General features: G+C 35.1%; 11 protein-coding genes, 1 long non-coding RNA gene, 1 other non-coding gene and 3 pseudogenes across 20 annotated transcripts; 6 read left to right on the top strand and 10 right to left on the bottom strand.

Moving 5' to 3' along the window:
- Window positions 1-14,310: 14,310 nt before the first annotated feature.
- Window positions 14,311-34,536, bottom strand: LOC125673251 (serine-threonine kinase receptor-associated protein-like). Its single transcript, XM_048909744.2, has 7 exons — window positions 34,388-34,536; window positions 30,678-30,813; window positions 26,580-26,734; window positions 25,401-25,503; window positions 22,584-22,721; window positions 21,617-21,753; window positions 14,311-15,104 (listed from the first exon to the last, which is right to left on the bottom strand). The coding sequence occupies exons 1-7, from the start codon at window positions 34,500-34,502 to the stop codon at window positions 14,905-14,907; spliced, it is 984 nt and encodes a 327-aa protein (XP_048765701.1). The 5' UTR covers window positions 34,503-34,536; the 3' UTR covers window positions 14,311-14,904.
- A 16,280-nt stretch (window positions 34,537-50,816) lies between these two features.
- On the top strand, window positions 50,817-76,416 carry LOC125673247 (protein split ends-like). The gene is made up of 5 exons (XM_048909722.2): window positions 50,817-50,920; window positions 54,235-54,345; window positions 55,696-55,806; window positions 58,205-58,389; window positions 71,155-76,416. The coding sequence occupies exons 2-5, from the start codon at window positions 54,253-54,255 to the stop codon at window positions 75,392-75,394; spliced, it is 4,629 nt and encodes a 1,542-aa protein (XP_048765679.2). The 5' UTR covers window positions 50,817-50,920; window positions 54,235-54,252; the 3' UTR covers window positions 75,395-76,416.
- A 4,689-nt stretch (window positions 76,417-81,105) lies between these two features.
- On the bottom strand, window positions 81,106-82,135 carry LOC130053629 (uncharacterized). Its single transcript, XM_056160994.1, has 2 exons — window positions 82,127-82,135; window positions 81,106-81,825 (listed from the first exon to the last, which is right to left on the bottom strand). The coding sequence occupies exons 1-2, from the start codon at window positions 82,133-82,135 to the stop codon at window positions 81,106-81,108; spliced, it is 729 nt and encodes a 242-aa protein (XP_056016969.1).
- A 4,736-nt stretch (window positions 82,136-86,871) lies between these two features.
- On the top strand, window positions 86,872-93,759 carry LOC125677747 (uncharacterized). The gene is made up of 6 exons (XM_048915920.2): window positions 86,872-87,194; window positions 88,890-88,982; window positions 89,821-90,017; window positions 90,774-90,931; window positions 91,039-91,226; window positions 93,653-93,759. The coding sequence occupies exons 2-6, from the start codon at window positions 88,898-88,900 to the stop codon at window positions 93,757-93,759; spliced, it is 735 nt and encodes a 244-aa protein (XP_048771877.2). The 5' UTR covers window positions 86,872-87,194; window positions 88,890-88,897.
- Window positions 93,760-101,794: 8,035 nt separating this feature from the next.
- Window positions 101,795-106,525, bottom strand: LOC125677752 (uncharacterized). 2 transcript variants are annotated; one of them, XR_008801165.1, is made up of 5 exons: window positions 106,055-106,525; window positions 104,871-105,067; window positions 102,798-102,955; window positions 102,425-102,605; window positions 101,795-101,959 (listed from the first exon to the last, which is right to left on the bottom strand). XR_008801165.1 is itself a non-coding variant. In XM_056158700.1 (4 exons), the coding sequence occupies exons 1-4, from the start codon at window positions 106,137-106,139 to the stop codon at window positions 101,899-101,901; spliced, it is 501 nt and encodes a 166-aa protein (XP_056014675.1). In that variant the 5' UTR covers window positions 106,140-106,525; the 3' UTR covers window positions 101,795-101,898. The 2 variants fall into 2 exon arrangements, 1 of the variants encoding a protein (XP_056014675.1); XM_056158700.1 differs by lacking the exon at window positions 102,425-102,605.
- Window positions 106,526-116,471: 9,946 nt separating this feature from the next.
- Window positions 116,472-117,353, top strand: LOC125677753 (P2X purinoceptor 7-like; annotated as a pseudogene).
- A 1,244-nt stretch (window positions 117,354-118,597) lies between these two features.
- Window positions 118,598-123,862, bottom strand: LOC125676284 (uncharacterized; annotated as a pseudogene).
- A 274-nt stretch (window positions 123,863-124,136) lies between these two features.
- On the bottom strand, window positions 124,137-127,161 carry LOC125682453 (uncharacterized). Its single transcript, XM_056158699.1, has 5 exons — window positions 126,406-127,161; window positions 125,522-125,656; window positions 125,284-125,352; window positions 125,029-125,079; window positions 124,137-124,256 (listed from the first exon to the last, which is right to left on the bottom strand). Exons 1-5 carry the CDS (start codon window positions 126,600-126,602, stop codon window positions 124,166-124,168), a joined length of 543 nt encoding a protein of 180 aa, XP_056014674.1. The 5' UTR covers window positions 126,603-127,161; the 3' UTR covers window positions 124,137-124,165.
- Window positions 127,162-128,548: 1,387 nt separating this feature from the next.
- Window positions 128,549-133,762, bottom strand: LOC125677751 (uncharacterized). The gene is made up of 6 exons (XM_048915930.2): window positions 133,745-133,762; window positions 132,824-132,921; window positions 131,632-131,828; window positions 129,553-129,710; window positions 129,180-129,361; window positions 128,549-128,713 (listed from the first exon to the last, which is right to left on the bottom strand). The coding sequence occupies exons 2-6, from the start codon at window positions 132,906-132,908 to the stop codon at window positions 128,667-128,669; spliced, it is 669 nt and encodes a 222-aa protein (XP_048771887.1). The 5' UTR covers window positions 132,909-132,921; window positions 133,745-133,762; the 3' UTR covers window positions 128,549-128,666.
- A 2,613-nt stretch (window positions 133,763-136,375) lies between these two features.
- Window positions 136,376-154,058, top strand: LOC130052773 (uncharacterized). Its single transcript, XR_008801166.1, has 5 exons — window positions 136,376-139,571; window positions 141,133-141,209; window positions 141,385-141,461; window positions 147,695-150,997; window positions 153,604-154,058. It is a non-coding gene; the product is annotated as an uncharacterized LOC130052773 (long non-coding RNA).
- Window positions 154,059-154,810: 752 nt separating this feature from the next.
- LOC125677748 (uncharacterized) lies at window positions 154,811-214,612 on the bottom strand. Of its 7 annotated transcripts, none has more exons than XM_056158692.1 (6): window positions 214,345-214,489; window positions 213,902-213,996; window positions 212,373-212,569; window positions 155,851-156,008; window positions 155,553-155,740; window positions 154,811-154,979 (listed from the first exon to the last, which is right to left on the bottom strand). In XM_056158692.1, the coding sequence occupies exons 2-6, from the start codon at window positions 213,981-213,983 to the stop codon at window positions 154,933-154,935; spliced, it is 672 nt and encodes a 223-aa protein (XP_056014667.1). In that variant the 5' UTR covers window positions 213,984-213,996; window positions 214,345-214,489; the 3' UTR covers window positions 154,811-154,932. The 7 variants fall into 7 exon arrangements, with proteins under 7 accessions (XP_056014667.1, XP_056014666.1, XP_056014665.1 ...); XM_056158691.1 differs by lacking the exons at window positions 212,373-212,569; window positions 213,902-213,996; window positions 214,345-214,489 and adding exons at window positions 156,994-157,190; window positions 158,347-158,441; window positions 158,796-159,001; XM_056158690.1 differs by lacking the exons at window positions 212,373-212,569; window positions 213,902-213,996; window positions 214,345-214,489 and adding exons at window positions 156,994-157,190; window positions 158,347-158,437; window positions 158,796-158,963.
- Window positions 161,842-167,588, top strand: LOC125677750 (uncharacterized). The gene is made up of 6 exons (XM_048915928.2): window positions 161,842-161,955; window positions 162,297-162,391; window positions 163,694-163,890; window positions 166,421-166,578; window positions 166,683-166,870; window positions 167,410-167,588. Exons 2-6 carry the CDS (start codon window positions 162,310-162,312, stop codon window positions 167,454-167,456), a joined length of 672 nt encoding a protein of 223 aa, XP_048771885.2. The 5' UTR covers window positions 161,842-161,955; window positions 162,297-162,309; the 3' UTR covers window positions 167,457-167,588.
- On the bottom strand, window positions 170,488-176,866 carry LOC130052771 (uncharacterized). Its single transcript, XM_056158689.1, has 5 exons — window positions 175,815-176,866; window positions 175,524-175,720; window positions 172,970-173,127; window positions 172,622-172,809; window positions 170,488-171,891 (listed from the first exon to the last, which is right to left on the bottom strand). The coding sequence occupies exons 1-5, from the start codon at window positions 175,897-175,899 to the stop codon at window positions 171,845-171,847; spliced, it is 675 nt and encodes a 224-aa protein (XP_056014664.1). The 5' UTR covers window positions 175,900-176,866; the 3' UTR covers window positions 170,488-171,844.
- A 12,444-nt stretch (window positions 214,613-227,056) lies between the features above and the next one.
- LOC130046646 (uncharacterized) lies at window positions 227,057-231,926 on the top strand. Its single transcript, XM_056158688.1, has 5 exons — window positions 227,057-227,269; window positions 228,062-228,255; window positions 228,974-229,131; window positions 229,239-229,426; window positions 231,799-231,926. Exons 1-5 carry the CDS (start codon window positions 227,065-227,067, stop codon window positions 231,843-231,845), a joined length of 792 nt encoding a protein of 263 aa, XP_056014663.1. The 5' UTR covers window positions 227,057-227,064; the 3' UTR covers window positions 231,846-231,926.
- A 4,833-nt stretch (window positions 231,927-236,759) lies between these two features.
- LOC125672797 (uncharacterized) lies at window positions 236,760-243,588 on the bottom strand (annotated as a pseudogene).
- A 4,249-nt stretch (window positions 243,589-247,837) lies between these two features.
- Window positions 247,838-247,910, bottom strand: Trnaa-ggc (transfer RNA alanine (anticodon GGC)). The gene has a single exon. It is a non-coding gene; the product is annotated as a tRNA-Thr (tRNA).
- Window positions 247,911-270,933: the final 23,023 nt, after the last annotated feature.

Here is a 270,933-nt window from a genome sequence, read left to right as displayed (position 1 = left end):
ACACAGCATGGCCTTCCACTGACCACGTGAAGTATTGTGTTAATAAGCTTGAATAGCACTGTAAAAGGAATTTTCCACATATCAATTTGACGTTTTGTACCATTGTGCATTTTAAGAGGAAAATTGCCACAAAAAAAAAAAATAAATAAAAATCTGATATATCCCTATCTAAAACACTGAAACCGCACTGTTGCTCTGCCTTGAACCTTACAAGAGACCTGCTGTATACAACATTAGTCTATACTACAAGAATTAAGATATCTGTACACTCTTTAACTAATTGTACCTTCATAGTTTTTGAAAAGAACTTTTTTCTACAAATGTCCTCTAAGTAAAGTTTGAACCCGCTTGAGACCCGATCGTTAACCCGAGGCATGATGTATACCCACTAAAATCTACACTATATGAAGATGTTTATATAGTTATATTACTTTGTCTTATTATATACTTTCAATTTCATCTCTTTTTTCTTTAAAAGTTTTTGTATGTCAGGAGCTATTTAAAACAAAAATGGGGAGTATGTAACCTCTGTAAATAAATTATCATTAATCATTTATTTCTCATTGTTGCATAAGTGTAAATATGTTTTTATTTCTGCGCTCAGGTGTGTGTGTGTGTGTGTGTGTGTGTGTGTGTGTGTGTGTGTGTGTGTGTGTGTGTGTGATTGTGATTATAACTGACCACTGGACTTCCCTATACTTGTTTAACCGGTTTCTAATACACAGCGGGGTTAAGGTGTCCCGGGTAAAATAACAAGCAATAACAGCATATTCATATAAAAGTAAAATTCTTTCAAGCGTCGCATATTTTTAGTAAAAATCGTTTGTCAATACATTAACAAACATCGTATCACGTGGGGAAATCCTTTGCTTACCTATTACGTCGTCATACAAGTGACGTAGAGCTATTTTTATCCGCTAGACTTTTAGTTGTTTATCACCTCGTTCCAGGTGAAAGATGCACTCAAACCATTTGCAGCTTGGGCTTGATATGTCGACATTAATATAGTAAATTTAAAGAGTGATACGGATCGGTACAATATCCTCTCAAATATAGCAATTTCCATAATCTCAACTCAAATGTTGGGCATTTTCCACATTCACATCCAAATCGTATCTAAACGAGGCAAAATATTGTACCTTCCGTATCAAAATCCTAAATCTGCAACTAGTTACCTTTCTGAATATGCCTAGGTCGAAATAAAATATCGTCATCTTTCACCTGTAACGAGTCGATATGTACATGCGTTGGTTTTCTTTATTCTAAATGACTATACACATCGGGGGCGATATCAAGGTCACAAAGTGATGTAAAGATTACTTTACAGTCTTTCGTTCACATATTATATATAAATATATGAGACATATATTATTGAAGAAATTTAGAGGGGGGGGGGGGGAAGGGGGATCATCTGACAAACAGATTAAAACACATACAGCTTGAACACTAGATAACGGCAATAAATAGCGAGAAAATATTATGACATTTTCCCCGTGATACAACTATAGACCTGTACGTCGTGACGTACTTTTATATTGTGACGTCATATAGTATGAAGTGCACCGAGGTACATTTTATGATGATTATTTTAACTTTACTCGGGACACCTTAACCCTGATGCGTACTCACTCACTTTCCCGCTTTTACTAACACAGGGCCCGCACTCTCGGCGCTACCCTTGAAGGGAACAAATGTAATTGAATAGCTGCATAGCATTTGGTCTTCATATTTCTTATTGAGGAAATATATGTACCGGTGTTTGGTAATTATTAATGATAATGTTAACCATATGTAATTGTGATATTCATTGTCATATTTAAACGTATTTCTAATTATTCATTTTATTTCAGGTTTTCACTTAATAGTTTTAATAAACTTATCCCTCAGACTGATAGTATTTGTCTCTCTGGTTACACATATATCACACGATATATGCCCGGAAACATTCCGGCCCGAAAACATTACGTCACAATCAAATTTCTACGCCTTTGATTTTCAATTTTTTTCGTGTTTTTCGTCTTTTACTCATTTAAACCAATAAAGAAATTGTTAAAAATAAAATTATTGTTAGTTTCTAAATGAAATTGAAAGTATATAATAAAAAGGTTATAGACTTTGTATGGGAAATATGACGACCTCGTTTTTTGTCGTGGACAAGCTCGGTCCGTCTACACGCCAAAAAACTCGGTCGTCATATTTTCCCATACAAAGTCTATAACCTATAATTATTGTATCCTTGTGGATCGCGAGAACAAGATATCTAAACAATGTCCCATATATTCCTTTATATCATTAAATGCGTTCCACATTATGACTCGGGGGGGGGGGGGGGGGGGGGTCAGGATGAAAATAAAGTGAAATATACATGACTTGAGGGATCAACTCCTCCATACCTAATTGACATATAGAAACAGTAGCATATCAGTTTATGAAAAGAAGATCTCATACAAGTTATGTATTCCCATTTCAAATCCGAACCCCCCTCTGTAACCTCGTCCTGAACTCTTGTGATTGCAGATCATCGATTGGAAAGGACACGGTTCTCTTTGTTTAAAAAAGAAGAAAGAGGTAGCATCTTTATCCAGTGATGATTTGTGCCAGGTGTGAGCAAAGCTATGACAAATCGAAAACGTAAAAAGGTTTTACACAGACAAGTACATAGATCAGATCAGTTTATTTCACTTACCATCTAGTGTGACTATGGTAGAGACTGCACAAATCACATAGGCTGATTTTGTACATTTTTTTTTTAATTTATGTATCTGATTTTTGAGATTTGGGTTAATTTATTTGGGGGGGGGGGTGTATTTTTGATTTTTACATTGAAAGAGAATTAGGAAATTAAAAAGAAAAACTAGGGTCACAATGCTTGTTATTGAGCTACAGAGTTCTAAACATGACCTTTATGCATTTAAAATTGACTCAATAAATATTGACATTTTTGCACTTGATATAGGAATAAAATCATCATATCAAATCTAAGAGTTCAAAAAGGACATATTAGAAGTACTGCCAATTTCTAAAATTTCACATAATTTTCAAGGTGAAAGGTGAAGATAACGAACAATGATCAAACTCATGACTCCTGTATGCAATACAAAATAGATTGTTGGGCAAAAACGGACCCCTGGACACACCAGAGGCCGGATCAGGTGCCTAGGAGTAAGCATCCCCTGGCGACCGGTCACACCCGCCGTGAACCCTATATCTTGATCAGGTAAACTGAGTTATCCGTAGTCAAAATCAGTGAGTCAAGGACCGTCTGACAATCGGTATGAAACACGTTAGACGGCATTTGACCCAAATGATAGGTTGTATTGGCCAACTAGATCATTATGATAACCATGGAATTTGCGAAATGCTGACTTTAAACGAGACTGTTCAAACCCCTGTAACATCAACTTGTTTGCCAGTAGCTTGCCTCGATTTAAAAACTGACCATACGTAGAACAAGCTCTTGCATATCGAATTAGTTGAGAGACATACACACCATGTGCAGGTGATAATGGAATATTGCTACATAAATATAAAAAATTGACGATGAAAAATCTGAAATCATCCCGTTTATCATAATGTTGAGTTGTTAGTTTGCCGTTGATACTTACTTTTAATAAAATATCTAAGTATGAAGCAGAAGTGGACGACTCTGGGATGTTTTTTGTTTCGAGTTCACAGAGATATATTGAATTGACATATGAATGAAAGCTATTATTGTTATGTTTGGAAAAATATATCGACCAAATTCATAAATAACAACATTTGAACTCAGTACAAGTCTCAGCTATTTATATTATAAATCTGAGATACACGTATAGGAGTATAACTATAGAAGATATATTGGATGAAACAGAAACTGTAAAACCATCCAGATTTAGAACTTTTTGATTAATCAATCCTTCCGCCACAAAATACAATCCCTGCCAAACCCTTTCAAAATTTGAATTGACACCCAAAAAAAAAAAAAAAAAAAAAACTTCAGCTGGATAGGGTGCAGTAAAAGATGTGTAATATATTTGTACCAATGGGGTCAGTATTGAACCAATAAATACTTAGTTTTAGCAGCCTGTGCAGGTGTGCTCTTGAAAATGTTTAGGAGCTAACTTCCCTAAGTGTTGGGTCGAAAGGATCATAGGTGATTAGGCTATCTTTGTATGTCATAGTCTTCCATAAATTTTCCAGAGTATAATTGATTACCTAATGAAAACCGCCCACTTTATTAGCAATGGAAATAGTTAAATCATTTAGAGATTTAAATATTCACACAATGATAAAAGACGACAAATACATGCATCAGTTCTAGTTAATCAAATGATGTAATCCGAAAACGTAATCCAACTCTGGGGTTGTAAACTTTGTTAGCACTCCACAACCATTCCTCCTAACGGCGCAATTTCCTGAGTCTGCGTAATACACAAAACGCGGAAATCCAATCTACACTATGTTTCAGCTGAAGTGACATACGATGAAATTGAACATTGAGACAAAATGGTTAGTCATTAGTTTCGAACGCTTTGCAGCTGAATTTGAAATCTATCTGTCACATCAAGGAAACGAACGCATTACGTCACAACAAAATTGGAATTTGTGAGAACAGTTGATGAGCTCCGTGACAAAATCGTTTACCTCGTAACAATTATTGAATGTCATATTCTAATGATTTTCATGGGCATTGACGCTTACATGAATTTTAAACGGAGCAGAACATGATCTTGACGTGTTGTCTGCAGATGAAACTATGAGAACGGGATGTCCTTGTGATTTAAAAGAAAGCTTGATTCTTCCGATTCTGGTCATTAATAACCCGTGTAACGAGTACGAGGATTCATTTATTCAAGTGATAAAATACTTTCTTTGGTTTATGGAACAGGAGATGACGGTCACGAACATTGCAGAAATACACCTTTTTCTGCAATGCTTACGACCTTCATCTTCCGTTTAACATACGTACCAAAGAAATGCATTCGTATTGATCTGAAGTTTTAAAAATGTATATATTTTCAAGTACGAAGAATATATATCAGGCGCGTAGCTGCCTATACGCAAGTACGCATCTGTGAACACATCATTTAGGAAGGAGAAAAAATTCTGCCGTTAAAATATCTGCACCTAAAAATATAGTTCCTATTTATAATTTAATCAACATCATACTCTTCATTCAATCAAATTTACAAAGTCCTTTTCTTAAATTTCAAATTAACATCATGTAAAATATCACTTTAATGTTCATAATATATGTCGATCTACAGTCCGTTGGAATTTCGATGGGCACGAATTGTGCTCCTTTGTTAGCTGACCTGCTTTTATATTCTTACGAAGCAGACTTTATTCAAATACTTCTACGTGAGAAGAAACATCTTTTTGTGGCCTTCAATGCGATATTCAGATATGTCATCGACGTTCTATCTATCAACAATAATAATTTTCATTCATATGTCGATTCGATAGATTCCAGTGAACTCGAAATAAAAGACACCACAGAGTCGTCCACTTCTGCTTCATATTTAGATATTTAATTGCAAATAGATATTAACGGTACACTAAGAACTCGACTTTATGATAAACGGGATGGTTTCAGGTTCTCCATCGTTAACTTCCCATATTTATGAAGCAATATTCCATTATCACCTGCATATGGTGTTTATATCTCTCAATTGATTCGATACGCAAGAGCTTGTTCTGTGTAAACTCAGTTTTTAAATCGAGGAAGGCTACTGACGAACAAGTTGATGGTGCAGGGGTTTCAACAGATCTAGTTTGCCAATACAACCCATTGTTTCATACCGATTGTTAGACCGTTCTTTGCACACTGATTTTGGCTACGTATAATTCCGTTTACCTGATCAAGATATAGGGCTCACGGTGAGTGTGACCGGTCGAGAGGGGATGCTTACTCCTCTCCGGCACCTGATCCCACCTCTGGTATATCCAAGGGTCTGTGTTTGCCCAACTCTCTATTTTGTATTGCATATAGGATTATGAGATTAATCACTGTTCGTTATCTTCACCTTTCATATGTACATAAAGTAGACGGATTTAGGATATTCTTTGTTATCAACTTATCAGTAGCATTCACCATATATACCAGTCGAAAGCAACGAAAAAAGTAGACAACGCAATGTAAAATCAGTCCAAGTACACACCGTGAGTTGGTATTATGAAACACTTTAAAAACTGATTTTGTGAATTCTTTCTGTTTTGGAAATTGACAAGCAACCTCGTTTCTATGCACAAAAACATTGGCCATTTCGTTGATAAAACTTAGGAGCTTCTGGGGGCTTCGCCCCCTGGTCCCCCACCAGGGCTTTCCCATACTTTGCGTACACTTCATATTCTTTCTGGCTACGCGCCTGTGAACACACACACACACACACACACACACACACACACACACACATATATATATATATATATCCAAATTGTGTTTTTAAAAAAAATCACAGTGTCCGGTATAAAATATTAAAAGAAATAGAATAAACAGTACACAAAGTTAAAAATTTAACGCAAGCGCTTTCATTTTATAATCCTCAGGCGTTACATTTTAAAATAGTTAAAATGTAACGCCTGAGGATTATAAAATGAAAGCGCTTGCGTTAAATTTTTAACTTTGTGTACTGTTTATTCTATTTCTTTTAATATATATATATATATATATATATATATCATTGACCTGTAAGTTATTTAATCATCTTAGCTGAAAATCACCTGAACTTGACTTGTCTCTATATTTGGTAAAGGCCCTGTCACACTATAGCGTTTTGTTAGACGTTTGGTTGCGTTTTGAAATATTGGAGAAACGTCGACATTCTTCAAATTGAGTTTCTAGATCAACGTTGTTATAACGTTCTTGTAACGCTTGGGTAACGCTCAGCCAACGTTCGCGCAGTGTCAGGCGACGTTTGTGGTCGAAAATAGCAGCAAAACTCCATTTCAACGTAATTATTTGTACAAAACATTATTAATAAATGTAATATTGTCCATACGGTAAAAATATTTATTTGTATTAAACATTGTTACAAAATAGAATATTGCCTGAATAATGTAAAAAATACTTCTTTTGTATAAATCTTTATTGGAAAGATTGAAAATAAAATAATGACTGTGTATAAAAAAAAAGTGAGAAGAATCAAAAACAAATTAATTGATTTAAATGTATATTTCATGCAGCCATGGATTACTACGCAAGCATGATGTATATACCAGTATTTGCCCAACAGGTACATACATTATACAGGCATACGCATACTCAGGTATGTACATAGGGTTACAATAATTTTTTAAAAAATTGGGAGGGGGGGGGGGGCTAAAAAATTAAAGGACAAAAGTCCATGCCAAAATACATAAAGCGAAAGGCAAACATGGTTTTTTTTTTATATCACAAAACAATTAGACATTTATTGATAATGCTTTATACAAATAACTACTTTTAAATGACACACACAATATTACATTTATTATTACTGTTATCTACAAATAAGTCATTGTAAATTACACATACAATATTTCAGTTTCTAAAAATGTTTGTCTACCAAAAAGTTAAGTCTATATTAAGTCCATTCTGCACTGCAACACTAGGGTCCAGGTCTACACCATCCTGTCCTGCCAGTCCAGTGCCCCAGCTGAGGAGTTTACCCAGTGCTTGATAAGGTTCCTCTGCTTCCTTGGTCGCAGTGTTGGGGCCTGCAACAACCTGTGTGTCTTCCAGATTCAAATCATCTCTCCAGGCACCAGGCACAAAGTCTTCTTATGGACCTTCTGGCTGGTCCAGCTATTGGTTCTGCAACGTTGGATACCTTATCATCATCAGTTTGTGAAGGACCAAGCAGGTCTTCACTATCAGCTTTACAGTCTCTGGCTTGTGCTGCATAATGCCCAGAATCACCTGGAACCTGTTACCAAGGAGCCCAAAGGCGTTCTTTACGAACCACCCCCCCCCCCCCCCCGTGATTCTCGATAGCCTGTAGTTAAAGATGCGCTCCTCCTGTAATAGACCACGGCCAATGTAGGGCTTCAGCATGAAGGCTCTCAGGGCAAAGGTGTCATCTCCAATGAAGAAGTATGGAACAGCTGTAGTGTTTTGTGAGAGAAGTGAAGGCTGTGGAAACCCAAGCAGGTCTTCTTCAGCTCCATATTTCGGCTCACTGGAGTTGTAGATCTGGGAATCGGATGCTGATCCCAGGCCTTCAAGATCTGCCCACAGGAACTTATAGTAAGCATCTACAAGGGCCAGCGATACGATGGAATAGAACCCCTTGTAGTTGTAGTACAAGGAGCCACTGTGTGCAGGACACCTAATGACCACATGCTTGTCATCTAGTGCTCCCAGGACATGGGGGAAGTTCCACCTCTGTCTCAGTTCATCAAACATCTCTGGTGACACCCGGAGGAAGTTGTGGAAGGAGGCTTGGTCTTCAGCTCTGAGTTCAGCCATCAGCTTGTCATAAACACCAAACTGGAGTCGCCTTGCTATCCAGGGTCTCACCCAGCTCTTTCTCCCTCTCCTCTTCCTTTTCTTCTTGGACTCTGCCTTGGACATCTTGACTGGTGCAATGCCAACTGCAGGAGGTTGCTGTGATGCATGAGAGCAGCAACAACATACTGGTGTTTATCTTGGTCTGTCATTCTTCTGAAGTCTTCACTCTGTAAAAGTTCCAACAGGGCGGTGGCCTCTGCAAGCCCTGTTTATATGGCAAGTGGCTGTCAAACCCTTCTGAACGCTACCAGTAGGTTACAGGCGCGTTACAAGGACGTTACACAGACGCTGCAAAAATTCAGAACGCTGACAGACGTTAGGGAGACGTTGAAAGAGCGTTAAGAACGCTCGGCGAACGCTGCGAAACGTTGGCGACACGCTGTACAGACGTCCGACGGACGTTACACAGGCGTTACCCAAGCACTTGCCACGCACCGAACACTCGACACTGATGGGCGGTGTCGGACTAGCGTCCAGGGAACGTCCTGACTTTCGAGTAACGCCCGCCAACTTTCGTGTAATGTTCCTCTAACTCGTAAGTAGCGTTTTGATAAAGCGTCGTTAATTTTTGTGCACACCTAAAAATATTTTCATCCTCAGCGTTTGCCAACGTCCCTCGACGTTCCCCAACGTTTGCCGACGCTCGTCTAACTTTCTTGTAACTTGTTTCTAACGTTCATCTGCGTTTCGCAACACGTTACTTGAACGCCGTTGAGAGCGTCATAGTGTGACAGGGCCTTTAGGAGGTATGCTACACCAGAGAAATTTGACGTTGAAAATTTTCAAATTTACTTTATTTTGTCAAAAAATACAGTTTTAGTAGATGGTAATCTGAAAAAAATTTAAAACCCCTGTTGGACTCCAACCTGCGACCTACAGTTCAGCAGTCGGTATTCTAACCTACTGAGCTACTCGGCTAGGTATTTCACTGGAAAAGGAAAAGTCAAATATTGCTGATAACGATTTTTTCATCCATGTTTTTAAAGAAAGTCAGCCATTATGACGATGTAGAGTACTACCTTAACGATTTCCACATTTGAACGATGGTAAAAGGAAATAGTCCGAAGACAAACTCAAAACTATAACATAAATAAAAAACCAACTCATGGTATGATATAGGTGAGCGTCATATCTTATTCTAACCTCAGATAAAGGTGAAAGCAGATTTTCCAACACGTTCGCGGAGCTCGTGGAGTGCGTATATATTCATACGCGGACAGACGGCACTAAATTATCGGATCTATTTAGTGTCAAATGATATATTACGTATTCAAAAGCGGAGTAAGTGATATCACTTATTCAATTTCATGAATAATACATGTATTATATATTATGATATCACTCGAAGATTGATTGATTATATATTGTTTAACGTCCCGTTCGAGAATTTTTCACTTACATGGAGACGTCACCATTGCCGGTGAAGGGCGGCAAAATTTAGGCCTTTGGTCGGCGCTTACGATCTTTGAGCAGGGAGGGATCTTTATCGTGTCACACCTGCTGTGACACGTGACCTAGGATTTTAGCGGTCTCATCCGAAGGACCGCCCCATTTAGTCGCCTCTTCCGACAAGCAAGGGATACAGAAGACCTGTTTGTTTTCAGTACCACTTTACCAAATATGGAGCGTCGTCAAGGTTAAAGGGTGTGTTGGCTGTATCGTTTAAAGTAACCAATGGGTCAACGTTCAGTACTTAAATCTGGTTTATATGTTCTTTAAAAATATAGAAATATAGATATAAACAATAGAATGTATTTTTTCGGTGTTTTATCGGGTGATGTTCATGAAGGTACATGTAATATCATTGGGGAAAAAAATACAAACAAACAAATAAAAAATTAAATCAAATTAAAAAAAAAAAAACCAATTGCATCGCACGATAAAACAACAAAGAAGAAATTTCATTGTTTAAATAACGGCATCTCACAGCAATTATTTCTTAACATGCATGCTTTTAGCTTTAGTATTTCGTTTACTAAACCAACATAAACTTGCTGCGACATATACATGTATTTATACTTCACACGTACGTGGAATGAGAGCGAAGGTAGGTAATACTCATTGTTTATACAGTACGTTGTATCAAAATTTTCTAGCTTTAAAATCACTTTAAATCTCCTACACTAAAGTCTGCATTCAAAATGAGCTCCATCAATTTATTTCTAAGGACGTTTAAGGATATATTTCCTTCATGCTAATTTTTCGTATCGTCACCAGAAACCTTTCCTCGGCTGGAGAAAACCCAGTGGTGAGAAAGCCAAGTTTTTATTTAAAATCAACACGACTGTTTCCAACATGACATTCCACCGGACCTTAAGTACACTTGGCTTTCTCATCAGGAATGTGAGTTTTGGCAATACAGATTCCACGACATTAAACGAAGTTCGTTTTTTGTAATAAGGAATAATAGGTCCAGGTTTTGGTATGAGTCACTAGTCCTACATTATCTGACAAAAGTTGTTTATATTTAGACATAACAATACGCGTTATTGCAGTATTTACAACACACCAGATTTTAACCTTGTGTGATGTAATTTTAGGGTTGCAGTTTAGGTTTCTCGGCACCACTGTATGTTCCCCAGGATAAATGATCTCTAATTGTAGCCCAACCCTACCCCGGAGGACCATGATTTAAACGAACTTGAATCTACTCTGTAGGAAACGTTCGGGTAAATGCTGGTGATAATGGAATATTGCAACAAAATATGGGAAGTTGACGATGGAAAAGCTAAAACCATCCTGTTTGTTACAAAGTTAAGTTGTTAGTTTGCCGTGAACATCTGTCCAATAAAATATCAACATGTAAGTAAGAAGCAGATCCGAAAGACTGTGGTGTCTGTTATGTCGAGTTCACTGGGATATATCGAATCAATATATGAATGAAAACGATTATTGATAATACAGTAGATGAAAGGTGAAGATAACGAACAGTGATCAATCTCATAACTACTCAATACAAAATAGAGAGTTGGGCAAACATGGATCCCTGGATATACCAGAGGTGGGATCAGGTGCCTAGGAGGAGCAAGCATCCCCTGTCGATCGGTCAGAGCCCTATATCTTGATTTGGTAAACAAGAGTAATCAATAGTCAAAATCACTATGCCAAGAACGGCTTAACATTCGGTATGAAACATGCCAGACAGCATTTGACCTCACTGATGGCGTCCGTCGGTCTCGAGAGACCATGGAGTCTGCCTGGGATTTCAGTTGGTGCTGACGAAGGAACAGCGACGGTTGTGGCTGTAGGGACCGATGCGTTAAAATGTGGACCCCAATGACAGATAAAAGGTCGTCGATATATCTAAATGTCGAGTTGAGGGCCACGCAGTCTGATTAAAACTAGACGTCCAATCTCGCCCCCTCTTTTTTCTATGTCCGCCGATGTTTTAATCAGACAAAGGCCACAGCAAGTTATTTTTTTCTTCTTATGAATAGGTTTTTTAATAAATTCTGCCTCGTAACGCAATATTGCTTGTAAGGAACTTGCTAGGTAAAATTGAGTTATTGCTTTCATTAATTTATTTAGATATGACAGTAATTCCGGCGCAATTGTAGATTATACTTCTATATTCAGCACTGATGACACATCTGAGCAGCGCCTGGAAGTTTCCAAACGACTGTTTCACGGTGACGAATCACGTGACTGTCATGATCAATTACACGCAAAAATGGAGAAGGGAAATTTCAAACAAGAAAGTCACACCTTTATCAATAACGAACTGTCACACAACTTCTATCAACATTTCAAGAATTTTCTAAGGAACAAATCTACACTACAATGATAGTTTTACGTGCGATACAAGCAGAGAACACAAGAGTTTTTTTCCCCTTTAAATATACAATTTTCAGTCAGAAACTTTCTGACCGCCAAAAAACTCCAGTGTTCTTCACTTCTATCGCACACAAAACGAAAGTTGGTTTTTAATTAATGTCACAATTACCAGTAAAGTAAAATTCATTTATAGCTTACGGACTTCACCTCATATATGAATATAACAAGAGGCCCATGGGCCTAGAATCGATCTTCTGATACATTGTAGAACATGCAAAAATTCTCACTAACCAAGATTCATCAATTAGCAAAGTTTGATGATGTTAAGTCAAATAGTACCTGAAAATTTAAAAGTAACTGTCCAAAAGAGGGTCACGGTGACCTACTTTTGGTCGACACACTGAGGACTCAGGATGCATCAACTGACAAGTCAAATAGTTTCAAATAGCCATCAAATTGCAAAACAAGGCCACAGTGACCTACTTTTTGGTCGACACACTCCAAAGACTCAAAATGCATCAACTGACAAAGTTTGATAATTGAAGTCAAATAGTATCTGAAATATTCAGATATAAACGTCAATTCCAAAAGTAGGTCACAGTGACCTACTTTTTGGTCGACACACTCTGAAGACTCAAGACCCATCAACTGACTAAGTTTGATGACTGTAAGTCAAATAGTATCTGAAATATTCAAATACAGCCGTCAAAATCCAAAAATAGGTCACAGTGACCTAATTTTTGGTCAACAAACTATGAAGACTCAAGATGCATCAACTGACAAAGTTTGATGATCCTAGCTTTCATAGTGTACAAAATATGCATCTAAAATTGAAAATATGAAATTTGAATATCTGCAAAATTCAAAAAGTAGGTCAGTGACCTATTTTTTTTTATAAATATGTTTTGAGGCCTCTAGGCGTATCAATTTACAAGGTTTGATGATTCTAAACCTCTCAGTATCTGAAATAACAACCTAAAATGTATTCATAAATGATTAGCCATAAAATTCAGAAAGTAGGTCATGGTGACATACTTTTCACATGACGCAGTTCAAGGTCCCATGATCCATCAACTGACAACTTTCGATAATCATAGGCTCAAAAGTGTCCAAGATATGCATCAAAATCCATTTAATAATAATTACCTGCGAAATTCAAAAAGAAGGTCACCATGACCTACTTTTGAGACAACATAATATTAGGTCTTTTAAAAGATGCATCAACTGGCAAAATTTGATGATCCTAGTCCTTATACTAAGCAAAATATCAAAGTTTTAACGAAACAAAATTTAAGGTCAACTTTAAAGTGACCTTGAGACCACACCCTTTGCCCCAGGATGATGCCTTGAACAATTTTTTTTATCTACAACCTATCCTCATCCTTATGCATAAGTTTGGTGATAATTTGCCCAATGGTTCTTGAGAAGATGTTTTAGCAACCACTACTTTTGTTTGCATTTTCCTAATTATCTCCCCTTGTTAAAGGGTCACAACCCCAGTTTTAGTACAAATGAAAGCCCTTGGGCCAAGGATACCGTGACAAATTTGACAAAAATTGGCCAAGGGGTTCTTGAGATATAGCCTTTTTTCCAAAAGGTTGACGCACACCGCACGCCAGACATATGGCCATATGATTAGTTCTTTGAGCCTTCGGCTCAGAAGAGCTAAAAAGTACAAACAGTAACTCTGGAGCAAGCACTTCACAGTGTATAAGCCACATTTATTATTATTCATTACCATTCATTACTCCCCCTAGGCACCGGATCCCACATCTGGTATATCCACGGGTTCCTGTTGCCCAACCCTCTATTTTGTATTCTTTATAGGAGTTATGAGATTGATCTCTGTTCGTTATCTTCACTTTTTCATTTACAATTATAGAAAATAAATAGATTTACGTACGAAATGGCCGAATTGTTATAATTGGTAACCACACTTCTTGTTAAACGGGTTCATGATCTTTGTATAAAATCATAAGCAAAATACATATACACTCAACATCTTTGTAACATAGATGCATATCCCACCACATGTTCAACTTCATTGAAACCAGCATAAAAAAATCTGAAAGTCTGCCTCATTTTATTGCAATAGCACCAAAACCGTTCATAATAGATACAAAAAAAGTAATGATTTCTTTACAAATTAATATCTACTAACATTTTTTATTTGTTTTCAAATTTGCTTTAAATATAATTCATGATTTCCACATACAGCCATTAATGGGATGTCAGTTTACATACTCCAATTGTCAAAATATAAACCCTTTAATTTCACAATTCTATTTCAAAAGAGCGATGCATCTAAGGACATTCAAAACTTTTTAACTGCTTAGGAAACCGATACCTGGCTCTAAAGTTTACGAAAAATATCAATCTATTAAGTATGTTAATCAATGCGAATAAAAACTGAGCCTGTTTTGCATTATTTTCCTGAAAAAAATTGCAAATCTGACATAAAATCGATTGTGCTGAACATGACTCTTTTAATGCTCTCGATAAAAACATGTTGTATTGCAATACAACACTGAGAAAATATGGTGCCGTGAAGAGAGATCGGTCGTTTCGTTGACTGAACCTCACAGACCAGAACACGCCAACCAATTTCATTCACTTGGCTCATTTCTTTTTGGTAACCCAAACCGCGTCTGTGTTGTTTACTAGGTCTCCGGCTTCACTGGCGTGGTGTCTGAATTGTTGACGCAGTCGTCTGGCATGACACATTTCCATAAGCCATAGGTTTTACCAACAGTGGTTTGCCATAGTCGCAATGTACCGTCTTCGCTTCCACTGGCATACAGCTCCCCGTCAGGCGAAAAGCGCACACAATGGACTGGACCAAAGTGGCCTTTAAACGACTCTACAAAATAGAATAAGCCAATAATTAGGACTATTCCTTGGATTATTGCATCCAAATTAAATCTTACGAAGGAAGTGAAGGTGGGATCGACATTGTTAAAGACAGGGCGAGAAAGGGATAGCTGGAGGAGAAAGAAAGGGGTGGGGGGTTGGGAGGAGGGAGATGTGGGATGAGGAAGAGAGGAGAGGGAAGGCTGGGGAAGAGAGGGGGGATAAAGAGGAGGATATGGGGTGGGGGGAGGCAGATGCGGCCCATTTCCTTAGATGCACTTAACACCAAAACAAACATGTCATAATGTTCCGCTGGCAGAAATGATTTATTATTTATTCATTATTCATCATGTACATGTAGCAGCAATGGTGTAATAAATTGAACAAGAAAATAAATGCACACAGATACAAGATTCATTGAATTGAGGGGATTCATTTCAATGGTCATGATCTTTGACCCCAAATCTTGGATAGTTTATAAAGTTTGACAATCCACTGTAGGGAACAATGTCAAGTTTGATGAGACCCAAAATGCAACGTTTTTCTTTAAATCTTGTCTACAGGTCAATTTGCACTAGGCTATTGTTTTAGTTAACTAGGAGACTACGTTTTACATAAATATTTGTCATGGAACAAAATACGTGTACAATTTCTATACCATATTGTAAAATGATGCATTGTTGTAAGTATACTCAAAGTGGAAACAGTGAAACAAGTCCAATGCTACGTCATCAAACTTAACATCAGCACGGGGTAAATCTAGGATATCACAGGTATAAGTCAATTTCCCCCAAATGTTGTCCTTTCTTCAAAGAAAAATAAATCACTAAATCCATTTGATCTGACATAATCACTCTGATGTGTTGGGGAAATACATGTAGTTTCATGTTTTGTTTCTTATGATTAACGTTATCCATAATTCTATGTGATTCTGTATCTCCATGGATTGTCAACTCATCCCGCCTTATCTACCTTTAGATTAAGGAGGTATGCTACACCACAGAAATTGGATGTAGATGAATAGTGGAGGATATGTACAACAATATTTTGAAGTTGAAAATTTTCAAATTTACTTTATTTTGTCAAAAAGAAGGTAATCTGAAAAAAATTTAAAACCCCTCCTGGACTCCAACCTGCGACCTACAGTTCAGCAGTCGGTATTCTTACCTACTGAGCTACTTGGCTAGGTATTTAAATGGAAAAGAAAGTCAAATATTGCTGATATTGATTTTTTCATCCATCATTTTAAAGGAAGTCAGCCATTATGACGATGTATAGTACTACCTTATAAGGCGACAACAGATTTATTTCCTTTACGTAACAGATGTAAAACAGCAGCATAAAAATGGGAAACAGGCCTGTGATTTGTATATGGAAAAACCTGTTACCACGTCACCCTTTTCCTGTACACGGACCTGTAGCTGGCATTGTTTAGCATATTTTAAAATATGTGTTTATCTTAATTAATTGCTTTTAGAAAGAAAATATTCAAGTGTAGCAAATTCTTAAAGACGTGTGCTACTGAGGTTTGCACAACAACTTGTGTACCAGATGTTTTAAACAATGAAGTGTGTTTTCCGGTCAGTATTGGAGACATGACAAACATCAGCGTCAAGTAATTTTCCTTACAATGCTAGAAACCATCACCTCCCCTGATAATGACAAGAAAATCAAATTTCATTGCGTGGACCCCGAGGTGAGATTCACGTGCAGAAAACATATACAAGAGAGGTTAAACCGGATGCTACAGGAAAAAGTCAGCTTGCGCATGCACAAGTGTACATGGAGTCAAGGGAACACCGCTCGGCCTTCTCTGTCATGTGGAGAGAAAAACGAGTTACATCTTTTCGATTTCACGGAAAAGACCGATCAATGTTGAGACCTTTATTCAGATTTAGATTGGAACCTACATATGTAACAAGGTACATGTAGCACCGTGCGCATCATTCTTTCATCAGAGGGCGCGTTACCCAAGCTTTGAGTAGCACACGGAACTCTGGGTAAAGAATGCGTGCGCATAGATAAAAAGCCAGCTTGCAAACACACATATACATGTTTATCGAAATCAGCAATGTTTCACCAACAATTGTCAAGAACATTTTCACAACAACAACAAAAATCTTTATGGTTTATGAAAAAGTTTTAGTGTTCTTAATAATAAACATTGAATGTTACGAGTTTAATCTATTCATTTATACACTGAATGTTATGAATTTAATCTATTCATTTATACACTGAATGTTATGAATTTATAAATCTATTCATTTATACATTGAATGTGACGAGTCTAATCTATTCATTTATACACTGAATGTTACGAGTTTAATCTATTCACTTATACATTGAATGTTATGAGTTTAATCTATTCATTTATACATTGAATGTTACGAGTCTAATCTATTCATTTATACACTGAATATTAGGAGTCTAATCTATTCATTTATACATTGAATGTTATGATTCTAATCTATTCATTTATACATTGAATGTTATGAGTCTAATCTATTCATTTATACATTGGATGTTAGGAGTCTATTCATTTATACATTGAATGTTATGAATTTAATCTATTCATTTATACACTGAATGTTACGAGTCTAATCTATTCATTTATACATTGGATGTTACGAGTCTATTCATTTATACATTGAATGTTACGAGTCTATTCATTTATACATTGGATGTTACGAGTCTATTCATTTATACATTGCATGTTTTGAGTCTAATCTATTCATTTATACATTGGATGTTAGGAGTCTAATCTATTCATTTATACATTGAATGTTATGAGTCTATTCATTTATACATTGAATGTTACGAGTCTAATCTATTCATTTATACATTGAATGTTTTGAGTCTAATCTATTCATTTATACATTGAATGTTACAAGTCTAATCTATTCATTTATACATTGGATGTTAGGAGTCTAATCATTTATACATTGAATGTTACAAGTCTAATCTATTCATTTATACATTGGATATTACGAGTCTAATCTATTCATTTATACGTAAGTTACATAGTTACATAACCACATCAGCTAATTAGCAAACAAAGGAAGTGATATATTGTCGTTTATAACTTAAAATGGACACCAGTTGTGAAGTTGCACTGATCAATTGAAATGAAAGCATTAATATTTTGTTACTAGATTTATATCATTGGGTCGAGGTATTTTGTCGCCAGATTTACATGTATATCATTGGATTAAGGAATAAAACTCGAACGTTATTATCTAAACCCGAACATATGCCCTGTTGAAGATTTAAAAAAAAAAATCTGTTTTCAAATACATGTATATCAAATATCAACCTAGAATATTGATTTAAGTCTCTGTTAGAAACACATGCATATGGTCCATGTATTGCAGTCCTTCTCTAAAGAACAGCACCTTTATTTCTGTTTATGTTTTTGGTTAAAATGATCCAGGCCTAGATGTTATGAAATGTTCTGATTACGAACTCCGTACTAAAGCCCATAGTCCGTGATCTGAAGCCCAAGAATCTCACATCAGAGATTTTTCAAAATTTACAAAATACGGAAATGTTCCAGACTTTCTCTCCTACTTAGTATGTAATTTGTCATAAACATCGATAATTGAAATTTATATGATCATAGTTCTACCGACTTTCATACTCATGAGCAAATAGATATACCATAAACATTCTTCCTGTGACGCTAGTGGTGTGAAAAACGTCAGAACTTTGACGTCATAAAAACAGATAGTGTTAATGATGTGTGTCTTCACTTCAAATAAAACAAGAGACCAACGGGTTGCATCACACACCTGATAAACTATATTTCACATGAATACAATTGTGATGTTTAGATCTCTTGTGCATTTTAATAACAAGAGGCCCAAGGGTCACATCGCTCACCTGAGTCACCTTGGCTCACATTTAAAGATTTCCCCTATATATTTGTATGCAAAACTTTGATTCCCCCCTTGTGACCCCATCCTACCCCCGGGGCCATGATTGTAACAAACTGAAACCTGAAATATGTCAGAAAGCTTTCATGTAAATCTCAGCTTTTCTGCCTCAGTGGTTCTTGAGAAGATTTAAAAAAAAATTTCCTGATATATTTGTATGTAATTATGTCAGGAAGCTTTCATGTAAATCTCAGCTTTTCTGCCTCAGTGGTTCTTGAGAAGAAGATTTTTAAAGATTTTTCCTATATATTTGCAGAGCTCCAGATAAGGTGCGTATCAGCGTAAATACTTATTAAATTTTAACAAATACGCATTTAAGTTGAAAATCATGCGTACAATTACGCATTAGCGAATGTAGATACGCTTTACACTCCCAAAGTAATGCGTATTAGTCCGCGTATTTGTGATTCATGTAGTATGATATAAATATGAATTATCTATTCATATAAATTGAGGTTAGCCCAGGGCTTGATCATACATGATATTTAGCGCTATGAAACATGTTTTGATGACAATCACAATTTTGAAAAATTGGAAGAGTTAACTCAAAACACTATCATATAGGCCTACTTGTTATACTTTCTTTCTTAAAGAGTTAGTGTATGGTTGAAAGTACATAAAAAAAACTTATATTATCAATCGTGGACGAATGATATACAGAATTGGATCATAATCATGTGACTGAGTGTCTGACATATTCAAATTTAATGCATCAATGATAAATATCAAATTCCCAACAACAATGAATAGTTTTAATAAAAAGAACTGCAAAGGATTTTCCCCGTAAATAGCTGGAGCGGCCTTTTAGTATAAAGTTAAAGTTTAACAGAAGTATCGTTTATCTGGTGACATCTTCTGTGCAAAACAGCAAAGATAATCAGTAAATTAACAAAATACACTTTTGAATCTTTCTGAAAAGCAAAGTACTCATTGATTTGAAAATCAGGGGGTAAATACTCTTTCTGGTAAAAAATTATCTGGAGCTCTGTATTTGTATGTAAAACTTTGATCCCCTATTGTGGCCCCATCCAACCCCCCGGGGCCATGATTTGAAGAAAAAAAACTTGAATCTGCACTATGTCAGGAAGCTTTCATGTAAATTTCAGCTTTTCTGGCCCAGTGGTTCTTAAGAAAATTTTTTTCTATATATTTGTATGTAAAACTTTGATCCCCTATTGTGGCCCCATCATACCCCCAGGGGCCATGATTTGAACAAACTTGAATCTGCATTATGTCAGGAAGCTTTTATGTAAATCTCAGCTTTACTGGCTCAGTGGTTCTTGAGAAGAAGATTTTCAAAGATTTTTCCTATATATTTGCATGTAAAATTTTGATCCCCTATTGTGGCCTCATCCAACCCCCAGGGGCCATGATTTGAACAAACATGAATCTGCACTATGTCAGGAAGCTTTCATGTAAATTTCAGCTTTTCTGGCCCAGTGGTTTTTGAGAAGAAGATTTTTAAATGACCCAACCTTATTTTTGCATTGTTGTGATTATCTCCCCTTTGAAATGGACATGCCCCTTCATTTGAACAAAACCCAAGGATGCTTTGTGGCAAGTGTGGTTGAAATTGGCCCAGCGGTTCTTGAGAAGAAGTCGAAAATGTGAAAAGTTTATGATGCCGACGACAGACAACAGACAAATTTTGATCAGAAATTAAAGCTCACTTGAGCCTTTGGTTCAGGTAAGCCAAAAAATTGGAAAATCTATTAATAATCAGCTATTTTTGTACGATCGGGCATATATCATGTCTTACATGTAATACATATACCATTAAATATTAAAATTTTGATCTCTTTTAATATACATGCAACTAATCAGATGAACTGTATTACAAATCAGTATGCTTTATACTATAAGTATATAGATCTCACACAATAAAGAAACACAGAGAATTAGACAGAGTGCAAGAATTAATAAGACAACCATGAAGCTAAGTTTTACAATTTTTGTTTGAATAATTCAACTGCACTAAAACTGAATACGTATCTACTTATTCGATAACCAAATGTCAAACAGAAAAGTCAGGAATAATTCAATAGATAGTCAAATAAATCTCGTAAAAGTCACTCAACTATTACGAAACTTGAACTTTATATGTTAACACACATTAGTAAATCACATTCCTAAATCAAAGCATGGTGCAAAAAGTCATGAAAACTAAGTTGTGACAGGACAGACAGACGGACAGACAGAGTGCAAATTGGCAGCCCCCTTCCCATGCAGGGGATAAAAACAAAAATCCATTACATGTACATGTATGTACAATAAATGTTGGCCAATAGAAATAAGTATTGAACTACTGTCCCTACAGTCATACTAGCGCCTTGCACAGTTTTGTTTAAAAAACAAAAAAAAAAACAAACACACACACACAAAACTGAGGATCTAAATTCATTGTAGCCCCCCTTAACTCCAATTGTCATGGTTTGAACAAACTTGAATGTTAACTATATAAGAATGCTTGCTTAGTTATTTAACAAACTATGCATCTGTTGTTATGGAAATTAATATAATTGCAAGAATAACTCGTCTGACTTGCTCAGATTCGCTGTCTCATTCATTACATACGATCTGTAAAGCTCACCTAGTTCTTCTCCTGTTTCATAATCAAACTTGTACATCTTGAAATCTTCGCCGCCACACACAAACACTTTCTTATTCTCGTGGAGAGATGCCGAGTTCACCTGTGTTGGGGCAATGTAATCCTTGATCTTCTCGTACCTGTATCATGCAAATAAAATAGGAATGAAAACATGAGTGCACTCAATCATTCACTTGGGATAAACACTGACAATTTTTTTTCATGATCGGGAATGTGTATCATTTATCAGTTACAAGTAAAACAAAAGCAAAATCCATGGTTATAAAAGCCAGACTAATTAAAGAATAAAAAGCATTTGCCAACCATATCAGGATCAGGGGCGCGTTTTACAAAAGAACTTACTACTTACAATAAACTTTACATACTGGAGTTTTCCAGTTTATTGCAAGATCATTCACTCCAAATGCAAATTATTATTTTAAGAAAATGTTGGAAATTAAGCATCAGAAATGTTTTAATTCATTCATTTAAAGTAATAACTTTGTACTACAATTTAAGAAAGTCATAAGCTGTTTTGTTAAATGGGCCCCAGACTGTTTAAAACAATAATTTGATCAATAATTAGATATTTTTTCCTGTAAATTTCATACAGAGTACTCAGGCTTTTATCGATCAATAACAGCCTCACCCTGCACTATAAATGTGTGGAGACTACCTAAACCCTATCATCTGCTTACATAACACAATGATCACAACTTCCCATCGCTCTACAAATAATGATGAACCACATTCCGTTCTCCATCTTCAATTGTTCTGTTGCCGATAAGAACAGTTCCATTAAAACTTTTCAGTATGCACATCCCAATCAAAAGTGCTCATTCCTGAATTGTTTTCCTGAACTGCTTATCATTCATTCAAGATCTATATTAAGAGACTATTGGTAATATATACAACCTTGGACAAATTTGAAGGTCAACTACTTATGACAGTCTAGACTGTAACCCCTTACCTATCAGCATTCCAGAAACTTGTACAGTTGCCATGGGTGATGACTAAAATTCGACCATCCTTTGACAGCTCTAAACTGCTGGGAATTCCCGCAAATTCCAATTTCTTGACTTCTTTCCCACTGACCGCATCCCACACTCTGTAATATAATCAGGACACTGACCAATGGGGCATCAAGCAACACAAAATTTTGTGGTTTATGCAGGAAAACAAGATAATTCCCTATAGAATTGTAAAATACTAGCAAATAATCATGAGACTACCACAGTAACCATAAATCAAAGAAAAGTCACCACAATCATGTGATACAATATTGTAGCATCTTTACCATTTAAATGCCCAGCATTTCCAATTTTGAATCATAAAATATATGTATGACTCTAAAGTGTGATGGTCGCTCCAAAGTGCGATGGTCATGCCACAGTGCGATGGTCTGCGCCAAAGTGCGATGGTTTGTTAATGTTACCGATGCCAAAGTGCGATGGTCACACCAAAGTCCGTTGGTGCGCGGTTCAGGAATGTTTATGATGTCACATCTGTGTCATTGTGACGTCATTCTTAACGTCTTTCAAAATAAAACCTAAGAAATGCAACGTCAGTTTGCCCCAATGAAGGTTCTCTCTGCTGCAGTTCTGACACCAATTCTTCGGGATGTATTGGAGGAAGGCACGGGTGATTAAGATTGTTATGGAGGACAGCAACCGTGAGGTTTACTTTGTTGGGGACTGTGAGAATGGCAAAGTACATTTGTGGTTGAACTATCAACTTCACCCAAACATTCTTTAATTAATGATCATTTATTACTTGTGATGTAAAGGTAATAAATTCTTGGGTATGTTATAATGTAAAACATGCCATACGATTTCATGTTGGAAAATTTTGTGTTTAATGATACGACAACTAAATGGTATTGAAATAAGTTCTTATTCTTATTTTTTGTGCATGGATTTTGCACTGATATTTTGGTGAAACAACACACGGATGGTACATTCTGTACCAAAACACTGTCATTTACAAACCAATGGACTTCGGCATATAAATATGGACAATCGGACTTTGTCGTGTCGACACCATGGCACTATGGCGCATTTGTCTCACACCATCCCACTTTGGTGTGTCAGACCATCTCACTTTGGCGCACGAGTGTGGACCATCGCACTTTGACATGTCATACCATCGGGGTTTCGCGCAGATCATCGCACTTTAGCGTAAACATCACACTTTGGAGTCCCATCGCACTTTGGAGTCCTATATATATATATATTTAGAGAGTTTCTGAATTCCAAAAATTTGTATCAGTCATTCGGATGCATGAATTTGGGTGTTCTAGTGGTTTGAAAGAAATTATATAAGTATTATAAAATAACTAGATTCTACCAAGAGTATTTAAATGCATTTTATCATTATCTATATGATGATTGCATTGCTATAACTGGAATGAAAATTGTTTTAACTTCAATGAAGTTTTATTTCAGTAAGACGGCTGAAATATTGCCAAAATGGTGTAAAACCGTAATCAATCAATCATCTGTTCTATTTCATTCTATTCTCACTCTTCTTCTGTTAACAATCTGACTCATACACTCCACTTTGAATTCTCCTGTCTGAAGTACTTAAAGTTTATTATTTTTTTCTCATTAGGACTACTAGATTTTGCTCAAAGCCTGTGATCAACTTCATCAGCCACATGCCTGCATTGACTTGTTAAAAAACATTCTTGAAATAAACAATGATTGTTTTCGGCCATTAAAGCACTTCAGAGATCACAATGAAAAGTGAAAAACTTTCTGAGTAAAACAAAATATTCCCAATTGTACCAAGCAGATTAACACTGGTCACATGGACATGTGGCATTTCTAATTTCATCAAACATTTTGGTTTTCTGCAGGGTTTGCCAGCGAGACTGAGGATTTTCAGGATGGTATAATATGAGACAACAGGCAAATTAAAAACAAATCTATCTAGTTGGATTATGTATCAGCTAGATTTCCCCGATAAGATACAGGATCTATGTTAATTACATCGGATATATTGCATTGAGTTCACTCATTTAACTTTTTCACTGAAAAGATACAAAAAACTACACAATGAAATTTTTGACATTTTCAATAATCAATAAAGCATTACATGTAGCTGTTCAATCAACAAAAATATTGAATATATTACTCTAAATCAAAGTTGCAATTAGCCAAAAATTGTCCTTTTCAGAATTTTTACATTATCATAAACTCGCCATCACTAAGAATTCTACATTGTATCTATGACAACAACATTGCAGGTTTGAGACTAGCGAACACATCATTGCCTGTTTTCATTTGTCACCTTTAGTTTGTGGGTATGGTTTGAAATAAATGAGCTAACACATCTGTTGTTCTACCAAAGTTGCAATGACTGCTGAACAAAGCTTGTGAGCAGCATTTTCAATATAATTCATTTGGCGGTTAAAATTTTCTGCACACTTAGCTTTTTCTAGCATTCATGAATAATTACACTTTATTATTATTATTGTTATGCACAATTACAATTTCAATCATAAAGCAAGTTGCTAATGTTTTAGTTCATTTTAACCTTCAATGCAGTAAGCATATTGATTACTAACATGAAGATATAACTTATAAAATTCAATTATCCAAACTCTTCATTTATCCGGAAGATTTCGCTAGGAACCAAAGTGTCCGGATTAACAAGACTTCACTGTATCGGTTTATCACTACACTCCTAAACATATCTAATGCCTCTTCTTCATTTATTACAAGCGTACAATCAGTAGTATTCCTAGAATATCAATATCATGAACATTTTTTTCTTTTGATAATACCTGACAGTCTTGTCGTCCGAGGCGCTGATGATCTGCTTGTCAAACTGGGCAAAGATGGCTGCTCTTATATTGTTCTCATGGCCACTAAAGGTTACTTTGGCGTCTACAAAATGAATTGAATCACATGAAACAGTCTCTGAACAAGCTGCTTGGTTGACATGGTTAAACACATTCAGGGAGAACTTTTATGCATACAGTATGATGAGGAAAGCACTACTCTGACCTATAAATAGAAGTGTGTATACTGTATAAATTACATGTATGCAATATTGCAGCATGTCCTCTGCTTACATTCATATTCACTACGTAACTGTTTTTAGATGAGAGTAAACCCATTAAGATAACATTCTTACAGAGTTTCATCATTAAATCACAAATAATATGAAAGTTTTCACTGAATGATCCTTGAAAACAATACACATCATCCATAAGTTGTGGAAACCCTTCATGTGAAGCTTTGTTGCTGTTTATACATGGTGACACCACTTCACGACCTCAGCTGACCAAGTCAGTGTGATAGACATGACCCGGACACCGTTTGAGTATGTATAACACAGAATTCCGGGAGGCCACAGTGAGTTACGTTTTCTTTGTACCCCACTCCCCCTTTCCCCTGGATGCATCAACTGACCAAGTTTGATAGTCCCATGGTTCCGTACATTGATTCAGAAAATACAGAATACCGACGTCCAGTGTATCAAAAACAACTCGGGCTTGTTCCTCATGAAATGTTCACATCAAAACATCAAAATAAGCATTATTGACTTCAGTCACGTTAAAAAAAAAATGATGAATTAGATATAAATAATTTCATTACATTTTTTTTTTTTGGAATAACATAGCAGTGGTAAGCACTCGGGATTGTTGTTTTGATATTTAATGATTTGTTGCTTATCAAACTGACATTAATAATGCATTAAATATAATGTCAAATATCTCAAGATGTACATCAAAAAGACATTTACAACAGTAGTATGCACATATATAAGTCATAGTTAAAATTGTTATCCTCCCTCCCAAGAAAATGTCATACATGTATATACCTTAATCAAAGAACAAGAACCGTAACTCCTGTGGATGAAAATTTTAAAGCTACACCAAAACATCCTTCTTTGTTGATCTAATGAATAAAACTTGAGTTTACAGAATTTTAAGCTTCACTTAATTTTTAACACATACCCGATTCTGGCTGGCTAAGATCAAATATCCTTAGAAGTTTCTCATTGCTTCCGGTCAGCAGCTGAGTACCTTCATCATTGAAGTCCACAGATTTAACAATATGTTTATGTGTGAACGAGTGTAGCTCCTCACCGCTCAAAGAGTCCCAGATTTTTCTGTGTGTATAAAGTTTAAATAGATATGTACAAAGACTCCTAGTATCAACTGTGTAGATAAAGTTTAAATAGAAATGTACAAAGAGTTCTACATTTTTCAGAGCATTTAAAATCAGTTAATTTAGAAATGTACACTTAATCATGCTAATGTTGAACATCATCCTTATAATCTTAGAGTTGGTAAAATAATACACAAAAACTACCAGATTTTTCGTCCTGTAGGTCACACTTGTCATGAATTTAGTAAAACTGCCAGACAAAACAAAGATTTTTTTCTGTAGTATGTCATCTTTCACCACCTCTGTTACTTAACAATCAATCAAATTATCGTTTTTAACAGAGGTTTAAGGTAATTCCCCAGACCATGTCAAATAACGTTAGAAACGTTATTCGCGAGTCACGAACGTTATCACACATTCAACGAACCCGATGACATTTTGGTGAATTTTGTAGACTGTATTAGGACTGATTGTTTGAAAGCAAACAACAAAAATTTAGAATTAAAAAACAACAACATACGAATCGCAATAATACAAACAAGCCGGTTTTATACAAGACAACGCTCGGGAGAGAAAATACTTATAGTTATATACATCGCAAAGTCGTAAACTCTCCATACACATTGCGTTATGACACACAGTCGTTCAGTAATTCCTGTGAGATTTCTGCAAATATTACAGATTATGATGTTAAATCGTGTTGCCAACTTTCAATGTATCTATTGTAGGCCATTTGTTTTGTGTGATTTCTGATCATTAATGATGGGTAGAAATACCGAATCTCCTATTCAACAAATTGCTAATTTTTGTGTACTACATATAATCACAGTCACATATGTTTGTTATGTTTTCCCTATAGTTTATTTAAACCTGAAAGCATAAGATCGATGTTGTCATGATTTTAATAAAATATATGCAGAATCTAAAGACATACTGACATTATAACCCCCCCCCCCCCCCCCCCCCCCCCTGCAAATCATAGTTTTTATATTTATTTACATGACAAAAATCGCTTTCGATGCCCTCCGAATTCATAATAAATGTGCATATACATGTACAATGTATGTGCATATCTCTGTTGTGTCTAATGATTTCTGGGTGTTCGATTTAGAACATACGCTGACAGATAGGCCCTATCTAGACTAGGCCTAGGTGTCATATGTTTGTGTTCTTGTACTAAAGTATGGATCATGGGTGTTGTAATGTAATTTTCTTTCATCTAAAACACTTTTCTGGCCGGACATGACCTTTACTGATGTTTTGATTAAAACGACTCGGAATGTTCGCGGTAGTTACATGTCGTTAAGACTCGCATCGCATGGCTGTATCGTATTGTCAAAAATACCAGGAACTAAAAATTACCAAGGGGGCGGGGAATGCAGAATTCGGGTGTTTTAAAATATTCGAATTTCCCAAAATTTGTACCTTGACCATAGGTTAGCATTCTCTGAATGAGCGTTAAAATGTAAAAATCATGCTGATCTACATTCCTTTGTTCCAACTAGATCTGGCGACATAATTCTATTTTTTCATCTATTGTGACGTCATGTCAGTGTTCATGTGACATAGGCTATGGATTTAGTAAGCTCCATAGCAAAGTTAGGATTTTTCTAACTTCAAGCCCGATCCGTAAAGCTTACGGCAATCAATGAAAGTGGTTTTTAGCTATTTGAAGCTTTAATGTTTTAAACTGTTTTTCAAAAACCACCTTGCAATATTTCTTGAAATGATAATTTAGTAATGTAAATGATGAATGCAACATGTTTGCAGAGATAGGAATTTTAGACACCATTTTCCAATGTGCGTTTTTTCAAGGTTTTTACCATAGATGGGGCCGTTGGGCTCTCAAATTATCCGATACCCTATCTACCTCTTATGTCAAATGATTGCTGGAGTGTAAAGGTAAAACATATTGAAATGTTTCGAAAATCTTAAGGTTTTTGAAAGCACAATTTTCTGGATATGGTAGGCTATGATTAGTCAAAATTTTACTACTATACGTGCATTTCATCACCTTGAAACCAAGAACATGGTTCAGTAGATGAAAAATTATTGAAAACAGTCAAATGCAATACATTTTCTTAAAATCATATGAAAGAAACATATTTCTATCGTTTAAATAAAGACAGTGCCTTAAAATGTATGTATATTAACACTGCTTGTTTTAAAGTGATGTGTTCTATTTTTAGAAGTGGCTGTACTCTTTGAAAGGCCGCTAAACATATTTTTCTTCGGGAATTTGGTCAATACACATCGACAAAATACATGCAAATTTTGATAGAAATCTGTAGGTTTTTCAATACTAAGATGTGGTATGGGGAATTACCTTAATTTTGCTTGTAACTTGTTACCCCACCTTCGACTAATACACAGTGAAATCAAATGCGATTAGCTTACTTAGCATTCAATGATGGTCTATTACTAATATCCAGTCAGTGTAATAATTCATATTTATACATGGTTATCTTACGAATTACCTTTCTTGCATGTGTCAATATCAAATTATGTAAAATGAATATGCCCATCATCATGATCAAAGGGATATGGACACGATTTTTGTGGGGGGGAAAAATATTCAGATATGTGTAAAACATAGCAACAAACCTATTTTTAAAGATTCATTTGAGACATCTAAATGTTTCATTTTCAAAACAAGGTGCAAGCCCTGTTTATATTTACATGTTACAGGACTCAACTATCGACATGGCGTCGAAGTTGAAGGCTTCAGTGAAATAGAGCTTTTACAACGAAAATTTTCAGCTTACTCCCTAAGTATAATTTATCATTAATCGATGTTGAAATGTTGAATGCTTTTGACATAATATTTATAAGTTTTGGTAATGGTAATCATATCACATTGTCAATCAAAAATTTATATCATCATTACTTCATTAGCTGTTTTTGTGCAGGTTTAATCTCCTATTCTAATCAATGCATCTGTTTTCTCATCTGCATTTGGATTGCGTAATGCACTAAAGTTAGTTGAATGAGTTAAACCAGATTTACGTTTTACAAAACAAAAAGCTTTTGATTGTGAAGTCATAATAGAATGACATAAAAACACAACGTCAAGCATAAATATTTTAAGACAAATTTCAAACAAGAGGCCCATGGGCCACATCCCTCACCAGAGTAACCATGGCCCACATCTCAAGATTTTCCATATATACTCGTATGTAAAACTTTGGTCCCTATTGTGGCCCCAATCAACCCCCGGGAGCCATGATTTTAACAAACTTGAATCTGCACTATGTCAGGAAGCTTTCATGTAAATCTCAGTTCTTCTGGCTCAGAGGTTCTAGAGAGGATTGTTAAAGATTTTCCCTATTTATTCCCATGCAGAACTATTGTTGCCCCAACCTACCCCCGGGGCCATGATTTGAACAAACTTGAATCTGCACTATGTCAGAAGTAAATTTCAGCTCCTTTGGTCTAGCGGTTCTTGTTGAGATTTTTAAATGGCCCCACCCTACTTTTGCATTTTTGTGATTATCTCCCCTTTGATGGGGGCATGGTCCTTCATTTGAACGAACTTGAAAGCCGAGGATGCTTTGTGGCAAGTGTGGTTGAAATTGGCCCAGTGGTTCTGGAGAAGATGAAAATGTGAAAAATTTATGTCAATGACAGACAACAGACAAATTTTGATCTGGAAAGCTTACTTGAGCCTTCGGGCTCAGGTGAGCTAATAACAAAAAACGCAAACTCAAAGACATACATTTTAAACAAAGAAATGCACTAGAATGGTAATAACTATCTTCTCATTTGTTATTTGCTACCATTAATGCCGATTTGATGATCACAAGTGTCCATTTTAACCAGCTCCCTTAATGCATTGCTAATGAAACTCAAGTTTATGAATTTCAAATTCAATTGTTGCAAATAACAAATGAGAACATTGATAAATAGTTATCTTGTAACAATTAACAAACGAGAGAATTTATTACGCGGAGAAGTCTGCAGCTCCCGTGGCCGCTCGAGTGCCGTCTGTGTTTATCGTGGCTCCCCACACTGCCCCTTTGTGGCCTTTGAATGTTCCAATCCAGTCCCCTGTATCACCCTGTCGAAGCATTGGGTTCCCATCTACAATCACAAAACATGTTATACAAGAGACATAAATAATATTTATGGCTCTGCAGGGTTTGACACTAAGGCACGTCTGACCGACCAAGTCTACTAGATGATAGTTCCGGTCGGGTATATTGTCGATTTACTAGTCTGACTGGTCGTGTTGACAAAATAAACAAGAAACTTTACTATAAACAATAAGATATTTTATTCTTAACTAAAAAAAATCACTGTGAAGAGTTAACAAGCAACATTGAACCGCGTGATGACATAATCTCTATTTTTAGTTCTAATAAATAGTCGCTGTCGGAAGTGATGTTTTACGAAATTTACTCGATGTTAATGTGTGTAAAGTTATGTTGCGGATAAAGAGATATAAACTGAATTTATTTTCATTTGAAAAAAAACCAGTTTATCTTAATTGGAGATAAGAAAGCATCTATAAAATTAATAAATTACATCGTAAACAGCCATTTTTCGGTGTTGACACATGTGAAGAAATGTCTCTATATTCAAATACGACTTTTCGTCCTCTAGGAAAGATGTCACGAGAGATTCAGAAAAAAAAGGAATAGGTTGGGAAGAAACAAAGCAGGGCTTATGAAATAGAAATAAAATGAAATAGAAATTTTTAAAAAAAGCGGTTGAGGGCATTTTATTCTAATAAATTGACTAAAAAATTTCTGTGCCGGGTAGAATTTAAAGAAACAGAAAATGCGTTTGAAAATAAAAACATCAAATTGAATGACGAGACTGAAGATTTTTTTGAAACAATTAAATACGATTTAGTTGAAAGTTAACGTTGGTCATTTTAATTAAGTATCCAAATATGGAGAAACAATCAATGGGTTTTTTTTCTGGAAAGTTGGTCAGGGCTAGTGGTCTAGTAAAAATCATTTGAAGTAGCCCGACTGGTCTAGTGCTCAAAAAAGTAAATGTCAAACCCTGCTCTGGTTATATTCAAGCAGTAGGCTTATTGGTAGCAATGCATGAGCCTTCACGGATGACATTTTGGCCCATTGACACTTCGGCCCAAAAAATTGGACACTTCGGCCTAAATTTTTGAGACACTTCGGCCCAAAGACATTTTGGCCCAAGACACTTCGGCCCTCATTTTTTTGGTATGAGACACTTCGGCCCATATTTTTCATTTTGCTAACATCACCCATATTATTGCGTTTCCACATCATTATAGTAAATTGACACTTCGGCCCAGTGATATTTCAGCCCAATGACACTTCGGTCCAAATGTTTAATAATGCCATTCATGGGTCAATTCCTTTGGTTTTTATATTTCGTCACTTCGGTCCAGACGTTTCGAGAAATTTTTGAGACACTTCGGCCCAATTTTTTAAAACTGAGACATGTCGGTCCATTATACATTTTATTATTCTGCTTTATATATCACACACGTTTCTTTTTAAAACAACATCATAGTATATTAACACTTCAGCCCATTTTTTAAAAAGACGATCACTGACACATAATTAAATAGTTTCTAGTGTTTGGCATAAGCCATCTATATGTAAACAAAATCAAGACACGGGCCTTGTTTACGTAACGATGAATTTTGAGTATGGTATCTTGCTTGTAACTCAACAGCTACATTAAATTCTAACTTTGGCTGACCATTAAAAATACTTTAGTTAAGCATTGTAAACAGTAGAAATGGAAAAATAGGGTTTGAAAATTTTCAGCTCAAATCGTGTCCATGACCTTTTAACAAACGATTCACTGCTAACAACACACTCATTGGATACCTCCCTATTTGCTGGGGTGTCCTATATTTTATTATTTTCTCTCTGGGACTTGCGCGTTATTTGACGCCTTCATTGTTCCCCATCTTTATTTTATCCATTCATACATACTGAATGACACTCACTTACAAAACTAATATATATCATAAGACATCATCCAGGGAAGTAATCTTCCTTGTCAAATTTATAAAGTTATATAAAACCTTTGACGGTTTGTCATCTCTCTGTAATAATAGTTTTGCCCAGTAACCCAACATTCTGGTTTTGAATATTTTTAGGTATATAAATAACTTGTCTTCGAGTTCTTGACCTATTACAGACAGTCCTGTAATATTTTTGTCAATGAAAAACTTTTCTAAATCGTTCAAATAAATGACAAAAAGAAACGGATACAAAATAATATTTCCCATTAATCACTCGTTTGGTAAATATAATATAATATTGAATATTTTCACATATGAACTTACTAGTTTATCAATTTTCAATAGCTTTCTTGACTTCGTCATCAGTAATTTTTGCATTTATAATATCATCAACATGTTCACGTTCCTTTACATCAACATGCGGGAACTCCCCTCCACCATAATCGACTTCATTCAGATCTCTAAAGTATTTAAAAAGAGTATTTATATCTACACTTTGTCTTGTGATTACCATTGATTATTTCCAAAATTCTCTTCGATTATAGATTTTTAATTTATCAATTTTTTCCTTCATTTCGTTCCTTTGTTCCCTTATGGATTTATTAATTTTTTAAAAAATATATTTTCTAGTATATAATGATAACATGATGTCATTAGTTGTTAGGATCCTGACCACTATATTGCAACTTTATATCATTAGTGGATATTGTATCATTAATTAATGGTTACTACATTAATTCTTCATATATACCAAGTAATATTGGCGTTCTGTCAAAAGATAAAGATATTCTAAACTTGTATACAAGCCGCTCTTCAATATCATTCCAAATCTCCTTTACTAAATAACACTCAGCAAATAGATGTTCAATTGATTCAATTTCATTATTGCAGAAACAACATGTTGGGGATTCTTTAATCTTAAGTTCATATAGATATGAATTTGTGAGAACTATTCTATGTAAAATTTGGAACTGTAACCAATATAATGAAGAATTAAAATCAAATTATATAAAATCCAAAGGAATTGACCCATGAATGTCATTATTTAACATTTGGGCCGAAGTGTCGTTGGGCCGAAATGTCACTGGGCCGAAGTGTCAATTTACAATAATGTTGTGGACACGCAATAATAATTGGTGATGTTATCAAAGTGAAAAATATGAGCCGAAGTGTCTCCTACCAAAAACATGAGGGCCGAAGTGACTTGGGCCGAAGTGTCCAACTTTTGGGCCGAAACGTCCGACTACCGCCTTCACTTGGGTCACTGGCAACTAGAAATCCACCAAACAGTTAGAAATAAACCCCTACATCAAAACATCCCACCCTTTTATCCATATATAATGTGTTTAAACATATAGGGGATGGCCTTTATTCTTTATCCTGGGATTTTTTTTTGGCATTTCATTGATAAAATTGTAGGTGTCTGTGCCTGGGTGTTGTTCAAATCTCTAATTTTTCTGCATACAACATAAATTAAAGACTTAAATTAAATAAATGAACATATCATTAACAATTACAACACTTAATAAACAGAAAAGGAAGCCCTTAACGTTACATCTTGTTTTATCATCATGATAGGAACACTGTTCGCTCTAGATATGTACCATAACTGAGGAAATTCGAAAAGGCATGAGCACCCATATTGTTACATAAATAGTACAAACCTGGGCAAATTATTTAGAAACAAACCTTTGCATGCACTTATCAAAAAGTAACCGAAAGGTGTGACATCACTGAAGGCCAACTGGACCACTGGACGCGTATGACCACTGCATGTCAACGGTGTTTGCCGCAATCCCGACATGTTGACGTCCAGCTGAACCTTCGGAATGTCTCTGAATATTATTCGAATACGATATAAAACGGAAAAAAATTGTTTTCGGAATTCTCCGGATAATTCTTTCACGAGACACTCTTTAAATAATGAATTTGATAAAACATATCAGAGATATTTAGGGGGGGGGGGGGGGGGGGGGGGTCACAGAAGCTATGATATAGTAGTTAGGGCTATACGAACCGTAGATGTCGGCTTAGATAACTCAGTGGTTATCTAATCAAAGTAATTAATTAAAAGAACACCTGCGACTAGTGATGTAGGGATCTCGGTTGAGATACGGCGTCAAGTTAATTAGTTTAAACAATATTTTATTATGTATAATACATAAAAGGATTGGACAACAGGCGTTGCCTATATAAGCCCTTTCCATGTTAATGTTAATCAGCCAAGTTAATTAATATAAAATCCAATTATCGAAGATATATTTCACCATTTGAAGATATCCATTCAATTATTGCGCGCAACAATTGAATTAGTGTGTGCAATAAATAAATTATATCTCTCATCAATTGAATTCATGCGCGCATACTGTGCGCAATTGTTTAATCAATGTGGGCACCAATGAGAGCAATATACTTGATTTGATGCGCGCATTATGATGAAAGCAATAATTCACTTCATGCGTGCATCAATTCAATTATTGCTCTCATGAATTCATGAGTGTATCGGCATGGTGGAATTATTGCTCGCAACATTTTAGTTTTGGAGCTCGGTATAAATGTTCGATCAATGACGATCTCTTTCATTCAATTTAAGATATCTTTATTTACATGTGTGGATGTATTCCTATGTATAAGGAATGAATGTGTGCATCAATTTTTTTTTTTTCGAAAAAGAGAGCAACACTTCAAATAGGGATATCTTTAATTTAATTGTAGACTGGACATTAACCCGTGCATGCAACTTAGAGTGGCGATAAGATATTTGTAGTGAATTTTGACGTAAAAATCAGACATTGGAGTTTTGAAGCAGTAGAAAGTACATATTTCATTAGAATTACACGGAGGTTGCTGATTGTTTCTTTTGATTGAATAATTCACAGATAAAATGTGCTTTCTTCATAAAAGCGAAAAAGTTTTGAAATTCCAATTAACCTATCCTTTCAAATTAAGACATATCTTCAAAATATTGACTATATCCCTAAATTTGAGGAATTAAAGATAGGTTGAATTCAACATGGTTCAATTCAGTTAGAAATAGGTCAACTTGTATTAGACCCATCTTTGATAGAATTCAACTCTTTCTTGATTCATACATATAGGGTACATGTAATAATTTGAAGATAGTTATTGAGTTTAGAAATATTTTATGTTTTGTAATATCTGAACTTATTTTTGATTAATTAGACCCATCTTCAAATAATAGAAGATAAGTATAACTAATTATTGTATAATCTCAAGTTGGTTCAATTAAATAGAAGCAAGTGAATTTAGATATATCCAATATAATTGCAGATAAGTTCAAATAGAGAGAAATTAAAGATGGATTTATTTAACTGATAAGTAGATGTAAGATAATCAAACCTTCAATTCTATATGGATATGATACAAAGTATGAGCTCTTAATTTACCCCACTTTTCTCCAATTTGATTAGGGATATGCCAAATTATTAGACCTTTGACACAGCAGGGGTTTATGAAACTTACGTGTATTGTCAGCCTTGGCTAGCGAAGATGTAATACTTAGATGAGAATTACTACTGTATAGTTCATATGTATAGATGAAGTCACGGACCTCATAGTACTGTAGAGGGTGTCAAAAGTACGATTTCAGACAAATATAATTGCCTTCAAATATTGAAGTAAATCTTTCATACTATAATGTTACCAACTGACAGCCCTACGATAACTTGCTGAAGGGTTTTCTCAGACAACACTCAACCTTGTACTAAGTTTCTAATCTCAACCCTGGAACAGTTTGTCATTTGCCGTCATTTTACGATATTATCACATTAATCAATGACGTATTCAATTTCTGTGTACTCGAGTTCACGAAACTTCCGGTTGTTTCAGATCACGGGCTTATAGATTTTCCCCTTTCTCTCTTCCTAATGCGCACGTGCTGATTATAAAATTCAAGTTATCTCGATTTAAGTAATAATTAATGAATAATAGGTTCAATTGTGAAAACTGCAATAAGGTACAATGTTTATTATATCAAAAGCAAATGCCATTTCTAGAGCTCCCTCTCGATTAACTGGCATTAAAGAATTGATTGTTTGTTTTACGTCCCGTCGAGAATTTAACTCATATTGAGTCTTCTTTCTGATTACGGAAAAGGACGAGCGCGTGATCCGATTGACCTCTAGCTGGTGTGAGTTCTTGCACCTCGAACCCAATCTCGGGAAGCGTATTCAGCGTTCGGGATCGACAGGAATTTGTTCTCGGACGAAGAACGGCGGTATCGAATGCATTATCAATACAATCGGAACTCCTCGAATGTCTCGCGCACTCGACAATAATGAGTGCGTTCGAGGTCGCTGTTCTCGTTGTTCTCGTGCTCCGTTCTTAGAGTCGCAAACAACGAGAACATGTGCGCACGAACGTGTTCTTTGTTCTTCGACCACACTACCTACAGAGGTGGTGTGAGTTCTTACACCCCAAACAAGTTCTCGGGTTGCGTACTCGGCGTTCGGGATCGACAGGAATTTGTTCTCGTACAAAGAACGGCGATCTCGAACGCACTTCTATAGTCTCGTGCAGCCAGCCGCTCTGCTTTCACCGTAAATCTCCGACGAGCAGAGAGTCTGGTAAAGACACGCGATAACGTTTGTAACGTCAGAACGAGGCTCACCAAGATATCGGTACTAAATTTGACCTCCAAAATAACGACCATGCACCGAAGAAATTTGTAAAAGATTGAATTTGCTGTTTAAGCATAAGGATTTACAATTAGAGCGTTTATAAAAACTTTTGTAAAAGAAAAGGATTTATTTGCTGTTCTACCCACGGGAAATGGTAAGACCGTTTATCAAAATTACTTTAGGAGGAAAAAATGAAAGTACAATTTCCAGTTGACAACGACCGTATTTTTTTCTATTGTACACGTAGTAATGATTTTCTCATTAGCATCACTAATGAAGGATCATTTAATTAGTACTAAATATCGGAATTGACTGTTTACTATAGTATGTCAGAGAAATTCAAACCGAAACTAAATTAGCGCCCCTAGCTGTAACATTTATTATCGCGCGTCTTTACCCTGAGCTGCGTTCAAGATCGTAGCGGCTAGCCTACAACTAGGTATGGTGGCTGATTTGTGCCATTATACAATGTGTTGTCTTTTCGTTATTTTGAGGCAAAAAGTAGCTGATATTATTATTTTGTCGTCTTTTCGTTATTTCTGGACGAAAAGTTGATAAATATCGTTTTGTTGTCTTTTTCACCTCGAAATAACAAAAGGACGATAAAGTGTATAATGCCACAAATCAGCCGCCATACTTAGCCCCTAGGCTAGCCGCTACGATCTTGAACGCAGCTCAGACTCTCTGCTCGTCGAAGATTTGCGGAGACAGCCGAGTGTCTGGTTGAACGATACTACACTACAGGGGTGGTGTGAGTTCTTGCACCTCGAACCCGTTCTCGGGTTGCGTATTCGGCGTTCGGGATCGACAGGAATTTTTCATCGTCGGAAGAACGGCGATCTCGAAGGCACTCATAGATTTCGGCAATCTCTACACAGAGTTGTCGTTCCTGCTACTCTCGTAACGTAATATATGCCCTCTGGTGTGAGATTGAGATCTCGGATGTAATAAGGTGGCACCCATGAGTGAATTTCATGCACTGTACGTTAGAGCTTCATGACGTACGTAACGTAGCCGGTGCAGTTGGATTTGCTGTCATAGTTATTGTCATAATTTTGGAGTTTCACTAATTCTGTTTATTTGTTTATCTTGTATGCATGCTCAGCATTTATTGCTCTATACTGTTATCACAATGGGTAACGGGATATGTCTGTCAGCGTCCTACACTAGTGGTCGCCGATGTTCTCATGGGAATATAAGGGTTCATTGTTTATATTCCTGATTAAGGTTAGCCATTATCGGTGCTTTATGATTTTGGCTGGGAACCTTGAAGTTTGAGGGGCATGCCCAAGTTTGAGTCAGTTCTGTATTGGAGTTTAATACAGATGGATGTCAGTTCTGCTCCGTAAGCAGATGGACTGATGTGTATATTGAACTTCAACTATTTGAAGTTGTTCAACATAAATGTTGTATGTAAATATGTGTATATTTGTAAATAAACTGTAAATATAACATCTGCCTTATTCTTGGACATTAGCACGTTACAATTTTGGTGGCAGCGGTGGGATTATTATTACAAGTGATATGGCAGAAAATTTAGATACCCCAACTGTGCTATTAGGAATAAGACGTAATAGGTCAGATACAGGAATAGGGACGATGACATCCACCCATCATGAGATCCAGCGTATAGAAAGAGAATGTGCAGCGCTTGATCGAGAAATACGCAATACTACAGCGGCACTCAGAAACAATAGTTACAATGATGATCATCAAAGTAACTGGGATTTCATGAAACCTATAGTACGTCCAGCTGCATATGATGGGTTTGAGCCGTGGGATGATTATAAAGTCCAGTTTGAACTCGTGGCGGATATAAATGGATGGGACGACATAAGGAAGTTCATGTTCTTAGCGTCCTCGTTAAGGGGTGCTGCACAAGGAGTGTTAGCTGATCTGGAACCAGGGAAACGACGTTCCTATGTTGAATTGTCAACTGCACTAAGTCGCCGTTTTGGATCCGAGAACAGAACTGAACTGTTCCGAGTTCAGCTAAAAACCTTGTCCGGAAAAGAGACCAATCACTTCCGGAGTTAGCTCAATATATAAAACGATTGAGCAGAAAAGCTTACCCTAATGCTCCGCGAGATCTACTGGAAACATTGTGTCGGGATCATTTCATAGAGATGAGATTGAGATGAGATGAGATGAGATGAGATTGAGGATTCAGCAAGCGCATCCAAAAACCATTGATGATGCTACAAAACTGTCCGTGGAACTGGATGCATTTAATATGGCAGAAAAACAGCGAGAAAAACGAGCTACTACAGCGGTGCAGAATGTAACTGTCAGTGACCATGCAAATGAAAAATCATTCAGTGCTGATGACATTAAAGCATGTATGGGAGAAATTTCAAAGGAACTCGTTGAAATGCGCAAGGAAATAGCAACAATGAAAAAATCGAAAGATACATGTGCTGCTAATTCAAAACCATCAACAAAAGAAATCCGTTGTTGGAACTGTAGTGGGAATCATTTTAGAAGGAACTGCCCGAGAGCCAAAAAATCATCAAGTTCTGGTAAGGGAAATTCAAACTTTACCCCGCGATCTTCTCGAATATCGAAGGACGGGTCTGGTATGTATGTGGATGGATGTATACATGATGCCGAATCTGTACAATTTCTTGTAGATACAGGTGCCAATGTCTCTATCATTAATACCAGTGTCTACAGGAAAATGAATCCACTCCCCGAATTACAACCTTCTAAAATGAATATGAAGATGGCTGATGGCAAATGTATTCATGCAAAAGGGATCGCGACAATGAACGTGACTCTCCCAGGCATTTCTGTACAGCACGAATTCTGGATTGTTGACATTGATGAGGACATCGAGGGATTGCTCGGATTTGATTTCTTGAAGGCACATAAATGTGTTCTTGATGTAGGAAATAGTCAGTTTAAATTGAATGGGCATATTGTAAAATGTTCAACACTCTCGTGCAACTACATGCGATGTTGTAGGGTTGTTCTGGAAGATACCAGTGTTGTTCCAGCTGGAAGTGAGATGTTGCTTCAAGGAAAAGTTTTGGATACCGATTCGGTACATAAGACCGGCCTTGTTATTCCTACGGAGAAATTCACTGAAAAGTACAAACTGATTGTAGGGAAAGCTGTAGTAGATTTGTCGAAGGAAAAAGTTCCTATACGTGTGCTCAATGTGTCAGACAAATCAATCAAACTTTATCCGAGAACAGTAGTTGGTCACTGCGAAGCTGTAACAATAGACCGAAGTGAGGAAACTTGTTCTTATCCAGATGGCAAAATTCCGGATTACCTTTCGACTTTACTATCTGAATCATGTGGCAATTTGGATGGAAAACAATCGGAAATCCTAAAACAGTTTTTGATCAACAACAAAGATGTGTTTGCACCCGACAAACTAGCACTTGGTCGCACAGGAGTAATCAAGCACAAGATTGAAACTCAGGGCGCTACACCCATCAAACAACAACCCCGTCGAATGCCATTTGCTAAGAGATCTGAGGTGTCATCACAGATCGAAATGATGTTATCTCAGGACGTGAATGAAAAATCAATCAGTCCTTGAGCTTCACCAATTGTATTGGTGAGGAAGAAGGATGGTTCCCTTCGGTTTTGTGTAGACTATAGAAAGTTGAATTATGTTACTAAGAAGGATTCATTTCCGGTTCCCAGAGTTGACGACAAACTGGACGCTCTAGTTGGTTCTCAGTGGTTTTGCACCCTTGATTTACAAAGCGGCTATTGGCAAGTTGAAGTGGAAGATCAGGATCGTGAGAAAACTGCATTTGTGACCGAAAATGGACTGTACCAGTTCAAGGTCATGCCCTTTGGACTGTGTAATGCACCCGTCACCTTTGAAAGGTTAATGAGTAAAGTCTTATTGGGATTATCTTGGAAAACCTGTTTGGTTTATCTTGATGATGTGATTGTTTTCGGTCAAGACTTTGAGACAACGTTAAATCGTTTAGAGGAAGTGCTTTTGCGACTACGTACTGCGGGACTGAAATTAAGTCCAAAGAAATGTTTCTTATTTCAAAAGCGAGTGACATACTTGGGGCATATTGTAACCCCGGACGGAATTCAAGTGGATCAATCAAAAATTGATGCCATGAAATATTGGCCTGTGCCCGTCAACATTAAGCAGCTTCGTAGTTTTCTTGGATTATGCTCTTATTATCGCAAATTTATTTTGAACTTTGCAAAAGTTGCTCGTCCATTAAATTCCATGACAGAAAATAAATCATTTTTGTGGACGGATGAGTGCAACACGGCTTTCCAGCAGCTAAAATCTAAACTAATGCACAGCCCGGTACTGGCATACCCGGACCCTCAAGGCTCAGAGTTCATCCTAGATACAGACGCTAGCAACAAAGCCATTGGATCTGTGCTTTCTCAAATTCAAGATGGTAAGGAGAAAGTAATAGGCTATTTTAGTCATGCATTAGGGAAATCCGAGACAAACTACTGTGTAACCCGCAAGGAATTACTCGCGATTGTAGAGTCCATAAAACACTTCCACTGCTACTTGTATGGCAGGAAGTTTCGCCTACGCACAGACCATGGGCCACTTCGGTGGCTTATGAATTTCAAAAATATTGAAGGACAGTTAGCTCGATGGCTGGAAGTTCTTGGCACTTATGACTTTGAAATAGAACATCGAGCTGGAGCGAAACATGTTAATGCTGACTCAATGTCGCGCCGACCTTGCCAAGACTGCTCATATTGTGAGCGAAATGAGCAAACTTTTCGTCAAGAAGGAAAATGTAATGTTGTCCGTAAAAAGACTCAACCTTCCTGGATAAATGTAATATCACAATCTCAAATGGCCAAAGCCCAAAGAGACGATACGACAATAGGTGTTATTTTCTCAAAATTGCAGCAAAGCCATACCGAGCCTAAATGAGAGGAAATCTGTTTGGAAAGTGTGCCAGTGAAAACTTTGTGGTTTCAGTGGCAAAGACTGCAATTCAAGAATGGTGTCCTGCATCGGAGATGGGAAGATGATACAGGGAAGCGAATTTCGTGGCAAGTGATTGTGCCAGAAATATATCGTGCAGATATATTAAAATCGCTTCATGATGCCGTTACAGCTGGTCATCTTGGAGTCAACAAAACTTTGTCTCGGATACGAGAACGATTTTATTGGCCGGGTGTTGGATCTAGTGTAAAGGACTGGTGCCGTAAATGTGAACAGTGTTCGGCAAGGAAAAGTCCGTCTAAATCCTACAAGGCTCCTATGAAGATCTACAATGTGGGAGCTCCAATGGAGAGGGTAGCCCTGGATATCATGGGTCCCTTACCTGTAACAGAACGCGGAAACAAATACATTCTTGTTGTGGGAGATTATTTTACTAAATGGACTGAGACATACGCGATCCCAGATCAAGAGGCTGAGACTGTAGCCAGGAAGTTCGTTGATGAGTTCATTTGTCGTTTTGGGGTCCCTTTACTTATTCATTCCGACCAGGGAAGAAATTTTGAATCTGGACTATTCATCTCGATGTCAAAACTACTAGGAATGGAGAAGACTCGAACTACAGCTTTACACCCCCAATCTGACGGAATGATTGAGCGTTTCAATAAAACGGTTGGAAATATGCTTGCAACATTAGTGTCTAAAGATCAAAGAGACTGGGCCGAAATTCTCCCGATGACAATGATGGCATATAGGAGTGCTGACCAGGAATCAACGTCATGTTCCCCGAATTTGATGATGTTAGGTCGGGAAGTACGTTTACCTGTGGATTTAATGTACGGAAGTATTCCTAAAGAAGAAACAAACAGTGTGCCTGAATATGTTGCAAACTTGAAGGACAAAATGTGCAAAGTGCATGAATCGGCTAGACAACATATTAAAAGTGCAAGTGATAAACAGAAGTCCGGATACGATTATTCTGTGAAATTTAACCCATATAAAAGTAGTGACCTCGTGTGGCTATTTGATCCTAAACGCAAAATCGGCGTGAGCCCAAAATTACAATCTAATTGGGACGGACCTTATCGCGTAGTTACGTCAATTAGTGATCTTGTGTACCGAATCCAAAAGACACCAAATTCCAGACCGCGTGTTGTGCATTACAACCGATTAAAACCATTTTATGGCGAAAGTGACGCGTGACAGCCGTCAAGTGATCAGCAGTCTGGTGAAGATGACGAGGTACGTTCTATTAACAATGCGAGTTATAATGACGATTGCGAAGCAGGGATTGATGCAGAATACGGTCGCAGTAAACGAATCCGCCGTCCTGTGGAACGATTGGGTTTATAAAGTGACAGTGTAATTAACTGAGAATGTACATTGAGAAAACTGTCAATTTTAATTTGTAAATAACATGTGTGGGTACATGTCTTTGAAGGAGGGAGCAATGTCATAATTTTGGAGTTTCACTAATTCTGTTTATTTGTTTATCTTGTATGCATGCTCAGCATTTATTGCTCTATACTGTTATCACAATGGGTAACGGGATATGTCTGTCAGCGTCCCACACTAGTGGTCGCCGATGTTCTCATGGGAATATAAGGGTTCATTGTTTATATTCCTGATTAAGGTTAGCCATTATCGGTGCTTTATGATTTTGGCTGGGAACCTTGAAGTTTGAGGGGCATGCCCAAGTTTGAGTCAGTTCTGTATTGGAGTTTAATACAGATGGATGTCAGTTCTGCTCCGTAAGCAGATGGAATGATGTGTATATTGAACTTCAACTATTTGAAGTTGTTCAACATAAATGTTGTATGTAAATATGTGTATATTTGTAAATAAACTGTAAATATAACATCTGCCTTATTCTTGGACATTAGCACGTTACATTATATAAAAATACGTCAAATTCACTCGTGGATTTAAGGAATGGATTTATTATGTTGTATTCCACGGGGAAAAAAAAACCCCACGGAAAACGGTATCATTGCGCGAAGAGCATGATGCAAAAGTTTTCCGTCTATTTTTTTTTTTTCGTGGAATACCTCATTCCAACGAAAACAAATTAATAAATCCATTCATTATCATTTAATATTTTAAAACATTGAGTTTATATGAGAAAACATTATATGATTCGGGTTGAATTAATGAGTTATTCTTGGACTACATTCTATGTCATTTTGAAATGGGCGTAGTAATTTGTGAATACACAGCTTTAAAAAAAACAACAACTAAATCCGTTAGGCCTAATGGCGATTTCCATGAACTATTGATTAAACGGGTATAATTTCTTATGTACTGAAGATTGCAGTTTTGAAAGGATGAGTTAGAGATAAGTCTTGTTGAGAGAAAATTGCTGGAATTTTGTTGAGTGGAACTGGAATTAAGTGCTAAGTTCCTTGTCAGTACTAACGGAAAGCGTGGAACACGTGCATTATCATGATGTGGGATGCCAGGTATAGGGTTCTCTTGAGGGTTGTCACGGCTTCCAGGTGGACAAGTGGGTGTTACAGAGGGTTTTTCGAGTTTTATCATTGAATTTCCAAGGCGTCACAGCTGTTGTAACGTCGTACAGAAGCCTCGTTTCGGTGCCCTCTCATATTATGCCGAAGTTCGAAACCATAGTCGTTAAAGGCTACAATATTGCAGTATCCGGTGTATCTGGTATTTGGGTTCGTGGCATGAAGGAAGTTGTCGCAAGGTGCAAACTGGACTATTGTCATCCCCGGTTGAATACATTGAACTCTCAGCCCGGAATTACAGAAGCAGACGTGTGTTGTTATATTGGGGTGGGGGTGGGGGGTGGGGGGTGGGGGGGGGGTCCTCAAATAGCCGTGTTTATTTCATTTTGCATATTTAATTATTATTTATATTTGCTGTTTGTTTTTGTTTAATAAATTTTTATGATACGTGGCGTCGGTGACCGATTGGTTAGGCCGTCAGACTCTTGACCGAAAGGTTGTGGGTTCGAGTCCTGGCCGCAGCAGGACTAACGTTGTGTCCTTGGGAAACCATAGTCGTTAAAGGCTACAATATTGCAGTATCCGGTGTATCTGGTATTTGGGTTCGTGACATGAAGGAAGTTGTCGCAAGGTGCAAACTTCACCGAATCTCGGAGCAGTCCTTCATAATTCATGTCTGGAAATTTACTTTCAGCTTCTGCCAGTTCTAGCAATGAACGTGCACTTAGGTGACACTGCTGTTCGCTTCAAATAAGTAATTTGACTGTTAAACTAACTCTCTATCACTATCAATGCTGTATTACTTACCGTTTAGGTATAAAAATCCCTAAATGAAAACAGGCACTACATTTTCCGTTCAAATGAAGATTTCCATGACACAATATTTTATCTCCTGGAATTGAAGAGTTCCTATAGTCTGCTATATCTAGTTACTGATACATCGTATCTCTACACACCTACTTGCATTTCGCTAATTCAAAAAACAAACTTCAATTTTGGGAGATAAAATATTGTGCCATAGAAGCCTTCATTTCAACGGAAAAATTAGTGATGGTTTATTTTATGGAATTTACATATTTAGACGGTAAGTAATATAGTATTGATAGTGATATAGAGTTAGTTTAACAGTCAAATCACTTATTTGAAGCGAACAGCAGTGTCACCTAAGTGTACATCAATACGCCAGTTTCAAGATAAGAACTCTCCTGTGTAGGAGGTACATTTAGTAGAACTTTGAGGGCCAAAGTGGGACAGAGTGAACCTACTATCAGTGAGAAAGACGATAAAATGTATTAAAAGCGGCTTCTCTTTAAATATGTAAATGTTGGAAACACAAAATACCATTGAAAGAAATGTTTTACTAAAGCAGAAACATAAAAACAATGTCATATTTGAAAGTAGTATCCTGGATATGATACCTACTACCAATAAAATTACGTGATATAATAAGAATTCCATGTATCTAATTACTCCCTGAATACTTATCACTTACTTAGTTTGTGTATCAGTTGAATTCGGTTGGTGAAACAGCGTATGAGAGACTTAATGAGTACATTTACTTATACAGTGATGAATATTCGTCCCACTCCCGCATGCAAACAAGTTTTTTCGCGCCTTACTATGTACGAGAGTTCTTCAAAGGGAAATAACTCGAGCGTATCTCGAAACCGGCGTTTTGCAAGAACCGGCTGAAGCTGATAGTAAATTTCCATACCTGAATTATGAAGGACTGCTCCGAGATTCGGTGAAGGCGTCAGTCCAAATATTCAGCCCGTATACATGTGGATCGACACCATCAGCTCATATTGTAACGTACAACTGTGACGTCATAGTTACATTGACGTACACATGGCAGCATACGATCCACATACGAGGTTAATTTGCGGTTATGGAAATAGCCGAGTAGTATGATGTTTATACCAGTGACGTATAACAACATGTTTAAACATCAGCTGGAACTACTGATAGCTCTGAAGCAAAATATACAGTTCTTTCCATCATATACACGTATCACTCCTAATGCTGGTAACTGATATTATTCATTGAGAATTATGGTGTGTGTTATCTTGAAATAGAGGGCATCTTTTAAAACATGAAAAAACAAAAATCTCGATACATTCATCAAAAGAACACGGGGGGGGGGGGGGGGGGGGGGGGGGGCACTGTCACAATCGTCTTATGACGTACGTCAAAACGTGTTCATGACATCACACATCTCATCAACATTGCATGCTTGGTATTTTGAAGAGTGGTCTAAATCTAACAGGAACCTGATACAGGACTTCAATTGTTCATGATTTGATATAAAACTCTGATATAGTTAAAAAATACATACATGTATCATGTGAACCGTTGAACTGATGTGAAAAGTGTACAACCATTGAACTACAGTCCCTGAAACGTTCTTCCTTCCCACTTGAACGGTGAGCGAACGGTGAACGCACGGTGATCAAACGGTGAACGAACGCAGAGCGAACGGTGAACGAAAGCAGAGTGAACGGTGAACGCAATTTGGTGAACGGTGAGCGAACGCAGAGCGCAAAGTGAACAGTGAACGAACGCTGAGTGCACGCTGAACGCAAAATGATCTATTTACTCGGAATGTTTCGGATTTTTCCCTGGGATTTTACTTATTTCTTAATCAAGTAATAAAATACATGTACATGTATATTTCATCAATTAATAAAAAATGAAATAAACCGGAATCGTGATGCAGCATATCTTACAGTTCTGGATAAATTCAATGTAATATATTTTTGTACAAGTACCGAGTATACATGTATATATTTCATGAAATTATCGCAAATTGTACATTAATACAGGCAACAGTCATACACAAATAAAAGCAAATTTCGTATGTACATTGTGTACACCATTACATGTACAGATACATTTAATGCATGGGTATAATATATATACAATGCATGTGAAAAGGAAAACACTATAGTCTATATGCGTAGTGACATCCAGAATTAACAGGTGTTCATGTATGGCTTCAAACTTTACGAGCTGGATCGTCTGGGATACCTGTAATTAACAAACACCCCCAAAAGGAGTCAAGATAGATGTGCAGTAAACAAACAATACGGACAGTATACCCTGTGTCAACACCTCAACACTTCTAACAGTATTAAATATTCCTAATTACATTTTGTGTCATTCATTTGTTGCAGCTACATCGACCCGAGGAAATAATCCTAGAATTTATGTACATGCAAGTACAAAACTTACTATTTTTATTATTAATGTGACCATAGATTGGATTTAGATCAAACAATATTTGTATAATGTTTAAAGGCTAATGCAGAAACGTACCAGATAAACAATTACATCTTTGCATTTAAGGACAAATGTTACAAAAGTTTCGAATTTGGCAAGAGTAGTAAATATCAGTTTATTGACAATGTCTTTCATAAATATAGGCGTAAAAATAGCTATTATATCAGTTTGACATTCTGACACGTACATACGGTACAATGTACATTATGTAGCATCGTTTGTTTGTTTGTTTTTATTTTTCAAAAGGGGGGGGGGGTGACTTGTTTAAAACTCGTTTCAAGCAATGCAAAAATTATAATAATTTGTGCTTTAGCCCGAACTTGTAAATGCTAAATCGTCAACGCAGGGGAAGAGGTTTTCATTACCTGAAACGGGTGGGTGTAAATGTAGTCCGGGACATATGTCCGATATTGATGTTTGCCGATTTATCGTTATACATTAGTTTTTCTTCAATTATCTTACTGAATGTACTTTAAGACGATCACCAAGAGTCTTCATTGTGAATTTGGTGTGTGGAAATTGCCTAATTATTTAATAAATGGCTTTTATTTTTTCTTCAGGGTGTAAAGGTAGTCCCGAAGATTTTACGAAGAAAACACATTTCCGGTTTTTGTTTTTGCCTTGTTAATAATTGAAGTAAAACCTTTTCTGTGTTTTATGTTGCTTTTGCTCTTGTTTAGATATTGTTTGATATCATGATAAAAAGATTTACGAAATATTCAGCATGTTATATGAATTGCTCGTCCTTCTTTTTATGGGACATCGCTTCGGTGGTTGACTCGACACGAAGGGTGTAAAATTAAAACCGGAATAAGGTGACAGTTTCAACCCGTATTATGAATAGCTATACAAGTGATTTTAAGTGTAATATATTTAGTAAGGAAAATTAATTACAAATGATATAAAGTACCATAAATAATAATATTTGGTATCAATATATTTTGTTATGTTATTCATACAGTCACTTATTTTTTAACTGTTAAATTACAACTGAATAGTGCTATAGATTATGCCGGGTTTAAATTTGTTATTTTAAATTTACAATCATGACATTCTGTGATATTTTATACCTGAATAGAAATACATGTAAATATATAAAAACTGCCCTCTCTATGGAATATCTACAGTTAATGTAGATGTTGCAGTTTGTAATGAACAGGGACGGATCCAGGAATTGTGGCTACGGGGGGGGGGGGGGGCACTTTATGAGGCAGGGGATCTGGATTTTATAGGACTTGATTGCAATCTACCTGACATCTTTGACAATATGACATCATGCGACATCTGTGAAAGGTTGTACCACAATCGTTGCGTGAATTTTCAAGGCGATTATTCACAAAGCTTCTCATGGTGTTGCGGATGTTGTTCTTAGTGCTTATACATGTAGCATTAGCAGTAGACCTACTGTAGTATTTATCTTTAGTGTGTATGATAGTGCTAAAGAAATTTTAAATTAAAACAGGCAGAACATAAATAATTTCATTCTAAAATACAAATTTTTTTCCACCTTTAATGATCAAAATTTTCTTGCTTTTTCAAATTTTAAGATGCTTTAAATTACAAAATTAACATCTCACTGGTTTGTTTATAAACATAAGAAAACTCTTTAATTACGTTGCCGAAATTAAAAATCTAGATATTTCATTTTGAAAATAAAATACAAGAAAAAAGTAAATATATGATTCGGTGCAGATTTAGCAAACTATCAAATAAATAATATATATATTTCATTTTTAAAATAAAGTATCAGAAAAAAGTAAATATATGATTCCGTGCAGATTTAACAAAATATCAAATTAATAAAACTATGACTCTTTAGAGGGATGGCCTCCACGTGGCAAGAGCTGGGCATACTTTACATGTTTAATTAACTTACGGCTGACAACCCCAATATCAATTTTATTGATCTTTCCACGATATTGTATATGAATTACAATTACACTGAATTTAATCGTCTAACATTGCTTTTAGATAGTAATAATAATAATAATAATAATAATAATAATAATAAATTAGTCTTTAGATGAACTCGGATTTAATGTTTTCATATCAGTCCGATTCTCTCATTAGTATCTCATTTAACTGCGATGTCCCGAGAAAAAAAGGATATAAAAACCCGTTAAATGTATTGATTAGTGAGATTATTTCAAATAACCAGATAAAATAGCCTATTATGATTATCAATTGGACACAATATTTAAAGATTATAAGTGCTTTGTACTTAAACAAGGCAAAAACAAAAACCGGAAATGCATTTCTTCGTAAAATCTTCGGGACTACCTTTACACCCTGAAGAAAAAATAAAAGCCATTTATTAAATAATTAGGCAATTTCCACACACCAAATTCACAATGAAGACTCTTGGTGATCGTCTTAAAACACATTCAGTAAGATAATTGAAGAAAAACTAACGTATAACGATAAATCGGCAAACATCAATATCGGACATCGCGGGACATATGTCCCGGGACATATGTCCCGGACTACATTTACACCCACCCACCTGAAACTGCCTTATTTTTTGTACTTGGGTTAAATTCATAACGACAAACTCTTATATTCGTCTCTCATTTAGATTTTTTTTAACAAAAGCTCAAATGAACCTTTCGGCATTCACAGTGGATAATCCTGACCCTTTGTACTTCAAAATTAAATTTCTGATATAGTAAGAAAGTCTCCTTCCACTATATATATATATATATATATATATATATATATATATATATATATAATGGATACATATATGAAATAAATTCATAAAAGAGTGTTCAAATAGTGAACAATAATGTATCCAACTTTATCCGGAGCAATATATTTGCTCAAAACAGTATTTATTAGAGTGCTTCCGAATTAGCGCATACTCAAAACTAATATCCGCAAAAGATAGCGGCAAAATTGCATTATATACGACTGCTTAGTGGAGAAAATGTAAACAAAGGTATGTATGCATGATTTTACCTAGAAATGATATGTCTTGAAACTTTTCACATGAGAATTGATAGAGATTAGAGGCCTAATCTGTGCAAGGTTCGTTGTTCATTAACTTAAGCGCCAGGCTAATTATTGTACACCGTATTTTTGTAAACTGATTCAAAGGTCATCCCATTTGTTTACGCACGGTTTTATTTGGTCATCATACAAACTAGGTTTAGTAAATGTGAGTTTTTTCTCTCGTGTAATTATCGTACTGTTGTCTGTTTAATCATTTATTCTCTTAAAGATTCTCCTTTCAAGTTCCAAAAGTTTTTTCTTTGCAATTTCCCTATTATCAAAGAGCAAGTTGATTGTATGCGCTCGCATGGCCACGGCAAACGACAGGCGCAATTCATTTGCCGTAATTGCGTGTGTGATAGTTCCCAATAAGAGAGAGAGAGAGAGAGAGATAGAGAGAGAGAGAGAGAGAGAGAGAGAGAGAGGTGGTAACTATTGAATACCTAGTATGAAATCTAAACAGCAATACTTTATTAGATGGAAATGAAAACATTCTAAACCAGTTTCATCCCAGGTGTCACATTCAACATTACATGATATCAGTGATGAAAAGAGTAGAACATGCAACACCTATGTAAAGAACAGAAGTTTTAATCTCAGAATTGTGCAAGCTTTTCTTTCACTGGAAATTGCATGCATGTTGACATTGTGCTTAGATGTCATTTGATTACATTACGATGTATTGTTTCACCACCAAATAGATTACTTTTAATTTCTGATTTTTACAGATACTATGACTGAAGGTTCTCATTTCAATAGTTAAAACAGATTGATGTGCTTCCTTATCAAAGTGAAAGTAAATCTACGTTACTCTTTGACTGTTATATTGATACAATCCACATAGACAATGTATGATTATATATATGTATGAATGTTTGAACCATTTCAATGATTAACTGAATCAGCTAATGAATTTTTCATACACTACACTGCTCGATTTTCACTCGGTAGGGTGTGCTGACCTCAACAGTTTTAAAAGACTCATGGGCTTCTTGTCGTTTTAAAACCAATGCAGGAAGCCATTACGGAGCATACATGTGTCTGCTGCAACTCTTGTTTGAGTTCATTTAGATTTTGTAGAGTTCTTCGTGACTCTGGCCTCCAGTGTGCTTACAAGTGGAAAGAGATTGTAGAGAAAATGAAAGTAGCCAATGGCTGGTTTTTCTTTATGGTCATTAAATGAAGTATTCAGACATACAGACTCTGAAGCATACTACCTGTACTACACCCAATGAAGTGTCCCATTCTGGACTATAATTGTTCTGTTCACACACAAAACCATTCTGTTCAAACTGTTCAGCATTCTTATTCCAGCCTAAATTTTAACAAAGTCAAAAACTGGAGACCAACACTTTGAGGTTAAAATTACAAAAGATTCTCATGTGGATACCATGCGGTATTCATCAGGATCTAAAAGTATAAAATTGAAGAAATAAACAGATTACCACACGTCTGAGAGTACTGTGTTCCATTCTAAGGCTAAAGTATTCTTTTTCCAGACCAATGAATGTGTTCTTTTCTTATCTAAAACCATAAAGTTCTTGAAAAACTGTTCATTCTAATCTTTGGAACCATTCATTCCCACATCTGCACATGTGCAGTGATTTAGGACTCACCTAGCGACTGTGTGGGATTGCATCAGTGTGTATAAGTAGCGCTTTAGGAGCATAACAAAGCTTCCTTTCTAGGGAAGTCGTTGTGGCCGTGTGGACTTACGCACTGGTTTGACAATCTTGCTAGGCGGTGGGTGCCGTACGTCGCTGGTTCGACCCCGGGCTGGGGCGAAAATTTTCAGTACCTAGTTGTGATTATTTAGTGCTTTATATATATATATATATATATATATATATATATATATATATCAACATGGTGCTTGGTTGGCATGGAAGAAGACAAAACAGTTTTGTTCAAGAAAGGAAGAACATTTTTTCTACTACTAGATTGGTCACAAGGGGGTCTGAAAACAAGTAAAATTTCTGATTACATTCTGAATTTAAGTGCTTTTTTTTTTAAAGAACTTTTAAGTTGATATTGAATTGATATGTATTGATAAAATATATATGGAAACTTATGAATTATTTACTTGCTGTAACCTTCAATGTTGTCTTGAAGCAAAGTTATGAATTGAGAAGGTAAGAGTTGCTAGAGCAATGTTGTACTACTATGAGGATGATTATGAGTGGACACAGAGGCCTCACGTCAGGTGAAATGGCTTCCTTGATGACCCTCTCTGCATTTCCTAGTGTCAAAACAGGGCACATTTGAGAATGTGTACTCTTCTAGTGGCAAAACAGGGTTTATTTAGCCATTCCTTACCAAACTGTTCACCGTGCCACTGGTGTAATAGTCAGCTTTAGGGTCTTGTGTTTACCTTTGTTGTAATGAATTTAAAATTAATGGGAAAACTTTATGAATTACTTATTATTACTGAATTAATGTCCCATAGAGAAACAACTCAGTTCAGTGACTTTTTAAGGTCCATTTCAGGTCCGAATATCGGCCCTTTCCCCTCCCAAAATTTACCAATGTTTTCCCCAATTTAACATGCTCTTTTCACAACAATAAAAACTGGTGAAAAACGTATTTGTTAAAATATAAGTTCAATGTGAATAGTTTATGTTCGACATGACAAAGACGTATCAATTTTATGTGATTTAGAAAGAATATTTAGTCGAAAATTTAACAGCTTCAAGAAAAGAGTGTCAAATAAAAGAAGAATGACATCAATTTGTTTTTGAATTCTTGTTTGATATGATATATTTAGAATGTTTACAATAATGACTAGGTTTTCCCAATTTCATCAAAACGTTGACAATTTCTCCCAATTCGCAAGCCACAGTTCTAACTTTTGAAAAATGTTGAAAAAAATCACTGCAGTTACTCTTTCATGAGTCCTTTGGGAATCCTCACCAAAAGTGGACTGCAATTTGCATTAAAAGAAAAACTGGGATGTATACAAGATATACCTTAAAATACCATGCTTTACAAAAATAAAGCATAACAGAGAGAATGTATGTTAATGTATCATTATTTATTAAGCAAATGTAAAAGGAAATATATAATATATATCTCTGTAAAAATTGTCAAACAGGAAGAAAATGATTAGAAAAGTTTCTGGTTGTCAGATGTGAGAATATCTGAACCATAGTACACATCATGTAATGCCCTGTGAATATGCATTGGAATATGTCATGATCACCACTGCTTACATTCAATCAAAGTTTCCTTTTCTCGGAGACATAAATTTTACCTGTATTTTAGTTTAACACCTTGGAGAGGATGGAAGAGGAACATTCTGTAGATATATATGCAGATTTGGTGGATGAAAAGATAAATACTGATGCACAAGTACTTGGCACTGGCACCACAAAGGTAAAGTAATATGGTATCATCAGAAACTCTTAAATTCAATTGAAGTGTAGAGTTCTGAAAATGAGTGGGGGATCCTGAATTTTGCAATTTCAGTAGCCAACATGGCTACTAAAGTTATTGAACTTATTTGTAACCATAGTAACCTTACAGGTACTCAGTATGGACCAGCTTGCAAACAAGTTGTTTACTATAAATGTATCGAATGCCATCTTTTATTGAACCATTGTGAGATATCATACAGCTGAGAAGAACAGGAAGTTTTTAATAGCAAACACATTTACTGTGGTTTCCTCAGGCAGCAAATTTAGAGGTTACGTTAATCAAAAAGCACATTTGATTAGCATTATCTTGGAAAGCTCTTTTTTTTCATGTCCGTTGATCCCTGATACTAGTGACATGAGGCAATGCAATTCTTGAATTATTAAATGGAATAGTGAACCATCTTCTACCATATTCTCATTTCATTTTATATGAGACATGCTATTTGAAATTGATTTGAATAAGGTAATCAATTTTTTTCAGCAATAGTGATTACTCATCCCATTATGGTTTGCTGTGGGGTTTTTTTTTGGGGGGGGGGTCCCATTTGAGAATTTTTCAGTCATATGTAATAGAGATGTCACCAGCTGTAGGTGAAGTGCCACAAATTTTTACCTGTGCATGACACTCCAGAGTAGTGAGGGATTGTTTTGTGTCAGTGCATACTATGTCACAGGCCTCGACTTGTAATGGTTTTATCAAAACGATCTGCGGGTCCCGTGAGGATCCGAATTAGAAGAAGTCCTCAGTACCCCTTACTTTTCGTAAGAGGCAACTAAATGGGGTGGTCCTTTGGATGAGGCCACAAAAACGGAGGCCCTGTATAACAGCAGGTATGGCACAATAAAGTTCCCTCTATGCCCAAAGGCTGTTAGTGCTGAGCATACACTTAAATTTTGCAGCCTTTCACTGGCAATGGTGACACCTCCATATGAGTGAAAAATTCTCAAGAGGGATGTTAAACAATATAAACCAAACCCAAAGATCAGCGAGTTTCACATCAATGCCAGGCACTTTGTGAAGGAACAGCCGCTACCAAAGATAAAGGTTAGGGTTTGATGCAGAGCTGGGATCAAACCTGGGCCTCTTGTTTATTAAGCAAACACCCCAATCACCAGGCTAACCTGACTGGTCCAGTTTAGAACAACTTCATAACAGGACTAGTTGCTCTGTGATATCAGCAATTATAATTTGAAAGAACATCACCCCTCCCCACAAAAAAATGTATGGGTTTTTATGAAAAGTACAAAGTTTTCTAGTAGTCTCATGAGAAGAGGATAGTATTGTAATGATTCTTCTTCACTCACTCAGGAACCATCTGCTGTGGGCAGTGTAGACGATGCCAGTAGATTAACCACCTTTGACCTGTACGATGACTTGATAACCGATGAGGGTTTGCAACATCAAGCATCACTCAAGGAGGTACGTATATACATCTTACTTACTGTTACAGTATGATCTGACAACTCGGGAAGATGTCTAATGTTTTAACCCATTAAGTCGGTGAAACAAAAGACATATGTGTTACCTTATCTGTTCAAATGGGTTGTTGTTGATTATTTTTCTGAGCATATTGAGAAGCTTTGCAAATCTTTTCTTATGTATTCAAATTTTCCTTTCCATAATCAATGGAGTTTTCAACCAAATTGACAAGGCCTTTTGGGGAAAGAAGGTATTTAAATTTATTCAATTAAAGGGTCACATTGGATCCTCTTATCAATTTTGAAAAAAGGATAGGGTTATTTAGCTCTCTCAAATATCATTAAAGTCGTTATCAGCGAATGTACTTTGATTCTTTAAAGTCTCAATTTTAAGTGCCCACCATAAATTTACCTTGATTAAGATACAATGAAGAAAACATATCCCAAATCCATCAAATAAAAGACCATAGCTCAGGCCTTGATTGACAGATTCAACCAAGCATGTCAACTGGGCATCCAAGATCAGATGTGTTGATAGCAACTGGCTGCAAGTGGATCAACCCTTTGATACTCAACAAAAATAATTCTGTGTTTTTATACTAATGAGTCGATAATTACCTGAACTAAGTGTTTGAACAATTAAATGCTGTCAGTTAAATCATATCCCAAACAAATTGTAAAAAAAAATCACTGTACAACTTTCCTAAGTTAAATAAGTGGAGACTCAAGGTGCAACAGTATATTTGCTAAATAATGATTTGGATCCTGAAGGAGAACAAGAACTGCCCACATTAGCAGCACCAGCTTCTGTGCCATCGTCGGAAACCCATGGTCGGTCGCTCTATGATTACCTACCGTGGGTCACAAGGACGATATTTTCGCATAACTCATTAAAATACTTGATCTTGCGTGACTTATCGAGGACCAATGGGAATTGCTGTAAATATTCCCGGTACTCAATGTGTCAGCTGTAATGGCGGCGCCCATGAAAGTGTGTGTTTTGTTGTGTCACTATCAAAGATATATAGATGAAAACTCCAGATTTTACACCCAAAATGGCTGATTATTTTAACGAATACTTCACTTTCACATGTGCCCCCTCCCTTTCGGAAATCCTGGAGCCGCCTCTGGTATGTTTATTATCATCACTGCTTCATGGCACATGAATAAAATCGGTCATGCATGATACAATTTGAAAATTAGATCTATGCAAATTTTAATTAAGTTATGGTCTTACAATCCCGTTCACATGTCATTTTGTAATCAGCGTAGGTGAGACATCAATTGTGTTTACACGAGAGAGAGGTGTTTTAGATCAAAGGTCACAATTACTGACTGAAATTGTGCCAACAACACAAATAAAACAAATTACAGCAGTACTTAATACGCAAGTAAGTTTAACATACCTATAGAAACTGATGATATACCAAGTCTGTTAAAAAAACAAACACACAATGCTCCCGTATGATGGAACTACGAACTCGTGCTGGACATGTAGACCTGTACAAACGCTTGGTAACACTGGCTTTTTCCTCCCCTGTCTTTATAGATCTCCACTTCAATAATGCAGATAAAGCATCTTGCTGAAATTTTTGTAACTTGTCCAACTTAAACTTAGTCAAAATCTTGGCTTTGAAAAGCATGTTTTTCTATGCTACCGAGGACTGGAAATAAGGGGCTTTTTCATTGGTTGAATATCGCAATAAGGAATGGTAAAGCGACCAATCACAGATAGAAGCCGAGACGCACCTTCCAGCGAAAATACTGGCCTTGTGACCCACGGTAGGTAATTGTCTAGAGTGACCGACCGTGGGTTTCCGACAATGCTTCTGTGCCAACCTCAAGCATCATTTAACTGAATGCCCGGATTGCCTCTGTCAACCATGCAGTTTTGCTGAGAATAACATACAGTCCTGGTGGCCCAATAAAATAAAATTGGTATCCTGCAAGAAATGATGGCTAACAATCAGGGTCATAATGCAAACAAGTTGTTTTCAAGAGTTGTTTTTTGTTGTTGTTCCAATGAGTTACCTCTCTTTGCTCTCAATTGTTCCTGTCATTTATCAGTATGACTTTTTCCTTCATTTATAACTCAAGAGGTTGTTTTAGTTAACTGATTGTAACTTGTTTACGTTATTTCACAAGTGTCAACCCACCTTGCTTCATATTGTGTGCATCACAGGTTTTCATTGGTGCACCAAGACCTAAACAAATGTTTAGCAAACTGGCCACTTCTCTAAGCTAGCTGTTTTTGTTTCAGTCTGGCATTTAGCTGGTTTACAGAAGTTTAACTCTATTGATCTTCATAATCAATGATTAAGAAATCTACATAAATAATAAATTATTAGGTTGGTATACATACTGGTACCTTGATAGATTTTGATAATTTGTTATTTTAGTGGAGTGAGAAATACCAGACAGCATTGAATACCATAAGTGACTTAGAGAGGCAGTTAGAAGTAACGAAGAAACAGCAGACATTCTACAGCGAGAAGTGCCAAACACTAGAAAAGAACATTTCACTGCTGTATGTCACAGCTAAGGCGGAGTTAGGGAGGAAAGATGCCCAAATTGAGGAATTCAGGTACCTATGTAATGTTTTTTTTTGTTTCTAGCTGAGCTGAAAGCTTAAGTGAGATTTTCTGATCACCATACATGCCAACTTTTAAAAATCCCCATGGGGGATTTTGCGCGCGACGACCTTTTTTCAAAGCTCAAAATTCACGACATTTTAGCATGAAAATAAATATTTGTCCTTTCAAATAAAATATCAATCAAATCATTGTTAATGTATCATATATTAACACAACATCAAATGTGTTTGACCATTAACTATATAAAAAAAACTCTGAAAGATATACATTAATATTTTATTAAAATCATCTATTCAGCAAAAAATCTTCTCCAACAAGTCACATACATAATATCAAATAATATTTAAGGTTGCATCCTTTTACACCATACAATAAACATTGGCTGGTCTATATATCAAAATTTAAATTAAAGCACATGCATTTAGGTACGACTGCAAAGGTGATCTTGCTTGTCTGTAAACATGGGCTTGCAGAGACTGGTGGAATAATCTGCATTGCAACCAAAAAAGGAGTGATCTGCCCTGCTATGAAGTTTGCGAACAAAACCTTTGCACCCATGACATCTGAAATAATTACCAGGAAAAAAAACCCACATCAAAATATTCCGTTTTACTTGTAAATTAAGGCTACTTGCTAAATAAAAAATTCAGTACAGACTTGTGCGAATTATGCATCACAAAGTATATTTAATGAATACTACACTATATAGACTATATAACACATCGCTATAGACGGATAGATTTGGATAGCCTATATTATTATAGTTGGAAAAAATATATACTTGACGTACCTTATTGCAAATTTTGGATGCTGTCAGCGAGAGGCGGAATGTCCGATTGTTTGGTGGTGACACTAGCATCGTTGTCATTCACGTTTGTGTAAAGGATAGGTCAATTTGAAATCCGTCTTCCCGATTAATTACTATCAAAACATGCTTCGTACTGTCCAATAAACACCCCGACACAGGCAGACCAACCCGACACCATGCGACACAGGTAAACAGCAATGGCTGACTATTGTCCCGATTTCTGATTGGCCAGTTCAGAAATGACGCGGGATTTCCAATTCTGGTCACGAGATTTCAAAATTATCCCACTTTCAAACTCGTTTTCAATCGTGAAATCGGAAATTTTGGTCGGAAAAAATTTCAAATCGGGATTTTAGGGTAATTTTGCTTTCCCGATCGGGAAAGCGGGACCGGAGGGTAAAATCGGGAAGATCCCGCCTAAATCGGGAAAGTTGGCATGTATGGATCACCTGTTGTCAGTCATCTGGTGACCCATGAGCCTCTTGTCTTATTACCTCTTGTCCAGTATCTGCCTATCTGTCTGTATAGTTTTCAAATTTTCAACTTCTTCTCAAGAACCAGTGGGCCTATTTCAATCAAACTTGGCACAAAGTATCTTTGGGTGCAGGGGTCTTCAAAGGCGAAATAAGAAAAGCTAAATGATGATGGAGTCAAATAAAAATCTTGTTCTCAAGAACCACTGAGCACGGAAAAGTTAAAATGTACGTGATATCCTCCTGCCATAGAGTAGATAAGAGTTCATTCAAATTGTTGCCCCTGGGGGTAGGAGGGGCCAGAATAGAGGATCAAAGTTTTACATTAGAAGAAATAGGTAAAATTTAAAAAAAATCCTCTCAAGAACCACTAGGTCAGAAAAGTTGAAATTCCAATGAAAAATTTCTTACATAGAGTAGATTTAAGTTTGTTAAAATCATGGTTCCCAGGAGTAGAGTGGGACCACAATGTTTCACATGTAGATTTACAGGAAAAGTCTTCTCAACAAGAATTACTGTCCATGAGAAGTTGAAATTTTGATGACATTTTTGATAGAATAGATGTAGTTTTACTCAGTTACTGAGTTTACTCAAGTGACCAATTGCAATTGGTCAGCGTCTGTCATGCATCATCCATCGTGCGTTAACAATTGAACATTTTCAACTTCATCTTGATAACTACCATTCCAATTCTTTTCAAATTGGTATGGGCATCTTTGGGACAAGGGAGGCATGGATTATAAATTTCAGGACTCCATGGAGCTTAGGGGCAGGGCAAAAACTCTTAAAAATTGACCAATTTTTCTAATTTTTCATGAAGTAAAAACTGGGCTACATATTCATATGTAAGGGGGGGGGGGGGGGGGGGGTTGTTGTTGTTGTCAGCAGCCGATATTTTTTTGGATGGGTAAAAACTGGGCTACATATTCAATGATACAATCAGATCCTGTCATTACATTCCTTATTTTGTTACAATGAAATTTAACGTAATACTAGGGGCAAAATTATTTAAAACTAGCTTCTGAAAATACATGTACATTTAAGAATTGTATATGTTCTCCATATATACTTCATAGAGGGATAGGGGAGTGAATATGTCTTTTTGTTTTTCCTTGTTTAAAAGACTATGCCAATTTATAGCTTATTTTAATATCCATATTTATTATATACCCATCAATCTTTCGTTTTTTGATATTGTGGATTTCACAGTGTGTGATCCGATTTTCCGGATCACCACACACTGTGGTTTTCTGATTCCGTATCAGTATCCTTTGAAACTGATGATGTCACAATGCATCAACGCAAAGTTTTTGTGGAAATATTGACCGCATCACAAACAAAACTGCATACACAAAATAGAATTTCACAGTATGTCTGTTTTTAATAATTTGGATTTACATTTATTATCATAAAAATGTGGATTTAAAACGCATAAGGCAGTGATTGGGATCAGCAAATTGTTAAATGTGACAATGGCAGGTTAGGGCTATTCCAGAAATAAATACATGGGGGGGTCGGGAGGCACCTTTTGTATATACCAAGCACCCATAAAAAAAAATAAAAAATTACCCCATGACCCATCAAATTAATAAACTCATTTTACAATGACCCATCTAATAAAAAAAAAAGAACTAACCAGACCCACCACAAAAATATTTTTAAAAATGAAAACGGTACAAACCTCGCGAGGTTTTCGGGACAAACATTCTAGTCAATGACGTGGTAATGCCTGTGCGACATTGTATCACAGTAGTTCTGAAGAAACGATGTCACATCAACAATCAAAGGCATCTATTGGAATGTTGGAAAGATTGGGAGTCCAAACGATGCTATTATCATGAAATGGGTATGGATATGTTTTTCCACGAATCGTTCGTCTTCTAATGGAGTCCGCGCCCGGAGGCCTCTATATCACCATCACACCGACTGATAAATATAACGCATCGGTACCCTCGTATAAATCAACTAAGGTTTGCCTATTTTTATTAGAAAACGGAATACCTATTGGTTTCAAAATATTCCCAAAATCGATGCACTGTAAACTGTAATAATCTACAGAACAGAGCTCGCCGCCATCACGTCCAAAGGGACCCTATTAAACGCGCCTCTAATTTGAAGAGTGCCATAATGGAAAGTTATGCGCTGCAAAGAGCGACAACTCGAATAGTTCTATGTTACTTTCGATTTCGAAAGCAGCATTTCGAAAGCACGTTTTCAATTTTCCCTCCGACGTTTTGTAACCAACACGACAAGAGCGACAATAAAAATATTCTGAAAACTCAACACCCACGTGGCACAAAATAAAACAATAGAAACTACCGATTACCCATAATAAATATTTTATTAACAATCCCACCACGGACCAATTAAAATATGAAAAAATACGACCACCCACACAAAAAAATATCATTTGCCGCCCGACCCCCCCCCATTTGATCATTTCTGGAACAGCCCTTACCAGATAGTGTCAATGTGACATTTCTAAAATGAATACGCCTTACTAAAAAAATTTATGCGACATGTTAAAATGATGAGTCCGAGAGATCAGTAAATTATAATCTAAACACTACTGACAGATTGTATTGCCATAGGTAACTTTAGTTATATTATTTGTGTCAAATTTACGTTTTGCCAAAGTTAGGATTCTCGTCGTGTAGTGATTGTCTGTTTTGACGTTTCCGCACCATCGTCTCCTTCTGCTCCAACAGTGTCTACTGCCAGTACTGGCTTATCATTCAGGCGAAAATTAAAGAAAGTTTGCCCTTTGTCAGGCTTAATAATTTTTTTGTGGCATCTCCAGTCCGTGCACATTAAAATTGCAATTTAACGGTGTTAACCAATCAGATAACTTTATACTGTTTGATTGGACACTGAGGAAATGTAAGTCATACTTGTGCTTAAAAGAACGTAAAGTTGTACCATAACAAAAGCATTGATTAAGTGGGGGATCAGCTCAAAAGTTGAAAAGTTCATAAAATTTACGGAGTCAGTGGGGAAAAGCTCAAACTAGGTATATCAATGATATGCGCCACAATGACGCAGTGTTTGAATATTCTATGTGCCATTTTTTAATTTAATGCGACTATGGCGTAGGGCACATGCTTATCCCAATCACTGATGAGGGGGTATATGATAAATTTATCATTACTACAGTAATTTGATCCGAAGAGTTGGATCACGTCTTGTTGACAGGGGCGACCATCGGATCAAACTTGCGTCTTGTGTGATCTAATGATCCATGTCTGTCAACTCGACATAATCCGACTCTTCGGATCAAGTTAGTATAGTAATAGTATATGTTTCTTGATGTTCTTATCCTCCCTGATTAGGCCACTTAGATGTGTTTTCTTGCATTGTATGTAAACTTTTGAACATTTTCATGATCTTTTCTGGAACAGCTTAACCAATATCAACCTATAGAATATCTATGAGTCAAGGAGAACAAAAATTTTGAATTTTATGTACGCCTTAGGAGAGTTGGAAAAACCATTAAAATTAACGTAATCTTTAAAAATCTTTACTCCTGGAAATCAAGCAGTCAAACTATTGACATGGTTATACAGTGATTTTTTTGGGGCCAAAATGCCACCGATATTCGGCTGTTTCCCCTCACTAAAATTAGCTAATTTTCCCAATTATATATGTTTTTCCCAATTTCAAATCTAGGGAAATTAGGCCATTTAAAAAAATAGGTTACCGTATATTGCTGACAAAGAGGAAATACGTTTTTTTCTTCAGTTTTATTCTCCAAACCACTGCACATGCAAAGGGTTTTGTAAAGAATATGTAAAACAATAGAGGCATCCATATAATCAGATATGCAGCGAAGTATATAGTTTCCAGATACACATTAAGCCAATATTGTTGACAATTTAGTTTGACCGCCAATATTTGTAGGGTCAGGCTAATAACAGGAAGTGGCCAACAGTATGGGATTTTACTAAAATCCGAAAAATACAAGCAGGAGAGACATTCTGGAAACTTGATTATTAATATAATATTTACAAGATTATGGGTACAAATGCTGGTGAATTAATAATTTATTATTGTGTCGCCTGCGTTTCACGCAGTGGCGACATATAGGGATCACTATCCGTCGTCCTGCGTCGTCGTCTGGCGTCGTCGTCGTCACAAAACATTTCTGTCACAGTTTTCTCAAGAACCACATGGGGCAACTCCCTGATATTTGGCACAGAGCATCAGTGTGGCCAACTGTATTGTGTAAGACATTTTCGAATCTGTCGCTTATCCACTTCCTGTTTGCCGGGACTTAGAATTTTTTACAGCAAAAAAATTTCTGTCACACTTTTCTCAAGAACCACATGGGGCAACTCCCTGATATTTGGCACAGAGCATCAGTGTGGCCAACTGTATTGTGTAAGACATTTTCGAATCTGTCGCTTATCAACTTCCTGTTTCCCGGGACTTAGAATTTTTTACAGCAAAAAATTTTTTGCTGAAGATTTTATTTTATGATTAACTGAAGGACAGTATTTTTATGTACAAAAGGACAGTATTTGTAATTCCCATACTGAAGGACAGTATATGTGATTTCAGAACAGCACTAATTATGATTTTTCTTGAGAAACAGTAAATTGGATATATAAAAAGACAACAAGACTAAGCAGTAAACCCAACAGATAATTACTTATGGTTATTACCATTGTCTTGAAGAGCACAGTAACAGGTTGATACATATTTTCAAACATATGTTTTCATTCAGTCTACATTTAATAAATGTCTTAATTTCAAACAGATTCTCCCACAAATTCCATTGCATAATAATGTCTCATCTTTTAATTTCAATTAAGTTATCATTAAAGAATGTTTAGTAATTCTCAAAACCTTTAAAAGGGGTATTAAACTGACAAAAACCATTTGAATAATTTACTTTTTCAACATTATACGTGATATATTACATATAGAATCAACTAGCAGGCGACACATGTCTTCCGGGGAAGACTTAATACTGCGTTTTCTTTATGAAATTAGACAATAAGTATTTCTTAGAAAAAGTAAATAATATCTATACAAGGTGTGACTTCCAATACATATTTAATGTTAAATAATGATTTATTTAATGATTTTAAATCAGATCTGAAATAAACCTTGTTATTTGATTATTTTATGCATCTTTACCATTTTAATTTACTTTGAATGATTTTTCCCAATTTGAGGAAAATGTCGCTAATTTTTCCCAATTCAAAAGGAGGGGTGGTAGTTTGAAAAACAAAAAAAAATCAATGTTATAATAAATAATGAACTCTACACCAAAACCAAAATTCATGACCCCTGGGGTTCAGGAGTCATGCCCAAGGGTGGAGGTAAGATGGTCATATGTTAAAGCTGTATAACCCGATGTTCATGTATTATTTTTGTTCATAATTACTTTAAAGCAGATTAATTACTTTATAAAGTTATTAACTTTTCCATAATTACATGCTTGAAAAGATCTGTATGTAAAAGAAAACAGTGAGAATATTATTTAGAAAGTAAATATAGTGTGGTACACATATAAATCATCCGGAAAACCTTGGATCTTTCACCCAAAACACAGTGTTTTCGGTGAAAGGCCCGAGGTGTTCCAGATAACGCATAAATTACAGTGTTAGACGTCTATAAATAGACCCACATGCGTCAGGTGAATCCCAACATGATGTATTAACTCAGACGCAACTGTCTAGTTTTAAGGCTGAAAGAGCATAAAACAACGAATTACTAAGAGGTATTTGATATTTTTATTTCTATTAAACTTTTATTTCTATTAAACTTATCCTGTGAGGATCCAGGTTAGAATAAGTCCTCGGTACCCCTTGCTTATCGTAAGAGGCGACTAAATGGGGCAGTCCTTCGGATGAGACTGCAAAAACTGAGGTCCTGTGTCACAGCAGGTGTGGCACGATAAAGATCCCTCCCTGCTCAAAGGCCATAAGCGCCGAGCATAGGCCTAAATTTTGCAGCCCCTCACCGGCAATGGTGACGTCTCCATATGAGTGAAAGACTCTCGAACAGGACGTTAAACAACATACAATCAATCAATCTATTAAACTTATGGTATTGTTGTAACAAAATACACAGCTTTACACAGATAAGACCACCATCTAAAAGTTTAAACTGGTCACGTGACTGTCACTTGAAATGGCAGAGTGACGCGGTTATTTGTAAATATCGATTTAAAATCAAATAATTTTGGTTAAAACAGGTGAAATAATGTATGATATGTCATACAGCTTCATAACTACATACGTGCGATGATTTAATAGCATTTTTACGAGATGGAAAATAAATGTAATTCGGACCATACAGCTTTAAGAAAGCATTATATATTAGATAATCTTCTTTACATTTGGACATCTAAAAGGCAGAATGTTTACTTGCTTATAATGAGATAATCCCTATATATACACACACACACATATATATATATATATATATATAGATAATAGTTACTTTTCGCAATGATCGGTAAAAGTATAGGTAAAAAATAAAAATGAAACACGAAGACGTTTAGTAAAGCTTTAGCGCTTTCATTTCAAATCTTCAGAAGCTTTACATTTAGTAACATAGCGACATTATGTCACAAACAGCGGAACGATAAAATAAACAAATCTAGACGTCATTACATACTGACTGTTGAAACGTATATATATATGTGTGGGGGCTAAGTTGGTCATGTATTCAAAATACAATTTATCTTCATAAATGTTCTTTATTTCTGGACATTAAGAAGGCAAAGTGTTTGCATGATTATGATAGACATTGAGCCATCTACCAAAATTGTGGAAATCATGACCCCAAGGTTCAGGTACCGGGGGCGATGCTAAACAAAACATATACAATATGTATTAAACATGCAATAGGGAATTCTGGAAATGAAGAAGACAAACATTTTGTATGATTTTAGTGAGCAATAAGAAATTTATGATCCCTGGGTTCAGGCACCAGGATGGGGCTTAGTTGATCAGATGTTGAAAACGCAATATATTCTAGAAAGTGGATGAGCCCCTTTTTGAAATTTCATTTCACGATTTGTCCTTTTAGAACTCGAAAAGAAAAGAAAATTGCATTTCACTGTGATGTGATAAAACTTGCTCTCTGATAAAAGAATTCTAAATTATGAATAGTTACATGTATACATATCAATAAAATGGAAAAGTGTTGTTATTTGTTTATTTCTAAATGAGGTTACTCTTTAAATATGTTATAGTATTTTATGTAAAACTTTCAGAAGGGTTTAATAAATTGTAGAAATATTTTTGATCAAATAATCATTGAATACATACTCATCTGAATGTGTATGTGTTTAAGAATGATAGTACAGTGATAATAGTAAGTAATCTGAAACTATTTTTTATTTTTAATAAAAATGAAAATTCCATTGCTTAATGCTTATTCTATATAAACATGTACAAGAGAAAGAAAGTGTAACTCGTGCTCCAGACAACAACAACAAAAAGGGGGAAGGGGGCAAGATAACTCATGTTATAACTCAAGTAAAATAATATTAGGCCACAGTTTTTTAATTTATTGGTTTACGGATTTTAAAAATAAAATTTATGGTCGGTCGGGAGAAATAAAAATAAAAATAAAATAAACATTTTTAATATCTATCGTTGTTTTATTTTCAATAAATCATTAACATTATTTCGTGAATACAAATAAACAAAACATGTATTTTAAAAATATTAGATACAGAATTCTTTAGAGTGACTACTACGTTAATATGAATTTTGAAAAAAAAATGCAATTTCAAATTCAGTGTATAACTATATATACATGTATGTATCTATGTTACACTTTGGTAAAACATAAGCCGAGAATGTATAAGGTCATATCTCTTTGATGTTGTAAAGTATCCAGTATTTATATAATGTTGTTCAGTAATTTTGCTGTATATGCTCAATAAAGATTTTACATTTTCAAATTGTAAATATAAAAGAAAAAAATAATAATATAAGCACTAAATTACAATTGTATGTAGTAATTCCATTTTTAATTTCAGAATGTTTATACCCCGATGAAATAATTTTGAACCCCATTTTCCCCACATATACCTGCCCATGGAATTATCTACCATCTTTTTGAAAGAAATGTTTCTTGTTTTTCATTTTTATTTGATACTCAAATTCTTTCCACCACTACACAAGGTATACTAATTTACGAAAAATATGCATAACTTTCTGAGTTTTATCTGGTCATATTTTTTTTTACAGGCGTTCATTATAATATCAAAAGCACCTAACAATTTCTCACACTGTTAGAACTATTCCCCGTTCGGATTTTTGAAGGCAGAGATGCATGTACATGTATTCAAATACATTTATTATGACATGTACTGCTGTGGTATAAAGTCACTAGTTAGAATAATCTGTGTCTCGGTACAGGCCCTCACCACACTCAAACCGGGTCCGTAGGACAATATCACTTTAACGATAGAACATCCAATCTAGTAAAGTTGCTAACAACTGTACCTTCCTCTCATCTTTAAACACCCAAATAGCACTGCATTTTGTGTTATGTTAGCAGCAAGAATACCGCCAATTGTATGAGAAATATTTATTTCCATAAATTCCTTTTTAGCTCTTCTGAGCCAAAGGCTCAAAGAGCTAATGCTATGGCCATTTGTGCGGTGTGCGGTGTGTGTAAACTTTTTAGAAAAAGGGCTATAACTCAAGAACCCCTTGGCCAATTTTTTTCAAATTTGTTACAGGGTATCATTGGCCCAAGGGCTTTCATACATACTAAATAGAGGGATGTGACCCTTTAACAAGGGGAGATAATCAGGAAAATACAAACAAAAGTAGTGGTTGCTAAAAAATCTTCTTCTCAAGAACCACTGGGCAGATTATCACCAAACTTACACATAAGGATGAGGATATGTTGTAGATTAAAAATTGTTCAAGGCATTACCCTGGGGCAAAGGGCCTGGTCTCAAGGTCACTTCAAAGTTGACCTAAATTTAAATTTTTTTTAAATTCCTTAAATCTTAGATATTTTAGTCATTATAAGGACTAGGATCATCAAATTTTGACAGTTGATGCATCTTAGGACTTTGTGTCAAGTTGTCTCAAAAGTAGGTCACAGTGACCTACTTTTTGAATTTTACAGGTATTTATTTTAAAATTAATTTTGATGCATATCTTGGACACTTTGAAGCCTATGATCATCAAAACTTGTCAGTTGGTGGATCATGGGACCTTGAAATGCGTCAACTGAAAAATAGGTCACCGTGACCTACTTTCTGAATTTTATGGCTTATCATTTATAGATATATTTTAAGTTGTTATTTCAAATACCGAGAGGTTTAGAATCATCAAATCTTGTAAGTTGATGCATCTTGAGGCCTTGAAACATATTTATAAAAAAGTAGGTCACAGTGACCTACTTTTTGAATTTTGCAGATATTCAAATTTCACATTTTCAATTTTAGATGCATATTTTGGGCACTGTAAAACCTAGGATCATCAAACTTTGTCAGTTGATGCGTCTTCAGTCTTCGGTTTGTGTCGACCAAAAAGTAGGTCACCGTGACCTACTTTTGGTATTTGACAGCTAAATTACTATATTTCAGATACTATTTGACCTACAATCATCAAACTTTGTCAGTTGATGCATCTTGAGTCTTCGGAGTGTATCGACCAAAAAGTAGGTCACTGTGACCTACTTTTGGCATTTGACAGTTATATTTATATATTTCAGTCACTAATTGACCTACAATCATCAAACTTTGACAGTTGATGCATCTTGAATCTACGGAGTGTGTTGACCAAAAAGTAGGTCACCTTGACCTACTTTTGGAATTTGACGGCTATATTTATATATTTCAGATACTATTTGACCTACAGTCATCAAACTTTGTCAGTTGATGGGTCTTGCATGTTCGAAGGGTTTCGACCAAAAAGTAGGTCAACTTGACCTGCTTTTGGAATTGTACACCTATATTTATATATTTCAGATACTATTTGACCTACAGTCATCAAATTTTGTCAGTTGATGCGTCTTGCATGTTCAAAGGGTGTTGACCAAAAAGTAGGTCACCTTGACCTACTTTTGGAATTGGACGGCTATATTTATATAATTCAGATACTATTTGACCTACAGTCATCAAACTTTGTCAGTTGTTGGGTCTTGCATGTTTGAAGGGTGTTGACGAAAAAGTAGGTCACCTTGACCTACTTTTGGAATTTGACGGCTATATTTATATATTTCAGATACTATTTGACCTACAGTCATCAAACTTTGTCAGTTGATGGGTCTTGCATGTTCGGAGTTCGCTGACCAAAAAGTAGGTCACCATGACCTACGATTGGAATTTGACAGCTATATTTCAATATTCAGATACTAATTGGCTTAAAATCATCAAACTTTGTCAGTTGATATTTCTTGGGTTCTCTAAATGTGTAAACCAAAAAGTAGGTCACATTGACCTACTTTTTTTGAATTCTTAGGATTTAACTAAAGATTTAGAATACTAAGAGGCTAAGAATAGAAATGGTGGGGTTGTACAATTTATCAGAAGAGCGATTCTAGGCCCTTGGGCCTCTTGTTTTTTCCATGATGAAATGCCATCTGGCATCTGTTTTGTCGACAAGAACGATATAGGTATCGTTACTGTCATCGTGCGTGGCCATATCTGTTTACATGGTTTTTAAAAATACGGAATAAAGATATTTCGCAAAATGAATAGTGATTACCAAATACAAATCAATACGTTTGCGTTTCACGATTTTCTATTCGTAAAATTGAAAATGCATTTTATTTTTATTTTCGATTTGACATGTTGGGTAAAATCGGCGGAATTAAAAAAAAAGTAGAAATTTGCATTTTATTTTTTTTCCCGATTTCCCAAAAATTAGGGTCGGCGGATCCGTAAACCAAGAAATAAAAAAACTGTGGCCTTAATGTAAAAAAAAAAAACCACTTGCCTGGCTCATCAAACTTTGATTTTTTTTTTGACTGGGAAACTATTATTATTATTTATTTATTTTATTTTTTTGCCTATAAAAAGAGACACATGTAGCAATGATGTCTGTTAAAGTCCATAGGCTTCATGTTCAGTCAAATGTTCAGAACCAACATTTTTATTGCTTCATATTTGATTTGTGATAGCTGAACAGCCATTTCTAAATCTTAATTTCACCATGTTAACCTGACTACCTGATTTGGTCTATGAAGTTCGTAAATCGGAACGGATGTTATAATGTCACAATTGCAAGTATATTTTTTGCATCTCTTGTGACAGGAAATGTTGATAATATTGTACTTTGCAGTGTGGGTAATGATGTTAAACTTTGGGGAAATATTAATCATTCTGTCTATACAACAGGTAAACAATATACCCAGGATTTCCTTTCCCTTAAAGATTATAGGCAAAATCTCTACCTTAGTGACTCATATTCTTTAGTGAAGATATTGTTGAGAATATATTTGATTTGGAACATATAGTTATGTTTTCATAAAATTCATATTTGTAGAAAGGAACTGAGGTCCAGGGATTTTAGATGGAAGCCAGACTGCACCAAATCTCACTTTGTTAATGCTTGGACAGAGGACGAAATTCATACAAGAAGCAATGGGCATAGTACTAAGGCTAGAGAATGTGTTGGAGAAAAACTGTTGAAAGACAAGCATCATAAGGAATCCAAAAACTCTCCCAGGAAAAGGAAACTCTTAAGTTCGTGGGATGATGTTAAAGACAATTCCAAGAAAAGATTAAAGAGAGATGAGTCTACTTCTTCTAAAGGAATTCTCCTACACTCTGAAAAGTCCAGGGATGGATTAATATCGGCTAGAAAACTTGTAGAGAAGAGCTTAAAGGATTTAAGAAACAGAAAATCCAGTGAGTTCAAGAGGTCTTCAAAGGACCATTCAGTATCTGTGATTGAAGGAGACCTTCCTGGGGAAAGTTCTGTGAAAGTTATCTCAAAACTTCAACAGTCTTCTGATCATACTTCTAAACAGAGAAGTAAGTCAGAAAAAGTGAAAGACAATAAGGAAAATATATATCACTCAGAAAGTGACCCAAGTTTCAAAGGTTTAATAGAGAGTCACACAGGGAATCCAAGGGAAAAATCGTCACAAGAACGGGTCTGCTCAACTTCTGAATCATCTTGCAGCAAAGTTGGTCAGTCCACATCTGAAACAAATGATAGATGTACAGAAAAATATCCTTGTAGAGAAAGGGTGGAGAGAAGTAGAAGTGAAAAGGAAAGGGAAAGAAAATACACAGAGAAAAAGCAGTTGGATAAATCTGGGAGACCAAGTCAAGAAGTACATGAATTGGAAAGGAAAGAGAAATACAACAGAAAGTCTTGTGTTGCAGTTTCTAAAATCGATGGAAGGCAATCAAAAAGACATTCAGAAAGAGACTCTCAGAAAAATTCCGAGGCTCTCACAGACTTCACACTTCAGGGACACACAGATACAAAGGCAAAGTATACAGATTTAAGATACAAACTGCAAAGAAAAAATAAACATGGATCGAAATACCATAAGCATGATACATTACCAGACAAAGAAATGAAAGAGGGCCATATAGAGCAACACAATTCCAAAAGATTCAAGCCTGACAGAATCAAATCTAATGAAAAAGAGGAATGTGTATCATTTTCTCTCAGGAACTCTTTATCACCAAAGCAAGATAAATCTCAAGTAGAAGGAGAATCAGACAATATATCAAATTCAAATACTAGTATTGAGGGAGTGTGGTCAGATTTCATCACAGAGAACTCTAAGCATTATCAAGAACCATGCTCCAATAGTGACTTTCAAAACATTTCTAAAGGAAAGGAGTGCGAGACAGAAAACTGTAATGCAGATGATCTACTTCTTGGTTTATTATGGAAAGAAAAGAGACCATTAACGCCAAAACGAAAATGTGAAAAGAAACCTGTAACTCCAAAACAAAGTTATGTACAGAGTGGAAGAGCTGAAGTGTCAGCGGTAACATGTCTTGAAGAAGCAATGGTGAGAGTGAATGAGGAAAAGATTTCGAAATATGCAAAAGCATCAAACAAAGAAAAGGGGGCATTATCAAACATAGGAAGCGATAGTTCAAAGATGGATGATTTCAAAGAGCATGAACGTGATGTTACATCAAGTCTTTTGTCCAAAGTGTCTCAGGGTGAAATTGAAGCTGCAAAAAAGCTCAAAATGTGTCCAAAAAATAAACATTCAAGATCACATCAGTATCCAAATCTTGATCTTTGTAGTGCAGAAGACAATAATCCATTCAATGTGTTTATAGAGGAGTTGATATCAATAGACCATAGAAATGAAAACCCCAATGCAAAATATAACGAAGTTAGTGCCACCACAGACAACATTATTGATCCATTACATGTTACTAAAGATGGAATTAAAGACTGTGAACATTCCAAAGTGAAAATACCAGATGCACAGGATAATAGCGCAAGTTGTTTTGATATAAGAATTCATGTATCTGAGAAAGAAATGAATGATTTGCTTGGCTGTGAATCGAACATGAGTGATAGAATTACAACAGCACAACTGAGTAAAAAGCAAAGTGAAACCCGAAAAAATCAAAAAGAAGTTTCATCAAGGACCAAATCTCAGATTTGTAACATTAAGTCGTCCAACAAGAAAAATGAAAAGAAATCCAATGATGCTGAGAGAAAGCACAGCAAGGGAATGAAACAAGAAAATGAAGCTCCAAAATCAAAGCCAGTGTTGAAGCTTCCACTTGACACAAAACAGGTGTTTTCAGAGAGTATTGTTTTCAAGGAGACTAAAAAGCTGAAGTCTTTGAGTGAAAAAGTGTATGTGTCTGTGAAAGGTACAAAAATAGTACTAAAATCTGAGGCTTTGAGATCAGAAGATAAAAAGCCTTGTCCAAAGAACAGCCTGTCTAAAAAAGAATATGATGCAGATCGGGAATTTCTTAACCAGTTAAAAACAAAATACTCGAAGGAACAATTAAAGAATTGTCAAAAACAAAAATCTGAAATGAAAGACTGTCAAGCTAGTCTTATAAAGGATGACGAGAAGACAAAAGAATCTCCAGAGAAACACAGTACATGTACTGTAGAGAAGTCGGAGCACCAGGACGATTGCAAAGAAGATAAAACTCTACAGAGATGTGCTTCAGAAGATCAAGAACTTTTGCAAGACACAAACAGTTTTTGTGACAATAGTGAAATAGAGATCAAAAACACATCTTATCACTCGGACAACATTGGAAACAGCACAGATAAAACTAACGATGAAGGAACAAATAACGAAGATGATGATCAACAAAAAGGTATTGATTGGAAAGTGAAGATTAAAGAAGCTGGTGTGGAAAGGGGTGCCAGGGATCACATGACTGATCTTATCTTGGAGCAAAATGAAACTTCTGCAAATGGGAATGATTTCAACTGCATTTCTCAGCAAGAATGTAATTCAAGTGAAAAATCCTTCTTAATGAAATCAGGAAGTGGGGGTCAAATGTTAGAGGAACCCATGGAAATAGGAGCAAGAGCCACCCAACCATTACAGCTGGCATCTCAATGTTCGTCAGTGTCAATTGACTTTATACGCAACAGTATCATGAAAAAAATAGAAGAAAAGGAAAAAGTCCCTGGGAATAGCGATGACATGGATTTATTTTCTGTGAATGACCAGACAAATTTTGAACTTGCGGATCCCATTAATGAAAAAATACATTTTCCAGTTAAAGATGTGTCGAAGTTTAAAACCTGTTTATCAAGTAAACCAACTCAGGAAGAACAAGTGCAGTCACCAACAAAATTAACTTCCCCAATAGATGGAGATGGAAAGGGTAAAGTATGTAGGGAACTGCACACAGAAACTGAAAGTATTACAGAGTTTTTTGATGAAAAAAGCCAACTAGATATACGTAATACCATTTCGTTAAGAGCAAAAGATGGAATAAGTGTGAGAAAACAATCCTTTGATAAAGTAAGTGAAGTTGATGAAACTGATGAGAATGTTTGTTCAGTAGTGGAATCTGGGATGGAGGTTGAAGGTATAGAAGTGTCTGACCGAGAAAGTGACTTTAAGGCAACTCTCCAAAATAGTGAATCAGAAGAAGGCGAGGTTCATTCATCAGATAGTGAAAGTGATTACAGAGAGAATGGAAATAAAAAACCCAGGCGGAAATCATCAAGGGATTCCCATTGTCGGAGTGAAAAAGAATCGAGTAAAAGAAAAAATCATTCTTCTAAGCACAGGTCAAATTCCAGCTCAAAAACAAAAGAAAGGAGAGACAAGGAAGTTGATAGACTCCCAAAAAAATCTTCAGAAACTGAAAAATCTTCAAAACCAAAAATGTCAAGGAGAGACACTGAAAGAAAACATGAGGTTAAAGAGGATAAAAGAGACAGGGACTATTTGTCAAGAGAAAAGTCACCCGTTCAGAGCAGTAGTAGAGAAAATAGAACTGTCGAAAGGAGAAAAGTTGGTGATTCGAAACAAATAATTTCACACCGACACAGCAGCTCCAATCGCGGAAGTGAGGAGAGGGATAGACACTCGAGAAGTCGACACAACAGCTCAGAAAGATACGGTAGATCTCACCATGATAACAAAGATGCAAAAATTGACAAACATTCCCGCATACGTCGTGATAATTTGGACAGAAAGACGGACAGACACACCAGCACACATCATGACAGTACAGAATCAAAATCCGTTCACAAAGATTCAAATAGACCACCACGAGACACCCGGAGAAAATCATTTACGAGGAATTGATATTATTTACGAGAAATTCATATCATTTACGAGGAATTCATATCATTTATGAGGAATTGATATAATTAGGTAGAATTTCATAAATGTTGATGATTTGTTATAGTAATTTATGATAAAAAAAGTTATGGAGAATTCCAGTTAATGTTAGGTTATTTTTTCCAAATTATACTTGGTAGGTCCTTTCAGTGTTTGTACATTGAATTATTTGTTATCATAATGTATCTAGAGCATTACTTTGAAATGCAACTCTAATTTACTACATTTAGTAAAGTTGCACTAACTTCACAAATCAGTGATGGTGTATGTTGTTTAGAGATACACATAGTGAGTACAGTACTCTTTATTGACTGATCTAACCTAACCAGATGGAACTTCTTCATTAACTCGATATGTTTTATTTATACATCAGAAACTTTCTATGTTTGTACTGGTTTATACATATATACCGAATGGCAGAATGCATACACGAAAGATAGCAGTTTGTACATTTTGTACCATTAAAGTGGATATATTTTTCACAGAGTCATTTGTACATTAGTATGTGATAAAATGGGGGCGACTTCGTTTCGTATACTGGTTTGCACTGGACCATTCCGTTGCAATCAAACACAGAGTTTCAACTCTCATATGACGCATTGCTACATTTAAACTACCCAAGTAACCCTGCCTTCTGTAAGAGTTAGTGTGCTACATTTTTGTAGCAATATGGCGGTCTTGTAATTATACTGCACGTGTGTCAATTTTCAAAGCATGGCTATGATTAGCTGGAATATTGTACATGGGGGGGGGGATGTTAAAAAAAGAACATTTGAATATTTACCCTAATACAGTAACTGAATATTTACCCTAATACAGTAACAAAGTACGTACTAAGTGCAAACCGAAGTCGCACACAAGTTTAAGGGAGGTAGGTGAAATTTAATAAGATGCAGATTTCACATAGATGGAAAAAGACTAGAAAAAAATTCGATTCGACACATTTGCTCAATAAACTGTCGGTGTTGTAAAAAAAAAAAAAAACACCCAAAAAAAACAAAAAAACAACAACACCCCAACAACTTCTTAATCCTAACAACAGTTTTGTTTCGCAAATTTCACACCTCAATAACCCGGTATTATGAACTTGCGTAGCTTATCCCAGTTTCATGATCCTAGTCATGATCTGTATTACACAGTGCACCAGTGATTGAAAATGAGTGGCCCTAGTGTACAACAACGCAATGTAACATCGGTCTTGCCCAGGGCAAGGTGATAGTTACGACTGCACGGTCTGGGTTTTTGTTTTGACGTTACAATACAAATGATGTCAAAGTGCATTGCGGGTTTGATTGAGGATACTATTTGTGCAACAGAGTATACACACCTGGTTTAATGCATTGTTAACCCCTTGCCCGTTGATGCGAAGCATGATCCCCACCACCACCTTCCAACATACGCAACATACTTCGGAAAATATAGCGTAATATATTCAAATGATAAAAATCGGCGATACCACTTTACTCGCCATGGCGATTAAAAGTTTAACTGCTGTCTGAAAATATGTAATTGTAAGCTTTACATAGAAATGCCCATGGTAAGCTTTATTGCTTCTGGGCGTCTGAATCAATCTTGGTGTATCGTTACCGATGGAATAAAATGGGTAATGGTAAACTATGAAAAGGTGAAGATAACGAACTGTGATCAATGAAAGGTGAAGATAACGAAAAGTGACTCCTATAAGGAATACAAAATTAAGAGTTTGGTAAACATGGACTCCTGGATATATGCCAGAGGTGGAAGTAGGTGCGTAGGAGGACTAAGCATCCCCTGTCGACCAACCACGACTGCCGTGAGCCCTGTCTTAATCAGGTAAACGTTTATCCTTAGTCAAGAACGACCATTTGGTATGAAACACGTCAAACGGCATTTTGACAGGTATTGGCAAACTGGATCATTTTATCGACCGTAGAATTTGCTGAATGTTGAAACCTCTGTAACATCAACATGTTTATCAGTAGCATGTATCGATTTAAAAAAAATTGATCATACGCAAAACAAGCTCTCCTGTATTGGCAGATGAACTTGGACATGAAATGGTCTTGGGCATTTTTTCAGTCAACTCGTGTAGCGAACTACTCCTTGGCATCGAGCCTGTCCTTCGAATTTACCCCTTGACTACTACCCTCATACGCAACTGAATATATGACTGGCAGTGTATGTTAGTATTGATTTGTTAAATGAAATGATTGCCGTGCACTTTAAATTTTTTAATAATGTTAATGGAACGCAAACATTGTTTGAAAGAATGAGAAAATATTTTAGAATCGGGCATCGATAGCAGGTCTGCAATTGAATACAGTTGGGAGAATATGAGAATGCTGATATGATAGCGGATACTGCATGTCTTTTATTGATTGATTGATTGAATATTGTTTAACGTCACTCGAAATAATATTTCACTCATATGGAGACGTGTCACCATTACCGGTGAAGGGCTGCAAAATTTAAGCCTATGCTCAGCGTTTATGGCCTTTGAGCAGGGAGGGATCTTAATCGTGCCACACCTGCTGTGTCACGGGGCCTCGGTTTTTGGGGTCCCATGCGAAGGACCGCACCATGTAGTCGCCTCTTACGACAAGCAGGGGGTAGAGTTTAAGATTTGTTAATTAATAAAGATATGTATAACGTATTCAAATTTTAACCAGACAATTATGGTGAAAGACTTGCAAAGTCTATCGAAACAATTTTTTAATCGAGTATGAGGAAAAGGAAGGGAAGGGTTAGATGAATGACTTTGTATTGCTTGATATTCCATGAAAATAAATGATATGACGATTCTTGAACAAATATTCTAACAAAATTCTGACGGAAATATATCTGAAATTAATTAGCGAATTCTATATTTGCTTTGTGTAAATAAATAGCGAGTTACCATTAATTGCATGCTCAGTTGCTCACGTGGTACATTTTGGCGGGAATGCTTCAAGTAAACAAGGCAAAGGCTATTTGAAAACTTGAAGAGAATAATTTGTATCGATACCTGCTACAAATTGTTTCCGGGTCGTTACTTATACCTCCTGAACGAAGTCTGTCCGTGCAGATTCGTGTCCGGGCCATAACTTCTTTGTTCTTTAACTTAGGCATACCATATTTGGAACAAAGGTGGATCATCATGAGACGATGTGTCGAGTACCTTCATGACCTCTACGTGACCTTGACCCTTGATCTCAAGGTCAAAATTAAAGTTTTTTTTAAACTACAATGGATTCTTGTCCGGGCCATGACTTCTTTGTTCTTTGACATAGGTATACCATATTTGACAAATGAGTGTATCACCATGAGACGATTTGTCACGTACCTTCACGACCTCCATATGACCTTGACTTCAAGGTCAAAATTAAAGGTTTTTACAATGGATTCGTGTCAGGGCCATGGCTTCTTTGTTCTTTGACATAGGCATACCATATTTGACACATGAGTGTATCACCATGAGACGATGTGTCGGGTACCTTCATGACCTTTATATGACCTTGATCTTTGACCTCAAGGTCAAAATTGATTATAAGGTTTTAACATAGTTCTACCATAAGACATGGGTATATCACCATGAGACTATGTGTCATGTACATTCATGACCTCTTTATGACCTTGACCTTTGATCTCAAGGTCAAAATTATAGGTTTATGCCATGGATTTGTGTTCTGACTATATCTTCCATTTTCTTCTACAAAGGCATACCATATTTTTACACTCAGGAAAGAGATAATTTATACCTATTAACAACACCTTTTGGGAGATAAGGGTAAGCGGGGGTATTCTTAGTGAGCATTGCTCACAGTACCTCTTGTTTGTCTTTTGTGGTAGACGTTTGATATTTGACATGTAACGATAAGTGATCATTTCATGCAGATGTGCTGGGTACCATGGATAGTGTCCTTTGATTTTGAACTTTATGGTAATTACACAACTTTCGAAGCTTTTGTGAGTACATTTCTCAAGCTAATGTGTCGTGTCCCTAGTTTGTGGCCTTGAAATTCCACATACATGTATATCTAGTCAAGCATAATGCTTATGAATGAACATTTTGTTCTGCCATACTGAATTAAAATCTCATTAAGATGTGCTGTATATATACTCCCATGTTGAAAATCGTGGACGACTCTGAGGCCCTTGAGGTCTTTGATTTTAATTATTTGCAACCAGGGTGTACTTCATGATATTAGAATACAGAAATTATATGGATTGACCACTGACCATGCTGTCTCCAACTCGCCATTCCGAGAGTTTCAACATGCAGGTGTGGATTAATGCATATGATTCCGAAATGAGGTTACTTGGTTCAAACATTGAAATGAAACTTCAATCCATGCACACTTTGCATGTGAGTCAGGTAGGTCTGAATAAAAAAACCCTCATTTTATACAGAGTATCGTGGCAAATGCATGGAACATACAGTAGATTTGTAGACAATATGGTATTGTGGTAAATAAATACAAAGCAAGTGGAAGATGAGAAAGACCTTGCTATTATCAATGAATTTGCATACGAAAAATATACTTATAACGAACGTTCCGCAATGTGTTGCTAATTCGCAGCAACTGTGAGTCACAAGTTTCATATTTTGTTATATTGAAGTAATTCTTGTAAAACATGAAAACTAAGACAGGAATCAATAAATGGAAGTCAAGAAAAAATAATCACTACCGCCATACACCAAGTGATTAATAGCTTTTTGGATGGGGGCAATGAAAGAGCGCACTAGATGCAAGTGAAATAGAAAACTTTTTAAAAAATCTTATTTTTCTGTGTTTGTGAAAAAACAACTATGGAAGATTACTCAGAAATAGATTTCGAGATTTCTTGAAATCATCAACCGTACGTTAAATTGTTTACTACATGAAAATAAAGAAGCTTTTTATATTTATAGATTACTCTTTTCGCTTCCGTTCTCTCATAATATATCGATGAAAGTGGGATAAGTAGCATAAAATATTACCGTACATTCAAGTTTTATGTGTTAAAAATTCCGAAGGTATTCGTTATTTTCGAAAATGTACTTTAGTTTCTTTATGTGTTATTGACCCCAATACGGGTAGTGGGGTATTTTGTTTTGTCTGGGGTGAGTGTTGGGGTAATTTGTGGTGTTTAGGAATAGTGGTGGGAGGATTTTGTGGTGTTTGGGGTGAGTGGTTGGAATAATTTGTTGTGTCTTGAGTTAGTGGTAGGGATAGTTTGTTGGGTCTGGGGTGGGTGTTGGGAATAATTTGTTGTGTCTGGGATTAGTGGTGAAAGTATTTTATGGTGTATATGATGAGTGGTGGGGATAGTTGTGTCTGGGGTTAGTGGTGTGGGTACTTTGTTGTGTCTGGGATGAGTGGTGGGGGTATTTTGTTGTGTCTGGGGTGAGTGGTGGGAATAGTTTGTTGTGTCTGGAGTTAGTGATAGGGATAGTTTGTTGAGTCTGGGGTGGGTGGTGTGGGTACTTTGTTGTGTCTGGGGCAGGTGGTGTGGGTACTTTGATGTGTCTGGGGCAGGTGGTGTGGGTACTTTGATGTGTCTGGGGTGGGTGGTGGGGATAGTTTGTTGTGTCTGGGGTGGGTGGTGTGGGTACTTTGTTGTGTCTGGGGTGGGTGTTGGGGATAGTTTGTTGTGTCTGGGGTTAGTGGTGGGAATAGTTTGTTGTGTCTGGGATGAGTGGTGGGGATAATTTGTTGTGTCTTGGGTGGGTGGTGTTAATACTTTGTTGTGTCTGGGGTGGGTGTTGGGGATAGTTTGTTGTGTCTGGGGTGGGTGGTATTGGTACTTTGTTGTGTTTGGGGCGGGTGGTGTGGGTACTTTGTTGTGTCTGGGGCGGATGGTGGGGATAGTTTGTTGTGTCTGGGGTTAGTGGTGGGAATAGTTTGTTGGGTCTGAGGTGGATGGTGGAAATAGTTTGCTGTGTCTGGGATGAGTGGTGGGGATAATTTGTTGGGTCTGGGTTGGGTGGTGTTGGTACTTTGTTGTGTCTGATGTGGGTGTTGGGGATAGTTTGTTGTGTCTGGGGTGGGTGGTATGGGTACTTTGTTGTGTCTGGGGCGGGTGGTGTGGGTACTTTGTTGCGTCTGGGGCGGCTGGTGGGGATAGTTTGTTGTGTCCGGGGTGGGTGGTGTGGGTACTTTGTTGTGTCTGGGACGGGTGGTGGGGATAGTTTGTTGTGTCTGGGGTGGGTGGTGTGGGTACTTTGTTGTGTCTGGGGCGGGTGGTGGGGATAGTTTGTTGTGTCTGGAGTGGGTGGTGGGAATAGTTTGTTGTGTCTGGGATGAGTGGTGGGGATAATTTGTTGTGTCTGGGTTGAGTGGTGGGAAAAGTTTGTTGGGTCTGGGGTGGGTGGTAGGGGTAGTTTGTTGGGTCTGGGGTGGGTAGTGTGGGTATTTTGTTGTGTCTGGGGTGGGTAGTGGGATAGTTTGTTGTGTCTGGGGTTAGTGGTAGGGATAGTTGTGTCTGGGATGAGTGGTGGGGATAGTTGTGTCGTGGATGAGTGGTGGGGATAGTTGTGTTTGGGACGAGTGGTGGGGGTATTTTGTCGTGTCAAGAGTGAACATAAATACACCTTTGCTTATTATATGCCATATGGCACGCTACTGACAAGCAACTTGATGGTGTAGGAATTTCAACAGTCTCCTTTATAGTCAGCATTTCGGAAATTATATTCATTTGTCGTTATAACGATCTAGTTTGCCAATAGGATCTGCCATTATGCCATTGTGTTCTCACGTGTGTCATACTAATTGTTAGACCTTTATTTGCACACCGATTTTGACTACGGTTTACTCCGTTTATCTGATCAATATATATGAATCACGGCGGATGTTACCGGTCTACAGGGGATTATTTCTTCTCCAAGGTACCTGCTCCCACCTCTGGTATGTCTAAGGGTCCGTGTTTGCCCAACTCTCTATTTTGTGTTGCTTATAGGAAATATGAGATTGATCACTGTTCGTTGTCTTGAATTTTTCATATTATACGTATATGCATTAGGTAATAGTATATATATTGATTCTATTACGTAGAAACATCTCACTATTAGTACTATATGTGTTACCATTTCAACAAGGTGCACTCTGTTTAAATAAGTGAATGTTACTGTTATAATTCATTATTAAATTGTTGTTCGTGGAGGATTGATGTTCGTGGGTCACTCTTACCCACGAATTTACATGTCCTCGAACTTTTTTTTTAACCAAGTAGAGTTATCTCTCCTGGTAACATCGTATCACTTATCCACGAAATTACGTCCCCACGAACTAGCAAAATTTTGCTCACCCCGCCCCCCACAAATTAAAATGATTCCACAGTATATAGAAGTTGAGGTAATAAAAGAACTATTGAAAACGTTTGTCAAGTCGGATACAGAGTCTGTTACCTTCACATCCTGACGTCATAGGAGTTCGGTAAAATTAGTTACAAGTAATTGACTACAAGTAGCCAACTACTTGAAAATGGAAACGTTAACTACGAAACACGAATACACATTCCCGCTGAGTTAATTAGGTAGGTATTTAATCTATTTACGATATAGAAAGAATCTAATCCGGGCAAAATACATTGAGAAGGGTGCATTGTAAATCTGAAAATACGTTGTTATGAAGAACATCATTCACATGTGTATCTATTCATAGTTTTCAAGAAAGGAATATGTTTTTATAAAATAATTGATTTAATGTTATATTCACGAAGGGAGCGAGTTTATCATGCAATGACTTTTAAGACAGCAGTCGCCTAATTATATCGGCTATTTATTCATTTTTGTGACAAAAATCCTTCACGTTCAAATTATCTTTAATAATTGTAAGTAATTGAGTGTTTGCATTTAAGAAAACAAATAATTCAGAGTTATATATTCTCGAAGAGGAGTAATTCTAATAAATCAGTATGTCATCAGTCTTCTAACATCACGCTTAAAGAAATCAGATACATGGACTAGCGTAGGCCTAACTTCTGCAACCGTTCACTGACAATAGTGACGTCTCCATTTGCGTGAAAGATTATCTATAGGGGCGGTCAACAATATAATCAATCAATCCATATGAATGAAAAATTCTCGAGGGGGGCGTTATACAAAATATAATAAATCAGTTAGTATACATCGTAATATGGGAGCAATCTGCAGATATCATGCGCGAGATAGTCGCTTGGTTATACATTTTGAAAGAAAGTATTCCTGAATGAATTCTAAATCGTTTGTGAAAACCTTATGGAGCTGCGTAAATAAATGTATTAGATTTTTGATAAATTCAGGGTTATACCGTTGACATTGCCCGATTTTCGCATAGCAACATGCCATCAATGTATGGAATTTGAAAGTTAATGGTATTTTCCATCCAAATTCATTTTAATTATTTCCTGAACATAAATACATTGTTGTGCGTGAAAACTATCATTAGATGTTTATGTTCATTATTTATCATTAATAACGTATTAGCTCATTTTCAGATTTAAAATTCACTCCTTATCATGTCTTTCACCTAGAATTGAATTTTTCTAGTTAGTAAATGCACATCTACTTCAAGATTTGTACTCAGATTAACGTGCATTTACGTTTTGCACTGCAGAGGCTAAGAAACTGGTAAAATCAAGCTTGAGGTTTTTAAAACACCGTATGTGCAACTGACTCTACACCATCTAAATAAACCTGATATATTGTTATATTGAAACCCAGTAACCTGTTTCTTGTAACTGACTATCAATAGTTGTAGCCTTTATTTCTGGTAGTAGCTGGATACTAATAGTTAACCCTTCTCATTTGTAATAGCTGGTTACGTTTTGTATGAGTAGGTAAATGTAGTTACTAAAAGCTCACGTTTCCAGTTTTAAGAAGCTGGCTAGTAATTACTTTTTTCTCTTAGAATAGCCAGTTCCTATAGCAACTGGTTACTAGTAGGTACCATTACTGATCTCGTTATATGTTGTATGGTGAAAGTGTCAAAGGTTGCACTATAGTAAACTATATTTGAATGTATAATAGATAGTAGTTTACTATTGGATTTTAAAAGAAAATTTTACTATACGTAGAACAATGTTACTTTGTAAATCGGGATCTGTGCTATCAAAGCATCCAACTATTCTATACTATATTCCTCCTTCTTCCTTCTCTCACACTTTAAAAGCGACAGAATTCAAAGTTATCTTTCTTCTTGCAGTTTTAGGGGGGGGGGGGGCACCATTCTTACTAAATGGTTTTCATACTATCCTATTTTCGATATACCTTTATTTTGCGACGTTAAACGATACCTTTATTTTAGCTACTGACATCTGCAGGAACGTTATGAATGCGCTGTTTACATATTTTTAATTCATGAATTAGTCGATGTTATATGTTAAGAATTCGTGAATATAAGACTGTACATTATGTGAACACAGAACAATCACAGGCGGATCCGTAATTACATGTAGATCAATTGTCAATGGATAGCAGTAACAGGATGGCAATTTTTAAATTGTTATGTTGTTTAATGACATGATGAAATCCAGTTTCATAAATTCAAATTATGTAACATTTTGGAAAACACAACACATGGACTTAATCTAAATTAAAATCGCATTTACTTTTTAATTTCAGTTATCATTGTTCACATCTTTTGCAATTGCTAGAAAATTCACTTTGATCTTACTTGTCAGTTAGATCTACGTTTGCATTATGTTCGTCAGAAAATAAAAATAAAAATACTGCGTTCAAGGATACGGATGCATGCCTGTATAATTAGATCTTGTGACATAATTCATGTGATATTATAAAGATATTCTAAGATAAATGTGAACCCAGGAAATAATTTGAATTCAATAAAAAAATGTTTTGACATCGTAGACAGCTACTTCAGCAATAAAATAATGAAACCCATAAATATTATTCATATCTTATAAAGTATTATCCAAAAAATTACTATGTTAAACGCCACTCTGATTCTATGCATACTTGATCTGAAGTTTAAATTGAAAACATGCCGGAGTTTCTCATATCTACGTACATGTATCTGGTGATCAGGGTTTTCTGTTAGTATTAGCAAGGGCACGAATTGTGCTCCTTTAATAGCTGACCTGTTTGTGCATTATCATGAGGCATCTTTTATTAAAAACAAACTTTTACATGAGAAAAAATATCTTGCTGTTTTCTTCAACTCTTTAATCAGACACATCGATGAAAATTCATTTAATAAAACTACTTTTCATTCATATGTCGACTCGGTATATTCCAATGAACTCGAAAATGATACACCACAGTTTTCCATATCTGCTTTATACATATATTTGGATGTTTTATTGAACATACATGTTGAAAGTAAACTAACAAATTAACTTTATTACCAACGGGAAAAGTTCAGCTTCTTCATGGTCAGCTTCCCATACCTACGTAGCAATATTATCACATGCATATGGTGTTTATGACTCTCAACTGATTCGATATTCAAGAGTATGTTCAGCGAATGACCAATTATTAAATTTTGGCAGGCTTTAAATAGATTGATATTGCAGAGGTTTTAACAGTCTAGTTTAATGTCAGTTTTCCCCAAGTTCTATGGTCGTTACAATATTCCAATTTGCAAATACGTCCTGTCATTAAGTCGAATGTTGTCAATCGTTATGCCATTCTTTAGATGAACGTCCCTCTCGAGAATATTTCACTCATACAGAGAGGTCATCATTACCGGTGAGAGGCTGCAAATTTAGGCCTATGCTCGGCGCTTACGGCCATTGGACATGGAGGGTTCTTTATCGTGCCACACCTGATGTGGCACGGAGCCTCGATTTTGCGGTCTCATCCGAAGGACCACCCCATTTAGTCATCTCTTACGACAAGCTGAGTACTGAGGACCTATTCTGACCAGGATCCCCATGGGAATGTCCCCAAAATAAGAAAAAAATCATATAATACAATTGATAGGTCCTTACCTGTTTACATCAGTTAAATTGTTTATTAGTTTAAGCTGTCTGACTTATTGGCTTGGGTAATATGGGATTCTTACTCCTCCGAGGTACCCTATTATTCCTCTGGTGTTAACAAGGATCCGCTTTTAACCTCCTCTGAATTTCTTTTTATCTATAGCATTTCTGAGATCCATCACTGTTCGTTATCACTTTTTGTTTTCATACATTAGTTGAATTTTGATTAAATTGATGAATCCATGAAATCTATAGCATGATTACGTGTCATTGTGTTTAACATGTGACTAGGAACTGTTGATTTTTCCTGTATCTTACATCAACTTATCAATATATCTATGTAAACCTTACTTATGTGGTATCGTATGATAACAGTATGCTGGAGTGATGGGTTACGACTATTGGAAATAATTTTTGAAGCCCTTAATATAGCATTTCATCAAATATCTAGCTGTGTATGTAAAATATGTACTTTATATAAACAAATACCATAGAAGAACCATAGAATAATAATAATAAAAAAGAATATCATTCTATAGTTCATATGTGTTTTGTGACAAACACAACACCTGGTATGAATAAATAACGATTCAGCTAATCTGTTCTTATCATATTTGATATAAACATGTGCACATTTGTACTCTGCAGTAAACTGCAATCTGAAATATTTTGTGTTTGACAAATTCTGATTTATTTGAAAAATAATTGACTGTTCCGTGCTTAGTATTTAATGCATCTTCTTTTTAGAAACAAACATTGGCCAACTCAGTGAAGAATGACGTAGTAGTAGGGGTGTAAGAAATTGAGAGGATATTCGGAGAGGGCGGAGTCAGTATCCATATATACCTATATAAATAGAGCGAGTTTACTTTGTATTCATCAGTGGATTTCCTTATTCCAAAAGGTAATAAACTTTTATATAAGTATGATTGTAACATGTTTCAGGTTATGATATTTCATAAATTTCAAAAATCCAATGCTTTCAAACTATACAACCGAGCTGTTAAAGTCTCAAGAACACTGATGAAATAGATTAATCTAAAATATTAAATGATATAAAAATCCTTACAAACAAAGATACATTGCTGGATCTAATAAGTGCTCTACCAAGCCCCTATCTTTGCTCCTCACGAAAATATTAACAACTGTGAAGGAGAAACTTCAAACTTACTGTGCGACTACATATGCCAGAAGTGGTGTTAATCAAATGTGGGTTCTAAAGAATTCTAAAGAATTTTTAGTAAACTTGAAATCGCAGAAATTATTATGACTTTTCAACACTTTTTGACATCATAGACAGTTGCTTCTTCAACAAAAATGAAAAACGGAAATATTCATATCTAGTGATCAGTCATCCAAAAACTTACTTTGTTAAACACTACAATGATTCCACGCACAAGTACTCTGAAATTGAAATAAAAAATATGCTAGAGTTCCTCATTGACAATATCTTCGTGGTCTTTAGTGATCAGGTCTTCCAACAGAATTCCCATTGGCACGAATTGTGCTCCTTTGTTAGCTTACCTGTTTCTATATTCATATGAAGCAGAATTTATTTAAAAACTTCTACGTGAGAAGCAAACATCTCTCGCTGTGGCCTTCAATTCGACAAATTGTGGCGTCCTGGCCGCGGCAGTGCTGACGTTGTGTCCTTGGGAAAGGCACTTTACATGAATTTCCTCACTCCACCCAAGTGTAAAAGGGAACCTGACTGTAGACAGTGAAAGATATTGTTAGAATGTTAGTGCTCTACTGCTTGTAATGGGAATTTGCACTGTATGCTTTCTAGGAAGCTGAGAAAGTTGTAGATTGATATAAGGTCTGCCGGGGTAATAATGTACATTAATTATTGTAAAGCTCTTTGAGCAGCATACGCTGAAAAAGGCACTATACAAAACCAATTATATCATTATTATTATTATTATTTCGATATATCGATGACGTTTTGTCTGTTAACAATAATAAGTTTTATTCATATGTCGATTTGATATATCCCCGTGAGCTCGAAATAAAGGACACCACAGAGTCTTCCACGTCTGCTTCATACTTAGATATTTTATTGAAAGTAGACATTAACGGCAAACTGACAACTCAACTTCACATATTTATGTAGCAATATTCCATTATCACCTGCATATGGTGTTTATATATCTCAACTGATTCGATATGCAAGAGCTTGTTCTGCGTATAGTCAGTTTTTAAATCGAGGTAAGCTACTGACAAACACGTTGATGGTACAGGGGTTTCAACAGTCTCGATTGAAGTCAGCATTTCGCAAATTCTATTGTCGTTATAACGATCTAGTTCATCAATATAATCATAGGATCAAATGCTGTCTGACGTGTTTCATACCGATTATTAAGCCGTTCTTGGCACACTGATTTTGACTGCGGCTAACTCCGTTTACCTGAACAGGATATAGGTCTCACGGCATGTGTAACCGGTCGACAGGGGATGTTTACTCCTCCTAGGCACCTGATCCCACCTCTGGTGTGTCCAGAGGTCCGTGTTTGCCCAACTATCTATTTTGTATTACTTGTAGGATTTATGAGATTGATCACTGTTCGTTATTGTCACCTTTCATGTTTCCTTCTTTCAGATAATACCATGTTGCATATTTCTGGAGCATTGATTTATCTTGGTCTGGTAGCTGTCTTCATTACAGACAGTTTTGCGAATGATGTGGAAGATAGTAAGTTATGGAAAACACAAACATGACCCTAACCTCTGAATTCTATCAGAGAAACGCGTTCAAGAAATGCGTTTCCCCCACAATATTTAGGTATAAATAATTTGAGGAGTACAGCGAGACACTGGTATGTCTTTGCTTAAGAATAACACACGTATTACAGTACGTATATTTGCTCAGTATGTTGTATTGTAATGATTGTATTGTAACGGTTTACACTTTTCTAAAGCTACTGCATAATGCTAATAGAATAGTTTTATAACCTTTGTCGAAGTATGTGTAAGCAGAATTCGTTTGTGTACAGAGCTACGTTAACTGATCGAAATATAGTAATACTGTTCTGGTATTAAGAACTAATACAAAATCTCATTCTCAAATATTTGTTGTAATTTCATGGTAATCCAAAAACACCCAGTTTTTATTGTAAGAATCGGCTTTGTTCGACATATAATAGAAACATTATTTGAAAAATATACATGTAATGTTCTAAGTCTTATAAACTACTTTAATATGCCTGTTAATTGAATGAATTGTTCTATTCAGAAATGAGACACAATACTAAAACCAATACACGTTGCTCTAATGATATCATCCAAACCCCGTTATGTATGTAATGGGATTTGCATATTTTTAAATGCATATTTTTTTTTTGATAAATACCGGTAGATTCTGTAAAACTGAGAATTCTTGGTATATAAAAGTTTGCAATATCATTCATAAGGATTATATTTCCTTATTGTTTAATTGTGGTCCAGTCGAACAGAGTTTTCACTTGTGTGAAAGACAACATAAATCAGCAACAAAGGCAGATACTCTTCCATTTTCATATCTCTAAATTCAGACTGGCAATTAGTATTCCACGCAGTAAAAGGTAACGGGAAAGATGTCCGTGACGCCTGGAACGCGAGGTCACCATCAGTTTGCTCACCTGACAATGGTTGTCTTTCACCTGGTTTTAAGTTGGATAACTGGAGAGATAATATGAAACATCTGCGAAGTCCCTTGATCGACCAGTGGGAGTCACTCAGAATCCAAAAGGTGTGTTGATATATATCTGCGTATTATAGTATAATCGGAGATATCTGTGATGTACAAACTTACAACGTTTTTCTTACTTACTGTTATTGACAGTAAATATTCCTACTATGTGCCAACTACGCCGATGTGTAATCATATTTAGACGTTTCTTTGTTCGTTGAGTATTGTCTAACATTCCATTCGATTATTTTGCATTAATAATTTGCGAAGACGCGACCAGCTTTAAGCGAAGCGCCTCAAACATCGACTTTCACGTATGGATGTTGTTCAGATGCCGTTAACAGTCACCTGTAGGAATGATCAGGACCTGCATTTTAAAGGTCATGTCCTAAAGATTCATGACTTTCACTTCTGACGCAGGGAGTTTGGCGAAGTAACATCTATTGCCCACTTTTATTGACTTGGGTTTAACGCAGCAGTGATACTGTAAATCAAGATGTATCACCAGCATAAGACATAGAGTGGATATCTTCACCATGCTTCCGAACAGTATTAACGGTGTATTCAGCCTTGATTTTGATCGACATTGTTTTATATTTCGGAACTTTAAACCATTTGCAGCTATATGTTGATGTTTTGTTTTCAAAAAGAATCGAATTTGATATTTTAAGCTATTTTAAAGGCTTTATCATCTTTTTAATTCTAGACATATACTGGGATATGCATTTTGACTTTGTTTTCCATCACCTTATTGTCCTAATTGATATGAGGAAAAGTTGTTTGTATGCGTGTGTAGGCAAGCAAATCCATTTTCAGATCCGGGTGGTACTTGGCCGTAATGGGAAAACCTTAGCATTCTTAGAATTTGATGGCAGTGGAAGCAACAAGCTAAATTGGTTTAGCAAATCCAGGCTTCTTCACAGTAGCTGGTCCGATCTCAAAACCTCGAGAACTAACTATTTCTCAATTAAAGGGTAAATATAATGATATTAAACATCTACAAACTGTCATCAAAGAATTTACATACAATATCCCCAATATAGACATTTGAATTACAAAATTGTCATTGCTAATTTTGTAGGCACGACAGAGATGGTAGGCGTCCTGTCAAAAGGCACTTTTTTGTCAACAAAAGGTATGGCCGTTGCCCGAATGATGTTGGGTGGTTTGTGATCATAGACAAGACCGATCTCTGTCCCTGGGCAAGGAAAGGGAGGACTCCGTTGTTTCTGTATAGTAGGGGTTCAAAAGCTGCTAACTGGAATCGCAGTAAGTAATTAGTATATAACATGTATTCAAAATGCATAGAAAAACAGACAAGTAAACATTCATACATACACACATACTTTATAGATTTACCTACCTACCTACCTACCTACCTACCTACCTACCTACCTACCTACCTACCTACCTACCTACCTACCTACCTACCTACCTACCTACCTACCTACCTACATAGTACACCTACATACATACATACATACATACATTTATACACATACATACATACATTTATACACATACATACATTTACATACATACATACATACACACACATACATACATACATACATACACACACATACATACATATATACATACATACAAACATATATACATACATACATACATACACACACACACATACATACACACACATACATACATACATACACACACACACACACATACATACATACATATATACATACACATACATACATATATACATACATACAAACATATATACATACATACATACATACACACACACACACATACATACACACACATACATACATACATACACACACACACACACATACATACATACATATATACATACACATACATACATACACACATACATTCACACATACATACATACATACATACATACATATAAACATACATGCATACATTTATACATACATGTACATACATACATACACACATTTATCCATACATACATACATTTATGCATACGTACATAGATACATACATACAAACATTTATAAATACATAATGTAAGATAATTAACAGTAATGGGACATCTGATCAAGATAAATTGCATAATGGCGAAGTCAATCGCATCTTATGTGCAACACACTAGATAATGATTCCATATATTGGAAATAAAAATTAAAAATATAGAATCCATATCTAAAAAATGCCACCTAATGGAAATTAAAACATGGAAATTTACACATTGGAACTTCAAAAGCTTATCATAGAGAAACAGACAGATATGCAAATATTTTTTTTGTATATGTCGTGAATCATGTAATAAGAATTAAGGTATGTGGGTATAGACATTTCGGTTTTCTTCATATATTGTCATGCAGAGTGATACATGTACATATACCATGTAAGACGTTCCAGAATAACTTAATACTGGGTCAAAATGGAAGACATATATAACTAAGATACAAAAACAAAATGCAAGTGAATGTTTACAATATACACATGATCTATACTTCCCTTTAGATGAAATTTTCAAATAGTGGATTATACCGTAAAATATCTACATATATAAGGTATCAACATTTTCACAAAACCGTTGTGAGGAACTACAGAGTACATTGATGAATCTTAATTATAGACATGGCGGATATACACGTGTATTCCATTTTGAGAAACGTCACTGCTCCTATTATAATACACTACCCACCATAAATAAGTATACACACATGCAAAATACACATTTTGGAATGAAATCTATTCAATATAATGAAAAAGAGTTTAATTCCCTGTGTATAATTTTCAATTTATATCAGTAAAATAATCATTCAAGGGTACAACTTCAATATATGTGAAACAACAATGGACATTAAATATATATTGATTCATTTAAGGTGAAAATCCAAAGATCTTATCAAACATAATAATATGTATTAATAATTAATTTGAAATGGTTTTAAAATAAAAGTTTGCAAGATGTCTCTTTTTAGAAAATTCAAAAATTCAGAAAATGAAGTGCTTTAATAGAAAAGAAGGATGTTAAAAGTCAAAAGCCTAATGTGATATATTTATATTTAAGAGTTATGTATTTTGTCCCAAAAGATCTATGTGATGTAGCCCATATTTTGTATGCGTAAGTAACTTATTTTGGTAAGTGTATACTTATTTATGGTGGACAGTGTAGTTATTTTACGTCAACATGACCTTTTTTTTATCTTCTTATGAAGCAGCATGTATTCAAAAGCGTCTACACCAGGAAACAATCTCTTGCTGTGACTTTTCTCTCGACAATTAGATATATCGACAACGTTTTATCTGATAACAATAATCATTTTCATTCATATGTCAATTAGATATATATATCCATTTGAACTAAAAATTAAAGACACCACATAATCTAGTTTGCCAGTGCTGTTATTTGGTCAAATGCTTGCCTTGTGACGTGTTTCATATCGATTGTTTGAACGTTCTTGGCACATTGATTTTAACTACGGATTACTCCGTCTACCTGATCAAGACATAGGGCACATGGTGAATGTGACCGGTCGATAGGAAATGTTTACTCCTCCTAGGCACCTGATCCCACCTCTGGTATACCCAAAGTCCCGTGTTTGCCCCAATATATATTTTGTATTCCTTATAGGAGTTGAGATTGAACACGATATGCGTTTTCTTATTATGGGTGACAGTAATAATGTTTTGTGGTAATGATACTGCTTTGTTTTCCTTTTCAGGACCCGGGGTCGCCGATGTCATGAACGTTTACATAGGGTGTAAATTTCAAGAAGGATTTCCAAAGCATCCTGATAGATTTGATCTATGTACATCCAGTTTGTACTAATGAATTGATATCAGGAATCACTTTGTTTGTTTTCAGTAGCATATAATATTTTCCTTAGACGCATATCAAAATTTACGTTTTAAACTGGAAAGGTGGTGAACAGTTGAGGGCATCACACATTCCCAGTAATATCGCAATAGTCATATGTGTAGTTAAATGATGCCAGTGAAAAGTCCAATTCATTGACATGTTCATTCTACACCAGTATTTCAAAGAAAAATAGAGATGATGTAATGATATACGTTATTTGTACTTAAGATTACCTATCGATTTAAGAAATTGAAGTGGCTCAATGTTAAGTCTTTATAACGTTCGTTACGTGACAAGGAGTTCGTTGTGTTGACCCCCGTTTGTGACATTCAAAGTATACCTTACACACGAAGACCCTTTTAGAAACAGGGCTGAACTTTGCTACGGTGGTGAATGATTTACACCGGTAAAAACATGGTGATTCACCTGTAACCTGTGGCGTTGCAATATGAGAAACAAATTTTCGATAATGCTTAAACTAATAAAGGCGAAGATAACGAACAGTGATCAATCTCATAACTCCTACAAGCAATACAAAATAGATAGTTGGGCAAACACGGACCCCTGGACACACCAGAGGTGGGATCAGGTGCCTAGGAGGAGTAAGCATCTCCTGTTGACTAGTCACACCCGCCGTGAGCCCTATATCGTGTTCAGGTAAACGGAGTTATCCGCAGTCAAAATCAGTGTGCCAAGAACGGCTTAACAATCGGTATGAAACACGTCAGGCAGCATTTGACCCAATGATAAGTTGCATTGACGAACTAGATCGTTATAACGATCATAGAATTTGCAAAATGTCGACTTCAATCGAAACTGTTGAAACCCCTGTACCATCAACATGTTTATCAGTAGCTTACCTCCATTTAAAAACTGACTATACGCAAAACAAGTTCTTGAATATCGAATCAGTTGAGATGTATAAGCACCATATGCAGGTGATAATGGAATATTGCTACATAAATATGGGAAGTTGACGATGGAGAAGCTGAAATCATCCCGTTTGTCATACAGTTGAGTTGTCAGTTAAGTAATGTCTTTATAAATAAAATTTAACACAGAGGAAACAAATGAAAAAAATGTTGTCAATACTTTCACACTTATATTATCATATTTTATGATTAAAGAGGTTCACACTTTAGATTTGGAGTAATGTCAATTTTTTTGGAAGTGTATTTTTGATTTCTACATTGAAGGAGAATTAGGAAATTAAAAAGAAAAACTGGGTTCGCAAGGCTTGCTATTGAGCTATAGTGTTCTAACCATGACCTTTTTGCACTTAAAATTTATTCAATTAAACTTGACATTTCTGTCGGTGTCGACACATCATAAACAACACAAATCAATCATTACATAAAATAGATACATAATCATGTCTTTTAACATTACAGATAAACAAAACAATTAATACTGGTAATGGAAATAAATAATGACATTTATGCACTTGATATACGAAAAATTTCATGCTCCAGTAAGTGTTCTACCAAGCCTCTATCTTTGCTCCTCACGAAAATATTAACAGCTGTGAAGGAGAAACTTCAAACTTACTGTGCGACTATATATGCCAGAAGTGGTGTTAACCCTTTCTCTACCGGCACATTTTAGAGGTTTTTAAAGACTAAATGACAATATTTTTACATCGACTAAAATCTGCATGTATCACGATTTGGGATAGGCATATGACATACAATTTTGTTAGGAATTGGACAGGGAATAATTTCTTTTAAAGATTGTCAAGGTAGCCCATGACCTCAAAGAGGTCTACGGGGTCAAAGGTCATATAATTGCACATTTTTGCAATTTTCTCTCTCTGAAATATATATATTATGACCACTCTCACTAGATTAGAGTCAAAAATAGGAAATTCTAAATATATGAGCTGATGTGCCTTGAAAAATACTACAAAACCATTACAATCAAATTAATCAATTTTATTGACAAACAAATATTTTTGGTTGCTAAGTAACAACACTCATAGTACAATTTTGACCATAATTTGCCTTTCTGCATACATTCGACACAATTCAAACATAATTACATCGAATGATGATTAGTAAATGTCACATTATTTTAAAAATATAATCTTTAAATCAATCTAAATCATTTTAAAAGGTTTTTAAGAAAAAATATGATGAAGAGAATTAAGGTCAAAGGTCATAAAATGGAAACTTTGTACTTTATATACCTTGTACATACCTATCATTTTCTAATAATATGACGGTTTGCCATTATGTTCCACTAAATAGAATAAATATTGCAACATTAAAACAAAGAATTTTATTGTTAATCTAAAATAATCTAATTTTTTGCATTCAAATATATTTGGTTGCTAAGCAACAGCACCTTATCAAATGTTATCAAAAGGTACTACCCGTTTTTCCTCTCCAATTTCAACGTATACGAATGTTCAAGTGCTTAATTTCAATCAATCACTAGATTTAAATGTACTTGCATCATATTTAACAAAATATTCTTATATTCAACCTCTTAAAACCTATTTCTAGACATTCTTGATACACTGTACTGGGTTGTTCCGATAGGGGCATGCTTTGACCGATATCTGTCTATCGACTGGAATTTCACAGCAAACATGTATAAGATATTGCACAAAAATCTGGAAAAAAAAAGAATTTCTTAATACTTATCCCTAAATACTAAAGTATCGTCAGAGCTTTTGAATGCTCAATTGGCTCTGTAAATGTTTTCTATAGTCAAGGCCCTCTGAAAATTATTAGTATGCATTTAATTACTTATGAAATTTTATCAGAGGTAATTGTAGTACACATCTAGTAAATGTGTTAGACGCACAGCAAGAATACTTTTGGTAAAGATAATTTTTTTATTATGCATTTTATTATTCGTTTTAAACCGGAAATCACTGTCACAATATCGGTACATTAAAACTAGTAATACCTGTACAGTTCTTCTTCAGTGAGAGGCTGCAAACTTCCCTGGGAAGCATAATGACAATCCTTCCCCCTAGATTTGACCATCTCAGCATAATGGTTGGTGGCAATACAGATGGAGAAAACCAAATCTTCTGTCAAAAACAGCTTCATAAAATCTGCAGTTCGCTGAATAATCAGTTCCCATATCTGAAAAGAAATTGCAAATAAAATCAGTATTCGCCACCATACCTTATTTTTCAGCATTTAGAAAACTTGTCATACCTTATAATTAGAAACAGAATAATGATTTTCCGGTTTTTTTCTCTTTTTGTATATATGTGATACCTAGTAATGCAGTAAAAAAACAGTAAAGAACGCATTTTAGTGTATCATGAAGCCATGACTAAATTTGTGAATGTCTTATCTGGATTAATTAATTATTATTATTGTTGATCAAATGTATACAGATTTAACCCTATATTCAACCTCAAAGAGTCATACCAACTGAATGCCATGCTGTCGCTTCGAGTGAAATGCCACAGTTCTTGGATTAGGTGTCCCTGTGTCCTTCACATCAGCACCCTTCCAATGCATGTTTGAATTTGCCAGCAGACTGTCACTAGCAGACGATACCTAGGAACTTCCCACTAAATATTGGGATGTCAATACCCTTTTTAAAGATGAAAAGAAATTACAATTAAGAAATTTTGGTTTATGTTTAAAGCAAAATACAAGTTTCATGGTAGCAAGGGACAGTTTCGCACTTAAGTACAGTTCAAATTTATTTAAAGATAGAGATGTCCTGTATTTGAAGTGACATTTGGTAGGGGATTGCGGACATGTGTTAGAAATGAATGGAATATTTTATTATACATTGCAAGTGTAGCAGAGTGCGTAATGAAAAAAAGAAAGATATGCATCATGTAGGTGTCAGCATTATGCCTAGCATATACATGAGGGGGGGGGGGTACTGAAAACATTCGGGTTAAAACCTACAAGGTCCAGCAAAAATACTGCAATTCTGAGGGAAAGTATGTGACCCAGATATAAAAGTAGAATTGAATTGGTTCTTCATGGTACACAGTGTCTAAATTTCCTTGCATGGTACTCTGATGGGGTGTGGATTTAGTCGAAATTAGAGAAAATCTAGGCAAGATCATAGCATACCAGTACCAGCATGTATGGATCACATATAATTTATGGTTAAGCTATTAAGTGTATATAAAATACATGCATTTGGATAAAAGAGAAATCTATAAGATTTTGCATTAGCCTGTCATAATCAGACTTTGATTGATGTTACGTACCCCCAACCCATTTTGGCCCAAACACACATTTTGTTTATATTTCTGTTACACTATGAAGAAAATAATTCAAATTATGATAATAAATTCTATCATTACAATGACGTAATATGTGTTTTCCTAACAGGTTGTGTTTTCTTTTCATAGAAAGATAATTTTTAATAAACATGGAAAAATCCTGGAAAATAGACCTCTCACCAGCGGTCATGAGTGCCCAGTCTGATTAAAACCACCCCATCCCGCTTCTCATTGCACACTAAATCCACCAACTTCTTACACTCGCGCGTCAGGTAAGGAGATAATTCTGAAAAGGGGGGCGGGAGGGTGTTAATCAAACGGATTAATGCTGGACCAGGATAGATTAAATGATATCAGTTCTTAATAAACAATTGGGTGTTATTCACTTGGTTTAGATATCATAAGATATAAATATTTTCATTCATGAAACGACAAATTATGACATCAAATCGCGTTGATTAATCGTGAATTTTTCACAGCCTGACAAAACTGCAATTTTTTTTCTAGTCGGCCTATGTGGCTACCTCAACTTACATGTACATGTTTATACTGAATGCATGATCGTTTGGGTCATCCTGCAGCAGGGGATCCAGGCCAGGGCATCTTCTTCTGACATCAGGTGGTTTTGAAGATGTAAAATACAAGCATTCGCTGTGACAGTCACAGTGAAGCTGTGTTGTTTTCGTTGAAACGGAAACACGTATGTTCCCCGTGCACACTTTCAGAAAACCCGCGGGGCCCGCGATCCCGATCACGGAAAAATAAAAGTATTGGCCTATAGGCTATATGCGAACTTCTTTTTAGTTTTATTTGTTTGGCAGGGGGTAAATTATTACTATTCCGAACAAATATAACGTTTATATCTGAATTTGAAGTATTTTATCTGTCTTTTTTTCTTAAATTTACTCTGCCGATGTAGCATTCTCAATAGGTGTTTTATGAAGTTACATGTAGGTTGTGTAACTCTTATATACAATATTGGTTTTATGCTTTAAAAAAAAGCAGAGAATACCTGGCTGATTATTTCATACATATGTGTATATTGTTTTAGTGTATCAAAAGGTACTGAATTTACTAAAAGAAGAAAATACAAATTTTATAGTTTTCATCACTTTATTGTGCGACGAGTGTCGATCTCTTTTGACGTTTTGTCGTAAATTTTAAAGAAAACCGCGCAGCAAGTCCCAATTTCATTTTATCGTAATATAAAAACTACCGAGAATTATAACACGAATAAGGGCCCATCAAACAGGAAATTTTCTTTACGTTTACAGGCTGTCTTTACTTTTCCCTATTTCCATATATAAATATAGGTAAAACGCCGTTATGTTTAAACATTGCCAAATAAAATCGTAAGAAAACGTACATGTGCAAAAAATTGCTATTTTCTTATAACTTTGCCAGGCATTAAAACTAAGTTTTATATCTTCCGAAAGCAGGGAATATATGCTTTTCAAAAATTTAAAAAATATTGAATTCATAAGGAAAATAAAACAAAATCTTATCGAGGGGGAAAATGACCTTGCGACAAAGCGTTGCGTCATATTTAGACGAAGCCATCCTTCACTTTAAATACTTTTTTAAAGCTAATGGCTTTACGTACTTTTTTTATTTTTACATTGTCAGAAAATAGAGAAAATTTCCACAAATATGATAAAAAGATCATATATCTTATGACCATAGTTTCAAAGATTTAGAGGCACTCCTTTTGCGTTGCCCTCTTTTTACGCGCCATCGGTCAAATTGACCAGTACGGTAGAGAAGGCGTTAATCAAATGTGGATTCTAAAAAAATTCTAAAGAAGTTTTAGTAAACTTAAAATCGCAGAATTTTTCCCAAATCAATAGCAGTAAAACCTATGACTTTTCAACACTATACATGACCATTCCTCACGATAAATTAAAGACTAAACTTTTTGAAATCATAGACAGTTGCTACTTCAACAAAAATGGAAAACGGAAATATTCATATCTAGTGATCAGTCATTCAAAAACTTACTTTGTTAAACACCACTCTGATTCCACGCACAAGTACTCTGAAGTTGAAATAAAAATATGCTAGAGTTCCTCATTGACAATATCTTCGTGGTCTTTGGTGATCAGGTCTTCCAACAGTCTGTTGGAATTCCCATGGGCACGAATTGTGCTCCTTTGTTAGCTGACTTGTTTCTATATTCATATGAAGCAGAATGTATACAAAAACTCTCTCTCTGTGGCCTTCAATTCGACATTTCGATATATCGATGACGTTTTGTCTATTAACAATAACAGGGGATGCTTACTCCTCCTAGACACCTGATCCCACCTCTAGCGTGTCCAGGGGTCCGTGTTTGCCTAACTATCTATTTTGTATTGCTTATAGGAGTTATGAGATTGATCACTGTTTGTTATCTTCACCTTGCATTCATATGTCGATTTGATATGTCCCCGTGAGTTCGAAATAAAGGACACCACAGAGTCGTCCACTTCTGCTTCATACTTGGATATTTTATTGAAAGTAGACATTAACGGCAAACTGACAACTCAACTGTATGACAAACGGGATGATTTCAGCTTCTCCATCGTCAACTTCCCATATTTATGTAGCAATATTCCATTATCACTTGCCTATTGTGTTTATATATCTCAACTGATTCGATATACAAGAGCTTGTTCTGCGTATAGTCAGTTTTTAAATCTAGGTAAGCTACTGACAAACAAGTTGATGGCACAGGGATTTCAACAGTCTCGATTGAAGTCAGCATTTCGCAAATTCTATTGTCGTTATAATGATCTAGTTCGTCAATACAACCTCGCATTGGGTCAAAAGCTGTCTGACGCGTCTCATACCGATTGTTAAGCCATTCTTGGCATTCTGATTTTGACTGCGGATACTAGTAACTCCGTTTACCTGATCAGGATATAGGGCTCACTGCAGGTGTGACCGGTCAACAGGGGATGCTTACTCCTCCTAGGCAACTGATCCCACCTCTGGTGTGTCCAGGGGTCCGTGTTTGCCCAACTATCTAATTTGTATTGCTTAGAGGAGTTATGAGATTGCTCCCTGTTCGTTATCTTCACCTTGCATATACTAGAGGTGGGATCAGGTGCCAAAAAGGAATAAGCATCCCCTGTCGACAATGGAATTGTGAGATTTATGACAAATCTCAAGAGCTTGTACTTTCACATAAATATGGGGAGAAAGCTGTAGGCTTGTGCATTGATTATTCAAACGTTATTTTTTTGTGTTAGATTATGACAAAATAAGCACTAGACTGAAAACATTGGCATTGACATAGAATAAGGTTGTATTAAGATATATCAAGATATAGGGCTTACGGTGGGTGTGACCGGTCGACAGGGGATGCTTACTCCTCCTAGACACCGGATCCCACCTCTGGTATATCCAGGGGTTCGTGTTTGCCCAACTCTATTTTGTATTGCTTATAGGAGTTTTGAAATTGATCACCGTTCGTTATCTTCACCTTTCATCGTAAAAGTGGCAAGTAATTCTATTTATAATTCAACTTTACATTTGGCTGACCAGTGGCCTGAGTCAAGAATGCTAGTAATGCAGACCAACGGATTTCACTTTATACTAATTTATATGCATGGCTAACTAAACCGTTCACTATGAAAAGGAATGAACCCACCAAGATCCCAATCCTAAACTTTTATCTTAATGTAAAACATACGGTACCAATTTTGATGCACCAGATGCGCATTTCGACAAATAAAATGCCTCTTCAGTGATGCTCAACATATAAAATCTGACTTTCGATGACGAAATGCTTGCCACGTTAACAATCACAAAGTCTCCAATGAACCACATTTATTGCAATTCATACTAAACTGCCGTATAAGAAAGATTATTCAATATACATAACTTTACAAATACATAATCAGTAAGACTTTCAAGGTTTAGTCCATAAGATTTACAATGTTTGGATATATACATTCATCACATCGGCGACTCCTGGACCTGAAAAGAAAGCGAATTTATTAAGGTTCTAATGTTAGACTGTGTGCAAAAATACATATTAGGACAAGTTAGTTTAGTCAAAACAAATTCGAAATACAAAGGGTATGGGTATTTAAATATAATTAAGTTATGCTATGAATAAATGAAGATAACTGTGATCATTTGCAGAATCCATAATACCAAATTATCGATGAATCATATTTATTCTGTGCATTTGTTGAATATTGATAATATTCTTTAGCTTAAATATCATTCTTTGATCACCAATTTTCATTCATATTGTAATAAATCAGAATCGCACATTCAAATGATGAACAATGTACAATTCTTATAGGAGAGCAAATAATACAAGAGTAGCTGTCCACGAACTCCCCAATTCATTCACGACGTTTCTTTTTTCATACAACCACAAACTTCAATAACAAGGACATTCAATGAAATTCTAACATTTGTAAAATCACTTACTGTGATCCCAGTTAGCAGCTTGTGGTCCGTTGCTGTACAAAAACAAGGGGACTGCTCCTTTTTTTGCCCATGGACATATATCGGTTTTGTCTATAACTACGAACCATCCAATATCAGTACATCCTCCATAATGTTTGTTGACAAAAAGTGCCTTTTCTCAATATTTATATCGTTGTCGTGTCTAAAAAAGTATCAATAGTAGTTTTAAAACTAAAAACACATGAATAGGGGATCAATATCATGTTTCCCAACATGAATACAGAATGGAGAGTAGGACAAACACGGATCACTGGATGTACCAGAGGTGGAAGAATGATGAAAGCACATAAACTGATGATATGTGATAGAATTGTATTGATACAGTATCAAATACCCTTTCATAGAAAAGTAATTTGTGCTGGAGGTCTTGAGATCGGACCAACTACTATTGAGAAGTCTTGATTTGCTAAACCAGTCTTTGTTGTTACTTCCGCTTCCATCAAATTCTAAGAAGGCTAATACCTTCCCCTGTCCACCAAGCTCCACTCTGATCTGAAAATGCACTTACTTAATTAAGTGGGAATGACTTTAAAGCTTAAATAAAGACATGAAATGCTCGAAAAAATAAACTTTACATTATACTCTATCGTTTAATTTGAAAATATCACGTAACACAGATTTGCTAAACAAGAATGATTAAATATTTTATTTTCATAAAGAACTAGGAAATCTCAGATCTGATATCTACGAGTGTGAGTCAATAAGTAACCAGCCTAGCTTATTTCCAGTTGAGATCCACCTCTTCGTTTTCGTTCTAATTGCCCTCTGGTGTGTGCCATCAACCCAGAACCGAAAAATTCATGTCCTTTCCACTGACCCAGTCCTCAACTGCCGTCACGACATCTTCGTCAGACCGGAAATGACGTTCACGGATATCCGTTTTCAAGTTTGGGAATAGGAAGAAGTCACTAGGAGCTAGTTCAGGCGAATATGTAGGATGTAGTATTAATTCATACCCGTTTCGCTCTACAGCATCCATTGCAACTTTGCAAGTGTGGACTCTCACGTTGTCCTGTTGCAGCGAAACACCTTTAGAGGGTTCACCGCGGCGTTTTTCAAGGATGGCTGTTCTCAGCTGCTCTAGCAAATTTGCATAGTACACTCCATTTATTGTACTTTTCTTGGGTAAAAAGTCCAACCTGATAACGCCTTTTGCGTACCAAAATACTGTCGCCATCACCTTGCCTAGAGATGGTTGCGTCGTGAACTTTTGCGACCTCGGGAACCCAGGCCATACCCACTGAATACTCTGAGCTTTATTTTCTGGCTCATAATAATGAACCCAAGTCTCATCTACAATCACTAGACGCAAACGAAAATCATATTTTGACCAAAAACGCTTCAAAAGGCGCTACATACTGATGCTATGGTTGCCATTTGCTCATAAGTAAAGGGTTTGGGGACCCAACGGGCTGTTAGCTTTCGTACACCTAAAAATTGTTGAAAAGATACCATGTGAAATGCCCAATGACTCCGCTCCGTCCAGACCTGGTTTCATTTTCTAAAGACGTTCTACCGCGTTTAAATATCCCTACCCAGAATTCAACCTGAGCATAAGATGATGCAGAAGATGCATAAACATCGGCTAATTCGCTGCGTATTTCCTTGTCTGTTTAACCTTTTAAATACAAGTACCGAATTATAGCACGATACTCAACTTTAGATGAAAAGCATGCCTTTACATCACTAGCCATGTTTGACGTTTAATTTCTTATTAAAAATGACTCGATACACGTGGAATTTTGTACCCAGCAGTTATGCTGAAATAAGACATGAAAATCGTGACCGTCTCGGTCAATCAGAAATGAGATAGGCTGGTTTCTTATTCACTCGCCCACGCATACATCTCTTATTCAAAATGTGATCCTAAATTCTAGAGTAGGTGCAGAGTATCCAAAAAAATATTAGCCTAACCTTTTCAGTATCACCTTATAAATGTTTAATGTACTAGCTATTTCTTTACTTAACGTTTTGTCAATACTGTTTTACTCATATTGATACGTCATCAGTTGTAGGGGAAGTACAGAAAATAAGACATATGCATAGCTTTTACGACAGTACCAGTAAGCGCTCCTTAACGTAACAAAGCTGCCACGACACGGGACCTCTGTGTATAAGGTGATATCCGAAAAACATATGATTCTCACTTCTAAATGCCGAGGGGTTCGCAAAGGAGCAATAACTATCCATGTTTACGTCGTACGTTTGACGCTGGCATGGTGCAGGCGGTGATTGCACTCACAAGTTATCGATTACGAAGTGAACACTTTACCACCGAGCTGCCGCCACCGGTCAATGTACAAATTGGAAACATCGTATATGATAACTTTGGTTTAGAAAGTATACAGCACATTACTTAGTAGTTACGGTTATTGTATCAGTAATACTAATGAAGTATATACCACACCTTTTTGATACTGAGCGATTCCCACTGATCTATAAGAGGACTTCGCAGATGTTTTGCATTATCCCTCCAGTGATCCAAGGTAAAACGTGGAGGAAGGCAGCCATTGTCAGGACTACATTGTGATGGTGACTTCGTGTTATAGGCATCAAGGACAGATTCACCATTACCTTGAACTGCATGGAATACTAATTGCCAATCTGAAAGTAATTTATGAAGATGGTATGGTAAGTACATGTATCTATCTTTTTTGCTTAACTATCTTACGACATCCATTTTGTAAATTGAAAGTTCATTTGATTCACAACAGTGTAACGACAAGGACATTTTATTGCTGCAAATGATTTGGCACCCCCCGCCTTAGCACCTCCCCCTCAGAATTCGTAATTCCGAATCGATTAAGCTGTATGATCACGAAATATATACATTTGACATATATGATTGTCAGGTAATTTAGGAAAACAGAGTGAATGTATTATAGTAGATACGCATGGTGTAATGTTTTTATGAAAACATCTTGTTAATGTTAAATGAACGAACAATACAAATTTCTTCATTTATTAGGTATAAAACTAGTTAATTACATTTTCAAAACTGATATTCATTTCTTTTCTTGAATTTATGATGGGAATGTCAAAGACATTGGCGTCCAACGACAGACGGAAAATCCATTGGACCGACTGCAGTAAAATAAAATATTTAGAATTGATATAATTGCAAATTTTTATTACCCAATCAATTTTTAGGAGTTTTTAAGATTGGGAAGTATTAATCAATGCGTTTATACCTAATGCAGATATGCAAAGAAAGTCCCTCTAACAACATAATACCACGAAGCATTGATTCTTGTGCAGAATATTATTCATATGCAAACTTCAGATGTACATCCATTAACGAATGCAATATGATTCTTCTCTATAGTAAAGGTCCTTTAACAATATTCTCCAGGGATCTTTTCCATTCTTGTATTTGGAAGTATATATAAAAACAAAGACAGGAAACCTGATACTTAAAGTTTTGTGAATAAATGTTTGATATTTATATAAATGATATACAATGTGTGGAAGTTATTGTTGCAGTTGTCACATACAGCAATATCCAATCGGGGAAAACCTGATTTTACTGTTCAAATTTCTCTAACAGAATTGAATGACTAGGCCTATCTGGCGTATATAATCACAACTTACTACATGTATCATCACGTCCATATCCGATATCTGTCGTCAAAACTGCTACCAGACCAAGGGAAATCAACACACCGGAAATACACATTTTTGAAATCTGACTAAGTAAAAACACATTGATAAATATTGCAATTTATTATATACCCATCAATGTATCGTTCTTTGATACTGTGGATTTCACAGCGTGTGATCCGGTTTTCCGGATCACCACACTGTGGTTTTCTGTTTCCGTATCAGTATCCTCTGAAACTGATGCCGTCACAATGACGTCACAATGCATGAACGCAACGTTATTTGTGGAAAATATTGACCGCGTCACAAACGAAACTAGGTACACAAAACATACTTTCATGGTATGTCTGTGTTTTTAATAATTTGGATTACATTTATTATCTTATAAATGTGGATTTAAAATGCATAAGGGGGTATATAATAAATTTATCATTACTATAGTAACTTGATCCGAAGAGTTGGATCACGTCTCGTTGACAGGCGCGGATCATCAGATCAAATTCGACGCTTCGCGTCTCGTGTGAGCTGATGATCCGCGCCTGTCAACTCGACGTGATTCGACTCTTCGGATCAAGTTACTGTAGTGATGTTATATATGTATCACCAAAGGGTTTTAATACATAACACACTAGTGTCATTTGGTTTTGAAAGATACTTGAACTTTAGAAACCAAGAATATTTCTACCATAAAAATAATTACAATCACGAGCGAAAAAAAAAAACCCAGTTTAACATTTAAAAATTTCAAATGATTTTGGGGGAAATTAGATGACCAGAAATAATGTATTGCACCATCATAACATATGATATTCCATATCAGTCCAGATCCCAACATGAGATGAAGATAGTCTATATCTTTTACAAATATATATTAAAAACTGGATAGTTGGTAGTTCAAAACTAACACTTACCTTATATGGTCTACAAAAATGTATTGTTTTGCAGAAACAAAGATTGATAATAGGATTCGATTAAAACGAATTTATGCAGTGCCGTTTTCTGATTTTCTGAATAGCAACAGCGAATTAAAGGGCTTATTTCGTTCTATACTATTCATAGAACTTGAAAAGTATAATATTTTTTCTTTGCTATTTGTCTTTAGTTTTTGCACACACACACACACACACACACACACACACACACACACACACACACACACACACACACACACACACATATATATATATATATATACTTGATAATTCGTAGTGATGGTAACCCATTCAATTGACATATATATTAATTGTGTTAATAACCTTTCATATATTCTATTTTTAAATACGATTATTTACGGTGACCTTGTGTAGCATGGTAATTCCTATTAACGTAAAGGAAATCGTACGGGATAAAAACAAGATTTGACTTAAAAACGAAACATCTACAATGTCTAGAAGATATATTATCATAAAAGTATTGATCTGTTTGAAAAACAAAACGCAATTCAGAAATGTAAGTGAAGTTCATGAGATAACATTGATGCAAGGGGAATATAACGAACAGTGATCAATCTCATAACTCCTATAAGCAATACAAAATAGATAGTTGGGTAAACACGGACCCCTGGACACACCAGAGCGATATATAAAAATATCAATATTCCCAGAGGTATAAGCAAACAGAGACATAAAATTTAATTTATTTTAGAATACAGTACTTTTGCATACATTTGCTTGCTTTAAAACGAAAAATTCCATCCAAATCAAATATTTTTTCTTGTGAACTTTATCATCTTTCCTTTTTGGTTTGATATCAGTTTCAAAGTTTGATTGTGTTGTTTTATTTTAACAATCAAATGGGAATTATATTTCGAAAATAGGTACAACAGTAATTGCCCACTGTTGTGCTTAATCAGGTTTTATCCACACTCCTTTCGAGGAGATTCTGTCCGTAACGAACCCGAATCTATTCGGCACAATCAGCGGCCACGATAAAAATGTAGAATGTAATCAAAAAACCCACTCCCTCTAACGTGCCGATTCCACTTAAGCTTTATTATTTTAGATATTTACTAAAAGGCTAACATTTCATAAATAGTGTATAATTTAATTCTCATCACATTTATTGTCGTAATGCTAGTAAATTATCCATTTCATTTATTAAATGTAATTTACGGAAACATGACCGCAATCAACAATAAAAGTCGGCCTTCAAAAAGGTAGGTTCATGGAATTGTTTTTTTTTATGATCTGCGAAGATTCAAACATCTGTCTATCATAAATATCAGGTTGAATGAATGATCAGATTACTTAAAATAGAATTTAACTTACTTTGGAATTTGATAATTATGTCCAGTCAAAAAAATATTCTTTTATTTAGCTTGCTATACAAAAATTAATAAATAACAAATATGCAGTCGATGTCCGCCTTTTGAGTTACGGAGGCAATTCGTAACACCTGTATAAGAAAGGACAAATACTCTTTCATTCAGCTTTTTTTATCAAAAGAAGTTCAACCAGTTTAAATAAAAAACGACATTTAAGGAAAACCGACTCTGTAATTTCTTTTAATGTATTTTTCATAAGATAGGGCTCACAATGGGTGTGATAGGTCGACAGGGGATGCTAACTTCTCCTAGGCACCTAATCCCACCTGAGATATCCAGGGATCCGTGTTGCCCAATTCCTTATAGGAGTTATGAGATTGAACACTCTTCGTTATTTTCTCCTTTTCATCATAAAGGACTCTCAAACAAATTTCTTACCTGCAGCTGCTCCATCTGCAGAAGACAGATAATTTGCAAACATAACTGACAGCATTAGATAACAGTAAAGATTGCTCTCACTTCTATATAATTATATTATTAAAGATTGTCTAGAACACTTCTTATTCGTTGGTGACATTATCGAAAGCCTAATTCGTAAAGTTGTGGAGGCAAACAGAGCTACTATTAAGTTTGCGCACAGGTAAACCATTGAATAGTTCCAAATTTCTCAAAAGATGAATATTGAATTAGTGTGTATTCATTATCCTAATATATTAAATAACAAAACACGCAAATATAAATTTGTGACAGCGCGCCGAAGGAATTAAAATTCTTTAGCCGTCTTTCGTGCTGTTAAAACCAAAATGGACGCCGAGACGAAACATTTGATACATGTCGAAATACAGAATACTATAACGGACTCTCAAAACACACTGATGACTGAAATTAAGGGCATGGTTTCCAGTGAAATGAGTAGCATGCAAATATAAAATCAATCCATAGTGGACAAGCAGTTATCGAAAATAGAGGAGTCATTACTGAATATCTATAAGTTAAAAAACGTGGAAGTGAGGAGCGGTTTAAACATAATACTAAAGTTCTCTCCAAACTCACGGAGACCTACGTTCGTTACGTGACAAGGAGTTCGTTGTGTTGACCCCCGTTTGTGACATTCAAAGTATACCTTAAACACGAAGACCCTTTTAGAAACAGGGCTGAACTTTGCTACGGTGGTGAATGATTTACACCGGTAAAAATATGGTGATTCACCTGTAACCTGTGACGTTGCAATATGAGAAACAAATTTTTGATAGTGCATAAACTAATAAAGGAAAAGATAACGAACAGTGATCAATCTCATAACTCCTACAAGCAATACAAAATAGATAGTTGGGCGAACACGGACCCCTGGACACACAAGAGGTGGGATCAGGTGCCTACGAGGAGTAAGCATCCTCCATTGACCGGTCACACCCGCCGTGAGCCCTATATCCTGTTCAGGTAAACGGAGTTATCCGCAGTCAAAATCAGTTTGCCAAGAACGGCTTAACAATCGGTATGAAACACGTAAGACAGCATTTGACCCAATGCGAGGTTGTATTGACAAACTAGATCGTTATAACGATCATATAATTTGCGAAATGCTGACTTCAATCGAGACTGTTGAAACCCCTGTACCATCAACTTGTTTGTCAGTAGCCTACCTCGATTTAAAAAACTGACTATACGCAGAACAAGCTCTTGCATATCGAATCAGTTGAGATGTGCAAACACCATATGCAGGTGATAATGGAATATTGCTACAGAAATATGGGAAGTTGACGATGAAGAAGCTGAAATCATCCCGTTTGTCATACAGCTGAGGTGTCAGTTATTGCTACATAAATATGGGAAGTTGACGATGGAGAAGCTGGAATCATCCCGTTTGTCATACAGTTGAGTAATGTCTTTATAAATAAAATTTAACACAGAGGGAACAAATGAAAAATGTTGTCAATACTTTCACACTTATATTATCATATTTTATGATTAAAGAGGTTCACACTTTAGATTTGGAGTAATGTAAATTTTTTGGGAAGTGTATTTTTGATTTCTACATTGAAGGAGAATTAGGAAATTAAAAAGAAAAACTGGGTTCGCAAGGCTTGCTATTGAGCTATAGTGTTCTAACCATGACCCTTTTGCACTTAAAATTTATTCAATTAAACTTGACAGTTCTCTCGGTGTCAACACAACATAAGCAACACAAATCAATCATTACATAAAATAAATACATAATCATGTCTTTTAACATTACAGATAAACCAACCAATTAATACTGGTAATGGAAATAAATAATGACATTTATGCACTTGATATACGAAAAACTTTATGATCCAGTAAGTGCTCTACCAAGCCTCTATCTTTGCTCCTCACGAAAATATTAACAGCTGTGAAGGAGAAACTTCAAACTTACTGTACAACTACATATGCCAGAAGGGGTGTTAACCCTTTCTCTACCGGCACATTTTAGAGGTTTTTAAAGACTAAATGACAATATTTTTACATCGACTAAAATCTGCATGTATCACGATTTGGGATAGGCATATGCCATATAATTTTGTTAGAAATTGGACAGGGAATAATTTCTTATAAAGATTGTCAAGGTAACCCATGACCTCAAAGAGGTTTACTGGGTCAAAGGTCATATAAGTGCACATTTTTTGCAATCTTCTCTCTCTGAAATATATATATTATGACCACTCCCACTAGATTAGAGTCAAAAATAGGAAATTCTAAATATATGAGCTGATGTGCCTTGGAAAATACCACAAAAGCATCACAATCAAATTAATCAATTTTATTGACAAACAAATATTTTTGGTTGCTAAGTAACAACACTCATAGTACAATTTTGACCATAATTTGCCTTTCTGCATACATTCGACACAATTCAAACATATTTACATTGAATGATGATTAGTAAATGTCACATTATTTTAAAAATATAATCTTTAAATCAATCTAAATCATTTTAAAAGCTTTTTAACAAAAATGTGATGAAGAGAATTAAGGTCAAAGGTCATAAAATGGAAACTTTGTACTTTATATACCTTGTACATATCCATCATTTTCTAATAATATGACGTTTTGCCATTATGTTCCTCTAAATAGAATAAATATTGCAACATTAAAACAAAGAACTTTATTGTTAATCTAAAATAATCTAATTTTTTGCATTCAAATATATTTGGTTGCTAAGCAACAGCACCTTATCAAATGTTATGAATAAGTACTACCCGTTTTTCCTCTCCAAGTTCAACGTATACGAATGTTCAAGTGCTTACTTTCAATCACTAGATTTAAATGTACTTGCATCATATTTAACAAAAATATTCTTATATTCAACCTATTTATAGACATTCTTGATATACTGTACTGGGTTGTTCCGATAGGGGCATGCTTTGACCGATATCTGTCTATCAACTAGAACTTCACAGCAAACATGTATAAGATATTGCACAAAAATCTGGGAAAAAAAAAAGAATTTCATAATACTTAGCCCTAAATACTAATGTATCGTCAGAGCTTTTGAATGCTCAATTGGCTCTGTAAATGTTTTGTATAGTCAAGGCCCTCTGAAAATTACTAGTACATGTATGCATATAATTACTTATACAATTTTATCAGAGGTAATTGTAGTACACATCTAATAAATGTGTTAGACGCACAGCAAGATTAATTTTGGTAAAGATAACTTTTTTATTATGCATTTTATTATTCGTTTTAAACTGGAAATCACTGTCACAATATCAGTACATTAAAACTAGTAATACCTGTACAATTCCTCTTCAGTGAGAGGCTGGAAATTTCCTTGGGAAGCTAATGACAATCCTTCCCCCTAGTTTGACCATCTCAGCATAATGGTTGGTGGCAATACAGATGGAGAAAACAAAATCTTCTGTCAAAAACAACTTCATAAAATCTGCAGTTCTCTGAATAATCGGGTCCCATATCTGAAAGGAAATTGCAAATAAAATCAGTATTGGCCACCATACCTTATTTGTCAGCATTTAGAAAACTTGTCATACCTTATAATTAGAAACAGAATAATGATTTTCCGTTTTTGTCACTTTTTGTATGTATGTGATACCTAGTAATGCAGTAAAAAGCAGTAAAAAACGCATTTCAGTGTATCATGACACCATGATTCCATTTGTGAATGATTATCTGGATTTATTTAATATTATTATTGTTAACCAAATGTATACATATTTCACCCTATATTCAACCTCAAAGAGTCATACCTACTGAATGCTAGGCTGTTGCTCCGAATGAAATACCACAGTTCTTGGATCAGGTGTCCCTGTGTCCTTCACATCAGCATCCTTCCAATGCATGTCTGAATTTGCCAGCAGACTGTCACTAGCAGACGATACCTGGGAACTTCCCACTAAATATTGGGATGTCAATACCCTTTTTAAAGATGAAAAGAAATTACAATTAAGAAATGTTGATTGATGTTTAAAGCAAAATATAAGTTTCATGGTAGCAAGGGACAGTTTCGCACTTAATTACAGCTCAAATGTATTTAAAGATAGAGATGTCCTGTATTTGAAGTGATATTTGGTAGGAGATTGCGTACATGTGTTAGAAATGAATGTAATAGTTTATTATACATTGTAAGTGTAGCAGAGTACGTAATGAAAAAAAAGATATGCATCATGTAGGTATCAACATTATGCCTAGCATATACATGAGGGAGGGGGGAGGGGTACTGAAAAAAATTCGGGTTAAAACCTACAGGGTCCAGCAAAAATACTGCAATTCTGAGGGAAAATATGTGACCCAGATATGAAAGTAGAATTGAATTGGTTCTTCATGGTACACAGTGTCTAAATCCCCTTGCATGGTACTCTGATGAGGTGTGGATTTAGTCAAAATTAGAGAAAATCTAGGCAAGATCATAGCATACCAGTACCAGCATGTATGGATCACATGTAATTTATGGTTAAGCTATTAAGTGTATCTAAAATACATGCATCTGGATAAAAGATAAATCTATAGGATTTTTCATTAGTCTGTAATAATCAGATTTTGACTGATGTTACGTAACCCCCACCCCCATTTCGGCCCAAACACACATTTCGTTTATATTTCTGTTACAATATGAAAAAATAGTTCAAATTATGATGATAAATTATATCATTACAATGACGTAATATGTGTTTTCCTAACAGGTTGTGTTTGCTTTTCATAGAAAGATAAGTTTTAATAAACATGGAAAAATCCTGGAAAATAGACCTCTCACCAGCGCTCATGAGTGCCCAGTCTGATTAAAACCACCCCGCCCCCTTCTCATTGCACACCAAATCCACCAACTTCTTACACTCGCGCGTCAGGTAAGGAGATGATTCTGAAAAGGGGGAGGGTGTTAATCAGACGGATTAATGCTGGACCAGGATAGATTAAATGATATCAGTTCTTAATAAACAATTGGGTGTTATTCACTTGGTTTAGATATCATAAGATATAAATATTTTCTTTCACGAAACGACAAATTATGGCATCAAATCGCGTTGATTAATCGTGAATTTTTCATAACATGACAAAACTGCAATTTTTTTCTGGTCGGCCTATGTGGCTACATCAACTTACATGTACATGTTTATACTGAATGCATGATCGTTTGGGTCATCCTGCAACAGGAGATCCAGGCCAGGGCATCTTCTTCTGACATCAGATGTAAAATGCAAGCCTTCACTGTGACAGTCACAGTGAAGCTGTGTTGTTTTCGTTGAAACGGAAACACGTGTGTTCCCCGTGCACACTTTCAGAAAACCCCGCGGGGCCATTGGCCTATAGGCTATATGCGAACTTCTTTTTAGTTTTATTTGTTTGGCAGGGGGAAAATTATTACTATTCCGAACAAATATAACGTTTATATCTGAATTTGAAGTATTTTATTTGTCTTTTGTTTTTAATTTACACTGCCGATGTAACATTATCAATAGGTGTTTTATGAAGTTGTATGTAGGTTGTGTAACTGTTATATACAATATTGGTTTTATGCTTTTTAAAAAAAGCAGAGAATACCTGGCTGATTATTTCATACATATGTGTATATTGTTTTAGTGTATCAAAAGGTACTGAATTTACTAAAAGAGGAAAATACAAATTTTATAGTTTTCATCACTTTATTGTGCGACGAGTGTCGATCGCTTTTGACGTTTTGTCGCAAATTTTAAAGAAAACCGCGCAGCAAGACCCTATTTCATTTTATTGTAATATAAAAACTACCGAGAATTATAACACGAATAAGGGCCCATCAAAAAGGACATTTCCTCTACTTTTACAGGCTGTATATACTTTCCCCTATTTCCATATATAAATATAGGTAAAACGCCGATATGTTTAAACATTGCGAAATAAAATCGTAAGAAAATGTACATGTACAAAAAATTGCTATTTTCTTATAACTTTTCTAGGCATTAAAACTAATTTTTATATCTTCTGAAAGCAGGGAATATATGCTTTTTAAAAATATAAAAAATATTGAATTCATAAGGAAAATAAAAAAAAATCTTATCGAGGGGGAAAATGACCTTGCGACAAAGCGTTGCGTCATATTTATACGAAGCCATCCTTCACTTTAAATACTTTTTTAAAGCTAATGGCTTTACTTACTTTATTGATTTTTGCATTGTCAAAAATAGAGAAAATTTCCAAAAATATGATATATAGATCATATATCTTATGACCGTAGTTTCAAAGATTTAGAGGCACTCCTTTTGCGTTGCACTGTTTTTACGCGCCATCGGTCAAATTAACCGGTACGGTAGAGAAGGGGTTAATCAAATGTGGATTCTAAAAAATTCTAAAGAAATTATAGTAAACTTGAAATCGCAGAATTTTTCCCAACTCAATAACATTAAAACCTATGACTTTTCAACACTATACACGACCATTCCTCACGATAAATTAAAGGCATACATGCTGATACCAAATTATTTTTTTTCGTGTGGATTTAAACCAATCTAAATTTACATACATCTTTATATAGATAAAATACAAATCTTCACCAAAATTTTCTAATTAAATCCTACAGATTAAATGAAAAAACAACAGCACAAAAATGAAACTATTACAAATAGGCAGTTGTTCTCGTGAATATTCAGGAAGTGTTGTTTTCAGTCAGAATAATGTATAAAATGACCAATTTAATTGACAAATAATCTATTTTCCATTCGAGTGTTCTTCATTGGTACGAGGATAGAGGCACTCCCAAAGCAAAATATGTTTTAGATGGAAATAAACGTTCGTATAAATGTTGTTACCGGCTATGGGGCCATGGAAGGGGGAATTGTAAATTAGAGACCGTTTATAGCTATGCGATATTTTTATGAACTTTAAATATCTTATATGCTTTTGTGTGTATTTTATTATATTTTTGAATGATTTATTACTTTGAGAAATAAAAAAAAAATCGTTTATGTAAGCACGATCAAGTGTTAATTCCCTCTCCTAAAACCGTTTGTTAATTTTTGTATATGTATATATATATATATATATATATATATATATATATATATATATATATATATATATGTAAACTCTTATAGTCTATAGCTGCTTAGAGGTAGTAAGATTTTTTTTTCTTGCTTCAGTTTTTTTTTTACATCGTTACAACAAATACCAAGGTCATATAGCCAATGCCTGCTCATAATATAGAGATGTTGATTCATGAATGGCATACTTAGAGTTACATGTATGATAGTATCTATCATTTATAAATATCATTCTAAGTTAACAATGTGTAGAAAACAAATTATTTTGTACTTGTGATGTTGTAGATAAGTTCAAGTGCAACTCCAAGTCCTGAGAGACGGCTACGGCCAAGGCAGCAGAGGAGAGTGGAAATGAGCGACACAAGCTCAACTTCTAGTCCTGTTAGGCATGGAGCAGTAAGGGGGAGAGGAAGAGGATGACCAGCAGGCAGAAGAGGAGCAAGAGGTGGACGTGGAGGAGGAAGAGGCCAAAGAGGCGGACATATAGGAAACGTAGCAGCAGCTGCACTGCAGGACAGGCAGAGAAATACTGTATCAAGCACATGTAAATTGATTTATATATCATGGAGCTGTTCAGAATTCAAATGTGCTACTTGTGCATAATTTTATTTTGAAATTTTTAAAAAAATAAAGTGTGTACTTGCAGGCACGTATAGAAGAAATGAGCGATATCAGCAGAAAAGAACTGCTGATGAAAACAGGGGACAAGCACCTAAGTCTGTTGTAAGACTTAATTGACCAGGGAGCACCACAGGGAGGTTTTCATCCAGTACCTGGTGGAGAAAGTCCAAGCTGGTGTTCCTACCTCATGTGCCGGGATAAGCCCACGCAGATTGAGATGATCTGTTGTGGTAGACCTCCCAACCAGTGCCAATCACAGCTGCCGGTGAGATGTATTTCTATTTCGTTTTAATAGGTGCAACATCCTATGAAAACTGATGTGAAATATGTATATTCTAAGATATACTGTGTTTGTAATGAGGACTTTTATATTTAAAAAAAAATTGTATATTTCACTGTAGGACTTCCAGCTGTTAATTCTGGATGAGCTTGTATTGACAATTGCCCAAATGTACAGACAAGATGTCCTCGCCTTGCCACAGGACGAAGATTACAACATGGGAAGGAGATATGCTGCCTATTGCCAGTTTATCTTGTGGCACCATGGGCGCCTTGGAGTGGGTGTTCGGCGGATCATCCCTAGCTGTTGTACTTGGGCGATCCGTGACAAGTATCCCAACCAGTATGGACAGTACAATGGCTTCATCCCCTCTCGTTTAGGAAGTTTTTTTTTGTACCATTAATTCATTTGTAAAACTATTTTAGTTGTGGATTTGTATATTCAAGATTGTAAGACACTATATGATAATGAAACTTGTGAGGACTTCTGGTTTTAATTACAATTGCTTTGTACAAGTTTGTTTTCCTGATAATATTTTATAATACTACAGTTTCATACATCATCAAAATTAAAAAAAAAACATTGTCAACACTTTCAAAGTCCTTAATTTGTTATTACATGTTTCAACAAACATCAACGGTAAATACTATTTCTTCACTGGAGATTTTACAAAATGGATTTTCTTAGGAGTGAGATCAAATGTTTAATGTCTGACAAAAATCTTATCATTCCAAACTCCCCTCCAAACTTAATGTGATGAATGTTGAGAAATATAACGATGTGTTATTATTTTGGATGTTAGATTTGTATTTGTAACCCTCTTCCTCCCCCCCCCCACACACACTGTTTGAATTTGGATTTTTATATGACATTGATCATTTGATCTTCCCCCTTATTTTACCATGTTTTCATGGATTGGGATACAAGTCTGGTTTGTACTTGCTATCAGCAAACCAAAGATGTACCTGTGCTTGATACTATTTACCAAATTTGTTTGCCTTGGTGTTCTATCAAGAGGTCTATGGGACACCGTCACCTTGGCCCTACCCTCATCAGACTTTTTAAATTCTTTTTTTTTTTGCTGCAATTTTAATCACATAAGATATTTTACATTGCATAGTGTTCCAGACACCAAAGCAATACCCAGCTTGAATCAACACATCCTCAGAATGCTTCATTATCATTTGGTTTACCATTGTGTAGATGTTCTAAAGAAATAAGGCTGGATTTGAAAAAAAAACTGGCCATCATTTTAGCACCCTGCTGTATCCCAAGAACTCATTGCGCTATAAAAAAAATGAATGCCAAAAAACCATCCTTATATATTTCCTTTTTAAAAAATCATTGACCTTGTATTGTGGTCCCAACTAACCTCCAAGGACCACGATTTAAACAAGAGGCCCATGGGCCACATCGCTCACCTGAGTCACACCTTGGCCATATCTAAAGATTTTCCATATATTTGCATGAAAACCTTTGATCCCCTATTGTGGCCCCATCCTACCCTTGGGGATCATGATTTGAACAAACTTGAATCTGCATTATGTCAGTAAGCTTTCATGTAAATTTCAGCTTTTCTGGTTTAGTGGATCTTGAGAAGATTTTCAAAATGACCCCACCCTATTTTTGTGATTATCTTCCCTTTGAATGGGACTTGACCCTTCATTTTAACAAATTTGAAAGCCCATCACCCAAGGATGCTTTTGGCCATGTTTGGTTGAAATTGGACCATTGGTTCTGTAGAAGAAGTCGAAAAAGTGAAAAGTTTAGGGACAACAGACGATCAGACTCGCTTTCGCTTTCAGCTCAAGTGAGCTAAAAACCTTAGAATACTAGTCTCACATAACTAGCACATATGAACAGACAAACTCAGAAGGTTAAGAACTTGTTTAAAATTTATCTAAATATCAGATGTTGGAATAGTGGATTTAATAAAATATTAACATACATGTACATACTGCAAGATAGGTGTCAAACACCTGACCACTGCACTGCTCAAGTTCTACTAATATTTCAATTAAATTGAGCTACAACCAGAGGAATCAAATTGCCAATAGACCCTCTACCAAAAATTAAACTGTCCAAAACTTGGTCAATCAGTCATTAAATCGAGATTTCTTTTCTTCCGCTAAGACTTGTGTTCTTGGTGGGGTAATTGTTTTTGATATCCGCCTCGGATCTCCCACTTCTAGGACCATTCTTCCCTGAAGCCCTTCTCTATCCTCTATGCGTCTCTGTAGGACAATTCTAAGAAGGGACAACACGTGTGTGTATTTCTTCTTCTCTTTAACCGCATACACAGTCCATCTCCCTGACTTTTTATTGAAAGTCCTCTGCATCCTGAAAAAAATGTCATCTTTAATATATGTTTATAAATGCCAATACTAATGAGTGAACACTGAATAAAACAAGAAGCCCACAGGCCTTGTTGGAGTACTGGTAAAAAGTATCACTACTCCCATTCAGCAACAGCATAGAACAAGATGTGTTCTTAAAACTTCAATGCCCTTAAACATGCATATACTGATAAAAGGCTTTACATAATATTTGTATTATCATTAACAATATTACTAATTTGGACTCGCCTAAAGTCAAGACCCTGGGGTTGCTGAATCAGTAAACTGGAAAAAGTCCTCGAAATGATATCGACAATAATCACTATAATAATTTTGGATCCACTGTTATGGGTCAGAACAAACCCTTAGTATAGTGCAGCAGAATTTACTTACAAGGCAATTTATCCATAATAAAATATATTTGCAATTAATAATTGATAGAAAATTGTTACAATAGCAAAATCCTAACTTACGTTATGTGAATGATAAATCCAAAATGAATTTACACACACAAGAAATAGAAAGTCGAAAATTGTAGTTCTCAGTATAAAAATCCAAATGAAGAGAAAATGTCTAACCAGAATTTTTTTTATCCAAGAATTTTAGTGTATATATAATGGGAATGAATTTTCTAGTATAATCTAGAGAAACCATGATACAACCATTACGTTGTCTTTCCACTAAAAATAGCATGTATCTAGAACAATCTCGGTCATAGATGTCAATGACAAGTAAACATAACTTTCTAGAACTATCTAGTGCAAATAGCAATAAACAACACCACCCTGAAACCAAACCCTTACCCTCTAGGATCATAAAATTTACAATTTTGGTAAAGGGCTACCTACTCCTTCTCAATATCCATTTAATATCAATAGCATTAAAGCAAATATCATTTACATGTTTTGCACATATGCACTATAATCTATATACCAAATTTGACCCCTCCCTTGAGTCAGATCTCTACCCTGGGGATCATGAAATTTTATAATTTTGGTAGAGGCCTTTCTGCTCTATATCATTATGCATTTAGTGTTTCTTAATGATATGCAGTTGTAGAGAAAACTTTTAGAAATTGGTCAATTTTTGACCATTTTTGCCCTGCCCCTAAGGCCCCAGGAGTCCTGAAAATTACAATTTACGTCCCCCTTGTCTCAAAGATGCTTCATATCAAATTTGGAATAGTATTTATCAAGAACAAGTTAAAAATGTTCAATTGTTAATGCAGACGACAGACGACAACCCATTGCAAAAGTTCACCTGAGTGATAAATTGATGCTGTTATAATTTCAGAATATCAATTTGTAATCTATCAATATCTTGGAGGTGAATACCTGACAGTGCCATCTTTGTTGGCAAGTGGCTCTCGTTCAACATTTTTATTATAGTCGAGTGCTGCCAAAAGACTCCTTGCTCTGTAGACAGGAGGTGTCATGCGAACCTCTTAGAACTGTACATGAGCATGTGGTTGTGGAAACTTTCAAGCACTGCAGTGCTTCTGAAAGACAATGTTGTGTACATTGAGAAACATGTATTCATTATATATCAAGTTGCAAATACATTATTTCATATTTTGATTGACACACATTTATGTATTACTGATATTGCGTACCTGAAATTCAGGTAATAGGGTATGTTGTGAAGAAGTCTCTTGTCTAAAATAATCTTTCTCAAAGCTTCATGAGCTGGACTGCCTTTTATTAGGAACTCGTTGTTCCCTGTTTCTTCTCCTGTTAAAGGGTCATGCTTGCATATGCTTGTGCCATTCTCACTAAAAGGCAAGTACCACTCGTGTTCTCCAACTACGTGGTGCAAGACTCCAACCCACATCCCCTAGAAATAGAAATTAATGATTGTAAAAGGAAATGCACAAAATCCAAACCTATTATCGCATTCCATTATATGGTAAGGGTAATGCAAAAAATTTAGATGTTTCTCATGTCACTTTCAAATACCTTTCAGGGGAATTTTATGAGCAAGTTGGAAAGAAAGGTTTCCAGATGGTTAGCAAGTTTTCCAGCAGTTTTTGTATACTGACGGTGCATTGAAATTTGTAAATAGAAATCCCAAGGAAAACGTACTGTAAAGTAGAATCTCTCGGACACTATAAAACTTATCATGAATTCATTTAGGTTGTTGGCAGTTTTGCATGTAAACCAGAAATGGTTAACAATGTCTTTAGACCACTTTTGTAACTCTTTACAGTTTTTTTCTTGACCTGCATACAAATTAGTAATATAAACATAATTTTACAATCAAAATCTTCATAAAAAGAGGTCCATGGGCAACATAGCTCACCTAAGCGACCTTTTTTATTATCAATATTTATTCTCATGAACATTATTGACCTCATATTGTAGCCCCAACCCAGCTCCAAAGGATTATGACATAACTGAAAATGAATTCACCTAACACGGGATGTGCCTCAACACTAATATGATTGACATGATCTTGCTGTTCTGGATAAGACCAAGGTCATGCATTATGGTATAAAATGAAAGATTTTGCCATCAGAAATCTATATACAAAATTTTAAAGTTCCATCATAAATAATCCAGGAAATATTGTGAATAGGTCACAAGATCACACACACCATTGCATCACATGAAAAGTGTTGACATAAGAAATGTATATACAAAATATAAAAGCCCCAGTTTACACAGTGCAAGAGATATGTTTTAATTTTTTTTATATCAGCATGTAAATCTTCTATTACCTAATGTGACCCCATCCTAACCCCCAGGGACCATGATTTGTACAAACTTGAATCTACTCTATGTCTATGCCAGGAATATTTCATGTAAATGTCAGCTCTTCTGGCCCAGTGCTTCTTGAGAAGATTTTCATACTACCCCACCCAATTATTTTTCTTTTCATGATAATCTCCCCTTTCTAAGGGAATAGCCCTTCATTTGAACAAACCAGAATCCCCTTCACCCAAGGATGATTTGTCGAAGTTTGATTGAAACTGAAGAAGACTTTTTTTTATTGTGACCCCAACCTACTACGCCCCCCCCCCCCTCGGACCATGATCTGAACAAATTTGAATTTACTTTATATCAGGAAGCTTTTTCAGGTAAATCTCCACTCTTATGCCCCAGTGGTTCTTGAGAAGAAGATTTAAAAACAAATTCCCTATAGATTTTAATCCCCTATTGTGGCCCCACTCTAACATCTAGATTCATGAGTTTTACAAACTTGAATCTCCACTATGTCAGAAAGCTTTCATATGAATTTCAGTCATTCTGGCTAAGTGGTTCTGGCAAAGATTTTAAAATTACCCCACCCTAGTTTTATATTTTTGTGAATATGTCTGCTATGAAGGGGCAATTGCTATGAAGGGGCATTGCCCTTCATTTGAACAAACCTGAAACCCCTTCATCCATGGATGATTTGTACCAAGTTTGGTTGAATTTTGCATAATGGTTTTGGAGAAGATGAAAATGAGAAAAGTTTACAGACAGACAAAAGGTGAACATAATAGCTCAATTGCAATTTCAGCTCAAGAGAGCTAATTATAAACATGATACAATTGTAAGCATATGTAAATGATTCATGACAATATACAATAAAACACTACTTCAATTATTGAAGAAAAAACAGGGCTCAGTCAATTTTCTTTTGTAATAATTTTACCATAGTCTCTTTAAGCATCTAGCATCCAAAGCTGATGTTTTAGATATTGTATACATACTGAAATCAACTTCTTTCCCAGGTTCTTTGCTGCATGCTACACATCATGACTATGTTTGACTGCAGGATAATTCTTCCCTGTATATGAGAACACATCTTAATAATCATGGATATAAATGCAGAACAAAGTTGCACCAGCATGGAAAATCTATAAATATTTGTACTTACTCATCAGGGCACCAATTTGGATATGGGCATCTGTGACAACCTCTGCTATTTGTAATCCACTGTCCTGTACCCCTTGTATTCCCCTTATGAATCCAGCCTTTTCCATGTTTCCACTTTTTCTTTCTGTCTCTCGCTTGTCTAGAGTGTTCACAGATAGGATTTTCTTGCTACAGAATTGCGCACAGTGGCCCGGACTATCCATTCTGCCATCACCTGTAAAAAAACAAATGAAACAGAATTTTTCTTTCCTCTCTGAAATCTACATTATATAGTAATGCTTTGCAAACAGTTCTGCATCTTACCAAGAAGAATAAGTTGTTTGTTGGCCAATTCTGCAATAAGTTATTCTTGCTTTTGACTCCAGAGGTGATCAATAGAGGGAACGAGGTATCTTCTCTGCAGTCTAGTAAAGGATGACTGGCTGGGAAATCCCATTTGCAAGAACTTTGCAAATAATTCCATTTTACTAAAATTATTTCCCGAAAATAGAATGGATGACGCAATCATGAGGTCTCCACCATGAAGGACCTTATTCAAGACAGGCTGACTGCACCATCTGTCCATTACATGAGAGTTTCGACAAATCTAAAAATATTAATTGTTTGCTTTTAATGTTTATGTATTGCCTCTTGAAACATTTTTCCATATAAGTTATCAATGTTCATATAACAAGAGTTTGATATGGCAATATTCATACCCATTTCAGATATATTGCTGACCCAACATATTTTATGGACATCTCTATGCCTTCACCACATCCTTTGACTTTACACATAGAGTCCACCATTTTGTTGGCCAATGTTTTCAATTGATTCAAGTACACAAGGGAAGTCTTGTTCTCGATCAGGTGGTCAAAGTCCTCTTCTCTGAAGACCCTAGATATAGAGGGACCAGCTTCCTCCTCTTCCTCCACAGTTGGAAACACAGACTCTACACCAGGGCAGCCTTCAATTCCAGTAATATATTTAGGCCTGTAATTAATATAAATAGCAGTTACAGAACTAAAGTTATTCTAACCACCAAATCTCCCTGTATGAACAATTTGATAGCATGCCTCTCAATACAGTGTCAGTATCCACAGAAGCACCCATATCTGCTAGTCTGGTTTGAATACTCCTTCAGAAAAATAAGCCAAGCAATGATCCATATAGGTAGACATACAATGGACCCCTGTATAATATTTTTTGAAGGGGTTTATAATGATTCTAATCAATTTGTTTTATTTGACGTTAATTTTCAAGAATATATTCCACTTTACCCAATTGATATGTTGATGCTTGGTTGATATGATTCATCATCACTTTCCTCCAAGTCCTCTACTTCTTCTGATATGTCAATACTTATTCTGAAATGGAAAAGGTTAAAGATGTGGAGGAAAATTCCATATGAAATATAGTTTATACACAAATAATTACAGTAATGAAAATATTTCGAGACAAATTGTAAAGGGTTTTCATGTTGGACACATTTATTTTAAACACCTTAAATACAATTAATACAGGACTAATAACACCAAATTTTGTATTGCCACATTTTACAGCATCCAAACCTTATCAATTTAAACTGAAATTATCTATAATATGGATCGGTCCTAAGACATTTCTATACACTAAGAAAGAAACTAGACAGAAACAAACCTATTCGAATCATGCAGTTACATAGTAATTAAATTCGTTATCCAAATGACAATAGTAAAACTTAGCGTCATGCCCCTTTTAATTGCACCATGCCCTTTTTTCTTTATAAAATTTTCAAAAATATTTGTTAATATAAACAATTGTTCTTTATTTCACATGGTTGATTGAAAAGTTTAAAATCAAGGCAGCAGGTATTAACTTTTAAAGAGGCTAAATGATTATTCTATTATTATCATAGCATGATACAATGAAAGTGCCCCGAAATTGCTTGCCGCAACGAAAAGTGTCCTTTTGAACATATGATATGTGTACCCTCTCTAGATCCTAGATTTAACACTAAAACTGCTGAACAAATATTGCTAATTCAGATGGACATATTTACATCAAAGACCTCTTTTCCTTATAAATATACCAAATTTAGTCACTGACAATAAGAAATAAAAATATCAAATTTAATAAACAAATGTTAAAGAAACTCACTCCAAAGGATCCAAAAACGACGCCGAGTATTCTGATCCCTTGGCCTTTTTCCTAAAAAGTAAGAATTGCATATATATACAACAATTCATTCTGTCTTTCCAGTGATGACAGTTGTGATGTTCTCTAATACTTTGAATTCCATTTTCATATATTATCAGCTAACCAATCAGAAGACATAATATCATAAATCTACAGGTACTGCATCAATTTCAGAGAAATTTTATCTATAAAATGAAAAGCACAAGTTTCAATAACCTGTTTGGTGGTTTGGGGTCTTCACTCCCTGACGGTCTTGCTTCAATTTGCTCTATTCCGGACATTGCCCTGAATGAAAACAGAAATTTCAATATTCACTATGGCAATCCACATTAATTACATTGCATGTGTATCTGAATTATATAAACAGAGCTAACTTAGGATTTTAAAACTCTTTAACACACTCGAGTAAATAGAATCTTGAGTTCTATACATCAATATATTATATCAAACTTACAGATCAGATGTTTTTCCAGATTCTGCAGATGAAATATCTGAAATCCCAGCTGGATGTTTTAATAACTCTGTTATGGGTTTGAGACCATGCATTGGGGTTGATGAAATTACCTTCCTTCCCTTATTATGTTCATAACTGCAAAATCAATTTAAAAGGCACCTATAGTATACTGTTGAAAATTGAAGAACAGTTGAAACTTCCTAATATTAAAACAAAATAATTGCTACTATCATCAACAATTATCATTGGCTTGACGATATTCAATTAATTTAAAACAGGAATACGATCGGCCTTGTCCAAATGGGATACACATAAAAATCTACAGTGCAAAACAAAAAACAAAAAAATTAAAACAACTTGTAAAGTAAACATTTTTATTTTTCTGTATCTGTACTGTATAGAGCATTGATCCCAGACATGAATTAAGTCATTCATTAGGGAGCAACCTCACAAAATCAAGGGCCATAGAAAAACTTTGACTGCATTCAAATTTTTTAGCAAAATTATTTTCTTCTTTTCAAATCAATGTAAATATAACCTATTTGGAATAACAGCTAAAATTGGTGGGATCAGAACTGAAATAACCCATTATAATGTATATTGCTAATTCATCTTAAGAATAAAATAAGTAAAGATACAAAGTTTGACCGTATATGACAGTTTGTAATGAAACTATGTTTGTATCCCTTTGGGGGCCGCACACGTACACATCAAATAAATTGAAAAAGAAATAATTCTACTTCCCTTCGTTTGACTTTAAATATAAGACTCTCGGCGAATTTAACTTTCTGCATTTGACAATTATGCATAATTTTTTATTCATTATTTCAATTGTGACTATCTGCAAAGCTGAACTTACAAAAATAAAGAAAAAGAAGACAGACCTGTTCAGTAAGAAGCCCGCAACTTCATGGTTGTACATAAGGTTTAAGTCTTCCTTCAGCCGATTCCATCTCTCAACATCATATCCGATAAAAATCCTTTCTTTGCCTCTTTCTCTATCCATCATTCTTTCCCTCTCTTTCTGTGTAGATAAAGATAACTGACTTCCAAATGGTCTCCCACGCTTTCTCGACGCCATATTTGTTTATAGTGTAGAAGTGACTCGCGGTGTCACGTGGTACAGTCTCATTTAAATAAAGGATTTACAAGCGGCCCGAAAGAAATAAAAAAAAAAAATTAGATTTACAATATTTTTTTTAAACAGTTGATTTAAATTGTTTAATTTTCCACGATGGTATGATAATATATCAACAACAATAATTCGTAATAAATTGCATACATTTAAATTCAATAAAAATTAGCGTGTATGCCTTTAAAGACTAGACTTTTTGACATCATAGACAGTTGCTTCTTCAACAAAAATAGAAAACGGAAATATTCATATCTAGTGATCAGTCATTCAAAAACTTACCTTGTTAAACACCACTCTGATTCCACGCACAAGTACCCTGAAGTTGAAATAAAAAATATGCTAGAGTTCCGCATTGACAATATCTTCGTGGTCTTTGGTGATCAGGTCTTCCAACTGTCTGTCGGAATTCCCATGGGCACGAATTGCGCTCCTTTGTTAGCTGACATGTTTCTATATTCATATGAAGCAGAGTGTATTCAAAAACTCTCTCGCTGTGACCTTTGATTCGATATTTAGATATATCGATGACGTTTTGTCTATTAACAATAATAGCTTTCATTCATATGTTGATTTGATATATCCCTGTGAGCTTGAAAAAAGGACACCACAGAGTCGTCCACTTCTGCTTCATACTTGGATATTTTATTGAAAGTAGACATTAACGGCAAACTGACAACTCAACTGTATGACAAACGGGATGATTTCAGCTTCTCCATCGTCAACTTCCCATATTTATGTAGCAATATTCCATTATCACTTGCCTATTGTGTTTATATATCTCAACTGATTCGATATACAAGAGCTTGTTCTGCGTATAGTCAGTTTTTAAATCTAGGTAAGCTACTGACAAACAAGTAGATGGTACAGGGGTTTCAACAGTCTCGATTGAAGTCAGCATTTCGCAAATTATATGGTCGTTATAATGATCTAGTTCGTCAATAAAACCTCGCATTGGGTCAAATGCTGTCTGACGCGTCTCATACCGATTGTTAAGCCGTTCTTGACACTCTGATTTTGACTGCGGATACTAGTAACTCCGTTTACCTGATCAGGAAATAGGGCTCAGGGCAGGTGTGATCGGTCAACAGGGGATGCTTACTCCTCCTAGGCAACTGATCCCACCTCTGGTGTGTCCAGGGGTCCGTGTTTGCCCAACTATCTATTTTGTATTGCCTAGAGGAGTTATGAGATTACTCACTGTTCGTTATCTTCACCTTGCATATACTAGAGGTGAGATCAGGTGCCAAGAAGGAATAAGCATCTGTCGACAATGGAATTGTGAGATTTATGACAAATCTCAAGAGCTTGTACTTTCACATAAATATGGGGAGAAAGCTGTAGGCTTGTGCATTGATTATTCAAACGTAATTTCTTTGTGTTAGATTATGACAAAATAAGCACTAGACTGAAAACATTGGCATTGACATAGAATAAGGTTGTATTAAGATATATCAAGATATAGGGCTTACGGTGGGTGTGACCGGTCGAGAGGCGATGCTTACTCCTCCTAGACACCGGATCCCACCTCTGGTATATCCAGGGGTTCGTGTTTGCCCAACTCTATTTTGTATTGCTTATAGGAGTTATGAGATTGATCACCGTTCGTTATCTTCACCTTTCATCGTAAAAGTGGCAAGTAATTCTATTCATAATTCAACTCTACATTTGGCTGACCAGTGGCCTGAGTCAAGAATGCTAGTAATGCAGACCAACGGATTTCACTTTATACTAATTTATATGCATGGCTTACTAAACCGTTCACTATGAAAAGGAATGAACCCACCAAGATCCCAATCCTAAACTTTTATCTTAATACCTTAGTATCTTTTGACCAACATATAAAATCTGACTTTCGATGACGAAATGCTTGCCACGTTAACAATCACAAAGTCTCCAATGAACCACATTTATTGCAATTCATACTAAACTGTCGTATAAGAAATATTATTCAATATACATAACTTTACAAATACATAATCAGTAAGACTTTCAAGGTTTAGTCCATAAAATTTACAATGTTTGGATATATACATTCATCACATCGGCGACTCCTGGACCTGGAAAGAAAGCAAATTTATTAAGGTTCTAATGTTAGACTGTGTGCAAAAATACATATTAGGACAAGTTAGTTTAGTCAGAACAAATTCGAAATACAAAGGATATGGGTATTTAAATATAATTAAGTTATGCTATGAATAAATGAAGATAACTGTGATCATTTGCAGAATCCATGATACCAAATTATCGATGAATCATATTTTATTCTGTGCATTTGTTGAATATTGATAATATTCTTTAGCTTAAATATCATTCTTTGATCACCAATTTTCATTCATCTTGTAATAAATCAGAATCGCACATTCAAATGATGAACAATGTACAATTCTTATAGGAGAGCAAATAATACAAGCGTAGCTGTCCACGAACTCCCCAATTCATTCACGACGTTTCTTTTTTCATAAAACCACAAACTTCAATAACAAGGACATTCAATGAAATTCTAACATTTGTAAAATCACTTACTGTGATCCCAGTTAGCAGCCTGTGGTCCGTTGCTATACAAAAACAAGGGGACTGCTCCTTTTTTTGCCCATGGACATATATCGGTTTTGTCTATAACTACGAACCATCCAATATCAGTACATCCTCCATAATGTTTGTTGACAAAAAAGTGCCTTTTCTCAATATTTATATCGCTGTCGTGTCTAAAAAAATATCAATAGTAGTTTTAAAACTAAAAACACATGAAAAGGAGATCAATATCATGTTTCCCAAATGAATACAGAATGGAGAGTAGGACAAACACGGATCACTGGATGCACCAGAGGTGGAATAATGATGAAAGCACATAAACTGATGATATGTGATCGAATTGTTTTGATACAATATCAAGTACCCTTTCATAGAAAAGTAATTTGTGCTGGAGGTCTTGAGATCGGACCAACTACTATTGAGAAGTCTTGATTTGCTAAACCAGTCTTTGTTGTTACTTCCGCTTCCATCAAATTCTAAGAAGGCTAATACCTTCCCCTGTCCACCAAGCTCCACTCTGATCTGAAAATGCACTCACTTAATTAAGTGGGAATGACTTTAAAGCTTAAATAAAGACATGAAATGCTCGAAAAAATAAACTTTACATTATACTCTATCGTCTAATTTGACAATACCACGCAACACAGATTTGCTAAACAAGAATGATTAAATATTTTATTTTCAAAAAGAACTAGGAAATCTCAGATCTGATATCTACGAGTAGGAGTCAATAAGTAACCAGCCTAACTTATTTCCAGTTGACATCCACCTCTTCGTTTTCGTTCTAATTGCCCTCTGGTGTGTGCCATCAACCCAGAACCGAGAAATCCATGTCCTTTCCACTGACCCAGTCCTCAACTGCCGTCACGACATCTTCGTCAGACCGGAAATGACGTTCACGGATATCCTTTTTCAAGTTTGGGAATAGGAAGAAGTCACTAGGAGCTAGTTCAGGCGAATAGGTAGGATGTAGTATTAATTCATACCCGTTTCGCTCTACAGCATCCATTGCAACTTTGCAAGTGTGGACTCTCACGTTGTCCTGTTGCAGCGAAACACCTTTAGAGGGTTCACCGCGGCTTTTTTCAAGGATGGCTGTTCTCAGCTGCTCTAGCAAATTTGCATAGTACACTCCATTTATTGTATTTTTCTTGGGTAAAAGGTCCAACCTGATAACGCCTTTTGCGTACCAAAATACTGTCGCCATCACCTTGCCTGCAGATGGTTGCGTCGTGAACTTTTGCGACCTCGGGAACCCAGGCCACACCCACTGGATACTCTGAGCTTTATTCTCTGGCTCATAATAATGAACCCAAGTCTCATCTACAATCACTAGACGCAAACGAAAATCATATTTTGACCTAAAACGCTTCAAAAGGCGCTACATACTGATGCTATGGTTGCCATTTGCTCATCAGTAAAGGGTTTGGGGACCCAACGGGCTGTTAGCTTTCGTACACCTAACAATTATTGAAAAGCTACCATGTGAAATGCCCAATGCCTCCGCTCCGTCCAGACCTGGTTTCATTTTCTAAAGACGTTCTATCGCGTTTGAATATCCCTACCAAGAATTCAACCTGAGCATAAGATGATGCAGAAGTTCCATAAACATCGGCTAATTCGCTGCGTATTTCCTTGCCTGTTTAACCTTTTAAATACAAGTACCGAATTATAGCACAATACTCAACTTTAGATGAAAAGCATGCCTTTACATCACTAGCCATGTTTGACGTTTAATTTCTTATTAAAGATGACTCGATACACGTGAAATTTTGTACCCAGCTGTTATGCTGAAATAAGACATGAAAATCGTGACCGTCTCGGTCAATCAGAAATGAGATAGGCTGGTTTCTTATTCACTCGCCCACGCATACATCTCTTATTCAAAATGTGATCCTAAATTCTAGAGTAGGTGCAGAGTATCCAAAAAAATATTAGCCTAACCTTTTCAGTATCACTTTATAAATGTTTAATGCACTAGCTATTTCTTTATTTAACGTTTTGTCAATACTGTTTTACTCATATTGATACGTCATCAGTTGTAGGGGAAGTACAAAAAATAAGATATATGCATAGCTTTTACGGCCGTACCAGTAAGCGCTCCTTAACGTAACAAAGTTGCCACGACACGGGACCTCTGTGTATAAGGTCATATCCGAAAAAAACATATGATTCTCACTTCTAAATGCCGAGGGATTGGCAAAGGAGCAATAACTATCCATGTTTACGTCTTACGTTTGACGCTGGCATGGTGTAGGCGGTGATTGCACTCACAAGTTCTCGATTACGAAGTGAACACTTTACCACCGAGCTACCGCCACCGGTCAACGTACAAATTGGAAACATCGTATATGATAACTTTGGTTTAGAAAGTATATTTACAGCACATTACTTAGTAGTTACGGTTATTGTATCAGTAATACTAATGGAGTAAATACCACACCTTTTTGATACTGAGCGATTCCCACTGATCTATAAGAGAACTTCGCAGATGTTTTGCATTATCTCTCCAGTGATCCAAGGTAAAACGTGAAGGAAGGCAGCCATTGTCAGGACTACATTGTGATGGTGACTTTGTATTCCAGGCATCAAGGACAGATTCACCATTACCTTGGACTGCATGGAATACTAATTGCCAATCTGAAAGAAATTGATGAAGATGGTATGGTAAGCACATGTATCAATCTTTTTTGCTTAATTATCTTACGACATCCATTTTGTAAATTGAAAGTTCATTTGATTCACAACAGTGTAACGACAAGGACATTTTATTGCTACGAATGATTTGGCATCCCCCCTTTAGCACCCCCCCCACCTCAAAATTCGTAATTCCGAATCGATTAAGCTGTATGATCACGAAATATATACATTTGACATATATGCTTGTCAGGTAATTTAGGAAAACAGAATGAATGTATTATAGTAGATACGCATGGTGTAATGTTTTTATGAAAACATCTTGTTAATGTTAAATGAACGAACAATACAAATTTCTTCATTTGTTAGGTATAAAACTAGTTAATTAGATTTTCAAAACTCATATTCATTTCTTTTCTTGAATTTATGATGGGAATGTCAAAGACATTGGCTTCCAACGACAGACGGAAAATCCATTGAACCGACTGCAGTAAAATAAAATATTTAGAATTGATATAATTGCAAATTTTTATTACCCAATCAATTTTTAGGAGTTTTTAAGATTGGGAAGTATTAATCAATGCGTTTATACCTAATGCAGATATGCAAAGGAAGTCCCTCTAACAACAGAATACCACGAAGCATTGATTCTTGTGCAGAATATTATTCATATGCAAACTTTAGATGTACATCCATTAACGAATGCAATATGATTCTTCTCTATAGTAAAGGTCCTTTAACAATATTCTCCAGGGGTCTTTTCCATTGTTGTATTTGGAAGTACATGTATATATAAAAACAAAGACAGGAAACCCGATACTTAAAGTTTTGTGAATAAATGTTTGATATTTATATAAATGATATACAATGTGTGGAAGTTATTGTTGCAGTTGTCACATATAGCAATATCCAATCGGGGAAAACCTGATTTTACTGTTCAAATTTCTCTAACAGAATTGAATGACTAGGCCTATCTGGCGTATACAATCACAACTTACTACATGTATCCTCACATCCATATCCAATATCTGTCGTCAAAACTGCTACCAGACCAAGTGAAATCAGCACACCCGAAATATACATGTTTGAAATCTGTCTAAGTAAAAACACATTGATAAATATTGCAATTTATTATATACCAATCAATGTATCGTTCTTTGATACTGTGGATTTCACAGCGTGTGATCCGGTTTTCCGGATCACCACACTGTGGTTTTCTGATTCCGTATCAGTATCCTCTGAAACTGATGCCGTCACAATGACGTCACAATGCATGAACGCAACGTTATTTGTGGAAAATATTGACCGCGTCACAAACGAAACTAGGTACACAAAACATACTTTCATTGTATGTCTGTGTTTTTAATAATTTGGATTACATTTATTATCTTATAAATGTGGATTTAAAATGCATAAGGGGGTATATAATAAATTTATCATTACTATAGTAACTTGATCCGAAGAGTTGGATCACGTCTCGTTGACAGGCGCGGATCATCAGATCAAATTCGACACTTTGCGTCTCGTGTGATCTGATGATCCGCGCCTGTCAACTCGACGTGATTCGACTCTTCGGATCAAGTTACTGTAGTGATGATATATATATATATATCACCAAAGGGTTTGAATACATAACACACTAGTGTCATTTGGTTTTGAAAGATACTTGAACTTTAGAAACCAAGAATATTTCTACCATAAAAATAATTACAATCACGAGCGAAAAAAAACCCAGTTTAACATTTAAAAATTTCAAATGATATTGGGGGAAATTAGATGACCAGAAATAATGTATTGCACCATCATAACATATAATATTCCATATCAGTCCAGATCCCAACATGAGATGAAGATAGTCTATATCTTTTACAAATATATATTAAAAACTGGATAGTTGGTAGTTCAAAACTAACACTTACCTTATATGGTCTACAAAAATGTATTGTTTTGCAGAAACAAAGCTCGCTCTATTTATAGACACACCATTGTATGTTGACCCCGCCTTCCTTTAATATCCTTCCTATTCCCAACAATCATTGGATAACGTCATTGCTTACAAATTACAAAGATTATACTTATCTTATAGAACATTTGCAGTAGTCAACATATTTTGCTATTGGTGAAGCAAAAGCTGAATATTACGAACTGTGCTCAATCTCATAACTCCTCAATATGATAAATAGGTTAACTATATTTGATAATTTATTAATATTAGGTAATATCCTCGTTATGAAACTCACATTGATAATAGGATTCAATTAAAACGAATTTATGCAGTGTCGTTTTCTGATTTTCTGAATAGCAACAGCGAATTAAAGGGCTTATTTCGTTCTATACTATTCATAGAACTTGAAAAGTATAATATTTTTCTTTGCTATTTGTCTTTAGTTTTTGCACACACACACACACACACACACACACACACACACACACATATATATATATATATATATATTTGATAATTCGTAGTGATGGTAACCCATTCAATTGACATATATATTGTGTTAATAACCTTTCATATATTCTATTTTTAAATACGATTATTTACGGTGACCTTGTGTAGCATGGTAATCCCTATTAACGTAAAGGAAATCGTACGGGATAAAACAAGATTTGACTTAAAAACGAAACATCTACAATGTCTAGAAGATATATTATCATAAAAGTATTGATGTGTTTGAAAAACAAAACGCAATTCAGAAATGTAAGTGAAGTTCATGAGATAACATTGATGCAAGGGGAATATAACGAACAGTGATCAATCTCATAGCTCCTATAAGCAATACAAAATAGATAGTTGGGCAAACACGGACCCCTGGACACACCAGAGCGATATATAGAAATATCAATATTCCCAGAGGTATAAGCAAACAGAGACATAAAATTTAATTTATTTTAGAATACAGTACTTTTGCATACATTTGCTTGTTTTAAAACGAAAATTCCATCCAAATCAAATATTTTTTCTTGTGAACTTTATCATCTTTCCTTTTTGGTTTGATATCAGTTTCAAAGTTTGATTGTGTAGTTTTATTTTAACACTCAAATGGGAATTATATTTCGAAAATATGTACAACAGTAATTGCCCACTGTTGTGCTTAATCAGGTTTTATCCACACTCCTTTCGAGGATATTCTGTCTGTAACAAACCCGAATCTATTCGGCACAATCAGCGGCCACGATAAAAATGTAGAATGTAATCAAAAAACCCACTCCCTCTAAAGTGCCGATTCCACTTAAGCTTGATTATTTTAGATATTTACTAAAAGGCTAACATTTCATAAATAGTGTATAATTTAATTCTCATCACATTTATTGTCGTAATGCTAGTAAATTATCCATTTCATTTATTAAATGTAATTTACGGAAACATGACCGCAATCAACAATAAAAGTCGGCCTTCAAAAAGGTAGGTTCATGGAATTGTTTTTTTTTTATGATGTGCGAAAATTCAAGCATCTGTCTATTATAAATATCAGGTTGAATGAATGATCAGATTACTTAAAATAGAATTTAACTTACTTTGGAATTTGATAATTATGTCCAGTCAAAAAGTTATTCCTTTATTTAGCTTGCTATACAAAAATTTAGTAAATAACAAATATGCAGTCGATGTCCGCCTTTTGAGTTACGGAGGCAAATCGTAACACTTGCATAAGAAAGGGAAAATACTCTTTCATTCAGTTTTTTTTTTTATCAAAAGAAGTTCAACCAGTTTAAATAAAAAACGACATTTAAAGCAAACCGACTCTGTAGTTTCTTTTAATGTATTTTTCATAAGATAGGGGTCACAATGGGTGTGATAGGTCGACAGGGGATGCTAACTTCTCCTAGGCACCTAATCCCACCTGAGATATCCGGGGATCCGTGTTGCCCAATTCCTTATAGGAGTTATGAGATTGAACACTCTTAGTTATTTTTCCTTTTCATCATAAAGGACTCTCAAACAAATTTCTTACCTGCAGCTGCTCCATCTGCAGAAGACAGATAATTTGCAAACATAACTGACAGCATTAGAAAACAGTAAAGATTGCTCTCACTTCTATATAATTATATTATTAAAGATTGTCTAGAACACTTCTTATTCGTTGGTGACATTATCGAAAGCCTAATTCGTAAAGTTGTGGAGGCAAACAGAGCTACTATTAAGTTTGCACACAGGTAAACCATTGAATAGTTCCAAATTTCTCAAAGGATGAATATTGAATTAGTGTGTATTCATTATCCTAATATATTAAATAACAAAACACGCAAATATAAATTTGTGAAATCGCGCCGAAGGAATTATAATTCTTTAGCCGTCTTTCGTGCTGTTAAAACCAAAATGGACGCCGAGACGAAACATTTGATACATGTCGAAATACAGAATACTATAACAGACTGTCAAAACACACTGATGACAGAAATTAAGAGCATGATTTCCAGTGAAATGAGTAGCATGCAAATATAAAATCAGTCCATAGCGGACAAGCAGTTATCGAAAATAGAGGAGTCATTAATGAATACCTATAAATTAAAAAACGTGGGAGTGAGGAGCGATTTAAACATAATACTAAAGTTCTCTCCAAACTCACGGAGACCTACGGCCACTTAGCAGTGAAAATGGGAAAGCTATCAGAGCAAAATGTTTTACATTGTCGTGAAGAGTTATCGCAAGGTATGGCGATTATGAAACAAAGGTACACAATGATAAAATTAGTCGATTCATCTGAAGCTGGCTCGCTTGTAGTACACAAGTAGAAATGTACAAGTAGAATCCCATGGCAGATAACTCAGACGGCGAGAAGCGTAAATTTAAAGCTTAGACCCGAGCGGAAAGTGAACTAAAGGAGGACAAAAAGAAGAGGAGGACACGTCGTTATACGCCTAGTTTGAAACAAAGACCTAGATCCAGTTCTGAAAAACTTTCGTCGGGGGCATCGAAACCAGGGCCCTGTTTTGGCTGTGGGGACAAGGGCCATTGGAAAAAGGAATGTCCAGAGGAACAGAAAGATAAGTGAAGATTTTAATCTTTTGCATCTGCAATCTAGTGAAAGTAAAATTCAATGAAGTATATAAATGTTTTGAAATACAATTAGTCAACCGTGAAAGTTATGAATGAGTGTGAGAGCGTAGTAGATTACATTTACTCAGGCATGTTACAGGTGATTAAATCTTACACTTAAATCTCCAGTTTGATATTTACGCGAGTCTGTCCATCATTGGCAAAGGATAGGAGTCAGTAAGAATGTTATCGCAGTAATTAAAAAGGGTTATATTTTACTTTTCAAACTTGAACCCCAGAAGGTCATACTGAAAAATAATTAGTCTGCGGAACAGAATCTGGACTTTCTTTGAAATTGCTAAGTTGATATCCAAGGGTTGTGTGACCAAGTGTTCAAATCTTCCAAGTTCTAGACTGAAATCATATAAATGTTTTCCCTCATTCAATTTAAATTCAAGTACGAAAATACTGAGGTAGCCAGGGTATTGTTTGAGAAGGATAATTTCATAAACATTTTTATCTGAAGTCAGCGTATCACCATAACAGAGTCGATAAAAGAATTCAGATATATCTGGGATTTTATTGACAAAGAAAATACAATGTATACAAATTACACAGGTTTGCCATTTGGTTAAGCTACAACTGGTTTCGTTTTTACTAAGGAAACGAGAGAAATCACTAAGTTGTAGAGATCAGCAGGTGAAAAGACCATTATAGTATCTGGACGACGTCATTGACGGGGCAGATTCAAAACAACAGACCTTCATTTTAGGCTTCATGATTCAAAACGATTTGAAATGATTCGGTTTCATAATCCATTCCATGTTAAAAAATAAATTGGTTAGGATTGGTTTGGAACTTGTTACGGTCACTTACGCAAAACACAAGAAAGATTAAACAAGTTACTTGGCTCTCTCGAGTTAGTGTTGCCTGAGTTGAGCACTGGAAACAGAGCTGTATCAACAGCACGAAAGGCAGCTAGAGAATGACCAATTCTCTTCCCCTACACTGACCACTGACGTTCCTAACATCTGATTAGCTAACGCCGATAGAACCGTTTATCACAATTTATAAAACGTTCGGATCATCAATACAATAAAATACAAATACTATGAAACGTGGGAAAATGTTAAAATGCAATACCTATCTCCAACCCCTCACTTATTTAAAAACTGTTTTCATTGGAGTTATCGAATTTTTTATGTATAAGGCAAAGATAACAAACGGTGATCAAGTTCACAAATCCTATAAGCAATACAAAATAGAGAGTTAGGCAAACACAGACCCCTGGATATACCAGAGGTGGGATCAGGTGCCCGGGAGGAGTCAACCGTTCACACCCGCTGTGAGCCCTATATCTCGATCAGGTAAACGGATTTTTCAGTGGTCAAAATCAGTGTGCCAAGAACGGCCTAATAATTGGAATGAAACACGTCAGACAGCATATGTCCCAATGATAGGTCGTATTGGCAAACCAGATCGCTATACCAACCACAAAACTTTAAACGAGACTGTTGAAACCCCTGTAATATCAACTTGTTCGTCAGTAGCCTATTTCGATTTTAAAACTGATCATACGGAAAACAAGCCATGCACATTGAACCAGCCGATATATACAAACACCAGACGCAGGCGACAATAGAACACCGCCACACAAACACCGGAAGTCGACGATGGAAAAGCCGAAATTACCCCGCCTGCCACAAAATGGAGGTGTCAGCCCGCCGTCAATATTAATCTCCAACAAAACAGCCGAGCAGGAAGAAAATGTGCGCGACTCTGCGCTGTCCCCCACCCCATTGAATTGACATATGACTGAAAACTATTACTTTCCAAAGATAAAACGTCGTCGATATATCAATATGTCGAATTGATGGTCACAGCAATAGACTCCTTCTCTTCACGCAGAAGCCTCCGAACAAACTCAACAAAGGAACACAACCCGTGCCCACAGGAATTCCAACAGATTGTTATAAAACGCAATTACTAAAGACCACGAAGACACTGTAAATGAAGAACTCCAGCATATCTTTATCCCAACTTCAGAGTACTTGAGCTTGGAATCAGAGTGGTATCCGACTTTGCAATTTCTTGAATAACTGATAACTAGATATGAACATCTTTGTTTTCCATTTCTGTCCACGATTACAAAAAGTATAGTTTTTAACTTATCGTTAGGAAGGGTCGCATCTTTAGTGTTGAAAAGTCAAACGTCCTGATGTTGTTGATTTAAGAAAAGTTCTGTGATTTTAAATTTAAATCTAAATTTAGATTTAGTTTTGAAACCTTTTAGAATCGACATTTAATTTACACCACTTCTGGCATACGTATTTGCATAGTTCGTTTGAGGTTTCTCCTTCACAGCTTTTGATATGTACGCGAGGAGCAAAGATATGGGCTTGGTAAAACATTTACTGGATCAAAGAATGTAATTCTTGTAAGTATTTTTGTGAATATTGGGAATCCAGTATAGGTACGGTAACTCATTCATCTGACCCATTGACGGGGATAATAAATGTGTCTAAACCTTGCAGCATGGTTTTGAAGAATTTCACGTTTTGAAAGGACAGTTAAGGTATAAGTAGGATTACCTAAAGTGGAATTAATGCAAAGTTCATATGAAATACACTTATGATAATGAGCCTTACAAACAAAGACAATATTGTTACAATCTTTGTCAGTTGAAAAAAAACCCATATTTTTCATGTAACCTATTTAATTCTTTTATCACCTCTAGTTTACTAAACAAAGAAGGATAGATGGTACGTACTTTTGTTATGAAGTTTTTATGTCTAATGTGGAATTGTAATATTCCTCTTGTGCTTTTAATCCATTCTGACAATATATCAATTTCTTTTTTCATATTTAGCCCATCGTCAGGCATCATCTTTGAGATATTTCATGATATATACTTCTACTATTGCATCCAAACATTTTGATTATAAACAAACTTTGCAGTGCCTAGATATAGACCATCTTATCCTTAATCCACTTACGTGTTCTTATTCTTCATCTTCATTCAACTATAGTCCAGCTGGACATGTTATTACTGGTGATGTTAATATAGCTGAAAATGAGGACCCCGATTCACATTCTAAAGGTTCTAAATACAGAGAACCTTGGCCTTTCAATTGGAGACAGAACTTCATCACTATCAAGAATTCTTTCAAATATTATGCCAGACGATGGGCTATATGTGAAAAAGAAGAACTTTTTAAATGCATGGAGTTGTTTTGCTTTACCTCCTAAAACTTTGCTAAAAAAATGCCTATTCTGCGCTTGTACATTTGCAATACGCGTCAGCATATCTACATGAGTTTCATTTGTGACATGGTAGGTTCTACGACGACTGAATAGGTTGAGTGGTTGACAAACACACATGTGATGGCTGTAACTTTTTTTCTGGAACAAAGACATGTGATATCACAAACATAAATACACACAAAAGTCACATGGCACACAAATGTTTCAGCAGTTCATAGCAAGTCTCATTGAATAAAGATTTGGATAGTATGCAAACGAACATTGGTGGAAGTTTGAAGTCGGTAGTACATCAGGTAGTTTCATTTTCCAGTTGTTCATGCGTAGGCAATACTACTGAAAAAAAAATTTAAAACAATTTTGGATAGAGTATGTTATCGCAAATTAGTTTCGCTCTGATTCAGCGGAGCAGACCAATTGTGTATAATTAGGGCTTCAGATCCCTGGTCGTTGGCATTGTTATCGGGGGATTTAGAAAGGCAATTTGACCCTTTGTTCCTGAAAACGGATGAGGAATGATAATAGGCGATATTGGCGTTATAACGGGTTTTTTAGCGTGTATGGAAATCCGGTCTACACATTTCGACGGCGGTATGTGGGGTGGCGATATACCGAGGTAACACTGTATAGTGCAAATGCAATTAAATGCAGTAAAATACTGTATCTTTTCCGTTGAGTATTGACAAAACTGTTATTTCACTGGTATTGATTTGTGCATTAACACAGAATAAATCCATACATATAGAGGAAAAAACAAACATACTTGAAACAAAGGATTGTGGTTCTCCAACACGAGTCGCTTCAAATGCGTATTATGGTTCTAACGAAATTTAAATAACAATTTAATCAACAAAGTTTGATCCAATATGAATAATTGCACAAATACACAGACATCTATAAAAACTATTAACAAGAAAATCGAACTACTTTTTTCTTATTTCTTCCATCATGATTTTTTTTCATTGTTTTAACATGTATACAACTTCCAATTAATGAATAATGAACAAACACATTTTGCATCGAAATTATATTTCTCATAAAATGTAGTACACTTTGATACAGGAGGGATTAAAGTGGCTACTCCTCCAGGCACTTCATCCGGTGCTGAATTAGAAACTGTTCTAACAATCTACATTGAGGTAAAATGAGATAACAGTAAAATATAACATTCATATAACCATTTTTGTACCAAATATATGTTATTACTTAAAATCTTTATATCAATTCTATAGTAATTATAATAAGATGTGTCCCAAAAGTATTATTATTATTATTATTAAAATTTATAAAAGCGCACAAAATTTTACTTTATAGGCAAAACACCAAGGGGGAATTTATTCCAGTTTAACAATCGAGGCGGAGAATCGATGTTGGGCTGACATAACGTCACGGTAAGTATGCTACAAAACAAATTAAGCAAGTCACCTATATTTCTTCATTGTCATCAACGTATACAATAACAACCTGTCTGTGTCTAGCAAATCATGTATAGCCAAATTCCACATTCGTTTGATTTTCCACTGTTTGATTTTAATTAGAGTCATGATGGCCGTGGTTCAAAAAGGACGAATTAGCAAATTGTTCGGACAAATTGGCCATAATGCAACACTGCCGTAGTTAAACTTCTTAAAGTAGTGGTAGGGGAGCACAAAACTTAAATTGAGGCACACGCTGAGATGGGATTCTTTTAAAAAAATTTATATAATTTTTTTTTCATGAAGATGGCGACGGTAAATACGGTGAACTACATAATCACACCCCAAACCCCTGAGATAACAAATGGTGGGAATCCCTACACGCTGGTCAGTCTTAACGTTTGAGGTACATGTAGGCCCCAATCCCTCCCCCGGGCTTGTCACGTGAATACGGTTAATACATGTGAATGCATGAGGGCTGGAGCCTAATCAAATGGCTTTTTTCACATTAAGTTTTACCCCAATCCCATTATATATACTTTCTTATGCATGTATACTTTCTTATGCATGTATTATCACATACAATCAGTGGCGTAAATGGTAATTGAATAGGATACAATCCAAAAAATGGGAAAGGGATAGGTGCATGCTTAGGCTAAAGTTAAAAAGTGTGGACAATTTAACTTGGAAATCAATAATTTAAAGCAAAATGAGTTGTATCTGTAAGGATTCTATTTTACTGTAAAATTGTGTTATCATGATTTTTATCCAGTAAGTGTAAAAATATATGAGATGAAAATTTTCTGTACAACGGAGTATAAAAAATTCAATAAGGAGATCAATGTTTAGTACAGGCCGACGATAATGCAATTATGCGCCAAATTAGAGCCTATTAAAGTTTAGTCAACGCAGATCTAGATATCCAAAGTTTATATACCTTTCTTTATAGCAAATAACATTTTTAGAACAGAAATTTCTGTTATTAAAATTAACAGGAGAATGTTGTCAAACAACATTTATCATAAAGACGAGAATCTCGTTTAGGATCCCAAAAGTGTTAGGAGGGACACAAACATAATTTTGTCCCACCCTGCTTTTGAAATTGAGAATGAGACACGAGCAGGCGCGTAGAATCGTTTATGAAAGGGGGGAGATCATGGTCAGCCAAAAAGGAGTGGGGGTTGCTGGACCAAAAAGAATTTTAGCATGTAAAAAGAAGGAAAAGGGGAATTCGTCCGAACAAATAGCTGATTCGTCCGAACGAATTTCTATTTCGTCCGAAAAAATTGGTAATTCGTCCGAATGAATTACTAATTTGTCTGAACAAAATGCTAATTCGTCCAAACAAATGGCTAATTCGTCAAAACGAAATTCTATTTCGTCCGAACAAATCGTTATTCGTCTGAACAAATTACTGATTTGTCCAAAAATTTGCCAATTTATACGAATAATATATTTCTTTTATTTGGCCTTTTTCTGCCGCAGTATATAGTGGCTTACAGAATTCATGAAAAAACCATTAGGAATAAATGTTGTTTAAATATATATTGTGAGTGAAGAAAAGATTTTATGCATCAAATGTAAAACGTCATTGAAGTCGTTCTTTGAACACTGATTTTGACTACAGATTACTCATATTACCCGATCGAGATAGAGGACTCACGACGGGTGTGATCAGTCAATAGGGGATGCTTACTCACAATGGTAACTGATTCCACCTCTGGTATATCTAGGGGTCTTAGTTTCCCCAATGCCTTAAATTTCTATTTTGATTTGATTTTGTTATTTTATTTCATTGACTAATGTTCGTTATATTCACTAATATATTTATATTCAATTCGACTTTTAGATATATTGATGACGTTTTGTCTATTAACAATGATAGCTTTCATTCATATGTCGATTTCATATATCCCTGTGAGCTCGAAATAAAGGACACCACAGAGTCGTCCACTTCCTCTTCACACTTAGATATTTTATTGAAAGTAGACATTAACGGCAAACTCAACTGTATGACAAACGGGATGATTTCAGCTTTTCCATCGTCAACTTCCCATATTTATGTAGCAATATTCCATTATCACCTGCATATGGTGTTTATATATCTCTGATTCGATATGCAAGAGCTTGTTCTGGGTATAGTGAGTTTTTAAATCGAGGTAAGCTACTGACAAACAAGTTGATGGTACAGGGATTTCAACAGTCTCGATTGAAGTCAGCATTTCGCAAATACTTCTCATTACCAGCTCATTAGAGTTATCGCTCTTTGATGACTCTTGTGCGTCATTGGTAAGAAAATGCTCAAGTCTCGCGAGCAAGTGCGAGATTACTGGGACATAAACGAAACGGTCATAACACTCCTCCACCCCCCCCCCTTTTAAGAGTTAAAATACATGGTGTATTTTTAAATAAAATAACCATTGGTCAAACTGCATTTTTCAAATATTCTAACACAATCGTATTAAAAATGTTACATGTTTTTAAACACCACCACACCTATTTTAAAAATTCTAAACAATGATGTTCTCTGTCCTAAATCCATCAATATTTTGTAATTTTCAAAATAGCTTAAATGCAGTTTGGAAACGCATTAGTTGTGTTAATTAGTGTTATAAACGTCTTAAAAAATGCAGTTTGGCATATATATAACTTTTTCTAAAATATGGAAATTGAGGGGGGGGGGGGGTGCGTGTTCGTGTACAATTACCAAGTCCATGCCATATGAACCTGTCCTAATTGTATGATAAAATAGAATGTCTTCATAGTCTGACAGAATAACTTTAAAAACATATTAATCACATTAATTACAAGAAAAGTTCTTGTGTTGGATGTGCATATAGGTTTTTCCCTTCACAGTTCTTGCGATTGATGCTTTATATCGGTCAGCTTTGGCAGATTTAGTACCTGCACTCCCTCACATAGTTTAATAAGTTCGTCTGTTTTCTTGTAAGAATAATCAATTCCTAAATGACTTTAGAATTTTAATCAGTGTTGTGGTTTGCAGTCGGTTATATATAATATGTATCTGATACCATAATTTATATTATGTATGCCTAAGTAATGATTACGTATGCTGTCCCGGTAGCACGACTTTACGCGCCTTTAATTTGAAGAGTTCCACTAATGGAAGTGATAAGTATTCTATGGTCCTTATAACGATCTAGTTCGTCAATACAACCTCGCATTGGGTCACATACTGTCTGACGTGTTTCATACCATTTGTTAAGCCGTTCTTGGCAAACTGATTTGACTGCGGATAACTCCGTTTACCTGATCAGGATATGGGGCTCACGGCGGGTGTGACCGGTCAACAGGGGATTGTTACTCCTCCTAGGCACCTGATCCCACCTCTGGTGTGTCCAGGGGTCCGTGTTTGCCCAACTATCTATTTTGTATTGCTTGTAGGAGTTATAAGATTGGTCTCTGTTCGTTATCTTCACCTTGCATCATGAAATACCCTATACCATACCTGTTTCTATTGTATTATATTTAAGATAATTCATGACATATTCTAGTTTATTAAATGAATAAAGAATGTTATTGTAACAAGATATTTCCTTTTATTGTCATTTCTGATAGATATTCACATTTTCAGATGAAATCTGCAACAAGAGCATTAACTCGCTGTTATATTACCAGGGTACATGCAATACATGTACGTAACGTTATTGGGCCGACTGGACACTGGGTATGTGGAGGGCCAGATAAAGCACAATATGAGACATTGAAATCAATGATAATAATCCTAATTTCAGTTATGCAATATATTGTTTGATACTATCATTCATGACATCCAACGTTATCTATTTAATTGTGTAATCAAGTGCAAAGCACGGAACTTCCAAAGTGTTACAAAATCGATTTGTATTTAATCTATATTTTATTTCCGTTGTTCATCTTCCGAAATTCTGAATAATTGAATATTTTATTAAAATAAGTTGAAATTTGCTGATACACCAGATTAGTTGGAACAAACCCAATGATAATGGATGCAGAAATCATGACTCTGCGCATGATAATAAAGATAAAAGCTTGTGTTGACGGTGTTTAGATATACTTAGATAACACTGTATTAGTTAAAAAAAAATTCAGTCAATATCTAAATACATAAAGTATAAACTTCACGTCTGTTAATATGGACACTGCAAAGGTTAGTTTACATATTAAATTCTTTTCATATACGGTATTGCATTAAAGTTATTATCAAAAGTATCGTTGTTGTAAGAGAACTCTTTATATGACCAAATAGAGGTGCATGCAAGGCAATGTAATCTGTAAATGTGTGTTAAGCTTGGACGTTGTGTCAAACTTTGTCAAAACAGTTCATGCATTTTAAATGTCCAATAATTATTTCCTTTTCAAGAAAGGGGATTCTGAAGAAAAACACTCATTTACAGAATATCTATTCACTAATATTGAATCAATACCATCGTTTCATTCTGTGTGCCAACCAGGATCTACCATACATTTTCTGATATACTTTCACTGAAATTGCTGGCGTTTTTATGGAATCGGTGTTTTGGTCTTTTTGCGATTCATCTGAATTTGAGAATATGGTATAGTTACATTAGACTGATAATAACCCTTATCATAATGGAGATGATATTTTTACTAACTTTCAGGTTTCCTCTTGAAAGCTTAGAAAACTGAACAAGTGACGATAACGAATGATGATCAACTTCATAAATATACTATTGACCGAACACAGTATTAAAAGAATGATCTTACGATTAAAAGAAACAAACAACTTTCGACTTAATGACCATTCGTATTTGCATATTAGAACATTTTAAGAACCATAGAGTTGACAAACTTCGTACTCAAATGAGACTTTTGAATCTCCTGTATCATCAACTTATTTGTCATTAGCTTCGCTCGATTTGAAACTTGATCATACTCAGAACAAGCTGTTACGTATCGAATGAGTTGAGAGATATTAACACCAAATCCAGGTGATGATGGAATATTGCTGCATAAAGACGGGGAAGCATGTATGTCATAAAGTTGAGTTTTTAGTTTGTCGTTAATATTAATTTGAAATAAAATATATAAGCATGAAGTACATGTGGAAGACTGTGCAGTGCCTTTTATATCGAGTTCACGGGGATATATCAAATCGACATATGAATGAAAGTAGTATTGTTGATAGATTAAACGTTGTCGATATATCTGAACGTCAAGTTGAAGGCCACAGGAAGATAATTTTTCTTCTGATGAAGAAGATTGTGATTGAAGTATGTCACATAAGAATATAAGAACAAGACAGCTAACAAAGGAGCACAATTCGTGCTCATGGGTATTCGAACCGATTTTTTGAAAATCTTATCTTCAAATACTACGAAGATATTGTTTATGACGAACATCATATTTTTTAATTCAACTACAGGGTATTTATGGGTGGGATCAGAATGATGTCTTACAAAGTAATTTTTTGGATGACTGAACACTAGATACGAATATTTCCTTTTTGCATTTTTTGTTGTTGTTGCTTCAACTGTCAAAAGGTCTACTTTTCAATTATCGGGAATAATAGTCGTGTAAAGTGTTGAAAAGTCATATGTTTTGATGTTGTTAATTTGAGAAGTTTTGCGAATTTAAATTTACCAATACTTTTTGAGACATTGTTTTAAAATACACGTTTGATTTACAACTCTTCTGGTATATGTTGTGGCACAGAACAGTTGAATTTTTTCCTTCATAGCTGTCAATATTTTGGTGAGGAGCAAAGATACAGGCTTGGTAGAACATTTACTTAATGCATCAAGTGTACTTATCTTTGTAAGAGTTTTTGTGAAGTTTGGGAATCCTTTTTAGGTATGGTAAATCATATTCATCCATATCATTAAAGGATAAATTAAATGTTTCTAAACTGAAGCATGATCTTGCTGAAATTCATATTTTGAAAGGGACGTTGGAGCATAAGTACGATTACCGAAGTGGAATTAATGCCAATTTTGTTTAAAATAAAGTTGTAATAATGAGCATTACGAACAAACACAAGGATGTTATTGTACAAGCTTTGTCAGCTGGAACAAAAGCCTATTCATTAGGTAACCTATATAATTCTTTTATTACTTCTGGTTTATTAAACACAGAATTATATATAGTAGATACTTCTGTTTTGATGTGTCTAATACTAGATTTAGATTTTCCTGTTATACTTAAAATCTGTTCTGAGAAGGTATCAAGCTCTTCTTTTTCATATTTAGCCCATCGTCTAGCAAACTCTTTGGCAGAATCCATGACAGAGATGAAGTTCTATCGCCAATTGAAAAACTGGGGATGAGAAAGGAAAATCATCCATCAACCGCGGTAGTTTAATAAACTTTTGATTGACAACATCCATAATCATAAGAGTTCAGTCTATATTCGTGTGTGGAAAAATCCCAGTAGAGACTAGATTTGGCATCTTCAAATAAGGCATCGAAAACTCTCAATGGAATAGAGTAAAGTTTGGTAGATATATGATATGAACATAATTGTTTGTTAACGTAAGGTAAAGGTGAGTCAAGTGTTTCATCTCAATTTTTAGACCGTTCTGTTTACTAATTTTGACTATGGATTACTCCGTTTACCTGATCAAGTATAAAGCTCACAGCCTGTGTAACCCGCCAATAATGGATGCTTACTCCTCTTAAACACTTGATCCCACCTCTGGCGTAGGAAGGGATTCATGTTTGCCCTAATGGTAATTTTGTGTTTTTATGAAAATTATGATTCTGTTCGCATTCTTCATTTTTTTTCAAAAACACGAAATTGTACGCACTATAGCTACTGCTTTTATTTATAATGATGAATTCCGTATATTCTTCCTTGTAACAAAGGGAACATTTACTCATCCATACCTTCACCCAGTTAGTAGAAGAGCATGTGTCACGTGTGGTTTTCCTATATAGCTAGTAAGGTAACTTATTCTACCCATATTCATTAAAACTGATTTTATGTTTGAATTATCACCGACACATTTTTAAATGAAAAACACCTGATCAAAATCTGCCAAAAGATTGTTTTACATACACAGCAATACGAAAATTCATGAATTCATTTTAGAATGATAATTTGCTATATGTATGTAATTTTCGAAGTAAATAGTTCTATAACAACTGGTTCTCTTAAACTATCAAATTAGCCCATGGGTCTGAATTACTAGTGTGTAAAACTTATACGGTACCAATTTTATGCACCAGATGCGCATTTCGACAAATAATGTCTCTTCAGTGATGCTCAACCGAAATGTTTGAAATCCGAAATAAAAATGAAGTTTTAGAACTATTATAGGGAAAAACAGTGTGCCCAAAAAGTGGAGTCAAATTCGTCTAAAGACAAGGGGTATGTGTGAGGGAGATACTCCTTAATTTGGAAATGAATTTCTAAATTTTATAACAGCAATTAAATATACATCCGTAATTTCAAAGTAGTAACGAAGTATTTAGCTACTAGGCTGTAGAGACCCTCGAGGACTAACAGTCCACCAGCAGAGGCATCGACCCAGGGGTCATAATGTAAAACTTATACGGTACCAATTTTGATGCACGGGATGCGCATTTCGACAAATACTGTCTCTTCAGTGATCCTCCCACATGATGGATTAAATATCGGCAAAATTACACTCGAAGTAAAACGGTGAATACCATCATGTACTCTGTGCAGTGTTGATGAGTTTGATCATTTTTCTCTTATTTTCACATCTTCATGATTGAAAGTGAATATTGTTCACAGATAGAATGTCACTGACATATCTATATTATTAGTTTAAGGCCATAAAAAGACATATTTTCTCCTCATGAAAAAGGCGATTGAAAAAAATCAACCTAAAAGAACACAAAGCAGGTCAACTAATAAAGGAAGAAAACCTGTGTCCATGAGAATTCTAGCAGACGGATTGATGGTTTCAGGCATTTTCTGTGCAAGCCTAACTCTTGCGCTTAGACCTTTAACTATCCTATCTCGGTCCGCATTTAAAAAACACTATCGTATAATACTCTCTTATGATTAGCTATAAAACATAAGTTAATTCCACCCGAGGACTGCAAAAAAGCGGTAAAACCCAGGACTTTGCTTAGGGTTTACCTGTTTTTGCAACCTCGCGGGTGGAATTACCTTAATATTTCATGACTACTCATAAAAGAGAATTTTCTCTCATATTTCTTATTAAGTTTTGGTTTTCCCATATTGAAATTTTCAAATTGATTGAATTATCGTTATACATAAAAAATGACCCCAGAATCGGATTCTACGACCTTAATTTCGGCAACTATGTTGCTAACAGAATATCAACCGATTAATGATTGGGTGAATATTATTAGAATGATTCTTCTTTGAGTAAAATCACCTAGAGTTGTTAACATGCCTGCATACACACAGAACAGTTCTTGTTTTACTGATCTATTCATTATATATTTCAATAAACAGTGATAAACTTTATCACCAATACTTTAAGTATAGTATATATAAAACCTACACGTAATGAAAATGAGACTTTAGTCCTATAAATCAACATAGGGATGACGCGTGACGTCATTTGTCCTACATCTAGAGGAAGTCTTTCGGTGCAGCTCGAAGTCATTTGATCTTCTATTAAGTCCCATGCAGTCAAAATCGCACGTTTCATTTCAAAGGAGCATTGTTATTGATATTAAATACAGTGTGTAAACAGAGATTCAAAGCGGTTTTTGTTAATAAACATAGACATGGATTTTACTTTTGTTTCCAAATTGCCAAACCTACAAGGACTCAAGTCTCATATACATTGAGGAAACATATGGAAGTTGCAAGATATAGATAGCATAGCTTGCGATATGCCATAAAATTGGATATATTAGTATTAAGTTCATTGGGTGTATTGAATGAATCACATTATTTTGTTTTCTTAGAAGAAATTCCGTCAGTAATTTAAGATTACTAGCTGCTTTCACCATTGTGTTCTTATTTTCATTAGCTCTATAACATCATCTACGTTTAAAGGCCGAAATCTTGAAGATGCTGAACATCACGTTGTTATGACTGTTGCTTTTAAAATGTTCAAGCAGACGAATTAACTGTTCATCTCCATAACTACGTCACGTGATATGAAAGATAAACATATGTTTTATACTTTTTTTTCAGAGGATACCCCACCTCTGGTATATCCAGGGGTCTGTGTTTTCTCAACTCTCTATTTTGTATTGCTTACAAGAGTTATGAGATTGATCAATGTTCGTTATCTTCACCTTTCATCTGTATCTTACATGCATAAATGTTAGAAGTTTTGAATGCCAAAACTGAAGTCATACCACCCTGGTGGTATGAACAAATTGTGTGACTTTACCAGAATGAATAATGGCTAGCGATGTAATGAAAGGCGAAAATAACGAACAGTTATCAATCTCATAAATCCTATAAGCAATACAAAATATATAGTTGGACAAACACGTACCCATGGGCACACCAGGGGTGGGATCAGGTGCCTAGGGGGAATAAGGATCCCCTGTCGACAGATCACACCCCCACCGTGAGCCCTATATCCTGATCAGGTAAACGGTAATGTTTCACTGATATTCTTCATATGATCTTATCATTATTCTAAGTTATCTAGCTTTTATTCTTGTGTCAAGTTAGATATAGCTTTTTGCAGAACAGGTGGTTGAGATTGACAGAGAAAGGATATTGAGCGAAATAGAATAAAAATTTGTAAGCCAAATTGATGATTCATCTAAGTCATCAGATTCTGAGTACCTTTTAATGATCCTTTTTTTTAAAGGTTTTTACACCGACCTTTTCGGATAAGACCGAAAAAAAAAAAAAAAACGAAGACCCTGAGTCACAAGAGGTGTGACACAATATATATTCCTCCCTGCTCAAAGACCACAAGCAATTTTGCAGTCATTTACCTTTAATGGTGACGTTTCCATATGAATGAAAATTTTTCGAGTGGGACGTTAAACAATATAGAACCAATGTCACAATTTGTACATAGTCACTTATCTTATTTTGTCCCTAATTGTGCGCCATAACCTGTATGAGAGTGCAACTATATTTATAAAAAAAAACCTGTCAACGTTTTCATTCAAACTTGAATCTCTTACGTCAACTTACTGAACTTTGAACATGGAAAAAGAAATTCAGAAGTTAGCAGAAATTAGTGAGAAGTTAGGGTTATCAGGAGATTCATTTCTTGCATACTTGAATGAGAAAGAGAGAGCAGAGAGAAACTCTGAGGAAGAGAGATTAGAAAGGGAAGAGAGAGCTGCGGAAAGAGAGGCTAGAAAAAATGAAAAAGAGCTCACATTGCAAATGATGGAGAAAGAACAGGCGCCTAAGAAAGCAGAGAAAGAGAAGAGTTTAGTCTGGAAATATCTATGACAGAGTCTGAGAGTCAGTTGGCCATACTAGATAGACATATACAGTTAGAAAGGGTTAAGTCAGAGGCCTATGCAGTAGAACTTGGTACTAGACAGGAATCTAATACTTATCAGCTAGGCGTACTCAAGCGCAAAGTCGTGCGAAGTTACCAAAGCTACCCCATTTTGATGATAAGAAAGATGGCATAAATGCTTACCTTCAGAGGTTTGAAAGATTTGCTAACAATGCTAATTAGTTTAGAGATACTTGATCAATTAACTTGAGTGCTTTGTTAACTGTTACTTCTCTTGATGTTTATTCTAAGTTATCTCCTGCAGATGCATCAGACTATGATAAGCTTAAATTGTCTCTGTTGCAGAGGTTTAGGTTGTCTGAAGAGGGATTTCATGATACGTTTAGAGGTAGTAAACCCGAGAAAAGTGAGAATCCTCCTCAATATACTGCTCGTCTTGAAAATTATTTGCATAGATGGATGGAACTTCTGCTCAAACATTTGAAGGTTTGAAAGGTCTTATTTTACGTGAGCAATTTATTTCGAGCTGTAGTAAGTCATTAGCTACATTTTTGCGTGAACATCACCCCAAGAATGTTAAAAAAATGACGCGACTGCCAGAACATTTCATAGAAGCTCATGGTAGTGGGTCATTAACATACGAGAAAATTAGTCAAAAATCTAAAATCAGAGTTGAGAATCCGAATTTATCCGGTAATCAAAAAGGTGAATGCTCTGGTACAAGTAAGAGTGAAAGAAAATGTTATGAATGTGGACAGACTCAATAAATCGAGTAGGGGAGTTAAAGGCGCAGCTTTGGTCGAATGTAAGAAAAAGAATAATTTAATAAAGGGAGTAAAAACCCGAATAGAGATAGTGAAAGGGACAAGACATATAATAGGCAAGGTTCAAACCACGGTAATCATGTAGGTTCTTTGTGTATCCTTTCGGATAAACTGGGTGACGAGATAATCAGGTCATTTTTGCGTTGTGGTCACATTTTATTTGTCATTGGGGGTGCATGTCGTGTATGTCATAATATGCCGATCTCTAGTGGATAAGTTGGTTCAAACGCTGTCCAAGTGTTGCGAGATAGTGGATGCAGCGGGGTAGTTGTCAAACGTAGTTTAATTTCATCAGATCAGTTCACTGGTAAGTCTATGAAATGTGTTCTTATTGACGGCACTGTTAGAACGGTTCCAAAAGCATGCATTTCTGTGAACACACCTTATCTATCAGGTAAATTCACGGCACTATGCATGAACAATCCTGTTTACGATTTCATCATTGGAAATTTAGATGGTGCACGAGATGCTGAAAATCCTGATCCAAATTGGAAATCAAATCAGGTATATGATGTTGATGACAGATTCAGTTCAGCACGATTTGTCGAGAAGGTGTGCCCTTCAAACGAGAGCGCTTAAGCCATGTCTGTGGACCTGTGTTGTCACATAAATGACCTATGTGGTCATAGAACTGTCCTGTGTGATGGTACCGTTCTGTGTGTTAGTGGTGCCGTTTATTCGGTCTGAAAACCTGTGTGGTTATATAACTGTCCTGTGTGGTGGTGCTATTCTGGGTGTTGATGGTGATGTTTTTTCTGTGTGAAATCATGTGTGGAATGACAGTAAGTGTGTTTCTGCGATTATTTACTCAGTGTAAATATTCTGTATATATGCGCAATTACATGTATTCTTTTCGTTAATCTAATGTTGTTATAGAGTTAAGATGTATTTGTATATGTAGAAATCCCGACTATAACACGACCATGAACAATTATTATAGGTGATCTCTGATGTATACGCATTGAGGCGATTCACGTAATCCATGTACTGGTTCTGTCTGCTTATACTGCATGTGAGTGTTCCTGTACTACTAGCATTGCCAAACTCTACTTCACCTACATGTACCAGCTTATTATACCTGGATGAGTTATAATGCGAAATCTCTGAAATGCGTGTTACAACAATGGATACCAAGAGGTGACATAAACAACATGTGCAAGTATCCTTACCATGTGTGAGCATCGCATTGTGAACCAATGAACCATTGAACGTTCTATTTACCTGTATACTGGTCGAAGTTTTCATGAAATAGACTGTCTATCTTAAAGCAAAGTACATTGGCTTATTGTCATATGTTGTGTAATTTGAGTTTGTAAGTTTTGAGTGCTAGTGAGAGTGTAGAGTGTGAATGGTTTTGTTTGTATCCTTTCTGTGTGAATAAAGTTATTTCTCGTTTGTGTTTCTTTTTCACATGTCAATGTTCAGTTTGAGGAGTTTTTCCTATCTCGAGTCCAAATTGTGACAACCAATCAATCCGACCTCTTTTTAACTAGTTGAATCAATTCATACTTAATTTGGTTTGTTGTCAATTATCTATCATGTATGTCATTTTAGTGTCATAGTTGTAATTTATCTACGATATGTTTATGCGCTCTAGTTAGTACATTGTAATTGAATCAGTATTCGATTGATACACAAAACCAATGGAATAGAAACTAGTTTGCCGGGTATGCAAGAGTCAAATGTAAATGTTTTATATCGTACAGATGTTATGTAATTCTATTGGTAGTTCAACCTTAGGTTTCTGTCTATATGTCTTCTTAACCGGTTGTCAAGAGGTAGAGCGTTCGCCCCGCATATAAATGTCATGGATCCTCTGGGATGACCTTAAAAAAAAGATGAGGTAACATAAAGAACCCTCACTCTTCAAAGGCCGTAAGCGAAAAGCATACCGGTAGGCTTAACATTGAAGTCCTTTACCGGTCTTGGTTACATCTCCGTATGAACTATATATTCTCGAGAGGAATGTCAAACAATATACAATCAATCATCTTAGCAACCGTGCGATGAACAAATTTGCGCAAAATAAAAAAAAAAAAAACTGACTATGAAATTCTTGCCACACTAATACTTTCTATACATTGATTGAGAAAACAAATGAGGTATGATTGTTGTGCATAGGTTGAGAGTATAATACACAAGTCATCTCCAATTTCAAGTATTTAATGAACCACATTTATTGTTACTCAAGCTGTAGTATAAGAAAGATTGATGAGTAGATTTAACTTTTTTCAAATACATAATCAGTAAGACTTTTAAGGTTTGAAAGCTACAGTGCTTGGATGTATACATTCATCACATCAGCGACTCCTGGGCCTGAAGAAAGAAAGTAAATTTATTAAGGCTCTGTTGGTACATTGTGTGCTAAGATACATATTAAGACATGTTGGTACCGTCAAAACAAATTACACATACAAATGATATGGAGTTTAACTAAAATTAATTATGATATGAAAAGGCGAAGATAATGAAAGTTGATTAATTCTAAATATCCTATACATGTTTGCCCAACTCTTTAATTTGTATTCCTTAAAGGAGTTATGAGATTGCACACTGTTCGTTATATTCAACTTTCATATACCAAAGTTTTCTTCTCATAAAGACTGTAAATGTGTTGAATATTAGTAATATTTTGTGGCTTCAGTATCAGTCACTGATCCCTAATTTTTATTCATCTTGCAATTTATCCGAAACGTAAATTTGAATCATCAGCGAAGTAAATTCTTTTATGGGAGAGTAAATAGTACAATGTGAAGGGTGAAGATGACGAACAGTGATGGACTCTCCTTGAATTCACCAACCCATCAACAGTGTTTCCTCTTTGATACAGCCACAGAGTTAAATAGCTATACAATTTAATGACACCATTATATCTTAAAAATCACTTACTTTGATTCCAGTTTGCCACTTTTGAACTTTTACTATACAGCAACGCTGGGAAGTTTCCCTTTTTCGCCCATGAACATACTTCATTGGTCTTGTCTAAAACTACAAACCATCCAGAATCATTGGGGCACCCGCCATAACGCTGGTTGACAAAAAAGTGCCTTTTAACAGGATTTGTATCTCTGTCGTGTCTAAAAAAAAATAGCAATTGTGTTTATGAAACTTGAAGCGTATGAATGATGAAAGCAAACGACACATGTATGTCATAGAATCAATCTTTTTTAAATACAATATCAAGTACCCTTCAATAGAGAAGTAGTTAGTGTTGGCGGTTTTGAGATCGGACCAACTACTATGGAGAAGTCTTGATTTGCTAAACCAGTCTTTGTTGTTGCTTCCACTCCCATCAAATTCCAAGAAAGCTAATGTTTTCCCCTGTCCACCAAGTTCCACTCTGATCTGAAAATACACTCACTTAATTAAGTAATAGTGATCTTTTATGGATTAGGCAACGCTTAAACCGAAACATGAAACGCTGGAAAAATATTCTCTACATTGTACTTTCTCGTCTGATATGAAACTGACACGCAGCAGACATTTGAAAAGCCAAATGCTAAAAACATGAAACCTCTACAAATAACTTATTAGATTTGACATTTATATCCTTCTAATTCAACATGTAATCCTAAATTCTAGATGATATGAAGACAATTAAATATTTTAGACGTTCTTTTTTATCACAATGTACTAATTGTTTGCGGATTTTACGTCCTGTTCAAAATATTTCACTCACATTGAGATGTCATCAGTTGTAAGTAAAGTAGCACAAATTGAAAAGTGTTCTTAGCACTTACGACAGTAAAAGTGGGGGTTCAGAAATGTACCAACGCCAGTGGCGACACGGGGACACGGTTTTGAAAGTGAACAGTTTGGGAACTGTCAGTTTTGTTTGGGGAATGAACGCTCAAAAGTTTGAATGGAACGGTTCTCAGCAAGAGCAGAACGCTTTGTTCCATGAAAGGTTTGACCTCAATCTCGTGCATGTTGGACATGTGTAGTACGTTTTATTGATACAGAGACATTGGGGGTAAACGAAATTCCTTACCCGAATAAAACTTTAATTTGATTAAAATCATGAATACTTTAAAATGGAAGGAAGGGGAAGGAAAGTAAACACATACATTGTATACTTCACTTAAATTCCACATTGGGATATTTGCAAGCATGTACTGCATTCAATATAAAATAATAATAGCATTTACTCATTTGAAGTCTGATATGAATACGATTGTTACTCTTAGGTGGGAACATTCGAAACTGTTCGTACCGAGAACTGAACAGTAACGGAACGGTTTGGGGTGGTGTAACAGTACGCTTCAGGGTTTGAAGGAAACATCATAAAATATACCAAAACGTGTGTTTAATTATGAAGTAAATAGCACACCTTCTTAATACTGAATGACTCCCACTGATCTATAAGAGGACTTCGCAGATGTTTTGCATTATCCCTCCAGTGATCCAGCTTAAAACCCGGAGGAAGGCAGCCATTATTAGGAGTGCATTGTGATGGTGACTTTGTGTTCCAGGCATCAAGGACAGATTCACCATTACCTTGGACTGCATGAAATACTAATTGCCAACCTGGAAGAAATTGATGAAGACGGTATAAAAGATTCTAACTTTTGTATTTAATTATCTTGCGACATCCATTTTGTAAATTGAAAATCCATTCTTTTCACCACAGTGTAACGATAAGGTCATTTTGTTGCTATGAATCATTTTCAAACGTTTATTTTCCAGGAAATGAAATTCTAATTGATTAGGAGTGTGAAATCACCATGGGCATATATGTGAGACATATGCTTGCCAGGTAACTCAAATAACAGAAAGAATGACTAGTTGATTGATTGTATATTGTTTCACGTCTCCCTGTGACACGGTGCCTCAATTTTTACGGTCTCATCCGAACGACCGCCCCCATTTAGCCGCCTCTTATGATCAGCAAGGACTACTGAGGACCTATTCTAACTCGGACCTCCATGGGATAGAATGACGGAAGCGATGTGTATTGTCTTTACGAAAGAGCGCTTTATATCTTTAACGACAACAAGCGTCTTTTACGACTTTAACGACAGAACAATGTAATTTTATTGAATTGGTAGGCACACAAGAGTATTTCGCTACATTTTCAAAGGTCATATACATTTTTTCCTGAATTTGTGTTGAAAATGTAAAACAAATTCACTGCTGAAAAACGGGTAGAAAATTCATTAGACTCACTGCATCGAACGAATTTATTTCAGATTATATAATCTCAAACGTTTATGACCAGCGAGTTTTATTTTATTAGACTGGAAAGTATTCAAAATTTTGATTCCTGTGCAGAATGCAAGGTGAAGATAACAAACAGTGATATTATTCATAAGCGAACTCTATATGTATACTTATTAACGAGGGCTAAAAGATTGTTTCTCTACAGTATTGTATCTTTAAACAGTGTTATTTTCTATCATTATATATGCCAGTATATAATGAAAAAATGCAGGAAATTGTATACTGAAATTCGTGTGATTGAGAGTTTGTTATTTACAATTAAATCATATAAATGTATGTGAAAGACATTGTTACAGTTCCCACACACAACAGTTTCCATCGAGAAAAACCTTTGAAAAAACCTGATTATCCTGTTCATATTTCTCTGATATATTGGAAGACTTGGTATATGCCCTATATGGTGTATGAAAGGTGAAGACAACGAATAATGATCAATCTAATAACTCCTATAATCATAACTTACTATCTTCATGTCCATATCCGATATCTGTAGTCAAAACTGCAACCAGACCCAGCGAAATCAACACACAGGAAATACACTGCATATTGAAAATCTGACTGAACAAACACAAATTGATAAATATTGCATTGCATTACCATTGATCTCAGAACATAGCATACTAGCGACATTTGGCTTCAGAAAGTGATTGACCTTTAATATGGTAAAATTTGCTAACACACAAATCATTAAATTTAAGCCCCCAAAATCCCACATTAACATTATCCATTTTGAGATCATTGAGGAAAATACATAAGTAGAAAAGAAACCCTGAAACAACATTCATATATCATCTTAAATGACTCGAATATGAAACATAAAAAATCCCATCTTGAGATATAAGTGGTGTAAATATTCTAAAAAATGTATACTCGGAACCGGATAATTTCGTTGTTCAAAAATAAAATTATTACCTTGGGATATACAGAAATCCAGTAGTTTGTTGAAACTTAGCTCGATCTCTTTATATAGACACCACTGTTTGTTGACCCCGCCTTCCTGAAATATCCTTCCTATTTCCAAAAATCATCACATGGCGTCCTTGCGTACAACATTACAATAATTACTTTGATAAATCATTTGCAATAGTTACCATATTTTTCAAGTAACTAAATGTGACGTAATAGTACATTTCGAAATACTGTCACGTGAGTAATGAGCGTTAATGCTCGGTCAATCAAAAATAAGTTAATTCTAGTTGTTTATGTTTTAACATTATGCAATACCTTGTTTGTGACACTACTATAAACTACAGAATTTGTGTAAAAAATAATATGTTATTTTCCGATTTCCTTCAATACAACATATCGTGCACACAACGTTCAGTAAGAAATTTGCTAAAATAAAATAACATAATATAAAGATATGTTAATGTTAAAGAAAATCAAAAGCAATTGGTTCGTTCCATAGTATTCATAAGACTTGAAAAGCACACACTAAATGCGTTTATCTTAGTATGTATCTTTCATTTTTAGAATGTAAATTTGCTTGAAAATTCACCTTTTGAATTAATACGTAAGATAATTTTGTTAATCACCCCATGTCAACGTACATGATGTTTAGTAAAATATAAATTTTTCATGTTAAAGAGATTCAAACGAATTGGTTCGTTCAACACTATAAATGCATCGTAGAACATAAAAAGTATACACTTCGTGCATTTTTCGTACTATTTCTTTCGATTTAATAAAGTGTAAATATATTTGAAAATCCTCCTTTTCAATTTACTTGTATATGCATATTAATTTGGTTAATCACTTCCCATGCAAACGTATGGTGATGTTTTGTTTGTAAATACGATTATTTACGCATTTGATGACCTGATTTAATATGACAAGCCTTCTTCACGCTATGGTTGTCGTAAAATATAAATAAATATATATGCTGATTAATTATTTTCTTCATCCTTAAGATATTTGTGTCAGCAAACTTTATACTAGATAAACTGTGTTTCTTCTAAATAGATCCCATTAACACACATCATGACAACTTTGCTGAATAAAAAGTGAATTTAATATGTACATGCACTGGTTGCATGCTACTGGGAGATTTGGTTCCACAGATCGTGAGTTCAACCCAGAATAGGGGCTCAAGTGGGTATTCAAATAAAATAAAGTAATATTCTCTGTCCTTTATATCAAATATTTCTTCACTTAGGGAAGTTATGTATCAATAAAAGTGTATTGCTCTTTTCATGCTTTTCTGAGGCTCTGTACTGCCACCATAATTTGTATGGTGTAAAAGTCAAGGTCAGGTTTTATTAATTTTGGAAAAAATAAAATGACATTTGGATGTGGGGTTCTCGGCGGGTGTGGCCTGTCGACAGGGGCTGCTTGCTCCTCCCGGGCACCTGATCCCACTTCTGGTGTGTCCAGGGGTCCGTGTTTGCCCTACTATCTATTTTGTATTGTTTTTGAGAGTTATGAGATTGATCGCTGTTCGTTATCTTCACCTTACATCTTTCATTCAACATATAAATAACGAATATCTTATATCCTATCTTTTCAGTATCACCTGATTAATTTATGACAGATCCAACAAACACTATGCTATCTTTGAAAAATTGCGTTGGACTTAATCCTGATTCAGGCCTGTTGGCTTCAGATTAAACTCAACAGCAGGCAAATAATCTTGCCTATAGATATTATCAGATTATTTTCTATGTTCCTATTACAATGCTGAAAAAGGATACCAGTCTCAAATATACAATGATTTCAAAGATTTAAATCATCACAAATGGGAAGACGGTAAAGTCCACGAGAAGAAATTGTTGACATGTTGGGAGGAAAATTGCGTTTTGAATGATTTAATATGTTGTGTGCGTTGTAAAAGGATAATGAATTTGATTTCAGATTGCTGTGATATATCTCTGTGAATATTGATATTTCTAAATACGAACGTCAATTATATGTCTGAATTGTATTAAATTTTTCAATCTCTTCTGTGATATAACATTTTAAAATGAATATACACCTGGAATCGACTAACTTCTGATTATGTTTCTTACATGATCCATTATTGAGAAGAAACACAATTCATCTGGTGTAAGATTAATGACATCAATATCTGAAAGATGAAGACAATAATCAAAACGTTTCTTGCAAATAAATGTGTTTCTATGTTACATATACAGTATACCATAGTGTAAAGAGGGACTGTTATAAATCAGGTCAACGTAAGCGTAAACAATCGTATTTACAAACAAAAAAATATCATAAGTTGACATTGAAAGTGAACGTGATTAATATAATTGTTATGCCAATGAATTCGAGTGATGGTATTTTAGATATATTAAAAACTTTACAAAAATGAAAGACAGTAAGACAAAAGCACATAAAAATATAGTTTCCACGTTCTATGAATAGGGTAAAACGAACCAATTCGCTTGATTCTCTTTAACATGGAGTTTTCATATCCTGCTAAACATTAATATGCGTGTACTTTGACATTGGAAGTAATTAATAGAATTGTTATACATATACATTCAGACGATAGATTTCTAAGTACACTTACATTATATAATAATGAAAGACAAATGGTACGATAAAGGTACTGACTGTATGCTTTTCAAGTTTCAATACTATGGAGCGAACCAATTTGTTTGATTCTCTTTAAAATAAAATATTCATATTCTGCTACATGTATTTCATTCCAGCAAGTTCCTGACTGAACGTTGCGTGCAAGATACGTTGTAATAAAGAAAATCGGCGAACTTAGCAGATTTTTTTTTACACAAATCCTATAATTCATGCTAGTGTCACGAACAAGGTATTGCATAATATGAAACAATCAACAACTAGAGTTAACCTATTTTTGATCGACTAAGTATCATCCCTCATTACTCACGTGACAACATTTTGAAACGTACTATTATTTCACACGTAATTATTTTAAAATATGGTGACTATTGCAAAATTTTAAGTGAAGTAATTTTTGTAATTTGTATAGGCCGTTACAGATTGATTTTTGGAAATAGGAAGGATATTCCAGGAAGGCGGGGTCAATTTCGAATGATGTCTATATATATAGCACGAGCTATGTTTCTACAATCTACTGGATTTCCCTATGCACAAGGTAATGAATTTAGTTTTGAACTATCAATTATCTGGTCCTATACATATATTTTTAAAATATTTACACTACTTTGATATCAAGATGGGATTTTATTAGTTCATATTGAAATAATATAGGATGATATATGAAATGTCAATTAAGTGCTTCGTTTCGGCTTATTCATTCCTCCCAATTATCTCAAAATTGATAATGTTAATGTGTTTTTGGTATTATTTTAATGGTTGATGTGTTAGAAATTTGTAAGGTTTTAGAAGTCAATGAATTCTGAAGCCAAATGACGCTAGTGTGATTTGAGACCACTGGTAATGCAATGCAATATTCATCAATGCATTTTTATTTAGGCAGAAGTTAGATATGTCGTATATTTCTGGTGTGTTGATTTCGCTTGGCCTGGTAGCAGTTTTGACTACAAATATCGGATATGGACACGAAGATAGTAAGTTGTGATTATTTACAACATACAGTGTTTATACCAAATTATTCAATTCTATCACCGAAATGTGAACAGAACAATCAGGGTTTTTTTTTTCGATGGATATTGCTTTATGTGGGAAGTGTGACAATGACTTTCACATACATTTATATAATTTAATTGTCCATAACAAACCTTCAATCACACAACTTTCAACAGAGAATTTCCTGTATTTAGTCAAAATATACTAGAACATATAATCATGTGAAAATAACATTGGATGATATTGTCTAAAGATACATTACTGTAGCTAAAAAAATCCTTTAGTCGTCGATAATGGGTTAACCTTCAAAGCTCGCTTATGAATAATCTTCTACACAGGAATAAAAATTTTGCAACAATCTTTTGTTAGATGAACTTTCTTTGCATGTTTGTGGCATGTATTCACTTAATATTTGATAATTTCCCGTCGTAATAAATCCCGAAAAATGTTTGTCATAAACGTTTGCAATTATATGAATTTGAAATAAATTCGTTCAATGCAGTGAGTCTAGTGGATTTCCCATCCGTTGTTAGAAGTCAATTTGTTTACATTTCCATCACAAATTCAAAAAAATGAAGAAAAAGTATATATCACTTACGAATATAGCGAATAACATTGTAGCCTTTGAATTGAGGTCGCCGTAGCTCCATGCTATAGCCTTCGCTTCGTAATCTGCGGGTCGTGAATTGGAGCTTCGCGCCAGACCTAAGACATTTACAATAAGTAATAACTTCCTTGCCAAACACTCGGCATTTAGAAGTGAGAAACATGGGTCGGATATGAGCCTTAAAATGGGGGTCCTTTGTCGCGGCAGGCGTTGGCACGAACCCTTACTGCTACAGCCCTCAGTGCTAAGCTGAGTTCTAAACTTGTAGTATTTCACCCACAGCTGGTGATGTCTGAAGACGAATGAAAAATTATCAACGTGACGTAAAACAATCAATCAATAAATTAACCAATTGAATAAAATTGAAGTATTCTTTCATTTTCATAAAAAAAAATAAAAGATGTTTCACATTTTGTATCTGCTATTCATTATGTTATTTAAGTTATCTAGCATGCATATATGTCACATGTATGTTCATGATGATTTTTAACTCCTTATCGATCAAGATGTTTAATTCCTTGAAAATAAACATTTGCAAATCATTCATAGCAACAACAAAAATGATCATATCATTACACTATGGCGAGTTGAGTGGATTTTCAATTTGCAAAATGGACGAGATAATTAAGCACAATATATATATAATTTTCATACAACCTTAATCAATTTCTTTCAGATTGGCAATTAGTATTCCATGCAGTCAAAGGTAATGGTGAATCTGTCCTTGATGCCTGGAACACAAAGTCACCATCACAATGTACTCCTGACAATGGCTGTCTTCCTTCGGATTTTAAGCTGGATCACTGGAGGAATAATTCAAAACATCTGCGAAGTCCTCTTATAGATCAGTGGACGTCACTCAGTATTAAGAAGGTGTGGTATTTACTTCATTACTATTAAGATATCTTGTAATCATAACTACTCAGCAATGTAATGTAAAGATACGTGTTGTATATTCTAAACACACATTATTATATACTGTACAGTGTTTCCAACTAACCGTTCCATTCAAACGGTTTAACGTTCTGTTCCGAGATCAAAGCGTACCGTTCTTATCTAAACTATTTCGTTCCCTTAAATGGTTCGATCTCACGTGGTCATTCGGAACTATTACATCAGTTAGTCAATGTAGGTTAGCAGGGCTATTGGTCGAGATAGAAGAATAACACAATAATGATTCTTCATTCGGCACAGAATTTAAAAGTTGCACAAGGGTGGACATTCCATCGATTAATTCAGTTAAACTTTACAAATTACCAAATTCACCACTACAGGACAGAGTATATCTTTATTTTGGGGTAAACTGGAAATTAATTTTCACCAAAGATTTTGGAAGGAAACCATCTTACTGGCGAAGAATAATTGTTAAAATTGATTTTTCATTACTAGAAATAAGAAATGAATAAATTACTGTTCATCGAAAAAAAAAATCTTGTAGTGTTTTTGAACCAAGAAGCAAAATTTCACCTCAGAGACTTTAAATTAATGTGTACGGAATGAGTACAATTACGTATACCATCAACCGATATGATAATTTACCGGGACGATTGAAACAATGTGAGCATTCTATTATCGAATTCAAACGTACAATAAATAATATTTACAAGGAAAGTGGTTATTATTAACGATTTTCAAATGACAAATCTTTATCATTATCCATTGTTAAATTACATCTTCGTTATCTTCACCTTCCATGTACATGTATTGGTCTATTTAAGATGATCTACATGTAAATACAGTTTACCTATGGTAAAAATGTCAAATGGTGTAATGCCCCTTTTCATATACACTGTAATGTACATCTGAATTGTCATCAGTCATTGTTTGAATGTTTACAAGAAACATATGTACACAATGAATCCCCCTTTCAAAAATAGCATTTGATTTAAGCAATCGAAAATTATTATAGTACTTTTGAGATATGGGTGACAATGCTATTGATATCGTGGCAAGCTACTGACAAACAAGCTGTTTAAACCCCTGTACCGTTGATGGTACAGAGGTTTCAACAGTCTCAATTGAAGTCAGCATTTCGCAAATTCTATAGTCGTTATAACGATCTAGTTCATTAATGCAACCTATCATTGGTTCAAATGCTGTCTGACATGTTTCATACCGATTGTTAGGCCGTTCTTGGCACACTCATTTTGACTACGGATAACTCCATTTACCTTATCAGGATATAGGGCTCACGGCGGGTGTGACCAGTCAACAGGGGGTGCTTACTCCTGTTAGACACCTGATCCCACGTCTGGTGTGTCCATGATTCCGTGTTTGCCCAACTATCTACTTTTTATTGCTTATAGGAGTTATGAAATTGACCACTGCTCGTTACCTTCACCTTTCATATCGGATCTGAAACTACCTAATGCGATTATTTTCTATTGATTACATTAAATGGATGCAAATATCCCCATGTGAAATTGAAGACGCGTATAACTGTATGTATTAATTTACGTTCATTCACTTTCCTTCTATTTCAAATACTTATAATTCTAATTAGACAAAACTTGTATTTAGACAAGGAATTTCTTTTACCCGCAATGTCTCCGTATGAATAAAAAGTGCCAAACGTGTCCAAAAAATGTAGACTTTGAAATCGAGGGTAAACCATTTGTTCCCATCTTGACCTTGAGAACCACTCCGTTCAAACCGCTGAGTGTTCATTTCTCAAGCAAAACCGTTCGTTGCCAAACCGTTCAGCGTTACTTAATTGTTCCACTGGTGTAGTAGTCCGCTTCAGGGTTTATAGTACATTTACGGATGCGGTATCTCAGTGGTAGAGTGTTCACTTCGTAATCGAGATATATTGAGTTCCAGCACCGCTTGTGCCATGTCCACGTAAAACTTAAGACGTTAACATAGGTAGGGATTGCTCCTTCGCCAAACACTCGGCATTTAAAAGTGAAAATCACAGGGTTTTCGGATATGATCTCATAAAAAGGGTCCCCATGTTGCGGCAGGCGTTGGCACGTTACAAATCCCTTAATGTCGTAAGCACCAAAAATAAAATTGTGGTACTTCACTTATGACTGTTGACATCTCAATATTAATGAAACATTTTCAACGGGGCGAAAAACAAACAAACTCGTACATTGAACGTTCTTAAATGTGATGATAAAGAAGGTTAGACTAAAATCTTTTATATTCTTCATATACTCTAGAATTAAGGATCACATTTGGAAGTAGAGGGATATCAATATCAAATCTGGTATTTGCAAGTTATTTATAAAGGTTTGATGATTTTAGAGCTTGTTTTTTCAAATGTGTGTAGCGTGTCGGTTTCATATCAGACGAGAAAGTGTAATGTAGTGTTTATTTCTCCAGTATTTCATATTTTGATTGAAGTGTTGCTCAATCCATAGAAAGTCAATCCTACTTAAGTAATTGAGTGTATTTTCAGATCAGAGTGGATCTTGGTGGACAGGGGAAAACACTAGCTTTCTTGGAATTTGATGGGAGTGGAAGCAACAACAAGGACTGGTTTAGCAAGTCCAGACTTCTCCATAGTAGTTGGTCCGATCTCAAGACCGCCAACACTAACTACTTCTCTATTGAAGGGTACTTGATATTATATTATAAAATATTGATTATATGGCATATCATAAGTGAATTAATGTGTTTTTATCATTCACACAATATTACTTTTATTATTTCTTTCTTAGACACGACAGAGATACTAATCCTGTCAAAAGGCACTTCTTCGTTAACCAACGTTATGCGGGATGCCCCAATGATTCTGGGTGGTTTGTAGTTTTAGACAAGACCAATGAAGTGTGTTCATGGGCAAGAAAGGGAAACTTCCCAGCCTTTTTGTACAGCAAAGGTTCTAAAGTTGCAAACTGGAATCACAGTAAGTGATTTTTAGGATAGCATGGTTTCATTAAATTTCGTTGAATACTGCAATTTGTGGTTGTACCCTTAATATAGATTAGTGAATTCCTGGACGAGTTAATCGTACTATGTGTTCTTCTATACGATTTGACTTTGTTGATGATTCGAATTTTCGTTTCTGGTTAGTTGCAATATGAACGAAAATTGGTGAGAAAAATGACAATGAAGCCGCATAATATGACCAATAATCAAGAAATGCAGTCATTATTAGGACATAAATATGTTTTAATTGATTATTTGGTATATGAAAGGTGAATATAACAAACAGTGATGAATCTCATAAACCCTATAAGGGATGCAAAATAAAGAGTTTGGCAAACACGTAAAGTATTTTTGAAATGTTCATTGTCGCCTCTTCTTCATATCATAATTTAATTATATTCCAACCCGACATCATTTGTATTTCTAATTGTTTTGACGGCACCAATATGACCTAATATGAATCTTCACAAACAGTGGGACAGTAGAACCTTAATACACTTGTTTTCTTTTTTTCAGGTCCAGGAGTCGCCGATGTGATGAATGTATATATTCAAGCACTGTAGATTTCATGGTCTAAACCTTGAAAGTCTTACTGATTATGTATTTGTAAAGTTGTGTCTATTCATCAACCCTTCTTATACGTCAGTTAATTATGAATTACAATACATGTGGTTCATTAAATACTTGAAATTGCAGGTGACCTGTCAATCATAATTTTAATGTACACTTAACATTTATGCCTCATTTGTTATCGCTATAATCGTATAGTAGTGCTGTCAAAGTTAAGTGAAAAGTCGGTTAACCGTGGTACAAAGACGTTAAGTTCGGTTCGGTTCGTATATTCCGGATTTCGGTTCCGTTTTGTTTACATTTTACATATCCCATTTCGTTTGATACACGCCCCATGATTGGTTCGATATTTTTGTCAATGATATTCTAACAAAAGAAAGTCCAAGTGTAATAGTAAAACAAACCATGGTGACATGTGTAAAGAAATCGCAAAGGTGGGGATGCTTTAATTTTCTACGAAAGTGGGAGACAAAAGTTTTTAACAAAGATCTCACAATCTGCAAAATATTCAAGTGCGAGTTTAAGTATGCAACAGCATCGTAATAGCTCAATGGCAGTGCATTCGCTTCACTACCGGGATATCGTGCCTTCGAAAAACACTCAAACCTGAGATATAAGCATAGGTGGCGATTACTCCTTTGCCAAACGATCCGTATTTAAAAGGGAGAATCAAAGGTCTTGCAGATATGATCTTAAAAACAGAGGCCCCATGTCGCGACAAGAGTTGGTACGTTTAATGACCTTTACTACTACGATTGTAAGTGCCATGCATATGTTGTAATTTACAGTAACACACTTAGAGCTTATAGTTGATTAAAAAACTCTTAAAAGCTAATATTGCCTGTTGCTTTCTTTATAATGTCGTGTAAATAAATATTTCTTATAATTATTTGATATAATGCACTAAACATTGATGTTTGCATTTTTACAGAGAAACAATTACTTCAGGGTCCACGATATTCATTAAGTTAATTTATTTCATCACTCAAAATAAAACCGAACAGACCCCCCCCCCCCCGAAAACCAAGGTTTTGTTTCCTGAACCGAACGAAGCCGAAAAATATCTTAACCGTGCCTGACCTATCGTATAGGGTGTATTGGCGTGCCAAAAATTTCATAGGCATAGCAATCAATTTCTTATATTTTGTCTTGTTAGGAAAATCATACAAAGATAGTAAGGTATAAGCTTAGGGTAGCGATTTTGGCAAGTTTCTTTTGCACGGTCAACAGGGGGTGCTTACTCCTCCTAGACACCTGATCCCACCTCTGGTGTGTCCAGGGGTCCGTGTTTGCCTTACTACCTATTCTGTATTGCTTATAGGAGTTATGAGATTGATCACTGTTCGTTATCTTCACCTTGCATATAGATTTGTATTAAATGAAATATATTGATATTCAGTATCCTTGACTCAGACCACTGGTCAGTCAAACGTAGAGTTGAACTAAGAATAGTATCACACACCACCTGAACGATTGAAAACATTAACATCTGAATCTCGCATACACTAGTTTTTATTCAATTGGAATATTTTTACATTTATTAATAGAACGCATACATATATCTTCAATAAATTGCAACTAGGAGACTAAAATGACGTAAATGGTGGGAACTTTGAGAACAAACCAAAATAAGTATAAATTCTTCCAACTAATTAAAACGAGGTCGGAGTAATTGATTCTAAATTGTTTAACGTCCCACTCGAGAATGTTTCACTCATATGGAGACATCACCAGTGTCGATGACGGTCTGCAACGTTTGGACACTTACGGCGTTTCAGCAGGGTGGACATTTTATTGTGCCTCATATGTTGTGACGCGGCGCCTCGGTATTTGCGATCTCATCCGAAGAGGTCGATGTAAAATCTTTAAACGACGAACCCTTAAAGGACACATCTCATGTTTTCAAAGTATACAACATTACATGCATTTCGTCTTCTTTATGCTTATAGTAATTGATTCTAATAGTTCGTTCGCCGAAATTTTGCGATAATTAACCACAATACAGACTTAAATCTAAGCCCCGATTTCAAAAAGTCTAGTTAATTAGGTAGGTAGTCACGTGGTACAGTGACGTCACAGGCGCCCTTCGGATTGTGAAAGTACTGCGAGATACTATTAAAAACTCAACTTTTAGAGGCCTAATTTATTTACCATGGACAACATTTAAATCGATGTTGACAAATATTCCGAGTTTTATATGTTTTCGCCACCAGTGCGCACATATAACGATGTAAATACCCAAATATAGCGAGTATTTAAAGCGTGTATGAAATCGGCAATATTGTGAGTAAATAATGTTTATATGGGTCACTGTCTACAAACTGTTTGGTGGTGTTATTCCTTTATACATCTGTAATAGGCGCTGTTTTTCTAAAATAAACAGTGCAATCATTATTAATTTTTGGATTAGACAAATTATTATACGTTTAATTGTTGACAACTAGGCCCTATGTCAAGCTACTGTCAGTGTCACGGGTGCATATCGGAAAGGAAGAAAAAGATAACACACACAAATCAATAAGAATAATCAAATTTAAAGTGGTAATCACATTATTTTATTTTGATAAAGCAATCTTATTACTATTTTTTGTAAATCTACCAGTTGGTAGAAGTTACATTGTATCGTCGATATATGTTGTTACAAGGTGAAGGTCAGTTGATCCGAGTACTAGTGTGTATTTAATTTGAAGAGGAAAACAGAATGTATGCTATAGGCCTACCAGTGCTTATAGCTTCGATATATCCATTTTCTCGCAGTTTATCAGGGTCTCTGTCCAAGCGTTTTTTGAAAAGGTGACTGTGAGTGTGTTTTTAAGGTAAAGCTCTTGCTCCAACAAAAAAATTATCCACGTCTTTTTTCTCGTACCATCCTTCGAAAAATTGAAAAATACTCAGTCTAAATCCTTTCTACCGACAACTTAGTACACCCGAGCACGGCACAAAACATCTTAATGCATTATTATTTACAAGCCGTTAACGTGATAATTGGTTTTTTCTCGATTAAATCTGATATGTTTATGAAATGGCTAATAAATGTTTTCAAACCCGAGGGCGCATATGACGTCACACATAATGGCGCGTAAACTAGCGAAAGAAAATTTGCATATGGCAAGATTTGAATCGCTTTCAAACTCGAAAACTACGCAAAATATTTCATTTAAAACACATTTAAAGTAGTTTTAGGCATAAAAAGAATTAATTTGCTGAAAAAATAAAAAAAAGTTTAGAAACATGCGATGTGTCCTTTAAACAGTACCCCAAAAACCTGGCTCTACCCAATGACCGAGATGATTCGTCAATTTGACCGACAATGTTTGTTCATTTCTTTCAATACATTTTCTATGTGAAAGTTGAAGATAACAGACAGCGATCCATCCCATACATGTAATTCCTATAAGCAATACAAAATAGAGAGTTGGGCAAACATGGACCACTGGACATTCCAGAAGTGGGATCAGGTACCTAGGTCAATCTGTCTGTCAATCCCAACCACCTGTTCTGCAAAAAGAACCATTTAACTTGACACAAACAGAAAAGCTAGATAACTTAGAATAAAGATACGACCATATAAAGAACACGACTGAAACATCAAATTAAAATCATTCATTTTAGGAATCTAATTAAAATTAGATGTTAGATCCGCGAGTACGCGACACTTTAAGAAAGTAGGGTGTTGATGCGTGCTTATCTATCTATCTATCCATCTATATGTTGCATTGAATTCTACCAAACCCCAAAGCCTAAAAGTGTTGGATGCACAAAGTGGATTGCTATTTAAATTGTATTTCTGTATTATTGAATTGTTTCGGTCTCAGCGATTTCGACCTCTTTGTACATTGTCCTGGAGAGTTTTGTAGAACTTGGCAGAGAAGTTGCTAGGATCAGACTGTAACTTTTATAAAAGCATTCGTCCGAGAGTTGTCAATGAACCGCTTTGAAGTACTCACCCGTGTCCATAACAACACCAGCAGAACCTTTGTATGACTCTGTAACATTTTTGTCCCAGATTTTCATTGTTTGTATCAATATTTCTGTTTTGTTGAACTTATCGTCATTTAAATTGGTTCTGAAAGGATAACGTCAATTTATTCTTCAACCGTATCAATGTAAGCCTCAAGAACTGCGCATGCTCTATATGTCTGTATAGAGAGTGTGCAATGGTTTGTATTTGTCCTACACTTAATTAGGTATTTTTTATTGGACTTATTAGATTGATCGCTGTTAGTTACTTTCACCCTTTCAACCATTCAAAGAAAATATGACGAAAAAGATGATGAACACAATGGTTTTTGATATGCATTTATTCGGTAAGGCATAACATGGTTGAGCATACATCACAACATTCAGGATGTTTCATAGATTGCTCAAGAACTCCACACTGTTACGTTTGCAGGATGTAAATATTCATGACTTCAGCGAGTCCGGGGCCTGAAGAAGGAAACAAAATCATAAACATGCTATATAATAGAATCACAAAGCAGTACTGCTATTTTCTGAATGAAAAAAAAAATAGCAAATTTGTGACAAAATGAGTTTCATCCAATTCTTCAAGACATTTCCATAGAAGAACTTCTTTAAAAATATTCATGTTTTCCTTGTCAACAAAACTTCCTATCACAGTGGTTTTTTTTTTATTCTTTGCCACATTAAGGTTAACGATTCTTCGTATCATGCTATTCGGTATGACCAAATAGTAAAATTCCTTTACAATTTAAAACTGTTCATCACGGAAGGTAATGTTCTATTTATTCTGGTCATAGCAATTACATCATTGCAAATGAAATATATCAAGCAATGTACAAATCAGAAATGCAATCAAGCAATGCAATTATTCCGTATACGTACTTGCTCTGATATATGATAAATGACCGTTGAATAAAACGAACAGTGACCAGTCTCATAACTCCGAGAAACAATACAAAATAGAGATTGGGAAACAGATTCTCGGACACACCAGAAGCGGGATCAGATTCCTAGGAGGAGCAATCATCCCCTGTCGACCGGTCACACCCGCCGTGTGTCGCTGATATATATATATATATATGTATATATATATATATATATATATATATATATATATATATATATAAATTTGTATGTTTGTATGCTTATATGTTTGTGTTGAATACGGATTATATGCAACCATTGCATAACTTACATTGGTTCCATTTAGCAGCCTTTGAGTCCATGCTAAACAAAAATAGTGGGGTTTTCTCGCTCCTCGTCCAGAAACAACCATCTGGTCTGTCTATAACAACAAACCACCCCACAGCATTCAGGCATGATGTATACCTTTTGTTGGCAAAAAAATGTCTTTTGATGGGACGTCTCCCATCTCTGTCGTGTCTACAAACACAGATTGATAATGCTAATTGTCCGAACCAAGGAATAAAGATGCTGGGGATATAAAGATGCTGGGGATATTATGTATGCATTGTTTGATGATATTCTGTAATATTTTAATGTTATTATGATGATCTTTAAAATCGTCTTTAAAACTTAGTACCCTTTAATTGAAAAAAAATTGGATCTCGAGGACTTGAGATCGGACCAACTACTTTCAAGAAGTCTGGATTTGCTAAACCAGTTTAGCATGTTGCTTCCACTCCCATCAAATTCTAAGAACGCTAATGTTTTCCCCTTTCCACCAAGTACAACCCGTATCTGAAAATACAATTCGATTGATATATCATAATTTATTGGGAAGATATATAGATTGCCTATCAATTAACACACTTGGTTTATGTAACATGGACTGTTAAAACACATTCTGTAAGAAACCCTTTTTCTTGTTTGATTTAGGAAAACAGTAATTTAAATTGGATTAAAAAAATTGCGAGTGCAAATGCAAAATTTAAAGGCATTAAAACGTGATCAATGACTTTAATATATCTCTCGATACAACTATTATATATATATATATATATATATATATATATATATATATATAATTCAATAAAAAAATCATGAAAATATACAGTTCCAAAATATATTTAAATCACTAGCGCTTTCTGGATTTTAACATCCATCCTCAGGTGAATACAAATTTTAAATAATTTATTTAAAAATTTAAAAATTAAAAAAAGAAATTAAAAATTAAAAAAAAAAAATTTAAAAATTTAATAATTTATTTAAAATTTGTATTCACCTGAGGATGGATGTTAAAATCCAGAAAGCGCTAGTGATTTAAATATATTTTGGAACTGTATATTTTCCTGATTTTTTTATTGAATTATTTTGACTGTGTGATATCAACTCTTTCTATTTGGATTATATATATATATATACATATATAGTTTGTAAAAAAAAGAATTCGGTATTTGATACAGTAAATACATCCAATAATAAAAGTCAAGAAACACAAAACTCGAATAACATTTCACTGTTAGCGCTTTCGGCTTTAAGGTAGTACTCTACATCGTCATAATGGCTGACTTCCTTTAAAAACATGGATAAAAAAATCGATATCAGCAATATTTGACTTTTCCTTTTCCATTTAAATACCTAGCCGAGTAGTACAGTAGGTTATAATTCCGACTGCTGACCTGCAGGTCACAGGTTCGAGTTCAGCAGGGTTTTTTAATTTTTTAAGATTACCTTCTACTAAAACTGTATTTTTTTTGACAAATTCAAGTAAATTTGAAAATTTTCAACTTCAAAGTATTGTTGAACATATCTTCCACTTTTCATCTACGTCAAATTTCTCTGGTGTAGCATACCTCCTTAATGCCTCTTCAGACAGTTTTGTCTGAAGAGGCATTAAAGCCGAAAGCGGTAACAGTGAAATGTTATTCGAGTTTTGTGTTTCTTGACTTTTATTATTGGATATATATATATATATATATATATATATATATATATATATATATACATACATACATACATATATATATATATATATATATTAAACTTATACGGTACCAATTTTGATGCACCATATGCGCATTTCAACAAATAATGTCTCATCAGTGATGCTCAACCGAAATCTTTTAAATCCGAAATAACAATGAAGTTTTAGAGCTATTATAGGGAAAAAATGTGCCAAAAAAAAAGTGGAATCAAATTCGTTTAAGGATAAGAGATATGCGTGAGGGAGATAATCCTTAAATTTTGGAATGGATTTCTAAATTTTATAACAGCAATTAAATTTACATCCGTATTTTAAAGCTAGTAACGAAGTACTTAGCTACTGGGCTGTAGTGACCCTCGGGGACTAACAGTCCAGCAGCAGAGGCCTCGACCCAGGGGTCATAATGTTAAACTTATATACGGTACCAATTGTGATGCACCAGATGAACATTTCGACAAATAATGTATCTTCAGTTATGCTCAACCGAAATCTTTGAAATCCGAAATAACAATGAAGTTTTAGAGCTATATATATATATATATATATATATATATATATATATATATATATATATAAGTCATTAAACTGGCCATCGACACGAACAACCGGATTGTCAAATTTTTGGGACAACCCGTCCCTTCTTCATTACAAACGAAAAGAATTACATAATGTGGCCAATATTACCTGAAAATAATAACAAAAACTACATATAAATACATCTAGCACAACAACTACACTAATCTACAAATTTATTTACAACGCAGACTATATGTTTTTCAGTTTTTAGGCTTGCCAATGAATGTTCAAGCATATGTGTGACATAGAACCTTCTGTACCTGTTATGCAAATGGATGTTTTTTGTTTATCTGATAAAAACAATTAAACCTCGAGAGAACGACAGAAGTGGTCGACGGATGACATGTAGTACACGGGAATAATAGGAAATTAGTGAGGAGAGTTCAGGGACTCGATTAAGGAGGGGACAGGACAAAGGTACCCAGGGGTAGACAGAAAATTATTTTACACATTAGTAAATCAGAGTAATAGTGATACTGGAAAAGTCAGAAATACAAGTTCGAAAAATTCACGTGAGATAGCAGGTATTTGTTAGCTTGCAGTTTGATATATTTAAATTATGACTTACCGGAATAGTTTGTACACAACAAATATTTCCGATTATACTAAAATAGTCAGTTAAAGAACAACACACCTTTTGGATTCTGAGTGAATCCCACTGGTCGAGAAGGGGACTCCGCAGATGTTTCATTTTATCCCTCCAGAAATTCAACTTAAAACCAGGTGGAATACAACCATTATCGGTTGTGCAAACCGATGGTGACTTCGCATTCCAGGCGTCACGAACATCTTTCCCATTACCTTTAACTGCGTGAAATACTAATTTCCAATCTAAAACAAATTGATGAAGGTGAGAAAATTTAAACTTGTTACATAAATTAATTCATGGGATTGCATGGCTAGGTTGATATCAATAGATACTTACTATCTTCGCGCCGTCTTCCGAATCCTTCTGTAGTCAACGCAGCAACTAGACAAAGATACAACAGCGCGCCAGAAGCACGGGACATTGTTAATATCTAAATAAAGAAAAACACAATAATGCATCAATATCTAAATAAAGAAAAACACAACAATGTATCAACGTGCCAGAAGCACGGGGCATTGTCAATATCTAAATAAAGAAAAACACAATAATGCATCAATATCTAAATAAAGAAAAACACAACAATGTATCAATATCTAAATAAAGAAAAACACAATAATGCATCAACGTGCCAGAAGCACGGGGCATTGTCAATATCTAAATAAAGAAAAACACAACAATGCATCAATATCTAAATAAAGAAAAACACAACAATGCATCAATATCTAAATAAAGAAAAACACAACAATGTATTAACGTGCCAGAAGCACGGGGCATTGTCAATATCTAAATAAAGAAAAAAAAACACAACAATGTATCAATATCCAAGGTGTTTCAAATGTTTGTTAAATAAAAAATGTACAGCTGTACTTTCAAATCTCATTACTTTATCAGTACTCTCGAGATACACATACATGTACAGGAGTCGCTGGATTTCGAAAACCCAAACCATGCATTTCAACAGTGAATGGAAGACATTTTAGCAGACTTATTGAACAAATATGTTTTATAGCAATAATTCAGCACACCCTATAAAGTAACTACATACCATGCCCTTTCAATATAAATTGTATGTATACATTTGTGGTAATTGATTACTATATAAACATACCCAAACAAAACAGCTTTAATGTCGAACGAACTGTTTAGCATGTTGAAAAGTCCCCCGGGCTTCAGGGTGTTTGACAACATGACCACCTCTTTTCATACATATTTCAGTAAAGTTTTAAAATGCTGATAGTTATCAATTTCATTCAAATACAGTTACAATTGTATCGACACGACTCTGAAATAATACATCACCTTTTGCTTTCAGAAAAACCATTGGCTTGAAGAAGCTTTAATCGATATATTTATATAGATAGAAACGCATAATGACTCCGCCCTCTATGGATACCTGCTTATTCTACAACATCATGTCATTATGTTTTAAATTACACAATTACAAAGCTTTGTTTTTTACAATTAAAATCGAATTTTACCAAAAGTTGAAAATTGTAACCACATTTCATTTCATTAGATTTTGAAGGTTATGCATTTCAAAACCAGCTTCATTTGGGGTAAAAGGTCGTCCACGCTTTAATCATATAAGAACATGTTAAATTATCGTTACATATTTAAGAGGACAAAACGGACGCGAATTATGCGATTTAACTTTCACGTGTATAATCAGGCCAAATTATGTGTTGGGGTTATAATGTTTTTATAAAACCAATAAGTTTATGTTATATGATTTTTATCAGTCTTTTTTAAAGCAAGCCCTTCGCAAATTGTATGGCCGTTATTAAAGGCCACGCAAAAGCAAACTGTACAGGCGTTTCTGCGGAATCAATGTTTCTGTTTCTGCGGAATTTCCGAATTGCCGTGAATGTATTCTTTTAAAAAAATTCCTCAAATTTATGTAAATTGTACTCAATTTGGGATTGATGTTAGTGTTGGCACTAAACTTCGGGAATTAATACAAAAATGTAATAAGCATGATAAATTGTCACTTTGAACAGCGTTTGTTTCGCGTTCAATTTATTCTATTATTTGTGAAAATGCGCATCTGGTGCATCAAAATTGGTACCATATAAGTTTTACATTTAGTACTTTATATCTATAAGAAATACGAAAAGAACATGCAGTGTTTAATGGATGGAAAACTATTTTTGCGATTTACACCACTAGTTATACATTCAGATGATCTTGGGGTGCGCGGGTCATGCTTCATTTATGCACGTAAACTGCATAATTTTTAAAATCTGTCTTACACAGAGAGAGGGAGCTACTAACTCTTAAAAAACTATTTTGGTTGTTTACATGAAAATATTTTGTATCATAACAACATGACAAGCATGCGCTTCCGAATGACGCCATTGCATGACTGTTATAAATAGATCATGTAGGTACCTTAATAGAAAATGTAAAAGTAGCACATTATCCCAAGATTTAAATATTTGTCTAACTGGGGATAGTGACGGTAAAACACCTATAGTATATCAGAATTACTGATAGAATCCTACCACTTTCAATAAAAAATAATTATTGAACATTTAAACACGAAGCCCATGTTTTACATTTTGCACTGATGCTATGCAGTTTTCTTTAAAGGTTTTGTTAACAGACGATTCTATCAGTAATTGCCGTGTACATTAGTTTATGACCTTTCAAACGGTGTATAAAAAGTCTCTAAAAGTATACGGCCTAATGTGCTACTTTTGCAGTTTTATTTCAGTGTGTGACAGAGGAAAATCGGATCGACATGCTAAATGGAATGTTTTCTCCGTCAACAAAATTGTCAATGAATGATATCAACATACCTTCTTAATATAAATAAATTATCAGCGTTTCACATATATATTCCATATATCCCATTTCATATCTTTCAAATACTCTACATTTTGTCGATATTTGAATGACACACATCAACAAATTCCTTGCATGTGTCAACGTCACTCGATGTATAGTCATGACGTCATCAGTTTACTTTCATATCGATCAGACAGAAATTACACAACAGCAATATAGCATTTCGAATTTCGTTAGATCTTAGTAGCTGCATGGTTTATTTTATGTATAAATAAAACTTAAATAAAAAATAAGATCGGAATTTAATATATACTTAGTGATATACTTATTTCAATTATGACGTCACACTGTTTCGCGGTTTTATCCCAGTGAAAAATTCCTAACCTGCCTTAACGTACCCGCGTGAGAAGGGGAACTGATTCAAGACAAGTGAAATCCCATAACATATCTACATTTAGATGTATTTACATGCGTATATTGGTTTTCAAATCGTTATCATTCTGTGTAAAATCGTTTATAACAACTTATTATGATTATTATTTTTTCGCTGTATCGATGCAGTTTGTCAATACAACTTGTCATTTTGTCATTTAATCAAATGTTGTCTCACGTATTTGATATTAGAATAGTTATTACCCCGTTCTTAGAAAAATGATTCTGACTACGGATTACTTCGTATACGTGATCAAGATATTGGCCTCATGACGAGTATGGCCATTCGAAAGTTGATGAGCATTCCTACTAGATACATGTACACTATCCCACGTCCGTTATATCCAGGAGTCCATGTTTCCCATTTTTGTATTCTTTATAAAAGGTGAAGGTAAAGAACAGTGTTCAATCTCATAACTCCTATAAGCAATACAAAATAGATAGTTGAGCTAAAACGGACCCCTGGACACACCAGAGGTGGGGTCAGGTGCCTTGGGAGAGTAAGCATCCCCTGTCGACCGGTGAAACCCGCCGTGAGCCCTATATCCTGATCAGGTAAACGGAGTTATCCGTAGTCAATATCAATGTGCCAAGAACTGCCTAACAATCGGTATGAAACACGTCAAACAGCATTTGACCCAATGATAGGTTGTATTGACGAACTAGATTGTTAAAATGACCATATGATTTGTGAAATGTTGACTTCAATCGATACTGTTCGTTGTCTTATCTTTTTCATCTATTACAATACTGCAATTTCAAATGACTTCACAATTAAAGCTTCGTGTTTGAAGGGATGTACAGAATGTACATCAGCAGTGTGGTCCAATAAAACAAATAAAGAGGATTTCCTTCATGTTCTACGGACTGATATCTTTCACGCTTGAGTCAGGTTCTTTTCTTATCAATACCTAATTTACAAATACATTTTATTACTTGGATGGTCGAAAACTGTCTTACGTGTTTCATACTAATTATTAAACCGTTCTTTGCATACTGATTTTAACTATGAAATATTCTGTTTACTCATGAATATATAAGGATCAATACGGATGTGACCGGTTGCCACGGACTGTATACTCCTCCTAGACACCGGATCCTACGTCTGCTACGCCCAGTAGTCCGTATTTGACTTTGTGGTTTTTTTTTATTCTTTGTGATATAAATGATTTATGAAATTGATCTCTGTCCGTTATCGGAATATGTTCATTGAATAAAAAGGATAACATCATCAGTACAAGTAAGTATTTTTAATACGATACCAATGACTTTTAGATTTTACTTTAAATAATAAAAGCGCATCTTCTCAGCAGGATACTTTTTGGTCAGCAATGCTCGTAAAACATGAATAGTGTACACTAATGTGCACGTTTCCTTCTTTTTTAAAAACAAAACAATACGTCACGGTAAACATTTTAACGTTAACTAAAATTAAAGTTGTATTTAACATGACTATTCATATAGATATTTTTGTACCAAGTATTTGCACTATATTCTAGTTTCTTGATATACGCTTAAACTGATTGTACGATCTAACACCTAATGTGGTGTATCTGCATTTAAAAAGGTCAATAATGTTGCTAGGGAGGGTGCAGACAAATGCATTCGAATTTGATATTTAATTGGTCCCGGAGGAAAGAAATGTCTGGTTTTATATTGCTTACAATTTGGAAATTGATTCATAGTGATGTGAATTTCATAGATTTAAAAGAAAACTATAAAAAAGCGGGAACAGTTTTTCTTTACATTTTCCCTAACCAATCTACTTCATGCTTATAGCAAGTATCAGAAGATGAAGGTTCGCAGTTAAAATATATGTGATTTAAGGACTTCATTTCAGAAATGCAAGCAAGTCGAATATATTCTTAATTTCATTAAAAAGGATACATATACATGAAAGTACCAAGTAACGCTAGATTCTCTTTATCTGATTTTAATTGAATAAATTGATTGCAAATAAACCTCATGATAAATATCAACACCATACCGTGTCCTCGTATCTTGATCGCAGTTAACAACAATATTTCTTATGTCCTTTGATCAATTCACTTACTCTACACTTATTCAGCGAATTTATCATGACTGTTTTCAAGTGCGTGTTACTTCGAATTAATTACCCCTTTGAAATTCATAAGTATGATGATATGGTTTTGTTGCAAGGACAATCCCATCTGTGAATAAAATGTTAAAATTGTACATATGTTATTTGAGAGATGTAACTATTTTTGATAATTACAAGATCAAAGAAAGAAAATTGCTGATTTTACATACACGTAAACACGTTAATTTAAATAGATGAATATATACCGGTATCAAACTATGAAAATAATACATCACTACAACTGCATCATAATAGGTTTACGGTACTACTGTTGGGATGAGTGTAGCCAGTGTATGTTTGTATGGATATATATTATCCTTAAGAGGCACGTAAAATCAGAAAAGTCTGAAGTTATTCGGACGTGTACGGGCAACTGTCAAAAAATTTCAGAAACATCTTGTATCACACATTTAGAAATTTGATCCGCCTATCCATTTAACGCAGGAAATATAATAACGAAATTGATGTAAACAGTGCAGCATTATGGCATCGTATTTAGTTTTACTGTTTCCAACAATACAGCGTACGAGGGGTAAAAAAATATCTAAATCTTAAATATGTATCTGATTCAGAACAAAATAAAATTCAGTAATTTAGGTATTATTATTATTCTTCCTAGGCACTTGATCTCATATCTGGTATAGCCAGAGGTCAGGTTTCGCCCAACTTTGTATTTTGGATTGCTTATAGGAGTTATACGAGTCTATGGTCATCATCACGATCCGGTTTGGCAATACCGACCCAGTTTTTGCTGACCATATAGACAGTTACATTTTGTGCAAAAGATGCATTGGCGGAACTTTGTAGATGCCACCTTAATTTTTACATGTTCTTGGGTCTACATCAAGGGAAGATCACCCTGCCATTGTTTTTTACTACTGTGTGTAAATATGTTACCCGGTGATCCCCAATTTTTTATGTGCTTTAACATGATTTTATACTTATACATTCTTATGTAGTATTGTTTATCTTAATTTCTATGGAAATCCAAATGCCTGTCATAGCATGTGCTCAATAAGTCGGATTGTGTTTGTCGGGGATCTCCCTATTAGTAATGTAGTTGATTTGTAGTGGTTTAGTAAGTTCGTCATTAATAAATGACATTTTTTCATCCAAACTGATGCAGTTGTTTTCAAAGGTAAACATTAACAAAGCTACAGGTCTAAAATGGAACTGGAAAGAATAAGCTTAGTAGTTATATGCAATATTGGGAAATCAAAAGATAAATGGAGGTCATAATGTCTTTTTTTAGCAGAAACCATTGAATAGTTTGGGTTTTTCAAAATACATTGGTTGAATTTACTTGTACCCGAAAGTGTTTTTCTTTAATTTGACGTCATGAAGATTTATATTTTCAGCGTAGTCATGCAATGATCGAAAAAGAGCACTGATATTTCTGTCACACATATCATCAATATTCATTTATCATTGAATTATGAAACGATTGGGATATGTGTTTTCATATTGCATATATTTTCAATCTGGAAATAGAAAATTTAGTCGATAGTGAAATAGTTCGCGTTTTAAGATCAAAGCCTATAGGAGTTTGACGTCACCTGAATATTTAAACGTACGTATTTAAACAGTACGTAATTCCATTATGCTATCTACATGTTGAAAAAGCATAAATTCCCCATTCTTGAACCCTAGTTACTGGAAACATCTTGGTACGAGTTGTACATATGCGTTTTAACATCTAACTTGCAAAAAAGAAAACGAGGGTAAGCGATGCAGCCACATGTTTGGATTTATAGCTAATTTCCTCTTTTACGTGTGTGAAATTATAGCTCACTGCAACCGCCATAAGTTTGATTTACATCAACATCTAATAAAAGCGATTGATCTCAAGAACGAGTAAGTGCCAGTTAGACAGTTGTTACTAACAATGAGTTTACTGGATGAAACCTCTGGGCATGTGATTACTGGTGGTGTTAATATACATGTAGTTCAAAAGGTCCTATATTCAGATAAACCCTGTCTTTCAATTGGCGCAAAAACGTCGTCTCTATTGTGAAGTCTGTCAAATGTTATACCAGACAACGGACTCAATGAAAAAAGAACTTGATACCTTGTCGGAATGGGTAATGAGCATAAAAATAACGTTAAAACTACAAATTAAACACATCAAAACAAAATCATGTATCATCTATCTTTCCTTCTGTTTTTAGTCAACCAGATGCCATAAAAGAATCAGACTACATAAGGAATATGTTTTGGTTCTAACTGACAAAGCTTGTAACTAGATTGTCTTTGTTCATAAGGCTCATTATTACAATTCCACATATTTCAGCTTATTTGTGAATAGGTGTCGTTTATCTAAGTGCCCCCTTTCACTTCTATGGGTAATTTTGCATTGAAGTAGATTAGTGTTATTGTGTCATTTCATTATTGTATATATTGTTTAATCTAAGGCAGCTCATAGTAAAAACTTTACGACGAGCAGTTCCGACGCAGATCATAGTCGGTTGAATATTCACACGGAATCATTGGTGATGTACAATGTTGGGGATCAGGGCATGACAACTGGGTCTTGGTACAAAGTTGGGTAAAGTTCATATCAAAGTGCATTTGAATTACTTCCAATAAATCATGGGTACTTCAAGCTATTGGAATTAGAATATATTGATGAATCAATCTACACCTAGACAAGTGCTTGCCCATGATATGGAATACTCAATTTCTGGTTCAATTTTCGAAAAGTCTTCAATGTTTCTCCAGTGAGAAGTTACAGAAAAGCTATGCTTTAGGTAAGATAGAGCACTATTTGGACGGTTTCTATTTTTCGGGGGAGGGGTTGTCTGCAATCGAAGGCATCATTTCAGGATTATGGGTTCCATTAGCAAGAGACAAACTTGGGTTCAAGATACCCGTTAAGTGTTTATGGGATTAGAAGTAATCACTGCATAAGACTATCGAGATTCCCAAAACAAATTCCAGTATTTGAAAAATGTTTGGTCTAGTTATGCTAGTAGTTGGATGTTGAAGCAACATATACATGTATGTACAAAACAGGGTTACTTTAGGGGTCTGACAAAGACAGTTATTATCTGGCCCCGGTCACGCGAACAAATTGTTCACTTAATGCTTACCTCTCACTTATAGTTGTGCTTAATCTACAGTTAGATGCTATGTAGTGGCTATTGGGTGTGAGGAGGTGTTGATACAACCAACAGATTCAAAGCTCTGGGATGTTTTGAACTTCTGGAGTCTAGGATGGATACTAGTTTGCCACTTTCGAAAATAAAATATACCTTTAATGTTTACATGAGTAATAAGTACTATATATCACATTTTCCATAGCACAAAGTTAAAATACAATAGCTTTTACTTTAATCTTTTTAAGGGATGGGTGTTTGTATATTGTTTACGTCTTTCTCGAGAAGTTTTCACTCATTGCCGATGAAGGGCTGTGGAACTTTGGTCTATTGGTGAGGCCTTCAAAATTTGGCATATATTCGGCGCTTGCTGCCTTTGAACAGGGATGAATATCGTGCCATAGCTGCTGTAAAATGGGGCCTTAGTTTCTGCGATCTCATTTGTAAGTCTGTCCAATTTAGTCACTTTTATGACAAACAAAGGCAACTGAGGACTTATTCTAACCTGGAAGGGTTGGATAATTCGCTTTATCGACAGACAACAACCAGTGCACCATTCTCGGAGTAGTTGATGTGAGCAAACGGCAACATAAATCATTGTGCATCTAGCCTAGTGTCAAAACTGATCAATCAATTGGGAAGGGAGTCACGTGGTTCTAATTTGTCATGGCTCGTTCATTTGCCCTGTTATGGCTAATTTCAAGCAAGTGGGACCAAGTTTTAACGGACCCTTGTTTTGTCATTTTGGAGGAATTCCGCTTGCAAAATATCATTTGTTAGCAGTTTGGGATGGCTGATTGCCGCTAAAAGCATAGATAACATGTATTACAAGCTGATAAAATCAAGAGCTGAAAGATGTTGGTCTACTGCATTTCAAGCTTATATTAGGTCGCCGTTTATGCGAACATCTTTATGTTCATTATCTACTTGAGCCAAGGTTTATGGAAGGATTGAAAATAAATATTAAAGGCAAACTAACAACTCAACTCTATCACAAATGGGACGATTTCAGCTTTTCCATCTCCAACTTCCAATATGTATGTAGGAATATTCAATCATCACCTGTATATCGAGTTTATATCTCTCAACTGATTCGATACACAAGAGCTTGTTCTGCGCATGGTCAGTTGTTTAATCTAAGCAAGCTACTGACAAACAAGTATATGGTACAGGGGATGCAACGGTGTCGTTTAAAGTCAGCATTTTGTAAATGCAGCAACAATCTATAATCCTGATAAATATCTGGTTTGCCAATACAACCTATATTTGAGTCAAATGCTGTCTGGCGTGTTTCATACTGATTGTAAGATCATTCTTGGAACACTGATTTTGACTACGGATATATCCGTTTACCTGATCAAGATATAGGGCTCACGGCGAGTGTGATCGGTCGAAAGTTGATTCTCATTCCTCTTAGGTACATATACTCGATCCCACGTCCGGTATATCCAAGAGTCCATGTTTGCCAATTTTGTATTCTTTATAGAAACTATGAAATTGATCATTGTTCGTTGTCTTATCCTTTCCATATCTTACATAATTGTAAGTAACGAATTACTTCAAAAATAAGGCTTCGTTTTTGAGGGGATGTTCAGAATGTACATCACTCGTGTGGTCCAATAAAACAAATTAAAATGATTTCCTTTAACTTCTGCAGACGGATATTGTTCACGCTTGAGTCAAGTTCTTTTCTTATCAATACTTAATTTGCAAACATATTCTATCACTGGTTAGGTCGAATGCTGTCCTACGTGCTTCATACTAATTATTAAACCGTTCTTTGCATACTGATTTTAACTATGGAATATTCTGTTTACTCATGAATATATAAGGATCATGGCGGGTGTGACCGGTTGTCATGGACTGTATATTCCTCCTAGACACCGGATCCTACGTCTGCGACGTCCAGTAATCCGTATTTGAATTTGTCTTATTTTTAAATTCTTTATAATATAAATGATTTACGAAATTAATCTATGTTCGTTATCAGAATATGTTCGTTGCATAAAAAGGATAACATCGTCAGTACAAGTAAGTATTTTTAACACGATAGCAACGGCTTTTATATTTTACTTTAAAAAGTAAAAGAGCATCTTCTCACCAGGGTGTTTTTTAGTGCAGTGGCAAAAAGGTCAAATTCTAGGATGACCCCCAACCTAAGGTAGAACAACGTACAACCTATTTGATTTGATGCAGAATTTTATCTACATTATGGAAATGATGGTTGTAGTCTAATAAAATGTGTTTGATTTAGCCTAAATTTGGATTTTTTGTCACAAAGTCACACTATTTTTGTGGGAAAAAAAATAGTGAGTACATTTTGTCTAATTATGACTGACGTTATGCAGGAAATGAAACAAAAATGGTACTAAACCACGTAGCCTGACCTATGACTTTTATATGACAATACTGTGTAGTTTTTTTTTGGATAATGAAAGAAATATATACTTAAATTGTCCAAAACGTCTTCATTTTTCGTTCCGAGTACACTCATTTCGTGCGTCTGACAGATCGATTCATCATACTAAACATCAAAATTTGTCTCATTGACTTCTCTCTCGACTGGTATATAGTTTGTATGTGTGGCATAATCCATTAGGTTGCAAGACTGCAAAATGCCCCCCCCCCCCCATTTGAGAAATTGTTAAAAATGTGTGCAACTGTATAGAATGGCAATTATATCGAAGATAAAGTGGTTAATCATGCAAAACAATGCAAATTTATCATAAATAAGCTGCATAAGAGTCTAGATAAAATGTTTAGTGCTGTTCTATAAAACTATGGCACATCTACTAAGTCATTAGGTACATTCGCTCCGTAGTTACATGAAATTAAGGAGCTGTTGGATTTTTATTTCGTAGTTATTTTGATATGCTAAAAGCCACACCCCAGAAAACCATTTACCAGTTCAAGCCAGATAGCAACAAGTATAGAATTGCTAATTTGTGTCTTTTTAATAGCAATGATTCAGTATAATAAAATATCCCACAATATTTATACCAACAACTTCAGTTATGTTAAAACAAAGTGCATTGTACATTTGGGTATTTAGTAATTGTTAATGCTTGTGACATTAAAATATACTGAATAATTCATTAAAATCACAAGTAAACTTAAGTACCTAACACTGTTGAAGTACCGTATCTACTTTGTCATCAATGTGACATGTAAAATAACTGTACTTCACATATACATGCAACTCTCTTACATGATATACGTACATGTATATGCTCATACAATCTTTTCAATAAGTTTAGTGATTCAGTGATTGTTAACTCTACAAGTTTACAATAACTTATGTCATATATGCTATAAGTCCACCATTAGTACAAAGTAAAAGAGATACAGTGAATGATAAGTTGTGAATGTAAATCAATGTACATTTTCAAGTTAAGATCGTCATTGATACTCAGTTAAAATTATCATCACTGTCAGAGTCAGTAACAGCCTTAAAATGTTCTGGTAGTCTCCATGGCATGCACAAAACCCAGTGCAGTGAAGGTGGTCCAGCAGACAGTGACACTTATTGGAGTGCTGACAGTCACGGTCTGTACAGTATATATGAGTGAGATCGTGGACTTCCACTGGTGCCGATTCTTTGGTATAATTTACTGGTTCAAGCTGACCATCTGATAAATACCACCCGTTGCCAACAGGAGTATCTGGGATCAGATTGGCGATGTGACTTTGACACCAGATGCTGGTCTGGTACCTTGCTCTGAGGAAATGCTTCTTGAAAGCATCTTCTGTTGGTGGCATTTGTGAGGCAGGTTTGTGTGTTGTCGAGGCCAGGAGGTACCGAAGTTGGTCCAAGGAAGAACATGTCTTCGCTTTCTTTCCATTCAAGCTGAGGACGTAAGAACGTGCAGAAGAAACATATACTTCCACGTTATTCTGCATTCCAAACGTTGTCAGTGAATGAATGTTCTTCCCCACATGTTCCTGCAGTTTTCTGTAAGCAACGCGCTTTCCTATCTTATATAAACTGCTTGTGCTGTTACATCCCTGGGAGACATTCACAGAACTTCACACCATGTTTTGCCACAATGAAATGGACAAGAATGTAACGTTGCCTGTTGATTGTTGGGGTGTTATGGCCTGCCAACATGTATACAAAATCAGTTAGCATATCCTTGCTGTAATAATATAATAGCAGCACCAAAACATCAGTATCATCACTTCGAACAAGAAGGCGATCATGAGTGGAAGACAGATCGATAGCATGAAGCAGCATTCTGGTATCCGCTTCTTCTTGGGAACTGAAGAGGCTTGAAATGGTAGCTGCTTCTGTGGGCGTGACAAGTTTCGTTATATGTCTTTCATGAAACCCTCCAGCAAGGATGGTTTTAGGGTTTCCTGATAGCATACTGTGTGCAACACTGACAATGTGGTCAGAGACAAAGGCAGCAAGGACAGCTTTGTTTCCTGATACCTTAAGAAATTGTCGGTAATTAGGAACCTGGTGATTTGCTTGGATAACGTATCCAGCCTGCTTTGTTTCTCCAAGCCTGTTTCGTTCAGCTACCTTCACATTAAGCTTATGATCATATCTATCAAATACAATGACCAATGATTTTACACCTCGATTCTTGTCAAAGGGGTTGATCATAAACTTCAACAAGACATTAGCAAGGTCAAGAAATGTGACAAATAATTCCCTGTATCAATGGCATTCCATCCAGAATGTATGCTGATGATACATTTCCACTGAGTTGGCCAGTGATGCATTCTACTGATGCCTCCAACTTCTTTCCTAGGTCTGACATTGTAGTTTTTCTCATAGCTCTGTCGTCATAGAAAAGCGAGGGGTATTGTTGACAGCTCATGGGTAAGTACGTTTTCAAGATTGACTTCTCGCTGCTTTGAAGCAACCAGCAATCGACGAAAGAGTACCTCTGACTCAACAATAAGCTTCTCTTTGGCCTTGTTTATGACAGGCTTCTTCATATCTGCAAAAATTTTGACTTTCAATCTCGACTGTGTCCCAGAAGTTCTTTGTCTTTGAGCAGGTGACTCTACTTGTAATGACCTCTTTATGTGTTGATGTTCCTTGTTCCAGGAAATTGTTCAGATTTTCCTTTACTTCTTTTGAAGCCGCTTGTCCAGTGATGATGTTGATCAGTTCTGCTGACACTGTGTCTAGATCGAATGGATTATGAATATTAGCTGCATTTTCAACTATCTTTAGAACATTATTTTCATCTCTTTCTCTTCTGGCTTTGCCTAGCTCTTGGTGTGGCTTATCATTCTGAGAGCTTTCCTTTGCAGTGAACGCTTCAACATATTCAGCTGTGATGTACCTGGTTGTTAGCCAACGTGTTAACGCTGTCTTTCTACTTGTGAGTCCAATTACATCGCCTTTGCTTTTCCCATCTCTGTTTACGGTTTGCTCTAATGCTTGATCAGTTGCTACAGCATTGAAGCTGTGGCTTGGCTTTCGTCGGACCACGAATACTCCGTCAAGCTGATATAAAATTGTTGCTTATGCAGTGCCACTTGGTACCATGTAATACAGAATCCTCTGAGTATTGTATGAAAACTCACACGTCCTAATTTGCGCTAATTCACGTATGTTGTTGTGTATATCATAATTAACCACTTTAGTTTTGATATAAATACCATATATGATTGATTGTATTTTGCTTAGCGTCTCTCGAGATTTTTTGACTCATATGGAGACGTCACCAAGACCGGTGAAGGGCATGAAATTTAGGTATATGCCGGTCCCTGACCGCCTTTGAGCAGTGGTGGTTTTTTAGCGTGCCACATCTACTGCGACGCAGGGCATCCGTTTTTAAGGTCATCTCCGAGGACCCGTGACATTCTCATCTGATGCCGAGCATTTAGCAATGGAACTGTCACTGCCTGTTTCAAAGACTTAGGTCTGTCGCGGCCGGAATTCGAACCCCCGGGCGAACGTTCGAACCTCTAGGCCACCGCGGCGGTTGATTACCATAGAATACCCCCCCCCCTTCAAATTTGAGAAATCGTCAATACTTTTGTGGATTTGCATTAAATGGTACAAAATTTACCATGGACTAACTTTTGTACCATTTAATAAAAATCCACAATTTTTTTTGACGATTTCTCAAATGTTTTTTGGGGGGTGTAACATTTTGCAGTCTTACAACCTAATGGATTATGCCACCCATGCAAATTATATACCAGTCAATAGAGGAGTTAATAAGACAAATTTTGATGTGTAGTATATGCAACGTCTATGATGAATCGGTCTGTCAGACGCACGAAATGGGCGTACTCGGAACGAAAAATGAAGACGTTTTTGACAATTTAAGTCCATATTTCTTTAATTATCCAAAAACACTGCACATTATTGTCATATACAAGTCATGATGCAATTGGCAGGGTTGTGTTACGTGGTTAGAACCATTTTGGTTGATTTCCTGCATAAAATGAGTCATAATTAGACAAAATGTACTCCCTAATTTTTTCACAAAAATAGTGTGACTTTGTGACAGAAATCCCAAATGTAGGTTAAGTCAAACACATTTTCTCAGACTACAACTATCATTTCCAAAATCTACAGAAACATTTACATCAAATCAAATAGGTTGTACTTTGTTCTACCCTAGGTTGGGGTTACTCCTATTTTTAAGCCTCTTTTGAGTAATGACCACAGCACTATTTGGTCAGCAATGCTCGTAAAACTTGAATAGTTACACCGATGTGAACGTTTCCTTCTTTTTAAACAATCTTACTTTTTAACAATACATCACGGTAAAAATCTTAACGATAACTAAAATTAAAGCTGTACTTAACATGACTATTCATATAGATAATTTTGTACCACGTATTTGCACTATATTCTAGTTTTTTTTGTTAAACACAGAAACTGATTGTACGATCTAACAACTAATGTGTCGTATTTGCATTTAAAATTATTAAGATTGTTAATAGAGGGGGGTGAAGACAAATGCATTCGGATTTGATATTCAAGTTTTCCTGGAGCAAAAAAAGGCTGGTTTTAATTTGCTTACGATTTGGAAATTGATTCATAGTAATGTAAATATCATATATTTGAAAGAAAAAATAAAACGATCAAAATACCAGGAACCGTTTTTCTTTACATTTTCCCTGACTGTTCCACTTAATGCTTTTAACAAGTATCAGAAGATGCGGGGTCGCAGTTAAAATATATGTGATTTAGGGACTTCATTTCATAAATGCAAGCAAGTTGAATATAGTCTTAATTTCATTAGAAAAGGATACATATCTGTACCAAGTATCGCTAAATTTCATTATCTGATTTCAATTGAATAAATTTATGGCAAATAAACCTCATGATTCATCTAAAGTGCATGCAAACACCATACAATGTCCTCGCATCTTGATGGCAAATAACTTAACATCAGTATTTCTTATGTCTTTTAATTAATTCACTTACTCTACACCTATTCACCCTGAACGAATGTATCATGACTGTTTTCAAGCACGTCTTACTGCGAATTAATTATCACTTTGAAATTTATAAGTATGATGATTTTGTCTTTCCGCATGGACAATCTCATCTGTGAATAAAATGTTAAAATTGTACATATGTTATTTGAGAGATGCAACCATTTTTGATAATTACATCAATTGCAAACTCAAAGAAAGAAAATTGCTGGTTTTACATACATGTAAACACGTGAATTTAAATAGATGAATATATAACGGTATCAAACTATGAAAATAATCCACCACTACAACTGCATCATAATATCTTTACGGTACTACTGTTGGGGTGAGTGTAACCAGTGGATGGTTTTATGTATAGATGTATCCTTAAGAGGCACGTGAATTCAGAAAATTCTGAAGTTATTCGATCGTGTACGGGCAGCTGTCAAAACATTTCAATAACCCGATCAGGATATAGGGCTCACGGCGTGTGTGACCGGTCAACAGGGGATGCTTACTTCTCCTAGGCACTTGATACCACCTCTGGTGTGTCCAGGGGTCCGTGTTTGCCCAACTATCTATTTTGTATTGCTTGTAGGAGTTATGAGATTGATCAATGTTCGTTATCTTAACTTTGCATCTTGTATTACATATTTAGAGATTTGACCCGCCTATTCATTTAACGTGTGAAATATAATAACGAAATTGATGTAAACAGTGCAGTATTATGGCATCGTATTTAGTTTTACTGTTTCCAACAACAATACAGCGTACGAGGAGTCAAGCAATATCTAAATCTTAAATATATATCTGGTTTAGAACAAAATACAATTCAGTAATGTAGTTATTACGGATCTCACATCTGTTATATCCAGAGGTCAGTGTTTCCACAACTCTCTTTTTTTGGATTGCTTACAGGAGTTATAAGATTATATGGTCGTTTTAACGATCTGGTTTGCCAATCCAACCTATCATTGGGTCAAGTGCTGTTTGGCGTGTTTCCTACCGATCGCAGCTGAGTTAAGGTAATCCCAATAAATAACAGTGCTGTAAAAATGTACTTTACCGCACTGGCACATTACATGACGTTACAATGAAAAATACGTCATAATGAAGGTCATGGCGTACATATCTACATTCCTTTTGCGTTTGGAAATGTCACAATATTTTCCCAAAGGGTCTGTGTTTGCCCAACTCTCTATTTTGTATCGATTGTTGGAGTTGTGAGAGTGATCACTGTTCGTTATCTTCACCTTTCATTATGATGTTTTATTTAGCACAAACAATTGAATAGTTTAGGTTTTTCAAAAGATATTTATTGAATTTACTTGTATCCGAAAGAGATTTTCTTTAATTTGACGTAATGAACATTTGCATTTTCAGCATAGCAATGCAATGCTCACAAAGACATTGGTATTGCTATCACACATATCGTCAATATTCATTTATCATTGAATTATGAAAGAATTCGTATATATTTTTCATATTGCTTAAGTTTTTTAATCTCAAAATAGAAAATTTAGTCGATAGTGAAATAGTTCACGTTTTAAGATAATAACCTATAGGAGCTTGACGTCACCTGGATATTTAAACTTATTTAAACAGTATGTAATTCCATTATGCTATCTGTGTGTTGAAAAAGCATAAATTTCCCATTCCTGAACGCTAGTCACTGGAAACATCTTGGTACAAGTTCTACATATGCGTTTTAACATTTTACACAAGTCATCTGACTTGCAAATTGAAAATGAGGGTAAACGATGCAGCCACATGTTTGGATTTATAGTTAATATTCTATTATACATGTGATGAAATTAAAGCTCACTGCGCCGCTATATGTTGATTAATATCAATATCTAATAAAAGCGATTGATCCCAAATACGAGTAAGTTCCGGTTAGACAGTGGATGCTAACAATGAGTTTACTGGATCAAAGCTCTGGACATGTCATTACTGTTGGTGTTACAGTGTAATATACATGCTATTTAAAAGGACCTATGTTCAAAGAACCCTGTCTTTCAATTGGTAAAAAAAGTCGTCTCCATTGTGAATTCTGCCAAAGAATATACCAGACAGCGGGCTAAATGAAAAAAAAATAGATAAATAGATACCTTGTCGGAATGGATAATGGGCATAAGAGCAATGTTAAAATCACAAATTAAACTCATCTAAACAAAATCATGTGTCATCTTTACTTATGTTTTTAGTAAACCAGAAGTGATAGAAGAATTAGGTAACATACGCAATACGTTTTGGTTCTAACTGACAAAGTTTGTAACAATATCGTCTTTGTTCATAAGGCTCATTATTACAACTGTATTGTAAATGAACTTGGCATCAATTCTTCTTCTGGTAATTGTACTTAAAACCCAACGACCTTTTCAAACGATAGAATTCCACAAAGGCATGCTTCAGTTTTAAACTCATTTCATATTCCAATCAATAAGACGCGTGAATGACCTATACCTATAATGGATTCTTAAACTTCACAACCACCCCTGAAAGAACCAATGCGGGATCCAGTCAATTCAAATGTTCTAACAAACCTCTATTTTTTTTCCTCACGAAAATATTAGCAACTGAAAAGCTTTAGATGTATGGTACCACATTATATGCCAGAAGCGGTGTAAATCAAAAGTATATTCTGCAAACTCTAAAGGAATTTTCTACGGAACTAGTAGTATTTGAAATCATAAAACGTTTTCTCAAATCAGCAACATCAAAAATGACTTTTCAACACTTTTCAACAATTTACACAGTCATTCCTCATCGTAAATTAAATATCATACCTTTTGCCATCGTAGACAAATGAGTCCTCAACAAAATGGAAAGAGAAATTATTCATATCTAGTGTTCAGACATCGCTCTGATTTTATAAACAAGTACTCAGAAGTTGATATTAGAAAGATGCTGAGGTTCCTCATTAACAACATTTTTGTAATTGTGAATAATCAAAGGGAATTTGAGTATCAGTTGGTTTACCAAATGTATAATTAAAGCAAATTTCTTCTAAATTATGGTTGTAGTAATGCGTTTTGTAAACGAAGACAATGTTGTTACAAACGGTGCCTGTTGAATCCAGTAAAATTCCTCAGGCAACCCTTCTAATTATCTCTTCACTTTTAGTTTACTAAACGCAAAAGTATTGGTGTCATGCATTTGTACTCGTAATTCTAGATCTTAATATTCATTCTGAAAAAAAAAATTGCAAAGAATATACAGTTCGTTATGAAAGGTGAATATAACAAGCAGTGATCAATCTCATGAATCCCTTATGAAATGCAAAATAGAAAGTTGGACAAATTATGAATTCTACATGTTTGCTGCTACTGGGATAAAAAAAATTCACAATACATTTATGATTACATATCTTCTACCTTCACAAAGGAAACCTACACAAACTTGTTTTAAAACATAATTGAAATAAAAAAAAATATGATATGCATGTTGAGATTGTACGATATCAGTATTTCCAAAGCAATGTTTGATTAAAAAAAATCATTTTACAGTGATATGTATTTTGAAAACTGTTATGTTGTAATTTTCTGAGAAGTCGCTCACATCGAGATGCTCCTGCAGTAGTTGCACTCTACAGGAAAGACAACCTTGAGATATGGTTTTTTTAACTTTCTTACATCCACGGTTGTTTTGTTCCAGATATTCATATCTAATATCTTTTACAGAATTGTAATGATTTCACGGAATTACTTCTGTATCAGTATATCAAACATCTACAAAATAACTACTTTTCCCGCATCCTTGGACGCCCTTCAGTGGTTTTTCTCTCTTTAAAATCTGATACATACATAGATCGTAATGAAAAGTAAGAACAAAGTCGATTACACAGAATAACGGAATATATAAACTTTGATAATTAACATTAAAACTTTCATTTTCGTGAATCTTGATGTTGTAACTGGTGTGGCGAGTTTGGTGTTTCACAAAAAATACATCAATATCAACGGATAAAGGTAAATATCGCCACAATATCAAATAACATATTTAATGAATGCAGAAAACTGAGTGTTTTTATCGATAAACACTGTACCTCGAAACGTTCTACCCCCTCCCTTTCACTTGCTCTCTGCTCCCTGAGCGTTCTCCTCTTCCACAGTGAACAAACGGTGAGCAAACGCTTGACGAACGTATAGCGGGAAATATGTTTGGTAAAGCCGAGCGCAACTTACTGTTACAAAATATCGTTTCGCAAATATTATGGTCATTATAACAATCTAATCTACAAATATAATTTGTGTTTGGGACAACTTTCTGTCTGATGTGTTCATACCAGTTGAATTGCCATTCTTTACAAACTGAATTTGACTACAGATTACTCTTTTTAGCTGAGCAAGACATTCGGCTCAAAAAAGGGGTTACCTATCGACAGGGGATGCCTATCGCACGTTTAGTGTGTCCAGAGGTCCACGTTTGCCCTCCGTTTAAATTTTGCATCCTTGGTATGAATTATGGCATTGATTACAGTACTGACCGTTATCCTCACTATTTAAAATAAAGTGAAGGATGAGCGGGTGGTGAGCGCACGAGTAACATAAAGTGAACTATTTATTTGGAATAAACAGAACCCTGTCATTTTCCTTGTATCATGCTTGTTTCGTCATCAGTAAGAAAACAGTTTAATGGAATTAAAATAAAATGAAATTTGTTAAAATTTGAAACGTCTTTGATATTTCTAAATGTTGATCCTAATGGCTACAATATGAAATCAGTTTCTGCTCATGCAAACGTGTTTGAATAGATAATCAATATATCTATATAAACCAAACTTATTCATACTATATCTTGTAATAGTAGTGTGCTGAGGTGATGTGTTACGATTATTCAAAATCGTTTTGTAACCCCTAAAATGCTATTTGATCAAATAATCAGCTGTACATGTACAATTATGTACTTTATTAAGAAGTAACCTAAGATACCATATAATCTTAAAATAAATATGAAAAGTTAATATATATTTGAAGAAAGATCTATCATTTGTAAAAAAAAAAAAAAAAAGTAAACATTTTAGCTATTTTGTTCTTATTTGATCAGTGTTTGTGTCTCCTTATACACACTGCACAAAATATTTGCCATGCATGGTCCTTGTTATCTTATTTCAATCATTTGAAAACAAATCGACTATTTCGAGCTTAGGAATTAATAGGTATTTTTTTCTAAAAAGATATTGGCTAATTTTGTATGCAGGTATACTGAATCTAAGGAATGGGGGAGGGTATTCAGAGAGGGCGGAGTTAACATTCTTTTGTATATATATAAATAGAACGTATTTACTATCTTTACAATGGTAGATTTCCTTTCCTTCCAACAAAAGGTAATGATTTATATATATATATATATATATATATATATAGATATATATATATATATATATATATATATATATATCACAATATGTCAAATATGATGTTATACTTTGCATTTACAAATAGTAATGGAATGTAAAAATTAAAGTATAGATTTGTTTCGTTCTCGTGACTTCAACAAGAGCGAAAGTATACCAAAGACACCAATGAACAAGTGTCCAATTCTCGAAAATGTTAACGAAATAAACTACTAACTTTTCTTTTTTCAGATACAACCATACTGTGCATTTATGGTGCTTTGGTTTCTCTTGCACTGGTGGCTGTCTTGATTACAGAAAGTTCTGGAAATGTACAAGAAGATAGTAAGTAGTGATACTCACATGCCTATCAGAGAAAAGTGTTCAGGAAAAACACTTTTCCTAAGTGTTTAGATAATGCTCTGTTTGATGAGTACTACGTTGTACTACTTTTGGTTTGATATAGATTGATTAGGAACGTGTCGTAATGTGATGGGGTTTATGTTTAGTTTAGTGTATTTTATTGCGCCGATACAGCATACCTAAATTCGTTTCTTTTAGCCTTTGTTTAAGGGTGTTAATGCTGATGCCGTTTGTATTATACAACTAAGCAGACGGATCTCTAAAGGCGGTGATAAATCGTTTGCATTGATGATTGTAATAGATTGTCACATTTTGAAACATCTGTTAATGCTTTAATCCCAATTCCAATCTACACAGTTTACATTGTTAGAATCCGGTTTATTCCAAGTATCTATCATAGATAAAACAAAAACATTATGAAAACAAATATTCCTGTGCATTCTAAATCTAGTTAATGACTTTAATACATGATCGTCATTTGAATGGATTATCTTATTCTATTATTAGAAATGAGACATCTTCATATAATGAATACATGTTGCTATATTCATATGAAACCATCAATAACGCATAGCACGTGGTGTGGGTGTTTATTGCATACCTACAATCATTGATATATACACACCGAAGAATCATGTACCACTGATAATATTTCGGAAAATAAAATTTTGCAATATTGTTATTTCAGATTGGGAATTAGTATTCCACGCAGTTAAAGGTAATGGGGAAGATGTTCTTGACGCCTGGAATGCGAAGTCATCATCAGATTGCACAACCGATAATGGTTGTCTTCCACCTGATTTTAAGCTCGATCACTGGAGGGATAGCGCAAAACATTTACGGAGTCCCCTAGTCGATCAATGGGAGTCACTGCTTATTCAGAAGGTGTGTGGTTAAACGTTATAACTCTTACTAATACGTCATCACCGGGAATGTCCCTACTATGTACTAGCTCCACTGATTCATAATCATATCAAGACGTATCTTTGCTGGCTTGCATATTGTGCAGCATACCATTCGATAATTGTTCATTAATTTTGGCAAAGACGCCACCAACCTTAAATGAAGCGCCACACTCGACTCTCATTTGATGCATGGCGTTCAGGTGACGTTAAGGGTGCTGGCAATGTGCAGAACCTGCATTTTAAAGGTTATTTCCTAAACATCCGCGGCTTTCACTTTTAACGCACCTGTTGCCTAGTTTCATTGTCTTCGGTTTAACGCGGCACTGTTATAGTAAATGACGATGTATCCCAAGCAAAACGCATGTAATGAATTCCAACCAGCACATCGAATCGTGTTGATCGACAATAGGCAATCCTAATAGGGTTGATGTCCTCTTTATATTTCGAAACTTTGAACCATAAGCAGCTAACTATTTTTGTTTTGTAAATAGAATTCGAAATTTCAATCTACATGTAATTGTTAAGCCTTTTTCATATTTTTAATATTAGAGGTACAACGAATATCTATATCGTATCTGTTTTCCACCACCATATTTTACTAAACAAAATGAGTCGAATTCTTTTTATACATATGTACTTAAGAAAATTTATTTACAGATCAGGGTGGTATTTGGTGGTGATGGGAAATCATTAGCGTTCTTAGAATTTGATGGGAGTGGAAGCGACATGCTAAACTGGTTCACCAAATACAGACTTCTCCATAGTAGTTGGTCCGATCTCAAGACTTCGGGAACTAATTTTTTTTCAATTAAAGGGTAAACTTCTACAAATTGTCATCCAACCATATACAAACAATATCTCAGCATCGATATTGGAATTATGAAATTGTTATTGATATTTTTTAGGGACGACAGAAATGGTGGTCTCAAAAGACACTTTTTTGTCAACAAAAGCTATGCCAATTGTCCGAATGATATTGGGTGGTTTGTGGTTATAGACAATACTGATCCCTGTCCCTGGGCAAGGAAAGGTCAAACCCCACTATTTTTGTATAGCAAGAGTTCAGGAGCTGGGAACTGGAATAGCAGTAAGTAATTTGTATATGCAGTATATAACCTGACCTCAAAATGTACAGAAAAAGCAGACAACCAAACAATAAATGCATACACACATATGCATACATTGACAAGTCATGACAAGTTTCTGATTTCCATGGAGTGCGAAATGTACATGATGATATATCATATCTAGAAACAATTATTACAGAGAAGCAGATAGAAATGTAAATGTTTGTTAATGCGGGTATACTAAGGGAGATTATACTCCATTTATGCACAAAATCTTTAAAATATGTCCTACAGACGGAGGGACTACTAGCTTTTAATAACTATTTTGGGTGATTACATGAACACTTTTTGTATCATAACAACATACGCTTCTGAATGACGTCATATTACATGGCTGTTATAAATATATCACGAATGTACCTTAATAGAATATTAAAACGTAACACACTGCCCCATGGTTTAAACATTGATCTAATACGGAACTTTCGGGATGCTGGAACGACCGATTAGATTTGACATTTATACACCGCGGTTGCGTGATAGTAATCAATCATAGGGCAAAGTGGGTATTTATACAAATGCTGTTTCGCTAGCAGACGGTCTGTAAAGAGATATGCAAGGCCCTACGATGGCGATACAAGTCATTATTGGTGCTTAGTATATGGGCGTATTAGATGGAAGGAAAAGAGGCACATTTAGACGCGTACCCTGGATGCAAGGCTTGGAGTTTTACCGATATTCTCAAGATATTCCCTAAATTTATTTCCCTCTCCAACTCATATAATTTCATCAAATTCATTTAACTATGAATTTTTGTAGTGATTATTTCTTTGAAAAATATCATTTTAATGGAATGAATTGATAGCAATTGAAGTATTCCATGCTGGTTTATTTAGTTGTTATTATGATCCGGAAGTGACATGCCCTACAAATTACGTTCAACGCGCGATAACACTCAGAATAAATCCGTATTTGGAGTGTCACGTAGTGGGGATGATGACGGTATAGACTCTTAATCTATAACGGGCTATATGAAACTGCCTTACCTTGTTTTACAATTTAAACTGAAGCTCTGCAGATGTTTTTGGAAATTTTCATAACAGACGATTTTTATCAATAATTGCTGTGTACGATAGTTTATGACCTTATACACGATGTATAAAATGGATCTATTAGTATGCGGCGTAGTGTGTTACTTTTATTTCAGTATGTGACGGAGAAAAAATCGGATGAACATGCTAAATGGAATGGTTTTTTTTCCGTTAAACAAACTTACCTATGAATACAATCAAAATATCTTCATAATATCATTGATTTTCAGTTTTTCATATGTATATACCTGTATATTTTCCATATATTCCATAGCATTTATTTCAAATATTCCACCTCTCGTCGATATTTAGATGACACGGTTAACACATTCTTTACATGTGTCTTCGGCACTCGATGTACAGTGATGACGTCATCAGTTTAATTTCAAATTGATCATACACATATTACACGACAACAATATAGCATTTCGTTTTTCTTTGGATCGTAAACGTTGCTTGATTTATTGTATGCATGAATAAGACCTACATTAAAATAAAATCGGAATTGAATATATACACTTAGTGATATAATTATTTCAATTATGACATCAGATTGTTTCGCGAATTTTATCTCAGCAAAATTTTCAGAACTTGCCTTAACGTACACGCATATGTCATGAATCACGTGAAAAAACAAGGTATGTAAATAGAGAATTTCCGTTATGATTTCTTGAAGATTAGAAAGAAATTATATAATAGTCATGTAGAATTGTTTACCATACGGAAAATTGATTCCGGAATAATCTACTATTGGGCCAGACTGCAATTTATATGCAATTAAGATATAATAAAATTCAAGTGAAAGTTTACTTAATAGCAGACGATATACGCATGTTCCCTTTCCTTAAGTTGAATTTTTAAAGAGGTTTTTACTTACTAAAATTGCAAAAACTATTAGGTAGTAACAAATTCACAAAACCTATGTGAAGAAATAGAGAGTACATTTATGAATCTCCATCATATGATGGTGGGTATACACTGTATATCATTTTCAAAAACGTTAATGTTTCTGTTATAACAGTTATTTGACACTCAGTAATATGAAATCATTTAAGCAATACGACGAGTACCTCTTGATATGCGCTTTCATGTCATGTGTGACAGTAATGATATTTTGTGATACTGACACTAGTTTTTTTTTACAGGTCCTGGAGTCGCCGATGTCATGAACATATACATCCAAAGAGTGTGAATTTATAGGATGATTCCTTAAGCATTCTGAAAGATTCGATATATGTACATGTATATCCATTTCGCACTAATGAAATGATATCATAAATCATTGTGTTTGTTTTAAATAACAAAAATCATTGCCTAAATCATTTTCAAAAGGTGAAGGTATCCAGCAGTGATCAATCTAGTGCAGTCCCTGAAACGTTCTTCTTTCCCATATGAACGGTGAGCTAACTGTGAACGCACGATGAACGAACGGTGAACGAACGCAGAGCAAACGGTGAACGCAATTTGGTGAACGGTGAGCGAACGCAGAGCGTAACGTGAACGGTGAACAAACGCTGAGCATTCGCTGAACTCAAAATGATCTATTTACTCGGAATGTTTCGGATTTTTCCCTGGGATTTTACTTATTTCATAATCAAGTAATAAAATACATGTACATGTATATTTCAACAATTAATAAAACATTAAATAAACCGGAATCGTGATACAGCATAGTTTACAGTTCTGGATATATTCAATGTAATATATTTTTGTACAAGTACCGAGTATACACAAACAAAAGCAAATTTCGTATGTACATTGTGTATACCATTACATGTACAGATACATTTAATGCATGGGCATAATATATAAACAACGTGTCGCAGCTACATCAGCCTGAGGAAATAATCAGTACAAAACTTTCTATTTTCATTATTGATGTGACCATAGATTGCTGTTAGGTCGTGCAATATGTGTATATATTTGATGTAGATAAAACTGTTGATTATACTGAACTATCTGTAGAATGTTTCAAGGCTAATGCAGAAACGTACCAGATAAACAATTACATCTTTGCATTAAGGACAAATGTTACAAAGGTTTCAAATTTGGCAAGAGTAGTAAATATCAGTTTATTGACAATGTCTTTCATAAATATAGGCGTAAAATAGCTATATCAGTTTCACATTCTGACACGTACACACGGTACAGTGTACATTATGTAGCATCGTTTGTTTTGGTGTGTTTTTTTTCAAAGTGGGGGCGGGGTTGACTTGTTTAAAACTCTTGTCAAGCAATGCGAAATACTTATAATAATGTGTGCCCGAACTTGTAAATGCTAAATCGTGAACACAGGGGAAGAGGTTTTCACTACCTAAAACTGCTTTATTTTTTGTACTCGGGTTAAATTCATAACGACAAGCTCTTATATTCGTCTCTCATTTAGAATTGTTTTTAACAAAAGCTCAAATGAACCTTTCGGCATTCACAGTGGATAATCCTGACAGTTTGTACTTCAAAATTAAATTTCTGATATAGTAAGAAAGTATCCTTCCACTCTTACGCACGCGTTCAATTTTCATTTTCGCCTTGCTATCAAGATTTGTCCTTTCACTTTGGCGTTCCGAATGACAATGAAAAGACTGAACCATGAACGAACGGTGAGTGCACGCTGTACGCTTTGTGAACGGTGAACGAACGTTGAGCGCACGCTGAACGCAAAACTGTGAACGGAGAGCGCACGCTGAACGAACGGTGAACGCACGGTGAGTGAACGGTGAACGAACGGTGAGCGAACGGGAAAATGGTAAAGTACAACGTTTCATGGACTGTAACTCCTATAAGGAATGCAAATTTAAGATTTGGGCAAACACGGACCCCTGGACACACCAGAGGTGCCAACAGGTGCCTAAGAAGAGTACGCATTCCCTGTTGACCAGTCACTACCGCCATGATCCCTATATATTGATCAGCTTAAAGGAGTAATCCGTAGTCAAAATCACTGTGTAAATATTTCAACATTCACGTTTAATGCTTGATACGTGGTACACAGTTGATAACATTAAATCTGCTCGTTTTGGGCTCGAACTTTGTGATGCCATACATATAGAAAGGGGTCTAATTCTGACCCATATAAAAAACTACACACTCGCTTCCAATGCCTAAAAAGTCTAAAAGTAGTTACGGTATGCGTAATTTGCCGTTTTCCTTGCATAAATTAATGTTTTAACTGTTAGCGTGCTAGATTTTCAGCCACAGGTTCTTCAAATAGCAGAAATATTAAGTATGATTTTCGCTGCTGTCATAGGCGAGAAACCACCAAGTGACCTGGACCGGTAAATGTCCTAGTAATTATAAGCAAAGGAAATCGAGAGAACGATGACATATATCTCTGTTTTTGAAAAACCTGTAACTTGAAATTTGGCAAGCAAGTAGTTAAAACAATATCTGCGAGGAAAACGGCAAATTACGCATACCTCACCTAGTTTAAATTTTTTTTAGGCATTTGAAGCGAGTGGGTTGTTTTTTATCTGGGTCAGAGTTAGAACCCTTTCTATATTTATGGTATCATATACTTCGGTCCCAAAACGGGCTTAGCCCCTGTGATTTCTAGTGATATGTATTTATCCTACTCTACTTTTGTATTCTTTATAGTTGATTGTTATGATTATCTTGTTTGTAATGGCTGTTTCTTTTTAGACAAAATCTTGTTTGACGTGTTCTCTACATACATATGTATTGTTATACCTTCCAATTCATACTGATTTTGACTACGGTTATTTTTGTTTACTAAGAAAGGGAGTTCAAAGCTGGTATTTTGGTCAAATGATGATATTAATTCCTCCCTAGACACGTGATCTCACCCATTTACAGGGAAAAGGGATTGTGTTGTTTTGAATTTGATAAAGTTTGTGGGAATGACTGGACTGATTAATGTTCAATATCTGCAATTGCTTTAGTTTATAACACTGCCGTTGCATCCATTGGCACATTAATTTTGACTACGGATAACTCCGTTTACCTGAGGAGGATATAGGGCTCACAGTGGGTGTGACCAGTCGACAGGGAATACTTACTCCTCCTAGGCACCTGATCCCACCTCTGATGTGTCCAGGGTTCTGTGTTTGCCCAACTATCTAGTCAGTGGTTAAACTTGGCAATCGAACCTTCGAGCAGCATATGACCAGGAATCTAGATTGTTTGACCATCTAGGGAAGTTAGAAAAATGGACGTTCGAAGGAATTTAAATTCACCAATGTAAACACACATTATGAGTGACAAAGCGAATGAGCGTCATAAATAACACACCTTACGTTTGGATTATTTGATGAAACACATTTATTGCAATTCTCCTTTAACTACTGTAAAGGAACTTTACGAATTAACATAAATTGACAAATACATAATTATAAAGACTTCAAAGTATCGCCCACGAGATCTACAATGCCTGAATATTTACATTCATCACATCAGCGACTCCTGGATAATTAAAGTTCTACTGTTACATTGTGTGCGAAAATATATTAAGATATGATAGTGCTATCAAAACAAATTTGTACGAAGGGATACTGTGGTTTAAATAGAACTAAATTATGATATGAAGAAATAGATAAATGAGCAGTGTTCAGTATCAAAGATTTTATATTACAAATTATTGACAACAGAAATTCAACATATCAAATTCTTGATAAAACTTACCTGAGTCCTAATAGTGATTCTTAGCACTTGTTGTTAATATCTTTTTCTCAATTAGTTCAGTTTATTCTCATAATATCAAAAATAACAAACGTTTGTTGGTGTTGAAAATCCCTTGGTTTGAAAGGAGAGAGAAAAAAGTCACAGGTAATACGACGTCACAATGCACAGTTTACATCGGGTGTGTTATATTTTCCGCGTTTTTAACATACATTTACAGAGCATGAACATACAAGTAATTTCAAACAGAAAGTAATAAATATATTCTCCAAAGCAATAGTACAATCATTCAATGTATTATAAATTCAATAATAGAATCAAAACTTTTTTATAGTTTTAATACAAGTTAAAACAAATACATGTAAGATGCATATTTATCTATATTATCACCCGCAGCATTTATACCGATCGAAACTCGGAAGGGCCGAAGCAAGGTAACACGTATGTAAAAGGAATAAAATCAGCAAAAGAATAGAGGTAATCTCTACATACGTTCACTGAAAATGTTGTGATCCATATGGGCGCCGCCATATTGCTTTGTTAATTAGTTGCTTCTAGAGTTATTCGTGTTTTAATTTTGAATGCCAAAAACACTCACTTTGTTAAAAATCAATGTTGTGATTATTATTGTTACAGTTTTTAGCCAATCATCAAAAGAAAAATGGTGATACGACTAAATAGATGAACGAGTTCATGAGTTTCTTTGAATAAGAATATACAATGTACTTAAGGTTACTTTTTTTTTTTTAATTTATTGGTTAACTTTGTTTAGTTTTAACGGCCTTTTAATTGCAAACGGGATGTATTGTTGTTTATAATTGTTCGCTTTGAAAGAGAAAAAGGAGTCGAGGCTAAATGTAACGTCACAATGCACGGTTTACGTCGCCTTGCGTTTCATTTCCCGCGTTAAATGAATAGATGGATACTGTAGAACTGTTATCCCAATATATCCCCATTTAATATTGAGATGTGACTGGGTGTTTAGCGCAAGGAAAATTTCATGAAATATATCTATATTCAAATGAATCATAATATACCGTACTTAACGGAATTATGATAATCACGTGGGATACGCCAATAAATGACCATTTCATGCTTCGCTCGGTCCAACGGTTACACCGTATTATACATATTATAAGGAGGGGTAACTATATTGCTCATAGCGCCATAGTGAACCTGAAAACCAATATTAATACTTTCAGGAAATAGTTCTACTAACATATGTTAGAACATATGTAAAAATAAAAATAAGTAATTGGTCATTTATTTCTCAAGGGTGAAAATATGCCTGCTCTGGTAAATAATTTCCTTCAAAAATTAGCAAAACTGTTCATAAGCAGCCGTGCCTCTATTTAATATGAAAGTAAATGGACATCTTAATGCAAAATATATGTTAAATACAGCTTTAACGTCAATTTGATATAAAATTTGTATCACTTACTACTTTTTATAAACTTTAAACACCATCTGAAACATTACCGAAGCTAAATTGTACATCTGGACAATATATTTGTATCATTATTTATGAACGAAAATCTCAGTCAAATTCTTATCTCATCACATCTAAAATTGGACGGAAGCCCCACTCTTTGCTCGCAACGAGATCGCATCTAGTTATTATTAAGGTCTTCCGTTTCAGACGGAAGACCTAAAAGTGATTGTACTGTTTATTATTATTATTTTTATTCTTTCTTTTCACTGACGATTTCTCAGAGATGGCTGGATGGATTTTCTTGAAATTTTCAGGGATGATAGAGACGCTTTTTCATTTTTCATTTTTTTGAAATTCACTTCCGTTCGTCAGATATATCGGATTTCCGTTTTTTTAAATTACCATTTATTACAGAAATTCAACAAGATAAGTTACTATGACAACTGTAGTGTCACAGTTTCCATGAAAACCATATTTGATACTTTCATAATGAGTCACAGATATTGTCAACTACAAAATTTGTAAAAATAAAAAAAAAAAAATTCATAGATTCGTTAATTTTCAGTGACCCTTGCAATCACTATCTTAATGAAACCATAATATTTGAAGAATCACTTACTTTGGCTTCAATTTGCAACTCGTGGACCCTTGCTGTACAAAAACGCTGGTGCTTTTCCCTTTTTCCCATGGACATACTTCATTGGTTATGTCTAAAACTACGAACCACCCATGATCATTAGAACATCCTCCATAACGTTGGTTAACAAAGAAGTGTCTTATGACAGGATGTTCATCTCTGTCGTCTCTAAAAGGAGAAACGATAAAATTATGAATGACAGTAGTGAAACTTAAAGGAAAGGAAGTGAAAACACATGCACAATTTGACCAGCTGTATACAGTATCAAATACCCTTTCAAAGAGAAGATGTTTGTGCTGGAGGTCTTGAGATCGGCCCAACTACTATGGAGAAGTCTTGATTTGCTAAACCAGTCTTTGTTGTTACTTCCACTTCCATCAAATTCTAAGAATGGCGGATATACACGTGTATAACATTTCAAAAAACGCCACTGCTCCTATTATAATACACTACCCACCAGAAATAAGTATACACATATGCAAAATACACATTTTGGAATGCAATATATTCAATATAATGAAAAAAGAATTTAATTCACTGTGTATAATTTTCAATTTATCTCAGTAAAATAATCATTCAAGGGTACAACTTCAATATATGCGATACAACATTCAAAATTTCTGGTATAGTCTGTTAGATTGGGGTATTGATTTGTTTAAGGTGAAAAATCAAACGGTCGTCTATAATATACTAATACGTATCAATAATTAATTTGAAATGGTTTTAAAATAAAAGTTTGCAAGGTATCTCTTCTTAGAAAATTCAAAAATTCAGAATATAAAGTATTTTGATAGAAAAGAAGGATGTAAAAAGTTAAAAGCCTGATTTCATATATTTATATGTAAGAGTTATGTATTGTGCCTCAAAAGATCTGTATCTATGGTGTAACCCATATTTTATATGCACAAGTAACTTATTTTGGTGAGTGTATACTTATTTAGTTATTTTACGTCAACACGACCTTTTTGTCTTCTTATGAAACAGCGTTTATTCAAAAGCCTCTACATGAGGAAAAAATCTCTTGTTGTGACTTTTCACTCGACAATTAGATATGTCGACAACGTTTTATCTGATAATAATAATAATTTTCATTCATATGTCGATTTGATATACCCATGTGAACTCAAAATTAAAGACAGCACATAATCTAGTTTGCCAATGCTGTTATTTGGTCAAATGCTTGTGACGTGTTTCATTTCGATTGTTTGGAGGTTCTTGGCACATTGAATTTAACTACGGATTACTCAGTCTACCTAATCAAGATATAGGGCTCATGGTGGATGTGACCGGTCGTCAGGGAATGCTTACGCCTCCTAGGCACCTGATCCCACCTCTGATATACCCAGAGGTCCGTGTTTGCTCAACTATCTATTTTGTATCCCTTATAGGAGTTGAGATTGAACACTGCTCGTAATCTTCACCTTTCATTCAGTAATATGTGTTAATTTAAGCAATACATCATGTTCCTCTCGTTATGCGTTTTCTTATTATGGATGACAGTAACAATGTTTTGTGGTAATGATAATGCTGTGTTTTCCTTTTCAGGACCTGGGGTCGCCGATGTCATGAACGTTTACATCCTAAGGGTGTAAATTTCAAGAAGGATTTCCAAAGCATCCTGAGAGATTTGATCTATGTACACCCATTTTGTACTAATGAATTGATATCAGGAATCTCTGTGTCTGTTTTAAATAGCATATCATATTTTCCTTAGAAGCATATCAACATTTACGTTTGAAGCTTGAAAGATGGTGAGGAGTTGAGGGCATCACACTTCATTCTACACCGGTATTTCAAAGACAAATATAGATGAAGTATGTTACTGTTTGCGTAACATGCAATGTTATACGTCATTTGTACTTAAGATTACCTATCGATTTAAGAAATTGCAGTGCCTTAATGTGCAGTCTTTATAACATTCGCTACGTGACAAGGAGTTCGTTGTATTGACCCCTGTTTGTGAGATGACCGCTTCAAACTTCAGAGGTTCTGACTCTCGGTATTTAGAGGTGGAAATCACGGATCATTCAAAGTATACCTTAAACAAAGTCTTTTTTTTAGAAACAGGGCTGAACATTGCTACTGTGGTGAATGTCTCACACCGGTAAAAATATGGTGATTCACCTGTAAACTGTGACGCAGTATAAGAAACAAATTTGCGATAGTATATAAGCAAATAAAGATAAGTAATGTCTCTATAAATAAAATTAAACACAGAGGAAACACATGAAAAATGTTTCCAATACTTTCACACTGATATTACCAGAGTTTATGATTAAATCCTTTTGATGATTTAATGTAGCTCCACCCTCATGTAAAACTTATACGGTACCAATTTTGATGCACCAGATGCGCATTTCGACAAAAAATGTGTCTTCAGTGATGCTCAACCGAAATGTTTGAAATCCGAAATAACTATGAACTTTTAGAGCTAGATATAGCCAAAAGCAGCGTGCCAAAAAGTGGAGCCAAATTCGTCCAAGGATAAGAGCTATGCATGTGGGAGATAATCCCTAATTTTGAAATGAATTTCTAAATTTTATAACAGCAATTAAATATACATCCGTATTTTCAAGCTAGTAACGACGTAATTAGCTACTGGGTTGTAGAGATCCTCAAGGACTAACAGTCCACCAGCAGAGGCCTCGACCCAGGGTTCATAATGTAAAACTTATACGGAACCAATTTTGATGCACCAAATGCGCATTTCGACAAATAATGCCTCATGTCACAGGTGAAGTGGCACAAATGTTTATAAATGCATGCTACTTGCAGTCGTAGCAACGCGTTTTTTAAAATTGTTTGTATTTTTATTTTGACAAAAGGTTTTTCGTGAAGGGACAGTCACGTCTGATGTTAAATTTATTCGATTTGATGTAGTGGCAGAATTCAGAATGGAATCTGGGTACCCAAATAGGAATGCGATCAGGTTTACATATGCACCACTAGGCTAATGAATGGTAAAGATATCGAACAGTGATCAGTCTCATAACTTCTATAAGCAATACAAAATAGATAGTTGGGAAAACACGGATCCCTGGATATACTAGAGGTGGGATCAGGTGCCTAGAAGGAATAAATATCCCCTATCGGCAATGACATTGCAAGATTTATGACAAATCTCAAGAGCTTGAACTTCTACATAAATATGGGGAGAAAGCTGTAGGTTTGTGCATTGATCATTGAAACGTTATTTCTTTGCGTTAGATTAAGACAACATCAGCACTAGAATGAAAACATTGATATAGAAAAACGTTTTATTAAGATATATCAAAATATAGGGCTCACGGCGGGTGTGACCAGTCGACAGGGGATGCTTACTGCTCCTAAGCACCTGGTCCCACCTTTGGTACGTGTTTGCCCAACTCTCTATTCTGTATTGCTTATAGGAGTGATGAGATTGATCACCGTTCGTTATCTTCACCTTTAATAGTAAAAGTGGCAAATTTATTTATAGTACAAATCTATGTTTGGCTGACCAGTGGCCTGAGTCAAGAATACTAGTAATGCAGACCAATGAATTTCACTTGATACTAATTTATATACATGGCTTAATAAACCGTTCACTATGTAAAAGAAGGAACCCGCCAAGATCCCCAGCCTAAACTTTTATGTTAATACCTCAGTATCTTTTGACCAACATATAAAATCTGACTTTTGATGACGAAATTTTCGCCACTTTAACAATAACAAAGTATCAAATGAACTAGATTTATTGCAATCCATACTAAACTGCTGTATAAGAAAAATTATTCAAGAGACATAACTTTTCAAATACATAGTCAGGAAGACTTTCAAGGTTTAGTCAATGAGTTTTACAGTGCTTTGATATATACATTCATCACATCGGCGACTCCTGGACCTGAAAAGAGAGCATATATATTAATGCTCTAGTGTTAGACTGTATGCAAAAATACATATTAGGACAAGTTAGTTCAGTCACAACAAATTAGAAACACGAAGGATATGGGTATTTAGAAAGAATTATGTTATGCTATGAATAAGTGAAGATAATAGTGAATTTTTGCAAAAATCCATGATACCAAATTATTGAAGAAACATATTTTATTCTGTGCATTTGTTGAATATTGATCATATTCTTTAGCTTTGATATCATTCTTTGATCACCAATTTTCATTCATCTTGTAATAAATCATAATCGCACATGCAAATGATGAACAATGTACAATTCTTATAGGAGAGCAAATAATACAATGGTAACTGTCCACGAACTCCCCAATCTATTCACGGCGTTTCTTTTTTGGCACAACCACAAACTTCAATAACAAGGACATTCAATGATATTCTAACATTTGAAAAATCACTTACTTTGATTCCAGTTTACAGCTTGCGGTCCGTTGCTATACAAAAACACGGGGATTGTTCCTTTTTTCGACCATGAACATACATCAGTTTTGTCTATAACTACCAACCATCCAACATCATTAGGGCATCCTGCATACCGTTTGTTGACGAAAAAGTGCCTTTTCACAGGATTGCTATCTCTGTCGTGTCTAAAAAGTATCAATAGTAGTTTTAAAACTTAAAGCCCTTAAAAAGTTATCAATATCATATCTCCTTAACGGAATATAGAATGGAGAGTTGGGCAAACACCTAACCCTGGATGTACCAGAGGTGTAAGAATGATGAAAGCACATATATTGATGCTACATGTATGTCATCATTTTTTTTTTTGGATACAGTATCAAATACCCTTTCAAAGAGAAGATGTTTGTGCTGGAGGTCTTGAGATCGGACCAACTGCTATTGAGAAGCCTTGATTTGCTAAACCAGTCTTCGTTGTTACTTCCGTTTCCATCAAATTCTAAGAATGCTAATAGCTTCCCCTGTCCACCGAGCTCCACTCTGATCTGAAAATGCACTCAGATTATTAAGTAGAAATGACTTTAAAGCTTAGATGAAAACATCAAATGCTGGAAAAATAAAATTTGCATAATACTTTATCGTCTAATTTGAAAATCGCACGTACCACACATTTGATAAACCAGAATGATTAAATATTTTACTTTTTATAAAGAACTAGGAAATCTCAGATTTGATATCTATATCCATCTAATTCAATATGTGATCTTAGAACCCAGAGTATGTGCAGAGTATCAAAAATATTAGTCTTTTATTATCATCACATTATAAATGTTTAATACCCTTGTTGTTTAATTGTACTTCTGTGAAGACTGTTTTACTCATATTGATACGTCACCAGCTGTAGGAGAAGTACAAAAATAGACATAGGCTTAGCGTTTACAGCTGTACCCGAAAGCGTTCTTTAACGTAACAATGCCTGCCGCGACATATAGCCTCTGGTTTAAGGTCATATCAGAAAGACATATGGTCCTAACTTCAAAATGTCAAGGGTTTGGCAAAGGAACAATGACTATGCATTTTTATGTCTTAAGTTTGACACATGCATGGTGCGGGCGGTGATCTAAGTAACGACTTCTCGATTACGAAGTAAACACTCTACCGTCGCTAGTCAATGTAATAGTTGGAAACATCGTATATGATAACTTTTGTTTAAAAAGTATATTTACAGCACATTACTTAGTAGTTACGGTTATTGTATCAGTAATACTAATGAAGTAAATAGCACACCTTCTTAATGCTGAGTGACTCCCACTGATCTATAAGAGGACTTCGCAGATGTTTTGCATTATCCCTCCAGTGATCCAAGGTAAAACCCGAAGGAAGACAACCATTATTAGGAGTGCATTGTGATGGTGACTTTGTGTTCCAGGCATCAAGGACAGATTCACCATTACCTTGGACTGCATGAAGTAGTAATTGCCAATCTGGAAGACATTGATAAAGACGGTACAAAAATAATCTAACTTTTGTGTTTTTAATTATCTTGCGACGTCCATTTTCTAAATCGAAAATCCATTCAATTCACCACGGTGTAACGATCACTTCATTTTTTTGCTATGAATGATTTGCAAAAAGTTTTTCCAGGAACTGAAATTCTAATTGATTATTAGTTTGAAATCACCAAGGACATATATGTGGCAGATTTGCTTGTCAGGTAACTCAAATAACAGAATGAATGATTGGTTAATTGATTGTATATTGTTTCACGTCTCCCTCGAGAACATCTCACTCATATGTACACATCACCATTGTCGATGAAGGGCTACAAAATTTAGATCTATGCTCGACGGTTATAGCCATTGAGTAGGAAGGGATCTTTATCGTCCACATTTTCTTTGACAAGGGGCCTCAATGTTTACGGTCTCATCTAAAGGACCACCCCATTTAGCCGCCTCCTACGATCAGCAAGGGATACTGAGGACCTATTCTAACTCGGACCTCCAAGGGATAGAATGAATGAATAATAGTCGATAAGCGATGTGTATTGTCTTCACGAAAACGTCCTTTATATCTATAACAACAGAAAGCGTCTTTTACGACTTTAACGAGAGAAAAATATAATTTTATTGAATGGTAGGCACACAAGAGTGATTCGCTACATTTTCAAAGGTCATATACACTTTTTCCCAAATTTGTGATGAAAATGTAAAACAAATTGACTGATACAAAACGGATAGAAAATTCATTAGACTCCAAGCATCGAACGAATTTATTTCAGATATATAATTGCAAACGTTTATGACCAGATAGTTTTCTTTATTAGACGGCAAAGTATACAATAATAAGTGTATCCATATGACAATCATGAAAGTTCGTATAAGATAAGATAATGTTATTTTAAAATTTTGATCCCTGTGTAAAAGATTATTCATAAGAGAACTCTATATGTATACTTATTAACGAGGGCTAAACGGTTTTTTCTTTGCAGTATTGTATCTTTAAACAATATTATTCAGTTTTATTTTCCCATCATTATATATGGCAGTATATAATGAAAAAATGCAAGGAATTGTATGCTGAAATTTGTGTGATTGAGGGTTTGTTATTTACAATTAAACTATATAAATGTATGTGAAAGACATTGTTACAATTCCCACACACAGTAGTTTCCATCGAGAAAAATCTTAAACAAACCCGATTGTCCTGTTCATATTTCTCTGATATATTGGAAGACTTGGTATATGCCCTATATGGTGTATGAAAGTTGAAGACAACGAACAATGATCAATCTAATAACTCCTATAATCATAACTTACTATCTTCAAGTCCATATCCGATATCAGTAGTCAAAACTGCAACCAGACCCAGCGAAATGAACACACCGGAAATACACTGCATATTGAAAATCTGACTGAATAAAAACAAATTGATAAATATTGCATTGCATTACTATTGGTCTCAGAACATAGCATACTAGCGACATTTGGCTTCAGCAAGTGATTGACCCTTAAAATCCTAAAAAAAAAAATTCTAACACACAAATCAGTAAATTTACGCCCCCAAAATCCCACATTAACATTATCCATTCGAGATCATTGGGGATAATACATGAGTAGATGAAACATTTCATGTATCATCTTAAATGACTCGAATATGAAATTTAAAAAATCCTATTTTGAGATATAAGTGGTATAAATATTCTAAAAAAAAATTCATATTTAGAACGGATTAATTGATTGCTCAAAAATAAAACTATTACCTTGTGATATACCAAAATCCGGTAGTTTCCTGAAACGTAGCTCGATCTCTTTATATATACACCACTGAATGTTGACCCCACCTTCCTGAAATCTCCTTCCTATTTCCAAAAATCATCATATGGCGTCTTTGCGTACAAAATTACTTTGATAAATCTTTTGCAATAGTTACCATAATTTTCAAGTAACTAAGTGTGACGTAATAGTACATTTCGAAATGCTGTCACGTGAGTAATGAGAGTTAATGCTAAGTCGATCAAAAATAAATTTGTTCTAGTTGTTTATTTATTAACATTATGCAATACCTTGTTTGTGACACTACTATAAATCACAGGATTTGTGTAAAAAATAATATGCTATTTTCCGATTTTCTTCAATACAACATATCGTGTACACACAATCAGAAACTTGCTGAAATAAAATAACATTGTATAAAGATATATTAATGTTAAAGAAAATCAAAACAAATTGGTTCGTTCCATAGTATTTATAAGACTTGAAAAGCACACACTAAGTGCGTGTATCTTAGTATGTATCTTTCATTTTTTAGAATGTAAATCTGCCTGAAATTCCACCTTTTGAATTTATACGTAAGATAATTTTGTTAATCATCCCATGTCAACGTACATGCATATTGATGTTTAGCAGGATACAAATATTTCATGTTAAAGATATTCAAACGAATTGGTTCGTTCTATACTATTCATGCATCGGCGAACATGAAAAGTATGCAATTAGTGCATTTTTCGTACTATTTCTTTCAATTTAATAAAGTGTAAATATATTTGAAAATCCTCCTTAATTTAGTTAATCACTTCCCATGTAAACGTATGGTGATGTTTTGTTTGTAAATTCGATTAATTATGCATTTGATGACCTGGTTTGGTATGACAATCCTTCTTCACGCTATGGTTGTTGTAAAATATAAAGAAATGTATATGCTGATTAATTATTTTCTTCATCCTTAAGGAATTGGTGTCAGCAAACTTTACACCAGATAAACTGTGTTTACTCTCAATAACAAATCCCAGTAAGAGACATCATCACAACTTTGCTGTACAAAAACGTTAATTGAATAGGTAGATCCGCTGGTTACATGCTACTGGGAGATTTGGTTCCGCAGATCGTGAGTTCAACCCACGATAGGGGCGGAAGTGAGTATTACAAATAAAATAAAGTAACATTTCCGTCCTTTACATTAAATATTTCTTCACTTAGTGCAGTTATGTATATGTAAAAGTTCATTGCTCTTTTTATGCTTTTCTGGGGTTGTAAAAATCAAGGTCAGGTTTTATTAATTTTCTAAAAAAAGATGGTTGGATGTGGAGCTCACGGTGGGTGTGGCCGGTCGACAAGGGGTGCTTACTCCTCATGTGCACCTGATCCCACCTCTGGTGTGTCCAGGGGTCCGTGTTTGCCGTACTATCTATTTTGTATTGTTTATGGGAGTTATGAGATCGATTGCTGTTCGTTGTCTTCACCTTTCATTCAACATATAAATAACGAATATCTTATATCTTATCTTTTGAGTATCACCTGATTAATTTATGTCAGATCCAACAAACGCTATGATATCTTTGAAAAATTGCGTTTGGTTCAATCCTGTTTCAGGCCTGTTGGCTTCAGATTAAACTCAACAGCAGGCTAATAATTTGCATACACATATTATCAGATTACTTTCTATGTTCCTAATACAATGCTAAAAAGATAACAGTCTCAAATATACAATGATTTCAAAGAAATGGAAAGATGGTAAAGTCCACGAGAAGAAATCGTTTAAATGTTGGGAGGTAAAATACATTTTAAATCATTTAATATGTTGTGTGCGTTGTAAAATGATAATGAATTTTTTTTTTCAGATTCTTTTGATATATCTCTGGGAATATTCTAAATACGAACTTCAATTATATTTCTGAATTGTATTTCATTTTTCAATCACTTCTGTGATATTACATTTGTAAATGAATATACACCTGAAATCGACTAACTTGTGATTATGTTTCTTACCATGATCCTTTAATGAGAAGAAACAGAATGCATCTGATATAAAGATTAATGACCCCAATATCTGAAGGATGAAGGCAATAATCAAAGCGTTTCTAGCAAATAAATGTGTTTCTATATTACATCTACAGTGTACCATAGTGTAAAGAGGGATTGTCATAAATCTGGTCAACGTAATCGTAAACAATCGTATTTAGAAACCAAACATTGTCATAAGTTGACATTGAAAGTGAACGTGATTAATAAAACTGTTATGCCAATGCATTCGAGAGAGTGGTTTTCAAATATATTAAAACGTTACAAAAATGAAAGACAGTAGGACAAACGCACACAAGAATATAATTTTCACTCTCTATGAATAGGGTAAAACGAACCAATTTGCTTGATTCTCTTTAACATGGAATCTTCATATCCTGCTAAACATTAATATTCATGTACTTTGACATTGAAAGTAATTAATAGAATTGTTATATATATAGATTCAGAAGGAGGATTTCCAAGTACACTTACATTTATAATAATAAAAGACAAATGGTACGATAAACGTACTGACTGTATGCTTTTCAAGTTTCAATACTATATAACGAATTAATTTGTTTGATTCTCTTTAAAATAAGATATTCATGTTCTGCTATTTCATTCCAGCAAGTTCCTGACTGAACGTTGCGTGCAAGATATGTTGTATTAAAGAAAATCGGCGAACTTTGCAGATTTTTTCCCCCACAAATCCTATAATTCATGCTAGTGTCACGAACAAGGTATTGCATAATATGAAACAATCAACAACTAGAGTTAACCTATTTTTGATAGACTGAGTATCATCCCTCATTACTCATGCGACATTATTTTGAAACGTACTATTTCGTCACACATGATTATTTGAAAAATATGGTGACTGTTGCAAAATTTTTAGTGAAGTAATTGTTGTAATTTGTGAAGGTCGTTACAGTATGATTTTTGGAAATATGAAGGATATTCCAGGAAGGCGGGGTCAATTTAGAATAGTGTCTATATAAATAGCGCGAGCTATGTTTCTGTAATCTACTGCATTTCCCTATAGCACAATGTAATGGATTTAGTTTTGAACTATCAATTATCCGGTCCTTTACATATATTTCTGAAATATTTACACTACTTTAATATTACATATAGTTCTAAAATATTTACACTACTTTAATACCAATATGGGATTTTAATAGTTAATACTGGAATCATATAGGGTGATATGTGAAATGTCAATTCAGTGCTTTTTCTGCTTATTTATTCCTCCAAATTATCTCAAAATTGATAATGCTAATTTGTTTTTTGTATTAATTTAATGGTTGATGTGTTAGAAATTTGTAAGATTTTAGACGTCAATGATTTTCTGAAGCCAAATGACGCTAGTGTGATTTGAGACCACTAGTAATGCAATGCAATATTCATCAATGCGTTTTTATTTAGGCAGAAGTTAGATATGTCGTACATTTCTGGTGTGTTGATTTCGCTTGGCCTGGTAGCAGTTATGACTACAAATATCGGATATGGACATGAATACAGTAAGTTGTGATTATTTACAACATACAGTGTTTATACCAAATCCTTCAATTCTATCACCGAAGTGTGAACAGAACAATCAGGGTTTTTTCGATGGATATTGCTTTATGTGGGAAGTGTGACAATGGCTTTCACATACATTTATATAATTTAATTGTCCATAACAAACCTTCAATCACACAACTTTCAGCAGAGAATGTCCTGTATTTAGTCAACATATACTAGAACATATAATCATGTGAAAATAACATTGGATGATATTGTCTAAAGATACATTGTAGATAAAAGATTCCTTTAGTCCTTGTTAATGGGTTTACCTTCAAAGTTCGCTTATGAATAATCGTCTGCACATGAATAGAAAAATGCAATAATCTTTTGTTAGATGGACTTTCTTTGCATGTTTTCCATGTACATGTATATAGAGTTTACCTATGGTAAAAATTTCAACTGTTTTAATGCTCCTTTTCATATACACTGTAATGTACATCTGAATTGTCATCAGTCATTGCTTTAATATTTACAAGAAACATATGTACAAAATGAACCCCTCTTTAAAAAAATAGCATTTGACTTAAGTAATCGAAAAATAGTATAGTATCATATCATATCCTGATCAGGATATAGGGCTCACGGCGGGTGTGACCGGTCAACAGGAGATGCTTACTCCTTCTAGGCACCTGATCCTACCTCTGGTGTGTCCAGGGGTTCGTGTGTGCACAACTATCTATTTTGTATTGCTTATAGGAGTTATGAGATTGATCCCTGTTTGTTATCTTCACCTTGCACTTATGAGATATGGGTGACAATGCTATTGCTATCGTGGCAAGCTACTGACATACAAGTTAATGGTACAGGGGTTTCAGCAGTCTTGATTGAAGTTAGCATTTCGCAAACTCTATTGTCGTTATAACAATCTAGTTCGTCAATGCAGACTATCATTGGGTCAAATGCTGTTTGACATGTTTCATACCGATTGTTAATTCGTTCTTGGCACACTGATTTTGACTACGGTTAACTCCGTTTAGGATATACATATAGGGCTCACGCCGGGTATGACCGGTCGACAGGGCATACTTACTCCTCCTAGACACCTTATCCCACCTGTGGTGTGTCCAGGGATCCGTGTTTGCCAAACTATCTACTTTTTATTGCTTATAGGAGTTATGAGATTGATCACTGTTCGTTATCTTCACCTTTCATATCGAACCTGAAATCACCTAATGCGATTATTTTCTATTGATTACATTAGATGCATGCAAATATCCCCATGTGAAATCTAAGACTCATATAACTGTATGTATTAACTGAGGTTCATTTCCATTCCTTCCAGTTCAAAATAGTTATAATTCAAATTAGAAAAAAAATTGTATTTAGACAAGGAATTTCTTTTACCCGCAATGTGTCCGTAGGAATAAAAAGTGCGAAACGTGTCCAAAAATATAGACTTTGAAATCGAGGGTAAACCATTTGTTCTCATCTTGACATTGAGAACTGTTCCATTCAAACCGCTCAGTGTTCGTTTCTCAAGCAAAACTGTTCGTTGCCAAACCATTCAGCGCTCGTTAATCGTTCCACTGGCGTAGTAGTCCGCTTCAGGGTTTATAGTACATTTATCGATGTGGTATCTCAGTGGTAGAGTGTTCGCTTCGTATTCGAGATATATTGAGTTCCAGCACCGCTTGTGCCATGTCCACGTCAAACCTATGACGTTAACATGGGTAGGGATTGCTCCTTCGCCAAATGCTCGGCATTTAAAAAGTGAAAACCACAGGGTTTTCGGATATGACCTCATAAAAAACGTCCCAATGTCGCGGCAGGCGTTGGCACCTTAAAAATCTCTTACTGCCATAAGCACCAAGAATAAATTTGTGGTACTTCACTGATGACTGGTGACATCTCAATATGAGTGAAAATTTTTCGACGGGGGGAAAAACAAACAAAGAACTAGCACATTAAGCGTTCTTAAATGTGATGATAGAAAAGGTTAGACTAAAATCTTTGATATTCTTCATATACTCTAGAATTAAGGATCACATCTGAAATTAGAGGGATATCAATATCAAATCTGGTATTTGCAAGTTATTTATAAAGGTTTGGTGATTTTAGAATTTTATTTTTCAAATGTGTGTAGTGTGTCGGCTTCATATCAGACTAGAAAGTGTAATGTGGTGTTTATTCTAAAGTATTTTCATTGAAGTGTTGCTCAATCCATGGAAAGTCAATCTTACTTAAGTGAGTGTATTTTCAGATCAGAGTGGAGCTTGGTGGACAGGGGAAAACACTAGCATTCTTAAAATCTGATGGGAGTGGAAGCAACAACAAAGATTGGTTTAGCAAATCAAGAATTCTATATAGTAGTATTTAAGTATCAAAACGGCAAATACTACTTTTGTTATTTCTTTTTTTAGACACGACAGAGATACAAATCCTGTCAAAAGGCACTTCTTCGTTAACCAACGTTATGCGGGATGACCCAATGATTCTGGGTGGTTTGTAGTTTTAGACAAGACCAATGAAGTGTGTCCATGGGCAAGAAAGGGAAACTTACCAGCCTTTTTGTATAGCAAGGGTTCTAAAGTTGCAAACTGGAATCACAGTAAGTGATTTTTAAGATAGCATGGTTTCATTAAATTTCGTTGAATACTGCAATTTGTGGTTGTACCGTTAATAGAGATTAGTGAATTCATGGATGAGTTACATCGTACTATTTGTTCTTCTATAAGAATTTTACTTTGTTGATGATTCGAATTTTTGTTTCTGGTTAGTTGCAATTATGAACGAAAATTGGTGAAAAATGTCAATGAAGCCGCATAATATGACAAAAAATCAAGAAATGCAGTCATTATCAGGACTTAACTATGTTTTAATTGATTATTTGGTATAAAAAAGGTGAATGTAGCAAGCAGTGATGAATCTCATAAACCCTATAAGGGATGTAAAATAAAGAGTTTGGCAAACACGTAAAGTATTTTTGAAATCTTCATTGTTTATATCATAATTTAATTCTATTCCAACCCGACATCATTTATATTTCTAATTGTTTTGACGGTACGAATCTGACCTGATATGAATCTTCACAAACAGTGGAACAGTAGAACCTTAATACATTTGCTTTCTTTTTTCAGGTCCAGGAGTCGCCGATGTGATGAATGTATATATTCAAGCACTGTAGCTTTCATGGACTAAACCTTAAAAGTCTTAATGATTGTGTATGTGTAAAGTTATGCCTATTCATCAATCTTTCTTATACGTCAGACAATCATGAATTACAATAAATGTGGTTCATTAAATACTTGTTCAAGCATATGCGTTGCATTAGAACCTTCTGTACTTGGTATCCAAATGATTGCTTTTTGTTTATCTGATAATGATAATTAAACCTCGAGAGAAGGACAGAAGTGGTCAGCGGATGTCATGTAGTACACGGGAATAAAAGGAAATTAGTGAGGATAGTTCAGGGACTTGATTAAGGAAGGGGAAGGACAAAGGTACCCAGGGGTAGACATTATTTTACACATTGGGAAATCAGTGTAATAGTGATACTGGAAAAGTCAGAAATACAAGTTCGAAAAATTCACGTGAGATAGCAGGTATTTGTTAGCTTGCACCTTGATATATTTAAATTGTTACTTACCGGAATAGTTTGTACATCACAAATATTTCCGATTATACTATAAGAGGCATTTAAAGACCAACACATCTTTTGGATTCTGAGTGAATCCCACTGGTCGATAAGGGGACTCCGCAGATGATTTGCATTATGCCTCCAGTAATTCAGCTTAAAATCAGGTGGACATTTTTGTTCGTGAAAACTATCATTAGATGTTTATGTTCATTATTTCTAATTAACAATGTATTAGCTCCTTTTCAGATTTAAAATTCACTCCTTTTCATGTCTTTCACCTTGAATTGAATTTTTCTATTTAGTAAATGCCCATCTACTTAAAGATGTGCACTCGACGTAAAATGTATTTACGTTTTGCACTACAAAGCCTAAGAAACTGGTAAAATCAAGCTTGAGGTTTTCAAAACATCTTATATCGAAACTGACTCCATATCTGCTTTACACATATATTTGGATGTTTTATTGAACATACATGTTGAAAGTAAACTAACAAATTAACTATATTACGAACGGGAAAACTTCAGCTTCTTCATGGTCAGCTTCCCATACCTACGTAGCAATGTTATCACATGCATATGGTGTTTATGACTCTCAACTGATTCGATATTCAAGAGTATGTTCAGCGAATGACCAATTATTAAATTTTGTCAGGCTTTAAATAGATTGATATTGCAGAGGTTTTAAAAGTCTAGTTTAAAGTCAGCATTTCACAAGTTCTATGGTCATTACAATATTCCAATTTGCAAATACATCCTGTCATTAAGTGGAATGTTGTTAATTGTTATGCCATTCTTCACATTTATATTTTGGCTACGGATTACACGAATCACTCCGTTTACCTGATCAGGATATAACGATGTTTAGGGTTCATGGTCAGTATGACCAGCCAAAAGGGGATGTTTACTACTCCTAGACACCTGTCTCTTGAGGGAATAATGAAACTAATTGGTTATATGTTCTACCGATTTTATGCTGAACCAAATTTCCTAGCATATTACGAGAAACGCACAAGACCGCTTAAACATCAAAATAAGTTCGAAACTTGCTATTTAAGATGAGAAGTACTCGACATGTTGTCACATTCTGCATGGTGACTGAGAATGAAAATGGCATATAAACTTAATGGAGGCATAAATATACACAATGCACTTGAAATGCTTTATGGTCAGTTTTGAAATCGCAACAGGCTAATGAAAAACAAGTTGATGGTGCAGGGGTTCCAACAGTCTCGTAGAAGTCAGCAATTTGCAAATTCTATGGTCGTTATAACTATTTAGTTTGCCAATACAACCTATCATTGGGTCAAATGCTGTCTGATGTGTTTCATGCCGATTGTTAAACCGTTCTTGGCAAACTGCTTTTGACTACGGATAACTCTGTTTACCTGATCAAGATATAGGGCTCACGGCGGGTGTGACTTCAGGTATATCCAGAGGTTCGTGTTTGCCCAACTCTATTTTGTATTGCTTATAGGAGTTATGAGATTGATCACTGATCGTATATATCACCTTTTATAAAGCACATTCTGTAATTATTGTCTTCGACAAACATAATCGTCCTACGTGAAAAAGACTTTAGTATAAAGCACAGAGAAATCTGCTATATATGGATACCCACTTCCTCCCAAACCGAATGTTGATCCCACGACGTGCAGAACGAAACAAATCATACTAATGTTTTGAGAAATATTTGCAATTAATTAGCATCCGTCAACGTTGGTTGAACGTTTTAGTTCAACTGTGTTTCACAAACCAGTAAGAAAACAATAATATCTTGATACTTGTTAAGATACTTTCAAATAAATGAAGGGTTACTTTCTTACATAAAAGCATATTTTGAAAAGATTTGTAAAAAATGGATGTCCTTTTATGGCAGCAAATTAAACAATGGTCTTGTTCTAAGAAATACACATATGAAATAAAAAAGTTATACCACTAACCATTCTAAGCTATGGCCAGGGTTAAAGGTTTTCAAAAGTGTGCGAAATCCAAGACTATAATGTCAAGACTTCGGTACCAAAGGAAAGGTTTTGTCCCTATTCATTCAAACGCGATGGCCAAGTGACCGGGCAGAAAATATGTGTCCAAGCACCTGTGATTAAAGGGCATAAAATACTTAGTTATATATGACAACTACCCTAGGTAACATTGGATCATAAACATTAGACGGATCTGTAGCATTCTCAAACAGGACAATAGGATTTCGATGCAGAATCGAATTAGTTTCCTTTGTTTTGTAAATGTATTTTCAAAAATACACTTCTTCTAATGCCAACAATACACTTTTTTCAATGATCCCAAAGAAACGCATATTTTCGTTCAATGTAGATTGCTATAAGCATATCATATTTTATATTTATTAGTCTATTTTTCATATTGAAACGGATTTCAAACATTTCGGTTGAGCATCACTGAAGAGACATAATTTCTCGAAATGCGCATCTGGTGCATCAAAATTGGTACCGTGTAATTTTTACATTGAATCCGTCTCTAAATATTGATTGATTGCATATTGTTAAACGTCCCTCTCGAGAATCTTTCACTCATACAAAGAGGTCATCATTACCGGTGAGAGGCTGCAAATTTGGGTCTATGCTCGACGCTTATGGCCATTGAACATGGAGGGGTCTTTATCGTGCCACACCTGATATGGCACGAAGCCTCGGTTTTGAGGTCTCATCCGAATGCCCACCCCAATTAGTCATCTCTTACGACAAGCAAGGAGTACTGAGGACCTATTCTGACCAGAATGGGAATGTCCCCAAAATAAAAATAAAAAATCATACAATACAATTGATAGGTCCTTACCTGTTTGCATCAGTTAATTTTTTTATTACTTTAAGCTGTCTGACTTATCGGCTTGAGCAATATGGGATTCTTACTCCTCCTAGGTACCCTATTATTCCCTGTTTACATCAGTTAAATTGGTAATTACTTTAAGCTGTCTGACTTAATAGCTTGGGCAATATGAGATTCTTACTCCTCCTAGGTACCCTATTATTCCCCTGGTGTTAACAAGGATCCGTTTTTAACCTCCTCTGAAATTTGTTATATCTATAGCATTTCTGAGATTCATCACTGTTCGTTATCACTTTTTGTTTTCATGCATTAGTTCAATTTTGATTAAATTGATGAATTCATGACATCTATAGCATAATAATGTGTCATTGTGTTTAACATGTGATTAGAAACTGTTGATTTTTCCTGTATCTTACATCAAATCATCAATATATCTATGCAAACTTTACTTATGTGGTATCTTATGATAGCAGTATGCTGGAGGGATGGGTTACGATTATTGGAAATAATTTTTGAAGTCCTTAATATGGTACTTTATCAAATATCTAGCTGCACATATAAAATATGTACTTTATATAAACAGATACCACAGAAGAACCATAGAATAATGATAATATAAGGTGAAGATAACGAACAGTGATAAATCTCATAACTCCTATAAGCAATACAAAATAGATAGTTGGGCAAACACGGACCCCTGGACACACCAGACGTGGGATCAGGTGCCTAGGAGGAGTAAGCATCCCCTGTTGATCAGTCACACTCGCCGTGAGCCCTATATCCTTATCAGGTAAACGGAGTTATCCACAGTCAAAATCAGTGTGCCAAGAACGGCTTAACAATCGGTATGAAACACGTCAGACAGCATTTGACCCAATGCGAGGTTGTAGTGATGAAGTAGATCGTTATAACGACCATAGAATTTGCAAAATAATAAAAAAATAAAATATTCTATAGTTCATATGTGTTTGTGACAAACGCAACACCTGGTAAATAAATAACGATTCAGCTAATCTGTTCTTATCATATTTGATATAAACATATGCAAATTTGTACTCTGCTGTAAACTGCAATGAGAAATATTTTCTGTTTCGCGAATTTTGATTTATTTAAAAAATAAATGCCAGTTCCGTGCTTAGTATTTGATGCACCTTCTTTTTAGAAACAAACATTGGCCAACTCAGTAAAGAATGACATAGTAGAATGGTTGTAAGAAATTGATAGGATATTCGGAGAGGGCGGAGTCAGTTTCCACATAGACCTATATAAATAGAGCGAGTTTACTTTGTTTTCATCAGTGGATTTCCTTATTCCAAAAGGTAATAAACTTATATATATATATATATATATATATATATATATATATATATATATATGTATATATATATATATATATGATTGCAACACGTTTCATATTATGATATTTCATAAATTTCAAATATTCAATGTTTTCAAACCATAGAACCAGGCTGTTAAAGTCTCAAGAATACTGATGAAATAGATTAATCTAAAATATTAAATGATATAAAAACCATTACAAACAAAGATACCTTGCTGGGTGCAGTAAGTGCTTTACCGAGCCCTTAACTTTGCTCCTCACGAATTATATAAACAGCTGTGAAGGAGAAACTTCAAAGTTACTGTGAGACTACATATGCCAGAAGTGGTGTTAATGAAATGTGGATTCTAAAAAATTCTAAAGGACTTTTAGTAAACTTGAAATCGCAGAATTTTCCCCAAATCAATAACATTAAAACCTATAACATTTCAACACTATACACGACCATTCCTCACGCTAAATTAAAGCCTAGACGTTTTGACATCTTAGACATTTGCTTCTTCAACAAAAATGGAAAACGGAAACATTCATATCTAGTGATCAGCCATTCAAAATCTTACTTTATTAAATACCACTCTGATTCCACGCACAAGTACTCTGAAGTTGAAATAAAAAAATGCTGGAGTTCCTCATTGACAATATCTTCGTGGTCTTTGGTGATCAGGTCTTCCAACAGTCTATTGGAATTCCCATGGGCACGAATTGTGCTACTGTGTTAGCTGATCTGTTTCTATATTGATATGAAATATATTTTTTTCAAAAACTTTTATGCGAGAAGAAAAAATATCTCCCTGTGGCCTTCAATTCGACATTTCGATATATCGATAGCGTTTTGTTTATTAACAATAATAACTTTCATTCATATGTCGATCTGATATATCCCTGTTAGCTCGAAATATGGGACACCACAGAGTCGTCCACTTCTACTTCATACTTAGATATTTTATTGAAAGTAGACATTAACGGCAAACTGACAACTCAACTGTAGGACAAACGGGATGATTTCAGCTTCTACATCGTCAACTTCCCCATATTTAAGTAGCAATATTCCATTATCACCTGCATATGGTGTTTATATATCTCAACTGATTCGATATGCAAGAGTTTGCTCTGCGTACAGTCAGTTTTGAAATCGGGGTAAACTACTGACAAACAAGTTGATGGTACATGGATTTCAACAGTCTCGATTGAAGTCAGTATTTTACAAAATCTATGGTCGTTATAACCATCTAGTTCGTCAATACAACCTATCATTGGATCAAATGCTGTCTGACGTGTTTCATACCGATCGTTAAGCCGTTCTTGGCACACTGATTTTGACTGCGGATAACTCCGTTTACCTGAACAGGATATTGGGCTCACGGCGGATGTGACTGGTTGACAGATGATGCTTACTCCTCCTAAGCACCTGATCCCACCTATGGTGTGCCCATGGGTCCTTATTTGCCCAACTATCTATTTTGTATTGCTTGTAGGAGTTATGAGATTGATTACTGCTCGTTATCTTCACCTTTCATGTTTCCTTCTTTCAGATAATACCATGTTGCATAATTCTGGAGCATTGATTTATCTTGGTCTGGTAGCTGTCTTCATTTCAGATAGTTTTGCTAATGATGTGGAAGATAGTAAGTTCTGGAAAACACAATCATGACCCTAACCTCTGAATTCTATCAGAGAAATGCGTTCAAGAAATGCGTTTCCCCACAATATTTAGGTATAGGTAATTTGAGGAGTACAACGAGGGATTCGTGTTTCTTTGATTAAGCATAACACACGTATTACAGTAGGTATATTTGCTCAGTATGTTGTATTATATTGGTTTACACTTTTCTAAAGCTACTGCATAATGCTAATAGAATCGTTTTATAACCTTTGTCGAAGTCTGTGTAAGCAGAATTCGTTTGTGTACAGAGGTACGTAAACTGATCGAAATATAGTAATACTGTTCTGGTATTAAGAACTAATACTAAATCTCATTTTCAAATATTTGTTGTAATGTCATGGTAATCCACAAAACATCCAGTTTTTTTTATTGTAAGAATCGGCTTTGTTCGACATATACTAGAAACATTATTTGAAAAATACACATGTACATGTTCTAAGTTTTATCAACTACTTTAATATGCCTGTTAATTCAATGAATTGTTCTATTCAGAAATGAGACACAATACTGAAAACAATACACGTTGCTCTCATGATATCATCCAAACCCTGTTATGTATGTAATGAGATCTGCATATTTTTAAATGCATATTCTTTTATATATATACCGTGGGATTCTGTAAAACTGAGAATTCTTGGGATATAAAAGTTTGCAATATCATTCATAAGGATTACATTTCCTTATTGTTTAATTGTGGTCCAGTCGAACAGCAACAAAGGCAGATAATCTTCCATTTTCATATCTCTAAATTCAGACTGGCAATTAGTATTCCACGCAGTTAAAGGTAACGGGAAAGATGTCCGTGACGCCTGGAACGCGAGGTCACCATCAGTTTCCTCACCTGGCAATGGTTGTCTTTCACCAGGTTTTAAGTTGGATAACTGTAGGGATAATAGGAAACTGCGAAGTCCCTTGATCGACCAGTGGGAGTCAATCGGAATCCAAAAGGTGTGTTTTATATAGCTGCTTATTATAGTATAATCGGAGATATTTGTGGTGCACAAACTTACAATTTGTTTTTCTTACTTACTGTTACTGACAGTAAATATTCCTACTATGTGCCAACTACGCCGATGTGTAATCATATTAAGACGTTTCTTTGTTCGTTGTATATTGTCTAACTTTCCATTCGATTATTTTTCATTAATAATTTGCGAAGACATGACCATGCCATGAAGCGCCTCAAACATCGACTTTCACGTAGGCATGTTGTTCAGATGTCGTTAACAGTCAGCTGTAGGAATGATCAGGACCTGCATTTTAAAGGTCATGTCCTAAAGATTCGTGACTTTCACTTCTGATACCGGGAATTTGGCGAAGTAACACCTATTGCCTACTTTTATTGTGTTGGGTTTAACGCAGCAGTGGTCCACAGCATAAGACATAGAATATATCTCTTTACGATGCTTACGGACAGTACTAATGCCTTAATACTGATCGACATTTCTTTATTATTTTGGAACTTTAAACCATTTGTAGCTATGTGGGTTTTTTTCCAAATGAATCGAATTTGATATTTTGTGCTATTTGAGGCTTTATCATCCTTTTAATTCTAGACATATACTGGGATATGCATTTTGACTTTGTTTTCCATCACCTTATTGTCCTAAATGAGATGAGGAAAAGTTGTTTGTATGCGTGTGTAGGCAAGCAAATCCATTTTCAGATCCGGGTGGTACTTGGTCGTAATGGGAACAAGTTAGCATTCTTAAAATTTGATGGCAGTGGAAGCAACAAGCTAAATTGGTTTAGCAAATCCAGGCTTCTTCACAATAGTTGGTCCGACCTCAAGACCGCAAGAACTAACATTTTCTCAATTAAAGGGTAAATATAATAATATTAAACATCTACAAACTGTCATCAAACAATTTACATACAATATCCCCAGTATCGATATTTGAATTACAAAATTATCATTGATAACTTTGTAGGCACGACAGAGATGGTAGACGTCCTGTCAAAAGGCACTTTTTTGTCAACAAAAGGTATGGCGGTTGTGCGAATGATGTTGGATGGTTTGTGATCATAGAAAAGACCGATCTCTGTCCCTGGACAAGGAAAGGGAGGACTCCGTTGTTTCTGTATAGGTGGGGTTCAAAAGCTGCTAACTGGAATCGCAGTAAGTAAATAGTATATAACCTTTATTCAAAATGCATAGAAAAACAGACAAGTAAACATTCATACATACACACATATACTTATACAGTGATCCCCCGCTATATTGCCCCCGATATAATGCCACCCCCGCATATCGTCAAAAAAGTTCAAAGTCCCGTTTTCCTCGCTATGTTAAACCCGTTATAACGCCATCACCCGCATATCCCATCCGCCAACCTATTTACAGGTACGATTGGGTCAATTTCCGTTATAATCACTCCCGCTAATTATCGCCAATCAACGGCAGGAAAATTTCAGTGAGTAGGCTGTAGCAATTATCTGCCATTAGTTATCAAGGTATCAAAGTTTGGAGCAGATAATAAGTTAGGTAAATTATAATCAACTGACTTCAGATATGCAGTATTGTTTTTGAAATCTAAGTATGGCGTACACCCCTAAGTATAAGCGTGTTGGACATAAAACAAAAAGTAGAAATCATTAGATACCCCTATTATTATGTATCATTTACGACCACTGGACATCGGGATTATCCAGGCATTCAAAGCATGATGTAGTAGATAAAATTTGTTTGATTTTTTATGACAACTGTACACATACTCCCTTCCTCCGATATAATGCCACCTCCGTTATAATGCCAAAATTGCCGAGGTACAAATGTTGTCGTTATAACGGGGGATCACTGTACACTTATACATATATACATACATACATACATGCATGTACATACCTACCTACCTACATACATGACTTAGTAATTCCATATATTGGAAATAAAAATTGAAAATATAGAATCCATATCTCAAAAATAACACCTAATAGAAATTTACACATTGGAACTTCGAAAGCTTATCATAGAGAAGCAGACAGATATGCAGAAGTTTTTTGTGTCGTGAATCATGTAATAAGAGTTAAGGTATGTGGGTATAGACATTTCGGTTTTCTTCGAGATTGTCATGCAGAGTGATACATTTACCATACGAGACGTTCCAGAATTACTTAATACTGAGTCAAAATGCAAGAAATATACAACTAAGATACAAAGACAAAATGCAAGTGAATGTTTACAATATACACATGATATATACTTCCCTTTAGATGAAATTTTCAAAGAGTGGATTATACCGTAAACTTGCTACAAAGATAAGGTATCAACATTTTCACAAAACCGTTGTGAGGATCTACAGAGTACATCAATGAATCTCAATCATAGACATGGCGGATATACAGGTGTATATCATTTTCAAAAATGCCACTGCTCCTATTATAATACACTACCCACCCGAAATAAGTATACACATATGCAAAATACACATTTTGGAATGAAACATATTCAATATAATGAAAAAAGAATTTAATTCACTGTGTATACGTTTCAATTTATCTCAGTAAAATAATCATTCAAGGGTACAACTTCAATATATGCGAAACAACAGTGGACATTCAAATTTCTGGCATAGTCTGTTAGATTGTGGTATTGATTTATTTAAGGTGAAAAATCAAACGGTCTTATAAAATATACTGATACGTATCAATAATTAATTTGAAATGGTTTTAAAATAAAAGTTTGCAAGGTATCTCTTTTTAGAAAATTCAAAAATTCAGAAAATAAAGTATTTTGATAGAAAAGAAGGATGTAAAAAGTTAAAAGCCTAATTTCATATATTTATATGTAAGAGTTATGTATTGTGTCTCAAAAGATCTGTATCTATGGTGTAACCCATATTTTATATGCACAAGTAACTTATTTTGGTGAGTGTATACTTATTTAGTTATTTTACGTCAACATGACCTTTTTGTCTTCTTATGAAACAGCGTTTATTCAAAAGCCTCTTCATGAGGAAAAAATCTCTTGTTGTGACTTTTCACTCGACAATTAGATATGTCGACAACGTTTTATCTGATAATAATAACCATTTTCATTCATTTGTCGATTTGATATATCCATGTGAACTCAAAATTAAAGACAGCATATAATCTAGTTTGCCAATGCTGTTATTTGGTCAAATGCTTGTGACGTGTTTCATTTCGATTGTTTGGAGGTTCTTGGCATATTGAATTGAACTACGGATTACTCAGTTTACCTAATCAAGATATAGGGCTCATGGTGGATGTGACCGGTCGTCAGGGAATGCTTACTCCTCCTAGGATCCTGATCCCACCTCTGGTATACCCAGAGGTCCGTGTTTGCTCAACTATCTATTTTGTATTCCTTATAGGAGTTGAGATTGAACACTGCTTGTAATCTTCACCTATCAATCAGTAATATGTGTTAATTTAAGCAATATATCATGTTCCTCTCGATATGCGTTTTCTTATTATGGATGACAGTAACAATGTTTTGTGGTAATGATAATGCTTTGTTTTCCTTTTCAGGACCTGGGGTCGCCGATGTCATGAACGTTTACATCCTAAGGGTGTAAATTTCAAGAAGGATTTCCAAAGCATCCTGAGAGATTTGATCTATGTACACCCAGTTTGTACTAATGAATTTATATCAGGAATCTCTGTGTTTGTTTTAAATAGCATATCATATTTTCCTTAGAAGCATATCAACATTTACGTTTGAAGCTTGAAAGATGGTGAGGAGTTGAGGGCATCACACATTCCCAGTAATATCGCAATAATCATGTGTGCAGATAAATGATGCCAGTGAAAAGTCCAACTTATTGATATGTTCATTCTACACCGGTATTTCAAAGACAAATATAGATGAAGTATGTTATTGTTTACGTAAAATGCAATGATATACGTTATTTGTACTTAAGATTACCTATCGATTTAAGAAATTGCAGTGGCTTAATGTGCAGTCTTTATAACATTCGCTACGTGACAAGGAGTTCGTTGTTTTGATCCCTGTTTGTGAGATGACCGCTTCAAACTTAAAAGGTTCTGACTCTCAGTATTCAGAAGTGGAAATCACGGATCAATCAAAGTATACCTTAAACAAAGTCTTTTTTTAAGAAACAGGGCTGAACATTGCTACTGTGGTGAATGTCTCACACCGGTAAAAATATGGTGATTCACCTGTAAACTGTGACGCAGTATAAGAAACAAATTTGCCATAGTACATAAGCAAATAAAGATAAGTAATGTCTCTATAAATAAAATTTAACACAGAGGAAACACATGAAAAATGTTTTCAATACTTTCACACTGATATTACCAGAGTTTATGATTAAATCCTTTTGATGATTTAATGTAGCTCCACCCTCATGTAAAACTTATACGGTACCAATTTTGATGCACCAGATGCGCATTTCGACAAATAATGTCTCTTCAGTGATGCGCAACCGAAATGTATGAAATCCGAAATAACAATGAAGTTTTAGAGCTATTATAGGCAAAAACAGTGTGCTAAAAAGTGGAGTCAAATTCGTCTAAGGATAAGAGCTATGCCTGAAGGAGATAATCCTTAATTTTGAAATGAATTTCTAAATTTTATAACAGCAATTAAATATACATCCGTATTTTCAAGCTAGTAACAACGTAATTAGCTACTGGCTGTAGAGACCCTCGGGGACTAACAGTCCACCAGCAGAGGCCTCGATCCAGGGGTCATAATGTAAAACTTATACGGTATCAATTTTGATGCACCAGATGCGCTTTTAGACAAATGGTGTCTCTTCAGTGATGCGCAACCAAAATGTTTGAAATCTGAAATAACAATGAAGTTTTAGAGCTATTATAGGCAAAAACAGTGTGCTAAAAAGTGGAGTCAAATTCGTTTAGGGATAAGAGCTATGCGTAAATGACATAATCCTTAATTTTGAAATGAATTTCTAAATTTTATAACAGCAATTAAATATACATCCGTATTTTCAAGCTAGTAACGAAGTAATTAGCTACTGGGCTGTAGAGACCCTCGAGGACTAACAGTCCACCACCAGAGGACTCGATCCAGGGTTCATAATGTAAAACTAATACGGTACCAATTTTGGTGCACCAGATGCACATTTCGACAAATAATGCCTCATGTCACAGGTGAAGTGGCACAAATGTTTATGGATGCATGCTACTTGCAGTCGTAGCAACGCGTTTTTTAAAATTGTGCTTATTTTTATCTTGACAAAAGGTTTTTCGTGAAGGGACAGTCACGTCTGATGTTAAATTTATTCGATTTGATGTAGCGGCAGAATTATGTATGGAATCTGGGTACCCAGATAGGAATGCGATCAGGTTTACATATGCACCACTAGGCTAATGAATGGTAAAGATATCGAACAGTGATCAGTTTAATAACTTCTATAAGCAATACAAAATATATTGTTGGGAACACACGGATCCCTGGATATACTAGAGGTGGGATCAGGTGCCTAGAAAGAATAAATATCCCCTATCGGCAATGACATTGCAAGATTTATGACAAATCTCAAGAGCTTGAACTTCTACATAAATATGGAGAGAAAGCTGTAGGTTTGTGTATTGATCATTGAGACGTTATTTCTTTGTGTTAGATCAAGACAAAATAAGCACTAGAACGAAAACATTGATATAGAAAAACGTTTTATTAAGATATATCAAAATATAGGGCTCACGGCGGGTGTGACCAGTCGACAGGAGATGTTTACTCCTCCTAGGCACTTGGTCCCACCTTTGGTACGTGTTTGCCCATCTCTCTATTTTGTATTGCTTATAGGAGTGATGAGATTGATCACCGTTCGTTATCCTCACCTTTAATCGTAAAAGTGGCAAATCTATTTATAGTACAAATCTACATTTGGCTGACCAGTGGCCTGAGTCAAGAATACTAGTAATGCAGACCAATGAATTTCACTTTATACTAATTTATATGCATGGCTTAATAAACCGTTCACTATGTAAAAGAATGAACCCGCCAAGATTCCCAGCCTAGACTTTTATCTTAATACCTCAGTATCTTTTGACCAACATATAAAATCTGACTTTTGATGACGAAATGTTCGCCACTTTAACAATAACAAAGTATCAAATGAACTAGATTTATTGCAATCCATACTAAACTGCTGTATAAGAAAAATTATTCAAGAGACATAACTTTCACTGCACGAAAAATTACCTTTTGTGTACTCTTAAAGATGTAAAAAGGCCACCTTTTGAAGACCTTTCTATATCTTTTGTGCACCTTTTGTATTTTTTGGAAAGGCATAAAAGTTTAACTTTTGTACGACTTTTGGAAGCAAAAAAGGTATCCAAATGGCCCACTTTTACACCTTTCAAATTTTATGATATGTCACCTTTCTTCATCTTTTCAATACAAAAAAGATTATCTTTCTGTGACTTTTATATACATGTACATGTAGTGAAAGGTGGACTTTTTGTATCTTTAATATCATAAATTTCATCTTTGTTGTACCTTTTCCAGTGTCAAAAGTTAACCTTTTTCCTCCTCTAAAATACCCACTTTTTGTTGCTTTTGCTTGCAACATTTGCACCAACAGGTTCCCTTTTCAATATTAAACTCTCTGAAGAACAAAATGTCACTGTTTATAATTCAAAGGTGCTTTATTTTTTTACTTCGATACACAGTCATATTTTATAAAACACATCTCCACATTAGTTTTACATTTTAACATTAAATATATCTAGATCATAATTTACTCATGTATTGGTGCAAAATCAATCAAAACAATCCAATGGTTTATAAATTAGAATCAATAAATACAAGTGCAAATAAATGCATATTGATTGACAATCAAATTAAAATTCCTGGCCTATTCCATAATCACTCCATAAATTAAAATGTTTCCAATCATACTTTTTCATAAAGTGTAAAATTCTGCAATGAAAACCTGAACATTGTGTGAACATGTAACTATACATATTTTATTCAAAGCAAAACTGTTTTCACAATTCACAACCATTTAAAATGCAGAAAAAATAGGATATAAAAGTGACACACACACACACACACACACACATTCCTGAGTTTTTAAGACTTATATTCTGCTTGTACATAAATACAGAAATGTTTCAGAGCATGCTGTCATCTGATACTGACACTGTTTTACATATGAAGAGTGTCTCAGTTAACATTTCTTAATAAATACTATTACCTCTTTATTTCGAACAGTATCATATATTTACAATAAAAAAATTAACATAAACTATATAACAAAATTACCTCATCACTTTTATAAACATATTCATAGTACATGCATGTAGTAGTAAAATATATACACTTCTTTAATCTACTCTATGTGAAGCAGAGAAAAGATGAGCTAAACCATTTCTTTTAAAAGCAGTATTATTTTGTAATTTTCTACATGTATCTAATATGCAGACATAGGGTAAAAAAAATTCCCTTTCAATTCTATAATCATCCATGTGTGAAAGTTTTGAATTAATTAAGCATATCAAAAAATGGTTCAAACAAACTTGGCCAAAGATATTACTAAATGCTTCTTTTCCCTGACAGATCCAAAAAATAAAAATAAAACGTAAATTTTAAAAACATATACAATTATATATTTATTTATATAATGCAGAAACGATTTATAGGAACATTTGGGAAACGTGTCAAAAGGTCCATGGGCCACGTCGGTCACCTGAGCAATAAACAAGCTTGAGCAATTGATCAATTATATTAGTACCTTGGTTCAGAAAAAAAAATCAAAGGTAACCACTAAAAATTCATCATTCAGTTATTATTTCCACTTGTAGAGGTGTATGGCCTAGTGGTTCTGGAGCCCATTGTATTTCTTTAACCTATGAATTGGTCCAGTAGTTCTTGAGAAGAAGTAGATACTGTGAGTCTATAGACATACAGACAACAGACAATAGGTGATCAGAAAATCTCACTTGAGCTTTCATTTCAGGTGATCTAATAAAAGGAAAAAGTAAAAGTGAGTGTTTTAGGCCCAAAAAAAGTTTAATCAATAGTTTCTCAAGCCCTGTCACATCCATTGAAAAGGTACCGCATTTAATTTTTTCTTCTTCAATTTATATTTGTTTATTTATGTAAATGAGGTAACTCTTTTGTTATAGATATTTATGTAAACCGTCTAAAAGGTTTTAACAAGATTATGTAAGTATCTTTTGTTTAAATAATTATTGAATGCAAACTCATTTATGTGCAAATGTTTAAGAATAATAGAATACATTTAATAGTAAGTAATGTGTGAAGCTATTTTATTTTATAAAAATAAAAATCCCATATTCCATTGCTTATTCTATATATGAGAAAGAAAAAGTAACTCATTATACAATCAACATTAAAAAGAAAAGATAACTCATTCTACAGCCAAATATAAAAAAAAAAAATACCTGCCTGCCTCATCAAAATTTCAAATTTTTGGCCTGAGAAACTATTATTTTTTATTTTTTTGCCTTAATCAAAACAGTTTTTTTTTTTTATAATTTAGTTTTTATAAAGAATTTAGTTTGAATGTGAATACTAAACATGACTACTTATAACAATGAAATTTCTTTACATTTTAGTCTTTATTAACGATCCATGAGCACTCTTCTGGGTAGTTGGGTACGGATTTGGCATGAGGAGACCCTATAGTTCACTTCTGCATTAACCTCCTACTCTTTGTGGAGCATATCTCTAGAAATACTCTATCAAGTTTTGATTTCACCTTCGCAAAGATGTCGCTCTGCCAAGATGGAGGATGTGTGATGAACCCATCATCGCACTCCTCATCACTTGAAGTAAAATCAACTTTTAATACTTTTTTGATTTGGGTTCTTCTTTGCTCGGTCTGCCAACCTCTTCTCTGCAATTCCTCTAATGCCTGTGTTCTCCTTTTTGCTTTCTGAAATAAATAAATAAACATATGCTTTTAATCACTTCTTTGCCAATTGAAGGTGGATGAGTGAGAAATCCTCTGCCACACTCCTTAACACTAAAGGTGGAATTTATACTTTCAGGACATTTTGGATCTGTGTCCTCAGTTCACTTTCCCATCATAATCCTCCAAAACTTGTTTTCTTTACTTTTCCATTTAAAAAAAAAAAGACAGAGCTATACAGAATTTTTTATTAATACCTGTATATGGAAATTATCAAACTAAACATCTTTATAATTGTAATGCTTAACCAATAACAAGAGGCCCATGGGCCACATCACTCACATGAGTCACCTTGGCCCATACCTAAAGATTTTCCTAATATATTCGCATGTAAAACTTTGATCCCTATTGTGGCCCCACCCTTCCCCCGGGGGGCATAATTTTAACAAACGTGAATCTGCACTATGTCAGGAAGCTGTCATGTAAATTTGTACTTTCCTGGTGCAGTGGTTCTTGAGAAGAAGATTTTTAAAGATTTCCCTATATATTTTATGTAAAACTTTGATCCCCTATTGTGGCCCTATCCTACCCCCAGGGGCCATGATTTTAACAAACTTGAATCTGCACTATGTCAGGAAACTTTCATATAAATTTGTACTTTCCTGGCACAGTGGTTCTTGAGAAGATTTTCAAAGATTTTACCTATATATTCGCATGTAAACTTTGATCCCCTATAGTGGCCCCAACCTACCCCCGGGTGTCATGGTTTTAACAAACTTGAATCTGCACTATGTCAGGAAGCTTTCTTGTAAACTTCAGCTCTTCTGGCCCAGTGGTTCTTGAGAAGAAGATTTTTAAATGACCCCACCCCATTTTTGCAATTTTGAGATTATCTCCCCTTTGAAGGGGGAATGGCCCTTCATTTGAACAAACTTGAATTCCCTTCACCCAAGGATGTTTTGTGCCAAGTTTGGTTGAAATTGTCCCAGTGGTTCTGGAGAAGATTTTAAAAGTCGTCAATGTTCTTTCACCATTTCGCTATTATCTCCCCTTGAAAAGGGGCGTGGCCCTTCATTTGAACAAACTTGAATTCCCTTAATCCAAGGATGTTTTGAGCCAAGTTTAGTTGAAATTGGCCCAGTGGTTCTGGAGAAGAAGATTTTTAAAAGTTGTCAATGCATTTTCACTATATTGCTATTATCTCCCCTTGGAGAAGGGCGTGGCCCTTCATTTGAAGAAATATGAATCCCCTTTACCCAAGGATCTTTAGTGCCAAGTTTGGTTGAAATTGGCCCAGTGGTTCTGGAGAAGAAGATTTTTTAAAAATTTCAGTGTATTTTTGCTATTTCATTATTATCTCCCCTTGGAGAAAGGAACTGCCCTTCAATTGAACAATTTGCCTTTGGCTCAGGTAAGCTAAAAAGAGTCTCATTTTCACATACTTAAAACACATTTTACATATTACACAAGTAGTTGACCAATACTCTGTTAGAAATAAATTAATGAATGGCCTTGATAAGGGAATATTCACTATTAATGAAAAATATACCAATTATGCAATTTAATTTACATGTACGTATTTCTAATTTGTACCTCATGTCTAAATTCTCAACCAACAATTAAAAGAAAAGTTTAATTTCTTTTAGAGTGTGTTCCTTGAAATGCTCCATGAAATCATCAATATTGTTATCAATAAAAATATCTTGGGCCTAAAAAAAATTAGTCAATAGTTTATCAAGCCCTGCTGAATGCGATGAAAAGGTACCAAATGGAATTTTTTTCCAATCTATATTTGTTTATTAATAATGAGATAACTCTTCTGTTATAGATATTTATGTAAAACTTTGAGAAAGTTTTAATAGAATTACATTTATTTTTTTGATCAAATAATTATTGAATGCATACTCATTTATGTGCAAGTGATTAAAAATGATAGTGTAAATTTAATAGTAAGTAATGTGAAGCTATTCTTGATAGAAATAAAAATTCCATGGCTTATAATCATGTACATGAGAAAGAAAAGGTAACTCATTCTGCAGTCAACATAAAAAAGAAAGATATCTCATACTAAAGGCAAGTAAAAAAAAAAAAAAAATACCTGCATGCCTCATCAAAATTTTTAAATTTTTGGCCCAGGAAACTATTAATTTTATTTTTTGGCCTTAAAAGTGAAATAATTTGAGTTCAAAATGATATGACAATTATACATGTATATACATTACCTCCTTCTTTCTTTCATACATCACTCTTTTTGCTTTCTGCTCTTCATGTTTATTCTTTGACTTCAGCACAGATTCCTGTCTTTTAGACAGGAAATACCTCTTGATATCACCTATACATTAAAAAGTACAATGAGTGCATATAAAAACAGAATATCATTCTGGTGCTTTTGAAAACTTAAGATGATTCTAAATGTATATGGAACACTGTTCATTTGACCCCAAAAACCGAGAACAATGGATATATGTATAAATCAAGAATTTTTTTTAAACTTGAAGACCAACTTTCATGAGAATGAGTCAAATGATTGTGTACTGTTTAACGACGTCCCTCTCGAGAATCTTTCATTCATATGGAGACGTCACCATTGCCGGTGAAGGGCTGCAAAATTTAGGCCTATGCTCAGCACTTATGGCCATTGAGCAAGGAGGAATCTTTAATGTGTCACACCTGCTGTGATATAGGGCCTCGGTTTTTGCAGTCTCGTCCAAAGGACCACCCCATTTAGTCACTTCTTACAACAAGCAGGGGGTACTAAGAACCTATTCTAACCCGGATCCCCACGATCAAATGAATCGAAACTTAAACCTGATCTATATATATAAATCATAATAATATAAAGAGATATACCAACAAAAAAAAGTTCACTATCTTCAGGCACCATGTAAAAAAGGACTGGAATGTGAAGAAAAATTATAAATTTTCAAAGTCCAAGGACCATAAATTTTGTGAAAATGGGTTAATTCCATACAGAACTTGGACTTGACTGATTTGTAAGTCATCAATAAAAATCAGCTCATTATCAACAAGAGGTCCATGAGCCACATCGCTCAACTGAGTCACCTTGGCCCATATTCAAAGATTTTCCCTACATATTCGCATGTAAAACTTTGACCCCTATTGTGGCCACAACATACCGCTGGGGTCATGATTTTAACAAACTTGAATCTGCACTATGTCAGGAAGCTTTCATGTAAATTTCAGCTCTTCTGGCCCAGTGGTTCTTAAGAAGATTTTTAAATGACCCAACCCTATTTTTGCATTTTTGTGATTGTCTCCCCTTTTAAGGGGGCAAGACCCTTTATTTGAACAAACTTGAAAACCCTTCACCCTAGGATGCTTTTTGCTAAGTTTGGTTGAAAGTGGCACAGTGGTTCTATAGAAGTCGAAAATGTAAACAGTTTACAGACAGACGGACAACAGGTGATCAGAAAAGCTCACTTGACCTTTCAGCTCAGAAGAGCTAAAAACTGCAGCAAATACTTTACAGAAACTTAAGAAAATAAGAAATTTTCAAAGTCTAAGGACTATTGCTCAGGCTAATCAACTCCAAATTCAAATGTGACCTGTCATTCATCAGTATAAAGAAGTATACCAAAAATCATTTCATTATCTCAAGGCACTGAAAAGGAAATGTCTGAAGACAAGAACTATGATAGAATGGCAGAATAACAGACAGAAAGAAGTAACACTATTGATGCCCGACCATTTCATGACGGAGACATAAAATTGGTATTTGACAATCAGACATATAGTAAATATGTGCATAAACATTTATGGCATGAAATACTTACACTGAATGACTCTCTCTTCAACATCAGAATTCAGCCCTTTTACAAACATTGAGATATGATTACTCATATCTGTATTCTCATCATCATGTTGCCTAAAAATATTATTGGTTCAGTTGGAATAAAAATCTTTTTAAATTATCTGGTATGAGATTTTATTATCATCATTTTATTCACAATTAAAATGCTAGCAATTTCTATGTAAATAATATTATAAAAAGTGGACAAAATGATATTGATACTGACTTCTTGTTGTCACACATCCAGGTATATCCCCTTTTCTGGCCATCACTGTATCCATCTCTGATTGCATTCTGCAATATGAATAAAAAACATTATAAATAAGAAAACATTATGTTGTAGAGAGATTGTTTTGATACCTTTTAGAATTGTTTCCATTAAAGCATTTTCATGTCAAATAGGCACAATTTGATAGGAATGATATTTATTTACAGGGGCAGATCCAGGCTATTTTCTTACGGGGTGTCCAAATTTTGGGGGGAAGCAAACCACATTATTCTTGGGGGAGGGTGCAACACTTTTTTTGTTGGGGGGGGGGGCATACAAATCATGATATGGATCAGGATGTTATAGCATCCTTGACTCCCCCTCCCTTGATCACCCCTTTTTATCTATGCCTAATGCTCATGTGCATGTACGTAATTAGATTCACAAAAAGAATTTCAGTACTTTATTTCACTTGAGTTTGAGTAAGTGAGGAATAATGTCAGTGAAGAATAATGTCAATCTTTCATCAAACTCCAAACTATACCATGTCATACATGTATGTCATATTATGCCTTACCACAAATGTGCTTTAAATTGTCAAATCATAATTATTAAACACACACACAAGCAAAAACAAACAAAACCCCACATTGTTTTAACTCTTGTTGTCTGCTACCAGTATTTGATTTCAGAAAACATTGCAAGATGTATAGTGCTTACACGTATACTAGGTGGTACAGTAATTTTCTCCTCAGCTGGTTTCTCTTCTCCCTCTTGTTCTCTTTTCTCTAGCGCTTTTAGTCTTTTCAGGATTGCGTCCTGTTGTTGAAGGATTTTCTCCAAAATACTTCTTATAGCTAAAACAATATCATTGTTAGATATATTATGAACATAACACAGGAACCGGGGTCAATACCATATCACCCCTAATAAAAAACAAAAGGCTTGTGTTTTTTATTAGGGGGTGGTATGGTATTAATTGACCCCTACTATTATTACTATACAGACAAAATTACCGGTTCCTGTGAACATACACATGCAAGTTTTAAACAGGCAAACCTGACCCACCCACACTTTCTCCCTCCCCCCCCCTCTCTCTCTCTCTCTCTGACCCAGGTGCACACTACAAACACATACAAGATATTTTATTGACCAATCAAGGGGCCCGGAATTTAAGGCATTAATTGTAACATGTAGAAGTATAATTTAAACATTATTTCATGCATTGAATATTTAGATAAACAAATAGGGCCAATATAGCCAGTCAGGGTTTTACCCAGCATTTAGATGTTACTACCCATTTTGAATTTAAGGGAAATTTTTAAGAATGCAGTCATTGAGCTTTCAGGGGATGGTGGTGGGGGACATCCATGGAATATAATATCCACAGATCATTACAGCCATATAAATTGATTGATTACTCATTTTATCTATAATGTAAGTCTGACAATTATAGAAAATGACTTGGAATATATTTTAAAAAATGATTTTTGTTGAAAATTCTCATACAATTTTGTCAAGTTTCTACAAATGAAGGGGAATTTTTTATCTGTGGAAGGGGAAATATCCATTTGTTGCCAAAGGGGAAAGGTACCTTATACCGGTAGTAAAAACAACCTAGATAAATCCCTGCAGCTTACTTATACGTACATTTGTTTGGTTGGCAGACGGGTGTTTCATCGCTCACTCTGGTCCTTGGCCTCTTACTCCCTAAAGTTGGAGTATTCTGGAGTTCCTAAGGTAAACATTAAAGAGAAAGTAAAAAAAAAAAAAAAATTCGGAACACCTGAGGTTGCTTTTGAGATAAAATCCGAGAGTATTCCATTATCGGATTACCTCGCCGTTTTCCTCGCGTTCTAAGGGCGAGGTGATCCGATTGTTAATTTTTCCCACAAGAAAAAAGGCGAAAAAAGGTGAAAACAGGCGAAAACAAAATAAGATTGTAAATCTTTTATCAAATCTTAAATAACCATTATAATTATGTTATCTACTAATAATCATATTTAAAACGTTTCTGAATGAATTCGAAACTAATGGTATTACTGTGTAACTTCCTAACTACGATGTAAACAATAGCCTAGCATCATCCAAAAATCTACTACGCTTTCGGAGTAACCTGTGATGCACTTTGGATAAAATACCAAGTATTTTGCATCTTCATACAAAATGTTTCACATATAAAGTAATTGTAGAAGTTAAGATTCCATTAAAACGACGTGCCTGTGAATGTTCCTCATCATTTTCCTCTTCCCCGATGAATCGAAGATGGCGGGCAGAATCCGTCGTCTTTTCATGGCGTTTGGGGATGGGGAGCTAGCCCTGTGTGCCTGTTGTGCGGACAAGGGGTTCAAACTGAAGGAATCTTCTTCATTACCATCATCGTCACTGAAGATTCTCTCAGACTGTGAGTCGGGATCAAGAGGACGGCTCATTTTCTCTTACTCTCAAATTCAATAGGCCTATTCAGTAATGGTATTGGCAGAAACAGCTAAACTTTGACGCAATTCCCGCGCGAGAGGGCAGGGTTCCCGCGCTAGAGGGGGCTTGGGCGGAAATTGGAACCCCCTGAAACCCCACTATTTGTGAGATGCTTTGGAGGCAAGCACAACATCATTTTTAAAGATCTTTATAGAATTTTCACTGGTATGTATATTATATGTCTGTGTTTTGTGTTAGTTAAAATGAATAGATTGACATATTTTGTATTTATGCCAAAAAGGGGGAAATGAAGAAGAAGATTAAGGAAAAAAGCAATATCATAGTGGCATTGTGGTTGATAACCGAAGAAAATGCACTATTTTCAAGTACTGTACATATTGCTAATTGAAATAAAACTGCATGAATTGGTAATACTGTATGTAATTTGCAAAAGTGATTTTTCATCAAGATATTAGATTTTGTTTTCTTACCTTTAAATTGCTTGTTTATAGGTACATGTATCAAAAGTGATGATCATATACTCTGACGACTCCAACTGAAACCCCACTACTTTTAAGATGCTTTGGAGGCTCAAGCACAACATCATTTTTAAAGATCTTTATAGAATTTTCACTGGTATGTATATTATATGTCTGTGTTTTGTGTTAGTTAAAATGAATAGATTGTCATATTTTGTATTTATGCCAAAAAGGGGGGGGGGAATTAAGAAGAAGATTAAGGAAAAAAGCAATATCATAGTAGTATTGTGGTTGATAACCGAAGAAAATGCACTGTTTTCAAGTACTGTACATATTGCTAATTGAAATAAAACTGCATGAATTGATAATATTATATGTAATTTGCAAAAAGTGATTTTTCATCAAGATATTAGATTTTGTTTTCTTACCTTTAAATTGCTTGTTTATAGGTACATGTATCAAAAGCGATGAGCATATGCTCTGACGACTCAAACAAACAGCGAATTGTCATCATTTAAAAGAAGAAGAAGTCCACCTCATTCTTGTCTTACATGTATGAGTAATCTTTAAAAGGTATACATTAATGTATTTTTAATTTCAAATGAAACTAAAAAAAAAAGAGAAGATAATATAACAATGACCTGTGGTTACTTGATGTCCTAAAGAAGGAAATTCAATTTAAAATCATTGTATGGAAATCAATTTAAATCATTGTACTCTCTCCCCCCCCCCCCCCCCCCCACCGCTTCTTATATAAGTGAAATGACGGTAATGGCTGCATATAATGAATTTAATTTATTTACATGTCAAGCTGATTTTTTTTTTTTTTTAAAAACCCAGAGAGTTCATTATTTGAACATTTTCAGCCTCTTCTGTGAAACTGCTGAATCAATTTTAACCAATTTGATTTATAGCATTTATAGGTGAAGTGGAACAAAAATTGTTAATTTTATGCCCCCCCCCCCCCCTATACCTGAGGGGTGGGCTAGAACCATAAAAATTAATGTAATCTTTAAAAATCGTCTTTACTCCTGATGTCAAGCAGTCAAACTGCTGTCATGATTGTCATAAGCATTGAACCCTCTAGCCTATTAAAATTGTGAAATTCATGGCCCCATGGTCAGGGGTTCTGGTGTTAGGTGCACAGGCACTCGACGTTTTAAATATATATAATTAAAAATTGTCTTCTATGAATAGTTTGTTTACAGGAAGACAATTTTTTTTTATTATTTATATTTATAAAATGTTGAGTGCCTGTGGTTAGGTGTTCTGGTGTTAAGGTGGGGTTCTATAGATCATATAGTGAAATGCATAAATTGCGTTCTGCCACAAAATGAACTCTGCCACTATGTACTGACATGTGGGAGTGGGTGGTATCATTTTGCGAGCTCAGGCCACAGAGTACCTCTAGTTTATTTAGGGACCAAAAGTCTCACTAAGTGTCAGTCCAATATCAATCATATATTTATAAGTCCCATTTAGTCAGAGTTGTGAGTCCTTCCAGGGCATGTGCATTTCAGTGTAAGACCGATGAAACAACATATATATTTGAGACACTGCTGCTAGCTATATCATAAATGATAACCAGTGGAATTATCAGAACCCTGTGGAAATAAAATTAGACACAACTGTTTTACATATGTTTATATCAAGTTTATTAATGCGTTATATTTCCAATTCTTAGCTCAGCTCAAGCAAGTTTTTCTGATCACCTGTTGTTCGTCGTCAGTCTGTCTGTAAACTCTTCTTCTCCAGAACCACTGGGCTAATTTCAACCAAACTTGGCAAAAATCATCTTTGGGTAAAGAGGATTCAAGTTTCTTCAAATGAAGGCCGTGCCCCCTTCAAAGGGGAGATAATCACAAAATGCAAAAATAGGGTGGGGTCATTTAAAAATCTTCTCATCAAGAACCACTGGCCAGAAAAGTTCAAGTTTGTGAAAAGCATAGCCCCTGGGGGTAGGGTGGGGCCACAATAGGGAATCAAAGTTTTACATGTGAGTATATAGGGATTATCTTTTAAAATCAACTTTTCAAAAACTACTGGGCCATAAAAGTTCAAAAGTACATGAAAGTTTCCTGACATTGAGTAGATCCAAGGTCTCTTGTACTATTTAAGCTAGGGCTTTCATATTTTGTATATATATACATTATTTATGTGAATACCTTTCATGTGATGCAATGGTGTGTTATCTTGTGACCTTGACCTGGAAGTTTGCCCTACCTTGAAAAAAAATCTGACCTATTCAATATGTCCTGAACTATTTAAGGTATATCTTTCATATCTTGTATTTCTTATTGCAAGACCTTCCATTTCATATCATGACCTTTGACCTTTTACTTGGAATTTGACCTACTTTTAAGAAAACATAACCCATAAAATGTATCTGGAACTATTCTAGTTAGGGCTTTCATATTTTGTATATAAATCCTTTATGGCAAGACCTTGTGACACAATAATGTGTTTGATATTTTGACCTTCTATGGGAAAATGGGATTTATAAAAATCTTTTTTTAGAATTCACAACATCTGAACTATGGCAGGGCCGAGGTGACTCAGGTGACTGATATTGCCCATGGGCCTCTTGCTTATTATGTTTCTGATATACTTCTTTCATGACAGGCAACATGGGTAAACACAGCATGGAGAGCAAAAGGAAATTCAGACAAAGGAAAAGGAAAGAAAACAGACAAAAGAAGAAACAGCTTAAAAAAGCAAGTATGAAAAACCACATCTGCCTCTGTAATGCTTCATCTTGCCCAGACAATACAACAATTTCATCATCATCACCATCATCATCATCAACATCACCACCATCATCATCAACATCATCATCATTATCATCATCATCATCATCATCAGTCAAGCCAAAAGAAAGTCAAAATCTTATAACATTCACCTCGGATCCATTGTATGTTCGTTTCATGGAGTACAATATGTTGAAAAAACGTGTTGCAGTCATTGAACAAAGAGAAGGCTGTTGAAGGAAACAAATGTTATAGTGGAATGCATGAACTTTAATGTATTTAATTTTTTGTGGATAAAATTAGAACCAGTAAAAATTGCTTTTATTAAACTTTAGAGTCTCTTATGGACAAACAAACAAAATTACTAGTGCTAAGTGATAAATTTTAAATCAATTAAATACTGGTAGATTACAATGAATTAAAAGCATTTGAATTGACATGAACCCATTGTTTCAAATTTAGTGACAGAGACTAAAACTCACTCTCGTATCTAAGTGAAGATATGAAATAATTTTTTTAAGGCATACAAGGAAGTGAATTTTAAAAAAAAGGGAATCCTCATACCGATGTGCCATGGAGAGGTGTTTTCATTTGAAATGATCCTATAGTCAGGCAGATATGGAGAGGTGACCCTAATTTTTTTTCCCCTGATAAATGATAAAATTTGTATTGTAGTGTAGGAGAGGAGAAAATATATGGCTGGACCGGGAATCAAACCCGGGGCCCCTGCATTACCAGTCAGGTGCTTTAACCACTGAGCTATCAAAGCACGGTCCATATAGCCCTAACTATTACATTATTTTAACTTGTACTTGTTACCTTAGGCTTGTATCAATCAAGTATCCTAGTATAGTATTTCTATTGATAGTAAAATGAGTTCATGATCAGAATTGGAGATCCTCAAGTCTATTTGCCATGGAGAGGTGTTTTCATTTGAAATGATCCTATAGTCAGGCAGATATGGGGAGGTGACCCTAATTTTTTTCCCCTGATAAATGATAAAATTTGTATTGTAGTATAGGAGAGGAGAAAATAAATGGCTGGACCGGGAATCGAACCCGGGACCCCTGCATTACCAGTCAGGTGCTCTAACCACTGAGCTATCAAAGCACAGTCCATATAGCCCTAACTATTATATTACATGTATTTTAATTTGTACAACCTTTGGCTTGGATCAATTAAGTATCTTAGTGTAGTATTTCTATTGATAGTAAAATGAGTTCATGATCAGAATTGGAGATCCTCATGCCTATTTGCCATGGAGAGGTGTTTTCATTTGAAATGATCCTATAGCCAGGCAGATATGGAGAGGTGACCTGGCATAACCTTTTTTATTTTCATTTTCAAAATAATCTAATTAAAAATTGCAATATGAACTTGTACTGAAATATCATTATAGTAGTAGGAGCATCCTTGTGCCTACTTGCTGTTAAAAGGTGTTTTTCATATCAGTTCATCCTTAATAGCCAGGCAAGGAGAATTGAACCTTTTATCCAAGGAAAAATTGAGATCAACACAAAAGAGATTATTAGTTCATATTGTTTTGTTATTTTTTTTCTTTTTCAAAAGTATTTCATCTTCATACATTTTAATAAACTGCTTCTATATAAGGAGGATATGATGGGGGTTATTTAAATCTTTTTGACATTAAAATGAGGCAAGTACCATGCACGCATGCAACTACGGTATATTACTACTTAAATTAGATAATTGATATATTATTATAAGTTTGCATAATCATATTCAACACTGTGTACTTCAAACTTTAAATTTTTTTTCTTGTGTTTACAGATCACATAGAGTAGTCACTTGCACTAATGGAGACATACATATTTCATTAATTGTGCAGTACAGATGATACTTACATGTGTAGCAATGCATCCAGGAGCCATCTTTCCATATTTTATCACCATTAGAGTTTACTTGTTATTGGACTGTGTTATGTAGTTTTGTTATTGTTATGCGGATTTTTATTCTGTGAAAAATTAAGCGGTTTTTTTAAAATTGTAATACAATATGCCATTTGCAGCAAAGCGTCCACGTAAGATTTGCACAAAATGTAAATTAGAGTTTTCAGACAGACATTTTCGGAGACATGTGGAAACATGTAGTAAAGACCTTCCACTGTCAAATGCATATAGTGATAGTGATGATAGCAAAACAGATGATGATGTTCATGAGGAAACTGCACTTTTTTCAGATGATGAAGAGATTATATATAAAAACTATGATATCAAGAAGAAAACTGTTGCACACAAAACTTTTTGTAATATTAGTGAAGAAGATGCTGAAACATTTTTTGATGATGACTTTGAAAACAGTGCAGACATTTTAGTGAGCAGTGATTTTGACTCTGATATTGAAGATACTTACATTTCTATCGATACAGATCTTGAAGAGCATAAAAATGTATCTGAATCAGAATCAATGAATGTGTTGACACGAGTTATATGTACTATTTTGGTACTGTGGCAGTCAGTATATAATGTGTCTGATTTAGCTGTTGAAGCTTTGTTGAAGCTATTGTCAACTGTATTTTGTTTTTTTATGTATTTTTTCTGCAGTTCTTCAACCATTAGTAAATGTTTTCCCTCAAAATCTGTACTCAATGTCGAAAGTTTTAGCTAGCAGCAAGGTGCAATTTTCTCAGTATGTTGTGTGTAGAAAGTGTTTCACACTGTATGAATTTAATGATTGTTTTGTAAGAGTTGAAGGGAGACAACAATCCAGACTTTGTAATCATATATGCTATCCAAATCATAGACTTCCACATATGCGTAAACAATGTAAAGAGTTTTTAGCTCTTCTGAGCCAAAGGCTCAAAGAGCTAATGCTATGGCCATTTGTGCGGTGTGCGGTGTGCGGTGTGCGTAAACTTTTTAGAAAAAGGGCTATAACTCAAGAACCCCTTGGCCAATTTCTTTCAAATTTGGTACAGGGTATCATTGGCCCAAGGGCTTTCATACATACTAAATAAAGGGATGTGACCCTTTAACAAGGGGAGATAATCAGGAAAATACAAACAAAAGTAGTGGTTGCTAAAAAATCTTCTTCTCAAGAACCACAGGGCAGATTATCACCAAACTTACACATAAGGATGAGGATATGTTGTAGATTAAAAATTGTTCAAGGCATTACCCTGGGGCAAAGGGCGTGGTCTCAAGGTCACTTCAAAGTTGACCTAAATTTAAATTTTTTTTAAATTCCTTAAATCTTAGATATTTTAGCCATTATAAGGACTAGGATCATCAAATTTTGACAGTTGATGCATTTTAGGACCTTGTGTCAAGTTGTCTCAAAAGTAGGTCACGGTGACCTACTTTTTGAATTTTGCAGGTATTTATTTTAAAATTAATTTTGATGCATATCTTGGACACTTTGAAGCCTATGATCATCAAAACTTGTCAGTTGGTGGATCATGGGACCTTGAAATGCGTCAACTGAAAAATAGGTCACCGTGACCTACTTTCTGAATTTTATGGCTTATCATTTATAGATATATTTTAAGTTGTTATTTCAAATACCGAGAGGTTTAGAATCATCAAATCATGTAAGTTGATGCATCTTGAGGCCTTGAAACATATTTATAAAAAAGTAGGTCACAGTGACCTACTTTTTGAATTTTGCAGATATTCAAATTTCACATTTTCAATTTTAGATGCATATTTTGGGCACTGTAAAACCTAGGATCATCAAACTTTGTCAGTTGATGCGTCTTCGTCTTCGGTTTGTGTCGACCAAAAAGTAGGTCACCGAGACCTACTTTTGGTATTTGACAGCTAAATTACTATATTTCAGACACTATTTGACCTACAATCATCAAACTTTGACAGTTGATGCATCTTGAGTCAACGGAGTGTGTCGACCAAAAAGTAGGTCACCTTGACCTACTTTTGGAATTTGACGGCTATATTTATATATTCAGATACTATTTGACCTACAGTCATCAAACTTTGTCAGTTGATGGGTCTTGCATGTTCGAAGGGTTTCGACCAAAAAGTAGGTCAACTTGACCTACTTTTGGAATTGGACACCTATATTTATATATTTCAGATACTATTTGACCTACAGTCATCAAACTTTGTCTTGCATGTTCAAAGGGTGTTGACCAAAAAGTAGGTCACCTTGACCTACTTTTGGAATTGGACGGCTATATTTATATAATTCAGATACTATTTGACCTACAGTCATCAAACGTTGTCAGTTGTTGGGTCTTGCATGTTTGAAGGGTGTTGACGAAAAAGTAGGTCACCTTGACCTACTTTTGGAATTTGACGGCTATATTTATATATTTCAGATACTATTTGACCTACAGTCATCAAACTTTGTCAGTTGATGGGTCTTGCATGTTCGGAGTTCGATGACCAAAAAGTAGGTCACCATGACCTACGATTGGAATTTGACAGCTATATTTCAAGATTCAGATACTAATTGGCTTAAAATCATCAAACTTTGTCAGTTGATATTTCTTGGGTTGTCAAAATGTGTAAACCAAAAAGTAGGTCACATTGACCTACTTTTTTGAATTCTTAGGATTTAACTAAAGAGTTAGAATACTAAGAGGCTAAGAATAGAAATGGTGGGGTTGTACAATTTATCAGAAGAGCGATTCTAGGCCCTTGGGCCTCTTGTTACTGAAAGACATAGGAGAAGCAGGTGTTCCAAACTTTTTACCATTTAAGACATATTGTTACAAATCACTAAAGTCGTCATTGGAAACCTTTGTAAATCGTGAAGATTTTGAGGATAAATGTGAAAGCTGGAGATCTAGAAACACCCAAGAAAATGTGCTTCATGATATTTATGATGGAAATATCTGGAAAGATTTTAATGGTGGAAAATATGATTTTTTAAAAGAGAAAGGCAACTATGGTTTGATGTTGAATGTAGATTGGTTTCAGCCTTTCAAGCACACCAATTACTCTGTAGGAGCTATTTATATTTCATTTTTGAATTTACCAAGAGAAGAGAGATTTAAAAGGGAAAACATAATTTTGATTGGTATAATACCTGATATGAAGAAAGAGCCACCAACAAATACATTTCTTCAACCATTAGTTGATGAATTAAATGAGGCTTGGCATAATGGATTTTTCCTGAAATCTAGGAAATCTGGAAAACAATTTAAAAAGTTTCGATTGGCTCTCCTCTGTGTAGGGTGTGATGTGCCAGCGAGCAGGAAGTTATGTGGATTTTATGGCCATATGGCTAATTTAGGTTGTAACAAGTGCGAAAAACAATTTCCAGGTGTTTTAGGGGAAAAAACATTTGGTGGCTTTGAAAGAAGCAATTGGCCCATTAGAACAAATGACCACCACAGGGAAGTTTGTGGAAAAATTTCAAAATGTTCTTTAAAATCTGAGAAAGAAAAACTAGAAAAGAAGCATGGAGTTAGAGTGTCATGTCTTCTAGATTTAGACTATTTTGATCCAATAAGAATGACACCTATAGACTCTATGCATAATCTTTTCCTTGGAACTGCAAAACGTATGATTTGTGTATGGAAAACTAAAATGATCTTGAAGGAAAGTGATTTTTTAGTTATTCAGGAAAAGATTTCAAATTTGTTTTGTCCATCTGATATTGGCAAATTACCTAAAAAGTGTTCATCTTCTTATGGGTCATTTAATGCTGATCAATGGAAAAATTGGACTCTACTTTTTTCAGTTTATACTTTGAAAAATGTCATACCTGATGAACATTTGGAATGCTGGAGAAAGTTTGTATTAGCATGCAGAAGGTTGTGCTCTAGATACATTTCATTAGGAAATGCAAAGGTGGCAGATGCTTTGTTGATCAATTTTTGTAAAAAATTTGAAGAACTGTATGGTGAAGAATTTGTAACACCAAATATGCATTTGCATTGTCATCTGTTAGACTGTTTGTTTGATTTTGGCCCAATATACTCATTTTGGTTGTTCAGTTTTGAGCGAGAAAATGGAATTCTTGGTTCTTATCCAACAAACAAAAAAAGTATTGAAACTCAAATTATGAAGAAGTACTTGAAAGAAAATTGGGTTAGGGAAAAACGAACAGATTTTTATTTTGATGAAAAATTATTGTGTTTATTTGATGAAGTGTCCAATTGTCGTACTGAAGGTGTGCGTGGAACATTGCATCAACAGCTACGATTATCTCACAATATTAGTATTGTACAAAAAGCTACATTTCAAACCACTTTACTGTCAGTGGACTGGAGCAATAATGATGGTATCTTTGTTAAAAGATTTAAGGGTGAAACATTAACTGATGTAGAGATGGATAGACTTCAAAATATGTATTCTTTTTTGTATGGTGATAAGCAACTGACATTGTGTTCCTCTGTAAAAGCAGGAAAAGAGTTGTTCCTAAATGGATCAATTTTAGGTTCAAATCATAGTCGAAGTGTACGTTCCTTCTTTATTTTAGCTTTCTGGTGTGGAGATAATGGTGAACTTGTACATACTTATAATGATCTCACACCACATCCAGGTCAGATTGTCAGATTTTGGAGTACAAAGTTATGATCGATGGCCATAGTGAATTGAAAAGTCATTTTTTGGCAAAAGTTATGTGGTTTAAACGCCTCCCAGATTCATTAAGATTTTCATTTGGAAAACCTGTGGAAGTATGGTATAGGAGGCAGTATGAGCAAGAAAGCTCATCAATGTATATACCTGTTCAGAGAATCAAAAGTAAATTTGTGTATGCTACTGAATGTATAATGGGAAAAGATGTTATTGTAGTTTGCCCAAGAGAGAGATATATGGTGTGAGCCAAATTTTTAGGTCCACTTCTTGGTGGGGTTTTTTCCAGCTCACCTGAGCTGAAAGCTCAAGTGAGCTTTTCTGATCACCTGTTGTCTGTCTGTCTGTAAACTTTTCACATTTTCGATTTCTTCTCCAGGACCAGTGGCCCAATTTCAATCAAACTTGGTACAAATCCTTGGGTGAAAGGGGGATTCAAGTTTGTTCAAAGGGGAAATGATCACAGAAATGAAAAATAGGGTGGGGTCATTTAAAAATCTTCTTTTAAAGAACCACTGGGCCAGAAAAGTTCAAATGTACATGGCAGCTTCCTGACATAGTGTAGATTCAAGTTTGTTAAAATCATGGCCCCGGGGGTAGGGTGGGACAACAATAGGGAATCAAAGTTTTAACATGCGAAATTATAGGAAAAGCTCTTTGAAAATCTTCTTCTCAAGAACTACTGGCAAGGGCCAGAAATGTTCAAATTTACATGACAGTTTTCTGACATAATGCAGATTTAAGTTTGCTAAAATCATGGCCACCATAGGGTGGGGTCATAATAGAAAATCAAAGTTTAACATGGAAATATAATAAGAAAAAATCTTATTTTCAAGAACCACTGGACCAGAAAAGTTCAAAAGATTTACTTGGCAGCTTTCAAACATTGTGCAGATTCAAGTTTGTTAAAATCATGCAAATATATAGGTAAATTTTGAGCCAAAGTGATTCAGGTGAGCAATGTGGCCCATGGGCCTCTTGTTTCATTCATTATCAATATGTTTAAAAAATGAATTATACTTTTTATGTAATATGCATATTTATTACACAATTTAGTAAACCCAAAATTATGTGTAGACTTTGTTTAACCAGTTTTGGCTGATTTCACATTGCTTGAAATTGATTGTATTTTGATGTAGGAATGAAATCATTGTTCAAATTGTCATGGAGGTATGGAGTGATATGTATATCTGCATGCTTAAAAATGCGAATGATTTGGAAAATAAATGATTAAAAAACATATTTATTATCTTTTTCCTGTCAATATATTTTTGATAGTGTGGAGATTAGTAAATAATAGAAAAAGACAGAAGCTTGAACTGTTGGGAGCAATCTTTCCAGTCGGAAAGAATTGAGTAAAGAGGATTTGAATATTATTTGTTATCTTAATTTCCTTTTTAAAAAAAGATTGATCAACAACTTTTAGTGAACTGAAAGTCAATGAAAGGTCATATTTTTCAACCTTTCAAGAAAAAAAGGTTGTAATGACCTTTTCTTCGATAGAAGTTGAGAAAAGGTAATCTTTTTTCACCTTTCATTGAATTAAATGTGAAAGTTCACCTTTTGGTTGCTGAAAGGTAATCAAAGATAAAGGTCCATCTTTCATTAACATTTTGTCAAAAACAAAATGTGATAAAAGGTGTTTTTTCGTGCAGTGTTTTCAAATACATAGTCAGGAAGACTTTCAAGGTTTAGTCCATGAGTTTTACAATGCTTGGATATATACATTCATCACATCGGCGACTCCTGGACCTGAAAAGAGAGCAGATATATTAAGGTTCTAGTGTTAGACTGTGTGCAAAAATACATATTAGGACAAGCTAGTTCAGTCACAACAAATTCGAAATACAAAGGATATGGGTATTTAGAAAGAATTTTCTCTCATATCTACGTATGTAAGATACAGATATTCTATGAAAGAAAGGTATGTAAGATATTTCTATCTTTCATATCACGTGACGTTTATCTTACATATCCCGTGACGTCATAATCAATACACAACTAGCTTGCAACTTACCTCGCCTCGATTGACAAACACTAGCGTCTGCAAAGCTCTTGTACAAAAAAATGACAGATTGTAATGCCCCTGATAATGTCCAGGTGTATGTGACCAGACACAAAATTACACATTCCTTGAACAATTACTGCACAGTCAACAACAGTCACAAATTCCTCATATACCTATGTCATCCGGTGCATTATGCCAGATCACAGAAACCCAGCCCATACGGTATATTACTTCTAGGCCTACCTTCACATTCACTCTGTCAACGTCTACTGTCCGTGTCTCAGGTGAAATAAGTGCCTTCAATGTCCACGAGACTCGAGTCCCTGCATGCGTGGAAAACGAAAGTCTAGCCATGCCCATATTCACCAAGAAAAATTACTTGGAATCTCTCTTCACACACTCGTCATTAAATAACTGCTCAATTAATATCAATAGCAATGCTCCTCTAAGAAAAAAAACGTGCAGTTGTGGATTCATATTCTGATTAGGTCTGTCTCATATTCTGATTAGGTCTGTCAAAATGTTTCGCGCTGATGGACTGTCGAGTCACGTCACGCATCACCCTGATTATTGATTTCTTCAAAGAGGAATAACTCTAATACAATTCACTTATACACTCGTCGGCCGATTTTTTGTCGGCAACGTAGTTGCCAAAATGAAGGTCGTAGAATTCAATTCTAGTGTTATTTTTAATGTGCAGCGAAAAATTGATTAATTGAAAAATTCTCAAAATGGCGTCGCTAGGCACAAGGAAAACGGTAAACTCTAGAAATATGAGAGAAAAATACTCTCTTATGAGTTGCCATGAAATATTAAGGTAATTCCACCCTCGGGGTTGCAAAAAAGTGGTAAAACCCGAGGCAAAGCCTCGGGTTTCACAGCTTTTTTTGCAACCCTCGGGTGGAATCACCTTATATTTCATGGCTACTCATAAGAGAGTCTTATAATGTTATGCTATGAATAAGTGAAGATAATAGTGAATTTTTGCAAAAATCCATGATTCCAAATTATCGAAGAAACGTATTTTATTGTGTGCATTTGTTGAATATTGATCATATTCTTTAGCTTAGATATCATTCTTTGATCACCAATTTTCATTCATCTTGTAATAAATCAGAATCGCACATGTAAATGATGAACAATGTACAATTCTTATAGGAGAGCAAATAATACAATAGTAACTGTCCACGAACTCCCCAATCTATTCACGGCGTTTCTTTTTTGGCACAACCACAAACTTCAATAACAAGGACATCCAATGATATTCTAACATTTGAAAAATCACTTACTTTGATTCCAGTTTACAGCTTGCGGTCCGTTGCTATACAAAAACACAGGGGTTGTTCCTTTTTTCGACCATGAACATACATCAGTTTTGTCTATAACTACCAACCATCCAACATCATTAGGGCATCCTGCATACCGTTTGTTGACGAAAAAGTGCCTTTTCACAGGAATGCTATCTTTGTCGTGTCTAAAAAGTATTAATAGTAGTTTTAAAACTTAAAGCCCTTAAAAGGTTATCAATACCATATCTCCTTAACGGAATATAGAATGGAGAGTAAGGCAAACACGTAACCCTGGATGTACCAGAGGTGTAAGAATGATGAAAGCACATATATTGATGATACATATATGTCATCGATTTATTTGATACAGTATCAAATACCCTTTCAAAGAGAAGATGTTTGTGCTGGAGGTCTTGAGATCGGCCCAACTACTATGGAGAAGTCTTGATTTGCTAAACCAGTCTTTGTTGTTACTTCCACTTCCATCAAATTCTAAGAATGCTAATGTCTTCCCCTGTCCACCAAACTCCACCCTGATCTGAGAATACACTTAATTAATTAAGTAGCATTGACGTTCTATGGATTCGGCAACACTTCAATCGAAACATGAAACGCTGAAGAAAATAAAATCTATATCATAATTTATTCTCTGATATGAAACTGATTTGTTATTAGCCTACCTCGATAGAAACTGATCAAAAACAGAACATGCCCGTGCTTATCTAACAATCTAACAATTTGATGGACATAAACACGATTTGTAGGTAATAATGTTATATTGCTACATAGATATGGGAAGATGATAATGGCGAAAGTAAAATAATCCCGTTTGTCATAAGTGGAGTTGTTAGTTTACCGTTCACTGCTCAATAAAATATACAGGTATTATATCGTGGAAGACTGTTGCTGTCCTCTATTTCGAGTTCACGGTATATACATGTATCGAATCCGAATATAAGTGAAAATGAGTATTTTTAATCAATAGAAGGGCGTTGTTATACCTAACTATCGTGCTGAAGGCCACAGTAAGAATTTTTTTCGTCTCATGTAAAAGCTTTATAACACATTCCACTTGATAAGAATATAAAAGCTTTCAAAACTTATAAATTGAGCCCTTCGGAATTCCAACAGAATGTCATGAGACCTGATTTTAGACGATTTGCGCATATTCTCACGGCAATGACTTATTCCATCAGTTTATGAATATCATCTTAAGAGCAATTTTGCATTGAATCTGAGTGATTTTTAAGAAAGTAATTTTTGGATGACTGCAAGAGTAATTAACAAATGTCATACCTTCTTAATACTGAGTGACTCCCACTGATCAATAAAAGGACTTCGTAGATGTTTTGCATTATCCCTCCAGTGATCCAGCTTAAAACCCGGAGGAAGGCAGCCATTGTCAGGAGTACATTGTGATGGTGACTTTGTATTCCAGGCGTTGAAGACAGATTCACCATTACCTTTGACTGCATGAAATACTAATTGCCAATCTGGAAGAAATTTATGAAGATGGTATATAATTTACCTATCTTTGGTGCTTAATTATCTTACAACGTCAATTCTGTAAATTGAAAATCCATATAACTCACAACAGTGTAAAGATATTATAACAACGTTTTGATCCTTGTGGAGAACATTGTTCATAAGCGAATTCTAAATGTACACTAATTTTCGATGAATACGTTTTTCTTTCTTTATTAATGTGCCTTTAGCAATATCATACAGTGGTATTTTCCCATTATATCTGGCAATGTGTATTGAACAAATAAATGAAATTTTGTATCGAAAGTAGAATGATTGAAGGTTTGTTATTTACAGTTAGATTATGAAAGGTGAAGATAACGAACAGTGATCACTCTCATACCTCATGTAAGCAATACAAAATAAAGAGGTGAATAAACACGGACCCCTGGACATACCAGAGGTGCTATCAGGTGTCTAGGAGGAGCAAGCATCCCTTGTCGACACATCACACCCACCATGAGCCATATATCCTGATTACATAAATGTATGTGAAAGCGATTGTCACATTCCTCACTTATAGGAATTTCAATCGGGAAAAGCCTTATTGTAATATTCAGATAGCTTTCATAGAATTAAACGACTTCACAGATATATATATATATATATATATATATATATATATATATATATATATATATATTATTTTAGTGCTATATATATATATATATATATATATATATATATATATATATATATAAAGCATTAAAATGACCAACGACACGAACAACAAGATTGTCAAATTTTCGGAACGACCCGTCCCTTCTTCAGGACAAACGAAAACAATTACATAATGTGGTCAATATCAACAGAGCATAATAACAAAAACTACATATAAATACATCTAGCACTACAACTACACTAATCTACAAACGTATTTACCACGCAGACTACATGTTTTTGGTCTTTAGGCTTGCCAATCAATGTTAAAAGTGGAGCGAATTAGGACATGCCTTATTCGTCCAAAGATCTGATCCAAAATGTCCGAAAAGAAAAACAATAAACTTAATTAATCTCAAGTGGAACGAGTTAACCCAATTACGTAGACAAATAGTAAAGCTAACTCGTACCCAGAGAGATTCTATTTTAACCATGCATAATATATAAAAGATCATAGTAAGTAACAAATACAAAAAAAAAAAAAAAATAATAAATAAATAAATGAAAATAAGCTATGTAAACGAAGTAAGAGATGAACGAAGTTTGAGAGAAAGATAATGTAAACAACAAGTTTGAATAAGTTAACAAAATGGACCAACTCCAAACAAAAACAAAGAATAGGCAGCCCAGGAAATTGAATCAACATCAGACATTCCCGTACTGATCATGTCTAGGGTAGATGTGTAAGAAAAACATAGAATCACGGAAACTGATAAATGGGTTTTACATGTAAGCAATCGGTTATGAAGTTCAAATTTTTTTTTTAAAAAGGTGGACTGATTGTAAACAGAATTGAAAAGAGAAAAAAAAAGTGTTCAAAAATGGTCATAGTACCACTGTTAGGGACATGATCAGACGAATAGGTGTAGATGAAGCTTAAAATCTAGTAAGGGTTTAGCCCGTATTCATCCTGGTGAAGTCAGTAGGTTTGTTGATACCATGCGGTTCAAATGACTTCAACCTGTGCATCCAGAATTTTTCCTTCTGCTTTCTTTCGGTATCTGACCAACTAGGGTCATGATCAATAACCACTACTGTCATGTCCTCCCATCGGTGGTTATTGCCATTAAAATGTGTTGCTACTGGCAAATCTTTTTTGGTTCTGATGGAGTACCAGTGGTTGTTGACCCGTCTGCGAAGGTCTGTTGTTTCTCCTATGTACTGCTTCTGGCAGACATCGCAACTGATGAGATAGATGCAGTTATTGGTTTTGCAGGAAAAGTTTCCCAATATTTTATAACTGTGACCCGTGACAGGACTGCTAAAACCCTCAGTGTCTGAGCTATATTTGCATAATTGACATCTGAGTTCTGAGCATATTTTGAAACCTCCATTGGGTAAAGGGTTATCCAGTTTGGTCCTTACTATCATGTCCTTCAGGTTTCTGGGACGCCTGAAGGATGCCATCGGTGGTTCCTTAAATACACCAGGCATTCGTTTGTTGGCATGCAGAATGGGCAGGTGTTTCTTCAGAATACCGTTGATGTTCTTGAGGGCGGGATGATACGTAGTGACCAATGGAACCCTGTCATTCTGAGGTTTTTCTTTATACTGGTGGAGGAACTGTCGGTCCTGTAGTGACATCTCATCAATCGCGGATTGTACCTTGCAAGGATCATATCCTCTGTTAGTGAGATGAGTTTTGAGGATTACTCCTTGTTCTTGGAAAATAGTAGGAGTGGAGCAGATGCGGCGGATTCGCGTAGCCAAATCCTTAGGTACACCTTTGAAAGTGTGGGGTGGATGACAACTAGATGGCATAAGGTATAAATGAGTGTCAGTGGGTTTGGTGTGGAGATTAAACTCAATTTCCCCGTTTCTAAATGTGGCTGTGGTATCCAGAAACGTGTTATTTGAGGTGGAAATTTCCACAGTAAACTTGATGGAATTATGGAAAGAGTTTGCCATCTCGATAAAATCGTCCAGGCTTTCACGACCGTTAACCCACTTCATCTCAATGTCATCAATAAAACGTAGATAAGTGAGGGGTTTAACTGTCCTGTCACGGGTCACAGTTATAAAATATTGGGAAACTTTTCCTGCAAAACCAATAACTGCATCTATCTCATCAGTTGCGATGTCTGCCAGAAGCAATATATAGGAGAAACAACAGAACTTCGCAGACGGGTCAACAACCACCGGTCCTCCATCAGAACCAAAACAGATTTGCCAGTAGCAACACATTTTAATGGCAATAACCACCGATGGGAGGACATGACAGTAGTGGTTATTGATCATGACCCTAGTTGATCAGATACCGAAAGAAAGCAGAAGGAAAAATTCTGGATGCACAAGTTGAAGTCATTTGAACCGCATGGTATCAACAAACCTACTGACTTCACCAGGATGAATACGGGCTAAACCCTTACTAGATTTTAAGCTTTATCTAGACCTACTCGTCTGATCATGACCCTAACAGTGGTACTATGACCATTTTTTAACACATTTTTTTTCCTCTTTTCAATTCTGTTTACAATCAGTCCACCTTTTTAAATTTTTTTTTGAACTTCATAACCGATTGCTTACATGTAAAACCCATTTATCAGTTTCCGTGATTTTATGTTTTTCTTACACATCTACCCTAGACATGATCAGTACGGGAATGTCTGATGTTGATTCAATTTCCTGGGCTGCCTATTCTTTGTTTTTGTTTGGAGTTGGTCCATTTTGTTAATTTATTCAAACTTGTTGTTTACATTATCTTTCTCTCAAACTTTGTTCATCTCTTACTTCGTTTACATAGCTTATTTTCATTTATTTTTTTTTTTGTATTTGTTACTTACTATGATCTTTTATATATTATGCATGGTTAAAATAGAATCTCTCTGGGTACGAGTTAGCTTTACTATTTGTCTACGTAATTGGGTTAACTCGTACCACTTGAGATTAATTAAGTTTATTGTTTTTCTTTTCGGACATTTTGGATCAGCTCTTTGGACGAATAAGGCATATCCTAATTCGCTCCACTTTTAACATTGATTGGCAAGCCTAAAGACCAAAAACATGTAGTCTGCGTGGTAAATACGTTTGTAGATTAGTGTAGTTGTAGTGCTAGATGTATTTATATGTAGTTTTTGTTATTATGCTCTGTTGATATTGACCACATTATGTAATTGTTTTCGTTTGTCCTGAAGAAGGGACGGGTCGTCCCGGAAATTTGACAATCTCGTTGTTCGTGTCGTTGGTCATTTTAGTGCTTTGTATAATTTTTTGTATTTGACCTTGTATCCATGTTGTGGATCCGACACTTTGAGGAATCGGGTGTTGTTGGAACTTTAGTGCTTATATATATATATATATATATATATATATATATATATATATATATACACAGTATAATTTGTCCAAACCGGCCCCTGAGTACTCCGGCGCTAAGTCAATTCCGGCCATAAAATATAGTCCCTAACATTTCTTTAACAAATCCGTTATTAATAATACCCTGTACTCCGGATACTGCGTATTCTGTATATCGGCCGGTTTACACAGTCCCAACTGTTATCAATTAACTTTAATTATCCTGTGTAAACCGGCCCCTCGATGATACACCACCCTAATTGTTGCGGTCAATTGTATTCGGTGTACACAAGGTCCCAACTGCTCGTAATTAGCTCTAATTATCGCATTTAAACCAGCCACCCCACGAGGACCAACCTGTCGGTATTCGGTCGATCACACGCCGTGTACACAAAAGGTGTCTCAAGGGAAGCCACAGGTAAGTAAAAGAGTGCAACTGGCGATGAGTTGCGATCAGTTTAAAATAAAACCTGATTTTTATGGGGTGCACTTTTCAATTATGACAGCACCACGCTCGAGGTAATGGCGCCCTCCCCCTAACGACAGAGACGAGAACTGATATTAAAGGACAAAGTTCAATTAATCGATGGATTCGATACATTCTTGGAATGAAACAAAATAGGCAACAATCCCGTTATGTTTTTTAAAAGCAGTGTTTCCCCTCGTGGACTTCTCGGAACTCTACGGCAAGTCAGACAGTGATGATATGCAGTTAGTTAGCACAACTCGCAATGTCCGGTCGATCACTCGGCATTGTATTAGTTTCCGTTTCACAAATTGAGACAGATGAAAGCGATACATTTACAATGAAAGCTGGGAAAGACAAATTTTAAACGAACACAACACAAACTTGACGAACGTACATAATGTAGCACTTGATAACGGCGATGATGTAGACGAAATCGACAATTTACCAACAGAAAATTGCGCGAATAATTCCCAGATTTTAAACTGTTTAATAAAAATTGAAACTTTTTCAAATGAGCACGACAATAAAACACTGATATTTATATTTTACATTTTGAATTCTTTTGTGATATATTAAAACGTTAGCAATCATTACACACGAATGCATAGATAGTGAATACAAGGGAAACAACTCTCCTTCATGTCAACATTCTGCACTCCGGACTCTGTGCAAACCAGCCAATTTCTTTGGAACCACACATAGCCGGTTTAGACAGATTATACTATATATATATATATATATATATATATATATATATATATATATATATATAATTGCAACTTACTGTCTCGATGCCCATATCCGATATTTGTAGTCAAAACTCCTACAAGACCAAGCTAAATCAATACACCGGAAATACAGGACATGTTTAATATCTGAAAAGGGAATGTTAATAAACAATGATCAATCTCATAACTCCCATAATGAATACAAAACTAAGAGTTGGGAAAACACGGACCCTGGATATACCAGATGTAGGACCAGGTGTGTAGGAGGCATCTCCTGTTGACAAGACACACCCGCCGTGACCCCTCTATCTTGACTAGGTAAACGGAGTAATCCGTAGTAAAATGCATTGTAAAGAACCGCGTAACAATTGGTATGAGACACGTAAGAGAGCATTTGACACAATGATAAGTTGTATTGGCAAATTGAATCGTTTTAGGGTTCATGCAATTTGCGAAATGCTGACCTTAAAACCTTAAACGAAGCTTTTTAAACCTCTGTAATATAAACTTGTTCTCAGAAGCACGTCTCGATTTTGAAACTGGTAATACGCAGTATAAGATCTTACATATGGAATCAGTTGAGAGCCATGAACACAATACACAAGTGATATTAGAATATCTCTACATTGATATGCAAAATCGGCGATACAGAAGGATTAAGGTGTCCCGAGTAAAGTTAAAACAAACATCATAAAATGTACCTTCGTGCACTTCATACTATATGACGTCACAATATAAAAGTACGTCACGACGTACAGGTCTATAGTTGTTGTCTTAATATTTTCTCGCTATTTACTGCCGTTATCTAGTGTTCAAGCTGTATGTATTTAAATCTGTTTGTCAGATGGGTTTTTTCAGTTTTCATTGATGATATATAAGTCTCATATTTTTATATATAGTATGCACAAAAGACTGTAAAGTAATCTTTATATCACTTTGTGAGCTTGAAATCGCCCCCGATGTGTATAGGCATTTGAAATAAAGAGAACCAACGCATGTACATATCGACTCGGTACCGGTGAAAGATGACGATATTTTATTTCGATCAAGGAATATTGTTTTAAAAGGTAACTAGTTGCAGATGTAGGATTTTGATACGGAAGGTAGAATATTTTGCCTCATTTAGATACGAATTGGATGTGAATGTAAAAAATGCCCACCATTTGAGTTGATATGGAGATTGCTATATATTTGAGAGGATATTGTACCGATCCGTATCACTTTTTAAATTTACCATATCAATGCCGACATATCAAGCCCAAACTGCAAATGGTTTGAGTGCATCTTTCACCTGTACCGAGGCGATAAACAACTAAATGTCTAGCGGATAAAAATAGCTCTATTTCACTTGTATGACAACGTAATAGTTAGTGCGCGAGGGGTTTCCCCATGTGATACGATGTTTGTTTCTGTATTGACAAATGAGTTTTACTAAAAGTATGCGACGCTTGGAAGAATTTTACTTTAATATGAATATGCTGTTAATACTTGTCATTTTACTCGCTGTGGATCGAGAAGCTAAAGTAATCTCGTTTGTGATAAAGTTGAATTGTTCGGTTCCCGTCAACATCTCTGTGCAATAAAAGATCCAAGTTAATTCGACTAAATAAAAACGCATTGATAATTAACGCACTGCATTACCAGTGGTTTGAAAATACCATATCATATACTAGTGCCATTTTGTTTGCAAGTTTACGCCGCCTCCCTGGAATGTCCTTATTTCCAAAAATCATTGCATAGCGTACTTGCTTACACTTCTTTAATAAAACATTTGTAATAATCACCATGTTTTTCAACATTTCAAAATGATGTCGAGTGAGTAATGAAAGTTCACACTCGGTCATTTGTCATTATTGATTTATAACATTAAGGATTATCACTCCCATGCATGGCTCCGATTCTTAAACGACTTTCACCCCAGTCTTTGGTACTCTCGTGTTTTTTTTGTTTTTTTTCTTTTTAGTTCTTACAAGTTTATTGTTATTTCGGCTGTAGCATCACCGAAGAGATATTAATTATCGAAATGCGCATCTCGTGCATCAAAACTCGTACCGTATAAGTTTTAAATTAGGCAATACCTTGTTTCTGACCCTAATATGATTTATATAATTTGCGTAAATGCAATTCTGCTATGCCATTCCCGATTTTCCTGAATACAAGATATCGTGCATCCAACTTTGATAATTTTCTTTGTCCTTTAGAAATTGGTGTTGGTAGATTTTATACCAGATAAACTCTGTTTCATATCAATGAAAGGCAGAAATACCGAAGAGTGGTCAATCTCCTAACTCCTATAAGCAATACAAAACAGAGAGTTGGGCAAACAAGGATTCCTGGATATATCAGAGGTGGGATCAGGTGCCTAGGAGGAGTAAGCATCCCCTGTCGTTCGGTCACACCCGCTGTGAGCCCTATATCCTTATCAGGTAAACGAAGTTATCCGTATTCAAAATCAGTGTGCCAAGAACGGCATAATAATCGGTATGGAACATGCCAGACAGCATTTGACTTAATGATAGATTGTATTGGCAAACTAGATCGTAATAACGACCACAGAATTTTTGAAATGCTGATATTAAACGAGACTGTTGGACCTCGTGCACCATCAAATATTAGACCATGGTAAGAAAGATGATAATAACTTTGCTGTATAGAAAGTCCATTTGATGTGTACATGTATATTCACTTAAAAATTAAACATCTACATCTCTAAAAGATTAACATCAAAACCTTTCTAACGATATCATACATATACTTGAAAAATTTGAAAAACAAAATGCAATTCAGGTATGTAATATTTAGAAATATCAATATTCCCAGACAAATATCAAAGCAATCTGAAATAAAATAATCTAGGATTCAATTATAAGCCTTAGATATAAATCATCTTTTTCATCAAGAAATGAATATATAAACCGAATCGCAAACTTTTTATTAGGATTGCGATTCGGTGTTTATATTCAATCCTCGATGGAAAATATAATATATCCAATTCTATCATGAACCTTGATCATATTGTTCAAAAGTGTGTTTATATTCAGAAAACAAAGCCACATTTCAAATGGAATAGTATAGTTACACCTTTCTGGCAAAATATTTGAATTTGTTTTAACACAACTTAAAAGTGGCAAGATGTAACGGTGATCCATTTGCGTCTCTTGTTACCATTCTGTGAATATATTTTATGTATACCTCAGTGATATGATTTTATCAAGATGAAATTCGGATGATACGTTGTAGTAATGATAAGAAAATAAAACAGAACATATCTATACTTACCCCTTCTAGATGCATCACACAGTGGAACTGCGCAGACAAGAGGGTAATGATACCCCTTCAGCTGTTACCACCCCTAATTTTGTGTTCACACGCGATATTGTCATTACTATTTCACGAACAACTGAGCAAAATATCCACTTACCTAAACATTGATCAGTTGGTTGTTATGTAAACAAAATAGTGCACATTTGATTGTCTATTCATTCATGGCTTGTTATAGGGAATATCATTCTTCATGAATACTGAAAATTATATATCACAAATCTTCGCGGAAGCAGTTAGTGTAAAAGTTACATAGACAATACAAGTTTGATATAAAGTGTTAATTACTTTAACATGGTCGAAAGTGAAAAGATTATACGTTATTAACTGATAATTATTTTTTTAGAGTCAATAACAAGATGGAAATGTGCCCGAATAAAGATCCCCTTCACCGTCATTAAGCAATGTGCACATTTTTTCTTTAAATTCAATCAACGCCTTTCCAAACAAGAGACTTTGAATATTAGTATACCACAGTATGAGAATTATATGCAACGCGTAACATGATTGGTTTAGACAGTCACGTACCAGGGATGATAAAACTTCATATTTCTATCTCAAACGTCATATTAGCTAACATAATATCACACCATCATATTGCACCCCTTGAGCAGCCTCGTGTATTTTCCATAAATTGAACTTCAAGGTAAGCGAAGTTTATTGTGACATCACAATAAGTCCGAGTCATTGATTTTTCATAGTTTGTAAGGCACAGCATATGCGGGTCAGTGATATACAGTTAAGTACTACTCCATATAAGAGTCAGACAGGGAACGACACATCAAGGTCTGTCGATTTTGATGAAACTTGGGATGGTGATACCCTTTGCCTTTCGAAGCGAAAATATAACCTATTTTTTTTCCACCTGTTTGGTTTCCATAGTAACGATGACCCAGTTTAAGACAAATGCAATGGATATTACCAAAGTATTTCGTGGTATAGTAGTGAGATTTAAAAATTAAATGATGCACAAATTTAATATAATTGTTTTAAAATGAATTTATTGTAATGAAATATAGAGTGTAAAGAAACCGTTGATATAAAAGAAAATACGTTAATGTCAATTGTGATATCTGGTCAATGTCCAAGAAAAAAGGGAGATAATCAGTAATGAGTCAAATTCGGGTTTTCCCCCTTTTTCAACATTTTCTCAGGTAAACAAATCTAAAAACCCAAGACTAGATATATCTAACACTATCAGACATAAAATCATTAATTTTAGTTATGCTTGTAAATAAAAATTGTGTAAATGCATACTGGTTACTAAAAATAGCATTCAAAACTGTACTGATTTCGCATTAACAGCCATTCTCTGTAACCACTTAAACATTTAAATAAGGGATCAAACACGCACTGTCACTGATTTTTTTTTTTAAATGGCACATCAACTTAATCTCACATGAGTAATGTAAAACCATCATCGTTTGATTGTTATGCAGCTCCATTGCCATGGTAACACGTGTATATAATTGAGGTCATAAAATAGATAAGTCTATTTTTAATTCTTAATTTTTATTCAAATATGCTGGATTTAGTTGTTTGATTTCATATCAAATCATCATAAAATGATATTTTGTAGTATTTTTGTTATTTAGTTTGATATTTAGTTAATGGTTTGAACATTTCTATTATGGTTTTATTTCTGTCTGGAAAATAGGTGTATTTGATACATTCTAAAAAGGCTATTTTAGAGGCAAATTTGAATTTCGGATAAAAATTCCTGCATATAACTTGAAATATGCGAATGCTTGTTCAATATGTATTGGGACTACAGCTGTAGTACTATCATATAACAATGATACATATTAAGGAATCTGTCTTCTAAGCTGTGTTTCCATGGAAACAAAATGATGCATTTCGTCATGATATGCCAGTAGGCGTGCATATTTCATTGCAATTTAAAATACAATTTTCTTTATAATCTAAGTATAGCATCTTGATAACTTACTGCTATTGATGCTAGGATGTTAAATTTCTACAAAGGACTAAGACCATGTTTAGCTCTATCGGCCCTGTGGTGCGTTAAAAAATAAAGTAGAATGAATTGAAATAAAATTATTATCATTTGATAATATAATCATAATACCATCGCGACGTGCCAATATTTCCAGAACAAAACGTCAGCTTGTGCAATTATATACAGGACAAAACTGGTATCGGTCTGGTTTTCTTCAGAAATCTCCACTTCTTTTAAATTTAGTCATACAATTCATATAAAACACGACCTCTGATCCAGAAAGCGACTGTAGCCTATCAAACTCTATCAATACAAATACATTTTGCACGAGAGATTTTTCGGATCGAAAGGTGTGCTGTTGATGAATATTAACTTTCAACTTAATCGAGAGCAATCCGGAAATATTTATTTTTGTGAAAGTTGTAGGTATTTTATTAAATATTTTGCTTTGAAAAATCAAAACAAAGTAATTATCTGGAGTCAATATTGTTTTCATGCAGAATACACTCCTAAGTGATGTTTTTATCACAGGTTTACACAGGAATTTGAAAAGCTATAGAATTGATACGCATAGAAACGAACTTGCATCTACTGTCCGACATATCTAACTTTTTTTCAGTTTGTTTCTCATCACACGCATTGTATTTCATTTCTGTGAATGAACAGATTCTTTTGAATATGAAAATAATGAATTACTGTAAACAAAATAAGTAAAAATGTAATTGGGAATAAAATATATTAAAAGACCATTCATAGTGAGTAGTGTGTACTGCATTCCTGAAATGAGATCAAATATCATTAAAGGAACCGCATCTCATGAGTCTATTTTCCCTCTTTTATATTCTTTCATTTTTATTGTCATATTTTATTATTATTATATTTATTCATTATACCTTCCCTTTTTGGGGGGGTGGGGGGTTTCTTCTTATAGGGAATTTCATACCATGAATTGAAAAACAACAAATCTATGACAGAACAACAAACCTGTGACAAAAGAACTTTATCTGTTTATACAGACTGTTAAATAGCAAATCAGTAAAGGTGATTAATTTCAGTGTACTTAACATTCATTGGCGGATCTCGACGGTGGAGGGGGTTGCAGGGGCTGTAATCTCCCTTTTAATTTTGGAGTGGGAGAGTATGCGGGAAAATGATTTTCAATCGCCCACGTCTCTCTAACACGAGGTCAGCGCTTGGAAACAGAAGTGGTCAATCGTAGATTCAGTTGACGTCAAGTGGAATTCAATTTCATTTTTTGCAACCTGCAGAAATTATACTTCTTCATCGGCTTCACCTTACCCGTTACCAACTGCAAAGCAGAAAGGTCCTTTTCATTTCAACACGTACTTGTAGAGATGTACTTACGTTCCACAATGGACAAGGAGAGACTTCCTGGAGTGGCATTAATGAATGATTACCCCAATAACAAACTTGATACTAATCATCTAACAAAGAGATTCATTCACATGCATCCGAAAAGAATCAATTGAACTCTTTTGGGGAAAATGTCAAATGATCAATGCCGGGTCAAAATTTAATTTTAAATATTTATTGGGAGGGGTTCAAAACTCCTGCAAGTTTATGCAATCCGACATCGATATTCCTGTACACTGATTATTGTTTTCAACATCATCAAATTTTGTTTGAAGGGGGAGGGGGTGTTGATGAAGACTAAGCGAATTAAGTTTTTTGTCAGACATTGAACATTTATCAATGCACATAGTAAATACGTTTGTCATTTTTAATTCTTTTTTAAAAGGATGTTTTAATCGGTAACTATATCTTATAAAACAGCAAGAATACGATAAAATAACTACACTGTACAAAACACATATTATGGTATCAACAACAGTCAATAGATCCTCTGGTTCATCCCCTTTGAAAATCAAGATCCGCGCCTGATTTTATGGTCGAGATCAATCAAACATTATTCAGTCCCATATATTTCAACACTTCTGTTTATTTTTATTTTATTATTATTATTATTTATTTATTTTCTTTCTTTTTATGTTTTTTTTTTTTTTTTTTTTACAACAATGACATTTTTCAAAACAAACATCACAGCAAAAACAATATGCGCATTTATTTCAGACAATATCGAATTTGCAATTACATTTAAAAAATTACATTTTATTTTATTTTTCATTTCACCAAACACTTAGAATAATTTATGTAACAACTTCCTTTTTATTTATATTGTTCTCTGTATTTTCATATTCAGAAAAATATGTCCATTCACAAAAATACCGATGCGTGTAATGAAAAAATAAACTGAAAAAGTTAGATTTTTTGTGCGATTTACTAAAGTAAGGCATTTCACCCCTCTTGGGCCTCTAGATGTTTTACAAAATGAGGTAACGCATGCGCCGAAGTCATT

This window comes from Ostrea edulis, chromosome 3, assembly GCF_947568905.1.
Source record: "Ostrea edulis chromosome 3, xbOstEdul1.1, whole genome shotgun sequence".
Classification (NCBI taxonomy): domain Eukaryota; kingdom Metazoa; phylum Mollusca; class Bivalvia; order Ostreida; family Ostreidae; genus Ostrea; species Ostrea edulis.
This window is presented reverse-complemented; position numbering and strand designations above follow the sequence as displayed.

Bases quoted from the DNA above. Each gene is read 5' to 3' on its own strand.
- LOC125673247 (XM_048909722.2), top strand. From the start codon at position 54,253: ATGGAAGAGGAACATTCTGTAGATATATATGCAGATTTGGTGGATGAA. The intron at 54,346-55,695 runs GTAAAGTAATAT...TCACTCACTCAG, and splicing joins TTGGCACTGGCACCACAAAG to GAACCATCTGCTGTGGGCAG. The intron at 58,390-71,154 runs GTACCTATGTAA...TCATATTTGTAG, and splicing joins GCCCAAATTGAGGAATTCAG to AAAGGAACTGAGGTCCAGGG.
- LOC125677747 (XM_048915920.2), top strand. From the start codon at position 88,898: ATGTTGCATATTTCTGGAGCATTGATTTATCTTGGTCTGGTAGCTGTC. The intron at 90,018-90,773 runs GTGTGTTGATAT...ATCCATTTTCAG, and splicing joins AGTCACTCAGAATCCAAAAG to ATCCGGGTGGTACTTGGCCG. The intron at 91,227-93,652 runs GTAAGTAATTAG...TTTCCTTTTCAG, and splicing joins AGCTGCTAACTGGAATCGCA to GACCCGGGGTCGCCGATGTC.
- LOC125677748 (XM_056158692.1), bottom strand. From the start codon at position 213,983: ATGCAGTGTATTTCCGGTGTGTTCATTTCGCTGGGTCTGGTTGCAGTT. The intron at 156,009-212,372 runs GTGTGCTATTTA...GTGTATTTTCAG, and splicing joins AGTCACTCAGCATTAAGAAG to ATCAGAGTGGAACTTGGTGG. The intron at 154,980-155,552 runs GTAAGTGATTTT...TTCTTTCTTCAG, and splicing joins AGTGGCAAACTGGAATCAAA to GCCCAGGAGTCGCTGATGTG.
- LOC130052771 (XM_056158689.1), bottom strand. From the start codon at position 175,899: ATGTCCCGTGCTTCTGGCGCGCTGTTGTATCTTTGTCTAGTTGCTGCG. The intron at 175,721-175,814 runs GTAAGTATCTAT...AATTTGTTTTAG, and splicing joins CGGAAGACGGCGCGAAGATA to ATTGGAAATTAGTATTTCAC. The intron at 173,128-175,523 runs GTGTGTTGTTCT...TTGTATTTTCAG, and splicing joins ATTCACTCAGAATCCAAAAG to ATACGGGTTGTACTTGGTGG.
- LOC125677750 (XM_048915928.2), top strand. From the start codon at position 162,310: ATGTCGTATATTTCTGGTGTGTTGATTTCGCTTGGCCTGGTAGCAGTT. The intron at 163,891-166,420 runs GTGTGGTATTTA...GTGTATTTTCAG, and splicing joins CGTCACTCAGTATTAAGAAG to ATCAGAGTGGATCTTGGTGG. The intron at 166,871-167,409 runs GTAAGTGATTTT...TCTTTTTTTCAG, and splicing joins AGTTGCAAACTGGAATCACA to GTCCAGGAGTCGCCGATGTG.
- LOC125682453 (XM_056158699.1), bottom strand. From the start codon at position 126,602: ATGGCGTCGAGAAAGCGTGGGAGACCATTTGGAAGTCAGTTATCTTTA. The intron at 125,353-125,521 runs GTAAGTTTGATA...GTTTTCATTCAG, and splicing joins TCTGGAAAAACATCTGATCT to GGCAATGTCCGGAATAGAGC. The intron at 124,257-125,028 runs GTGAGTTTCTTT...TTTCCATTTCAG, and splicing joins TCGTTTTTGGATCCTTTGGA to AATAAGTATTGACATATCAG.
- LOC130046646 (XM_056158688.1), top strand. From the start codon at position 227,065: ATGGTGTGCCCATGGGTCCTTATTTGCCCAACTATCTATTTTGTATTG. The intron at 227,270-228,061 runs GTAAGTTCTGGA...CTCTAAATTCAG, and splicing joins TGCTAATGATGTGGAAGATA to ACTGGCAATTAGTATTCCAC. The intron at 228,256-228,973 runs GTGTGTTTTATA...ATCCATTTTCAG, and splicing joins AGTCAATCGGAATCCAAAAG to ATCCGGGTGGTACTTGGTCG.
- LOC125673251 (XM_048909744.2), bottom strand. From the start codon at position 34,502: ATGTCGGGATTGCGGCAAACACCGTTGACATGCAGTGGTCATACGCGT. The intron at 22,722-25,400 runs GTATTATCAAAA...ATTATATTACAG, and splicing joins TCGGACGACAAGACTGTCAG to AGTGTGGGATGCGGTCAGTG. The intron at 15,105-21,616 runs GTGAGCTTTACA...TCTATTTTGTAG, and splicing joins TGAAACAGGAGAAGAACTAG to AGTCGTTTAAAGGCCACTTT.
- LOC125677752 (XM_056158700.1), bottom strand. From the start codon at position 106,139: ATGTGTATTTCCGGTGTGTTGATTTCCCTTGGTCTGGTAGCAGTTTTG. The intron at 105,068-106,054 runs GTAAGTTGTGAT...AATTACTTTCAG, and splicing joins TGGACGTGATGATACATGTA to ATTGGCAATTAGTATTCCAT. The intron at 101,960-102,797 runs GTATTTGATACT...CTTTCTTTTCAG, and splicing joins AATTACTTTTCTATGAAAGG to GTCCAGGAGTCGCCGATGTG.
- LOC125677751 (XM_048915930.2), bottom strand. From the start codon at position 132,908: ATGTATATTTCGGGTGTGCTGATTTCACTTGGTCTGGTAGCAGTTTTG. The intron at 131,829-132,823 runs GTAAGTTGTGAT...AATTTCTTTCAG, and splicing joins TGGATGTGAGGATACATGTA to ATTGGCAATTAGTATTCCAT. The intron at 129,711-131,631 runs GTGTGGTATTTA...GTGCATTTTCAG, and splicing joins AATCGCTCAGTATCAAAAAG to ATCAGAGTGGAGCTTGGTGG.